The 284,897-nt window shown below is 40.2% G+C and overlaps 17 protein-coding genes and 1 long non-coding RNA gene across 40 annotated transcripts in view; 6 read left to right on the top strand and 12 right to left on the bottom strand.

Moving 5' to 3' along the window:
• Positions 1–13,484: 13,484 nt before the first annotated feature.
• On the bottom strand, positions 13,485–15,291 carry tcap (titin-cap (telethonin)). The gene is made up of 2 exons (XM_026163657.2): positions 15,005–15,291; positions 13,485–14,760 (listed from the first exon to the last, which is right to left on the bottom strand). The coding sequence occupies exons 1-2, from the start codon at positions 15,151–15,153 to the stop codon at positions 14,370–14,372; spliced, it is 540 nt and encodes a 179-aa protein (XP_026019442.1). The 5' UTR covers positions 15,154–15,291; the 3' UTR covers positions 13,485–14,369.
• A 3,323-nt stretch (positions 15,292–18,614) lies between these two features.
• LOC113019989 (melanoregulin) lies at positions 18,615–21,529 on the bottom strand. Of its 2 annotated transcripts, XM_026163659.2 has the most exons (6): positions 21,282–21,441; positions 20,869–21,143; positions 20,601–20,763; positions 20,295–20,385; positions 20,047–20,213; positions 18,615–19,555 (listed from the first exon to the last, which is right to left on the bottom strand). In XM_026163659.2, exons 2-6 carry the CDS (start codon positions 20,964–20,966, stop codon positions 19,352–19,354), a joined length of 723 nt encoding a protein of 240 aa, XP_026019444.1. In that variant the 5' UTR covers positions 20,967–21,143; positions 21,282–21,441; the 3' UTR covers positions 18,615–19,351. The 2 variants fall into 2 exon arrangements, with proteins under 2 accessions (XP_026019444.1, XP_026019443.1); XM_026163658.2 differs by having other exon boundaries at positions 20,869–21,529.
• Positions 21,530–22,331: 802 nt separating this feature from the next.
• stard3 (StAR related lipid transfer domain containing 3) lies at positions 22,332–35,513 on the bottom strand. 2 transcript variants are annotated; one of them, XM_026164336.2, is made up of 15 exons: positions 35,384–35,513; positions 31,624–31,862; positions 31,456–31,533; positions 31,125–31,202; positions 30,964–31,017; positions 30,546–30,657; positions 30,364–30,462; positions 30,194–30,249; positions 30,005–30,097; positions 26,634–26,696; positions 25,310–25,405; positions 25,141–25,220; positions 24,908–25,012; positions 24,687–24,780; positions 22,332–23,861 (listed from the first exon to the last, which is right to left on the bottom strand). In XM_026164336.2, the coding sequence occupies exons 2-15, from the start codon at positions 31,834–31,836 to the stop codon at positions 23,718–23,720; spliced, it is 1,365 nt and encodes a 454-aa protein (XP_026020121.1). In that variant the 5' UTR covers positions 31,837–31,862; positions 35,384–35,513; the 3' UTR covers positions 22,332–23,717. The 2 variants fall into 2 exon arrangements, with proteins under 2 accessions (XP_026020121.1, XP_080156293.1); XM_080300167.1 differs by lacking the exon at positions 35,384–35,513 and adding an exon at positions 31,980–32,101.
• Positions 35,514–39,761: 4,248 nt separating this feature from the next.
• ppp1r1b (protein phosphatase 1, regulatory (inhibitor) subunit 1B) lies at positions 39,762–71,338 on the bottom strand. Of its 5 annotated transcripts, none has more exons than XM_026164343.2 (7): positions 71,165–71,338; positions 70,737–70,838; positions 68,560–68,672; positions 45,363–45,452; positions 44,256–44,331; positions 42,935–43,072; positions 39,762–40,425 (listed from the first exon to the last, which is right to left on the bottom strand). In XM_026164343.2, exons 3-7 carry the CDS (start codon positions 68,650–68,652, stop codon positions 40,262–40,264), a joined length of 561 nt encoding a protein of 186 aa, XP_026020128.1. In that variant the 5' UTR covers positions 68,653–68,672; positions 70,737–70,838; positions 71,165–71,338; the 3' UTR covers positions 39,762–40,261. The 5 variants fall into 5 exon arrangements, with proteins under 5 accessions (XP_026020128.1, XP_026020126.1, XP_080156295.1 ...); XM_080300169.1 differs by having other exon boundaries at positions 39,887–40,425; positions 45,369–45,452; XM_026164341.2 differs by lacking the exons at positions 68,560–68,672; positions 70,737–70,838; positions 71,165–71,338 and adding an exon at positions 60,965–61,393.
• LOC145428237 (uncharacterized) lies at positions 50,077–52,002 on the top strand. Its single transcript, XR_013908476.1, has 2 exons — positions 50,077–50,279; positions 51,582–52,002. It is a non-coding gene; the product is annotated as an uncharacterized LOC145428237 (long non-coding RNA).
• Positions 71,339–74,664: 3,326 nt separating the features above from the next.
• On the top strand, positions 74,665–79,019 carry LOC113020399 (neurogenic differentiation factor 2). 3 transcript variants are annotated; one of them, XM_080300168.1, is made up of 3 exons: positions 74,771–74,972; positions 75,546–75,811; positions 77,169–79,019. In XM_080300168.1, the coding sequence occupies exons 2-3, from the start codon at positions 75,804–75,806 to the stop codon at positions 78,238–78,240; spliced, it is 1,080 nt and encodes a 359-aa protein (XP_080156294.1). In that variant the 5' UTR covers positions 74,771–74,972; positions 75,546–75,803; the 3' UTR covers positions 78,241–79,019. The 3 variants fall into 3 exon arrangements, with proteins under 3 accessions (XP_026020123.1, XP_080156294.1, XP_026020124.1); XM_026164338.2 differs by lacking the exon at positions 75,546–75,811 and having other exon boundaries at positions 74,665–74,972; XM_026164339.2 differs by lacking the exons at positions 74,771–74,972; positions 75,546–75,811 and adding an exon at positions 76,272–76,409.
• A 6,693-nt stretch (positions 79,020–85,712) lies between these two features.
• cdk12 (cyclin dependent kinase 12) lies at positions 85,713–120,422 on the bottom strand. Of its 5 annotated transcripts, XR_013908475.1 has the most exons (16): positions 118,448–120,422; positions 116,927–117,622; positions 116,247–116,426; positions 116,014–116,153; positions 115,729–115,899; positions 113,142–113,331; positions 112,348–112,404; positions 111,996–112,097; positions 109,890–109,967; positions 109,688–109,804; positions 109,469–109,600; positions 109,056–109,276; positions 108,457–108,876; positions 106,300–106,827; positions 103,207–103,303; positions 85,713–85,837 (listed from the first exon to the last, which is right to left on the bottom strand). XR_013908475.1 is itself a non-coding variant. In XM_080300165.1 (14 exons), the coding sequence occupies exons 1-14, from the start codon at positions 119,614–119,616 to the stop codon at positions 106,415–106,417; spliced, it is 4,074 nt and encodes a 1,357-aa protein (XP_080156291.1). In that variant the 5' UTR covers positions 119,617–120,422; the 3' UTR covers positions 105,195–106,414. The 5 variants fall into 5 exon arrangements, 4 of the variants coding, with proteins under 4 accessions (XP_080156291.1, XP_026020130.1, XP_080156290.1 ...); XM_080300165.1 differs by lacking the exons at positions 85,713–85,837; positions 103,207–103,303 and having other exon boundaries at positions 105,195–106,827; positions 109,068–109,276; XM_026164345.2 differs by lacking the exons at positions 85,713–85,837; positions 103,207–103,303 and having other exon boundaries at positions 105,195–106,827; positions 108,487–108,876.
• A 3,525-nt stretch (positions 120,423–123,947) lies between these two features.
• Positions 123,948–138,362, top strand: fbxl20 (F-box and leucine-rich repeat protein 20). 3 transcript variants are annotated; one of them, XM_026164348.2, is made up of 16 exons: positions 123,948–124,066; positions 124,324–124,489; positions 129,488–129,549; positions 130,394–130,448; positions 130,566–130,640; positions 131,556–131,650; positions 131,786–131,854; positions 131,940–132,035; positions 132,426–132,552; positions 133,287–133,361; positions 134,080–134,210; positions 134,589–134,649; positions 134,787–134,831; positions 134,920–134,976; positions 135,102–135,314; positions 137,423–138,362. In XM_026164348.2, exons 2-16 carry the CDS (start codon positions 124,448–124,450, stop codon positions 137,528–137,530), a joined length of 1,311 nt encoding a protein of 436 aa, XP_026020133.1. In that variant the 5' UTR covers positions 123,948–124,066; positions 124,324–124,447; the 3' UTR covers positions 137,531–138,362. The 3 variants fall into 3 exon arrangements, with proteins under 3 accessions (XP_026020133.1, XP_026020136.1, XP_026020137.1); XM_026164351.2 differs by lacking the exon at positions 123,948–124,066 and adding an exon at positions 124,113–124,210; XM_026164352.2 differs by lacking the exon at positions 123,948–124,066 and having other exon boundaries at positions 124,229–124,489.
• Positions 138,363–143,345: 4,983 nt separating this feature from the next.
• On the top strand, positions 143,346–170,086 carry LOC113020403 (SH3 and cysteine-rich domain-containing protein 2-like). 2 transcript variants are annotated; one of them, XM_026164353.2, is made up of 11 exons: positions 143,350–144,050; positions 153,173–153,521; positions 154,940–155,034; positions 157,889–157,973; positions 160,080–160,195; positions 160,999–161,068; positions 161,290–161,366; positions 161,477–161,565; positions 164,152–164,203; positions 166,926–167,063; positions 167,650–170,086. In XM_026164353.2, the coding sequence occupies exons 1-11, from the start codon at positions 143,967–143,969 to the stop codon at positions 167,746–167,748; spliced, it is 1,254 nt and encodes a 417-aa protein (XP_026020138.1). In that variant the 5' UTR covers positions 143,350–143,966; the 3' UTR covers positions 167,749–170,086. The 2 variants fall into 2 exon arrangements, with proteins under 2 accessions (XP_026020139.1, XP_026020138.1); XM_026164354.2 differs by lacking the exons at positions 160,080–160,195; positions 160,999–161,068 and having other exon boundaries at positions 143,346–144,050.
• Positions 170,087–196,030: 25,944 nt separating this feature from the next.
• On the bottom strand, positions 196,031–198,685 carry 42sp43 (P43 5S RNA-binding protein). The gene is made up of 9 exons (XM_026163660.2): positions 198,423–198,685; positions 198,213–198,313; positions 198,049–198,145; positions 197,828–197,916; positions 197,508–197,581; positions 197,262–197,342; positions 196,940–197,169; positions 196,729–196,782; positions 196,031–196,567 (listed from the first exon to the last, which is right to left on the bottom strand). The coding sequence occupies exons 1-9, from the start codon at positions 198,555–198,557 to the stop codon at positions 196,307–196,309; spliced, it is 1,122 nt and encodes a 373-aa protein (XP_026019445.2). The 5' UTR covers positions 198,558–198,685; the 3' UTR covers positions 196,031–196,306.
• Positions 198,686–200,123: 1,438 nt separating this feature from the next.
• Positions 200,124–220,845, top strand: LOC113020404 (disintegrin and metalloproteinase domain-containing protein 11-like). Of its 5 annotated transcripts, XR_013908478.1 has the most exons (27): positions 200,125–202,330; positions 203,011–203,201; positions 205,617–205,693; positions 205,977–206,043; positions 207,701–207,783; positions 207,894–207,957; positions 208,040–208,100; positions 208,889–209,073; positions 210,424–210,495; positions 210,675–210,841; positions 210,935–211,019; positions 212,549–212,639; positions 213,076–213,127; positions 213,588–213,687; positions 213,826–213,897; positions 214,024–214,116; positions 214,443–214,523; positions 214,609–214,659; positions 214,738–214,801; positions 214,923–215,028; positions 215,732–215,851; positions 215,967–216,135; positions 216,412–216,523; positions 216,870–216,988; positions 217,307–217,397; positions 218,615–218,632; positions 218,944–220,845. XR_013908478.1 is itself a non-coding variant. In XM_026164356.2 (26 exons), exons 1-26 carry the CDS (start codon positions 202,138–202,140, stop codon positions 218,957–218,959), a joined length of 2,481 nt encoding a protein of 826 aa, XP_026020141.2. In that variant the 5' UTR covers positions 200,125–202,137; the 3' UTR covers positions 218,960–220,845. The 5 variants fall into 5 exon arrangements, 2 of the variants coding, with proteins under 2 accessions (XP_080156298.1, XP_026020141.2); XR_013908479.1 differs by lacking the exon at positions 218,615–218,632; XR_013908477.1 differs by lacking the exon at positions 217,307–217,397.
• Positions 220,846–222,484: 1,639 nt separating this feature from the next.
• p3h4 (prolyl 3-hydroxylase family member 4 (inactive)) lies at positions 222,485–228,524 on the bottom strand. The gene is made up of 7 exons (XM_026164359.2): positions 227,910–228,524; positions 226,946–227,095; positions 226,667–226,838; positions 226,456–226,584; positions 226,220–226,365; positions 225,632–225,715; positions 222,485–223,391 (listed from the first exon to the last, which is right to left on the bottom strand). The coding sequence occupies exons 1-7, from the start codon at positions 228,354–228,356 to the stop codon at positions 223,242–223,244; spliced, it is 1,278 nt and encodes a 425-aa protein (XP_026020144.1). The 5' UTR covers positions 228,357–228,524; the 3' UTR covers positions 222,485–223,241.
• Positions 227,632–236,497, top strand: fkbp10a (FKBP prolyl isomerase 10a). Of its 2 annotated transcripts, XM_026164357.2 has the most exons (11): positions 227,644–227,738; positions 230,245–230,603; positions 231,129–231,274; positions 231,361–231,550; positions 231,645–231,790; positions 233,152–233,341; positions 233,453–233,598; positions 234,828–235,017; positions 235,232–235,374; positions 235,462–235,625; positions 235,749–236,497. In XM_026164357.2, the coding sequence occupies exons 2-11, from the start codon at positions 230,404–230,406 to the stop codon at positions 235,932–235,934; spliced, it is 1,701 nt and encodes a 566-aa protein (XP_026020142.1). In that variant the 5' UTR covers positions 227,644–227,738; positions 230,245–230,403; the 3' UTR covers positions 235,935–236,497. The 2 variants fall into 2 exon arrangements, with proteins under 2 accessions (XP_080156301.1, XP_026020142.1); XM_080300175.1 differs by lacking the exon at positions 230,245–230,603 and having other exon boundaries at positions 227,632–227,738.
• A 1,659-nt stretch (positions 236,498–238,156) lies between these two features.
• Positions 238,157–245,216, bottom strand: LOC113020407 (cytosolic 5'-nucleotidase 3). The gene is made up of 9 exons (XM_026164360.2): positions 244,700–245,216; positions 243,631–243,723; positions 243,465–243,534; positions 240,222–240,268; positions 239,127–239,212; positions 238,962–239,051; positions 238,705–238,867; positions 238,424–238,624; positions 238,157–238,350 (listed from the first exon to the last, which is right to left on the bottom strand). Exons 1-9 carry the CDS (start codon positions 244,844–244,846, stop codon positions 238,246–238,248), a joined length of 1,002 nt encoding a protein of 333 aa, XP_026020145.2. The 5' UTR covers positions 244,847–245,216; the 3' UTR covers positions 238,157–238,245.
• Positions 245,217–247,067: 1,851 nt separating this feature from the next.
• Positions 247,068–250,945, bottom strand: LOC113020408 (kelch-like protein 11). Its single transcript, XM_026164361.2, has 2 exons — positions 250,375–250,945; positions 247,068–250,172 (listed from the first exon to the last, which is right to left on the bottom strand). The coding sequence occupies exons 1-2, from the start codon at positions 250,836–250,838 to the stop codon at positions 248,588–248,590; spliced, it is 2,049 nt and encodes a 682-aa protein (XP_026020146.1). The 5' UTR covers positions 250,839–250,945; the 3' UTR covers positions 247,068–248,587.
• A 1,079-nt stretch (positions 250,946–252,024) lies between these two features.
• Positions 252,025–274,034, bottom strand: aclya (ATP citrate lyase a). Its single transcript, XM_026164362.2, has 28 exons — positions 273,876–274,034; positions 271,476–271,636; positions 269,132–269,254; positions 266,555–266,617; positions 266,236–266,426; positions 263,340–263,419; positions 261,960–262,090; positions 260,736–260,854; positions 260,058–260,194; positions 259,899–259,960; positions 259,686–259,803; positions 259,405–259,559; positions 258,668–258,761; positions 257,023–257,164; positions 256,710–256,878; positions 256,524–256,628; positions 256,231–256,427; positions 256,077–256,158; positions 255,879–255,989; positions 255,638–255,765; positions 255,449–255,542; positions 255,198–255,352; positions 254,958–255,108; positions 254,695–254,838; positions 254,379–254,492; positions 253,782–253,864; positions 253,498–253,574; positions 252,025–253,405 (listed from the first exon to the last, which is right to left on the bottom strand). The coding sequence occupies exons 2-28, from the start codon at positions 271,632–271,634 to the stop codon at positions 253,311–253,313; spliced, it is 3,279 nt and encodes a 1,092-aa protein (XP_026020147.1). The 5' UTR covers positions 271,635–271,636; positions 273,876–274,034; the 3' UTR covers positions 252,025–253,310.
• Positions 274,035–275,340: 1,306 nt separating this feature from the next.
• Positions 275,341–280,050, bottom strand: cnp (2'',3''-cyclic nucleotide 3'' phosphodiesterase). Of its 2 annotated transcripts, none has more exons than XM_026164363.2 (4): positions 279,902–280,050; positions 277,030–278,391; positions 276,814–276,938; positions 275,341–276,686 (listed from the first exon to the last, which is right to left on the bottom strand). In XM_026164363.2, exons 2-4 carry the CDS (start codon positions 278,351–278,353, stop codon positions 276,219–276,221), a joined length of 1,917 nt encoding a protein of 638 aa, XP_026020148.2. In that variant the 5' UTR covers positions 278,354–278,391; positions 279,902–280,050; the 3' UTR covers positions 275,341–276,218. The 2 variants fall into 2 exon arrangements, with proteins under 2 accessions (XP_026020148.2, XP_080156299.1); XM_080300173.1 differs by having other exon boundaries at positions 279,684–279,920.
• Positions 280,051–280,748: 698 nt separating this feature from the next.
• The window catches only part of odad4 (outer dynein arm docking complex subunit 4), a 5,030-nt gene continuing 881 nt past the window's right edge, over positions 280,749–284,897 (bottom strand). For both annotated transcript variants that reach the window (XM_026164365.2, XM_026164366.2), the window contains exons 5-11: positions 283,842–283,992; positions 283,465–283,683; positions 283,169–283,376; positions 282,478–282,564; positions 282,179–282,375; positions 281,925–282,025; positions 280,749–281,839 (exon numbers count right to left, since the gene is read on the bottom strand). In XM_026164365.2, coding sequence (XP_026020150.1) covers positions 281,804–281,839; positions 281,925–282,025; positions 282,179–282,375; positions 282,478–282,564; positions 283,169–283,376; positions 283,465–283,683; positions 283,842–283,992 — 999 coding nt within the window. In that variant the 3' untranslated portion in view covers positions 280,749–281,803. The remainder of the gene's footprint in view (positions 281,840–281,924; positions 282,026–282,178; positions 282,376–282,477; positions 282,565–283,168; positions 283,377–283,464; positions 283,684–283,841; positions 283,993–284,897) is intronic.

Genomic DNA, 284,897 nt, shown 5'->3' on the forward strand with positions numbered 1-284,897 from the left:
TGTGAATGCCATTTTAAATATAGAGATCCTAGGACTCATGTCTCGTGTGTTCCAGGGGTCTGACTGAAAACTTCAGGTGGAAGCTCTTGCAGTCAGAGCCTCAAAGCTCTGGAAGAAGCTGCCTGAAAAAGAAATCAGGTCAACTAAATCGGTGACCTTCTGAAAGTGTCTTTTTAAAAAGCCTCTCCTTATTTCAATTGAGTTTTAAATCATTTAAACGGTCTTTTGTTTCATTTCAAGTTAAACAGGCTTAAGCAATACTCCATTTGTTTATGACACTTTTATAGTAACTGTATTTTTTTTTTTACATATTTTTAAGCAATACACTGACTGGACACTTTAATAGGTACAACTGTTTAACTGCTCTTTAACATAAATAACTAATCAGCTGATCAACTGGCAGCAGCTCACTGCATATAGGCATGTAGACACTGTCAAACTGACCATCAGAATGGGGAAGAAAGTGATTTTGAATATATTATGTTTGCTGGTACCAGACAGGCTGGTCTGAATATTTCAGAAACTGCTGATCTACTGAAATTTTCTCACATAATCATCCCCGGGGTTTACAGAGAATGGCCTAAAAGAGTAAAAGTATCCAGTGAGTGACAGTTCTCTGGGAGAAAATGCCTTGTGGATGTCAGAGGAGAATGGACAGGCTGCTGTAAGCTGACAGTAACTCAAATAACCACTTGTTAGGTATGCAGAAAAGCATCTCTAAAGAGGAGATACATTACAGCATCAGATCCTGTTAGCTGAAGTTAAAGTTCACTAAGGCTCACCAAAACTGAACAAAAACTGAAAAACGTTGCCTGGTTTGATGAGTCTCAATTTCTGCTCTGACATTTTAAAGGTAGGGTCAGAATTTGGTGTAAACATCATAAAAGCACAGACCTATTATGTTTTTTGATTTGATTTGAGCTATTGCGGATGGTGTAATTGTGTGGAGGATATTTTCTTGACAAACTTTGAGCTATTTAGTGCCAATTAAGTATCATTTAAATGCTACAGCTTAGCTGCTGACAACATCCACCCATTTATGACCACACTGTATTTTCTGATTTCAGTTTCCAACAGGATACATCATGTCACAAAGCTTAAATCAAAGTGTTTTCTTGAACATGGTAATGAGTTTGCTCACATTCACAGCTCTCAGTCCAACAGGCCAAGTTTGGTATGTGGTGTAACAGGAGATTGACATCATGGATGTGCAAACAATCTGCAGCAACTGTGATGCTATCGTGTCAATATATATCTTGACATCTATATCTATCTATATATAAATAGATATACATAGATCAGTGTTGTTCCAAAGCCACAGTTTGACTGATCACTCCCATTGTTTGTGTTGTTTCCAATGACACATAACATCAACACCTATTTGCGACCTGCTGAATGCTCAAAAGCACTCTGAACTTTGCACATGTAAAAGTGATTTAAATCATAAATTTTTTTCTTATTCGGCTATATTTTTTTAAAATAAAGTCTACATCCTTCAAGTTACATTACCAAGAACATCTATACTTAGTTTTTAATATACATGTAAATGGTAGATATTTTTTACTTTGACATTTTCCCCCCTGGCAGTCAAAGTTATGAAAGTCTAAGTTATGATGAAGACTAATCATATCCACTGAGATTCACAAAAACAAGCCCAGAGAGGGTGGATGCTTTTTTCGGTTGGCATTGCAGAGTTTTATTTCTGTGAATTAGTTGCTCTGCTTTTGGTTTCCAAGTGAGCCTAATTACACAACCTGCCTGTTGCATACTGTGGGTCAGTGCAGTGATCACAGACAGAGGGTGTGTGGTATATTCTGTGTGGGTGATTGCATGTGTATATATGTATTTTGTATTTTGGCTCCTTGGCAACCTGCTACATTGGGCTTCCTTACATCAGTAAACGGGTTACAGTTACATAGTGAGGAGCTTATGAGCTCTCACATAGGGATTAGATGGATTTTTTTCAGCTGTATGATCCATGTGCTTTTTAGATGTTGCCTGTAAATTTACTTTACTGTAAATTCCTCTTTACTGTAAATTCCTAAGTTAATTTGTAAATTTTTGTAGTAAATTGTAAATATTGTAAAACTTTTCTTCTGTCATTTAATGGCATTGTACAGCTACAAGCATTTCACCCCCATGTCATACTGTGTATGGTTGTGTGTGTGTGACAAATAAAATTTGAATTTGAATTTGAATTTGAAATGTGCATTATTAGAATTCAATATTTGTTACTAAAGCTCTTTATCTGTTTTTGTGCAGTTTAAACCTCAGTTACAAGCCTTGAGTCTTAAGTGTTTATGCAATAATTTCTGCTTGAAGGTCTGATGTTTGAAATGTTCATTGTTTTGGGAACAATAAACCTTCTCTCTCAATAAGTGGCGCCTCAACTCTTGTATAGGTTCATGCTGCATTTTATTCTAAGCCACTGTGCCTTCAGGCAGAGAACCTCATTACAGTCCTATCTGTCCTCCCCACGCTCTTCAGCCCACCACTGCCACCATCCCGCAGACCATGATGCCTCCTGCGATGCTCCTTCCATTAGGCCCCGGTGGTCACGTCAAGAAGGCTATGGCACACTGTCACCAAGCACAAACTAAATCTCAGGATTCCATACTCACTGCTCTTCTTGCCTGTCTGTCACATTATGGGGCTTGCTAGCAAGGACTCAAATATATTATTTATGGTCTGCTCTTGAGCTTGGACAACTGCATAAAATGTGTGCGCGTATATGAGTTTATGTTCAGGTTTTGTGTTCAAGTGCTGCTGCAGTCTTACTTCTTGACAATTTACAAAGGTGTCATTCAGAATATTTAAATGAAGTTTTTTACAAAACAGCTGTAATGACAGTCAAGCCTAGATTCTGTAACTGGCACAGTGCTACTTTTTATTATGTTATAACTTGTAATCTTGTTCAACGTGTAAAGAAATGCAACAAGTAAAACATGTGTGGTGTAATTAGATGATTTGTCATCACATCACATGCCCAATCATTAGATTAGATTAGATTAAATTAGACCAGAGCAATGCTTTATTGTCACTGTGCAATGCACTGATAGAAAGCCAATTAAACGTAGTTAGCACAGAAACAGAAGTGCAAAAGAAAGAACACGTTCATACAGTAGAATTAAAGCACTGGTGTATGGAATTAAAGTGCTGCAACATGTGTAATGCTATAACTTACAGTATGTATATGTTTATATGTATATATTTGATGTGATTGTTTTTATGTGAGGTATACAAATGTCAGGTGACTTCTGCTACATGTAAATTTTCCCACGTTGACAAATCAATATATCTATCTATATAGGCTGTTTTATGTACAATGTAACTACAGTATTTGCAGTTGGATGTGCATGTGATATCATCAGAGGGCAGAATAACCTCAGAGGTTCACACAGCAAGGGCACTGGTCAATACATAGAGTTTAGCAGGGTCACAGTCTCAGGAAAAACCTCTTCCCGAGCCCGCTTGTGTTGGAGCGGCGGCTCCTGTAGAGCTCATCAGATGGAAGACAATTAAAAAGTAGATATGTGGGAAACATCCCTGATAAAGCTTTTTGCCCTGACAAGGGAGGTTTTTTTGATCAATGTTCTCAGTGGTCTGCAAATGGATGCCAGTGATCTGCTGGGCAGTTTTCACCACCCAGTGCAGTGCTTTTGCTTTTGCTTTTTTTTTTTTTTTTTAAAGCAGTGCAATTGCTATACTACACTGAGATGCAGCTGGTGAGAATACTCTTGTTAGAACAGCAGCAGAGGTCCATTAGTATCCTAGGAGACAGATGAGCTTTCTTAAAGCTCCTCAGGAAGTGAAGACACTGATGTGCTTTTTTGATCAGAGTAGGGTAGTTCAGAGGCCAGGGGAAATCACGGGAGTTGTGGATGCCAATAAAGATTTATACACTTTCTACTGCATAAGCACTGATGTAGATATGGATGTGTGCATGGCTAATGGTTCACATGAATTCCATATTGATCACCTTTATCTACTTCTCAGCTACATGCTGAACCTCATCCCTGTAAGCAGTCTTGTTGTCTCCCTCATCAGTCATATCTCTGTGCTGTCTGAAGTTTACTATGATGTCGGAGTCATAAATAATAGTGCAATCATGGGTGAAGAGCAAGTAGACAAGAGAGCTCAGCAACCATCCTCGTGGCACCCTATTATTCGAGGTGAGAAGGGAAGAGGAGAAGTTGGCTAGCCATAGATTCAAGTTACAGACTGATGCCATATGTTGTATGTGAGGATGCAAAAGACTCTCAGGCAGACGTAGTAAAACAGAAATGTCTTATTGAGGCTGGTGACCAGAATGCAAAAACAATCAAACAAACACAGAATAAAAAGAAAAACTGAAAACTTGGGATGGTCACTATAATTCTGCACCAGTGGAGTTGGGAGACACAAAGGATAGATGAACAGACGCTCTGATAAAGGGCAATGGGCAACTGAGACGATACATACACATGGTGGTGATTAGAGGAAGTGGAAACAGCTGCGGCGAATAAGACACAAGTGAATCAAATCACAGCAGACGGGACAAAAGAGCTAAACTAAAACACACCGTGTCACAAAGCTCATGATAATGAGTTTGCTGTACTCAAATGGATAACACAATTACAGCTCTCAGTCCAACAGAACAACTTTGTAATTTGGTGCAAAAGGACTTTCACATCATGGATGTGCAAACAATCTGCAGCAACTGTGATACTATCATGTCAATATATGTATTTTATTAAAAATAAAAGCAGAAGAGTGACAGCTTAACTGGGAAAACACAAACACATGAATAAAGTTAACACAGGATACTTGACACAAGTGGATAGGACACTAATTCTGAGATAACTGAGAACTGAAAGCTAGAATAAATGCACTAAGAATGCACAAAACATAAATAAATATTAAATAAATCAGGATTCAACATAACAGAATAATCAAATTAACACTAGAAAGTCCAAAAACACAGAAACACTGGGTCAAATGACCCATGGGAGCACGGAAATCAGCTGCTGAATTCAGATACTGAATTCTGAACTGTAATCAGTGATCAGGATTCTGACATAAATGTTGGGGCTGTGCAAATGGATAAGGGTAGAGTGAAGTGTCTAGAGGTGACACTTTCTTCTGATCTGTTGGTGAAATGGGCAAATCTATGGGGTCTAAGCAATAGGAAAAAGGATTTTAGGTATAAAAGAGAGTCTTTCAAAGCATTTTACAATGATAGGGATGAATGCAACATGACAGAAATCATTAAGGGCTGCAGAGGAGGAGTATTTTAGCATGGTGGTAGTAGATTTTAAGCTTAAGGGCAGGGCTGGACTGGGACAAAAAATCGGCCCGGGCATTTTGACTAGAGACCGGCCCACCAAAAATGTGACGTCATTCAGGGGTAAAACCGCAAAGGATTCTGGGAACTTGTGGCAAGAGGTACTAGCGCATGCAGGCTTTCAATTGAGCTCAGTTACACAGCAATAAAAAGAAACACAAAAAATGGCAAGAAGCTGTTGTATTATTAACTGCAATAGCCGGTGTTGTGCCAAAAAGTGATTGTCTGCCAAAAACTGATTGCTGGTATTTAAATTGCTATGAGTAACTTGTTGGGCTATAATATGTGAAATTATGTCAAATGCATCCCTCATGGATGACATGAAGTCATCTCTCCATCTCTCTCTGCTGCTCTTCTGTCTCCTCTGTCACAGACTTCTCCACTTTAGATGATAAATCAGCCTGGTGCAACATGTAAGGATTGGCACAATTTGTTAAGATTTTGAGGAGTTTGAGAAACTAACCTGAAGCATAAAATAAAATTTACTATCAGTAACTTCATAGCACCCGCCCAGCAGTATATAAACTCCATCATGCTAGCTAGTACGCAGTACCAGTTATTCTAAGCGCCTGTAAAAAAGTCAGCACAACGAAAACAAACTACAACTAAACTTGGTTTATATCTGACACAGACAGCAGGTCATAACTTCTTGCCTGAAGTTCAGTTCCTCTGCCACTATGACCGGCGGCCGCCTCGGTCTCTCCTCCTCTTGCCTCCCCTTTCCCTTATCCACCTGCTGGCCTCCACCACTTGCTGATGTTGCTAAATCTGTGGAAGCTATGCCATAGCTACCGCCAAACAATTCAGTTATTTTTACACATTTGGCAGCGTCTGCCTGAAGGGCTCGTTTCTTTTTGGCCCTAATTTTTTCTGCACCTTCTTTCCTTTTTTTGTTCTCCATTTTCTTTAGTTCGTCTATAAGATTGCTAAACAAGGGGGAGGGTGCATCCGACCTCCTCGGCTGTAATTGGTCCAGCCCAGAGTCGATCATGACCAACTGGCCAATCCAACACCTTTCATTATTTATACCCTTCCAAAAAAAAAAAAAAAATCGATCGGCCCATAAAAACAAAAAATCGCCAGCGGCCCACCGGGCAAATGCCCGGTATGCCCGATGGCCAGTCCAGCTATGCTTAAGGGGATAATTAATGACAAGCCTGGGTTCGGTTTAAATGGAAATTTCATCACTGTTTTTATCTTGAAGTTTTCTGCTCATGGATCACACAATGTCTTTGGCAGAAATGAGGCATAAACTATAGACAGAGTGGTGATTATCTAAGACTGGACACACGTCTTTGTTGCATTGGAGGGATGATATAATTTTGTCAGTTCTGCCATTAACATTAGGATCACTAGTTGCCATGGTTACAGGTAATTTTGTTTAGCTCATTTTCTTTCATTTCATGTTGAGGTAAAATTTGGTGTTGTTAATATGAATCTGTTATTCTGAACATGTGCTGAATATGAAACCCTCATTTTGTTTTTTAAGATAACAAAAAGTGAAAACACTGAATTTGAAACCCAAGCATACCACACACACACACACACATACACACACACACACACACACACACACACACACACACACACACACACACACACACACACACACACACACACACACACACACACACACACACACACTAGATGTTATATTTGAAAAAAATGACCACATGTGTGCTGAGCTCAGCCAGCCATCCTCTGTTTCACATGAGCCACGTGTTCCTTGCATGAGCAGTCCTTGGTATCATTACTACATTATTTACTGTATAAAAATATTTAATCCTCTGAAGATGGTGAGTTATCCCACAGCTTTCCAAGTTACTGAAAGTTGCATCATTGTGCTTCAGAAAAAAAAGAAAGGAACTGTATCATTTATTAAGGTGACAAATATTGCTTGAATGGATTGTCAGCACATACGTGTATCATGAGTTTTGAAATGTAGGCAACTTCCCTTGACTCTTTGTTGCGTGCTAGGCCTTTAATAATTTAGTGGGGTGAGTCATTGCCGAACAAATCTTAAGTGACAAGACGGTGAAAAAAAATTTAGCTTGGCACTGCACAATGACCACGTCTGCTTGACACAATGTGGGTTAATCACTGAGTCACCCTGAGGGAGGCGAAACAGAATTGCAGGCAGATAAAATAGATAAGACAATTGGACAACCCTCAGATGGTGACATGTGTGTGTGTCCATGTATGAGTAGGCAATATTAATACTATACAGTGGAGCTGATGAGCACCCAGAATTCCCAAATCCACCCGATCATTATGAACAAGAGGACCGTGGGGGCTCTAATGAAACAACAGTTCTTCTTTAGTTTGGGTTCAGTTGAGTTCAGTACATTTTCTAGATCAGGTTAGATTTGATTAAACAATTTAAATTCTATTAGGAATAAAGAAGAGAATCAAAAATGAATATGAGCTTCACCATCATGAAATCCAAAACCACATTAAATTGAAGTGTCACCTTTTAAAGCCTCATCACCTTTTGATAAACACTAATAAATAGATTTTACAAAACTGAATGATTTTTACTTAATTTCACTTAAGAGTAAGAGCCTTTCAACTCAGTAAGATTATATAACTGATTCCACTCATTGTAGAAACACTGATGTTTGGGATACTTTAGACTTAATCTTAATTATTTTTAATATTGGAATGTTTCTTTAAATGTACATTGGATACACAAAAACTTTATACAGAGTTTCAGAGTAGTTAGTTACATAGACAGACAGACATGGACCAGAGTGTTGATGACTTTTACCCACTATGTTGATGACTTTTACCCACTCAGGGACCCCACACTGTAACTTTACACGGTCTGGCACTTCATGGCTGAGTTGTGGTGGTTCCCAAACATTACCACCTGTGTTACAAAGTTTCACTTGAACAAAGTGAGGTCTTTAAATTGACCAGTTTTTCCATTTCCCCCCACAAATATTGTAAAGGCAGACTGCATGGCTAGGTGCTTGATTTTATACACCTGTGGCAACGGTACCAAAACCCCCTGATGTCAAAGAACGTGGCTAGTAGTTTTGTTCATATAGAAGACAAAATCGCTTAAGACATGATTTTTAAACATTTTGTGTTGCATGGTTTGAAAAATGTATCACTGACAAGGATACCAGAAAAAGAAATCAACTGAGGTTGATGATCCATTGCAAGTGCTTTCTCTGTTCTTGGTAGTTTGCTATAAAAGTTGGTACGCAAATTTATTAGCACAAAGCATGGATTGTAATATAATCTTGTAGCAAGTCCTCTAGCATGACCATTTCATTAAAAACCCATGCTGTATCCAGTGCTAAACCTACTAAAAATCATCAACACATTTACATTGCCAGGATGTTAATTCAAGTAATGTGAGCATGTAGCACATGTACAGATCAAGGAAACAGCACGGCTGCCAACACTTGGCACTGAGGAGCCATTCACCTTTTCCTGTATAGCTTAAAAGTATCTAATTTTTTGGTATGTAATCAAAAATAGAGAGAAAGAACGTTTTTAAAAAGTGAATCGGGATGGCAATTACTAAAATGCAATGCCATAAAACTAAATAGAAATGAGTTCAGTAATTGTCAGGGTTACTGAACTGAAGTTTTAACAGTGAAAACTTTGTTATGACTAAATTCTCTCACTGAAAAATTAATCTGAGCTGTTTTTCTCCTTCACTCTGTCAGGTTCCCAGAGACTAGGTTCTAATTCAAGAGAATGAGGCCGACCCACAGATGCTCATCGCTATTACCCAGTGCCCAGTACATGTCCTGCCCTGCCTCAGGCCACTCAGAACTATGAAGACAAAAACACAGACATGGGTGATGTCTATTACATTTAATATGGCAACTAATTATTGCTAGTGCACAGTATTAACTATCAGATTAAATTTTAAAACTAATCGAGACATAGAATGATCAGATTCATTTTCCTTTAGCTCTTTTTGCCTCAAATCATTATCTGCCAGCAGGTTTAGTTTTCACAGGAGGAACCGACATTTATTTTACACAGACAGAGCAAATATAAGATTTTAAACTCAAAGTCATTTTTCAGACACAGCCTCACTGTGTGTATATTTATTCATGAAAATCACTACTGCGTGGCTCAAATGTACTCATAATTTGGAAATTATAGTGACCATTTCTGCTAATTTGGATGGCATATATTTAAGTAGATTTTTTTATGATGTAGTAGATTTTTTTTTTTAGCCTTATGCATAACAATGAAGCAAAATGAAGCAAGAATGTCTGCTAAACGTCTGTGCAAGGACATTTCTTAACCAAGCAATCATACATCAGAAAAACAGAAAAACCAAGAAATGTTGTTTCGGGTAGCAGGTTGGATGTGCAGCTGCAGCTGGAAAATGACATCCACATATTGAAAGTCTATAGAAAGTACTTCCCTGGTACAAATTTCTGAGAATTTTCATTCCGTTTATGAAAAATTAAATGGTAAATGGCCTGCATTTGTATAGCGCTTTACTCAGTCCCTAAGGACCCCAAAGCGCTTTACACTACATTCAGTCATTCACACACTGGCAATGGAAAGCTACGTTGTAGCCACAGCTTCCCTGGGGCGCACTGACAGAGGCGAGGCTGCCGGACACTGGCGCCACCGGGCCCTCTGACCACCACCAGTAGGCAAACATGGGGTTAGTATCTTGCCCAAGGATATTTGGCATGCAGCCAGGAGGCAACCTGGGATCGAACCACCAATCTTCTGATTAGTGGCTGACCTGCTCTGCCACCTGAGCTACAGCCACCCTAATTAAAAATTAATTTGTAATAACTAAAGCGGTCCAATTTTTAAATCATAAAATCTAGGAATAACATTAAGTCATGTGCCAACCATTTAAAATTTTTCTCAAATTACTGATGAGACTCAAAATTATGCACCCAATCATGTGTATACCCTTTTTTTGTCACAGGACTTTTGATCATAACTTACACTCACCAGTCATTTTGGGAGGTACACCTTTTCAGCTGCTTGTTGATGCAACTATATAATCAATTTCATGGCAGCAACTTGCATTTAGGCATTTAGACCTGGTCAAGGTAACCTGCTGAAATTCAAACAAAAAAAGAATCAGATTGGGGAAGAAATGTGATTTAAATGACACTGATCATTGTGTCGTTCTTGATGCCAGACAGGCTGGTCTGAGTTTTTTAGAAATTGCTGATCCACTGGGATTTTCCCTCAAAGTTTCGAGTGTTTACACAGACATGTCCAAAAAAGAGAAACTCTTCCATGAGCGGAAGTTCTCTGTGTAAAAATGTATTGTTGATGCCAGAGGTCAAAGGACACTGGCCAGACTGCTTCCACGTGATAGGAAGACAACAGTAACTCAAATAGTCACTCGCTATAACCAAGGTAACTTGAAGCAAACAGGCTGCAGCAGCAGAAGATTACACAGGGCGCCACTCCTGTCAGCTCAGAACTGAGAATACAATTTATGAGGGCTCACAAAAATTAAATAAACAGGAAATTGCAAACTATTGTCTGATCTGATAAATCTCCAATTCTGCTGTTGCATTTCTATAGTAAGGTCCGAATTTGGCATAAATATCATATAAGAATAATGTCATTCTGCCTTGTATTAACAATTTAGGATGCTTTGACAGATGTGATGGTATAGAAGATATTTTCTCAGGACACTTTGAGCCTCACGGTGCCTCATTTAAATTCCAGGGCCTAGCTGAGTATTGCTGCTCACCATATCCATCCTGTTATCACCACAGTGTTTCTATCTTCTGATGTCTGCTTTCAACGGGACGATGCAGTATATCACAAAGCTCAAATGTTCTAAAAGGGGTTCATTGTAAGTACTAAAAGGCCTCTACAGTCACCAAAACTTAAGCCAATAAAGCACGTCTGGGGTGTGGTGAAGCTGGAGATTTGCATCTTGGATGTACATCAGCTACATAGACTACTCTGGACTGTATTTCCTTCACCTTATTAAATATATGTTCATATTGATTAGATTAAGTTATGAGGGAAAAGGTTGTCCACCCTGATACTAGCGAGGTGTACTTAATAAACTGACCAATGAGTGTAGGCAAAAGCAGTTATATGTGTGTTTAGGCTATCTCATTGTTGCCTGACAAATTCTTCTGGGACTGCAGATGTCAACTCGATCCCCGCAGCAGGTAAAACCATCCACGCAGCAACACCCAGCCAACAGCCAATTAACACGGTCTACTAGTGATGTCATTGGGGCCTTTTGAAACAGCATGAATGACAAAGAGGTGACAACAGCAAGCATCACAATAATTGTGATGAGAAGGGTACTGATTGGGGCCACTGCTTGTGATTATGGCGCAGTTGATTGTGGATGGCTGAATAGATGAGTTAATCAGAAGCTTTAGATCTCTGTAATGTTTTGTCTTTGTTCTTTTTACAAAGGACAACAGTGCTGCCAAAGCAGAAGAAGAGAAGAAGGGAAGATAATTATTAATGCTTTCACCAGCTGGGTTTTGCAATGGGCAACAAAGATGATGATTTCATCTTTATGTTTGATGTTTACTTATTTATTGCAAATATATACATCTGATTTTTTATGAAAGATAAAAAATTTCTTTTTTCCTTTTCTTTTTTTAAGTCTTTGTTCAACTTACACTACCCAAATTATCCAGTAGGTAGCAGCAACACATGGTGACATCTATCACAGAAGCACGACGAGAAACAGACAACAAGCAAGATGCTTCAAGCATCAGTGGTGACTCTGCATGCTTAAAGCATATATGCCATGAGAGACATTAGGAAAAGCACCTCTCGCAGTGTGCCACTGTTTGATCTTCTCTTATTGACACAGTGATGACTATTTCTTCTGTTCATGACAGGAAACATTGTCCATGTAGATGAAAATAGTTTTCATTCAAATGTTGGGTATGTTAAAAAATAAGAAAGTAGGCAAGAAAACAGGCAAGGTCAAGTTTAATCCCCATCCCACACATGAGTTAAGACAGTTGGACCCAAATCTCAAAGTTCACATTAACCTACTTGCAGCAGCAGATAGGGTAAATTTGCCAAATACAGAAAGGACCTTGCAGCCGAGACGGCTGAGGCACAGGAAAAAATCTCAGTGTCAATTTAATGGATTTGTCTCTGACAACGCACGCCATCTCAATTTTCACATTCCTTGGCACCTGCTGAAAATTGTTTCGAGGTTCGAAACCTTCGTTCATTTGGAGTTTGAAATCTCGATTGTACTGTGACAGCGCTGAGTAGTTAGCACAGTGTTTCAGCAGCAGTGTGGGAGGGTGATTTAAAAGATAGAGACTGAAGCCAGCACACCCAGATCTCAGATAAAACACTAGGATTAAGAGCTCAAATGGGAAGAGCGTGCCTTCGTGGCTGTCTCTTGCCTGTCTCCAGGGCAATGCGAATGTTTACCCAGCTATTAATATCAAACCACCACGCGTTGCCTATCACACAGAGACAATGAGTCAGAAGGGGTTAAAGAGACAAATATAATCAGCGGAGGAATTAAGTTTCATTGGAAAAGGGCAGCTAATGCCAGGAGTAATAATTGATAAGTTAGACTGAGTAAATTGTACATAGAGATATAGTGGAGATGGGGTGAGGCAGTACTTCTATTTCAGCTGTGCACACTAAGAGCGGATGAGTGCATTCTGTGATTGAGAACAAACACATGAAAGATAAATGAGGGACGTAAAGTGGGGTCTGTTTTAAAGGGTGGAGGGCACAGTGAAAATGCATTCTTATCTAAATTATAGTTGACAGATCCCCAGCTGTTTATGCATCTTTGTCTCATAACGGAGCATGTGCATGCATGTTTTCATAATGCAAGTGATCCTTTGTTCTGTTACCGGAACAAGTCATGGTTTGGGCTCTAACCTCTGGTTGCTGCGTGCATATTTATTTGCATATTTATATTTATTTTCTCCCTTTCTTCCACCCACAACCAACTGACCTCAGGAACCAATACATTTTCATCCATTCTATTATATTGTTCGGTTTACATAGTGGTAAACCTGCAGGTCATTGTAGAGCTATTGATGTCCCTCCCGAATCCTTGGAAAAACAATCTACTCTATATTAGGCTTTAATCATTTGCTATTTTCTTTCATGTTGTACCACAAATAAAATGTAATCAAATTAAGTTTATGTTGCACTTCAGGCATCAACCATAAAGACAGAGACGTGATGAGTAGTTCACCTTTTATTAGTAAAAATAATAGATGTCTAACAAAATATTACAGCATTGTTGCACACAATTCAGATTCATTTACATGACCACAGGTATTCTAAGCTATAACAGTATCTGTTCCTCTATCAGATATAAATATGAGCTGCCACTCGACTAAAAAGGCAGATCAGTTAATGCACATTAAAAAAAAGGTTATTGGTTTTCCTAAGTTACTGTGATTAGACGTGCCAACACTCACACAGAGAGGGACACACACATATCTACAGCTGCAGCGTTTGATCTTGCCAGTGCATTCTGTACCCTTCACACAGATGAAAGACTGGCAGGCAGTCCTGGAGGCTGACCAGCTCTAAGGCATGTTTCCTGATCCCTCAGCCCTCCATTTCCTCTCTGATTCTTCCCTTCTCTTCCCATCCTTTGTTATACTTTACCATCTATTTATTTATTCTGAACACTTTCATTTACACCATGAAGACTGTACTTTCCGATACGCAAAGAAAGGGCAAAAGAAATGGTTAAGGTGCACCAGTGCATACAAATGTTAGGTCACGCTGAACGATTAACAGATATGTCGAGGCCAGCTGGCCAGCACATGCAGAGATTGGCTTTGGCACAGCTAAGAGAACACCTTGCTTCCCTGTCCCAATGCAAACATCTTCTCATAACCATTTCTAATACCAATCACTATAAAATGCCAACAATGACAAGATATGAGATTTAGAGTGCTAAACTTCTACAGTATTAGGTGTCACTAGAGGTAAATCTATATACATCTTGTCATAATGTTTCCAGACACACTCTGCTTATTGAATATTCTTTCCCATCTGTCATCCTTCTCGTCTCTCCCTAGCATCCCATCTTTTTCTTTTGTCCTTTTGTTTTTCACCCTCTCTGGGCCTCCTGAGACATGGAGCGCCCCAGGGCTTTGGGTGCTTTGGCAAACTCCATGAGGGTCGGCTTGACTGGAGGGAGATCTCTGGTGATTTCATCCACCGTCCTCTTGCTGGGACACACTCCATCTGGAGTGGGAAATGGCTGCAGGTCCTCCAATGTGTGTGGCGCTCCACGTCCGAGCCTGACACCCAGCTCTGCGGGGGTAAAGATGGGCAAGGGGAGGGTGTTTCTCTTTGGAAGCAACTGGTGCTCCCTGACCCCTCTTTCCACTGTGCCCACCCTAAAGACACCAGAGGGACACTTCTGTGTCAGTGAACGTGCCTGCCACTGCCGGGACAGAGTCTCCCCACGAGAAGTGTCGTTCATGTTCATGGTCTGCCTGTGGGCATCAAAGGAAAGTTGAAGTTAGAAACTACTGAGGGCCTTATTGTAATTTACCTTCCCAATTAACATTTAACTGCTTTTCACTATGAGAATAATTTTCAAGTCAATCTTCATCCATATTTTATGAGAGTAAGAAAAGTTTGAAATTACAGCCTAGTGAATGTTTTCCTCTCATTTAAAAGCAACTTATCATATTATAGGGTCTTACCTATAATAAGACATGATCTCATTGGTCCTACCTGTCTTGAGGTTGAGTCTTGAGACTAACGCTGTGCCAGTCAGCAGTATAGCTCTCCCTCTGAGCCTTGTTGTCTTCCCTCACACTGCAGGTCAGCTCAGCTCCCACCAGCACACCATTGCTCTTCTCCAGCACGGTACAGATTGGCATCTTCTCAGGTGCAGATAGATTTATCGCCTTGAGTGGGTCTTGTTGATCAGTCCTAAGGTAACAGGAAACAGTGATGCTTCAGTCGGCTTTACTTCTACTCTTCCACTATCTCTGTCCTTCTTAGTGCTGTCTATGTCCAGGCTTAGGACTGTCCACAGCTTTTATAGATGCTCTGTTTCTATTTTAGATTCATGTTGTCACTCTACAATCAGTGTGCTTGGACATCTGACACCAAGTCCTCCGTGCCTCATTCCCTGACAGCTGGAAGTTTCCCTGCAGTGGGGTTCAGGGGTAATATGGCTGAAAATCCCCTGATTCTCAAATTGAATGCTGGGCCTGCTCTTGTAATCACTCAGCCCAACTCTTTCCACTTCACCTGTGATCACAGAGGGGGAAATATTACAGAAACTATGGATGGAATAATGTAAACATGTACACAGACAGACACAAATGGTTTAGACTTAGCAGAGGAATCTTAATAAGATTATAGCCATGATATACACAAAGCAGCAAAGGAGAGCCAACCGAAGCCAACCCTGTAGAGCCAGAAACTACCCACTAATTTTCAGTCCAGTTCTTTCTTTTTTCTTTTTTGTAAACAGTTACTTAAAAATCCATCACGTGACTCGACGGTTTTAACTAATTATAAGCCAATCTTCAACCTTCCTTTCATCTAAAAAAAATCTTGAAAAAGTAGATGTAAAACAGCTTACTGATAATCTGCAGAGGGATGGTTTATTTGAAGAGTTTCAGTCAGGTTTCAGAACTCATTACAGTACAGAAGAAGCTTTAGCGAAGGTTACAAATGATCATCTTATAGCCTCTGACAGTGGACTCATCTCTGCGCTCTGTCATGGTTTGGGGGATTTTGTCAGAGTAGATTGATGCAACCCTCAGATTTTGATTCACAATGCAGTTCTATCTGGCGTGTTAAGTGTTTGACTGCTTCATTTTTCAGCATGACATTGATCCCAAACACACTCCCAATGGAGGAAAAGAATATATATATGGAAAAACACAATGGAGCACTATTAGTCATGGATTGAAACCCGTATTTCTAAAGATGACTGAAGAATTTCTGAAGAAATTACAAAAGCTTGCCTACCAGCATTCAGGTTAAAGAATAAAGGTGGCCATACCAAGCTAACTTTTGCAGTCTAATTTGATGATTGGCAGCACACGCCATCTCTTGGATCAAAATTCATGAGTAATTTGCTTGCTTATAATGTAAGATAAACAAGCAAATACCTGACTAAATATTTATAACAACATGGGAAAATTATCTAAAGTTTGTGTTAACCACAATATTTTAGACATGAAGCCAAAAAACATCAAAATGAGAACCAGGATAAAGAAATGCAAAATTATGTCCATGCTTTAGGACAGCATTTGTCAAGCTAGCTGACAAATTAGCATTTCACACACTTGCCTAAGTATTGTCACCTCTGGCTCCAAAAAACAAAAATAACACGGAAGCTATAGAGGGTGTAAAATGTGAGTTCACAAACCACATTATGTCACAGTGGCAACATCCATCTTTTATATACAGTCAGTTGTGAGAAAAATGGTGAAAAAGCCATACAAATAGCAGTGTCATTTTTCTCATGCTGTTTTTTTTATTCATAATACAGCTTTGAATAAGTTTATACCCCCGCCAGGCTTCATGACAACATCATACCCCCTCATTAGATGCCATTACACTGCGCTGTCTCACAGTAGCAGTGAGAGCTCAGTCTCCAGTGATTCATTACCTCAGTGAAAGAGCGCCATGCAGGCCATAATCAACTCGGGTTACAGGCTGTGAAACACACACACACACTCACACTCACCTCTGACAGTTATCTGCTGGTCTGATGTTACTACCGATTCCCGTTTCTGACTCACTAATCCACATCAGGTACTGATATCATCATATACCAGATATCATATACCTCAGACACAGCATAAAATATAATCATCCCAAGCAAAAGAAGCCTGATGTGTTAATCGATTTTTTATTTTATTTTAAGGTTTTTGCTGTACTGTGCCAGATTGTCTGAAAAACAAATATGATCATAACTTTGTGATTCTTTGAGTATATTTCTTGACTTCGGGTAAATTAATGCTATTCCTCACCACTGACTCTTCGTGTCGTGCATATTTAAGGCAACAGTTAAAGGCTAACATCCATTTGCCTGCAAATTCCAAAAATATTTCACTTTTCTTTCAACAATCTCCCAGCAGGCTGCCAGTACATATGTAAAATGTCGCTCAGTGTCATACTGAGAAAAGAAAACGATAAGCATCTCCTGGGTCATTGATTCAGTCATGTTATGACACCATGACAACCTTGAATGCCATTTCAGAAACCCAGTAAGTCACCATGCAAGCTCCTTCTGTGTTGAGGTCATGTCTTATTAGAAGCTACTTTATGTGAAGCAGTCAGTTGTAATACACAGAGTGACAATTTAAATTTGTGCTGTCTATTTATTTGTACACGCACAAGCCAAAATCCAAGAGGCCATCAGATAGCCCTTTCCTAGCTGTTTTCGGGTGAGTCATGCTATGCAAATGGAGCCAGGGGTGTGTGTATAGTTTGTAAAGGTGAGCAGTGATGAGGTTAGGTCTGTCACAGTGATCACCCCCCACCGTCCTCGTCTGTCCACCAGCACAAGGCCTGGCTCGGCCGGGAAGAACTTTGTGTTGCATAAGAGCACCGCCACAGCTGCTGCAAAGTGACATTTAAATGAGCTGTCACCGCAAAAGAGATAGGGAGTAGGTGGGAAAACAGAAAGAGAAGGGCAATTGCAGGATAAAGCCAAGGCTTGTCAGGAGGTGGTAAATATGGCAAAATATTGTGAGAGGGGAACTTTAAGTCGGATTTATTTGTAACACGAAAATGACTTTGGGAGGAGAGAGGAACAGGTCAACCTGACACTTATACTTGATAATAAGAAGGGATCTGGCTTTGTATTAATTCCTGCACACAGTATCAACTTTTGTGCTTCATATAACTCAGTTGTTACCAGTTATTTGTGGATCTGTGCGCCATTGTACCATCGGGCTGGTGCCGTGTTCAAACATGTGCCCTCGACAGTGTATTGCTCTCTCTTACATAACAATAACAAACAGCTGACTACCAAAACACCATTATCACCATCCATCTTGCAACCCGGCCTGGTCTCACTGGGACGGTCAGACGCTGGACATGCCGCTTCAGAACAGGGACAGAGTCCAAGCCAGCCGTGGATGCACAGCTGACGGGCCACATGAGAGTATACAGACAGATGAAGAAGATTCTTACGTTCCACTTCAAAAGACTGTTGCTCCCATGCCACAGTTTCCATTGCTCAGTACGCTTAACTGAACGTAATTTTAAATATCATTGAAAATTAGAGTCTAGTTCACTCGTTTGAATTTATGTAACTTTATGAATAGCAAGCAACCTGACATGAGAAAGATGCATGTGGCATTACATAAAACAGGCTTTAGGCTGGAACTTTATTTCAAGGTAACTTCACACCAAAACACAAACTATCGCATACTTGTATAAATCTTTCACATTTTCAGCAAATTGCTGAACAGGAAAAACATTCTTCCATCTCAGTCACGCAAACAACCAACTTAAAAATTCAACTTACAGTACTCGCATTGCATTTCTTTTTGCTATTCTTCAAATATTTTAAACCACATACAGATTCAAATGAGTTAAAGCAGTGATCATGCAAACACTCTTTCCTGTAAAACCTTTAGAGGAAAGTCTGACATCAGATCGGTGTGCTATTTATTCCGCGTTCTTACTGATCATATGATTGAATGAAATGAGTGCTGATAATCATAGGACAGAACTATAAAGAAGCATTGCTCAGAAGAACATAGTTACCCTGAAGGTTCGCAACACATGAACAATGAACCGCCTACAACCCCGATAACACTCTTTGGTGGAGAGAAAAAACACAGTTAATACTCATCCGTGGGATTCATTTCAAAATCTGCAAATCTCCTTTTAGAGTTCGGCCAGACTAAACAAAAAAGAGTCAAGCTAAATGAGAGAGGGGAATATTTTAGCCTAGAACTTCCAAAAAAGCAGCAACAACACTGTATGAGGCAACAAACACTTGAATAAGAGCTATGCAAAGCTGTCAACCAGGTCTCCAGGGTTGATGACTACTGCCCCCTGCTTTGTGTCTCTTATTACTGCAGCTCATAGATCTTGGGCTCAGTCACTCAAGTTTTCATCATCTTTTTCGCTCTGCTCCTCCTCATCTTCCCCTCCTCCGTTCATGGCCCCCATCCTGGCCAGCAGCAGCGGCAGGTTTACGGAGAGACCCGGCGTCTCCTCGTCAGAGTCATCCTTTGGAGGGTAGAAGCGTTTTGCCTTTGCCACAAAATCTTCAGCTATGTCTAGGTACAGGAGACGATCCTGTAAAGAAGGAGAAAAACAACAGGCTGAAGCAAAAGAACGGAACCAAATATGAACACAGACAGAAAAAAAGGTGGGATTTTTGTTGTATCCATAATATGCCAACCTTTCTTTGTCATGATACAAAGCTGAATGAAATCTGAGTTGTTGTTGTTGTTTTTTAAAAAGCCGAATTAAATTGCAGCTTCCTACTCTTTTGATGTTACAACTTAAATAAAACTGATATTATTTGGACTAAACCACTTAACCCATCTTAACTCATTACAATCTACACTATAATGAGAGCTGGACAGCCTTGGCAATCTATTAAAGAATAATATCGATCATATTTGCCCATGAATGATGCAGTTTATCTACTTGTGACTCGAACTAAACTTCACAGGGCTGTTTTCAAACCTTAATCAGAAGGCAATAGCAAAGTTAATCTGATTTAGTATGAAGTCAAAGTTCAGTGATGGTGCACTTCCCACCAGCAAGCCCCGTTTTCTCACCAGGATGAAAAGATATCTTTCTGGTGGTGGTTCTTTGTTGCTGTTGAAGATGGAGGTCTCAGAGTGAAGTGTGTGAAGGAGGGCACGTGCTCTCGGGGCGTTACGCATGCGGTCATGTGAGCCCCCAGCAGACACAGCCAGCAGAGAGTCTGCTTCTGCCATAAAACCTGGAAAATATGGCAGATAATCTCAGCATGGATTGTCAATAATCTCTCAGACTATAGCATGTCTCATCAGTCAAGCCCCACCTAGATTTTCCAGGATTGTCTTCCATTTCTCTCTGACTTCTCTGCGTGTGTCTCTCATGGCCTCGATATCAACACTCAGACGACGATAGCCCTGGACAAGAAAAGGAGAATAACCTCAAAAGGCATTTAAATTAACCGGATAATCAAATAACCTCCAAAAAGTACTCACAGTGCAATGTAAAATGTTGCATTTCAAATGTAAAATTTGAACTGCAACTTATACAGTTATTTTTAAGCTATTTGTGTCAGATTTTCTTTTTTTCCACCTTGAAAAAACACATTTTTGTTAGTCCCTGCCCCACATACCGTGGAGCCCATGCGGGTCTTCTGCCTGGCCTGCAGCAGAGAGTAGAGCACCCGGTCATCCTGTCTCTCCGAATGGCTGGGGTCTCCCGGCTCACTCCACAGGTTTGTTTCCTCATCTCGACGCTTCTGGACTTCACGGGTAAAATAGTCCAACGGATCCGCACTGTGCGGTCAGCCAACGCAGACAAGAAGAGACACGAGCTGTTAACACAAATTCAAACATTGGCTGTACGTGATATACATGATATGCTTGTCTGTGTCATCTTACGGTACTAAAGGCTGCTTTTCATCTTCTTCTTCTTCATCATCAGCAACACAGCAGCAGCAGCAGAACTGCATGCAGAACCTGTTAAAGGCTGAACCCATCTATTAAGAACAGAGTCAGCTGGTAGTGGATGTTCACAATGTCAGATAATCCAGAGAGAAGTTGTGTTTCAGTTCTTTCACAAGTGGAACGCCCTCTTGGATGCCAGAGGAGAATCTGTCACAGTCCCTGTGGGATGCTCTGTAGAGATTCTTTACAAAGCGGACCTTAGCCAAAACCTATATTTTGGCAAAGGAAAAAGCAGCTGTGACAACATTCAAGCCCTCCACTAATAAAAAGAACGAATAAAAATCATCATAAATAAGAACAAGTAGGAAAAAAGCTACAAAATAAAGGTCACAGATCTAAAACTCTACCAAGTTTTTAGCTTCCCATTTTCCAGGATTTCACTGGAGCGCCAAATTGATGAGAGGTTTTCCCTCCAGATTATTGGCCTGATGGAAAAGTGCTCAGGCAGATGACGGCAGCCCAAGGACCGATGCTTCTCATCAGCTTTACATGGAGGACAACAAGAGCAGTGGGACGCTTGTGCTCTCATCAAAACAAAAAGAAACACAAATTCCCACACCCACATCCTCAGAAGACAGTCACAGCACAATCATGTGAGCTGCTTCATCTCTCAAGCAATGTGTTTTGCCCCAAGGACAGCAGATCTCTTCTGCAGCAGTAAGATTAATTACACTCCATATCAAGTCTGCCGTTGCAGTGTCGATTCAGGGATTATGCAACTGGATTATTTAGCATTACTTAATCGTGTTCTGTGTTTAAATAAACATTTTCTTTGGGGAGTATCAGTTTATTTTTGAAAACTTTTGAAAACGCTTCATGCTTATTTTTGATTAAGTCACACAGAGAACAGTGACCTCTGGCAAAGTTCTGTGAGTGCAGCAATGAAAATCATGCAAGGCTGCAGACACAGGGCGTTATTATTCATAACATAAGCACCCACAGAGAAACATATGGGTAGAAGCTACTCTTGTGTGTATGTATGTATGGATGCAGGAATGGATGGGTAGATAGATAACTACAAGGGTATCTATCTACCTATGTTAAAAAATATATTCAAAAATAAGAGCACAAGATTTATACAAGTTAATACAGATACTGGTTAAATATGTGAGTTGAAGGAAGTCAGAGCTAGATCATCTTTTCATATATTTTATTAGACGTAAGACACTGTTTAAGACTCAGTAAAAAATCTTGTTCAGTAGTGATGAGCATAAATTAAAATGTTTGTATAAACAAATCAATTTAAAATTATAAAAAACACAGTTAAGTATTCTAAGCAGGGTTTATGTAAATAATCTTTGTGGAGGATACGAAAGCACAGACATAACAGCAGGAAATAAATGGAAAAGTAAAACAAAAGACTGGCATGTAAAACTACTCTGATAAAAGGCACCAAATTATTGATATCATTATTTATTGTCACTTCCAACATTCCTTCAGTACAGTAAGTATTGTAAATGAGTCTTGATTTATTAGGGCTTAATGATTTCTGAGCGTGACTACATACACAAGCTTATGAAGAGTAATGCCTCACAGTCGTGTGGGTGTCACAGTTACACCACCAAGTGTTATTTCCGTTACACCAATATAGAAAAGTTCAGGGAAGACCAGCACCCTCTTCAGGTCAACTTCACAATAACTTCAACCAACTTCATCTTTTAAATTCTTTTGATTCCAGATGTAATCCTAAAAATTGATCTTCTGAGGTACATCATAACACTGATACACAACTTAAGCTGCAGGGGATGTCTTCTTCTTTTTTTTTCCATGATTAAAAACATTAACAAAACTTCATTCAGTGCCACGCCTCAGGCCACAGGGGGCCTAATCTAATTATAGCAGTATAGTAATAACCTTTCATGACAAATAAGTCGAGCTACTTCAACACAAGGCCACTTGAGGTTATTGGCAAAAAATATATATATTAGTATACAGCATCCTAACCTATGAACATTATCTTTTGTACTAACTGTCTAACAGCCTGCTGACCCGGGTCCTGGTTTAAACTCCTGGCTGATCCCAAAGTGCAAAACAAAAGCAGCATTTAAAAAAAAAAAAAAAAACATACAGTAATTAAATGTTTGCTTTAATGTTGCACTATGGCACAGAAGCTGGTGTCAAACCAAGAACGCTTCACTGTGTGGATCAGTGGTGTCTCCCTCTAGTGGTGACCAGATAGCAGAGAGCCCCCTGTAATGTATCACAGTGTAGTAAAGTAGAAGAAACTGTGTGGAAATATGGCTGTGAAGTGCAGGCAGGTGCCTCAGAAAAACAAATCCATGACGGTGCAGTGAAAAAATACACACACACACACACACACACACAGGAAAAAGCAGTAAATCAATGACTAACAATGTGTGCAGAAAGATAAGGCTCAGAGAGACAGCTGTTTCAGTCATACTACTGTTATAGCTATTCTGTAACACAGATTCCAACATTGGGAATCACTTTTTTATCCAGGTCTTGTTTCTGTAAAGTCTCAGAAAACAGTTTTCATTACATAGCGAGAAACATAGCAAACGGGTTACAGGTCCATGCAAAAATTTCCGCTTGTGATTACACTTAAACTTCCCCAAAATGATAGAAAATGTTTAGTCTTTGATATCTGAATAACTCCTCACTTTGTGTGGCTGAAACATGGGAAATGTCTCACATCTCCTTTGCTTAAAGTTGCAACCTTGTCAGGTACATAATTGCATCCTTTCAGCTTGGGAGCATTCAGCGGACGCCGTGATGGCCAGTTTTGGCTAGTGACCTTTCAAGTGACCACTTAAAACTTCTCTCTAGTTTTGAGAGTGGTGGTGGTGATGGTGGTGGTGGGAACGATGAGAGGGCCGCACGTCGATAATTCGTTGGCGTAAATGGGACATGAACTCAAACATTGTGGCTGCCAGACTCTGGTGGATGAGGTAGCGTGGCAGACGGCCCTGATGAAACAAAAAAAATTGCTTTTTAATATTTGTATTACATTTCATATTCCTTTGTTTTTGATCCTTATCTCACCTATATCTGTTACATTTTGCCTTTTTCTGCAAAATTTCTATTTATACACACACACACACCTGTTCAACTGCTCGTTAACACAGATATCTAACCATCAATCACATGGCAGAACTTCAGTGCATTTAGGCACGTAGACATAGTAAAATGCTTATCTGCTGGGATTTTCCCACATAATCATCTCTAGAGTGGTCCAAAAAAGAGGAAATGTGCAGTGAGTGGCAATTCTCTGGGTGAAAATGCCTTGTTCATGTCAGAAGCTAGTGAACTTTTTTTAATCTGGTGGGAAGGAAGGCTAAAAACCAAGATAATGAGACTGGAAAAACATTGCCTGGTCTGATGAGTCATGACTTCTGCCACAATATTCGATTGGTAGAAAAATTCCAGGGTGGTGCTCGGGTAACAATGTGGGTTTAATGTCACTGCTTAAGTAATACTGACCACAGTATAACCATCTTCAGACAGCTGTTCTCAGCATGATAACGTACTATAACACAGACTGGTTTTATATGTGACGCTATCATGTAAAATGGTCCCAAATCTCTGAGGAATGTTTTATGCACCTTGTTGAATCTATGCCATGAAAAATTAAGGCAGTTCGGAAGGCAAAAGGGGGCCCAACCTGCTGCAGTGTCCTGCTACAAAAATCATTTAGAAAACAACTTCTTTCTAATTGTACAAAGGGAAAGAACATCTTGAATATTGTAAAAATAAAGAAAATTCAAGAGTAATTCCACCATGTGTTTTCACACCTTTAAGTCTGTGTTTAGGACCCAGATGAAAGTGCAGATGGATGGGTTACTGCTGGATTTGAGGACCACAAAACCTCCGGGCCCATTTTCTCCTCTGAGACCAGCAGTAAAGCAAAAAAAGACAAAGTTATACAAGTTAAACTAACACAGATGCCCTTTGTCAAACCGATACAATGTTCTAATTTACTGGATCAGTGACAAGGCCAGAGGCAAGGTCTGACCTGACATAGCGATTGCTTGGAGGTTTGGCATCGTGGTTGGTTGCTATGCCAGCAGACAGGTAACAGTCTCGTTTGCGCTCCACTCGGCGAACATTAACAAAGTCCCTGAAGGAAGAAAAATCAATCACCCAATAAACACACTTTATTCAGACCTGAAGAAAAGAAACGATACAGATGGGACAGCAAGAACAGATGACAGAAAGAAAAGTCGGTAGGATGTTGTGCTGATGTACCTTGCGGAGACAACTCCCCCTGCTGCTCCAGCAGATACATCATATGAGACAAGAGTGTTGTCGTCAACTCTCTGAAGGATCTGAGTATAAGACGGGAAGAGATATCAAGCTGTAGCACGCCACAGGATTACAGTGAAAAATGTGCAAAAACAGCAGGAAGACTTCTGACCTGGCAGACAGAAACTGTTTTGTTCCACTGAACCATCTTCTCCGGCTGCAGGATCACCTCCTGATACACAAGCTCAGCAGGACACTGCATGAGGGCCTGAAGAGGAGAAAAAAACAAGGCTGTAAACTAATGTCCAGCATAGCCTACAGTTACAAGAAAAAAATGTCTATAAGACATGACACTATAATTGCTGTCTGCATGTACTTTGGGCTATTTTCTACCCCTTTCTTTGGGGTCCTTAGGGACTAAGTAAAGCGCTATACAAATACAGGCCATTTACCATTTACTTTCTGTTGCAGATGATATGAAAATATCTAAAGCTCTCTTTTCTGTATGGTGCACTTTTTCCCTCCGAAGCAAAGGTCAGAACAGGCCTTACTTCACTAATCTGTAATGGCCTGTCTGACTACTTTCAAAACAGGATCTTGTGTCTGTTTATGACCATTGTCTTGTTGGAAATCCCTATTATGTAATATTTACTTCTACAAAGAGCGTTTTGTTTCAGTGACGGTTGTTCCATGCCAGCGATGCAAATTTTGTCATCGAAAACTATTCAAGAGGTTCTATGTGGAAGTCTACATACCCTCTATATATAATATATAATAAGAACTGTTGCAGCAACTTTTCTTTAGTGTCTGCAGCTATCAATCGACACATCTACAAGACACTTTAATCCTGGCCTTACATCATTCATTTTGCTTTCCATTTTGTTCATACGTATATGGCGTTTTAATGTGCCTATCTAGCTTGGAAGGAAAAGCAAGATTGAAATAAGTCTGCCAGATAAACATCACACTGAAACACAAGAGTAGTGTGTCAAAGAAAAAATAAATTTGAGACTGCTGCAATAATAAATGCACAGTTGTAAACCTTGGAAAACAAAGTCCCTTCAGTTATGAGGTCTCCAATAAAGAGCAAACTTCCTCTGAATTCCTTAATGGGAAGTTGTACACACATGAATCAGCTTTTTCTGTGCAAGGCACCGAGTCTCTGTTGTATCGAATTGGATTTAGCATGCAATTATTGATTATTTCAGCAGCAGAAACTGTGCAAATACAGGCCCATCAGCTGCAAGAGAACTTGATCCATTTGTAGCAGAGTGTTAGGAAGAAGTGTGACAGCTGACGGATTCAGAGCCTGTTCTGCTCTTTACGCTGATATCTATAATAATAGAGTCCAAGGCGATATGAGTTGTATATGTAAAAAGACCAGGGAGGCTTGAAAACATATCTGAATTCACCCTATTAACAAATGCAGCCTATCTAAACATGATGTAGCAGGGCATGTTTGGTGAGATACTGAATACACTAGAAGACTGTTGCACCTTGAGGATGAAAGTCTTTCCATGGAAAGGAACTTCCAGAGTGTAAACTGAGTCGCCCATTTCCTGTCATGGGAGGTGAAAAAAAGACAGTATTACTGACTCACTTTCATTTGAGTAAAAACAGATATGAATTAATAACGCAGGAATAATAAACTACTAGTAAGACAGGTAATGTAGTTTTCATTGTAATTAAAAGAGCTGATACAGAAATACACCTCCTACAGAGAAAAATGCTGCATTGCTAAAATTAGGTTTCAGTTGGGTGTTGTGGTGCCAACATACCTGTTTGATTACATTCTTACCTTAATAGTGGTTCTATGAGAGTTTAAAGGGATTTGATTGTGGGGCCTTTATTTTCCCCTCAAAAAACAGCTTTTAATATAGTGTGTATACCTGCTCAGGGTGAAAATTAGCTACAGTTCTGAGCAAAAGTCTCGAGCCACCTCTCATTTCTGTATATTTAGCAAGGAAAATTTGAAATGGGTGCAGCGATTTAGTGAAACCAGATGCTTTTACCAAACTGGCAGTGTGGGTTTTTTATCATTATCATGCTGGAAAAAGAAGCCTTTGTCAATCAGATGCCTTTTAGCTTGTATTTCATGTCAAATCGAAATCTGATGGCACTCTTCTAGGTTCATAATTTTAACAAGATCCCTGAGACCACTGGCTGAAATGACAGAGAACTCACTATGTTTCACAGATGGCTGTAGACACTCCCTTTTCTACCTCTCTCCCGACTTCCTCTGTACATACAGTGGGGCAAAAAAGTATTTAGTCAGCCACCGATTGTGCAAGTTCCCCCACTTAAAATGATGACAGAGGTCAGTAATTTGCATCAGAGGTACACTTCAACTGTGAGAGACAGAATGTGAAAAAAAAATCCATGAATTCACATGGTAGGATTTGTAAAGAATTTATTCGTAAATCAGGGTGGAAAATAAGTATTTGGTCACCTCAAACAAGGAAAATCTCTGGCTCTCACAGACCTGTAACGTCTTCTCTAAGAAGCTTTTCTGTCCCCCACTCGTTACCTGTATGAATGGCACCTGTTTGAACTCATCATCTGTATAAAAGACACCTGTCCACAGCCTCAAACAGTCAGACTCCAAACTCCGCCATGGCCAAGACCAAAGAGCTTTCGAAGGACACCAGGAAAAGTATTGTAGACCTGCACCAGACTGGGAAGAGTGAATCTACAATAGGCAAGCAGCTTGGTGTGAAAAAATCAACTGTGGGAGCAATCATCAGAAAATGGAAGACATACAAGACCACTGATAATCTCCCTCGATCTGGGGCTCCACGCAAGATCTCATCCCGTGGGGTCAAAATGATCATGAGAACGGTGAGCAAAGATCCCAGAACCACACGGGGGGACCTGGTGAATGACCTGCAGAGAGCTGGGACCAAAGTAACAAAGGTCACCATCAGTAACACACTACAACGGCAGGGAATCAAATCCCGCAGTGCCAGACGTGTTCCGCTGCTGAAGCCAGTGCATGTCCAGGCCCGTCTGAAGTTTGCCAGAGAGCACATGGATGATACAGCAGAGGACTGGGAGAATGTCATGTGGTCAGATGAAACCAAAGTAGAACTTTTTGGTATAAACTCAACTCGTCGTGTTTGGAGGAAGAAGAATACCGAGTTGCATCCCAAGAACACCATACCTACTGTGAAGCATGGGGGTGGAAACATCATGCTATGGGGCTGTTTTTCTGCCAAGGGGACAGGACGACTGATCCGTGTTAAGGACAGAATGAATGGGGCCATGTATCGTGAGATTTTGAGCCAGAACCTCCTTCCATCAGTGAGAACTTTGAAGATGAAACGAGGCTGGGTCTTCCAACATGACAATGATCCAAAACACACCGCCCGGGCAACAAAGGAGTGGCTCCGTAAGAAGCATTTGAAAGCCCTGAAGTGGCCTAGCCAGTCTCCAGACCTCAACCCCATAGAAAATCTGTGGCGGGAGTTGAAAGTCCGTGTTGCTCGGCGACAGCCCCAAAACATTACTGCTCTCGAGAAGATCTGCATGGAGGAATGGGCCAAAATACCAGCTACTGTGTGTGCAAACCTGGTAAAGACCTATAGTAAACATTTGACCTCTGTTATTGCCAACAAAGGTTATGTTACAAAGTATTGAGTTGTATTTTTGTTATTGACCAAATACTTATTTTCCACCCTGATTTACGAATAAATTCTTTACAAATCCTACCATGTGAATTCATGGATTTTTTTTTCACATTCTGTCTCTCACAGTTGAAGTGTACCTCTGATGCAAATTACTGACCTCTGTCATCATTTTAAGTGGGGGAACTTGCACAATCGGTGGCTGACTAAATACTTTTTTGCCCCACTGTATTGACGACTATTTGAATAAAAATTTTCAAATTTGGATTCATCACTCCATGGGACTTGTTGCCACTGATGTTCAGTCTAGTTCTTATGTAATATGTCATACCTCGGCATTTTCTCTCTGTGCTCCTTCATTAAAAATGGCTTCCTGACAGCCACCCTTTGACTGAGACAGTTTTGGATGAAACTTTAGTGATCAATTGAAAAGCAAGCTGCATCTCTGAGGTCATGAGTCAGGTCTTTGTTGGATTTTTTCCTGTTTCTTAAGAACATGACTTTCACATGTTGATCATATGATGTAAACACTTTGTTTTAGGGTTGCCACTTCTTCTTTTGCCTTTTACAAGAAAGTTTTACTCATCGACTGCAAAATATAAAGACACAAGGGATGGTTCAAGACGTTCCCACAGTACTGTAGTAGCTAAATCTGACAAAAGGTATTGCCTATTTTATGAAATCAGTGCTTTTGTGCATCACTTCTCAAATATAAAGAAGAGAAGAAATAAAAAAAAAAAAGAAAGAAACAATTAAACTGCTGCTTGAGATGGCTGGCTCCTGTGCTTTAGTCATTTTTTGTAACCTGGCGTGTGTAGGAAACTGCAGGATCAGTATCTTTCAGTATCTCTGTCGGTTATATCTGTGATTCACAGTTCATTGTTGCTTATCAGCTGCCTAAAATAGAAATGAGGCCATTAAAGTACCATCTCTATTGCTGATCGCAAGAACTATAAGGGACACTTTGATAGGCAATTGAATCTTTAAAACCAAAAAAGTAATTAGGTGTCACAGTGAAGACAATAGTATTGATTACAAGTTTTCTATGAGATATGTTTGTGTTAAAACAAAGGCACCCTGAACACTCTGTCTGTCATAAAAAGAATGCACGAGGAAGCAATGAAATCTGCGTCAGTGATATGATCTTTTAGTTATGTAAGCAAACGTCTTAACTGTGCATTCAAACGTGAACAAGACAGGAAAGCTATTCATTCAGTGGATACATCCTGGAGTCATGTACTCACATTGTGTTTTTCAAATTTCCAGTTTTCCTCCTGGGCTAGGATCTGTTCCACCACAGACATTGCCTCATAACCCTGTCTCACATACTCCTTCTCCTGGAATAAGAGTGAGAGGAGTGAGAAACGAAGCAGAAAATCATCATCAGAACAGGAGTCAGTGGGGCTGATTATAAAGAGTATAACAAAAGCTACCTGAGCAGTGATAGCTCTACGCCCAGGACCCTCCTCATCAGGCTCCTCGTCAGAGTCTGCAGACACAAGTTCAAGACCATAACTCAATTTTTGGGTTAAATATGAAATGTACAATCATAATAGAGATAATAAAAAACCCTAACTAAGAAACCACTTGCACAAACATTCACCTGCGACAGATTCAGGTGGAGAGTAGAACTGTCCATCTGAGACAGCGTGAGAGTAAATAGGGGCTCGTTCACAAGCTGCATTCACTGCTGCTACGTATGCTGAGGTAACAAAAGAAAAGAAGTTAAGAATCAGACAGCTTTGTGTAAGCAGCATTTGAACTTATCGGGCACTGTTATCCTACCTCTTTCATCATCAGTCTCCTGAGGGAGAACTTTGAAGTCAAGGAACCAGGTCTCCAACCAGGCGACCACAAACGAGGTGATGGGCAGAACATAGCCAAAAGCATTTTGCTTCTTCAAAATAGAAATCAAAGACTATTTTTACTACTTCGGCTTCTAAAACAGATGAGTGTGCTGCATTTGATGTTGGTTCACTTCCCTAATGTCAAATGTGAAAAGTTTACAAAGCTACATAAACTAATTTTGAACCACTCCAAAAAAAGAAATCACATAAAGTCTTATCAGCTCAGACTGTGAATAACTGCCTTTGAATGCAGAAGTGAAAAAGTGGAAGTGGTTTAAACTGATATGCTTGCAAACCGTTCACATAGACAAATACAGGCTCTGAAAGTGTTAGAGTAGCAAAGAGAGGACACTCACATTCGATATGATAACTTTGACAACGAGGAAGATGGTTGTTACCAGAGTGGTGATCTGAAGAGTTTAAAAAAAAATGTTAAATAGCTCATGTCTGGCAAATAACATATAAGACTTTACATTAACTATTCAGTGTGTGTTTAACTGTAACTGAGATGACTTACCGCAATAACCCACCAATGCCTCAACCGAAAACCAGCATAGGCCACTTGAAGACACAGGAAACGAAACAAGGCAAGGAGCTGAGACAAGGAAGAAGAAGCAGAAAAAGAAAATGACCTTTCATTTTAATTACATGTTGACGTTGCAAATGATTTCCCCTTGTGTGTCTATAATGATGCAATCTGCCAACCCAAAAGGAGGAATTACAAGAGCAGGTTACACATAAGTAACTGCTCATTGTGATCAAAGCATGATTAGAATAACGTGGTAATAAATGACCCATCATTTCAACACTGAATGCAAATAAACACAAATTTGGATTGACCCACTTACAGTAATGTCAAAGAAGGATGACTTGAAGTTATAATGGACGACCTCGTTCTCTAAACTCTCCCAAAGTGAGCTTGAGATCTGCAGAAGAAGAGGGCAGAGATCACATCAAACCAAGAATTAACCATTAGTTCTGCAACAGCAACAAGAACAGTGAAAGCACACACTCACGTTAAGCTCAATAATCCAGAGAAGGGTGATGAAGAGAAGGTCGAAGGTCACAAAGAGACAGAAAGTGCGCCGCACGTCAGAGATCTTCTTGCGCTCTACAGGTGGTGTCAACAGGTACGGGGATGGGATGGACATCGATGTAGAGTAGGAAGCATTCAGGGAGGCGATGGCGGGGAGGCTGCCCCCGAGCTCCCCATAGGCTCCACCATGCATTCCTGCTGTGACACAGGAAAATCCACCTGCAGCAAAACAGACATAAGTGTGTGGTTGTCATGTTTAGCGCTGCTTCTTCTTCTTCTTCTTCTTCCGGCTGCTCCCTATTGGTCATCAAAGCAGATCATCTGCCTCCATCTCACCTCCTCTGTCGCGGTTGCCCTCTACATATCCTCTTTCACTACAACCATAAATCTTCTTTGTGGTTTTGCTCTTCTCTTCTAGTCTGCCAGCTCCATATTCAACATCCTTAGTTCAGTATATCCACTATCCCTCCTCTGCACATGTCCAAATCCTCTCAGCCTTGCCTCTCTTACTTTGCCTCCAAACCGCTCCACCTGAACTCATTTCTCATCTTGTCCATTCTGGTCACTCCCAACAATAAAATATTAAAATTTTTAACTCTTCCACCTCCACCTACTGTGTTTTTGGGGTTGTTTTTGTTTGGGTTTTTTTTTGGTGAAAACAGCAGACGATAACTAGCCTTCAGTGGAGTCTCGTGATCTCCTTTCACCTCCCTATGGTGAAGACAAACAGCAAGCGTTGCTAGTTTTGCCTTATTTTACAAGAACAAACAGCCTGTGTGTTTGTGTTAAACGATGAGTGTTATATCTGATCTTCCGCCAAAAGCTTTTTAAAATGAACGACTCCAACGTTAATACTGCGTAAAGCATGTGACGTGACTTCTTGAAAGCAAGTCTGTAGTCACGAATCATTAGCTGAGGGACATCTCTGGTGTGACATCAGAGTCTGGGAGAACAATTCCCACGAAGCAGGAAGACAGCGGGTTTTATTACACCACTGAGCCATTATTGAGCCGGAGGTGAGTTTCAATCACCTCTGGACAAACTCCGTAACATCGGTACACGTTGACAGGTAGATGTGATCAAGCATGTCTTATCTATTAACCGAAAGAACATCAATTAAGTTAACAAACCGCTAAAACGGAGTTTAAAGTCAGGTTAAGATCCCGTGACTCCCCTAGCCTGTTCACTTGTGCCAAAAACAAAACAGCCTGAAGGTCCGGTGTTCCAGATCAACTGGCGTTTAGATCAACTGGCGTTGGTCGAACAGATGTGTGTCAGTCTTGCGTTTCAGGAGCTCCTACCGACAAACCAGCAAAAAAACGCCAAATGTGTCATCTGTGACACTTGTGAGGTTGTCTCAAACACACTCCGTCAGTCTTGATGCTGTTGAACAACAAAATGTTTAAAAATGTGGCGAGTTTACCTGGTGATATCCTCATGCGCGACGCGATCGCGAAAACAGCAAACAAGTAACACCACGCCGTTGTTGTTCACAGGACAGCAAGAGTAAACGATCGGGAGACCCTTGTCGTCGTTATCGTTCCACTCGCACGGTTTATTTCACCGAATTCAGCGTTTTTGCTCCACAACTAAAGCGAGCAGTTTGCTCTGTGCACCAACATGGAGTCGAGTCAACCAGCGCCACCTCTGGCCAAGTGCCACAGCCTACAGCCAGATCAACTGGTGACACACATCTGCAGCACGTTTGAATTCGTGTCATGCACATTTGTACCTTTCAATTGTGTCTGTTTGTGCGTCATGCAAATAAACCTTTGAAATGATATCATGTATTTATTATCAGCCTACATTTGTACAAAATGCCAAATGACATACACATAAGAATCACCATCCTGATATCAATACTTTTGCCCATACGAAAAATGTCGTGAACAAATATATGACACACCAATATTTCACCAGTGTTGTAACTCACATGTCGCCAGCATAGTCTGCCTGTGTCCCCCCTCTGCAAACGCACATTTCAGAGTTGGATGTGATATACAGTCTGCATAAGTGTGGTCAATCCCATAACGATCCGTAAGGGGATGGCAGCTACGCTGAATGTACAGCAGTCACACAGTGATCAGCAATAAACAGTCCCCAAAACTTGCATATAATCCCCAATGTGGAGCCCATCTACTGACTACCACATAGCAGCTGGACCAGTCCCCAATGCAGGTCAGTCCACTGCTGCCACCTGTGGCCAAGTACCATAGCCTACCACTAGATTAACTTGTGACACACATCTGCACCTGCTGCTATGATCACATTGAGTAAAGGCTGAGTGGCTGCACTCACACGTGGTGCATCTAAATCTACCCACAAATATGTTGAAACATGCAATGCCAGCAATGTGGATTGTCAACACTACAAACAATCAGTAAGCAAAGACAACAGGGATCATTTGTTTCTGTTTATTTAGCACCCACAACATTTGTAGTCGCCTTCTGCACAGGGGAAGTCCACACACACCGTGTGGTACCACTTTCCACAGAAGGTGCAATCTGCAAGATTGAATGAGATTGTCAGGGTCATTGTCTGACTGTTTATTACTAATCACTGTGTAACTGCTGTACATTCACAGTAACTGCCATCTCCTTATAAATGTTTATTAGATTGACCACACTTATGCAGACTGTATATCACAACCAACTCTAACATGTTTGTTTGCAGAGGGAAGACACAGACAGACTACGCTAACGACATGTGATGTTACAACACTGGTGAAATATTAGTGTGTTCACGACATTTTTCGTATGGGCAAAAGTATTGATATCAGGATGGTGATTCTTATGTGTATGTCATTTGGCATTTTGTACAAATGTAGGCTGATAATAAATACATGATATCATTTCAAAGGTTTATTTGCATGACGCACAAACAGACACAATTGAAAGGTACAAATGTGCATGACACGAATTCAAACGTGCTGCAGATGTGTGTCACCAGTTGATCTGGCTGTAGGCTGTGGCACTTGGCCAGAGGTGGCGCTGGTTGACTCGACTCCATGTTGGTGCACAGAGCAAACTGCTCGCTTTAGTTGTGGAGCAAAAACGCTGAATTCGGTGAAATAAACCGTGCGAGTGGAACGATAACGACGACAAGGGTCTCCCGATCGTTTACTCTTGCTGTCCTGTGAACAACAACGGCGTGGTGTTACTTGTTTGCTGTTTTCGCGATCGCGTCGCGCATGAGGATATCACCAGGTAAACTCGCCACATTTTTAAACATTTTGTTGTTCAACAGCATCAAGACTGACGGAGTGTGTTTGAGACAACCTCACAAGTGTCACAGATGACACATTTGGCGTTTTTTTGCTGGTTTGTCGGTAGGAGCTCCTGAAACGCAAGACTGACACACATCTGTTCGACCAACGCCAGTTGATCTAAACGCCAGTTGATCTGGAACACCGGGAGCTAATTCCTGTTAGCAAGCTAACTCAACGCTGTCAAACTGTCAAACACAAGACACGAAGGCAATAATGTCAGGGAACAATAGCTAGACTCAAGTCTTTCTTCTAGAAAAGCACGGACTGAATAATTAAGAGATAACCAATAGCCAATTTTGTTAGCTGCCGCTTAGCTTACACTGTTCGCTTCGATAACAAGTTGGTCTCACTTACGGAGAAACAAATACACTCCTCAAACGTAACAAAACGGTCACGCTAAGCAACACTGCGAAACTGGGCAGAAATCCTTCTTTAAGTATTTCATAAAGAAAACTCAAGGTATTGAACTTACTTGATTTACAGTAGCATCATCGCTTTACGAAGTCTTCCGGGCTGACCTTCCAAAGAAGAAGTATCACAACAAGATGAATCGCTCACCCGCCGGGTGTCACGTGATCACCATCGCAACTCTCTCCCTGCCACCTGCCACACGCTGAAGTTTCACCCTAGGTTTTTGTATTCGTGTGTGTGTTTTTCTTTTTCCCGTCATTTGGCATTTTCAATACACGACCAAGCTATCATATAAAGAGGCATGTTTTTTTTTATTAGTACTGCTCTTGCCCGTGGTTTTGGCTTTTTGATTTTTAGTGACCATGTGCAAAATCCAGATCGTCTTGTTACTGAAACACTGCATTACACTTTTTATTGATCTTGTATGTCTCTGTATCCAGTCTATAACCATAAGGAATAATATTAGTGGAACACTTTTTGGCATAGACTTTAATGAGTGTGACTACTATATTTTATAACGGACTACCAGTTGGCATGATTATTCCACAATCGGTCGAGCTTGCGACTAATCTGACAATATTATACGCTGAAATGTCACTTGTCAGTTGTGTGAGATTTAAATAGACTCTTGAGTGCCATCGTATGGGCACTTCGCTCATCTGTAACACTGAAAGGTTTAAATGGGCAGAAAACTAATTTTCAGACCAAAACAAACTTACCATTTGGTCGGTAAAAATCTTTATCCTCCTTGAATAACTCTTACACATGCATTCGTGCTAATCTTTATCTAAAAATTGTATTTAGACTGGTGTGCAAATTTGGATTAAAGTTGAATCAACAACTCCGAAACTAATCAAGTGACCAGAGCAGACTCCGTCAAAGGATGCCAGAAAATAACCCGTAACGTATTTCCGGTTTCGTTCGAAATCGAAAGTGGTACTTATTTACGCCAACACGTACACATGCAGCATATGAAATATACAATCGAAACTCACAATACAAAATTAAGTATTTACATTGTTCCTCTTTTACGGTTTAGATGAGATTAATAATGCTGTTTTGCCGTTTAAAAAAAAAATATTGGTATACAATGTAGTTGGACTGTCATATAAAGTTTTAGGTTATCTATCTGGACCTACACTGCCCCTTTTGGTCTTTTATTTAAGACGAATTTGATGTATTTTTTGAAACCTCTTTATAAAATCAATGTTAGTTATAATTATCTCCACTTGCTAATGTAGTATTGCTGGAACAAAAGATGAGGTCTAGTTGGAACATTGAAACAGTATTTGGTAATGCGAGCCTAACTCATTACAATACATGGGATACAAAATATTTCAACCACCAACAACAAATGAGCAAGCAAAATGGGTTTGAAACAGCCAGAGAAAATTATAAGGAAGTATTGATTTATGTATTTACTTACTTATTGGTCTTTAACTCCATTAGTTTAAAGCTCAAGTAAGCCAACGTGTAAATAATGAATGGTCTAGTTATTTTTAGCTCTGGCTCATTATTGTTTTCTGCCCTTTGCTTAAGGGGTGGGGAATGCCAACAAATGAAAGAACTGGAGTGCAAATGAATGAAGGAATGACTGAAAGAAATATTTGGCACATACTTTAAGAAGGTGTTGCATGAAGACTATATACCGCAAAAAAATTATATTATTTAAAATAAATTTTTAGATTTAGTTCTTCTTTCTTGTACTGTTTGTTTTAGTAGCTCTTATATCGAAATGAAGGCAATGTGGATAATAATGACCTAACTCTTTTAGTAAAATATAATATAACATCATAAAATAAAATAATAATAGAAAATAAGGCCCAGGACCCAAAAATCGGCCTGGCAATGACTTTAATACACCCCTATTGGACAGCTTTGGAAAACATGAAGGTTATAATTTTGCACTTTTATCTGTATTTTCATAGGTTTTATAGCTTCATCTTTACTAATAAAGACCTCTCCCATGGGCCATTCATGCTACAAAAAAATAAATGACAGAAAAGTTCCTGGGGGTTTTTTTTTTCATACTCTACTGTAGAAATTTTGAGGATACACAATAACAAATAAAAGGACATGAAAATTAACAAAAGCCTTGTGTTTTATAATTACAGGATTATGAGTCAGCTGCCTGAAGATTTTCCTTAATTTGACACATTTCTTTATTACTATTCAAGTCCCAAGAGTTGTACTGAGATTTCTTTTTGTTTCTACAACACCATGTCTTTATCACATAGATAGAGATGTTCTGTGGAAGTTGTTAATTTGTTTCTTATGAGAATGCCACTCCTCTGGCCCAGTTCAGATCAAACTGGGCTCACGGTGTAAAGTGAATTTGACATCCCTGGTGTAATGTAATAATAATGTGGACATTGTTAAAGATAAAAGGAAACTGTTTTGATGAAATAAACTGTGACATTTGTTAAAAAATAAATTGAATGGAGTTTACCCAGCCTGTAAATTGTAAAATAATTAAAAAATTCTGTTAAGCCCATTAGCTTCCCAATTTTACATGAAAGTGAAGTTAAAGTAAAGCTTAAAAAAATAATTATTTTATGAATCAGTCTTCTCTGGGAACCAGGGAAAAATCTTACTCCTAAACTGTGTGTATATGTGTCTTGTGACTGTCTTTATGTCTCTCTTGTTGTCTGATTTTCTCAGTTGAATTCAGCTATGTCTCCTTGCCTTTCTGCTTTCACAGTCGTTGATTAACCCCATGTGTATAAATAGCCCTACCCTGCTCCTTAGTCTTTGTCATAGTGTCTGTTTTTTTTCCCTACCTATTTTAAGAATCAGTTGAATCACTACTTTAGATTTGGTCTTAACCAAAGGTCTTAATTAACGGTGTGTTTTTGATTTAACCTCTGCCGTCTTGTGTCTGCACCTGGATCCTCTACTTGCAGTTCCTGACAGTCCATAACTGATTCAAGGATAAATTCGATAGAGAGCAGTGAATGTAGGAGGGGTCTAAAAAACATGCAATTAAAAAGATCTAAAAGAATTCCCAAGCAAAAATGTCAGACGTAAGATTTAAGTAAGATTTAGGTTGGATTAAAAGAGAAAGGAAAAATTGTTTATTTCGATATCATACAGTTGCTCACTTCAAAACAACCACATCACATTGAGAAACAACAGAATGGAAAAAAAGAAAAATAAACACAGATTAAGCATTCGTACATGTCTTTCCACGATTGTTTCTTCTGACCTGGGATGAGGAGGGGGGTGGTTATAAAGAAGGAGGGAGGACATTATTGGCTGAAGAGCCTCAGCACACATAACCTGCTCATCCAGTCATCCCACAATTTAGGCAGGTCACAGGTTGAAAAAGTCTCACAAAGTTTTATTTACAAACAGCAGCCTAGATGATAGAAACAGCGAGATTTATTCATCCTGTGGCACAACTAGAAATTTTATCATTAGGTTTGCTTTGTCAGTTAAACAAAGTTGAATTCGTTGCTGAAGGAAGTCTACCAAATGTCAGTCGCACAGTAGTCGTTGTGGTTCATTTGTGTATTTGGATATAGGTAACAGAAGCAGGATAGTGCTAAGCAGTGCTCCCCATAAACTGGATTTTGGATTAGAAAAATATCTCTTTCAACAGACGATTAGGGAATGAGAAAAAGCTAACATTACAAAAGTGTCAGCATACAAAAGGGAGATATCCTAGATTAGAAATGAAAATATTTTTCAATTAATTTTTTAAAATTTCCCCAATAAGTTTCTGAAGAATCCCGTTCAAATGTGCCATGCACAGAGGCAGCAAATGGGTGTTTTTGAAAAATAGGAGGTAGCTTCACAGACTGATTTTAAATTTAGGTTTAAAAGAAAAAAAACAAGGCTAAATGCAGAGTTCATATAATTTCAGATAAAGATTTTTGAACTAAAAGAGTCATACATTGATCTAAGCATGAACAAATTGCAAATTGTTTTAACGTAAACTCAGTGACTACAGCATGAGTGTTTGGTAAATGCTGAGCATAAAGAGCAAGAATAAAAGTAGATTATTATATAGAAATGAAATAATTGATGATTTTAATGAAAGCTGAAGACTTCTGTTGTTGTCAGTGACAAATAACACTGGCAACAACCGCCATTCAAGCTTCCAAGAGGCTAAAGATATAATCAATAAGATCAAAGATTTGGCAACACGAAGCTCAGATACAGCAAAATTAAAAGGCTGTTGTTGAAAATGCAGAACATAAATCGCATCAAAACAGAATTTGAATTATGGATTTTAACTTTAAGTAGCCGCAGTAGCACTTTAACCTGTCATTTGTATTTTTTACCACAAGATGGCAGCACACACAAAGAACTAAACACTGAGGGTGCTGTAAATCAAAAAACAAACGATGTAGGCTGTGGTTTCAAAGTAAAATGGAACACGTACCGCACACATTTAAAGACCTTCAAGTGTTTTTACAAAGGGTAATACAGGACAGTTTGTTTTTGTTTGTTTTTTTTTAATCAAATGTACCCGAGAAAGATAATGTCAACTTTGTATTCCTTGTGGCCATTTTAGCCTTCTTTGAAGGTCTGGTCTTGCAGGGTTTTTGGTCACGCTGACCTTGGCCCTTCCACTGTCATTATAAACAAAAGGACACCAGGGCCAAAGTAGCAACTGTAGTCTGCTCTGTCAGTAAATCACTCCTCACCTGCTCATAAAGGCTGACTAATACAAAAACTCCCTCTTCGTCCTCGTTTTCAAAACCACCCTTTCGAGGTGAAGTATTACAAGAACCTTTTCTCACATGTTTAAGGTCACGAAAGTATCCATCGCTCAGTTTACTGACAGCTGTCATCTCATCTGTGTATTCAGACTACACACATTTAAAAAGACACACAACCCATTTCTTGATTTTTCTGAGTTCTTCAGATTTTAACCACCATGAGTCTCCCCACATCTTCCCTTCAAACGTTCTCCCCGCGCTATCTTTCTCTCTCAGTTACTCCCACAACTGTTCTCCTCTGTCATGGCTTCAGTTTTGTCCCCCTTCATGTCTTCTTCCTCCTCATCTTCCTCCTGTGCTGGTTGTATCTGCTTGGCCGTCTCTCTCACGCTGGAAAACTTGTCTGACTGCTCAGTGGCAGCTGTCTCTTGGCGATCTGAGGAGGCAAAGACTGGTATCAAAACCAGCAGTAAAAAAAAATCACAACTACCTTTGCTTATGTCTAACTGTAAATACCATTACAATACCATACCATTGTGTCACAAATTTAATAAGGAATGGTAAAGTAAATTCTGGTAAAAGAGATGCCTGCTGGGCAGAAGGACACAAGTACTGACTCTAGAGCTAAAGCTTTTTAAGCAATTTCCTGCTTCAGGTATCTGAAACCCCATGACTTTTGCACTGTTTTGTGCTCTTGGTTAATTAATTTAGTAGTGAGAACATTTTAAAAAGAAGCTTTATAGTTTCACTTTATTTCTTTATTCTTATTCTATGTCTTTTCTAAACTGCAAACTCACTTAGTATTTCAGACGCACTGAAAAGGAGATTGTGTTCATTCCTGAAAATGATGAACAGCTACCTGATGAAATAACTTGAGTTCCTTGGTTTGTCTTCTGTTTGTTATAGGATAGGCCGAGTCCGAACTGTGTCGCTTGACTGAAAGAACAGATGAATTGTCATCAAAAAAGCCCAATCAGTATATTTTAGCATCCTGTTTGGGTACTTTGTGTTTCAGCAGGCTTCCACAAAGGGATTTACCGAGAGAGTCTGTCATCTGGGCCGACAGAGCAATAATTCTGAATGAAATGCCACTGCTCTCGTGTGACTTTATGGGGATTATAAACCTATAATTTGGCATCATAAAACCAAACACACAGCGCACATAAATCTGATTATTATGCAAAATAAGAAAATGCACATATATAAAAAAGTTTAAATCAAAGAGATATGTAGATTTGTTTGTTTTTCTTTTGGCAGAGATTAAAATTTGCACAGATGCACATCCTGGCTGGCCTCTTGCACTGGGATAGGTGTTGGTGACACATCAAGACTTCCAATACATTTGGGTTAAGAGATGGAGGGATAATGTAGCACAAGAGCTGTACCAGCTGCTCAGCACACAAGGGGCTTCCAGATGCTGAAAACCGCAGAGCAATTGTTTACTAAGAAGCACAAAAATGTAATCTTACTGTGGTTTGCTATTTTTCTTTTGTTTGTGCCTGATTTTTCTTTCAGTTATCTTAAACTGCATATAATAGTCCCTCACTAGACACTTTGTTAGTTATACCTTGCTATTACACAGTTGTACCTGCTTTTACCTTCAGAATTGCATTAACTGTTCATGGCATATGTTCAACAAGGTGCTACAAACATTCCTCAAAGACTTCATATGGACATGAAAGCATTACACAGTTAGAAAACAGCTTAAGATAATTTAAGCTTTGTGATATGGTGTGTTATCCTGCTTGATGCAGTACAATGTGGTCATAATGGAAATGGTCAGCAACAATACTTAACTAGGCTGTGGTGTTTAAATGAGGCTTAGTTGGTACTAAGGGCCCCAAAGTGTGCTAAGAAAATCTCCACATCATTACATCACCATCAACAATCTGAGGCCAGAGGTCAGATGGGGCCATAGTTTCATGTTGTTTATGCCAAATTCTCAAACTTACTATCCATATGTTGCAGCAGAAATCAAGAGAGAATGCAGTCTGGGCATTCTCCTCTAACCTCTGGCATCAACAACGTGTTTTCACAGAGAGAACTGTTGCTCGCTTATTTTTTTCTTTTCCACACCATTCTCTGTAAACCCCACAGATGGCTGTGTGGAGAAAATCCCAGGAATTTCCTAAATACTCGGAGCAGCTTCACTCAGAACAACAACCATGTCACATTTAAAGTGACCAAAATAAACTTTGAACTTCAGCTGGTCATCTTGACCATGTCGACATGGCTAAATGTATTGGTTTGCTGCTATGGGTTTGTCTGTCAACGAGTAATTAAACAGGTGTACCCTAAATCTGTGCTGAGATGATTTCCTTATACGGTCATCTAAATCTGTTTGTGGAAGCTAGGTGAAGAAGTCATGTGATGGCTCATGTGATCAATAAAGGATCAACAACCACCTCCAAAGGGGAGAACTCCTATTAGGGAGCGAAAAGCTACAACGGTGTCCTGTATGAGAAAATTTCATCTTGAAATTGCAAATAACTGAAAAACATCATTAGGGAAAATGTACAGAAATGGGAACAACTTGGCTATACATACAAACTAGAAGGAAAAATACACCTTTGGACTAGTTAAAAAGTGATATTTTGTGATTTTCAGTGTATAAGCTTCTCATATGAGATTGTGATTTTAAATCTTAATGTGCAAACTTTTCCAGTTTTTCAAGTTTTTTTGAGCACAATTTTTTCTCCAGTCACTTTGAAATAATTACCAACTAGCTGCTAATTTAACTGGTGATATCAGAATGCAACCAATCGATTACTGCATGACACTAAACCATTTATCCTAGTAAAAAATCCAATGACCCAACCAAACAAGACCCATAAAATTAACAGCTTTAAGTCCCTCAAAGTGTATTTTGGCTTTGAGAAACAAACATCGCTGTAACAGTGTTGTTACTGTGCTCCCTGACAGTTGAAAGAGAGCCTCCCTCTCACCAGCAGCTTTGGTGGGAGCTGCATCCTCTCCCTCCTCTCCCTTCAAGTAGTCCTCATCCTCCTCCCCTTCACAAGGGTCTTCCAAGGGAGGGTAGACACCTAGTTTCTGCATATGCGCTTCAGCCATCTTCTGCACAGCTACACACAGGTAGACACACACAGGGACAGCCACACAAACACATGGACACAGACACAGGGATAGAGGGATATGTTGTTTTGGTTTCACCACACTTCAACTCTGTCAGTTTTTGTCAAGCCTCACAGGGGTTTTTGAATGCATGCCAGGCAGGCAGAAGGCCAGTTATACACATGCACTGACAGACAGGCAGACAGGCAGGCAGGCAGCTACAAAACGGTATCCCGCACTGATTTTTACAGTAGAGCTTCCGCTGTTGTTTTCTAGCTCTCCTCTCACCCTGTTTTCCCATCTGTTTATTTGCACCCTACTCGACTGCCCACCCTCCCCAGCGCTATCTTTTGGCAATACTGACTCATCCTCTTCTCTCTCTCCGTTCACTCTCTTTAGTGATATTATCTCAGCCACTCTCTCGCTTCCTCTAGGTCACCTTGGCTTCTCTCTCTATCATTTTTTCACACCCTCACTTACACAGTGCGGCAGCAGCACTAAGGCAGGTCAGTTTTTAGCTTGAGATAGGTTATGCAACTAGAAATAATAGAGTTAGTTCTCTCTTTCACTCTGCGTCTGAGCTGATAAAGGGCAGATTTGAGATGCAGAACAAGGCTTCCTGGCTCATTATATCATCACTCGACATGTGGCAGCGCACACCCACAAATCCAAAGTAAAAGAAACCCCACCGACAAACTTACCTTCCTTATTGACCACATGCAACAAAGACACAATAGAAAAATGCACGTCTGTGTTCATGTATGCATTTTAATCACACCTATATGTGTGTGTTCGTGTGCGCCACAGCTGTATACACAACTGACTGTAATCCTGGATGATCCAGACTTTCCTAGACTCTCACTCAGTGTCTTACAGCTGTCACACTCTAATCTCTCCCTTTCTCCCTTTCTCTTTTGGTCACACACAGATATATGGACCCTGCTGCTGAGTGTAATATAAGGGCAGAAGCAAACAGAAACACAACTATGCATATCACACACGCGCATGCAGTGAAAAAAAAAGAAACCCCTTTATTGCATATCCACCCATCTGTCACATGCACCTTTATAAGGCGTTAGAACGCAAGTAAGAAATGCTTGCAGGGAAGCACGGTAAAACAAAGAAAGGATTTAAACACAAGGATGAATCACAACACACACAACCACCACCTGTAACACAAATGCTTGTACCAACCTTTGAGTGATGGCGGCTGATACACATTTGGATTAACTCGTTTTGGTTTGAGGACTCCATTCTCTCCTACAACCCACTGTGAAGAGAAAGAGCGAGCCACTAATCATGACATTCTTCGTCAGTCTGTCCTCAAAGCATCGGCACCTCGGAAGTTTTATTCACTATATTTATTTTATTACATAATTTGAAATTTCAGTTAAAACACCAACTTCCTCATTGGGATCTAAAGTCATAACATGCATGCAAAATATCTCCTACATGACTGATGCAATCTTTTTTTAGTTCTTGTGGTAACTCTGGAGGCCTCTCCTTAGTTATTCAAGTTGTTTTGGGGGAATTTTGGCTTCCAAACACGCCAGAAGCTGATTTGAAGTTTGTAGGTACACACTGGAGAGCAATGACAAATTGTTCCTCTTCATTAGAAGAAACATAACCATGAGGAAAACGGGGGAAAAGCATGCAAATTTAAAATAGCCTTGTTCCAAAACATTAAGAATATAAAGGATGGCATTTTCAAACAGCTATTTACACACTGCAGTTTTTGATGCAAGCATTAACATCTCTAAACCCAAGGTGTCATGTTTTGTCATGATTGTGCCTGCTTATATTATCTTACATTGGCTAGGCATGCAGTATAATTGTTGGATGTCCAGTCTGCAACTCAGTAATGTCAGCACTACATGCTACTACATGCTGGTTTTCCCAAGTTCTCTTAACTCTTCGTGCCATGCTTAATCTTCAGGATCTTCACTAGAATGTGAAAAGTGTTATCGTCAAACCTGCTTACACTGAATTTTACTCAAGCTTTCAGCCTCATCTCACCAACATCAGGTAAACAAGATATTTTTTAACCTTGGTGCTCAAATAGTTTTAAAATTTCAAGGTGAGTTTGAACTGTGGCTAAACACAAACTCAACACACAGGATTCAATGTGTGTGGAGTCATTAAGGAAAATGGATTATTATGTTGTTAGACAGTGAAATAATGGCATGAAGTAAATTATATGTTGTAGGTAAAGTAGTTACGTGGTTAATAGGATTGAAATCTAATGTAGGAGGATGGATGAGAGCACAAAGACACTTATATAAAAAAGTGTTTTGTCTTCACCTTTACCTGATGGGTGGACTGATCATCCTCAGGAGATGACTGGTCGGCTACTCTGAACAGTGTGGCGGGTGTTGGCCTCCGGCGTCGGATCTGTGAACAAACAACACAAATGGCAGCCATAAATAAATGAATAACAAAACTGACTAACACTATATTATTAATAATGCTCAGCACAAAGCCATATCAATCACACGGATCCCTATGTTGACAGTTTATGCTGGTGAAGGGCATTGCTGGGCCCTCAAGGACTTCATTAGTCCTACCTCAGATTTATTTGACAGGTCAGCAGCCAACAGTGACTTTCAGTGTTCAGTACTGGTCACGTCAGAGCACACGCAACAGTCAGGTGCAATAGAAGAATCATTTAGAAACCTCAGATTTTAAAGACAGAGTAAACAAAGAGAATTCTGTGGTGTGAAACAGAAGAAAATTATTCTTTTGACAAAGGCTTTATTTGAAATGAATGTTCTCCTCACATTTACACAAACATGTTTTGGCACCTGTGTGCACCAAACATGCAAATATGAAGTCTCCCAAACAGAGAGTCCATAGAAAAGGGATTAAATGAACCACAGCAATCAGCCGAGACACTCCCATCCACTCGCTCCTTTTCCACTCCGAATGACTGCTTCTTGGAGGCCTAATTCAGGTAGCTGACAGCCTAAAAGCAGAACGGGGCCAGACAAAGTGCAGATCTGAGCTACACCTCTACAGCACGAGCCACTGTATACAGCAAACTCTCTGTTCCTGGGAACAAATGCACAGCTGTGCCTACAGCTCCACAGTATCATGGCCTGTCTGTGGAAATTCACTCACCAGAAGTGCTCAATGTGGCTCATTGACCCAGTGCACAAAACACAGGGCCCTGCATGTATACAGAGACAAAAGTGCATTTAGGTCAGTCAGTCAGTTAGTATATATGAAGCAAATATCGATGGACAATTTGAAACTGAGCTCCTGGAATTCTGGTGCACATAATTGGACAACTTCTAAAACTATTTTTTTAATAAGATTTAATCAGAAAAATAACCAGAATTTTTGATTTGTCTTAAAAGAAATGATTAATTTCCACCTAGACAGGCTTGTTTCTGTGCATGTTTTCCTACTCTTTTTCAGCACAAAACTTGGCAATGACTGAAGTAAATTTACACTGAAGCTCACATTCACAGTCTCTGTTTCCTATGTTGGAACAGACTGTAAACCTTTAAGAAGCAAACAGGAAGTGACTGTTTGATAATCAAAAGATACGTTTGGGGTGGAGTATTACTTTTCAGAGTATTTTTCCCTTGCTAAGCAGAACGTGTCGGGGCCTTTATAGAGAAAATGTACGTGCACAGCTCAGATCTTTGGCTCACATTTTCTACAAATCTACACAATTCCCAAATGCATAAAATAAAATGGAAAAAATAAATGGAAAAATGTTTAAAAAATATATAAAACACATTTTAAAAAGGTAAAAGCAGTGGTATTAGTCAGGCAAATCAGGTGCTGAAAGATGTCCTCTGTGGAGCAAGCCAACCTTGCCCATGACATGAACCTATGTGCTGCTGTTTACTATATCACATAACATCGCAGGAATATAGTTAAGTAGTCTGGCTCCATACGGAGAGTTGTGTTTGTGTTTGTTTCTCTTCTGTCGTGTGCGTCATCACAACGAGGCGCATGTTGCCAAAGCAGAGGCTTCCACGGCCCACGTGGTGGAAATCTGCCTCTGTCAAATTCAAAGACATGGAGTAATCAAGCATGGATTTCACCCTTATTTATATCACCAGACACACATTTTAATCTCATCACGCAACTTCAGGCTTTCCTGCTTCCCCTGGATCTCTCACACTATCTGTCTTTCTCTCATTCTCCTCTCATTTCCTCCTTGCTCGATCCGTTGCTTCCTCTATCCTGTTTACTTCCACATCCATCCTGATTTTCATTCCTTGACAGTGACATTAACTTCATCCACTGTTCGCCTCTCCTTTTCAACACCAGTCTGTCATAACCAGACTCATATTAGTGTGTTTTTGTTTGCTGGTTTGTCAACCGTTTCCTTTTTTGTCATTAGATGTGTAAGAGGAAAACATCCACAGAGCATCCTTTGACCCCACCTCCGCTTTCCCTGTGTCTCCCCTGGTTAGGTGTGGAGGCCTGGGGCTTCACATTGATAAGAACCCTGCTGGCTCTGCCTGCATGACACCTGCTAACTGCCTTGCAGGGCAGCCTGAGGTGCTTCAAACCGAGAGCCACAAGAGACAGAGAGAAAATACCAGATGTTGACATGACCAAGCCTGTGCCCGAGTCCTGGGGACGTAAGCGAGGACTGTATTCAAGTCCAGCAGATTATTGGTATGCTTGTGTATTTGTGTGATATATTTATTAGATTATACTGAGATTGGAGGGCCAGCAGGAAGGTATACGGATGGTTCTGCAAACAGATTCTTGGTTATTAACTGTAATTACTTGATTATTCAATTAGCAGCTTGTTAATTTTTGACTGCCATATCAATCTTTATACAAAAATACCAACAACAAAAAAGGATTGGAAAGTAGATCATTAGTAGTGGATATTTTCAGATTTTCTGTTTTTTAAGACATATTTAAAGTAAGCCATTAGAATATCTTGGGAGACTGCAATGGATGTTTCCACTACTTTGTTATATTTTGTTAGTTCCCACTCCTGTTTTTTGGTTTCTTTACTGTGATGTGAGCTTATGTTTACAAAAGAGAAAGGCCAAGCCAAAGAGAAAGGTGTATTATATTATTATATTTTCTAAACTCCAGATCAGGATCCCCAAAGTTTTAACCTCAATAACTGTCCCTGAAAGAGGCAGCTCCTTCAAGAAAAGATTTGCTCAAATGGTGATTAAGGTAGGAATGATGAGATAAACAGGATATGTCTTGATGCACACTCAATAAAATGACTGAATGGGATAACTTCACTGCTCTGTGACTTCACTGTGAAGCATAATATGATGATCTAGTTACCAGTAACTGCTCTCGTGCTCAGCATGCATGTGTTTGTGTGTGTGTGTAAATGGTTGTTATCCAAGGGCTCGTCATCTAAACACTCAGCATGGTGGTCTCATGAAATGTCACGACACAACAGAAGACCTCCTATAGCATGAGGCACAGTTTGCAATGCATGTAATGAAAAAAAATCACAGTGTTTATAAACATTTGTCACATTTACGTACACAAAGTGATGCCGACAGTGGTGGCGGTGGTGACCTGCTGTTGTTTTGTGATGCCGGCAATGCATAAGCATACATATTGACTCTAGTAATTTTCCAACCTTAAAACCCACTCCACTCTGAGTTACATAATATCATATGTGACTTCCTCATTTATGGCAACACTAGGGCAAAGCATGTGAGATTACTCCAGCGCTTTATCCCTCTATCCCCTCCCTTCACTGCTTTTCTAAACCCCCTGCCCCCAATCTCCTCAACACTCCACCACTGGCAGCAATTGTTTTTGTACCAAGATCAGTCAAGCTGCAATGGACTTTCACTCAGGGACTCTAAGCAGGCGTCTGCAGTGGCATTTCAGCAGCTCCACAGGTGTATGCCTGCAGGCTTCCCCTAAGAGCCAGCAGCACCCCACTAGGTTTCACAAAGAGCTTTGTCTCAATAAAAATACTGGCTCATAGATCATAGCGTATAAAGGTGTTTCAGTTTATCTGAAGCTGAATTTGATTAATGTCCTGCAAATGCACTGTGTGGCAGATACAAACAGAAGGCTAAACGTAATTATTTGTACCGGTGTTTCTATAAGCTGTTTTCAAATATGAACTCAGGATAATGTCAAGAGAATGAAGTCAGACTATCACCCAGCAGTTACCCTTTCTCATACAGCCATGTTCTCACAATTTAAATAATTTTATTTGGTTTATGCAAACCTGAATAGACTGTGCGTGAGCTAGCACACAGCGTAACCACTTCCTCTTTGAAGTGACCTTTTCTTTAAAAAAAAAAAGCACTTTTCTCACATAGTATTGAGGAGATAAGGAGGTTACAGCTAAAGCTGTGCTCTTACATGAAGTGTACCTGTGCAACAGATTTTTTTTCATGTGTATATAAATAACCTTGCCAAGTTTAACAGGATACAAAGCACTATAGTACCCAGGTGTAACGCCAATATAGTACTGAGTCACTGATAAGTGTTGACTTTGCATGTTTTTGAATGAGTTCAAATATGTGTGTGTTAGCTCAGCACTCTCCTCCATTGCAGTCTGGATGCAGATGGGCTGATATGGGTCTGCTCCCCAAAGACCATCCTCTAAGCTGGTGCTCTTGTGGCTGGGTCTATAAAAAGCAGTTTCAGTAGGACAGCATAAACTAGATCACAGGAGTCCCTGTGGGATGAAACCGAAAGGTTCTAAAACTCTGCACCAGTGCTAATAGTCGGGTATCCCGAGAGGAGTCTGCTGTGCAGATCTGGCCCCAATATGGGCAGAAATCTGTGCCATCAGAAACTGAATTTGAATAAGTTCAATTTGAATTTGAATTGCTCAGATTGAATCTGAATTGTAACTTGAATAAATGCTTTTGAAAACTGAATTTGAATTAGTCTAATTTGAAATTGAATTTATGGTTTGAAAATGATCATCACTAAATTGAAATTGAATTTTATATTTTGAAAATGAATTGATTTGCTTTGAAACTGCATTTTATCCTTTAAAAATTCAGCTCTCGAATAATTTCAGTTTCACTTCTCACCATTCAGTTTCAGTTCTACAATTCAATTTCAGTTCCAAAATTCAGTTTTTTGGAACTTACATCCGGTTCCGGTTCAAGCGCAGATTAATAGAACTACGTTTTACTAGCGGACCGAAAGTGTTACCGACGGGAATCTACAGCATCTTGAGCTGAATTAAGACTTCAGAAGTCATTCGTCATGTCGAATGACCAGCGGATAAACTCTCAGGTTGGTAATAAATGTATTACATGTATAAGAACAAGCGTCATGTTAACAAAAGATAGCCGTACAGTAACTGTTATGCTTATTGTAGCTGTTAGCTAAAAACGGTAATTTAGCGTAGTTTGCCCTGAATTCAGCTTTGACAAACAAATATGATCGACTGTTTCTAGTAGAATTCCAAAGTTGTCATCTTGGACCCTCTCAGAGTACCCCCTCTGTATGCTTGCAGAGACCCCTACAGTAGGGAAACATGCAAAACGGTGCCCAAACCTTTGTATTTTAGCTTTATTTATGTCTTATGCTGGGCAGACACTGTGCGATTTTTTTCAGTCGCACGATTCAGCTCCTGCTCAAACTGTACGATTGACTCGCAGGGGTTAGAAGTTCGTAGGTTACGATGCAGGGTCTCACACTATACGCCCGATGCTCTGATGCGACCCGAGTGCTCACACTGTGCGTCCATAAAATGAAGGTTATAAGAGAAATTCTGTTGCTCGCTCTCCCTCTCTGTCTTTCACTCACACAGACACACCACCACCATCAACTTTGCTAAATTTCTAATGAAAAACATTGATCAGGCAGCTGTGATTGAGCAGCAGTGTAGATCCAACTATTTTCACGGTTGTTGTGGTCGTGATAATTTTGTTAGGCCACATCGAAAAGGTTCGGGTGAGCTTGCCATAGTTCTACAAGTTGTGCCTCCATCGCTTGTGTCCAGATCACACGCTGCACTGCCGTGCTGCGCCGTCTTTTTCGCTGACATTTGTGTTTGCGCGTGCGCAGTGTGAGAAGCTGCGGTGACACCCTCACGACCAAGCGATTGATGATCGGGAGCTGGTCGTGAGGTGTTAATCGCTTCTCGTTACCCCACGTATACTACACGATGCACGACGCACGATGAAGGCCAAAATCGGGCCGATCGCCAAAACGGTCGCACGACTCAAAAATCGGCTCAAAATGGGCCAAAAATCGCACCGTGTAAGCCCAGCATAACACAGCATCCCAACTCTTTAGCTAACTTAATAACTTTAGCTAAAGTGAATAGTTAGTCTAATTCATTAGTGCAGCATTACTGGATCACCTCTGTTTGAAGTGATATAATATGATATACAACTATCACTGAAACAGCAAACTTTGTAAATAAGCAAACAACACTTCTCATTCTCTAAACGTTTGGCCACAGCTGTAGATTACACTATCAGTGCTTGTTCACTCTTGACAATAATAACATTTCTAAATTTACTTTGTGCATTTACAGGTAAACAATATCTAATATTTTATCTAAATGACTACTTTGTCTTTAAAAAGGGTGAAGAGCCTGAGGCCGGTGACAGTCCAGTTCTACTCTAAGTACATCCTTACAGTGGCTCACAGGACAAGGCCACATTCCTGTCCTGCCAGAAGAGAAGAGAAACTTCAGAGTCTTCATGCAGTTCAACCACACCTGTCATATTCCATATGACAGGGGTCTCAAACTCCAGTCCTCAACGGTCAAAGTGTCATGCAACTTTTCCATGCCCTCGAGGACTGGAGTTTGAGACCCCTGCCGTATGGTGTTCATGCTGTTTTCTACCCCACAGTTACAGCATGTCTGACTGCCTGTTCAGCATATGCAAAAATATATGATGAGTTTAAGCATGTGATGACTAAGGCCTTCCATTATGGTGTTTGTCATCACATGTCACAGACATCTGGATGATCATTTGGAATAAACAAAAACTAAAAACTTGTTACTTCATCTTTTATCTTTATTATTATTATTGTTCTCATTTTACACTTTTCATTGTTAGGCATTGGGTTTATTTGTAGTAGTCCTTTCCAACGTCTTTCCCTCTTCCATGTTACTGTGGCAGCTTGTCAGCATCTATTTGGGGTTGGGAGTGGAACAGAAAGTAAAGAAATCCAAAGTGCCATTAAAACCAGCAGAGGTTCTTATATTTCAGAAGAAGGGATTAATTCAAAAGAAATGACCTCAACGCCATATTTTATTTAGGAACCCTTGAGAGCACTTTGCAAAATAACACATTCTTATAATTTCACCCTCAGATGAGCCAAGCTACGACTGTCAGGGAAGGTGATGTAGGTACAGAGCATATGAGAGTGGTTAAGTTAATGTCTCTTGTCTAGATGAAGGCACAAGAGGGATCAATGGCAAGGCGTAGAGATTCAGTATCTTGAGTCTTCAGTGGACACTCCATTTCTGGCACAAAACACCTGTAAAAGATGGTCGATTTAGGAGGTGACCCGACAACTTCAGCCTGTCAAACAGTAATGGAGCAGTGTGTTTAAAAAAAATTTATTAATTAAGCATGCACTCAGTACCCTAAGAATTATTATGGTAGTTAAACACAGTGATAGTTGTATATCACATTATATCACTTCAAACAGAGGTGATCCAGTAATGCTGCACTAATGAATTAGACTAACTATTCACTTTAGCTAAAGTTATTAAGTTAGCTAAAGAGTTGGATGCTGTGTAAGACATAAATAAAGCTAAAATACAAAGGTTTGGACACCGTTTTGCATGTTTCCCTACTGTAGGGGTCTCTGCAAGCATACAGAGGGGGTACTCTGAGAGGGTACAAGATGACAACTTTGGAATTCTACTAGAAACAGTCGATCATATTTGTTTGTCAAAGCTGAATTCAGGGCAAACTACGCTAAATTACCGTTTTTAGCTAACAGCTACAATAAGCATAACAGTTACTGTACGGCTATCTTTTGTTAACATGACGCTTGTTCTTATACATGTAATACATTTATTACCAACCTGAGAGTTTATCCGCTGGTCATTCGACATGACGAATGACTTTTTATTATCTTTAGCAAGTTTTTACACGACCCTATCATACAACCTTAAATGTATCTGTAAAAATATTAGCTTCCCTTTCTCTTGGTCATATTTGATGTTCAGCTGAATATAAAGTCTGAAGGGCAACTAATTTAAACAAAGCCATGATGTTGCCCTTTTCTCTCAGTCATGCCCCTGGAGATAGCCTCTTAAAAACAAATGGAAGAACCCCATGTGGTGCTCTAAGTGCAGTCTGGCAATTTGAAGTCAATAATACAGTAAGGTGAAAAATGATCCCTTTTGTGTGTGTGTGTGTGTGTGTGTGTGTGTGTGTGTGTGTGTGTGTGTGTGTGTGTGTGTGTGTGTGTGTGCACGCGTGTGTGTGGGTATGTGTGCATGTGTTTTTTTGACTATTTTATCATTTCTGCCATAAAGATTTAATGTGTGATTTTTTTTTATCTATGTTATTCTTTATGCAAGAACTGTGCATAACGTTTTGTCTGTGAGGATATTTACACTGGATTTCTTCCTTTCTGTCTTTTTTCTTTAATTCTTATTTATTAAGATTTACTATTTAAAATTACTAGCAGATAATGCTGGCGGGCTTTAAAAAGGTTGCACTGAGAAACACCCGCTTGTTGAGTTTCCAGCTGTTTCAAGGGGGGTCAAGGACAAGGCTACGCAAATTTCAACCCCAGCTGCAGCTCTGTCAGATCGGTGAATTCCCATAAGTCAGAGAGGCTGCTGCATATTGCTTCTCAGCATTCACATAACACTTTTGCAATGACCTTTGGCCCCACCACCGGCTAACTGGATAAACAGATGGGCAGCAGATAGCATCTGGAGGGGTTCTCCAATGACCCTCAAATAGAAAATGTAATTACCCTGCACCCACTGGCAGAATTACATCATACTCAGACAACCATCCACTCGCCCCACTCTTTCTTCTCTCTCTCACAGTGCCCCCCAGCATTTATGTAATTAGCTGCTGATAACGGCTGGCTTGTTGTTCCAGAGACTGCTGGTTTACCATCACAGTACAAATACTGCGCCACTGGCTGATGAGTGTCAGGAAGCCCCCTGCCAGGCCACAACCCACAACTGGGAAGGTGCCAATCAAAGCTTTCATAGAGAAAGTAACATTGCCAACAGCCTACAATCACAGGAAAATTCCACTTTTGTTCATGCACTCATATTCAGATGTGTCATAGTATGTAGCTGACAGCCCAATAGGCTGGCACAAATGGAGGGCAGAGCAGCTATAGTTACTCATCTGCAAAGTCACGTGTAACCACCCGTGATAAATGACATAGAAGTTACTGAAAAGGTTACCAACAATCCTATTTTATTATTCCTATTCCTACTATAATCTCAGTAAAAATGATATTACTGTGAAATATAACAGCATTTCCTTACCCATGTGCCCCATTTATTTTGTTGTTTCTTTTTGCTTTTATCGTACTATGACAGCTTGAAAACTACAACCAGGTGGCATCTGGAGGAGCTCTACAGTGCTACTTCAAATAATTTTCTATAATCTATGTTTCTCAAAGAAAACCTATTGTATTATACCACAAAAATGTGCAGAAGCTTGCTCTAAATATTTACTTCCTTAAAGTAACCCATTTACCGGAATTGAACTCTATCTACACAGAACAGCATGTTACAAAAGAGACATTACAAAATATTAGTTTCCATTTCCAGCAGACTATCTCCTGTCATCTTTCTGCATATCCTTTCTTTTAGCTTTAGGGGTTTCCTTCTAAATGCACCGAAGATAACTGAGAGCTTGAACATGTACAAAGCTTATTAGGTTGCAGGGAGATAAATGCTGGGAAATAAAATGTCTCAGTTACTGCCCTGAAAATCGGAGATTACAACTCATAGAGCAGCAATAACAAAATGCTATGTCTTCTCTGTGTTGATGAAACAGGGATTGGTACCAATCCTATTTGTTTTGATTCATGCTTCAGTGGTCCCCTGAATATGCTTATATCAGTGTGACTGTCCTGGGACTCCAGCTACAAAGCAACTGACCCTGAAAGCAAAATCAGGAGGGGTGGAAAGCCAGCTAAAAGGTGCAGTGCAGGGTTCAGATCCTGACAACCGCTGATCATCCCACAGATCCTGTCTATCTCTTATCCCCCACCCTCGATTTCTGTCCCTGCTGCTGCCCGACTGTTGCCCTTCTAATCCTATCCCTCAATTTTCATCACAAATGTGGCCACTGTTTTGCTGTACTGGGCAGGGTTAAAAGACATCCTTGCACAGTGCATTGTGATTTCTCTGCTACAGCTAGACAAGAATTTGGATATATGTTTTTGGAAATGCACGAATGCACATTAGGGGAATGCACTAGTCTGTATCTTTTCACTCCCTGGCCACAGCCCGACACTGTTTGATTAAAGATGATCCCTGAAGCAAAAAATTAGTGACTGGATTGGAACATGGCACTGGCAGACAGTGGGGGATTTATCGACCAAAATGTTGAAAGTCTAAGGGAGTGTGCCGCAATACTACAAGCATGCAACTTCCATTATGAGTTTTACATGCATGAGCTGCCGAGGGCATTATGGCATATTTTGAACTCACTATGTACTGTGTAATCAGGTGGCAAATCACTCTACCCATAGTCAATATTTACACTTTTTAAGTGTTTGCACATTACACAGGTCTACAGCACAGGAGCCAAGAGGAGGTGATAAATTGTTTGGGTTATATCATCATTAAGAGAGCATGATTTTCAGAATAACACAGTAATGGCTTTCTTACACAGAAGCTGTACTGTTTTGCTTTTTTATGTTTTTGTTTGGAGAAAAAAAAAAGCAGAAAAAGCATAAATAATTAAATAAAAATTTGGACAAAACTGCTATAAACAGATAGAGGCCATGAATAATATGTTGGCCTCCAGAGTCATTAACTACTCAAAATGCCCCAACTGTCAAAAACAGGGAGGAACACATACATACGTAACCCCCAGTAGACAGAAGCCCATTGATTGTGTCCACACTGCAATTATAATGTGTGGTTTCAGCAAAGCAATTCATCTTTCTTTTTTCTTTTCAAAATAATTTCTTAACCAATTTGTTTTTTGCCACCACAAATATCATTAAATTGCTTCGGGCAGGCAGCCTGGAGAGGAACCAGCCTGCGTCACTGGGAAGAGTGAGTAAAACCAACACAGTGGCATTCCTGGCTTTCCACATGCAGGGAAAGATCACTGCACCCTCTTGTCCAGTCCCAGCATGCTTTGTGGCATCCAGCAAGATGTTCTTTCTGGGAGCGCATGTTGACAGTCCCCTAGACAGCAAACACTCACTGCACCAAAGGTCACTGTTTGATGTTTAACCCAGAGAGTGGACTGGGAAGAATGAGGGGAGGACTGGAGGGCCGATAGGTGTTGGCTTTGCTAGGGAGGATGAGGAATTGTATGAAGATCATCATCAGGGAACTGTGAGTGAAAATCATGCCCTCAATAACACCCTTGACGTTTAATATAGATTAATATGGACTGGATTACTGTTAGAAGCCTTTCGCCAAATGCCCTTTCCAGGCCTTTGTTATTCCCTTTCATGTTGTCACTTCAACTGGTCAGCATGAGCTAACAGGACCAGGCTGAGTGAAGAAAGAGGAGAGCACAGAGATATGTATCTGCTTGTTGAGGCGGCAGAGAGGCAGACTTGAAGGGAATCAGTGATGCTGTGCCATGACGTTAATCTCTGTCCATTATGCACATTACCTTACATCATTTACAAAGCACGGAGGATTGGTGCCTTTGTGGAGTGGCATTAGTGATGGTAAACACAGCCATGTGCTCTCTCTGTTATGTTTCAGGGTCAATCCTGACCGCTTAATGTGAAGAATATTCTAAAATAATGACTTTTAAAAGTTGTGTATTTTTAGAGCATATAAAGGAGATCGTGCCTGTTCTCCGATGTGGTGCTGGTACGTAATCTAGAACAGATTGAGATCCGTTGATTAACATTAAAAAAAAGACTGGCCCCAAAAGCTGGTACCAGCGCAACACCACAAAACTGCTGGGGCTAAAGTGAGGAGCTACCATGAGAAATTAAGTAATCATTTGCAGAAGCAGCCTGCAGATGTATTTAGATTGAAATGTGGGAGGAAGGTGGAGTACCTAGAGATAACACACACAAACAAGAGGAGAACATGCAAACACCACGCAGTCTAGATTCAAACCTAAGACTGTGCTTATGCTTTTAATGTGTCCTCAATACACAAATATATTTTTATGGTATTCAATCACATTAAAATCCAACACATGTAGATTCAAAGATTCTGCCCCCCAGGATTTTCTTCCCAACTTCTGCAGAACACAATGTTTGATTCTCAAATCAGTCCAACAGTAAAATGGACTGGTTCTTATATAGCACTCTTTCTCACCCTTTCACACACACGCATTAATAAAAGCACCTTTTCCTATGCTTAAAAGGTTTTATCCTAGCATTCCCACAGTCACACTCCAATGGATGCAATAGGGTAGTTCCAAAAAGATACCAAAGCAGAACTGGTGATGGTAGCACCAGCACTGAGTATCAATGTCAGGAGGTTAAAGATGGAAGGGGTGGAATTAGAAAGTCTGGATGACACATAGAAATGACTTAATTTATCTGAGTGATCTGAAAAATACAGGTTAAACGTTTATATCAATAAAATAATTTTTCAGTGCAGTGCCACAAACAAAATTTCATGAACCTTCAACATACTGAAGAAGAAACAACTAATTAGTGTCTGAAAATGTGACAAAATAAAACCAAGACAATCTGCATGGAAACTGGGTCAACTAGGGACGTTTTTATGTTAGTGTTATTTGACTTCTATTTATAATGGCTCTTGCAGATGCAAAAACATTCCTCTGGAGTAAACAAGCAGGTGAGAAATGTTCAAAAAAAATCATCTTACACCTTTAAAGGATTTCCAAAACCTGCTATATTCTCCCAAAATGTGTAACATTTCCATGCGTGGGAGGCTTGGAACCGTCACCAAAGAGCATTCACACACATTTACCTCCAAAAAATGAAATTCTACCTATGTAAACAACCTATCACATATACAGAACTATCCATTAAAGTTGACCTTTTAGATGCCAACTGTGGGGGTGCTTTCAATGACATAGTTGGACAGCTTGTCACCATAGTAACAAGGCAGTTCAGTCAATAGTGGTTTTGGGGTTTAAATGCCATTGCAACAAACAGTAAGATGTTACCGGTTGTGTAACAAGTTCCAAAGAATAGTATTGCAACTCATTAGCAAAGTCGGACTAGTGGGCGACAGTAATTGTTATGGGAGGGGAAGGGAATTAAACGAGTGTCGTTAACTGTTACCCCTGCCCACCCACATGTCCCTGGAGAATCCCATCCACCACTGGTAGATGCTATCTGCTTTTAAACACACATAAACACGCATTCTCTCCTGAATGCCCTCTCTGTTTCTCATACTCCCCACCAGCTCATTTACTTCCTTGTTCTAACTATCAGCATCCATCCATTTGCATGCACAGTAAATAAAACCACCGACCCCAGGCTTTCTAATTCTATGCCTCTGAAATGGTTGTATGGGGAAAGCCATTTGAGAATTTATTCCACATCACACAACACTTTCTACCCACTAGTCCGCTCTTTGGCCTTGCCAGAACTGGTTCAAGATTTCATTGCACTAATTTGTCATTTACAAAAAATGTACAAGTCAGCTAGCAGCACTTCTAACCAACTTGTTTGAAACAGAATCCATATCAGTGGCACTAAAGCATCAAAAAGGTTTTATGTTGCTGATGCACAAATGGCATAATGCTGAAAATCTTGGTACTTAAGTAGTTCTAATAATAATAATTAGATTAACATGTTAGAAAATTTGCAGATCACTAGTTAACTATTACTTAGTTTAAGAGTTACAAATTCAGCCCACCTGGGCATCACTAGTAACAGATGGACTCTTGGAGCTAACGTAAGCTGTTTATGAAAGAAGGACATAACCACTATGGCATTGCTCATTGGTTTTTGAGGTCTGTTTTGAAACTGCAAACTGAGTATTTAGCAAACTTTCCTCTTAGCTTTTGAATAACAGCTTTGTTGAGTGAACAGTATACTTGACTGAGAAACTGACACACTGCAGGCTCTAATGGTAGCAACCTTTTCATGAAGTAGCCATGACGTAAAACATATGCTGTTTATTATCTATTTATCGCCAAATACAGCCATAATTTACAAAATGATCATCATGCTGTATTAAATAAGACTTCAAGCTAGAGATTTAGACCATAAACTTTAAGCCACTTAACTACTGGCTTTTCATACCCAGAAGCTACGTCCATCCTCTATATACAGCTTGTGCTTGCTGAAAAGGTAACTAAAGAGTTTTTGTTTAACTAGTACACCAAAATCCTGAACTAGTGAGAACAAATCTCCAACTAGTACAGACAAAGACCAAATTAGAAGGGGGAAATAAATTAGAAGCCTGACATGGAAGCTTGACTGAAAAGATGTGGTAGTATTAATATGACGTAGAAGTTTCAACCCACATTCCCTATTTGAAGGTGAAGCCCAGGGTCTGGCTGGGAGAATAAAGCCAGCAAATAACCCTAAAAATACGTGATTGTACTTTGAATATTGAGCAATAAAATAAGGATTTTTTTTTTTTTAAATGAGGGCGTAGCCCACATATGCCAGATTGGTATCCTGTGGTTTCTTGGAAGAGGTGATAAGGATCATAGCATGGTGGCAGGGCATAAGGGAGAAAGAGAATTAGAGGGGAAGGAGGACAGCACGTGTTTATATTTATTTTTAAGTAAAAGTCTTATGAAGTGCTGTGAAAATTTTCCATTTTAAAAATGTATCCTGTAGCAGAGATACATGAGAACATGAGATAAGACAAAAAACATGGAGGAAATTCAGCACAATCTCCAAATAAACTCGTGAAAGTTAAGTGCAATCAGCCAGGGTAATGACAAAGTGTTATCAGAGATCACTGTTCTTTATTAAAAGCCTCTATTTTGCAAGCAGTGAAACAGGGGCAGACACTATGGGAGCTGACCCCAGACAGGTAAAGATCAGGCTTTGTATCTTTGTCTCTTTCCCTTCCTTCATATAGAACATCTCACACTTGTCCTCCCAACCTTTCTCTCATCAAGCCCTCATGAGAAATGAGTCGCTGTCCTCGATCATTCTAAGATACTAAACAGTTTCTACTTTGGCCCACTTATCCCAGATCTAAAATAAGAGCCACCGACATTAGCGCCAAAAGGAGAGATCTCAGTTGTCCCATGAAAAATGAGCATAAAAACTTCCACAGAAAAATGCAGGCATTGCTGAGTCGGTGATAAGATAGCGCTGTGGTAAAAGAGGACTAAAGGATATTACTAGCAAAAGCTTATCTCAAAGGTCAGAGAAGGTGCCAAACAGCCAAGGACTAAAATATGTTTTTTACAAACAAAATGTCACAGAAGGAGCAAAGCTGGCGTGAAACAGAAGATAATGACTTTTGTATCAATGTCACAGTTTTAAACAGGTCAGGATGACATGAGGCAGCAACAAGGCACTAATCTCAAGAGGAAACCAAAACGAAGAGAGGGAAATGTCATCAAAATTTCTCAACAGTGTCTAACACAGCAATCAAATTTATCTTTCTATTGCAAAGCTGTCAAAGTGACACAAAGCAAAGAGAAAACTTGCAGAGAGAAGATGCTGTGAAGAGAGAAATTTTGCCATTGCATGTACAGAATCCAACAAACAATGTGGCCTCTGTATTTGTATGAGGGAATGGTATTTGGATGGGAAACTACCAAAGAGAAATTCATCTGTTAAACTCCAATAGTGAATATTCAGAAACACAAACAGAACTTGTCCTTATGGGCCATACAGTAACCTGACCAGCGCCTGCTCACCATCTCCACTTGCCGTGGATCCAGGTTGGTGGGTGCATTGGCTGGCACAGCAAACTGGATCTTCTTCCTCTCCTTGGGCTCCCCCTCGACCTCGGGTGACACAGAGGGCTCCATGGCTCTGGATCCTGGAGGTCTGACTCCCAGCAGAGAGGAGAGGAAGCAGCTGGAAATCTCTATAACCTCCAAGAGGAACCTCCCACTCCTGGGTAGTCCCAGTCCTGAAGACTTTTCTTCTTTCTCTTGCTTCACTCCTTCACAATCTCTCTCTATTTCTACCTCTCTTAGAAAAAGTGAAAAGACTTTTTTTCACCTCTTTTGCTCTCCTGCAGCTGCTAAAATCCCCCTACACCTCTCTGGGTTTCACTCTTTCCCTGTTTGCAGTCCCTTTAAACCTGTGCAGCAGGAGTGAATGAGGCATGTCCTTAGATCTGGCTGTGAGGGAGCGAAGTGGGTGGATAGAGAGTGGAGGGGAGGGGCCAGTGACCAAAAGAAGGTGGAGATATTCAGGGAGAGGGAGGAGTCACAGTAAATGGGGAGGAGGGAAAAGAAGACGTGACAAGGGGTGGAGGGTGGGCAACGCTTTTTTCTACCTATTTAAGCTGAAGTTGATTTGTAATCAGAAAAAAATAGTAATCTCATCACATCAGCTGAGCCTCTTTTGGCCTCTATATGTGAGAGATTTATGATGGGAGATGAGGGTGGCAGGGAGTGCAAGGAGAGATAAACAAGAGGAGAGTGATACGTGCCGTATGCAGGAGGAATGTACAGAGGGATCCTGCTGCTAAGCCGATGCCACCGACATTACTGGATTTACAGGCGGTGTTGTATGTAATGCTATGACCATATGACTGATAGCAGTCAGGGAAAGTACCACGATTGTCAGAGAGAAATACTCAGGATGTCCTTCTGTCAAAAGCTTGATTGGATCTCAGTGAAAAAAACAAGTAAATGTATGCCAAATAAGATAAAACTTATCACAACCTTGGCTTGTATGATTTAGAGTGAATGGGACATAGTGATCTTTAGATGACAAACATGGAGAAGATACAAGTGAGAATGAGAGAGGGGGAAGACATTGTGGTGACATACAGGGAAAAGAGGACAGCGTCAGTGTTATTTTCAGGGCCTTGCTGTTATTTCACTCACATGGCAGAGGGATTTGGACAGTGGAGAGGAGTGGATTTGGCCTCAGGACAGAGTTGGGCTTTGGCATAGGCTGGAATGAAGGAGTCAGCTATAGTGTTGGTGATAGTGGAGGAGGAATAGGAAGTGCACAAGGGGCTGGAGGGACTTTGTGGCCATAACAAAGAAGGTCAAGGTATATATGGCACTTGGGGACTGCATCTACAGAGTCTGAAAGAAAAAGAGTAAACTGAGTGTTTATCCTGCTGGTAAGAACAAAATGAACTTGCCAGAATGCATATTGCATTTTCAAGGGTTTGCCTGAGTGTTGGACCCTGCTACAAAGCCACTTCTGTTCAAAGCAAAGCACCACCTCCACATGCCTGCAAGATGCAACTCATTAGTGGATTATTATCTTCATCTGCTACATGAAGTCCCAAAAGGTCGCGATTTGAGGTTTATGAAAAAATAGAGTACATACAGATTGTCTCAGATGTTGCTGAGTGCTTCTGAAGAAATTTCAGTAATGCACTGCTATTTGATTTTGTTCCAGAGTGGTTGCATAACTTGTAGTGTGTTCAGGGGGATTGCACAATTGTATTTATTTATTTATTTTATAAAGACTGTGTAAAAGGGTCTGTGTAAATGTCTAGTTTACTACAAGGTACAGATTCCAACTTTTAATGAATCCAGAGATTGAGTAGTTCAAATTGACAATGAGGCAATGATCAAACAGAGATTTTTCTTTATGCTTAAAAGATAGCCCCATTGCAGAGTGACATGAAGCATACTTTATATATCAGGGAGGTTTACTAGAGCTTGAAAGGCACATTTGACCAAATGTAATAAATACAGGTGCACTTCAGTGCCTTTGTTCTCGTCATAGCAAATAAGACACAGATTTGGGACTCAACTTGGTCTCTGTACAAATATGAAGGAATGCTTTGCAGGCATTCCTCAGAACTATAATACGGCCATTACAGGAAAGCTCTAATTAGCCTCTGTCAGATCAGTACCATTAGTAACAGCAAGACAAAGAGGCCTCTCTTTTGTGCAGTGCCTGAAAACCTACAAGTGAAGTCGTTTTAAATGTTTTGTTTCACTTCATTTACATCCTCCTTTTTCTCATGCTACACTGCTAAAAAGAGTTAAAAGATAGGTAAAAGAGGCACAACCTTTAAAGAAGTCCAGCTACTGTAACTGAGTACCAAATGTCTGTCAATGATGGGGCATGAGATAGCACAAGGCCCTCTTAAAATATGTCCTCCTACTTCTAGTGTAAGAGTCCCACCCAATGCCTACTTGCACTGGATGACAGCATGGACATGACCAATGGTGCATCTTACTTCAAACAAATATCCATGTAATCTACTGAACTCAGGTTTTAATTTGCAGCTTAATCCATTTCTCCACTAAAAATTCTTCACCATTACCTAAGTAGGATTATGACTTTTACTTCAATAATCCAAAGAGTCGTGAGTCTGTGTTGTAAGCTACACTTGAGGCTGATGATCACGTTCAGAGGTTTGTTTGTTTTCTGTTGTTTTGTAAGACTAATTTCCCACACTGTTTATAGTTCTGAGCAATTTTGCCCAATTTAAAAAGAAAGGGGAACTGCCGCTGCTGCGTACAGCTAAAAATACCATCAAGCTAAAGCTAGTAAAGAAAGAAAAAAAAGAGGAAAAACATCACATCTGCTTTTCACACTATTCCTTTGGGACAGCATATGTAAGGAATTTGTTTCCAACTTTGTTTCCTCAAACTAGAAGCAACTTATAGTCAAACTATAAGCTTCCCCCAAGCATAATGAAGTGGTACCGGCACCTAAACCTAACACTGTAATTTAACGCCTCATTTATAATTTGAACCTAATCAAACAGAGACAGAAAATACAAGTGACAAGTTTAAGGTCATTCTCCCTTTTTGCTTATACTACAAACATATCAAAGTATCAAAAGATGGAGTTCATGCATCACTCAATAAACCACTCATTTCCCTCTTCTCATACTGATGGTGCATTCGGGATCTGGACTAAACTAAATACATTCCTTAGGTATTTGAATATAAATACATATCAGTGCAGACCATTTTGTGGCCTATTTTTAAATCCTACTGAAACTCTGTAACAGGTTTCTTTGCAGGGTTCTGTTGGGAGGCAGGTTTGAGAGAAGAAACTATATCAATGCTGTAATCAGATGCAAATTCCAGCATGCTGCCCACTTCACAGGAATTAAATCTGCCAAGCTGACTCAGAATAAGGATCTGTTTATCATGAGTGTTGACAAGTGCAAACAGGACTTAGCTCATCTTTTTGTCAAAAAATTTTAAACCCATTTTAAGATAAGTGATAAACCCAGAAAGAACTTAAAGCTCTGCTAGCACTAGTAGCTGAAGAGACCTGCTTGACAGTGAAGCTGGCTAAGATGGAAATCTGCAACTGCGCTATGTCACAGTCAGTAGATAAAGCTAAAAAAAAAATGCACCAAAAAGCACCAAAGCTGATATGTATGTTTGTCTTCAACATTGTTTTCATCTAAGAAAGAATTGTTTTGATATTTAGATTTTTTTTAAATAATTTTAGCATTGTGGTTGCTAGAAACATGTCACAGGAATTCGTTTGGGCAGATTCAGGCAGCCTCTCTGTTTAAGAGAGGTCTCACCTTCCAGAGAACTTTATTCTTTCCCCCTCATTAGAGACATCAAGATAATTGATTTTAATTGATTGATAATTGATAATTTATGACTTTGATGGGCTGCCTAATACTGGAGAATCTGTATAAACTCAGTCGTGGAGACAGATTTGCTATAACTGAGTCATGCTGAACAATGTTTTCAGTGTTTTAGGTTTTAATGCTACCTTTAGAGATGAGCACCATTCTCTGGTTTGTGCAATCTGACTTTTTTTTTTCTAAAACCTGGTTACCTATTTTCTTTTTGATGTAATCAGATCAGCTGCCCACAACCACCTGTCTTGGTGGTTGTGGGCAGCAGTATCCTGTTTTCAGGTTTCATCATGAAAAACAACCCAGTTTCAGTAGGGGTATAGTTTAATGCCCTTTTATCGTATAGTTTATTTATTATATAAATTAACAGGATATTCAGTAGGATAGATGATGTGCATGACTGTGAATTAAAAAAATATTGTTTTTTCCCTTTTAGAAATCCTAATGCTTAAAAGCATCAGAACCTTACATTACACAATTCTTCTATAACATACCACCTCTAAATTAACCATGTCCTTCCTGCTATAATGACTTCCTCCACAGTCCTCTTTTACCTGAAGTATGGACATAAATTGAAAATGTGAGTTTTTTGTTTTGGAAGGAGTAAAAATTCCTATACATTTCTGAAATACTAAGTTAAAACTATCAAATTGCAGACAATTTGATTTTTAGCATCATAATATCTGAATGAAAATTCATTACTAAACATCCCTTCTGGCCATAAAATATGAAAGTTGCAATTTCTGTCATTTTGAAAAGAAAGTGCTCTGTTAGTCCAAATTCCACAAATCAGAAAACCCAGGATATCCACTGACAATACAGTAGACGTCATATAGATTGCGTAAATGGTGCTTGATGTAGAGATCTCACACTTGTGTTCTCCACAGTGGAATAAAATAAATTTCTGGTTCTTGGAGGGTTTTTTGTAAAAGTGAATAAATAAAAACAGAGAAAAAGAAAACACACAGACTGAATGAGCAAGTGTGATGCTGGCACAGTAAACATAAACAGGATGATCATCTGGGATCTGAAACTTGAATTACAGATAACGCTGTAGTTCTTCGAAAAGCAATCACAATTCTCGGGCAAAATAAGACAGGATTTAGAGAAGAAAGGAGCAGCAAATAAAAAGAAAGTGTTTATAAATCAAGTAAAATACGATAAAAAAAGAGATTTAAAATAAATGATAATAAACGATCATTAAAACTGGTCAGAAAAGAGTGTGCTGTTATTGATACTTAAAATAACCCTTTAAAATTCATACTTCATAATAAAAGCACATTTTAAACACTCTAACTAAATGATTTCATATTTTACTGAAGATTCACCATCATTATGCTGCACATGATGCAAAGCACATACCAGCTAAATTACATTAGAGCACCAGTAAATCAGATTTAGGGCACTAGTAAATCAGATTTTTTTTTTCTAAATTCAGTCGACTCCTTCTATTTCTAGGAAAATCTAACAGTATTTAATGTTGCTGTTACTGGCTGCTGCTCTGTTCTGCCAGCTCATTGTGTACAGTTCCACGAAAGCAGCTGAAATTATGTTAAAAGATGAAACCGTTTGGTTCAGTAGAATACGCAAGGCTGACTATTTCAGTGCATTATACAGGGAAAATGTATTCAAACATTACATGCTAATCAGGAGCATCCTCCCGCTTTGGTTGTATGGATTACTACAGAGACAAATTGTCAGGTAAGCTTTCAAATCAGAGCAGCCAGGCATTGTAAAATCCCCCGACCGCCTGTCATATTAACGACATTACTCCACATTGCCGACACACTGACAAGTAGAACAAATTGCTCTAATTGGAAAGCAAACAGATATTCTACAGAACTCATTTGTGCATGAAGGGATTAACAAATAAAACTACTTCAAAGGGGAAAAAATGTTTTAATGCTCTGATACTAAGCTATCTAATTTTTTAATTTGTGCACTGTTACACTAGTGCCGGCCTACCTGTAGTGAATATCTCCGGGGAAGTCAGTATTTATTTGTAGCTCTAATTAAATCAGTTATGTCACTTGCTCTACTCATGATGCTGCTGCGTGTATTTACAGACACTGTCTAAACTCATCGATATGCAGACTCGCATGTCTCTAGCTCTATTTTTATTGCACTTCACAGTGTTTATTCATTTAGCTTCCGCCTTGTCATTAAATCACTGTTTTGGCAAAACCACAGGAAAAACCTTCTGAAGATAGATCTTACTAGCTGCTTTAGAACAGCGAGCTTTATAATAACTCCAGCAGACAGCAGGGACAACCTGTACAAAATGTGTGGCATGTGTACTGTAAACTCACGCACACAAGTACTCACAGTGGAGACACTCCAACCCAGATAAAAGGTCTGCAATTCTATCTGCTCCTAAACAGAGCATCTTGTGCCATCTGACAAAAGCCTTCCTGTTATGAAACTAATTCACAGGTGCATTAGACCCCCTGCAGAAGATACCCCAACCATTTCAAGCACGAAATGCATTCTGGTTATCTCAATGAAGTCGTGTCAAAAACAAAAGGGAACAAGGAACTGTGTTGGTAAAAAAGCAACAATATAACAGATTAACCCGTCTCTTTGAGGCTAGCATAATTCTCTCTACCTGCTGGGTCCTGTAGTAGTAATAAACCCGCACATTCACAGGGGATTTCAGGGAGAAAAATCACTGTGAAAGGTGAAGTATTCCATTAGTCTGGATGACAGAGAGGCTTTATAACATAATAGCAGGTGGTATCTCAGTTGAGGGGCACAGAGAGATACTGTGTATCAGTCAGCACCTCACTTGACTCCTCACTCATCCAGTTATATAACATACCATCGCACAATAAACACGCTCTGTTCATATAAAAAACCACAGTCGGATACACCTGGGAAAGCTGCCCTTCCCAGCAGTATCAGCACCAACTGTGGTGACATTATGTTGCATTGTGTTGACTAAAGATGCTTGTGTACCATCTACTGTTCTACTAGTGTAATTACAAGTTCTTAAACGACTTTTGTCTTGAAGGCTTTACTTCTTTTCATTTGTTTTTATGTATATATGCATACACTCCTTGGTCACTTTATTAGGTACACCTTTCTGGTACTTGGCTCTATCCCCTTGTGCCTTCAGAATGACCTTAATTCTTTGAAAACATTGCTCATAGATTTTGCCTCATGTTTACATGATTCTGACAAATTCTGACCCGACCACCCTAATGTCACAGCAGAAATGAAGGGAAAATTTTTCACATCTTCTATTGTCCAATTTTGGTGAACCTATATGAATTGGACCCTCAGTTTTTGTGTTCTTAGCTTACAGAAGTGGTATCTGGTATGGTCGTCTACTTCTAGGTTTGATGTGTGGTGCATTCAGGGATGCTCTCTGATCGATGCTTTACCATCAGCTTGATTAAGTCTGGTCATTCTCATCTGTCCTCAGACATCAAAGGCATTTTCACCAAAGAACTGCCAGCTACTGGATATTATCTTTTTTCTTGACGGTAAAGCCTAGAGATGGTTGTGCAGGACAATCCCAGGAGATTAGCAGTTTCCACAATATTCTGACCAAAAAAACACTCAAAGTCACTTAAATTACTTTTTGCCCACATTCTGATACTTGGTGTGAACTTAAGCACTTCATCCTGACAATGTCTAAAGCACTGAATTGCTGCGATCTCATTGGCTGATTAGATATTAGTGCTAGTGGAAGGGGGGGTTATGAGTTATTTTTGTGCAGAACTTGGATTGTTTTCAGATTTTTCTCACCATTTCAGCAGGGTGGATGTTTGACGCCAAATCAGGTTGTCTGATTGAATCAGGTTCCTTCAACCACTGGGTGCCATCTGTGGAAGCCATCATCTGAAGTGGTACACTGAGTGCTGTGCATGGAAATATGGCAGAAATCAGACAGGCATAAAAGGAATTACCCCCCTGGAGTTTGTTAGGACAAGATCGCACAAATAAACCTGCAAGAGAATCAGTGAAGGAATACCAGATGCAAAGAAAAAATAATAATTCAGGAACAAAACAATATACAACAACACATCAGGGGACACAAAACCTTCTGAAACAATAAAGAAGTCAATGCAAATTGTTCTTAAAATTTAACTTCAGTGTGATAGGCTGCTTGAAAAGTAAAATATGGTTCCCAGACTAGTGTGTAAAGACCAGCAACAGACCATGCTAGAACACCACTGAGGTCACAGTTCACAAACAGAAGGACAGTAAAGTTTCATACTTTCAACTATACATTCTCAGGAAATCTAGACAATAAAATCTAGATAGTATAGATGCAATATATATGTGTGTGTGTGTGTGTGTGTGTGTGTGTGTGTGTGTGTGTGTGTGTGTGTGTGTGTGTGTGTGTGTGTGTGTGTGTGTGTGTGTGTGTGTGTCCTGTAGTCTCTTTGGTGGACTTTCACATAAAGTAACTTTGTAGATTAATTTGTGCAACACCCTGCATATCACTTTCACTTGTGGAAAGCACACCTGCCAGAAATTAGGTTGCTTTTTATATCAACAAATTATATTACAGTGCTATTGTTAGGTTTTGTATTGTTTATTGTCATTTATGCTTAGAAATATCTACTTATATATGCTTAGAGTTTTATAATTAGTTTTAGATTTGTAGAGGTTTGATCCTTAATAGTCTGCAAACTTTGTGTGCATTCCAGAGCACTCTGGGAGCATGTGAGAGGTCGTACCTTCTCTTATTGTTTTATGGTAGGATAAACGTAGCTATATCTGTTTTAGGCTAAGTGCCTTTTGTTTAGATGAACTGCTGGACTTCCAGACCAGCAGGTTTAGGGAAGTCATTTATGGGGTCACACTCGGACCACACACACACACACACACACACACACACACACACACACACACACACACACACACACACAGGGAAGGTACTCTTTGTTTGTATGTAGACGTCATATGTTAATGAAGCTATGTATATTCATGTAACTTCAATAAAAGAGCAGTGTTATGGGGGAGCAGATGAGAGCAACTGGGGTCAAGCGAAGGAACGGCGTTTGTCCGGTTCTCTCCCGTGCACGAGAAACATGAAGAACTTTGCCTACTTCGTGTCTTGCTTGCTGTGTAATTATATTGTCTTCAACGTTCCAGCGAATAGGTTCAAGCTACAAACCTATCAGTTATATTTTTAATATATTAAACTCTTAAGCATTTTGTTTGGCATAATCTCTAGTATGAAATAAGCACTAAAAGAAATTCCAAAGAAAAAAGCCTGACAGTATTTACACTTCACTTATTGCAAATTCCACTTCAATTTGTGATAAGTGATGGGTAAATACAGATAGTACTCAAAGCTCAACTCAGCAATAATAAAGGATACAATTATAAACAAATTCCAGTAGATGGCAGCCTTTTGCTACATTTGGCTCTTAAGCAGGCTCAACCCTTGTTGACTAGAAATAACTTTCCTAGTGGGGGTTGAAACTGAAACTGAGGTGATCGTTTAGGATGAAAGCAAATTTAAAAACGTGTTGCCACTGAGGGGTATTAAACAGTTGAATAAATCACTCTTAATAGGATGCGGCAGTCTAATCAAGATACAGTGAAAACAGAGAGGAAAATTCTAAGACAGGACTATGAGGGTGAAGGACAAGCTGAACGGACATGAGGCAACAATGAGAGAAACTCAGTGTTTAAACTTTGACATGTAGGTTTCCTCAAGGATAATAGAGGGTGATGTGACTGATAGATACGTGAGAGCAACAATACACGTGTGCCTGGATGTCAGGAGCAAAGTAGGGTGGGGTGCTGTAGATGTAGCAGGTGGAAGACATGGTGAAGGCAGAGACAGAGGAGGACATGGCAGTAGGGCAGTGATTTAATTAGCACCCTCTACCCCCTCCAGCCCTTCACTCATAGCATCAATAATGCATGGCCCCTTGTTTCCACTGCCATAATTAATCCTCTCTTACTATAATTAAAAGCCAAAAATCCCACAAGATGGTTCAGCTTGGCCAGGCATGGGTAGGGTTGGCACGGGAACTGATGAAAAACTCCAGAGCCTCATATTCGCCCTGTGGACAGACAGATCGACAGACAGACATGTTGACAGAAAGATCAATAGTCGACCCAACTCCATCACAGGCAGAAGGAATGAGGCATGAAGACAAGCTGAAATACAAGGGGAAAATGTGACATGCAGCAAATCAAATGAATGAATTTGACAGACTTGTGATGAGAAGCGCTCCTCGAAAAGGGGGCTTTGTGTGCAACATTTGTAAATGAGTAAGTGAAGAAAGAGCAAGCCAAGCACCCACCTAAAAACCCCAGAAAAGAGGACGGGTGTACAAATACACACACACACACACACACACACACACACACACACACACGTACTTACAGAGACATCCTGCTCCCAGATGAGGTTTATCTCTGCTGCAGCCAAGCCAGACGAGAGGGAGAGGTGGAGCTTTCTGATGCTGCAATTAGGACCACACTGTCTGGGCGAGCAAACAAGAATGAATATTTCAGTCCGGAGATCTCCATGGGTACCTATGGTGGGGGCCTGGCACACCTACAGGCACACACACACACACACACACACACACACACACACACACACACACACACACACACACACACACATACATAGACGGATACACAGCTTATCATGGCTGCCAGAATTATTCACCTCCCAATCACAGATGCCACAATTATCACATCAGTATCGCTGCGTAAATGATGCCAACTGTTATGCTCATTGAACTATTGTACAAGGTTTACAATGTGAGCATAAATATGGATCAGTAGCAGTCCTAGTATGTAGCTGATCCCTTCTCCTTTATGAAAATAGGTGCAACGAGCATCCGAGCTTGGCCGCGTGCCAGGAAACAGCACAGTTGGCAGAGCAGAGGTCATCTCTCAACCTACCTCAATTTCTTCTCTCCCCCCGCCTCCCCTCTCTCTGGCTACCTTTCTCACCTCCTCTTCCAGACTGAAAGTACTCACCTCCCTCAGTCACCTCTTTGGTCTCTTCAGCATTTTTAAACGGTGCTTTACTTCAGGATCTCTGCTGTGCACATTCTCTTCACAGCACACACACGCGCACAAGCCTTGTACATTAGGATTACTCCCTCTGGTGTGGGTTCATTGTCGATGCTCCGTGCAGCCCTCCTCCTGCCCCGCCGTCCTCGGCCCCATCGCTACTTGATTTATCGCCCTAAAATACCACTGCACTAATTAGTCAAGTAATTAATTAATAGGCATTTGCATTTGTGCATATGCAATTAGGGGACTGGAGAGAGGAGAGTGCAGATGGGGTCCGGGAGTCTGATGGGGGTGGGAGGGTCCGTGTGTATGTGTGTATATGTGTGTGTGCATGTGAGCTGTATGTCATATTTGTGCCAGCAGAAGTTTGCACTTCTTCCAGAAAGACAAGTGAAGTGCAGGTCATCACCTCACACGTCTGACAGTAAAAAAAAGGGAAGAAGGAAGGGGTGAGGGAATGACAACGGTATAGGGAGGTGTGGCTTGATGACTTTGAAAGGCTCTTATGTGTCATTTGAACATGGAGGAAACGAGTGATGGAGAATTTGAGATCTTAAAGGGAGAGGGCTTTAATTTAGAATCTGACTGCATGCGTTTAGCCTGTAAAAGCACAGCAGGTGGTCCTTACTCAAGGCTAATCCACATACAAACCGGATGCAAAGTCATTCTAAAACATCATAATTCCAAACAAGCTCTTCTCTGGCATTTCAATTTCAGATCAAACTCTCCTTGATTGGAGCCGCCTTGAGCCCAGTGCTGGCTAAAGCCACGCCGTTGACATTTAGCATTTATTTTGGCAAGGTGACCTGAAGGTTGTTTTGGACTTGTTGGGAAGCACCAGGCTCCCATCACCACAGCGCTCGCATCTCTCCCCCCCTCCACCGTCCAGCTGAGGTAGGATAGGGCACCAATTTGGCTAGCAGTGAAGCTCAGTGTCCCTCAACACAAATACACATGCTGACACAATCACACCACCGTGGTTCAAGGTACTGCCAGTTTATCATTCCCTCTTTCCCATAAGGGATAAGAGACACATTAATGAATGTGCAACATCACGGCTCCCTAACCACAGCTGCCACACTAGCGTTAACCCCAGGGATGACCCCGCAACCTCCCAAACACTGCCATAGTTGTGGCTTTGCAGGCAATGTAGGGGTGATCCAGACCCAAGGACATGATCAGCTTCTATCAGCTATTTCTCAGCCTCCAGGTCCCTGTTCCCTCAGCCCAATGGGTGTCTTTGTGCCAAGTTGGACTTGGTGGTCATCAGGCTCATTTCTCCCACATTAACTCCACTAATGCCTCCTAAATAGAGAGATCTCTGAGCTGGGGTGGACACAATGCAGCAAATCAGACATATTGGAGGGATCGGGGCGCTGGTGGCAAGGAATTCTTGCATCTCTGCCACTGATGTGCCAACATGCCTCCTAAATATTGAGGATCTCTGCCAGATTCAACCAGCATGTCATCTACTGCTACACCCCCCTTCCTCCTCATTTTTCAAACATCCCTAGTGGGTCTGCACACCTGGGTCTCAGACTCTCTCTCACCCATCCTCTCACTGTGTCTCTGTATCTCTTTCCCTCTCTCTGTGACACTTGCCCCTGTGGACATCCCCACCCACCCACCCGCCCTCCATGCTTAGCATTGCATGCTGAAAACATGACCAGCAGCTCTGGCAAACCTCACATTCAGACACTGTTACCAGTAAACATTTGATCTTCACACACGCACACCATGCATGCAGCTAAAGCCTATGTAATGGTATATGTTTTAATCTAATTCATTTGAAGCTCCGGCAAGTGGGTCATCTGCAGCCAGTGTTGGGCCCAGAAGAGTCAGAACAAATCACAGTTGGTTTTGGTTGTCGTTCCTCTGAATACATTGAAGCATAATTTGATCCAATTAGGTAAATAAATAAACAATATGCCGTCTGTTCCACGGTCTTAATGCACTTATAATGCATCCTCATCTCCCTCCCCCACTCAGCTTCTGAACCGGAGCTGTGGTGGAGGGTAAACCCCACAAATAAACACGGTTTGCCCACCTTTCATTTGATGAGAGTTAATTGATATGATTTTATAATAGGCTTTGAGGATAGACTTTGAGAGAAGATAATTGATTAATTGCTTGCTCAGATATTTTAAGTAGCTCTTGTTTGACTGCTGGTTATAGTTTACCCACTGTATTGCCACTTATTCCACATTTTTATAAGAGTATATCCTTCATGGGTGATGCTGAAGTGTGATGACTACCATAATATATGGAATTAGCATCAGTGGGTTTTCTGATATGACTTCACATACTTAATTGTCTTTAGCCCTTTTAATATCACCTTTTTCGTGGTAAGTGCGGGGATATTTGTGCAGCTCTCCGTTATATTGTATTAAACGCCGAGTCGTGAGTTTGGCAGGGGATTACCAAATTTCACAGGTTTGAATTTAAAAAAAAGTAGCTTACATGTCTTGAAACAGCAGCACAGGTCAACAATGATGAGTTTTGTTGTTCCACCATTTTATTTTCTCCCTCTCTCTTCTGTTTTTCCTCCTTTTTTTCTGGCTGTGTGAGCGCTAGCGCGGTGACAGATGGCGAAGCCCTCCTCCTCCTCCTCCACCACCACCATCACATCTACCTCCTCCTGCTTCTCTCTCTCTCTCTCTCTCTCTCTTTCTCTTTCTCTCTTTCTCTCTGTGTGTCTCTCTTTCCCCCGGGAGGGCAAATCTCTCCGAATGCGGGCGCATGTCAATCACCGGGCTCTCATGTGATGGCTCTTGCCGGTGACGTGCCAGCCATATGGGCGCTGGCATCACAGCCATAGCTGGTATGTAACCCCGTCCCCGGTAGCTCACGATTGCCACACGCACACACACACACATACACACACATGCATACATGCTCACTTACTCACTCAGTCACTCACACGTATACACAAAGACACAGCCAAGACGCACGTTCGTTCACAAGCTCCACTTATTCGGGCGCGCGTGCTGGGAGAGCGGCACCGCTTAACGTCAGCACCAGTGAAGAAAGACGCGCGCTTCCTGCACCTATACTCTGATACAGAGCGGTGGTTCGCTCGCTCGTGTGGTCCCTGAAGATGGTCTGAAAGTAAAGAGCGTTTTTTTTTCTCCTCCCATCCCCTGCGAAGAGCTCGAGCCGAGGTAAGTTGGAACAAAAAAAATACAGGCTTAGAAAAAAAAAAACTATCAGTGTTGCTGAAGTGTCCGTGCAAAATGTAGGAGAAATTTAATCGATAAATTAAATGCATTTTAATTCCAGGTGTTTGGATATATTGTCAGAATTAACTTTTAATAAATGTTAGAGGTGAATTAAACACATTTATTGCACATACATTTTATTGTAAAGGTCTATTCTACAGATAAAAATGTAAATGTATAGTCGCCTCCAGTGTCAGTGACTTTGCTCTGGTATGTTGGGATCGATCCACTAGATTAAAAGCACAATGCCGGTGATGGCACGCTTTGAAACCCAATCTAATAAAAAAAAAAATGTCACGCATTAACGTGCAATTTTCGTGTTTGCCTTTTTGTTGGATACCAATGCGGGCGCATTTGCACAAAATAGCTCCTCACTCTCTCACCTGCTCGGCTTGCCCTTCAACTTCAAACATCCCAAACTAGCTGGATTATCATAAATCAGACAGCCTAACGCGCTCAAGTCAAAAAGCCAAGCGTCTCCTGATCCCGATTTCACTGCTTTATGATCATTTACAGGAGCGGTTCCGAGGACTGGAGCAGCCCTGATCACAGCGCACGGGCTGTAAATAGATCACATCGGACACTAATTTGATTTAGAGATTCCTGCGTCTGGACCTTGAATCTGACAAACAAAAGACAATGAGTGTGAGACATTTCCGTGGAAGATTTGTTTTTATAAATCGGCTCCGGTACCTTGATGGAGGACGTCCTCGAACTTAATGGGAGATTTATTGATGATTTTGTCGATGATTTGCACGTTCAGTCTCGGAGCAAATGAAAGGGTGGGACAACGCCATTGACTGTGACAGGCAGTCTGCGGCATGATTTATCTCTGTTTGTCCAGTTTTATCTTCAACAATCTATCTCGCCAAAACATGGTTTGAACCATAAACAGAGCCTTTTTCAGTGGAGGGGCAGGAGGCTTTGCAAGAGAGGCCATTTCACGACTTGATTTTTTTATATTTAACGAGGGCTAAAACGATACAAGCGATTTCTATCTGTAAAGGTTATCGCTGACTAAAAAGTGCTTTGAAATCGTGCACTCGTGCATACTGAATTATGTGTGAAATCTATTTCATGTAAGCTGCACGGTCTGTTAATTAAACGATGTTGTGTTTTTGCTTCTAATTGAGCAAACCTCCTGAGCCTGAGATTTAAAAACTAGATTTTGCCCCTGGCACACCCCCCGAGATAATTAACCAACCACCACAGCCTACCTTACCATGAGCTGCAAGTCTATCTGCTGCTGCACTATAATAATAGCTCGGAAGTGGAACGTGTCAGGGAGGAAGCCAGTGGAGCCTTATTGAATCTGTCAAAGATCACCGTGTTTCTGGGTGTTTCTTTTTCTGTGATGGGACTGCATTTGCTAATCAAGTGGTAGGCTGATCGTTTTCGTTTCGTTTTTCAGACGTTACAGTCAGCAAGTGTCATTAATTGTTAACGGTTAATAATAAGGTATTATAATGATAGTGACAGTATTTTGTGTACTTTTACTATGATTAGTATTATTTTCATTGATCTGATATGTTTTAAAAACGGATTTTTTGTGTTCCGTTTCCCTTTTTCTCATATATATATAAATGTATATATGATCAGACAAAATCAATTACATAAAATCGTCTTTGCCTTGCTTGCCATGAGCAGAGGTGCTGGAATGCAGCCAGGAGTGTATATGGGCGTCAGGAGGAGTGAAAGTGGGGGCCCCCATGGGACCTGTAATGTGGCCCCTGCCGCTGGGACCCGCTGCGATAGGACGCGTCAGGGCATACGACTGACAGCAGGGAATTAAATGGGGATCCGTCTGGCTGTAGCCCAGCCTAAGGATTTAAGGGTTTTCTTTCACTTTTACTCTTTCCCCAAATTTACGCATTTGTCATTTTTTCTGGGACAACAACAATTTAGCAATAACCTTAAATATAATACATCCTCGGGAGTTTATATAATCCTAAAATAAGCCAAATATCTGAATTTTTTATTGTGAAGTGCGATAAAGGAAGTTTTTTTTGTTTGTTTGATTTAGGGTTTTTGTGGAACCATTGTATCTGAAATTTCTTCGCTGTCACGCAATCTGCAGCGCCCACACAAAATGTCTTGTGATTCCGAGGCCTAATTTTCGATATATTCCTTCCCCTCTAGATCCACAATGTTAACGAGGCTTTTCAGTGATCCTTCGCTGCTTCCCGACGTACAAAAATATTCCGACTGGGCCGAAGACAGCGACAGCGACAAGATCAAAGAGGAGGATCAGGACACCCAGGACGGCATGGAGGTCTCTGGTCTAAGAGGAGGCAGTCGGACTCACTCAGAACACGATGGGGAAGACGACGAGGACGACGAAGTGGAAGAAGAGGACGACGGAGAGGACACGGAGGGAGACAGGCCCAAGAAACGGGGCCCCAAAAAACGCAAAATGACCCAAGCCAGGGTCGAGCGCTCCAAGATGCGGCGGATGAAAGCAAATACTAGAGAACGCAATCGCATGCATGACCTGAACTCTGCTCTGGACAATCTGCGTAAAGTGGTGCCCTGCTACTCCAAAACACAAAAACTGTCCAAAATTGAGACGTTACGATTGGCCAAAAACTATATCTGGGCCCTGTCTGAGATATTACGCTCTGGGAAAAGGCCTGACCTTGTGTCCTACGTCCAGTCGCTGTGCAAGGGTCTCTCCCAGCCTACAACCAACCTGGTGGCTGGATGCCTCCAGCTGAACTCCCGCAACTTCCTCACTGAGCAACAGTGCCAGGAGGGGGGCAGGTATGGGTCAGGCTCCTTCTCCATGCATTCCTACCCTTACCAGTGCGCGCGTCTGTCTAGCCCCCACTGCCAACCGGGCTCGAACTCGCACCCGCTGAGGACACACGGCTATTGCTCGACTTACGACTCACTGTATGGCGGGAGCGGATCCCCGGAGTATAACAGTCCCGAATATGAGGGGCCTCTCAGTCCGCCTCTGTGCATCAATGGCAACTTTTCCCTGAAGCATCAAGGCTCTGCGTCCCCCGACAACGAGAAGGGGTACCACTATTCTATGCATTACTCCGGTCTGCCCGGCTCCAGACCCGCTGGGGCCCACAACCTGGTGTTTGGCTCCTCGGGGACCCGGAGCGGTATTCATACTGAAAACGTCCTGCCTTACCACGACATGCACATACACCACGAACGGGCCCCCGTCTATGATGAACTGAACGCGTTTTTTCACAATTAGACGACAAGCCTATCGTGCGTCCCCTTGCAATCAACAATCTATCCACGGCACACTTTTTGACAAGCTTACCCGCCAGGATTTAGGCATTCTGGGGGAAATCCTCCACTTGTTGTCATTAGTGTTGTTCTTTTAATTTGTTCTGTCTTAAAACATGTTTTTGCTATAGTCAGAGATGTAGTGGAAGGTAGTATACCTAACCTGCAAAGTGTTATTTTGCGCAATGTTTCTATCTCTAAGCGGAAATTTGACAAACAAATCAAGACTAATGAGGAAAATGGAATTTTACATTGTTCATAATTTTAATCTGTGGTTTGTCTTTGTATTGGTGGTTGTCTGTATTTTCATGGCTGGGAGTCAAAGTTTACGCACTAATTTATTCACCACTACATCACTGGCTACAGCTCTACCCTGATATTTGCGATGGTTTTCTAATAAAATACATGAATAACCGAGCAAAACGACATCACATTTGGAAAGATGTGTTTGATTGTTTGTTTGGGTTTTTTTGAGAAATAATTAAATCCAGACGAAAACAGAGGGAAAAATCCTGAGAACTGTACTTGTTGGGTTGCTTTAGAAGAATCTGTTCTACAGCAAATCAATCGTTTCTGCGTCTATGCAAAATCTAACGAGGCCACAGAGCGAGGCAAGTAGGCCCAGAAGGACACTGTATGTTCATCAGCACTGTTGCTGCACGCACGGGTGCGCGCGCACACACACACACACACACACACACACACACACACACACACACACACACACACACACACACACACACAGACACACACACACACACACACACACACAGGAATAAACACGAATCTGAAAATGGGCTGGCCACAATGTTCAACTTTAAAATAAAAAACATAAATAAACAAAAAAATAAAAATAAATAAATAAATAAATAAATGACATTGGAATCGGACTTTTTCTTATTTAATTTTCTACTTCTATTCATACATATTACCGTTGCTCTTCTAAGTGAGCCATTGCACTGTATTTTATTTTCAAATCAAATTTTTGGTTCCATATTTTCTATTTGCAATCTGCTATGCTAAACACTTCACTATTATCATTATTATTATTATTATTATTATTATTATTATTATTGCACGTATTTATTGTATTGTTTTCTAATTAATGTTAATAGTGTCCGGAAATGAAGGGAACACTGTGTTGCTGACCATTGTTCTATCTTTTTTTTTTTTGCTCTTTCGTTATTTTAATTTATTTATTTTATTAATATTATTATTGCTTTATTTTTTGAAAAGACTCAAGTCTTTTAACTTTGTATTCAATAAACTGTGTGGTACAATAAAACGACGATAAACGAGACTGTGCAAATTGATTCCTTTTTAAGTCTTTGGACATCTACATGCGTTTTATTATTAAAATGACTTTAATTTATAAGGAAAAAAAGTGCATAGCCTGCATCACTCCTTTTGGATATTATGAGCCTGACCGGGCCTCGTGCCACAACCTGCAGGAGTTCCTCCAAGCCTCGGGGCTTTTATCCTATAAAATAGGGCAGGAGGGAGAGATCGGTGTTGCCATCTTTCTAGATTGACTAAAATGGTGCCAGTGCGTCGTTTTTGCCTGGCGAAGGTCTCCGCCTTTAAAAATGCACGGAAAGATTTGAATGTATCTCAGGACGTCAACAGATGTACTGCGGACATTTGGCTTAAGGGAGAATCTACAAGATGAATAGAACCTGGACACCGTGGTGAACACACGTACACACACACACACACACACACACACACACACACACACACACACACACACACACACACACACACTCACGAAATACAGATTAAATTATGCTAAGCGCTGCAATTAACAGCATCATGGAGTCTCCTTCACACTTTCTTGACCAGAAAGAAGGAAGAAAGAAGTCTCTTTCAGCACCTCGGACAGCTCTTACACCTGGTGTTTGGTCCATGCAGTGTGAAGCTTAACGCCATGCAGAACATAAAGGGCTCCATTTTGCAAGTGATTTTTTTTTAGATTTTTAGGAAACAAACACGTTGTGTATGTCCTTTTCTTTTGCACCAGAATATTCCATCGCTCATTCAGAAGTCTAAAGTTCCAACACCAAAAGGAAAACACATAAACACCTCTTCTGTTAATCATCACATTATTTCGATCGCTTAAATACTCTTTACATCATTGATACATAAGCATTAGGCCTGTTTGTTTCAAATGCCTTCATATTTATAATTGTGTAAAAAAAGAAAACACACACACACACACACTTTGCGATCCTGACGCAACGGAAGCAATGCAGCCGTGACACCAGCTAAAATCCAAATATTTGTTAAAACAATATTATTTTAAAGACTATTCATTAACATATTCATGCTGATGTATAATCAGTTCCCTTTCCTTTCCTAAAAGTTCCCTTCTTCAAACTTTAACACATCTGAAAACATTTAAACACTTCAGTAATATGGCAATATGAATATATAGGCTTATTCATCAGGTGTTTGAATTGATTCAGGTGGATATATGAGGTGTAAATTCTCCCTATCACACACATCAAGTTATCACAGAGGAGAAGTCTGAATAACATAACTTCTAAAAACCAATTTAACCACCTTTAATTTATGTATATATTATTTAAAGGGAGAAAAATCATCGTGTGGTGTCCACACGCTGTCACAGTGCAAGGGGCAGCCGTTGCGACCCCGGCTGGGTTTGGAGCTCTGCCCTGCAACCCATATGCTCCCCAAAATGTGGTGGGTGCTCACTGCTGTAATGACACACACAGGACCTGAGTGGCGGGTGATGGTACGCAACATCAACACCGAAGAGAAAACAAATAATTATATAAATATATCAAAAAGTATAACTCAGATTGTTCCACGGCTTTTTAAAATAAATCAGATGTTTTGGGAGCGGAGAATGTTTTAATTATATTGATGTTTAAAATGTTGCTTTGAAATGTTGGAATCATGTATTTTTTTCTGGAACAACTTGCTGATCATTTCCTGTCAATTCGGCAAATCTGTGTGTTCCCACGAATTTAATCTGCTGATATCAATGCTTAAGGTTTGGATGAATGCGACACACCATAAGTTATGTGAGAATGTAATAATGTTCTGTGTAAAACATGCACCAATAAAAAAAAATAGCAATTTTTACTTACAGCAGTTTCCGTCAAAAAAGAGAAAAAAAAATCAGCACTTTCTTAATTAAACGTATATATTCAACTTATTAACCTCGACGTCTTTACTGGGTATTGATCTAACGACGATTCACATCATTTAAAAATAAAATGAGTGTTTTATTGTGAAAACTAAGTTATGAAAATTGCCATTTTTACCTCTCTCTTCCCCAAAAGAGGAAGATATCGTCATGTGGAATATAAAAATTATAATGCCTTGAAAAGCTTGAAAAAAGACGAGTTTTTCGTCGAGAACATACCTGTAACAGGGAAAAAAATATCGTTACACGTTTTGTAGTTCGGACATATTGACGGCATATATTTTTACTGATCCTCAAGTAGTCTGTAAATTCTTCTGTAATAACAGTATGTTGTTTTATGTGATAAATATCATTGAAGATTGATCAATATATTTAAAAAATACTTCTATTTATAGAAGCTCAACTCATGGGTGCAGTGACAGTCCCTGGTGGGAATCAAACCGATAATCAGACACTGTTGTTTCGGATTATTTGCTTTAAACCTCCTCCCACATAAAACTCTGAGGCCCACTCTGCTTTTTTGTGTTAACACTTTTGTGCCCCTATGTTCTTTTTGGCCTCATCAGCAGAAAAAATAAATAAAAAGAAGAGTGCATGGATTTCTGGAGGAGCCAATCTAAAAGTGACTCCAGCCAGCAGTGGGAGAGGGCATCTATCAAAATACTCCCCGAACCCCCGACACCACCATCACCACCTCCTCTTCCTCCACAGTCCGGTGAGAGTGAAAGAGTGAGAGGCTGGCAGGCTGGCGGAGGAAAGCCGTGCCAAGTCCCTTAATGTTCCCCAGCAGCAGCACCAGGAGCTCCGGAGAGGACAACCCAGTGTGTGCGCCAGTGTGCCAGTTCACCGGGCCAAAGTGGCACTGCTGGGAGGAGTCGATGTTTCTTTCCTAATTTTTGCAGCATCTGTTCATTATCCAGGACGTTTAAAAACGAGAGCGCTCATCCCGAGTAACCCTTCGCAAAACACACACACACACACATCGTACACACAACTCACGCAGATACACAGCAGTAAGGCATTTCTGTGAAGAGTTGGTCTATGAATATGCATATTTCTCTCTAATGTTATGTAGTACACGAGCTCATGCATTGCAAGAAGGTTGTGTTGCATCCTTGGAATTTAACTGCGGGTGTTGAAAGCCCTCACATGTGGTTACCTTGCAACAAATTAGGCTGGTGGCACACATACAGACACACGCAACAGCCAAATTTGAAAGAAAGTAGTAGTAGTTGATTTAAAAAATCGCAGGCAGCTTGCAAAAGGTTTTAGCTTTGAAGGAAAAAGAGCAAATCAGTTAGATTGGCAACCTCTTGTCTACTAACTTGCCACTGTTAGTCATGCAGTGAACGCATTTATGCTTTTAGTTCCATGGAACGATTACAGGCCTCTGCGTGAGCGCTAAGTGCGTGTAGAGGGAAAGAGAGGTTGTGACACAATAAGCTCATAAAGGAGTGTGCAATAAGGTCAAACTGAGAAATATTTTAAATATAAATATATGCAGCTCTCGTCAATAAAAAAGAAAAGAGATGAGGAATTCACAAGTGTTTTTCTTATAGAGTTTATGAATTTCTGCGAACATTTGTTCTTTTCTGTGATTAAATCATTTAATGTATAATTAGTGGCGATATCGTAAATAAAAACTAAGTTGCATTTACAAAAAAAATCATTTAGCTAGTCTGACTTAAGAAAAAAAAACTTCCAGTGACACTCCGTGCTCCACTCAGGATGAAAAGTGAGTGAATGAATCTCGCTGTTTAAATTATCATGTTCATGCCCACTCGTTTTCTCACTCAACTTGGTAGGGGGAAAAAATCTAGAGTGTTTGTCCGACATAACAGTCAATAGTGCGATTATCAAAATGTCACAAGTACTATGGTGTGAATTCCAATTAACGTCTAGCTAAAATAATAATCGAGTGTTTTGCTAAATGCAGATATCAGTTAAGAATATGTGCAAAAGATATGAGGGGGGATAAAAGCGCTGGGAATTAAAAGTCGATGGGGGGAAAATGATCTGTTCAAGAGATTGTGAGCTGTCGCAATCTGTCAGTGACTGAAAACAAAATGAGTCAGTTAAAAGGGACCCAGACAGGGAGACATAGAAATATACAACACTGTGTGTGTGTGTGTGTGTGTGTGTGTGTGTGTGTGTGTGTGTGTGTGTGTGTGTGTGTGTGTGTGTGTGTGTGTGTGTGTGAGAGAGAGAGAGAGAGATATTTAATAATTTATGAACAAAAACAGGAAGAATGAGGAAAGTACACACACACACACACCAGTGTTTACATTAACTTCTCTGGCATCTGCGCGCACGCAGCAGCGCTGAAAAACTGAAATGTTCCACATGTGTACAGACTGAGGAAACAATCGGCCAACCCTTTTGCCAAACTCTGTGCCAGTGCGCACCCCCGCCCCTCACACTGCCAGACAAGGGTGCAGGCCTGTCACTGGCAGTTCGTTCAGAGGAAATTCCACAACATCTGTTTGTTATCGCACAATGGGGCACCGCAGAGTACGGGCAGTGGGGCAGGAGACGAGGCAGAAGCTAAACTGAGAGTGTGCTACTGCTGGAGGTTCTGCCAAGGGAAAAAGAGGTGGGTGGGGGGAGGAGGAAGTAAGGTGGAGGGGAAAGGGGTGATAGGAGGTTGGAGGGTAAAAGGGGCAGGGATAAACTGCCAGGTGTGCAAAAAAACCGCCCCAAAAAACAGAGGTGGAGATCAGGGTGAGAGCCAGGTAGGTTTCAGGACCTTGGCGGGTGGCCAGGTGCTTTTTTCCGGGGTTTCTGCGGTGCAAGATGTTGACGCATAGGATGGCTACCTGAACAGAAATGTTTGTTCACGTAATTTGAGTACAGAAACTCTTCTTGACCTGTATCACATCCTTACCATGGCCCAGTTCCGGTATGCTCAGGAGGTTCCGGGGGGTGGGCGTGGCTGGCCTCCTGTTTAGGAGGTTAAGTAGAAGCGTGCGCAGGGACGCAACTGGATCAGAGGGGGTTGGGGTTCGTTGCTGGTCTACACAGATGGCATGTGTACGCGTGCATGTGCGTGCATGTGTGTTATGATAGGGTTGGATGATGCCCTGGTCACATGGGCAGCAGTAATTGGCCTCCATATTGACCAGTTTGCAGCGCTGGGGGGCGGGCAGTCTCCCAGCTGGACCTGTCAGATGGCATCGCATCCACCTCACTGATCACCCCCCGGACGACCTCCGTACCTCTCCCCTTTCCCTTTCATCTCTCCCTTTTCCTTCATCCCTTCATCTACTCCGCTTCTCTCAGTCACCTTTAATCTCCATTCGCCCGCCTCTTCTGCCATCAGAGGATGACCTGCTCTGTCCATCACCATTAATTTCCTCAGCTCTTCCAAACTTGAAGCAAGAACTTTAGAGTAGCCTTCTGGCTCATCACAGGGTGATAAACACTTTTTTCTTCTATGCTTGCCTATGATCATCAGCTTTGATTTATTAGACAGAAGCACTGCAAATCCCATTTTTATGGATTAATAAACTGCCCCCTAACTTTGACCTTGAAGCAAGCCAAAAATACCTACTTGTTTTTTGGTTGTTTTTTTGTTTTGTTTTTTCAGTGCAGTATTCAGTTAACAATAATTTAGATTTTTTTAAAAACCCAACCTTTTGATATAGCTTGTCTTGATTAAGTAATTGAAATTCATTGTTGGGTCTGAAATGCAAATTTGATGTGCCATCATTGAAATAATTAAACTCAGAGATTTTGGTGGGACAAAGTCCTTGAACTAAAAACAGTGCAATGAAATGAGGGGAAACTAAAAGAGGTAAAGATAATGAGAACATTTCAGTAAGAATTTTTTTATAAGAATTAAAGAACATTTCATGTAATGTTTATAATAACATTGGACCACCCTGAAACAAACCAGATCATTCCACGCAATCAACAAAACATTATTTAGTTTCTAAAGCAAAAATAATGCTCTTATTTAAAGGTGGGAACATTTTTTAAACAGGAACAATTGACTTGCAAAAAGAAAGAAAAACATGTTTTTGCAGCGTGTAAAACAGACTTCTGTGTATCTGCTTGACTTCTGACATGATATCACCCTCCCACCTGGAGAAGTGATGGTGTGCGTTTTGCTGTGAGGCGCCCGACTGTGAGGAGTTAGCGCTATAGAAAGGATTTCATCCCAGGCTTGGCAAGGAAGGGTCTCTGGGTAGGTGCAGAACAATCGTCTCTCCTTCGGTCCTGCCAGCCAGGAAACACAGAGAGCTGGCACGCGCTCAGTGGGAAAAAGAGCGGGAGTGACAAGGGGGATGGACACACATATACACACACAGTCATTGTGTTCATCCCTTCTTCACAGTACCAAAATGGGTTCTGATGATGCCGCCGGGGATTGTGGGATGACAGGCTGGTTCTGCAAAGTGAATGGGAGGACCTTATGAAAATAGTCTGTAAAATGACCGCAGTGTTAGTCTGCTGTGAGACTAACAGATACACAGACAGACAGACAGAGAGGGAGGGAGAAGAGAGAAGCAAATAGAGACAGAGAAAGCAATGAAGAGACCAGCAGAGCAGCACAGTGTCTGCCATGCATGAACCTCTGCCAGGAAACGCTCACATGGGAACGCACGTATAAGAGTTTGTGTGTATGTTCAATAAACATTCACGTGAACAAGTGCTCTTTGTATTTCTCAGTACAAGTGGACACAGGAGTGTATAACGCACATGCATGCAGTGTGTGCGTGCATGTGCGCCTTTATGCATGAGCAAGAATGAGAAGGAGGATGAGGAGAGGTGGGAGAGGAGGGTGAAGTGTGTTTGTGTGTGCTGAGGAGAAGGAGGGAGGTGGGGGGGAGGAGTGGGGTGCACGTTTAAATTCTGTGACATCTGTTCATTACAACTAGAGTGTGTTTATTTTTATACAGCCAGCCACAAGCAGTGAGCTCGGCTGGCACCGCTGGTTAATGTACCAGCCTGAGAAGACGACAAAGCAAATGAAATATTAACCGACAGACAGACAGAAAAAAGGAAATGAGTGAGGACGAAGGGAGAGAAAGAGGGAAAATTATAACATAATATGTTACAAAAATGCACAAACACACACACATACACAAAGACATACACACACAGTGTCTAACCTCACGCAATAAAGTCTCCCATTCTGATCTAATTAAGAAGAAAGACACAGTCAACAAAACGCAGTGGAAAGGCCTAGAAATCTGCACGCGCACGTGTCTGCTGCAGGCAGGATAAAGGAAAGTGATGTATAGTGGATACAAGTTGCAATACACAAAGATGCTTCTACATTCCACATTACTTAAAATAAGCTTCATTCTTTTCAGACAAAATCACAAATGTCTGTTGAAGCTACAGAGAACACAGCACTGCAACTGATACACACAGTTCAACATGAAGGTTACTCCCTTTTTAGTGTATTTAACTGGAAAAGTGTTGAATGATTTGATTTCCAGCTGCTGCACGGAATATTTCTGAAGGTGTTTTGTGTCCACAGCTGTGAGGAAAAGGAAAAATTTTTTGATTTTCTACCTATCATCTGACATCTTGTTTTTAATGTTCTGATTTTAAGAGCATCACTTGTAATTTTATATTTTCGTCTGTTAACTTGTTCTCGTCTTAAACTTGTTGACTAAATTGGCTCCAAAGCACAATGTCCTTAGATTATGATGTGATGTGTTAGTTTTACATGGCTAGTATGAGGCTGATTGTGGACCTTTTTTTTCTGCTGGTGGGGATTACCTTTTATCCGTCCAATGGGACACATCGTTGCTGGTCAGCTCAGGCCAATCTGTTCTGCTGCTCATGTAGTCAAAACACTTGACCGAGAGCGCAGACCAACAACATTCCAGACTTTTGCATCAACAAGGTCCCTGCACTGCACTCCCTCTGACGACAGCCTCAACTGCCCCCACGCCCAGCTCCACTCTCATGCTCCCCTGGGACAGCCTGCTCTGGAATGCCACTCATGGGGAAGAATCTCGCTGCAGGCACTCAATATGTCACATGTGTCTCTGAGAAAGAGAGGGAGCCTGAGAGAGGTGTGGCAGGTATGTGCTTTTACAAGGCAATGACAGGTTGGCTGTCATGCCTTTGTGTGTGTGTGTCTGCGTGTAAAAGACTGCCAGATTAAAGGTTTAAAGGGTTCAGATTAACAGGCTCAGGATGCAACGCCTTGCTCTGAGCAAAAGCGAATTAGGATGGCATTAACATCTCTTCTGTACCAGCACATTAGCCATTCATTACCGTGTGGTTGCACAATCAGTACCAGGCTGTCCCTCTGTGTTATTGCATTCATGACAATGTTAACATGTCGGAACGCTTTGTTATTCATAGGCCATTAGCACAACTAGAATTTAACCACTCACTAATCAGGAGTTAATCACCAGGTTCTTTCACTTTAAAAGCATTTTCTCAAAGTTTGAATTTATTAACATGCTTTGATTTACACCTTGGAACTCTAATAGTTCAGCTTCTGTGTCTGTTTCCAGTGTGTGCAGTGACACAAACAGGCATCTATGCTGCACTGAACCCTGTACACCAGTATGTTGTAAATCTGTAGAACTGCTCTGTGAGCGCATTTTGGAAAGGCAGAAAAAGCACTGAAACATAGCAAAACACAAAGGGACCCCAATGCAAGTCATCAATGCCAATTAAAAATTATTTGTGCCAAAATAAAGCTCAGTGGCTCTGCGAGATATTAAATGTATAAAGTGTTTATCAGCTCTGGGTTTTAGAACTAATACTTTAATATCGCACAGCACTGTGTTTTGAAAATGTTTGTTTTTGATTGAGCTGAGGATTTTTTCTTCTCTCTACAAGAGATGCTCAATTTATGGGTACTGATTTATTTATGCTCCTACTTCTCAAACACTTAAAATGAAGCTAAGCTTGTGCCCATTCATTTAGGTGGGTAGAGCTGATATTTTTACATTGTTTTAAATTCCGATATGACAGAGGTACCGCAATGTGATGAGTCCAGAGAAAATATTATCGGAATCAATTCAGGTTTTAAGAGGTTTAAAGCAACTTGTTAGCCGAGTGGCCTATAACTTTGATGCTTTTATTTTAAATATTACTCTGATAATGTTGTTTTCGGCTAGAGCAAGCAGCTGTTCCAAGTGGAAAAAAACCTCTAAAAACCCACTGACCTGCCTGCCACTAAACATAGACAAATACACAGGATATATTCAGTTCAGTTCAGTTCAGTTCAGTTTTATTTCAAACATTTCAAGCATGTGCCTTCACAATCATTACAAAATATCTATATATATATATATATTTAAACATCTCTGCATTTATCAAAAAACAAAAAAAAAAACCCTCAAAGGTTAAAGGAGACCAAAGAAAGAGTTAAAAGAGAGTAAGTATCCATTCAAATTTACAAAGTCCAAAATGCGACTTTTAAATGAACGCTAATTCTTGGCTAACAAGTTTGTCACCTTAACACCTTAAATTATACTTTATTGAACCCCGTAGAGAAATTCCTCTCTGCATTTAACCCATTCACTCAGTGAAGCAGCAGGCAGCCATTGAGCGCACGGGGAGCAGTGTTTAGGAACAGTACCTTGCTCAGGGGTACCTCAGGGTAGTTGTTTAGGGAATCGAACCCCCGATCTTCCGATCATGGGGCCACCACTCTACCTATTGAGCTATCCCTGCCCAAATCACAGTGAATTAAATCAGATTAAATCACCTTGAATTGTGATTATGAAGTGCTGTGTTCTCTGACTAAAATTAGATAAAAGAAATAAGTACAGCGTGTTTAAGAGCAACACAATGAAGAAACAGTGTGCGTTTAAAACATAGTTTTAAATTTGAGAAATGTATTTGTTACCTGGGATGACAAATCATCTTCTCTATTTCTACATTTATACAAAGGCAAAGCAATACATTTTGCGCTGCTAAATTCAATGTTTGAACAATTTCTAGATGACACACATCACACAGAATAGCATGCCTAATTCATGAAAGCAATGCACAACTCTCAACTGCAAACTTTTCCATGTGTCTGAGTGTGCCAAGAGAGATGTGAAGACATGGACTGACACACCATCTCTTCTCTAAAGCCTTCCTCCTCAGCATCGCCAGATTAAGGGATTAGCAGGCAAGGCAAGCACTAAAGCTGGCTAATTCTCACCCAAGCACAGAGAGCTAAGGCTACCCAGAGCCCCGTGGAGCCCCTCTCTCCTCAGAGCAGCTGTGTGGTGGAAAAGAGGGACAGAACCACTTCCCTCTGAGGGACCGGAAGAAAAGGAAAGAGAAATCAAAGCATCGTTTATATGACTTTTGCACGGATGGCCTTTTATTTAGGGCTAAGAACAAAAGTAAAGTTTGTATACCCCGCAAAGTGTCAAATATAAACTTTCCTCTGTAAATAGTGCAATTAATTTCATAAGATTTTAAATCATTTGTATTCTTCTCCATTGTATTACTTCAGATCTGTAACACAGATTCTTTAATATGTCCTCGTAATATGTGTTGATACAAGGAACCCACTTCAAATAGAATCCAGACAAACAGACTATAATACAATGCGATCCTTATGCAGTGATCAGGATCTAACCAGTACTAATGGGACGTCACAAAGCTTTACTTAACATAACAATGTCCCAGCACTGCCACTTTTTATACATGACTGCACTTATCTATTCATTTAGAGTTCCCTTTCACACCAACATTTAGATCTTTGCATGCACTATGAATCAATGAATCAAGGGTCCAACTAATTAATTGTTGAGAGATATAATATAAAGAAAAAATGTTAACCAGACAGGCAGCTGGATACTTGTTGAATTTCTGGGGTATATTAATTATATTTTATTTGAATGAGGCCAAACCAATCAACATTAACAAAGCACTTTTAAAGTGATATTTACTATTTCTCTTGGATGAAGGTTGGAAAGTTGGTGGGACACAAAGGCAAACAATGAAGCACGAGGGAAAGATTTCCCAGCAGAGTCTCAGCACAAACACACATATTCATCTTGCGTTTCTGTGCACTTGGGAGAGCAAAAGCAGGTAAACGACATCTATCTCAGTTTGTATGCGATGAACAAGAGGAAAGGCAATGAAAGTGAGAGAGAAAGAGAAGGAGAAATGGGGGTAAAGACAGAGAGGGTCCGTGGTTTGGGCGCGTGCTCTCCAGTGGGCAGAGGACAATGCAAAGCTGGCAGAGTTAGTGTCTCTTGCCAGAGGGAATAGAGTGCCACATGGTGCCCCTTTTGAGCAGGGCCAGCCTGGAGGGGGATGTGGGCCACAATGCATGCACGCATGTGTGCTTGTGTCTGCTTTTGTGCATGCACTTGTGCACATATGTGCATGTGTGTACATCCACACAAATCTTTTCAAAAGGAGAAGAGTCGAGGATGATGTATGTTCAAGTTTTAGGTGTAATTTATGTAGATTTGTGTGTGTGTTAAAGTGCAAAACTGGTTGTGTGAGTGTGTGTGTGCCTATGTGAAGGAGGGGGTACAGAAAGGTGGGGCACAGGGTGGGTGTGTGTGCGGGGGAGTCCCAGTTCCCTTTTGCATCTTAAATTCCTCAACATCTGTTCAACCCTTCTCTGTGGTAGCAGCAGCGGGTTGTGAGTTCTCTGTGTACGTGTGCACGCATGCTTGTGTGTGTTGACTGTTTATGTCTGTCTTCATATGTGCATGCTCTGCTGAAGGTGCTGGTTGTTACCCGCACCTTAATTAGAAGAAGACAGAGGCTCATTTTCAACAATACTTTCAGGTAATGGGAGGCGTTCACAGTGAATACAAAGAGAGACCCATTCACCTCCAAAAACTGCTACATCTCCTCCACTCCCAGGACTGTGACCCAAATTACATCTCAAGTTCAACGGCTTTGATCAAAAGCTAAAATGCACGTTACAGGTTTGCATTGTTAATTTTTTGTTTTCCTTAATCCAGCAGTGGATAAGGCTACAGTTGGCAGATGAAGCAGGATAACGTACAAAACCAAGTAGGGCAACCTGAATGACCCAAGAGTGTGTCCCAGCTATTAAGACTGACTGCATTTAGTACAGTTTTCTAGCACAGATTTGAAGAGGTCTGAGTGAGATGTGGGTTAGCAGTAGAGCACCATGTGCACGTATGAATGCGAAATGAAATTTTTGAAATGAAATATTTAGGTCCTGTGTGCCATCTCCTGAGCGAGAGCGACTCGAGTTTCAAAGCGTAAACACAAACAGCTCTGAGCGAAGGCAGTGGTGCAAAATGAATTTTATCAAGTACGGTATACGTTTGCAATGCCGCTACCTTTACTAATAACTTTAATAACACCATACACAACTAACTGACTATATTTCAGAGCATAAAACTCTTCTCTAAACTCAATTTAACTAACAGTCCAGCAATTGTTTATTATATTGCAGTTTAAAAAGTATAAATTTTTAGAAATTAAATGACAATGCAATGCAGATAATAAGTAACATTAGCAAATTATGTAGCAGTAGCTGCATGCTTTCAGATGACTTTACATACAGAAGTACAATGGCATTCACTTATAGCAATGTAAGTTAATTAAGTTTATGTTTAATATAGGATGTAAAACTCTGTTTATCAGTTGTCTGTCTGGGTCAGAGGTAGACACATAAAGCAACGAGACTGCACAGACCCATCTGTAACCTCTTTGACAGACACTATCCATTCGGCACCCCTCACTAACCCGGTGCCAGTCTTGTGCCACCTTGATGCCAAGCCTGCCAAACTTATGTCACATCAGACCAGACCCTGTGTCAACTCCTCACAGTACATATGCCAACCCGATGCCCTCCACATGCCAACCTCATGCTAGATTGGTGGCAATCCTCAGACAACAATATGCCAAAGGAGGACCTCTGCTTGGTCCTGTGTGCTAATCCCCCTCAGCGGTGGGCACTGGGCGACACTGTATGGAAGTGGAAAAGGTCAAAAGTCACTAGTGAATTAGGGTTCAAAGACAAATCTGTCGTTTTGGTTCTTCTTCAGTGAATGCAATTAGCAATGAAATCATGCTCCCAAGCCCTGCTTAACCACTAATCTCAGAGTCTCTGGGTTCCCTCCAGTCTGCCTGTCTACCAGCCTGTCTCCCACCAAAGCCCCTCACCTCTGTCTCTCTCTCTGTCTCTCCTGATGCCTGCTGGCACTTTGGGAGCAGTGCCCCTCCAATCCCTGTACACACCCCCCCCCCCCCCCCCATCTTCCATTTCCACCTCCCCCCACCCCACCTCCTATCTTCCTCCCTCCCTCTTCCTCCTCCTCTGGATGCCAGCCGACGGCCCTCACAGTGTGGCACGCCATCTGCTGCCGCCCGCCCCGGCAACCCCCCCCCTCCCCTCTACCCCCGCTCCCCCCCACCCAACACACCCCTGCAGACAGCAGCTACCCACAATCCCCCTCTGCCTCAGCCGCGCGGCGCATAGAACAGGAGGCTTTCGCACAGATCACTTCACCCCCCGATGCCCCCGCCATAAAGGAGGAAACTGGGGAAAGTGTGTGTTTTTGTGTATTTACGATGAAAGTGGTGGGGGCTTTATGGCCAAAGGAGGCAAGCTAAATAAAAACAACACACGTTCTGTACATGCATCTGTACATCCATGTATGCACGCCCAATACAAAACACTCGGTTATACTTCACATTTGGTTTTTGTTGTTGTTTTTTGATTTTTTATCTTGCTGAGCATGCATTCACATTCACAAGTCACTTGTTCACACTTAGCCAAACACTTTTTAACTTGAAGTTTACTTTTTTTTTTTGGTTGTATAAGCCACATACACGATTCTCTCACATGCATTCAGGACTCGATCTTCTACTTCAAAATGTCTTTTTTTTTTTTTAGAGAGTTTACAGATAATTTCTACAAATATATAGAAATCCAAGCAGGATGCTGATCTTGTCGTCTGTTACAATATATGTCAGTAAATTTGGATACCATCACTGAGTCTTTGGTGATTTTGGTGATGCGTTTTACATTTAGTTAATAGGATGGACACAATACAGGATGCCTCGACACAGGGGTAAAGCCTCTTTACCAATACGCATGCCGCTGCTCCTGGTGGCAGGGCTCTCTGATTACTGTTTATCTTTGAAAAAGAGGAATAAATAAGATGAGAGGCATTAAACTATAGAGCAGAGAGAGAAGGAGAGAGAGCAGTGCTCCATCCATCTTGTGTGAGTATGGAGCCTCATTCCTGGCACTCTATCCATCAATGAGCGCAACATTAACTCTCTGGATCAGAACCAACATCCCCAGATCTCTCTCCATCTCTTTTCCCCTCCCCTCACTCTACTAAACACACACACCAACACACTGATGCAGCATTAGTATTCCAGTTCCATCTATGAAAAACCTCATCATCCACCTCTCTACCTTCCTCTCACCAAGACCCCGTTGTTTTCTATGTTCATCCCAAAATCTCCCACTCTACTGGAAATCAAGGAGATATTTTTACACTTCTCATGCCTGTTTGTTTCGCTCATCTCTCTATCCATCTTTACGCACCACACTAACCTAAACAGCAAAGCTCCTCTGCACCTCTGATGTTTAGTTTGTCTCGATTCACCTCTTCTTTTCTCTTCTCCAGATCTCCTCTTTGCTGAGCTGCCTGATCTGCTCCTCTCTTTGTCTCTCTCCCAGTTGGTGTTAATAATTTAACTACTGAGCTGCTGCAGAGCTGGCTCGTGTCCAGGCCTCAGATTGGCACTGTCTGTCTATTTATGACACTGTGTGGCGGTGCACATGTGTGGGATGTGCAAGAGTGAGAGGAGGATTGTGTGTGAGTGTGCGGGTGAATGCATGCATGTGTTTCCCTATTAGACTTTAGCCAAAGCAAATTAGCCTTCAAAGCCACAAGACTGACACCTAATGTGAAGTTATAGAGAGAGATGTGAGTTACATTGTTTTTGCAGATTTCTCTTTGCAAAAATGTGTTATTTAACTTACTATTATATTAAGGAGTCATTTTGTATTAGTGTAGTGAGTGGGACACCCAATAACCAATCACAATAAATAGCTGAAGGTCTACTTGACTTTGAGGTTATGTTTAGTGTGATGTAACAGCAGTGGGTGTGAAGTTATTTTTGCTCAAACCCCTTGGTAATCATGCTGAAAATGATTTGGAGTTTTACTTGAAAATCTTTATGTATACTGGTGATCTGTCCAGGGTGTACCCTGCACATATGACAAGTTAGAGAGCCTCCAACCCCCAACCCCAAACCTGGATGGGTGGATGGTTGCCATTCAAGTTACATTCTTATCTTAAAATAACATGAATATCACTTTACTCAAGCTTTTACTGCTCCCCAAAAACTTTAAATTCACACATTAAAAAGAAAACAAAATACAAAAGGGAGTGTATATTGGAATTGCAGTATTAAAAGCTTACAGGAACCACAGTCCTAAGATTACCATACATTTTTAATCTTAGGACAAGTTTGTAAGTTTTATGTGTCTAATTGGGGGAAAAACACTGAGAATTAATAACAGTGAAGAAAAGTGTGAGTTTGGTGATTGAACACTAAAGATTCTTCAAAGTACTTTTAAATGTTTTTTGCAACAACCCAAACAATTTTTCTCATCTTTGGTTTCATTCATAGTACTGTATCAAATTGATGTGAAAATTCAGGATATTTCATACAATAATGCAATATTATAGTTACCACAATGCCTTTTGTGAAAAATACATACACTCTATGATAATAAGTGTTGTGATGGTTACTTGGAATGGGATCTGGTATGGCCGAGAATACTCCTAAAATTCAGGTTTCTTCCTGTTAAAAGGGAGTTGTTCTTTCCCGTTGTCACCAAGTGTTTGCTCAGTTCAAAATGTAAATCAAACTTAAGTCTTTTATTTATTTAATTTGTTAAATTGACCTTAGCTTTTTTTTTTAGTTTAGTTGCTTCTAGTGTAGTAGTTTACACATTTCCCCAACAAGCTAGAGAGCCTTGGTTTGATTACAGGAGGAGACACGAATCCCTTGGGGTTTGTGTCAGGAAGGGCATTCAGCATAAAAATCTACCAAATCAAAAATGTAGCGCTTACCCGCTGTGGCAACACCTTGTGAATAAGATAAGAGAACAGATAAGATGACCTTTAATAGGTTATCTTGTGAATAAGGGAACAGCTCAAAGTAGCTTTGATCTTAGTCCTTAGTTTTTTGAAGTTTACTTATCTGTATATTTTGCCTGCATATTGAGAAACATGATTGCACGAGCACGTTCCATTAATTAATTTGTATGGGATACAAGAAGGCAACAACATTTGAGACTAGGGCCTCATAACTTGTCACTCTTAAGTTGAGGCTTACATAATTTTATTCTTAAAAAAAGCGAGAGAGAGAATTAAAGTAAAACATCTTTTCATAGTTTAGAAAGTACAAGGAAGTAAATTCAGATTATATGGGCAAAGACGTGCAAAAATATTTTAAAGTAACAAAATTATCATGGAGGTAAAAAAATAAACCTTAAAGTCTATAAAGAGCATAGTACCATGCTATATTTATAGCAAGAGACCATTGCTGTATATTACAATAGGTTGACTGTAAAATAAATGTTCAGTGTTGTCAATCAGAGCTACCAGCTTTTTGCTATAAATTAATTGACAGCATTTTCTTACAATGTAAATCCTGAAATACTAAATACACAGAAATGATAATCACTTATTTTAATTAAAGCTGCATTACTGTCCTGTGCCAACGCTTGCTATAATGAGCTCTACATCAAATTTCCCAAAAGTGGATCCTGCATTACCTGAAAGAACAAAACAACTATACACTCTGCAGATTCAGCAATTCAGTTTAAAAAAGAAAAAAAAACAAAAAGAAAAAAGGTGACATTTCCGAAGCAAGTGTGTGACACTGTGTGAATCTCGATGCCACCTCCTACACCTCTCACCCTCCTACAACGCAGCCCACAACAGATCTCTTTCGGGTAAAATCAGTACAAGCAGCTCACGACGTATTTATTCATGGTATTATCAATCATCCTTAGAATTGGGAGTCATCCTAAGTTACGTTATTCTGCACTGAAGCAAAGAAACATTTGTAAATGCACATACTTTCTCCAGACTTGACACAAATTAGGAGAATTATATACTGATTTACTTGTAACTTTTTTTGGCCTTGCGTTTCTATGCCTTCCGTACATTAATTTATAGCTTCACACTTAATTTGAAATTCTAGTGTTTTGTCTAAACTGTGATCAACAAATGGTTGCTCTGTTTTGTTTGCCAGTGATGTCACTGTCAAATTCTTACAATAACTCTGTGCCTGCGAAACCGATGTTGTTTAACGAACGGGCTGTCGTAGCATTGAGGCCTTTTCTGGTATCCATAGTAAACAGACATATGCAAGGCCACCCACCGCTCCACCTTATCTAAATTTGATATCTCAGAAGGGCCTTTCACACTTGTCGGAAAACATAAACACACCACGAGCGGCTACGCGCACATAGAACCTGCACTGTCATTAATTTCAGAGATGGAGGGAGGTCAGCGTACCAGACGGTGTTTGTGTGTCTGTGTGCAAGCACGTGTGCAAGCATGTGTGCAAGCTCGCATGGTATTGGATGTGTGTGTCATACGTATGTGAGCGTGCACATCGAGTGGGGGGATGGAAACACGCATGTGCACACACACATACACACACCGGTGTTGACAGGTGGCTGTGGTAAAGAGGTGGTCCCTGAGCTGGGGTCTGCCTGTCTCTGGCTGAGAGAGAGAGGAATAAAAAGCTCCCAGCAGCTGTCGCCCTAATTCCTCTAACACGGTGCTTGTGCTCTGATTAGAAAACAGATCTGGCCTCTAATTTACTCCTGACACCAACTAATGCTCTATATCTCAATTGCTCCGTCCCCGCTTGCCACTGGCCTGCCTGGCTGGACACACACACCTAGTGACTCAGAAAGCTAAAGTATAAGAGCGTACACCGGGACACAAAACAACCAGATGAGCGTAACTAGCAATCCACTGAGTCCTCATTGACATATGATGACTGCAATCCAGATGTGACATTGCATTGCTCTTCTCCTCAATCAGAAAAGCCAGGTCTGAGTAGTCAAGTGTGTTTCAGGACAGTCTGCACTGCCAAATATTTGCATGTAGAGCAATTTGCAACAGAAAGTGAAGATTCAAATGAAATTTACTAACTTGAATTTACAGAAAAAATTAGCTTTGAAATTAAGAGATGACTAAAAATGTTATATACGTGCAGTGGTTCCTCACCCTGTCGAAATAAAGCTATGTCTTCTTGGGCCCCTCATCAGAGGCTACACAAGTATGCAGGTTGAGAGCAGCTTGACCTTAAACTTATTTTATTATCAGGGTTTTTTTTTTCTATTTTATTAATCTTAAAGGCCAGAAGATGAAAAATTATTGAGTGCCGCTTCCTCGCATTTCAGCTTGACCTCTTGTTTTTAATTACAACTGCGACTAAAATATGGCACCAAACCCATACAACAGAAGGCAAAAACAGAGTGACGAGGTTGTCAGATTTATGTCCGAGCATGCCTGGAATCCAAAATATGTCAAAAGTATTTCATGTTGGGAAAACAGAAAATTACTGCTGGAGATGACAGTCTTTATTCAGTAGCCAAATGCACATTTTTCACCTGACGTTTAGCCTTTTTTATGGTTCCACAAGAGATAAATTATTGCTTAATAAAAAATTTTTTGGTGCTTTTGGTCTTTGCTTATTTTTGGTGAGATACAGAAGAGATTATAATATTTTAGTTCTTTTTTTAAGTGTCTTATTGTTTTTTCCTGTTTGATATTAGCTTAAATCTTGTAAGGATAACTTAAAGTTAATTGAAAAATAGACCTATTCATCTATTTTATGAAAAAGGGGTTTAAGACGAAGAGAAATAAAGAAGAAATAAAGAGCCTATATTTTTCGACTGTGGGGCTGACTGCGTGACAGAACATAAAGTGATGTTCAGTGCAGCCTGTATTTATGCCAACAACGGAGGACAGGCTGGCTGGGTGTCTGGGTGCCATGACGGGGTTGGCCCAGCAGGGGGCAGAGGTGTGATGCAGGGAGTAGGAGGTGACAGCTCAGTGTCACACTGCACACGGGGTGTCACCTCAGCAGGCTGGGAGAGAGAAAGAGAGAGATGAGACAAGGAAAGGGAGAAAGTGGACAGGGAGACAAAAAGGTGAGAGCTCTATCTCAATCTGTGTGTATGTTCTTGTTTAGCTATCTTAGTGAGGACCGCTTTGAGTTGCAGACCATTGGTGCGAGGACACTTTCGCATCTTCACATTTTTACACCACTTCAAAGATCTATTTGATTTTAGTGTCAAGGTTAAGCTTTAGTTCATGTTAAGGTTAAACACTTAGTCAGAGCGATTAAGGTTGTTTTTTTTTTTTTAAATATCTTTTTATAATCTTTAAAAGCCAGCTAAGTTTTTTTTTCTGTTCTGGAGTATACCAGAACTTGGCGTTATGGTGACTTAATTGTATTCATACCTTATTACTGGTGTGTTTTATGTCGGCCAACAAATTATTAGTTCAGCAGACTCCGGGGTAACCTTAGCCACAAAGATGGATAATATATATAAAGCTTTCAAGCAAATCTAGATTAAAAAGAAACTAATGAAAAGGATATAGTCTAGACCAGAACATGGATTATTATCTTTGTGGGTTTTTTTCTCAGACCATGCGTGTTTATGTAATTACACTCACTCCCAGAAGGAAGAGGCAAAGTTCACTTTTACATGTTTTTAACATGAGAATTAGTCATAAAACTGTGTTAAAAAGCCAAAAAAAACTTAAAAAAAAAAAAAATCACACAGTGGCTTTTAGATTTTTAGTCTGAAGCCTCAACTTCCATCATCTTCTTGGGGTTCTTTTTAGGGTCATAAACACTGGTTGGTTAGTTGGTTGGTAAGCAAGGTGTATCATCTACATGTGAACGTCTTAGAGAAAATAAAGCCAATTAAAATACTAGAATTTCACTCACTAATGTTTTAGTGAGTGGGATTCTAGTAATTCTAGTAATATTTTAAACTTTAAACTATATTATTGGTCAGATATCTGCATTAAAAATATTCCAAAAGAAAACACCTCCATCAACATGACACAGCCAGTGGCCTAGTGAGTGTGACGGTCATTGGGCCACACCCTAAATCATGTATAACTTTAAGCATTAAAATTATTAACAGTCAGTCAGTTATAAATGGTCACAAAGGGGCAAAATAGCTACAGGGACCATTATTTATTTATTTACTTTTTACCAGGTTGTAAATGTGTTTATTTCTGCTGTAAATGCAGGCATTATGGGGAGTGACTCGCTTTTCGAGCCGGCCTCAAGTGGCAATTTCATGAACTGCAGCTTTTGGCTCTTCATACTGTATTCCTAGAATGAAATGCCTAGTCAAAATTGAATTTAAATTTATTCGGTTCTTTTATTTTAATAAGGACATAACTTCAGAGATAAAAGATAATGTAAAAGATTATTTTTTATTTTTTATATCAGGTCACTTTAAAAATGCTTTTCTTATTTAAAAAAATCAAGCTTTGTAATAGGCTACCACAAGGTTAGGTTTCTTTGTGTAGGTGGCTCTGTATATGGTGTGTCTGCTGTGTGTGTGTGTTTTTATTTCCTCTTTCTTCTCTCTCTGTCCCTACTATCTGTCTCCAGAGACTCACTTGGCATCTCTCCCTACTTTTAATTCTTGCTCCACAAACTGCTGCTGTCTGCACACAAGCTGGCAGTACACACACACACACACACACACACACACACACACACACACACACACACACACACACACACACACACACACTTACTTACTTTCTTGGTTTAAGAATAACTCCCCAACCCACAAAAAAGAGAGATGCCCATGCAGCCATGTTTTAGATGCAACACACACATTTGTCTTTTACATCACTGTCATCTGAAATATTGGAGGGGGACTCACAAACACATACAAGGGGCATTAATCACACAGTACAAGTTGAATCCAAAGTGATAAACACAAATACACATCCAGTGATGAAAGACAGAGATGCTTACAGTCTCTCAGGAAATACACAGTCATTCCCAGATACTCACACCCTTCACCACTGACAGTAACACACACACACAGGCGGCATCCTTGTTACTGAGAATACGAATCCAGTTTGAAAGAAAACACACACGATAAGCCCTTAAAACATCAACGCGAGTCGAGAAACTAAAAGGATATGAACATTCCAAACTTATTTGACTCTTGTGATCCCTGTTTGCTGCTCCTTTACTTTTAAACTCGGCTTTATTAACACAGCTGTCAGCGATGCTCGCACAGTCGCTCACATGCATTCAAGTTCTCGAGCAAAACATACACTCACTGACAGGCAGACAACACAAACTTCAAAAGCAAGAAATTAATAAATTAAAGGAAAGCCTGATATGGATGAATAAATAACAAGAAGAGAGAGAAAGGGAAACAAAACAGGAAGGAAAGTAGAGTTTCTATAAGAGAGGAAGCAGAAAAGGAGTTGCGGTGATTTTGGAAGGAGGCTGGAGGTGCAGACAGAGAGAGGCAGATTCTGTCACACACTTCCAATTTTAACTGGCATGCAGCAATTCAGCCGCAAAGATAAAACACACACACTCCACAGATATATATAACCTACGTGTGCAACTGTGCGTGTGCTGCAGGTGGAAAGTGCCTGCAAGACACAGCGTGTGGCAGTGACTCGCCTGTCTTTTGAGTTTCCTACACTCCGAGTCCTTTTTTTAATTATTTGGAGAAGGGTGTGAGTGTGAACACAAATATGCAAATGAAACGGTTATTATTGCATTGCTCATCAAGCAGCGCGGAGCAGACATTAATAGGCTGATGAATATGCATGTGAATTTGTTAATTAAGTTAATTATTCTGCTGAAAATGCATTCGTCTTCCAAGGACATCTTCCCCAGGATTCCAACCTGCTCCACTCATTAGTCATGCGATATTTTACACTGGGCGCTGGGACAAGAGGTAGGGAAGGGAGGGGCAGTAGGGGCCACCGGGGTTGATATGTATACAATATCAGGGCATCGTGGGTTTCAAGTCCACTGAAGAACAGTACTAAAGGCTTCAGAAATAGATATAATGGCGACTAATCATTCAGCAGCTCTTCAGAACTGAAGGGTCAGTGAAAGAGACAAAAGCACTGCAGCCACAGCTACAGTGGGGCGTGCACGCTCCTACTGGCCAGACGTTCGCTCCATCTCTGCTTTTCTCTTTCCTCTCCAGTAATTCCCCCTGTTCGCTGCTTTTCCTCTAATTGCTTATTAAAACCCTCTTAAATGAACTTTTTGTGCCAACTTTCCAACACATTAATTAATTGTTGTAGCCAATTAAGTGTCGCTGCGCAAATGAGCTTCAGCACAAATGGTCCTGCAGGGCCCGTCCCCCCCAACTCCACACCCACCCACCCCCCTCCCCTCGCACCCCCACCACCCTCCTCCTTTTCCTCTTCCACCATCCTCACCGACAGCTTTCCCAGCAGCCCCTCTGCCCTTAAAGAGGCAGCATCAACACAGACTCATGGAGAGAGACAATAATGTTGCCTAGCTCATGAAGCGCTTTGAATAGAATTGGTAATGAGATGGTGAGACCTTGGAAAAATACTTTTGCAAAAGTGCAGCGTCACGCAGAGAGGGTGAAGTGTCTTTGGCTAACGGGGAGTTCACTGCGATAAGGTCAGGGAAAGATTTTTAAAAGTCAGCATCATCCGCCTGTGAGGGTATTGATTATTGTTAGAGCAAATCATTTAGAATTTGGCCCAATTTTTCCAGATTATTTTCATTTTATGACCTGGCAGCAGTGACTTAATATAAAAGCATCACACATCTGTATCATCTGGCTGATCCAAAAAGCCCTCCTAAAAAAGCCCTCTTTGGTTGGCCTCACTGCTGTTCAACAATCAAAAAATAATGTGTGTGTGTGAGTGAGAGAGAGAGAGAGAGAGAGAGCACTTTTCTCACAAAACTATAAACTGAGAAGAAATGGAGATGGTGTTATGGCATCAATAAAGCATGCTGTTGCAGCAGTAAAGCATATATCACTGCTGGGATAAAGTCAATCAATTTTTGAAATATCACATAAATAAAGATGTAGCCATAAACGAAATGGCTGACATTAAATTCTGCTTGATAGAAGACAAAGAAGGATATGATGAAGACAGCACAATTTGCTCACGACCCGAAATGCTTTCAAAATTCAATGTGTTTTGTTTTGTTTTTTCCCCCATTCGGCGACAATATGTTGGTGGGGAGTTAGGTTTACATTTCCAGTCAAGAAAACACTACTACTTATATGCAATTTCTGTCTTATATTAACTATTTTTTCTTAATCACACTTTGTGTAGTGTGTGCTTTAAATGAGCAACTGAGGGAGTCTGTGCCTCCCTTCACTGAGTTTACACATAGTCACTGATCAAACAGCCTCAGTCAGCAGACTCGACATCAAACTGTAGCACGGCTCAGAGATACGACAGCAGCCCAGATTTACACTCCACAAACGAGATGCCACGCAGGCCCGCATTAATGCACGTTCTCATAGCTGTGTGCACGCAAGTAGAATAGATGGGTATTCGGATACTTTACATAATTATAAATCCAGATAAAATCGAGAAATATATCACAGCATATAAGATATAATGACTGATTTACAAATTGGTCCAGAATCGTTAGTTTTGTTGTGTTTCTGAAAGGCCCACATGAAAATATCTAAATGTGTGAAATATCCCTCACAGTTTGACTGACCTAATCGTTTGCTTAAAGTGAAACATTAAAATGCAGCTTTAAATGGCTTACTTTGCTCCTGCTCAGCAGTTGCCCTCTTTGCCTGCCCGTGAATCTCATCTTCTGTCGTCTCACTTCACTTTCTTCTTTTTCTTGCATCCTGATTTTGCTGCCAAATTAAAATGTACAAGTTGAGACACATTGAGGTGCCAGGCGTTTAAGATTTTTTAGATTGCTACAATGTTCCCTGCAGGAGCCAGAAAAATGCGAATGAATATTTTGACTGAGAACGTTTCAGCTTGAAAACTAAAACAGGTCACTTCACTCAGAGTCTCAACAAAAGGAAATAAACTCTAAGAACTGTCATTTTGCTTTTTTCCATACTTCTAACAGCTGATCTGCATTTACTCAGAATGATCGACATTCTTACTAGTACTCTTGTTATTTTAGCTTTAAACAGATGTTCAATGTGATGGCTGCTAATTGTCTAAGGGTTTCAATTTTGACACAGTGGAGACAGTGTCTAATTGATCAGATTATGTTTAAAATAAACTAGATTCCAAATAATATATCAATCAGCTCAGACAAGGCTGAGAAAATTAAGCCCAGCAGTGACATAAAAAAAGAAAAAAAAAATCACATTTCATGAATATAATTTGGCGTGAACTGACTGAAATATACTGTCAGTCAATTCACTGCTTGTCTGGAAGTCCACCAAAATCCCTGCAGCTGACAGTGAAGTGCCGGCATCCAAAATGGAGGCTCCATTTTGAGCACCACCGTCGCCTGTCTCTGCCATCGCGAGTACGTGCTTCAGCCTGGCAGCATGGCACATTTATGGGCATTCCCCATAAGGTGCCTTTCTGATTGATGGCACAGCCTCATGCACCTCCCTCTCATCACTCCTCAGTCCTGATTTATTCGTCTAGTCTCTGTGACTTGGCACTGGCATTGCCCACTACTTCTCCTGTGGAAACTCCCTGCGGGCACATTCACTATTATTTGGAGTCCCGGTGGGCAAAGGCATCAGACAGAAACATGCACGCACACACAACACCGTCTCATCTCACTCACACTGGGCCTGTGCTAGAGGGCAGGTGAGCCTCCCACTGCCTCCACTCTGAAAGGATCTCTCACCCAGAGGGCTCAGCTGCTTGGTGGGCCAGAGGGGTAAGCGGCTCTGTAAGCCTGCCAAGTGACGAACTGGTCTGGGGTATGCACGAAGTCAATCCAGCACACGCAAAAACTCACACGTGCACAAACACACAGGCAGTCTGCATGAACCTTGCATACTTCTCTCGTTGCCAATCTACATTTTATGAGCCTGTCGGGATCTCCATAAAGAGATCAACCCTAGTAGTGAAGGAATCAATATACATAAATACGCTTTCAGCATAGGGAGAATTACGAATACGTTTTGTGTGCATTATAGCTACTCGCTTTTTTTGGTTGGTTGGTTGTTTTTTTGCTCATTATGATGAAACTATAAAAATATTTATATAAAATATTCTCAAGCTATGCTAAACCAGAGCTATGACCAAACATAAACACCGATTCCCTTCAGCAATGATAGTGAACAGATTATGGCATGTTTGCTAAAAGGGAAAAAGGACAAAAGAACATAGGAAGATATCACATTACAAATAAGGGTGAAATATTTGGGCCATTTTCGTGAACCTGTCTAACACACTGGAATGCACATGCTCCAAAATCTCAGTTTGGTAAATCCTTTACATGGAATTACGCATATTTTCTTGCTTACTTATTAAATTATTTGTTTGTATCTTTAAGTTGTGGTTTGTGAGATAAATATCATTCCTTAGTTACATTTTTTAAAATCAAAACAGTGGTTGGAATTTACCTACCACAAGATCAGATTAATAATTAATAATTATAGCCCGGTACGCAACTTGCTTCACATTGCAGTTCTTGAGTTTCAGTCTTCCGAGAAACCTGACTGTGTGGACTTCCTGTAAACTGAGTGGTAGTTTGCGTTGGTGCCTACCATCTAGTGGCCGCTTTACACAGAAACATCCAGAAACGGCAGAACAGACAGTTCATCCGGTCGCATAACTTCCTTTAATAAACTGAACCAAGGGAAAAAAAAAACACATTACAAAATGTTTCTTTTTACAGACACATGAAACCATTTTTCTTTCCTTTCTTTTTCCAAAGCAAAAAATGGAAACAAAACAATAGACCATTTTTTAGGCATGTTATCATTTTCTTTATGTAAAAAAATAACTACACAAAAAAATGAGAGGAAAAACAAAAAAAGCTTTTGTTGGCAGGTAGGTGAGGAGCAGACGTATGCAAGGAGGCTTTCAAAGCCTACTAGGTGAATCGGGAAAAATGTGTTTCTGTATGTTTCTAGCTTTGCATTCATTTAGCAGAAGAGTATGTGCATTATGGAGCAGTTCATCAAAATGCAGTTTATTCCATGTTTGAGACAGGAACATGAGCACTACAGGCTTGTTACAACACAAAGATCTGCTGTATGTAAAGAAGCGATACCTTAAAGTGAGCAGAGTTAGTTTTAGGTGATGACAGAGTGCGTCATCCAAGTAACCTGTACACCGGTGCCATTCAAAGCCGAAACTTAGCCCACATTTTCACACTAGGCCAAGATCATTCAAGGGTCGCCGGGGTCAGAGTGGAGGCACAAAGCTGAGAACAGGGGAGCTCGAATATGAACAGAAAAAGTCACATCTTCTGAGGTCATTTCCTCAAATGTACCCTTATGTAACAACTAACTTCAAAAAGTCTATCAGACTGTCAGGGTGGAGGATAATTACTTCATTCTCCAAAACACTGGTAATCCTGTTAGAAGGGGGCACTGCTGTGCACATGACAATCATTTGTTCTAGGGCAAAAAAAGATATTATAGTTGTTTTCAAAGTTGCTTGTCAGCGGTGTAACACTCAATTTGGAAGCTACACTTCATTCGACACCAGACCCTTCAGTGTAGAGGAGAGAGAACGGGTTTGCAGATGGAGAGTATGCATAACCGCTGAAAGTCAGACTAACCTGCTGAGATACTCCCACCATAACACCACATGACAGCTCATTCTGCAGGCAGAGATATTCATGACCACTTCTAAAAATACTCCAGATCTCTTTCATTCAGGCATTCATTATCAAAATCTTTGATCCAACTTTCACTACCTGCACAGGGTCCAGTGAGTCATACTCTGTAGGTGTCCCTCTGTATTTCCTTATAGGCCAGGATTGCTGGACCAGTCCCACGGTACCCAGCTTGATCTCGACGGGGAACTGAGGGTCAGCGGGCAGCTCCATGGGAAAAGCGGAGGTCCTGGTCTTTGGGAAACTGTGCTGCAGTGGTAGGAGCAGCAGTCGCTAGTCCTGCTGGGGATTCAGCTGCAGCTGAAGGTTTCGGTGGAGAGCTTGCAACCCATGGTGGAGGGCACTGTCTGTGGGCAAGAGCGTCCACAGTAGGAGAAGGATCGTTGCTGCGCTGTGAGGCACCACACTCCGAGTCCTGCTGAGAGATGAGCTGGAGCAAGGCAGCTGCTACAGCAGGGCTGATGTCCTGGCTGGGTTGCGTTTCTGGCGCAGCCTGCTGGGAGTTTCCAACAGTTGATGGAGGTGGACCTGGTGGAGAGGGTGGACGTTGCTCAACAGTTGAAGGCCCCTGGTTGGCCCCAAGCTTTTTTCTTTTTGTCACTGCACCATCTGAAGGGTCCAAACAGAACAGAACAGAACAGAACACAGCACATTAGACATAATCTTATAAGGCATAATTAAGTTAAACCTACATACTAGCTACACACCCACTAATAAGCTTTCTTTTTCCTCTTATACTCCCAACCTGCATTTAAAGACAGTAGTACTGCATTTCAAATAAGCCTATCATGGAGTTACACAACGTTGACATTCCTACCTTTACCACAAGAGGGAGGGCAGAGCACTTTAAGCAAATCAGCACACTAACTTACTACAAATAGGGAACCATGCTGCAGTGGTAGGAGCAATCTTACAACAGTCTGTGTTTTTGGAATCAAATAACTTTGTGAACCTAGTGTAGATGCTATACAATATCACTAAAAACAATTAGACAAAAAAATGTTTTTTACATCTGGCACATGAAACACATGACCATTTACCGATTCAAGTGAATGGTTATAGGTAGGTAAAAATAAAATAAGTGTTTTTTTCTATTTTTAAATAACTAGTCATTACCATTTAGATGTTTATTAAACAGAGAAACGTTAATGTCTTTGAATGCACTACCCACTAACAGATTAACACTTGCACAACAGATGCAGGCCCACACTTCCAAACACCCCCCCCCCAAATCACAGAAAAAAAATGTGGGAACTAAGTGGGAAAACAATACAAGGGGCATGTGCAGTTGGATGAACAGAAAAGGTGAATTAAGCAGGAGAATTTCAAGTACGTTCAAAGGGCGGGTAACACTACTAAAGCAGCACTGTCTATTCTTTCGAATCTACTGCAGTGCAAGGTGGACCAGTGATGTAAGGTTTTCAAATGCTTTTAAAGGTTCACCATTCAGTGTCAGCAGCATAATCAGTGTTATTCCAATTCCTAATCACATTTTAAGAAAAACGTGACCCAGAGTGAACAGTTACCAAAAAAAAAAGTGACAAAAACCAAGGTTAAAAGAAACACATGCAGGTGACATCTAAAGATTCAAAACATTTATTTTCACTTGATAATTTATTAGACTTTCTTCATAAAAAGGCTGACATTACAGACTGTTTAAAGCAACATCGCTCTCTGTGAAGAATCCATGACACCTGCTTTATAATGAAAATGAAGTGAGGAAGAAAAAACACATGTGGAAATGGGACAGAGAGAAACAAAGACTGTGATAAAGAAACAAGAAAGAGGGAAAATTGAAGGAACATCACAGTGTGAGCCTTTTTACTCAAATGAATAACACTGTACTTTCTTCTGGTTTATTGAGTACACCAGTGATGAACCAGTGATATCCGTGTGCAACAAACCTTTACCTGGTTATCAGGGTCACAGGACAGCAAACGCTGAAAAGACAATTTGCCAGGGTTTTCTTTTGCACTTTTTTTAATAGTACAGGTGTTTATAGGGGAAGATGTTGAATGTGTGTCACTCGTATGTCATGAATAAAAGAAGGGGTGGGTGTAATATCGGTCTAATAGCCCTATTTGCAAATTTTATTAAGTATCCTAAAATCAAAGTAATTTGATACAGTATATAGTCAGCTTCTGTTTGTTCCTTGCCTGGCTCTTTCCACTCTTATGATTTCCAACTGACCCTGGTACCTTTTCTGTTTCACACTCTATAGGCTAAACCCAGACTTGCCCTTGCAATCAGTAGTAGAAGCGGACGAACCGCGCGTTAGTGCCTCCTCTGACTGAACGCCATTACTTTCATCGCCTTGCTCCTCGGTTTGTGGCTTTATAATTTGGCCCAAAAGGAGAGCCAGTAGCTTGGCCTGGTCTTCCTGGCTGAGTGGCGGATCTCCAGATGTCGGTGAGATCTCTTGGGGTTCAGGAGGCGGCTCTGGGGGCTGAGACCTGGAAGCTGCCTGGGTCTGGTCCTCTGGTGCCCCCTGGTGGTCAGAGGACTCACTAACAGCAGACAACAACTGGCTGAGAGTCTCTGGATTGGGGAGGTTGAGGAGCTGAGCAACCTGGGGCAAGCCGTCTGCCTGTCCCTGGAGAAGGTTTAGCAGCACTGCCAGCTCTGTCTGATTCAACTGCTCTGCAGCCGATGCCAGGCCTAAACACACACATGCATGCGACTAGAATTCAGTGTCAGTCTAATAGAGACACAACAATCAAATACATTTAAAATTAAATAAATAAATTCTTATATATATATATTTTTTTTCACAATACGGAAACTTTTTTGAAAAAACAAAAAAATGTGTTCCTGGTTAAATACTTAGTATCTGTTACCTGACAACTCACTCTCTATGTTGGTTGTGGAGGGTGGTTTCCCTGGAGGAGGTGGAGCTCCAGTGGGGCTGTTTGGGGGACGAGGGTTGTCTCCGCTGGAGGTCCCTGTCACATCTTTACGGGGCACTTTGGGCACAGGCACATCCTCGACGACCCCGCTCTGACGTGCACGTCTTCTCTTCTTGCTCCACAACTCGTGACAGTCTTGATGATGAGGAAGGCTAAAAAAGAAAAAAGAAATTGTACAAATTTAAAATATACATTTTATTAACCAAATAAAACAAAATAAAGAAAGAAAACGCCCTAAATAGGCAATAATTGTATTCTGATACAGATAATGTCCTAGTGTTATTTTTCACGTGCTCAATCCAACACTGTCATTGTGTCAACCATCACTAGAACCAGCTACTAACTCTGGTGGTGGCATCCTGTTGGGCTCAACATCATGCAGGAAGTCACTGAAGAGCGCTTGCTCCGATGTGCAACGGCGTGCAGGGTCAAGGGTCAGCATTCGGTCCAGTAAGTCCAGGGCAGGAGTAGGTAAACTATGTTGAGGAGAAAAAATATTACTCCTCTAGAACCAGACAGAGTTGATCACAGCTGTCTTAGGTAAGCGTAGTTTGAGTACATACTGTGCAAACTCCTCCCGTAGTCGCCGTCTGTACTGCTTCTTGGGTTTCATTGTGTTGAACAATGGAAGTTTAATGACATCAGGCCAAACGGCCGGACAGGGACTCCCACACAGTCGGCTGAGACAAAGGAAAGGGTTATTAATAAGCTTGATAATTCAATCAGAAATTATTACTTGAAATTTATTTGTGGTAGGCAGTCTACCTGATCAGCTCTAGTTGCAGAAGTTCCTGGTTAGCCTGGAAGATGGGCTTCTTGGTAAAGAGCTCTCCAAGAATACACCTGAGCCACGACAAGTAAGAAAAGGTATTGCATGTATATAATGTATGTATATAATGTAAAGTTTAAAACAGCTTTTAAAAACTACTTAAAGAGTAATGGCCTGGCAAAATCTTGGTCAAATAGGCCTGTGAAATGTTATGAATGTAGTAGGGCTGCCACGATTAGTCGACTAGTCACGATTACGTCGACTATTAAAATCGTCGACGACTGATTTAATAGTCGACGCGTCATTTGAAGCTTTGTAAGATCCCAAAAGACGCAGGAGTAAGTAGCAGGATTTAAGAGTGTAATAACGGACTGAAACAGAAGATGGCAGCACTGCATGTTCAAGGATGCCAGCTGCCGTTAAACCCCGAAGAAGAAGAAGCTGCGGCCCAGCTCAGTTTCCAACAATGGCGGCAGCTAGTTAGTTTTAATATTACTCTTATTCTTCTTTCTGGGTCACAAAATAAACGTTTAACATGTTTTCAGGCGAGAATGTAGCTGTGTAAACCTCAAATATCTGCTCAGTTTATCAGGACACCACATATTTTCAAAAGCGCTCCGACGTTTTCGGAGACGTCTGTTACCCACTAGCTCGATAGCTAGCCGGGGGCTAGGTCACTAGAGCCGTGAGAACACTGGACTCCCGGCAAATCGTTTTCAAACCCACCGCCGTCTTTCGCTAGTCAGGTTAAATATGATATATGAGTCACTTAGATAACTTAAAATTTTATTGTTTGGCTTTTTTCAGTGTTTTATTTGTTCCTGAGTAAATCGGTTTGGCTGAGATTAAAGTTATAGTTTTTACACAGCTGAATAAACGTCAAGCAGACAGCTGATCATCAGAAGTGTGAGATGCTGGAGAATTTACTCCGGTGTCCTGTTATATTTTAGATAGCAAGGAGTTTATTAAACTTAACCGAAACAATCTGCAAATTTCATTAAAATGTAATAAACTATCATCTTGTCTTTATTTTTAGTTAGCACGTACCTGAAACACTTAAAGCTGTAAGCTAATGATAGTTATATAAGAGCAGATGCTGCTGGTGCAATAAGCTGTACGTTTTATGTCCAATGGATGGTGATCTGATTAGTCGACTAATCGCAGAAATAATCGGTGACTAGTCGACTATCAAAATAATCGTTTGTGGCAGCCCTAGAATGTAGGCCCTTTTATTCCAACAAGGTAAAGCTCCTAAAGTATTCACAAGGAAAGACTCTCTCAGACTGTAGATAAGGTTGTTTAAGAGTTGTATGACAAAGGTGAAAGTTTTGTGAATGTTTATAACCAAGTGTGATAATTCGAATTTAATATGGTAATACCTTTGGGCTTGCTGCAAAATAAGACAAATTATTTCCATAAAATACTATAAAACAATTGAAGATTTAGGAATATGACACATATCTAAAGAGAAATTTGCGCTTTAGTCACCAAACGTAAATAGTACATTGTAAAGACTTTATCAAAATGTTCCCAACACATCTGCTTACACTGCAGAAATAAATACTTAAATACATCTACCAACAACCATTACGAAAAAAGTTAACTACCAGACAACAGACAGGTAAAATGTGTGAGATTAGACACTGCTGTAATATAATAACAATTTAAAAAAAAAAAAAAAGACTACAGCAGCTGTCCAAATGATCTGCATAAACCATTTTTGAAGAAATTGAGTGAAAATGACTTGTGATGAAGGACAAAGCAAGGAAAACACAAGTCTAGCACAAATATGCCACTTTAGAGTAGTTTGTGGGTTGAGCCGAGGTGAATGGGAAAATAGGACTATTTTGGTACAGTGAACCCTGATGGGTGGGAAGCTTTAACCTGCAATTATGCACCCTAGGCAACTCAGGGGTGTTATGTGACTAACCTGAAGTAAAGGCTGAGACTCTTCTTCCCCCCCCCCAAAAAAATGTCTTAATCTACATAAAAACCACAGTATAATCTGTTGTTCCCCAATTATTCATCTGACAATAAATCATACACTTGAAGACCACGTGATTTGACAGACAGAAGTACTAAGATAACCGTTTTGTACTCACCCACAACTCCAAACATCAATGGCTGGAGAATATCTCTCCTCTCCCAGCAGAAGCTCAGGGGGACGATACCATAGTGTGATTACTTTATTAGTGTATGGCCGGCTAGGAGCAAGAAAAGAGAGATGAGATGGGAGTCAGCAGTCATACATGTCCCCCAGTGACAAATCAGAATCATTTTAGCTCCAAGTAACTGTATTATTTCTGAGACACAGCCCCATCTTGTGGACAGACATTGTAAATTAAAAAGAAATAATAAAATAAACTGCTTTCATTCAGCAACTTAAACACTATAATGTCTATAATCACTAAATGGAATTAAGCAGATCAGGTATATACAACCGTCGCCTCTTACCTTTCCTCTGAGTTGTAAAGACGAGCCAAACCAAAGTCAGCCAGTTTGATCTGACCTCTGCACAAACAAGCACAGATAACATTAAAAAAAAAAAAAAAACAATAACAAAAAAAGCATTGCCAACTACTGAATCTTAGTGCATCTAATCCTAAAACACAACTCAAAGTGTCTTCACTGTAAAAGTCAACTGATACTGTAAAATACACACTGCTCTTAAAGAAACAACAAATATTATTGGTCAAATTTGGCAGCGCTCAGGTGCAAATGATCCACTTCTAATGTCTATTTGAAGTCAGCTGTTCAGTAGCAGGGCAATAACTTCATGCACTGTGGTTTTTAAATCCTCCACTTCCCAGAAAAACACACATTTTCTTAATTCTTGATAGCTCATTTAAGCTCAGTTTTTTCATGCACCTTGGTTGTACATTGGATGTTCAACTGTACTAAGCAACCATCTGTGGGAAGTTGCTGTACTCCACTAAGGTTATCTGAAGCATCCAATTAATTTTGTTACTTTGTAATTAGCTTTCCTGCAGACACACTTTTGAACCCTTTCTGCCTGACAAATTATAGCAATCGTTTGATAGTATTTAAGGAATGCGGATACATTTAAAGGTGTGAAGATTACATTTCTTAGTGTTTGTTTACATGGGTGAATAAGAAAAAAAAGTAGATAAAACTTAAAATTCACATGTCACTGTTAGTACTGAAAAACCTGTGACTAGGAACAGCCTAGCTGCTGCTGCATTTTACTGCAATTGTCTGCACACAGGAAACAACAATACTTTACTCACTTGTTATTTAGCAGTATGTTGGAGCATTTGATGTCTCTGTGCAGGAAGTTATTTTTGTGGCAGTAGTCCAGGCCCTCCATCAGCTGACGCATGAAGCTGCGGATGTGCTCATGGGAGAACTGGACCAGGCCTGACTCCAGCAGGCCCATCAGATCATGGTCCATGTACTCAAACACCAGGTAAAAAGCTCCTAAAAATACAAAGATGTATTCAGATGTCTTAAACAAAAATACATGCACACACATATGTCTGTGGGTTCACATAAGTGGACATGTGTTAAATGGTTAATAGGTATTCAGGTAAATTTAACCATGCTTCTTTAAAAGTGAAGTTACTGAACTGAAATGTGCGCAACTGCATTGCCAGCTATTTAACATTCATACAGCCCAGAAAACTCTAGCAGCACACTTCTCTCTGGATTGAAACATTAAAGAACTGTTCAAGTTAACAGTGACTACAGAGAACGCAACCAGATGTGGTCATTATATCAGTTCTAGTTTTTCAGTTTTTATTTCTTTTGCTTTAAATTATGTTTTATGCTAACAATTTCAAATGTCACGAACACTTTATTTCCACAATAGTAGCAGTTTCTCTTCCACTTATACAATTCAGTGTTGCAGAGAGGCTGTGTACACCCTGGATAGGTCCCCAGCCGGTCGCAGGGCCAACACAGCCAGAGACAGACAATAATTCACACTCACATTCACACCAATTAACCTAGCCCCACTAAGTGAAGGTAGAGAACCAAGAGAGAACCCAAACGCAACCATAAATATATAACTTGTCATAGAAACAACACTAAATAATCTGCTTTTGTATAAAAAAAAAAAAGACAGTGTATTCTATGAGTGTCACCTTTTCTTATAATTTTCTGCTCTCATTTTGTGTGTCATTATCTGCTGGTCAAGGTATGTGTATGCACGTTTTCAGACATGTTGCAGTTTCAGGTCTGACTCCGTCAGTGCTGTCACAGCTGCTAAAACATATTTCAGTGACAAACAGAAGTGCTGCACATCCAGTTTCATATAGTGTGCCCACCATTACTTTCCTGGCATATGCCTGTAGTCTACCAATTAGGTGGAATCTACACACCATTTAAATGGCTTCTAGGGGTTCAGTTGTTCAATGTTCAAGAAAGATGTGACACCAGCACAGCCCTATAACTATTTATACTCTTGGTTAAACTGCGCTCAACTAGTTTACAACCAGTTTACTAAAACTAAAGGCATCGTGCACCAGTAATCATAAAACCACTTTTCTCGCACTACCATTTGCAAGGATGACTACAGCAAACTTAAGCTGTCTGTAGGTTCTCATACATTGAATGACATACTCAATTCAAGCAGTGAAAATCGTGCATATACCTACCTCGACCAGATGAATGATAAAAACGCAGTGTAATTCTAGATAAGCAAAAATGTATCGCTAAACTCATTAATAAATACGTTTAGCTATACAATACAAGTGATTACTGCCATCTCTGTGACATCATTTAATTAATTAAACTAAAAACAAGTTCCATTGGAGAATTTCTTTTTAAGGGGATGCCTTCTCCCACCTGCAAAGTTTTCCCCTTGCATTTAAAACAAACACTCCCCCCCCTAACTTATCATAGGGCTGCTCAATTAATCGAATTTTAATCACGATTACGATCTGGGCTTTCAACGATCATTAAAAATGACTGAGCCGATTATTAGCCCCTCCTTCGTGCTTTACTCTCGCGCTGCTTCGTGTGGCAAATCTAGCGCACCTCTCTGCGTTTCGAACACGTGTCACAACAATTAAGAGCAGCGGTCCCCAACTATTTTTGCGCCACGGACCGGTTTGCGCCCGACAATATTTTCACTGACCGGCCTTTAAGGTGTCGCGGATAAATACAACAAAATAAAACTAGTACCGGTACCGAAAAAAAAGAAGATTTATTCATAACACAAGTGAAAAGACCCAGGAAAACCGAGTAAACGATAAAAACGATAACAAAATAACGCTGAAAACCGATAAAAACCCTGAAAACTATACATTTCACACCTGAGCCTCAACTCTCGCGGCCCGGTACCGGTCCGAGGCCCAGGGGTTGGGGACCGCTGATTAAGAGGACCCGAGGGAAGCTCGGAAAGCTAAGCAGAAGTTATTTGGAGAGGAGAGTGACTGCCGTTGGTTGAAAAGAGAGGTTAAACAAAACTTCAGTGGTGTGGAAGCATTATTGGTTCGCGGAGTCAGACGTGGATCAAGTAGACATAGTGTGTAAACTTTGCTACGGTGTCATAGCTGCACCACAAAGCAACACTGCAAAGTTCACTAAACATAGATGTTTACATTTTTCATTTATTTTTTATATTGCAAACATCTGCACTGTTATCAGTATTTGCACACTATTTTATAATATTTTATGACAATCTTTAAAGTCATTGTTCAATACATTGTTATTGTTAAATAAATATCGTCAAATAATCGAGATCTCAATTTCAGTGAAAATAATCGTGATTATCATTTTTGCCATAATCGAGCAGCCCTAACTTATCATCACTTCTTACCTACTTATACCCCACATAAAAGAAAACAGCAAGTTTTTTTTTGCCCCCCTTACCTTTATCCTTTTTAAAGTCAAGTGCATCTTGCTTGTCAGTGACAATTTCCTTCATGTTGACAACACTACGGTGTTTGAGCTGCCGCAAGATCTTAATCTCTCTGATGGCTGTGATGGGGAAGCCCTCTTTTTCATTGTCCAAACGCACTTTCTTCAAAGCCACCAGTTCACCTAGCATATTTGGAGAACACATTTTAGAGAGCCACTCTTTTTATTTTTATTTTTTTATCTTATTTGGGTTTTATTTTTTTAAGGAAAACATAGTAGTAAATGGATTTCACTTACCAGTGTCTTTGTCCTTGGCCTTGTACACTTGGCCATAGGTGCCTTCCCCTATGATGCCAATTATATCAAATTTATCTACACACCGTTTGCCCCAGTCACTTTGGGTATGTTTGCGCTCACCATATCGCGGGCAACAAATCCTGGAAAGCACAAACAAGAAAAGCAGCTAAGACATCATGTGTGATTAATGAAAGGAAAACTTTAAGTGGGTGAGTATAAAAGTGAATGCTGACTTTGGTCTCTTCTTAAGGGCTGTCTGGGGTAAGAGAGGAGGCTGGCGGACAGGTAACTGTGGGGGTGAAGAGTCCCCTCCAAGCAAGGTGGGCGGTAAAGGCAGATCAATAATAGAAGGGCGGTTGCGACCTTCTTTGTCCTTTCTTGATGGCCTCTGGGGAGGAGTGGATTTCTTTGGGCTAATAGAGCAAGATTTAAAAAAAAAAAAAAGTTTAAGACAAAACCAGGAACACATTTTATGCACCGTTTTCATGTCGATGTAACAACTAACACACACATTCAGATTAAAACTAGTTACAATAAAGTGTACATACCACGATTTAAAAGAGGAAAATTTAAATTCACTTTCATCTAACAGTGCGCCATTTTTGTTTTTTGTAGGATGGTAACTGACATATTTAAAACACCAAAGTGCAAACATAGCATTTATTCATAAAATGTTTACATATCAAGTTATGTTTTGAAATTACTTAATTTTTGTTAAAATGACTCATGAAAAACAAAATGGGATGTCTTGAATGGTGTGTTCAAGACATCCCGATGTACATACAAATCACTGACAAATGACAGTACAAGTCCAAGAATAACAGCTGTAAACTCATACAACAGATTAATAGGCACTAAGCTTGACATAACACAACAGGCACTAGATCAGTGTGCCTGTTAAGGGATTCCTCACCTGTCCTGAGCATTTCCCAGCAGTGCAGGTGGTAGAGGCAGGGGAGGAAGAGTCGAAGTCTTGTGGAGTGGGGTCTGGCGGACAGGGCTGCGAGCAGGAACTGTTGCTGGCGATTTAGTTTGTGATACGGTTGAGGGTGTAGGAGGCTGAATGTTTGTTTCTGCCTGAGGTGGTGGTGGAACCTGTGTGGCTGGATTGGGTGGCGCTGGAGAAGAGGGCTGTGGAGGAGGTGGCGGCGGTGCAGGAGAGTTGTTTGAAGAGGATGTTAGAGTTGCAGTCATCGGCTCATCAGCATTGGGAACATCATGGGATAACTGCTGGGTTGGTGGCGGCTGAGGTTCTGATGCTGCTACTGCTGTTGCACCTTTTTCTGGCTGTAGAGCTTCAGCTTTAGCAGGCCGTGAGGATGAGGAGCTTGACGGTTTTTGAGCTGTCGGAAGTGGAGAGGCGCCACCACTAGCACGAGCAGCCGCCTCAGCAGCCAGGCGTTCCTTCTTCCTGCGACTCAACTCTGCACCTAAGCTGGAATTGAGGGGCAGACGTGACGAAGGAGGGGAGCGGCTAGCTGGCCGGTTACTGTGGGAAATGCTCCCTGTTCCAGCAGAGGAGGTGTGCCTCTTACCGCGGGAACGAGAGGAGGAGCGGTGAGAAGAAGAGTAGTGCAGAGGGGAGCGACTCCTGGAGCGGCCCGAGCGTCTAAAATAAAAAGCACATTTTTAAGATCATTTATAGATTAAGACAGAGAATTAGAGGCAAATGAAATGCATGATATAACTGAGACAGACTGCTGATCCATGGCTAAATAAGATCTCTAGATCATATTATAATGAAATCAAAACCATGTGGGACAAGTAAAACTAAAACTACTGACGCTTTCATGGCCAACTGGATCTATTCTTGTTGTCTAAAGCAATATACTGGGCTAATTAATTAAGAACATTATTTAGTTTCAAAAACATTTCATTGCTACATAATGGTGAAATTTTGAAAATGATATTACACATCAAATAAAAATCTGTTACCTTCTCTATAAAAGAATGTGAGGCCCTCCTAAAACTAAGTACCGGGTTTCATTAAAGACACCTGTCTTTTTCTGAAATCAGTGGCAAGTATGGACTCTATAGCTCAAATGTAATTATGAACACAAATACTTATGGTCACAGAGCCAGGTTGTAGTGCCCTAAGCTTCTGTTTTTGAATTGAAATGACAGCTTAAGGCAAACCCTGTTTTCAACTACAGGTATTGCCTATCTCCATCCTGTATTTTTCTCACTCTCAAGCTTTTGTCTGTTATGTATGGTAAATTTCAACTTCAATGCAGAGATCAATTTGCTGGAGTGAAAAGCCCTCTCCAAGTTCAACATATTTGTCTAATCTCAAACTTAAAATGCATGTCAAGTAGGATCATAAAAGGTGAAGGTTCTGGAAATATGCAAAACCTCTAGAAAGGTGGCTTGATAAGTAAATGTCTCGAACATAATCCCAAAAAGATTTAAAGGGTGACCTACAGCATATACTCACCGAGACATGGGGCTCGTACTGGAGGACCTGCGGTTACCATAGGGGCTCGTGGAGCGTCTCCTAGAGTAAGGGCTGCTGTCCCTCTCAAAGCTGGAGGACCTGTGTCTGCTGCCGTAGGGGCTGTCTGATCTCTGCCTGCTACGGCGAGACACATCACCATAGGTACTCGGGCTTTGCTGGGCCGCCCTCCGTCTTGAGTAGCTGTCATCCCCCTGATGTCCATACCCACCGCCCAGTGGACTCTCACTACCGGCCCCTCTTCTGGGACTCGGCGACAATGCAGAGCTGGTGCCCTTTCTCCGTGGGCTACCCCTACTTGAAGACTTCCCCTTCGGGCTTGACTTGTGGCTCTTGGAGGACTTGCGATGGCTTCTATCTGTCCGGCTCCTCTGGGAGGAGCTGCGGCTGGCCTCCCCTCGGCCTTCTCTCCGCTGTTGCCTGTCTTTGCGAGACTTCCCTGAGCGGCTGCTCTCCTTGCTGCGAGATGAGGATGTAGAAGAAGTAGTGCTACCTACACTGGCTGCAGGCGGTGCCTGAGAGGAGAGCATCAGCTCCCCACGTTTGGAATCCCCCTCTGACGGCACCTGGCGTTTAGATGAGGAGCCTAACGAGGCCTCCTTCTCCTTGCCCTTTCCAGAAGTCACTTTCTCGCGATCTTTACTGCTTTTTTTCTTGGACCCACGTTCTCCATTTCCAGAGTCTCTAACTTTGTTAGTGTCCTTGGACTTTTTTCGTGGGTGTCTGTGCCCCCTGCTCTCTCTATTACCTTCTTCTTCGCCAATATCCCTATCGTAGTCTGGTGAGGGCTCCAGTCGATTTCCCCCCCTCTCAAAAGGCCTGGAGGACGGTGGGTCCGAGAAGGTGTCCGAGTCGGAGCTAATATCGTCGTACTCCACTAGAGGCTTCACCGTGTTGACACCAGGAGGCGCCGTATCGCCGAGGGTAAAATCGTCAGGTGCCGCCAAGGATTCCCGATTATGTTTTGTTGATTTATGCCGTTTGCGTTTTAAAGAAGAAGAGGACATTGAAGTTTTTAACTGCACCTTGCCGTCCTTGCTCATCATGTCTCCCGCAGAGGTATGAGTCGGGCCCTGGGTCTGGTGTGGCACACCACCGATGCTAGATTCCGGCTTCCTCTTGGTCCCATGGTGTCGGTCCGACCCAGGCATCCCTCACGTCGGCGTCGGTGCCTCTTCTGCGACTTGGCCTCGGTGATCCAGGCAATTCATTCACAGGAGACCAGTAGCAACTCCAAATGTCAAAACAAGTCTTACTAAGCGAAATCAGGACAGGAAAATACAAAAATAAACACACCAGGCCGCTTACGTCCACTTCTCCTCAATGCCAATTCATTCCATTGAGATCACCAGCATATTTCGTCAAAGCAGATAAATGCCAAGTTGGTTTTCCAGTGCTGCGAAGTTTGTACTTTCAGTTAGTCAGCGAATGAAAAAGACTCCAACCAAACATCTGATCATTGTGGTGTCGTCTCCGTCTCAGTTTAGCTAGCACAGCTAGCTAAAGCTCGGCAGCTAGCGAGCTGACTCCTAAAAAAGAAAGAAAAAGTCCCTTTGTGAAAGCTGTCCTTGTCCGGTGCCAAGTTAAGTAAAGGTGTTTTTAATTCCACAGAATAAGGTCTTAGCATTCAGAAACAAGCAAATGCCTTCATTAAAAGACGCTCGTTTCTCCAACAAAATGAAAACTTGACCCGGTTGGTACTGATTACATGTTCCCTTTAATGTAAGTTTTATCCCCTATAAATTCAATATTGATAAGAAATTATAATATTTTCGTGTGCAGTAGATGTTCCAGTTTATTATCAATGGCTCTGGAAATCAACCAGGCCTATATTTAGGGCGATGCTAGTGGATTTAATATCATCCACAGCCCTAGCTCAAGGAGACTACAAACGCCATCATGGCTCCTGTAACTAGCAACTTCTGCGCACAGCCGATTGAACCGGAAGACGGAGCACTGCCAATCTTGACTGTATCCGAGCAACTTCCTATCACCGCAAAGATCCCACCCACCGTCCTCATGGCGACACGACAGAGACGTAAAATGAAGAGATGTGTATTAATTAGCAAAAGTACGTTTTTACAAACTTTTCAAGTTTCAGATAACACATTTAAATCAACACACATGTTAGATGCCAGGCTCATGATGGGTTGTTAAATGTCGAGCTTGTTGGAACAGAAAAGGAAGACACTGGGGCAAAGCTAATAGAGCAAAGTCTTATTATCAACAGGCAGCATGCAACTGCCTCTGGGTCCTGAAAGCTTCAACATATTTAACCTACTACTAAGGTTCATTAACTTACATGGTAAGGTCTTTTTAATAAGATCTGCTTCACAAGATAAGCATGAGGTCCAGTCTTAGGTGGGCGTCTTTCAAAATGTAGTCGTTTTTTATCATGTTACCCCAGAGAAATCTGTGTTTAACTAATGCTCTAGTAGGAAAAAGAAGCGAAAAGAAGATCTTGCAAAGTGTTTAGGAGAAATCAACCAAAGCATGACTTTATGTTGGGCTTGTCTCCATACTAGTACTTTCCACATCAGCAAATGGATCAGCATTCTGCGTATTGGTAAGATAAATAGAAATCTACATGTCTTAAACAATACAACAATCAGACAATGGTCACTTGGAAGGCAGTGAATGAACTAAAGCTGCCATGAAAGAAAAACAGCATTTGTTCTTGCCCTGTGGCTGACATATGTCAGTTTGCCTGTGGGTATCTGTGGTTTAGGATTTTCAGGTTTATGTGTACACAGAATAGTTTTAAATAGAGAGTTGTACTTTATCTTACTGAAAAAAATAGTTATCACAAATCACAGTTTCACTTAAAGTATATGATATGAAATGAATAATTAAGCAGAGATATTTCAGATTTTTTAAGGACAATGCTATATTTAAGTGCATTTACACACACACACTTAATTTACAAAAACACACTGACATGTCTGCTGGTTGAAATTGAGGCCTGGATCTTTACAAAACACACAAATAAGGAATTTCTGGGTCAAAACTTTTCTGTCTTTCTGGTAAAAACACAAACTCTTTCAAGCTACAGACACACACACAAAGCTTGCGGTGCAGCCAGTGTTAAGGCACCCTAGCTGCTTCATTTAGATCCAACTAAAGTCCGTTAACTACTACTACAGATAACCTACCGATTATCTTACATGTAAATCTTGCTAAACTTTAAAGTTAACCCCAATGTGTTCATCCTGAACTTTTCATGAAAGTCGAACATCTTTTTTTTTTGACAGCAGGTACCTATTTATACACTTGTGATTTGTACTTCACAGGGCAAGTTTTGGGTGATAATTTTGTAATATAATGTGATAATACAAAAACAAACCTTTTAAAAGACTAGTAAAATTGGGTATATAAACATATTTTATATTACTTTTCATTCATATACTTGGAATTCATTTATGTGAACTCACTATTTCTTTTCTAGTCTTCCTTAATATTCAGAGCTTCATGTATCTGACATCTCTGTTGTCAAACTGTTTTTTTAATGCCACACTTCAGAAAACCTTCAACATTTTTCCCTGGTAACAACACACCATTTGAGAACTACTCCATTAACATAACAAGCATCTCTCTTTGGACCAGAGAAAATCAAGAAAATGCCTGGAAGAGGTTGAACCCCCGACCTTATTTCTGTTCGAAAATAGTACTATCATCTGCATCTCTATGTCACTGATATACAAGACCTAGACAGAATAAAGCTAGTCGGGTATTTAATGCCTTACCTGTAACTGAAATAGGAAACCAGGTAGCTCCCACAAATTACATATTAACAGTATTAAAACGTTGAGGTCCAATGAACAGTACTAGAGGGCACATTTGTTTGGATTATTCCTTTAGGGATAAAATTGTCTTCTACAGTGCACTTCTTTCTGAGTGTGTATTTTGTAGCTTAACACATTTGCATATACACTCATAAGTGATTTTATTAGGTACACTTTGCCAGTACTGAGACACTTGCCTTCAGAACTGCCTTAATTATTCATGGCACAGATGCAATAAGATCCTGAAAACGTTTTGATCCATATTGACATCATAGCATCTCACAGTTGCTACAAATTTGTCATCTGCACACCCATGATATACATCATTATACATCACATCCCAAAGAGGCTCTATTGGATTGAGATCTGTTGATTCTAGAAGCTGTTAGAGTACAGTGAACTCACTGTCATTTAAGGAAACCAGTTATTTGAGCTCTGCAAAATGGCATGTTATCCTGCTGGAAGCAGCCATCAGAACATCCAAAGATCCAAATGTTGCAAGACTTATCAGACCAGGTAATATTTTTCCAAGGTTTGATGTATTGTGCATTCATGATTGCTCTTCATATATTGGTTGTGATGAGTGGTTATTTGAGTGGCTGTTGCCTTTCACACAGCTTGAAGCAGTCTGGCCACTCTCCTCTGACCTCTGACATCAACAAGCCATTTTCACCCAGAGAACTGCTGCTCACTGGATATTTCCTCTTTATTTTGGACCATTCCCTGTAAACCCTAGAAACAGTTGTGTGGGAAAATCCCTGTAGATCAGCAGTTTCTAAAATACTCACACCAGACTGTCTGGCACTAACAACCAAGTTACATACAAAATCACTTAAATAACTTTTTCTTCTCCATTCTGATGATAAATTTGAACTTCAACAAGTCTACTTGACAATTCTAGCAGCTTAAATGCATTGAGTTGTTGCCATGCAAGTGGTTGATTAAATAGCTGCATTAAAGAGCGGTTGAACAGATGTATCTAATAAAGTGGCCAGTGAGTAAAGAACAAAAGATGCAAAGGTCCTCTTCAAATTCAAACCTTGGGATTAAAAAAAACCCCAAAAAGTATATTATTTACACACACTTTAAAAGGGGGTTCTTTATCCTTAGGGGCATCAGGAGATAATTGTTCAATTAAAAATAGCTGTTTTCTTAAAGTTACAGAGCACCAGACCCCAGTCAAACACTACTATTTGCGTATTAGAAATTAAGGGAACATATTAGCTATCACTAGCTTTGCTATAAATATATTGATGCTCAGTGTTGTCTGGCGTGTTAGTTTTACGCTCTACGATGACGCAGTATTACGAGCTGTCGTCCTTGGATGCTGATTGGACCCGCTGTTGACGAGGGGTGTGCCCGAGGAGAAACGAGGAAGTGGCGTTTCCCTATTGCAATAACAAAGTTGGAATGTTTAATAACAGCAGATGAGATAGAATAATCTAAAAACGAGTGTTAACCGTTACTGATAGTTAATAAAATGCCGAACTCACAGGTTCTATTCTGGTTTTAATACTGTTTTTAATACAGTGGAAAGTGGCAGTGCTCATATCAGACATGCACTTCACTTCAGATGTTTTTGTTTCATACTATAAGAGAAACATAATTTTTTAGCCTATGTTTTCTCACAAAGTCTGTATGAACTTTAAGTCTGATCTAACTTTTTAATTATCACATGTGGCCCCAAACCCTCGATAGGTATTCATGCTACGTGTGCGGGCAAATGGTTGACACCCCACTTTGATATTTATATTTGCTCCTCTGTGAGCTTTGGTTAAAGGAGCAGTCAGAGAGCAAGAAATAGTGCGCACTGAGCAAGGTCATTATATTTATTATTTTTCATATTAATGTTATTTATTTATTATGGATGTAGGGGTTGTACCGGCTGAATTTTAGTCTGCCCCACTGCTGTCGGGCTATTGTGTGGATGGAAAGAAAGCTGTGCTTATAGGGGGAGGAGGAGGTGAGGGCGAATCGAGCTGATAAGAGAAGTGGCTTATGGCTGGCTGGCTGCTGCTCGTAACCCATATATTTTGTTTTTATCGGTAACAAGAGGTTTTGTGGTTCGTGGTACAGGTCAAAATACATCAAACCACCGGAGCTACCGAGAGGACGGTAGCATGATAATCGTGGAGAGGGCCCGTATCTGCATTTTACTGCGCCTACACCGAATCCATTGAGTCGGTTACCAGCGTCCGACATGGGGAAGGAGGTAAATGGTGTTTCGCGGAGCCGGTTTGAGGTGAGTTAATTATTTCCATTAACTGACAGTCACTGAGACACATTAAAAATAGCCGATATAACCGCTACGATCCGGGCCTGCGTGTTGACTGTTTCTATAATTATTATAAAACTGCGCTTATGGGGAGGCTATTGATGCAGCTTCCGCAGTCAGTATTTGGGATTAGGTCAAACACTGTTGTGTTGTTCAAGCAACATATAGGCTGTCGAGGCCTGGCGTGGAGAGGACGCACGTTAGTGTTTTCCACTAAAGCCGACGTGCTGCTCGCAGCCACTTTCAAGGCATTTTGAGTGCTCTTTAAACGTTGTCCTCGTTTCCCTTTGCGCCGTCAAAACAAAGACAATGAGGCTACAGAGAGCACGCCGAGGAAAGCTTCGACACACGTCAACATAATGAGCAGAAGTGGAGGATTTAGTGGTTTCACTTTGAAAAGAAGCTGCTTAAAATTATCCTCATATGCAGGATTGTTATGTTCCCCCCTTCTCTCTTTTGAGACCTCGTTATGTATGCTATATCTATAGCCGCTGCGGCGGTGGTGGCCTCAGTCTGCTACCTGCACCCGGTGTTAGCACAAAATATCTGAAAATAGTGCCGAGCTATTACAGTGTAACACACATCATAACCTACACTCGTCTCAAAAGGCCCATATGTACGCTGTCTACCTACAGTGTCGTTGTTGGGGTTTTTTTCCCCCCAATGCAAGGCTATTACCATAAACTTTGTGTCGCAGCCGCGCAAGCGTAGCTCAATATTTTGGTGCGAACTTATATACAAACAAATGTATCCGGCCACTGACATTGGCCTGTATAGCCCGAGCATTTGATGTTGTTTAATCCCCAGTTAGCGTGGGATTTGTGTGTGTGGTTTTATTTATTTTTAACGGTGAACAGCTGACGACTCAGGCCGTTACCTTCTGGCCCGACAGCTGCGGCGGAGCTGCTGTTTAAAGGTATCTGGATTTAGGAGAGGGGAGAAACGGAAATGGCGATGTTTTGCCTTCAAGATAAAAGTTTCTATTTTTCAAACATTCTGTAGTTAAGGTTTTGTGTTTTGTTGTTGTTTTGTGTAGTTCACAAATTTATGTACTTGTTTTTTTTTTTTTTAACTTGAAGACATTTGATCTATTATAGCACCAATTCACAGCAACAGTTGCCTCAGGACACTTTTATATTGTAAGGTAAAGATCTTCAAATTTTTTAAGAAACCCCAATGATAATATGACCACCAATGAGGGAGCACTTGGCAACAGTGGGAAGGAAACACTGAATTTTAACGGGAAATAAACCTCTGGCAGAACCATGCTCGTGGAGGGACAGCCATCCACTGTGACCAGTTGTGGGAGCAGAGAGAGATGGCAGAAAAGGCAAACTATGGGAGATAAGCTGAATTTAATAATTGCCAACATGCAGTTGTGGTGTATGGACACATGGAGGGTGAAAAGAAATGAGTGAAGAGGAAATGGTCAGTGCATCATGGGAAGCCACCCAGCAGCCTAAGCCTGTTGCAGGAGCTGGATAGTTGAAGGCTCTGCTTCCTATTCTACTTTTAAAAACTCCAGGAAACACAAGTAAGCCTGCTGTCTAAGAACAAAATGCTACATAAGCATAACAATGTACTATGAAGGCTTTAAGATATGACTGGGCCTAATTATTTTACATTTTGTGTGTGTGTGTGTGTGTGTGTGTGTGTGTGTGTGTGTGTGTGTGTGTGTGTATATACATACATACATACATACATACATACATACATACATCTGATTACGTACATCTGATTTTTAGGAAGTAAAAAAAATAAAAAATCTGGGTATCGACATATCAGCCAGCAGTATGAAAATGGATGTTTTCATTGCTTATTAACTTTTAAGCAGTCTATTCAAAACACTAGATAATAACTTAAAGTGAAGATGCCGCTGGACTTTGCACCAGCAAATGATTAGCCGTGATCTGATCCGTTGGGGGCATCAGCTACTACTGTTCCATCAGATCCCATTGAACATACAAGTTGTACTTGGGTGTTTCAAGGAACCAATGCCAATCCTGACAATATTAGATGCTGAGTGACAAACTGAGTCCAAAGTTAGATGTTTGCCATCCAGAAGACTGCAGTTTGTGTCCTGTTTGTTCTTACCCACTATGTGAAGGGGTCCACTAAGACAAGCTAAGATAAGATGTGATGTAAATATTAAGTCAGGATTTGGGGAAATTCTTCAGTTACAACAGTTAAAAAACTAAAGTCAATGTAACAGAAATAGGAATATGTATCTAAAATAAACCTGGTATCTTGATAAGGTAAAGACTAATCTGAAATATAAATGCATATGTTAAAGAAAAATAAGTATAGTTTTAAATATTTACAAAATACTTATAAATAGAATATATAACAAGTAAAATATTTTCAGATCAACAACCATTTATATGTGGCAAGCATGATGTGTCATATTTGTTCCTATAACCTCATGCCATTGCCAAAGGACACTTAATGTATCTCTGTGAGACTCTAGCTGTTGACATATCTGCAGTCTTTGACCCCTTGGGAATGGGGAAGGGCTGGGATTCTGCAAAAAGGATCGAAACTGTTCTAAACAATGAAGCTGCTCAGCTGGACAAACTATGTGAAGCTTTGTAAATTACAGCTGTTGTTTTTTGTTTTTGACTTTTTTAAGTGGTTTGTGGTGGTGCAACATTTAGCACTGTCATCTCAAAGTGAGAAGGCCCTGGGTTCTGTGTGGAATTTGCTCGTTTGCCCCCGTGGCTCACAGATACTGCAGGTCAGAGAAATGGAAGTTGGGTTAATTGGTCATTCTAAATTGGCGATAGGAGTGTGGTCACACCGTGGCAGGGATCGACAGCGTCTGCTACTGTCAGTTGATGATATTGGCCAAGTAATCTATCAGTTGGGCTTAACTTATGATATGAGCTAAACAAAGCCTTTGTTGTTCACTAACCTAGGATTATAATTCCAAGCAAATTTAACAAATGGTATGCTCAGTAGCTTTTAGGTTTTGGTGGTTAGTTATAAGAAGCTTGAAACCAAATATGCTGGCTGGTAAGTCATCAAAAATGCAGTCTGCCAGTGAGTGTTTTATTTTGAAAGGCAGGGAAGGAAGTTGTGTTAAATACACAGCTCTGCTGCAAGCACTGAGCTGTTGCACTTTTATTCTGTTAACAAAAGACCACCCAACAGACTGGAAAAATAGATACTTAAATGGCCACTCATTGTATTCACTAATTAGAAAGAGTATGTAAACAACTATTTTGGAGGTTTAAACTGGTTTAAATTTCTGACCTTAAACAGGTTCCTTGACTTCACCATATTTAGTTGTGCCTAATTCAATCAGTGCATGTATGCAATAATAACCTAAAACTCAAATATAAGCCCCTCCTATCGATCAAACGACCAGGATTTAATTATTTATTACCAGGAAGGAATATTTACACATTTCCTAAAAATAAAATTACCCTTTGCCTCTGCAGTGGTTTACTACAAACTACAGAACACCCAGCTTGTTTTGTTTTTTGTTTGTTTGTTTGTTTTAACCCCCTGCATTACTGTTTATAACTGAGCAGTGGCCAAAACATAATGGTCACATTCATACTGCATCATTTTATGGTAGATTACAAAAGGGTACTGTGTATGGCTGTTGACCACGGACATCTGCTTCTTTTGAAACGGCCCTGGATTATTTGGCCAGAAAGCAACGCTCTGGAAGGCGTGCTGTCAGAGTCAATTTGCCCCAAATCCAAACAGAAAATGTCTGTCCCTTCTTACTCCCTCAAAATTTTACACGTCTGCGCTGGCAGGCAGCCCCCGCATACAGCTGTGTGAGTGTGTGTGTGTGCAGCTTGAGAAAGAGTTTGTGTTTTTATCAGAAAGACATAGAACAGCTTTGACCCCAAGATGCCTTATTTGGGTGTGCGCGTTTGTGTGCTTCGTAAAGATCCAGGCCTCAATTTCAACTGGCAGACGTGACAATCTGTTTTTGTGAGTTGATGAATGGGTTTATGTGCACGTCCCTCAAAATCTGACGCTATTGTGTGGCTTCAGGATACACACCAATAATCAAAATAGAACTCTGTTGGGACCTTTAAATCATTCCCTTTGTTAAAACGGGGTAAATAAATCTTTCTTTTTGGAATTGGTGGTATTTGTTTCTATCAAGTAGTGCAAATAAGAATTGACAAACACCTTGTTGATCTTGTCATAAATCTTTTACCTCATGTAATTAACATGTGCCTTCTGCCACTTTTTATTTACAAGCCAGATCCGCCCCTGGTATAAACGTTTTGTTTTCTGAATGTTTGGAGAAAAATGGATTGAGCCAGATGTTACTTCATTCATCCTGTTGTGACTGAGTACGTGTTTCCAAGGACCATTGTCTCAACATCTTGCATTCAGTGATTTAGCACAGTATCATTTCCCACAAATTATGGGAACCCTAAATTCCTCAGTAAGAAGGGTGTGTGTAGCTGGGACTCAATAAATGCAAATTTATTGTCTCTTTGTTTACTGTGACTTTTTTTTTCTCTGAATTGGAGTCAAATTTGTGCTCACACAGCATGCAGTTATTTGTGTGGAAACCCATTTAGCTGTTTGCTGAAGCTCGAATTATTTGTCTTAGAGTCACAAAAATATATGGTACTGTAACCAATTCCAGTTTAAAGTTTCAGTACTTACTGTTTTGAACACTGGGTCTTACTCAGTAGCACGTGTACTAAGACGGATATGCATGCAGGAAAGATAAGATGAAAGCATAGGCCATCACAGCCTTGTAGTTGACAGTACAAAGTCCCACCTCGCTGTGGCCTGTGTTAGTTTATCTTCTGTCACCCTTTGTGTTTTCTGGGAATTGACATTGAATCCATCTCAGCTGATGAGATTATGATCTTTTATCCTTGCTTGTGTGTTGGGGCCGTCCTTGAGTGAGGAGAGGGGATGAAAGGGGCCCCAGTCACTTTGTGATAGCCTCCAGGACTGATATTATCTTCTCCACCCTTTTAGATGTTCACAAATAGTGACGAGGCAGTCATCAATAAGAAGTTACCTAAAGAGCTGTTGCTAAGGTGAGTGACGTTTTGATGCACTTTAACTTACTTGCAGTTTTTTTTTTTTTTTTTTTTTTTATTGTTTGTTTTTTGAGGAAAGCAAAATTTGCATGTTGAAATTTCCACAGTCACATTCATGACTTTACTACGGCACAAAATCATACTCAAAGGCAGCACCTCCATCCTCTGTGTGTTACCCTAACACACGCAAATATTGTGTGTCTCACAATCATATCGTTTATGTTCACTTGCCCTTTTTAAACAAAGATTCCAAACACTAGGATGCCAATTTCTCTTGGCTCTGCACACCCACTGCTCAACCAGTGCTAAAAGCATAATTACAAACAGGTGCTCGTGGTTATAAAACTTTTAAATTGATTTGAGAGAAAAAAAAAGGGGGGGGGGGGGGGTGCTCACAAGCCTCTTAGCAAACAGCAAATGAAGGCCATAACTCAAACCTCGGCCTTGCCAGCCAAGCTGTCTGTGTTGCGGCTGCTGACTCTGTGCTGCTTGGCCTGGTGCAGTGCTGTGATTTGTGAGGCTGGCAGACTGCTGCAACTCACTGCATCCCTGCTTCAACCCCAATTCAGTTTTTTGCTGCATTGTAGGATCCTCTAATCGGTATCCAACTATATTCCTTAGAAAGAAATGCTTTCCCCGTCAGGACCTCACTTTAAGAAAACATATCTGTTCTGCAAGCAGGGAAATGTATTTTGATGACAGTAAAAGCAATATTAGCTGATTTAGTCAACACCACTCTGCTGTTAGGGGAAGCACACACAGGGTTGCGTTGAGGGCAGTAAAGAGGAAGCTTCTGGCAGCGGGGATCATGGTCTCTAAACCGTCCCTGTCTGTCTTCTAGAATCTTCTCCTTTCTGGATGTGGTGACACTCTGTCGCTGTGCCCAGGTCTCACGGGTGAGTCTGTGTTCACAAGGTGTGCGTGTGTGTGGTTTCAGTTAAAGTATGTGTTCTGCGTGTGCATGCTAAATAACTCAGAATTTCTGTCCACTCCCCTCCGCTCCCTGCTTTTAGTCCTGGAATGTTCTGGCCTTGGATGGCAGCAACTGGCAACGAATCGACCTCTTTGACTTTCAGAGGGACATTGAAGTTGGTTCATTTCATTATATCTTATTACTAACAGATGCGATCATAAATGTTTGCAACTCCAAATATTAAAAACGAAATCATGCTTCAAATTTGACCCATCTGCCCTTCATGGTAGTCTTCTTACACAGAACTGTGCCCCTTAAAGTGCAGTTGCTATGTTTTTTGGGCCCCGCCTGGAAGTTCCACTTTTATCACCTTCACTGGATCTTCAGCTTGCAGTTTGTTTGGATCTCCTTGGGTGTATCAATAACCATCTATGGCCCTAGGTTTGAGCCTATCCCAGTATCAACATAGTTTTAATTGTGAAGAAGATGATGAAGTCAGAGACTAATTTGATGAGCAGGATGGTTTGTGGGTGAAAACTGTTTGGGTATGGTGTAAAACTGCATTTTTAGTACCACAGTTTAGGTTATTTCAGTCATATGTCCTCCATAGAACAGCTCTGGGGAATAGTAGAACTCCACTTTGACAGTCTAACCCTGCAAGATGAATTCTCAACCCCATCAATGTGTAAAAAATAATAAATAAATAATGACCAGTATGCTCCTGGTTGTACTCCCCTTATAAGCAGCCATGGTCTGTGAGTCACAGAACAATTTCTAACCACCAGAACACATTAATGCTGTGTCAGTTTTGAGATCCACAGAGAAATCGCAGATATGCGGTTTATGCGAACGTGACCTGCGATGAACTCTAAGAGACCAATGTAAAAATGGCTGGGAGGCTTTCTAGTGCAAGAGGAGTTGATCTTGAAGAGTAAATGAGCCAAATGTAAACCATGTGTGTCATCTTTGTTTGTTTTAGGTGGAGTCTGTGAACTTTATGATCGCAGCTTATATGTCACTTTATACTCGGTACTTTAAAGGTGCTGTAGAAACAAATACAGCAGAAAGAGTATGTTTCTTTTTGTTGCAGGGTCGAGTGGTGGAGAATATTTCAAAGCGATGTGGGGGATTCCTTAGGAAGCTGAGCCTGCGGGGTTGCCTGGGTGTGGGTGACAGTGCCCTGAGGTGAGTTTAGTGAGGACCTCGCCTAATTGAAATTCTCATACTAGTTCAGACCCTGAGGGGAGATAATGAGAGAAGTGCAGAATGACTGATATCACACAAATGTTTCTTTTTCTCTTTCTCTCTCTCTCTCTTTAGGACTTTCTCACAGAACTGCAGGAACATTGAGGTGCTTAATCTGAACGGTTGCACCAAGATCACAGACAGGTATAGTAACAGTCCATGCAGCAGTGCGGTTAATGTATCTAACATATCATAATACACTTTTTATCACTGTATTGTTCTTCTGCAGCACCTGTAATAGCCTCAGTAAGTTTTGTCCAAAGCTAAAGCACCTGGACCTCGCCTCGTGTACCTCCATCACCAACCTTTCACTCAAAGCGCTCAGGTATGGCCAGTTGTTATTTTGATATGCTGTTTTCCCACTAATTTTAAAGCACATATATCAAAGTGAACCTGTTATGTCTGTTCTTTTTTGTCCCTCTCAAACATAATGTTACAGTGGTGAATACCTTCTATTAAACATGACCATTTAGCTGAGTTCCAGAATAAATATATGAAGCCGGAAATTAGCTTAATAAGTCCCTTCAATCCTATGTACTACTTGTTGGCTGTGATTCATTTTTTCTTTTTAAACCTACACAAGTCACAGAAGAGATACGAATAATGTGAGAAGATTTCAATTTTGTTATGCATTTAACATTTCCCCTAATTGTCATTGCACCTTTCATTCTTTGCAAGTTTCCGCTGCTCACCCTTTTCTTTGTTCTATTCTCAGTGAGGGTTGTCCTTTGCTGGAGCAGCTGAACATTTCCTGGTGTGATCAAGTCACGAAGGATGGCATCCAGGCCCTGGTGCGCTCCTGCCCTGGTCTCAAATGTCTTTTCCTCAAGGGCTGCACCCAGGTACACACGTGATTATGTTATAATAAGTTGCTGGCAATTTCATTCTGTGTAACATTTTATTGAACACATTGGGGAGACCGTGGCTCAGGGGGTTGGGAATCGCATCTGTAACCGGAAGGTCGCCGGTTCGATCCCTGGGCTCTCTGTCCTAGTCGTTGTGTCCTTGGGCAAGACACTTTACCCTACTTGCCTACTGGTGATGGCCAGAGGGGCCGATGGCGCGATATGGCAGCCTCGCTTCTGTCAGTCTGCCCCAGGGCAGCTGTGGCTACAACTGTAGCTGCCTCCACCAGTGTATGAATGTGAGAGTGAATGAATAGTGGTATTGTAAAGCGCTTTGGGTGCCTTGAAAAGCGCTATATAAATCCAATGCATTATTATTATAAAACTTTTTTTATAAGTCAAAGTAGTGACTTCTTAGGTGCTCTGTTTTCTATCAGTCAACACTGTAGTGAATAGGGTCCACTTTAATCTTAGACTTTTTGTCATCTTCCCTTTCACTAGTTCTTCTTATTTATTGCAAGAAAAAGTGGCAGCTGCACACATAAAAGAAAAATTTTCCCATGCAACAAAGCATACCATCAGGGACAGACATTGGATTAAAAAAAACAACAACAAAAAACCCAATAAATAAATAAAAAGAACAGTCTGCGCTGATTTAGTCTTTTTCTCTTATGAAATTCCTTATTGAGATATCAGTTTTCTTTCCCAATGCTTCCCAATCTTTTCCACAGCTAGAAGACGAGGCCCTAAAGCATATCGGAGCTCACTGTCCGGAATTGGTCACATTGAACTTGCAGACATGCTCAGTAAGTACATTTAACAAGAATAGAAGAAACACAGAACACGGACATCCAGACCCTAAAGCCTGCTCACACAATCCAGTTAGTCCCCTCTGCATCTCTTTCTCGTCTCATATCTCGTCTTTGATTTTTGTCATCGTTTCACTATAGCTTTCTTTTTGTTTTCTTTTTCTAAGCAAGCTTTCTTTTACCTGTTCTTAACATGTATATTATGAGTTTTCTAAAACACCACATACCAATATAATAAAAAAACTAAAATGTGTTACTTTTAATCATTTTACAACAATATCGACAGTAGTAGAAAGACACCATATCAATTGTTAAAACTAATTTTTTAAAATGTATGCTCTTTATGAATTTGATTAAATATTTCTTGACGGCTGTGGTGGGTAAATGCTCAAATGGAAAAGAGGGTAATTAAAAATAAAAACAGAACTAGGTTAAATACAAACTGTTTGTATTTAACCTAGTAAATAAAGAGCATCCCAAAGAAAGTGATGCTTTCATATTAATATGAAGTTGACACTTTGATATTATTCTGCTTTTCGTTATAGTTTGTATAACTGATTTTGGACACAGGGTTGTACACTGTTTGCTTTTGCACATCTACCAGAGAGCACAACACAGAGAAGTTTTGCCTGGCATGTTTTTACATTTCACAGTGGATGTTGATTTGATTCACTTCCCTCATACACAAACACGTACTGTGTCTTTCTGTGAGCAGCAGATCACAGATGAGGGGCTCATCACAATTTGCCGGGGTTGTCACCGCCTGCAGTCTCTGTGTGTGTCAGGTTGTGGCAACATCACAGATGCCATCTTGCATGCTCTGGGACAGAACTGCCCCCGCCTCAGGTGACGTCACACACCTACACATCAAACTTTGTTCTGAGTTTTGCGAGAAACTGCAAAATATTTAATTTGTTTTACATAAAAATCCAACTAATCTTTGTTTCAAGAGTGTTTGTCCTGGCTGCCTGATGTTCGGGAGACTGTTCATACGCTTTCAAATTCCAAAAAGAAAGACCTGAATTCTCATTTTAAGCTTAAAGATTGCAGGATTGAGGTAATGGAATGGAAATAAAAGATATTACACTGACCCGTCTGCAGTACAGATATCTTGAGGCCTGTGACTGTAGAGCCAGTTACCTTTTTAAGTGTGAAAGAACTCAAAATTTTGGACTCTAAGTGATCCTTCAACTGTATAACTCTTCATTGTGTTCCTCCTTTTAGAATATTAGAAGTGGCTCGCTGCTCTCAGCTTACAGACGTGGGCTTCACTACATTAGCAAGGGTGAGTGTGGTGTCTGCCTCTTGGTTGCATTGCAGATAAATGGCAAGCAGAACTTTGGATCCAACAAAATCCTTTAAAATGCATAAATCCATAGTGATTATGCAATCTCTTTTCTTCTCTGTTATTTCTCTCTATAGAATTGTCACGAGCTTGAGAAGATGGATTTAGAAGAATGTGTGCAGGTAAATAAACATTATGGTATATAATGGTTGAACTGTTTTCTCCTTTTCTTCGCTTAAGAGAATTTTGTTTCTTTCACTTTTGCATCAGATCACAGATGGAACACTCATCCAGTTATCTATCCACTGCCCCCGTTTGCAAGTCCTGGTAAGTGTGTGCTTGCCACTCAAACATATTTTGCTCCTGCAGCATTTCCAAGCATAATGTCATGGCTGTTTTCATAGACAGTTTAGTAATAGAGCATCTGTATTGGTACCACAATGTTCCTGCAGAGTCTGTCCCACTGTGAGCTGATTACTGATGATGGCATCAGACACCTCGGCAGCGGCCCCTGTGCTCACGACCGTCTGGAGGTGATAGAGCTGGACAACTGCCCCCTGATCACAGATGCCTCACTGGAGCACCTGAAGAGTTGCCATAGTCTGGATCGCATCGAGCTCTATGACTGCCAGCAGATCACTCGCGCCGGTATTAAGAGACTAAGGGTGAGTTGTGTGGGCTGCGAGTAATGAGTAAGTGCTTGTTCAGTTGCAGAATGTATGGTAAACACAAATTGTACTGCTGATGTAAATGTATTCAATTTCTTTTTGACTGAATAAATCTTACCACACTTGTGAAAAACACAATTTTCATAGGACTGTAAGCAGCCCTGTGGGGAAAAAACCCTAAATACATCCTTACTGCTTCTTCTTGAGTAAGTAGCAGCCGGGTGTTGCGAGTCAAATGCACTTGTTTAACTGATCATCAGCAAATGTGACCCCCACTATGAAAGCAGATGTTTCATAGTAGAGTTCGTAGTGATGTTTCATGGTATTTCCAGGAGTGGACGTTCCAGTCAATTTTCACTAAGATGACACAATGCAAAGAAAACCCAAGCACTAGATTTCAGACACTGCAGGTCTCAGTAAGCATTTTCAATGTTCATGACAGGACAATTGGGCAGAAATAAAAAAACACTAAACAGACATGGCTTGTTTGGAAGGTTTGCCAGTAGAAAGCCTTTTCTCTCTAAAAATAGGCAGCATGGCTTAGGTTTGCAGATTTGCGTCTGAATAAATCACAAGGCATCTGGAAGAATTTCAGATAAGATCAGCGTGAGCATGTATGGTGGAAACAAAGTACTGCATATTAGCAGTATGTAACTTTTAAACATTTTGCAGCCACAGGATCTGGACACCTTGCAACCATTGAGTTGACCATGAACTCCTCTGTATACCAACATATTCTAGAGTCAAATGTGAGGCCATCTGTCCAAAAGCTAACTCTGAGCTGAAACTGGGTCATGCAGCAGGACAATGATCCCAAGCACAGCAGCATGTCTACAACAAAATGACTGAAAAAGAAAAGAATCATGGTGTTGCAAAGGCACAGCCAAAGTCCAGACGTAAACCTGACTGAAATGCTGTGGCCGTACTTTAAGCGAGCTGTGCATAAAAAAGGCAGTGTTGTAAAGAAGGGTGCGACATTCCTCCTCCAACATTCCTCCTCAGCAATGTTAGAGATGAATAAAGTCATATTGAAAACAACTGATTCAGTTTATTGCTGCTAAAGACGGTTCAACAATTTATTGAATCATGGGATGGGTGTGTAGTTTTTTTTGTTTTTTTTGTTTTTTTTTTTACAGGATTTTTTTTTGTAAAAAACAAACAAACAAAAAAACGTGTTTTTTTTTTTTTTTTTTTTTTTTCACATCATTTGTTAAAATCCAAATGTCTGTCTCAGCTAGAGCAGACATTTAACTACCTAGCACAAAGTTTGTGTGATTAACCTGTGTGTTGAGTTTTGTCACTGGTGTATACTCTACCCAGGCACCAGGCTTTGTAAAAAGCATACAGAATATTTCAAGTAGTTGTAACAAGTAAAACAGACAACTCCTGTCGTGTGTAATGTATAAGGAAAAGGACAACTAAAGACAATGTCTGGACTTGATTCTCCCGACATTGTCCAGAGTTCTTGTGTGAAACCACTATGGATGTTTAGTTGTTTACCTTTGTAAACAATGCTGTGTAGCAAGAGCACAAACACTACCACAAAGGTATTGCATTCTTAGAGTTGCTTTGTCAGTCAAGCCATTTGTCCTTTTACAGAAGAATGCTGAAAATGCAAACTACTATCACTATTGATGTAGGAGGTTAGACTGGTGCTCTCTAACCTTTCCTCCTCATCAGCATGATCACGAAGTATAGATGTAATGCAGAGGGTGGAATCAGACAACACAGATTCATGCATTTTGTCCAAATGAAACTCTGTCTGAGTCATCGATCCACCCACATGAAGTGATGAATCAAAACTTAAGCTGTGAAAAACAAACTGTCTCCTTGACAGCAGTGAGTGAACACTCTGTCCAGATCAAGTCAGACTTCACTGAATCCTATGTTAGTCTTTGAATTTGAATGAAAATCAGACATAGCCTGACTGTGTCGACAGCAGTTTGACATCGTTTTTGATTACTGAAACAAAAATAAACTTGAGGTTTGCAGCAAAGCTATAGCTACTGGTGTACTAAATGTCCCAGAACAGCTTTCCACATATTTGTACGAGCGATTAATACATTTCCATCTGTTTCTCTCTCGTTTATGTTTTTTTACTACAGACTCATCTGCCTAACATCAAAGTGCATGCATACTTCGCTCCTGTCACTCCACCCCCCTCAGTCGGGGGCAGCCGTCAGAGGTTTTGCCGCTGCTGTGTCCTGCTATGATGTAAAGCGAACAGCCCCCTCTTCCCTCTCGCTGTGTCCCTCGTACATGCTCCCTGCAGCCAGTCACTTGACCCCTGACCTGCTCCCCCCCACCACTCCTGGCCCCTTGTCACAGACTACATGCTGGTGTGTCCCCCTTTTGGAGCTGCAGAGAGAGGGAGAGAGCCAAACAACACTACAGGATCTTGGGTAACCTTCCCCAAAACGTTCTTAAATCTTACCACTGCACACAAACAGAACATATACAATAGGCTTTAATACAAGCTCAAGTGAAGAGACACATTTACACAGATTAACTTTTGGAGGACATTCGTGGGCTGTGTTCAGTGGACACACCAGTATTACAAAGAAGTTTTATGTTTTAAAAAATGTTATCACCATTGAGGGATTTAACTCGTCATCAAATGAAGTACAACAAAAAATCCTAACGAATGAGTCCGTCTTTCAAACGGAAAACCATTACAGCTTTTTACTTATCAAGCACTTTGAGCTTTTAAACATGGCTGAAAGATCCACTCAAACTCCCAAACACAATTCCCTTAGTGTTTAAAGGTCAACTCAACAGCTACCTCTAGACAGGAACTGCACTTGAGTACGACCAGTGTTCGCTTGGTTCTACAGGCTGTTTATTTCAAAAGAGGGGCAGCGATGTAGCCACCTAACTGCCAACATCCCCACAAGAATGCAGCAGAAACTTTGATTTTTTTTAATGTTATTTTATTAAGAATACTTGCAGCTATTTGCACTTACAATAAAGCAATGATGAGACACTTTGCAAAACCGGCATCTCAAAATTGAAGACTACTAACAACTAACAACACACACACACACACACACATAAATAAAAAAAATCCTCAATTAACGCATACACTGCGCTTGCAGCGAATATGCCCTCACCTCTCTCTGTCTCTCTCTGTTACAATCAGAAGCTTCAATATAGTGCAGAGGAAAAATAAAAAAGAAGACAAAGTTTAATATTTTTCTAAAAATGGACAATTAAGGCTTACAAGTGGGGACTTGAGAAGATGCCAAATGTTGCATGTAACACCTCTAGTTTTTTAAAATCTCAATGTAAATATGTGAGGACTGCGGGAGTCAGAGAGTTGAAGCCAGATAAACAGCAACATGATGATATGAGACTGGGCAGAAATTACCGTCGATGAGTCTTTCTGAGGAGTCTCGAGCATGCTTGTTTACGTGCAGATGTGCGTGAGAATATGTGCTGGAGCTTTTGGAGAGTAAAAAAAAATGACCCAGTACTCGATATGGAGTGAAACAAACTGATGCTGGCATGTGAAGGCTCATGTCAACAAAAGAAGACGTTAAAAAGATACTTTTTTTTTTTTTCTTTTCTCTTTTGTCAACAAAAAAGGTCCGACCGCATTAATTCATGGTGTCAGACCAGGACAATGGAAAGAAAAAGCCAACTGAAAACAATCAAAGTAAAGCTATTTTCAGTTAGTTTGATTTCATTAAGTCAAGCTTGTTTTCGAGTCCTTGATGGTTCCAATGACGAGGAACTGGTGAACCCCACGCAGTGGCGGAAGGATGTGCTTGATGTTGGAGTGGCATCTGCGACTTCTCAACTTCTATGAGGCCTTTCAGGGGACGGAGTGATAGTGTGCTGCACCCTGCCACCTGTGACCTCCTCAGTCTGTCTGGGACCAGTGATGCTGCAGGAGGTTACAACCAGATCAGACTGGTGGAGGAAGTTGACTGAATCTTGAGCGCACAGCTCTGGCCTGCTGACAGATATGATGGAATGATTTTTGTCACAAAAGAGGGCTATAATGGACTTCAGCCCCCTCCCCTGCCCTTTAAAGTATTGGCGCCTTTTCTTATGGATTATCTTGTCCTACACTTGCACCGGCTTCATTCATTATCTCCTGTTCCCTTTTCATTTTATAAATGTGTCTTTTACTGCTTTCTCCTCTACACGATTTTCCTCTGGAGCTTTCTTTGTTTTTCTGTTTTGCTGTGGTTTGGATTCTGCCTGTTTGTGTTTGAAGTCACAAGTTCAGTGTCTCCAAGTTGAGTTTGAGCCCTCTTCCAGTCCTTAGTTTTGATCTGATGGAGTTTGTTTTTATCCAGAGTTTATTGTTAATGTCCAGAGTGTAGTCTTTGTCCAGGAGAAGTGTTCGCACCAGTGCAATTGTTTGAAATGTTAAATGTGAGTCAGATTTATTTTTTAATTTCTTTTAATCTAGGGCTAACGGTCACAATGACGTGTATGTATGACGTACGGTCTGCTTATTGAATGTTTCCATCAAGGAGAAGGACGGAAAGATTTTCTTTTCCCCCCGTTAAGTGTGCTTTTCTCTTCTTCATTTTTATGCCTTGCCGTTCCAAATGGGATCCGTCCCATAATGCACCTATCCAAATGCTTCAATACAACAAAAACAGGAAAACTCACTGCAAAATTTTGATTACCTGCAAATGCCCCTGTGCTTTGGTTTTGATGTGCTCAGCAACAGGCATCTATCACGCAAAATGCAGAGTGATGATTCTGTTCGGTGTGTCTGCGTGCGTGCGATTTGACAGCTATGACAAGCAGGATAATACAAGCCGAGATGAATCCAGTGTAATCCAGTCTGATCTGTTTTGTTTGAATGGGGTTTATGGGGGATTAGAGAAGAACCAAGAGTCAAAATGGTGGAGTAATGTAATGCACTCTGTCACTGTGCTCTGGTTTTAAGACTGTTAACTCAAGGAAAAAGAAAGTCAGGGAATCTAGTCTGTGAGCTGGGATGTCAAATCTGCTTGTCCTCGTCGTGCACCAGTTAAGTCATAAACGCATGCCGACAACACGGACTACAACTAATAGTACTCAACTTGCTCCTGAAGGTTTTATATATGTACAAAAGAAATGACTTGTCACCTGTTTTTTATTTTTTTTTGTTTTGTTTTGTTTTTTGTTTTTTTTCCTTCTTTTTTCATGGTACAGAAATACACTACAGGCTCTACACAGCAAAACACCAGACTTATTTTCCCTTACAGTAACAAAACACCTTTGTGTGTGCGTGTGTCAGATCTTCCACCAGTTTACACAGAAGTCGAGCTGTTACGCTCTGGGTCCGTTTGTTTGATCCTAAACACTGGAGTAAGGTTGTGGATAAGGACAGAGGCAGAGGGCAACAGGTGAACTTACAAGTGTGTGTTCAGGGTAGATTGGCACCTGAGATATTTAAACAAAAAAAAGTTTTGACAATGACTGTAGTTAAATTACTGTAAATCTCTTTTTTTCTTTTTTTTTACAATTAACCGATTATAAATGAATATGTACGTATGAATAAATATATACCTATATTATTAAGAGTTGTTTGCACCTTGTTCTCACTTTGTGGTTAATGGTGGTTTATCATCGCAGCAGTAGATGGCAGCAATGAGCCACTCTCCTCTCTGCTGCTATGATTTCAGCTCTCAGCTTATTTCAGGATCCAGTTCTGAATCAATTATTCAATAAGTAATTGACTTGCTTCAGTTAGGAAAAAAACTGGTTAAACTAGAAGCCCCAGACTGGAATATATAATTATTATTAATATAATTTTTTTTAATTCTTTTTTTTTTTTCTTTAGCTACGTGTCAAATAGAAGTAAATGTGGCTGTCGTAAAGGAAAAATACAGGTGGTATTGATTTCAATCATAATGGAAAACGTGAGCCAAAATGCACAAAAACCCTGAAACTGAAATAAAACGAATCCTCCTCTGATTTTTAAATATCTACCAATACCCCTGCACTCCTAACATGACGTGCCCTAAAGTCTCTTCCAAACATGGAAAAGCCTTACAGCAAAAAGCAAACATTTGAAATATGAACAATACTTTTTCGTGTTTAGCATAGCATTAATACATGTCTAAATTTATTTCTTGATTTCCTGTAATGTTAGTGTGACTAGAGATGAATCCAAAGACATAAGTTCTTCCTGTATGCCTTAATTAATTTGTCAGGTATTCATATATACATGTAACTCCTCAGGCTGTCTACATGGCTACAATAACATTTCTACAATATATTAAAAAAACAGTTATCTGAAGACTCAGGTCAGGCTACCAGAGCCTCAAAGTCAGTGACAGTCTTTAAAAAGGTCTGATTGTATCCTTTATTCGAGATCGAGCTTATTATAAAAGTATTTTAATCACAAATGCAGACAAGCAGTTGGGTATAGTGAAAAACATTGTCACATTGGTGACTGTGGGTTCAAATGTGAGCTCACAACATACTGCATGCAAAGTCATGCAGCTATGTTTGTTTGCACTTACATTCAGATGTCTGAGGTGGAGGAGCAGATGCACAATCTGTATCAATTTAATGCGATGGAAAGAGCTGCAGCCCTGGTCCTGTAGCTGCACCATGACGACCGCTGTCAGGACTGGGATCTGTCCTCCGCCGCATGGGACTCATTTTGTTCCTCTCATCCTCCCATTGTTTCCTCATGTGTCTAAATCAGTAAGAGATCAAATGTGTTTTCACTCCGTTTTAATGTTCATTTTTAGCCGGGGCGTGTTCTGGCACCTGGGGTATCACATGGAGGATGAAAGGTGAGTAGCTTTGAGGGGAAAATTGAAATGAGTGTGTGTGTTTCCCTCATTCAGCTCTCTCAGCTGTTCTGAGTTCAAACATTGTTGGATTAGATCACAGCTCATAGCACAACACTGCACCGAGATATTTAACTTAAGTTTATTTTTAACAGCAGACACTGCTATACACTAGAAAACTGAATGCTTTTTTGTTTTGGGTTTCTCTTTTTTTAAAACTTCCAGCAGTCACTCTGTTGTGTGCTGTTCTCTGGCTCTGAGTGAAGCAATAATGAATGTGATAACAGAGGCTTCCTCTCGTAGCCTTTCTTCTTCCTCCATTCTCTAGCACACCCCCGCCCAAAGAGTTTCTGACAGGAAACTTTGATGTCAGCCTTTGGAGAAAAAACGCTTTGCAGACAGAAGAAGAAGGAAAAAAAACTTGAATCAAATTTAGAAGTCCTTCTCCATGCCACTCTGTTAATATTAGCATTGAACTCCTTTTGAAATGCCATTATTATTTAACCCACCCTGTCTGTCACCTGTGTGTTTTATAAAGGAGAGAAGCAATAGGAACTTGTCCCAGAACGCTGATTAAACCAGGTAGGAAATGAGATTGCATTTAAAAGCAGGTAGCAATACTGATGCCACTTTAAATTAAGCTTTAATTCTGTGGGCAGCAGCTGGTAGCCACACTTTCAGTATTCACTGCTGTAGGGTGCAGGCAGAAAATGAAGAGGAATGGATGATAACAGAACAAAATTGTCTCAATATAGTTTCTCTAAAACTCCGAATAATTCTAACACAGCTCAGCCTATACTCATTGCTCTTCTTCTGAAGAGGAAGATGCCTGCTCTGATTCACTGCTTAATCAAGCAGCAGAAGGCTCTCTAGCGTCTTGTGTGTTCTTGTGGCTTCTTAATTCCTTTTTGCATGTCTATCTAATGTATAGCCTTAAAATCACAATATATTTTTAAAAGATATCCGTGTCTGTGAGTTACTGTATGTAATCACACTTACTATTTGTAACTACGCGTCTATGGCTGCACCATGGAGGCGCATAGAATTAAACAGCAGCTCTGACACACACACACACACACACACACACACACACACACACACACACACACACACACACACACACACACACACACACACACACACACACACACTCAAGACGCAAAATCCGAGCAGCAGAATGAAGTGCTGCTCTTGCTTTTACTCCAGAACAGAGAAAATTTTAAGCTAATGTATATTTGGGTTTTGAATAAGCTTCCGCCCGTGGCCGTCAGTCTTGATTTAGACTAAATGAATCCCGGTAGAGTTGTAACAAATAAAAATGCCCCAATCATGCGCCTCAGACGCATGGAAAGGCGTGCCTCAGAATGCGCTTAAATTTAAGTCTGTGCAGCGGTGAAGGACACAGTTCGCTTTGGATTTACACCTAGCGAGTTCCTCCAGAACACAAGCTGATGACGATTTGGATATGATTTTATTTCGCTGACATTCTCATATTCACACAGCGACATTTTTTGCTGATTTGAGCCGTATTTGCACCTGGAGGACGGAGGAATTGTGCCACATTGGAGCTTTCCGGTGCGCGTCAGCGGGCGACACAAAAGACTACCCACACGCAAGGTTCAGCCGTTTCCTGAATACCCATCCTCACGTGGCATAAATGAGATATTAACAGCTGGTGAATTTATAACCTGTTCTCACAGATCATAATAAACCCAGAAACGTGTTTTGTGGAGTCGGTGGCCCTGAGGCGCGCACAAATCCCTCTGATGTGGATCTGTCACACTTTGTCAGTCTTTTAAATGGCTAAATCCGGAAATCTTCTACCGACTGGACTCTATTTGAGGAGTTAAAACTTTTGCTGTTTGTGTCTCGAACGACGCTTCCCACTTCTACACCAATTATGACCGAAAACAATGAGATGGAGTGCGACTCGGAGCTCCAGCGCTCTCCAAGCAATATGCCCATCCAACCAGTGACTTCCAAGGCAAGTACCTAAATTTGGAGTTTGGTTCTTTTTCAGATGCCATGCAGATCATAACATACACGTATTTGTGCCTAACGAATCGAAAAAGAACAGTATCAGTAGACATAAGTGAGTGACTTTGCTGAGTAGTTAAATGCACACACTGAACTATTAATAAGAAGACTTATTTTATTCATTTTAAGTGTATTCTTCTCCTTTGATGGTTTTCTCCACCTGCATCTCCACCGTTTATGTAATACTAATAACAACACAATTGCAGTAGTATTCATCACGACTGCGTCACTATAGATGTAACCTCACACGTCAGGTGTGATGTCATACTGTCTCTCTTTCTGTCAAAATCCATTAGAAGCAGGCGCACACAAAAGGGTTCAAGTGTGTGTTTTTAATGACTATTAGGCAGCAAAACCAACATGTAATAATGGAAGTGTTTAATGCTTTTGTCCATTTGTTATTTTAATTTGCTTCTTTTTTGATGAGCTGCAGTTTTTTTGCGGACATTGCAGCACTCACGCTGTTTCTTCTATGCTGGCAGCAAGTTTATATTGCAATAAATAAGACGCTGCATTTGCTTATGTGAATTTTGTGTCTGTCATATACACAGCTACTAGTGTGCATGTCTAAGATACAAATGCCCTTTCAGAGGGTCTTTATGAATCCATTTAATTTGTTCACTCAGCTATATAAACAAAGATTTGGGGCTGCCCTCCAAGCTGTGGAAGCTTTCCCGATGTCTGCTTCTTAATGGAAGGACACATAAGATCAACCAGCTTGATACAACTTTCCCTAAGTCAAATCTACCCTATGACTCTTTATGCCACCCACACACAAACACATGCACGCTGCTGACATGTTTGGAGGAAAGTGACACTCCGTGCAGCACAGTCACATACTTCACCAGCCTCAGACTGCCTCTGTGCTTCATCTAAATGTTTGATGTCCTCTTTGAAAGCATACAAGTTGACGTTGTTACAAGCAATTTTAACACCACTTACTCCAGGCGTTCTACTCCAGCTCTCCTCTTCTCACCAGCTGCTACTGGTGAAAACTGGGTGTGAGCCTGTTCCAAGCTGGACTGATTGGTATTCAAATGATTCACCGGTTCGCTCTGGCTTCATCGTGTCACAGCCCTCTATAATAAAAAAAAAAAAACCCATCAGTTTGATCATCTGCCTTTGGTCTTTCAATCTATTGAGTTCTCTGTGGTGTGGGATAGATTCAAAATTAACCATCAACCTTTATGCTAGAGGAACTCATCCTTTCGAATGAATTAAATACCTGGCCATTGAAGTGTCAAAGTAAAAATGCAGAGTTTTTGTCAGCTTGGCTCTGGAGGCTGTTCCTCACATAAAAATACACAGCTACAGGGTGACATTTTTGAAGGAATCTAATCAGACACATAGTCATGTGTCCGTGATGGTTTTTATTAGACAACAATGACGGGGAGGAAACGAAAGAGGTAACAGATGCTCCCCAAAATCCACCAGCAGCAAAATCCCACCAAAGATGGATATCGTAAATCAAGAACAGAGGAAAACAGTGCCAGAAGATTATGAGAAGAGGAAGCGCAGTCTCTCTCTCCAGCTCCCAACAATAATCTGTAGTGTATTGCCAAGCCTGGCAGAAATGTGAGTGGTGGAGCCAATTAGATGCCCGAGTAGCAGTCATCAGCCTATAGTGTTGCTCTTTTTGTGCAGAGCAGTTTGATCTCTCTGGGCTGTTGATGCTTTGGGAGCTTTTTCTGTGATGGAGGTGCACAGGTAAACATCTTCTCTCCTGGATGAACACACAGGATGATGTCTGAGCGCAGAGATATAAAGGCGTAAACATGTTTTTGGTTGATATACTTGTTTGTCAGCTTGCCTGCTGAGTAATTACAACTCCCACAATCCATCCGTGTGTCCACTTCGCATTCTTCATTAAACCCTCTTAAATGGATGTGAGCGCACAACACACACACACACATATGCAGCTGACTGAGAGATGAAAGGTGACTGGCTTTCCCTACAGTGAAGCTGAACTGTCTCAGTTTCAAAGCTAAGTTACAATTAATCTTAAAGAGCTTACATTCAAATGTATCTTTTTGTAATGGATGGCTTTCTTTTTACGTTGAAACGTCCAAAAAACTTTTTTTTTCTTTTGGCTATTCAGGAAAAGGCAGTTTAACAAGGCTGAGCTGTATCACCTTGTTTTCACTTTGTCCAAAACATCAACTGGGAACAGACAACCAGGAAGTGTGTTTTAAATAGTAGCCTATTATGTGTTCTTATACTAAAATAGTCTTGATTAAATAGTCTTGGTCTCGATTAAATTACAACCAGTTAGTTGTAATATCAGAGTCGTCAGGATTGTAATTAAAGCAGTATTTAAAACCAAAATAATAATAAAAGAAAGAAAGAAATAGAGCCTCCAGTCTAGCTAGTGGTTGTGTAAAAACTGGTACACTCAAAAAGGTGATGCAAGTGTGCACGTTAAGCACTATTTACTAAATTCAGCAGTGGTACTGAAGCAGCACTAAACAGAAGTGCAGTAGGCTCTATTAATGGTGCTACTACATTATTAGTCACCAATTTATCCTGATGGAAAAAATTTAAGTTGTGCCAAATTTCAATCCATAAAAAAACTATTGAGACATTTAACTGAAATTACCACCCAAACCGCAAACTTCATGGTCAGACTAAAAGAAAATGGATTTGGGTTTTTACCCCAGGTGGTAATAAACACCTCTGTAATGTAGATGGTTCTAAGAAAAAGCACCGTCTTTATCGACATCTCTTTTAATTCATTTAAGGATAAAGGAGTGGTTGCTGTGAAGACAGCATCGAAGACATCGAAGACAGCATCGAATGGGAGAGAACATTTCACTGCATCACTTTTGATGGATACAGCAGTCATCATTTGTCATAAAGCAAGCAGGTTTTATCATGTGCACCTGCTCATGTTCACACAGGCCATAGTCATTACTGCCATTCAGGTTGAACTCTTCCTAATCATCTAGCAGGTGCATGATTTCTGGTGTTTTCGCTATATTTCGGATGTACAAACATCTTTAAAGTGACGCTCACACTTTTGGCTTTTTCTTCAGAAGGGGATATGACACAGATCAGATAGATGTGAGCAGGTAAGTAAGTCAAATCAGGAAGCTGAAGTGGGCCAAGGTCGTCTTTAATCAGTGTAACACCTTCACTGCTGTGATGTTTATTAATGTGACACTACAAGGAAAAGTGTGAGATGCTGAAATACTGGACACTAGAAACCTACAGGAGCACAAAAGATACTCCACACTGCTATTCCACAGAGATCATCTCTGCTGTTAAACAGTCCTTGAAAGTGATTGTGTGTGTGTGTGTGTGTGTAAATGATTGACGGTGTGTACATGCATGTGTGATAGTAGCAGAACGTAGGAGGCAGCCTGTGATTATGCATCTTTTCTCATGCACTGAGAGCAGGAATTTGCCAGGATGCCATGCATAATAAGAAATTTCGATCAACCCGAGAAATGTTGGGACATAAAACCGCTCCACATGTGCTCCTTGTAATCATAAATACAGCTGCTCGCTCATATTTTTATTCTATGTGATTCTTTTTCCCGCTGTTGTGTTTCACTTTAGTAAAATCTTCGCGTTTGTTCGGTTACAACTGTCGGAGAAGAGTTGAAGCCACACAGTGAAAATAATTATATGCTGAAATCCATGTACCTGGTATTTGATGGTGACAGTTTCCTCTGAAATGACATATTCTGCTGATGACCTAGAATTGGAGGGAGCCAGGAGACTGTGTCTTTCAGAGCGCAGTTATAACTCGGTTATCCTTCTTAAGGCTGAAATATCCTCACTTAGAACAAGGTCAGTCACTATGACGTGCATCATTGCAAAAAAAAAAGAAAAGAAATGTACCTCGTTTTTTATAGCGCAACTAGCTGGAGTGATTAAAGTGGAAATTCAAGGGTAGACAAATTAAAATATTGATTTAAGGTCATATAGACTTGAATGCTGGTTTTGACTTAAGGCATGGATCAATTGCAGTAACTGTTTTTTCCAATCCGTGCAGCACGTTCTCTTTACTACTGCTGATGGCAGAGCAGAAAATTGGCACACTTCAGGAGTGATGGGGAAGAAAGGGAATAAGTAAACCCCCCCCCCCACACACACACACACACACGCACCCTTGCACACCTATAGAGTTTTGACTTATAGTAATCCTACTGGTGTTACATTTCTAAACACTGAAAACATGTGATGCAGGCCCCACTCAGACCATCTCACCAAATTCCAGAGTGCCTATATTATCCTCATATTCCCAGTGGGACAAAGGCTTTGTTGTTGAGTCTTGACCTCTGGGCAGACTGGAGCATCCCATAAATATCTCAGACTGGCCCCATTAAATTTTTATGGCGGTATTCGAGTGACATAAAAGTCTTATCATTGAATTATGACTAGTCAATCCTCGCTGTTCCGCTGTGGAGAATTGATTTTGTACATTTATGCTGGCAACATGTGAGAAAGGCAGAGGTCTGTTGTAATACGGATCGAAGATGTGAAAATTGTGGGCTTTTACAGGTCTGCTGAGACAGCTCGTCAGTCTGCTTTGCAGCAGTGAGATAGGAGCTGCTCAAAGAAGACTGACTCTGCAGATGTGTGTAAATCTGTGCAATATTTTGCATTTTGCATCACATTATTAGTCATGTATGAGTCACAAAAAACGTTGAGGGAGGAACATTAGCAGGCAAGACTTGATCCAAATGCGTCTTTTTAAGCTGAAACGGGTTGAGTATTACTTGGAGAAGTGCAGTTGGGGAAGAAGTGACAGAAGACTGAGGCAGGTCCCGTTGCAGGTCACAGGGATTTTCATAAAAGGAATAATCAATAAATAATCAGCTATAAATCTGGGACTAAAGTGTGGCATATATCGCTTCTGACTCATCGATATCAGCATCTCACCTCATGTGCGGTGGTGCACATGAATGTGCAGTGAAGCTCCACATCATACTTGATGTCACATCGGCCTTGAGTCAGAAGGATTATTCTTTCAGATAATGTTCAAATGGAAGAAAACGGGAATGCTTTTCAGACCCGCACACTGACAGATGATTAGATTAGCTGTAATTGAGACATGTGCTCTATAGCTGGAGCTGTTATGCCAGCACTCAGCCACTCTGATTGAAAGAGCTCTGCTCAAGGCTGTGATGCTGCACATAAAATATGAAGTCAAAACAACTTTGTACTGTTAACATCATTAAAAATATATTCCACCCCATTATATAGTTTATAAGTCGTAATGTTTCATGAATCATTTTGCTTACATTAGTAAGTCATTATTGAGAAAATATTACCAGGTTGCAAACATGTGGGTTTTGCTGTACCTGCTTCAACACCAAATTTATTTTACCCCTCATTAAAAAAATGAATTACTAATGCAATTCGAGAACAGATCATTAGATGTTAATCATTATTTATTTGGTAAGCATAAATTAGATGCTTGTTCATCTTTACATGACAACTTTTTAAACATTTTTAATCTGACTAGAATAAGATCACACGCAACAAAGCAAAAGGCATCTCTGGCTTTAGACCTCTCTGCAATAAATCATTACTTGTTATTAATCTCTGGCTCTCTTCCACACCATGTCTCTTGTCTTGTCTTCCTCCCCTCACCCCAACTGGTCAGGGCAGATGGCTACCTCTGCCTAAGCCTGGTTCTGCCAGAGGTTACTTCCTGTTAAAAGGGAGGTTTTCCTTTCCAGTGTCACCAAAGTGCTTGCTCATAGAGGGTGATATGATTGTTGGGTTTTTTCCCTCTATGTATTATTAGAGGGTCTACTTTACAATATAAAGCGCCTTGAGGCAGCTGATGTTGTGATTTGGCGCTGTATAAATAAAATTGAATTGAACTGAATCTCCCAAACTGAAAGTTTTAAGTTATGCATTAGGATCACTGTGGTGCATAGTTCAGTGAAACCCAGAAAACACATGGACATATCCAACGCACTAATTGCCTGCATCCAGGCTACCCGCCTGTGAACATGCATCTATAAGCATCATAGAAGACATGCTGCACATTTCCTGCAGCTAACAACACTTGTGTGTCAAGAAGCTGCCATAAATAGGTGAACGAACACTTGCAGCGATTCAGCTTACAATAAGAAACCCTAAATCCCCAACCAGAAGCTAAGAAATGCAAATCCTGCAAAATGTCCTTGCCCAGATTATATGTATTTAACGAAGCAGTTGGTTACAAAGCGGCGTACTTTATTTCAAAGTTCTAAAAAATAAAGATAAGAATAACACCCTTCGGTGCTCAGAGATGTCTAACAGAGATATAATGAATTGTAGTAGTCCACAGCGTACCTAATCTTCATCAATGTAATCTAATGAAGGGAAATAATTTCACAAATAGAGGAAGCATATGGAGTGTGCAAATGTACATTCAGTTACACTCCTACAGTTTTGTTTCTTTTGCGCTGCATCGATGTGTTCCTCACACACACAGACACACAGTCAAATAGACAAACTGTCTTCATAGCTTATTCCCAGACTCACAGAGCTGTAAACAACATGTCCCTGTTAAGTGATTATGTTTGGTGCTGAGCAGAATGAGCACAGACAGACAGAGCATGTGCGCAGAGTGTATGTAGCCTGCTGATGATCTGTCTCCTCGTCTGTCTGTGTTCATCCGTTCTTTCCTTGCGACGTGACCACACCCTCACACAGCGTTACCCCTTCCATCGCATGTCATTGTAACAAATGTCTGCCTGTCCCCTGGGAAACTAGCATCATCAACCGTACATAGAGCTGGAGGCAAATGTCAGGAACCATTCATTTATCTAGTCAATCAATGTTAGGCATTCTGTAGATAACTGATGTGATGCCTGTTGATGTGATGTTTTATCATTTGACTCTTAAGATTTTGAAATGCACTGAACTTAAAGAACTGGTTTGGTTATTACACCTAATGTAACAGTGTTCCTGCAAAAGCTGTTAAAAAGTTAACTGGTAACCGGCCAGAAAAATGATTGGGTATAAAAAGGAGCGTCCAGGATGAGTCTCTCAGAAGCAAAGATGGGCAGAGGTTCATGACTCAGGCAAAGGCTGTGTGGGCAGAGAAATCCACAAATCCAAGTTAACACTCTACCATACAAAGAATAAATTGTAAATATGATCCAGGAATGCTGCAACCATCTCTGGGGAATTTAAGCTATACTGAGGCAAAAAAAAGAAACCTGTCTTCTTGTGTGACCAGTCAAAATGTGATATTCTTTTTGGAAATAAAAGACACTTCTCCAACTTAGTGAGGAGAGGTACCATCCAGCACATATGGTGTTGACAGCACACTATAAAGAACTGAACTCTGTAATTTTCCTGTCTATGCTTTCTGGCAGCCTTTCAAACATGTCTTGGGACACTGGCTGCTTTTTTACTCATTTTTTGCCCAGTGGTAGTACCTGACCATTTTCATAGGAGTGTTTTTTACTTGTTAAGCCATTTAACACTGAACTATGAATCATTCAAGCACAAACTCAAGGTATGAACCAGTGTTGTCTAGACATAACAGACAACTTAGCAATGAACTAATTTTAAATTGTATCTTTAGGCACTTTGTTACTATCGGCCTATTACAAAACACAAAACAAGTGTAATTTTATTCCATTTCTTTATTTGAGTCCATGAAAAATGCTAAAAATGACACAGTTTGACAAACATAAAGTTGTATTTTTCTAACAACAAGGTGATTTCCAAACAGCGATTAGCCAAAATTTAAAATATTTCTGCTTCCTGTGTAGATTGTCCTTAAAAAAACCTGAGAAAGCATGACAAGAAAAAAAGAAAAAATGTCAGTTCTGAAAGCTTTCTACAGAAGATGAACACAAAGTCCTGAAGAAAGCAAAGACCTGACAGAGTACCTGAGAGATGCATCCAATGCACACTGCCAATGCAGTAAAACTATACTTGGACAGAAAAACAAACATTGGAGCACCACTAGTCATGGATTGGCCTCCCCAGAACCTGGATATTAACATTACTGAAACAGAGTGGGATCATCTTGAGTGAGAATGGAACCAAAGGCAGCCAACATCCAAAGAAGAGCTTCAAACGTCCTTAAAAAAGCCCAGAGAAACATTTCCTGAAAAATACTTAAAGAAATGACAAGAAAACTAGTGTAAGAGAGCTCGGACCATACCACATACTGACTTTCAAGCTTGTTATAATATTAAAGCATCTGGATTTTATCTCTTATACTGCATTGGCATGCATTTTTCATGAATGTTTGCAGATATGAATTGCCACACTTATTTCTCATTTTCCTAATCTTCCTAATCAACTTTCTTTATCTTTTGTATAGAACTTCAGAAGATCTGTACTGATATGGGTTTCCATTAGCTTCGATGGCATAGGCAACTTGCAGATCTACAGGGGGACCTTGCTGCATATTGATGCTTAATAATACAATATGTACAGGCTTTAAAGCAGCTATTTTTACAGTCCAGACAATGCTCTTTTCAGGGTAGTCCTTGCTTTTTTCATGATGCCAAACTACACGTTGTACATAAAGCACCATTATTCTGTAATAAAAGTCTGGGTGCTGCATAATAACCCTTTACCTGTGTGTATTCACACATGTTGTTGGTGTGTGAGTTGAACCACTTGTGCTCACTGCAACCGTGTGGCCTCTTTAGTGGAGCCGGCGCTCACTTTAAGGGCCCTGGTGATGGGTTGTTGATAGATGATCGGGCTGAATAAACTCTTGTTTCGTTTTATCACAAGAGTCCTTCTGTCACTACCACTAAGCCAGTACAATTTATACACATAAGAAAAAGCTTATCTTGTTCAACCAAAAGCACAAGCACCCCTTTAAAAATATGAATTCGATCTCGCTGAAGGGGACAGGCAGCTCTTTTATTAATGTGTTGTTTCCTTATGAGGTGATATTGCTTTACATGAGTCAACTTCTTTCCCTAAGGTGTACTGATCTGAACAGAGTGTGATGTTTATGGATTCCGGGATATTGTCTGTGCTGTCTTGAGGGCACATTGGACATTTGTTATTGCTTCTTGCTTATCTCGTGTTTATTTTTAATGCATTATCTTTGTCCCTATGTCTGTCGATGTGTGTCCGTGGGTGCAGCTCCAGAGACTAAAACGCTCATTGTCCTTCAAGACCATGATGCGCAGTAAGAGCGTGGAGAACTTCTTCCAAAGGTCCTACAGCGATGCCCGCCTGCCCCAGGATTTCATCACGGACCCGCCGCCTCCGTCCCCCCCTCTGATGCCTGGCTCCCCACTTGTTGGTGACCGGTCACCATCAATTTCACCATCTCGCAGTCCCAACCCCTCCATCTCCTCCCACTCGCCCTCACTCAGCCTTTCTCCATCACTCCCCGCCAAGCCTCCCCGACCCCAGATTACCCACTGTTTCCAGGACCACATCTTTCGAAAGCCCACCAACTGCCAGCATTGCAAGCACATGATAGTAGGTAAGGTGCCTGATATTCTCACTGGACATGGTCTTTGGTGATACACTTACTCATGAAAACTAAAGACTGAAGAGTTTAGATGAAAAACTTTGAATTTTGTGTAAAATTATTATTCAGGACCTATGATTTATTACCACTTATGTGATTTTAAATTTCCTGTAAAGATGAGAGAGTTGGTCATATGAACAAGCAAGAAAATTTGGACAAGTAATTGGTCTTACTTCTTTTTTTTTTTCCAAATCTAGTTGGAAGTAGGCAAGTGGGCAAGTGCATCTGGACAATTGTGGAACTTTCCACTCACCATTAAATTTACTTCACTTAAATCCATGCAGACCCTTGCAGATTTGAAAGCACAGAGACTACAAATGTGGTGTCAGTCTTCTCATACAGCTCCATATCAGACAGAAAACGAGCATATTTAAGGTGCTCAATTACCTCAAGTGGTACAAATAAACAAAATAATAATGATTTCCTGAGAAAAGTGAAGTTTTTAAATCTCACCTCACTGCTTCCTTCTTTTTTCTCTCCTCGATTTAAGTCATTCAATTAGATCTGGACTTTGCTATAGCTCTAGCGCAGATGTGCGCTTTTGTTCACCTCTAAGTGCTACTAGCTTCTAGTATTTCTGCTAAATCTACTTCCTGTCACTGTGACTGATTACAGTCTCCAACCTGCTCCCCCGTGTTTGCTCCTGTGCAGTTTTTTGAAAATTTATTGCTGCATCCTTAGTGGGTTTATTTATGCAACGCATCACTTCGCTCTAGATTTATCTCTGCAGTCCCGAAACAAAGTGTAGCCTCTTTCTCATAAGCTGTTAAACTAATTTGATCTCTCTCTCTAAAACCACTATTTTTCTTTAGCAACCCAATTTATTTGATTGTTGTTTCTGCTCTAATACAGACCTGTCGATATAATCCCCATCTGTGACAAATTCAGAAATCAGTGATCTTTGTTTTCTAGGATAATAAGGACTCAACTCCTTAATCCCTAAAACATGAAAAGAGGATTTCTAAACATATAACAAATGGGAAGAAAACAACTGGAGTCTCAGGAGACTTTAGCTCTCAAACACTTAAAAATACAAATGTAAATGACTCAATGCCAAATCGATTATAATTAAAATATGTCCAGCTGCTTTCCAATCTCTTTAAGTTGTTTTGCAAGAAGAGCTGTTCATTATGAAGCTGTTAGTGTGAGCTCTGGTTGCAGTGCCAGCCTGATAAAACTGGGACAGGGTTTGATTTCATTCTCCACCTGAACAGAGAAAAACCTGCACATATGATGTAAGGGCCACTTTGTTCTGTTAGCACTTTCTGCCGAGTGCACATCTGTCGCCTGCTGATTTTTTTTTCTTTTTGTGACTGCTTCAATGTCAGTGTCCCCTGCTTTCATTCTCTCTTCTTTATCCCACTCTGCAGGAAACTCCAAACAAGCTCTACGGTGTAAAACGTGCAAGATGGCTGCTCACCTGTGGTGCACCTCAGAACTATCGCAGCAGCCGTGTCATGGGAAGGTGCGAAATACACACACCAAGAGTTTGATGTTGCCCTCATTTATAGCACTGAGAGTTTCTCTCAGCATAGTCACTAACTGCACACTTTGGTCTGCTCAACTCTTTTAAACTGATTCTGTTCCCTGATTTAGCACTCTTCAGTGGAAAGTGATTGTTGCTTTCATGTTTTTCCATTGCACTTCATGCCAGGCTATTGCTATGATAAACCATCTTCTTCTGTGAAATGAATAGGAAACATAAAAAAGTAGCATTGGCTTTGTTTGTGTCTGGATTGCAAGAATAGAATGGCTACTTATTACTTCTCGTGTTCATTTTTGGCAAGAAAGCAAATATTTCAGTGATTCATTGAAATAAACGTGTTAACATACAGCCAAATGACACACCGACATGAGACTCTGGGTAGTCCTGTGGAAAACTAAGTGTACTTAATAAACTGATAATCACCATAAAGCGGTTTAAAAGAAGTCTTGGCAGTTTGCTGGTCTGGAACATTCAGGTGGGTTTAAAACAAAGCTGCAATTTTTCAATGAGTGCAAATCCGGCAAATTCATTCCAAGAGAAATTTTAAAAAATCGAAAAAACAAACAAACAAGCACTACATCTCAGACTCTACAGGCCTCAGTTAGCACATTAAATGTTCAACTCCATGACAGTATAATTAGAAAAAGACTGAACAAGTATGGCTTCTTTGGAAGATTGCCACAATAAAGCCTATTCTCTCTAAAATCAACATGGCAGCGTGGCTTATATTTGATATATTGGATATATCAGCACAAACCCACTATCAAGCATGGTGGTGAACAGCTTGTTTTGTAGCCATTGAAGCCACCTGGGCACCTTGCAGTTATTGACTCAACCATGAACTCGCGCGTATATCAGTGTTCCAGAGTCAAACGTGAGGCCACTTGTCTGACTGAAATTAGGTCACGCAACAGAGCAATGATCCCAATGATCCCAAGCACAGCAGCAAATCTACAACAGAAATGCTGAAAAAGAAAAGAATGAAAGCATTCCAGTGGCCCATTCACAGCCCAGACCTTAAGGGAACCATAAGAAAGCTGTGCGCAAACAAATGCCCGCAAACCTCAATGAACTGAAGCAACACTATAAAGAAGAGTGAGACAAAATTCTCCACATGGATGCGAGATACTAATAGAGTCATATGGAAAACAATTACTTCAAGTTATTGCTGCTTAAGGTGGTTCCACAAGCAACTGAATCATGGGCTCTACTTAGTTTTTCACAGGCCTGCATAGAGGCCCAGAGGGGCAATGAAACAACCTCCATATATGCAGTTTATTGCATCTCCTCATTGCTCTTAATCAAAGCAGGAGAGTGCAAAGCTAGAGTGATCCGTAGGACTACAAGAGTCCCGTTAACTGGAAATGTGCAAGGTGTTCATGCTGTGGACCTCATTAACATAGAAGACATTTAGGGAAGGCCTTATTTTTCGAGTCATGTTGCAACATGCTCGCACATTTGCAACAAAGAAGTGACTAAATGTGGAAATTGTTAAGAGGTTGACATTTTATTTTCTGATTTGTTATCTGATGTTCAGTTTCACAACTCCAATCATTGTTTTGTCATATTACCAACACACTTTGGATTACAAGCATGAATTGAAAACCTGACCACAAAACCCTGTGCACTCTGCAATTAATTTAATTTTTTTAATAGAATAGCTTTAGGTACAGCGTTAATGGGAAAGAAAAAAACCCCCCCACAGATGAATCAGTATTGTATCACATCAAACACATTTATTACATCAACACACAGACTCACACGTATAAACACTGAAACACTCTTGACCTGCAGGCAGTCATTTTTGCTCACCATATGTGCAGTTTCAGTTAAATTGCTGAAAAAACACAGATGCATATGGCAGAAGGAAAAGTGCTGTTTTGAAGCTGTGAAGTGCTGATGCTACTGAAATAAAACAATTAATCATTGCACCATCCTTTTAGGGCCATCATTAGCAATGTTTAATTTTCTTTACTACTGCTTACATAAAGAGTATTTCGCACACTTGCGGCGTAACGGTTAGATGTTACAATGTGGATTTTTTTTTTGTTATCATGAAAAATGTAATATTATGACTGTTTGAAGGACAATGGTAGAAGGTGAGTATGATTCACTAGGCAGAAAATTGGGAGTGATTTCAGACACAGCTTTTGTGTTTATCCTCTAGTGTAAAGCAGAGGACATTAGCATGCAGCAGGAGGCGAGACCTTCTGAGAGCCACTTGGAAAATTTTAAGAGCGCTGTACTGAAGAGAGCTCAGTGCAGTTTGACAGCAGTGCACAAACAGAGAGGGGGAAAGGTAGGGGAATGATGAGGGCAGCGAAAGCTAAAATATCATCAGAGCACAATCTGGGTGTGTTTGTGGAGAACAAAGGTAGCCACTTATTGCCTTTGATCCGCTGAGTGTTTCTCTCTTCAACATAATATGACAAAGTGAGTGGCTCATTTGCAAGTCAAGGCAAAGACAAACCGATATCTCAGCTGAAACTCTCACTGTGCTTAATTCGGTGTGAAATTGCAGTCGTGCTGACACATACACACGGAAAATCACATGTCCGTGTCTGTGTCTAAGTCATGCGGCCACAAGTAGTGGTTGAGTGAATTTATTGTTCATGATTAGCAGCAGAGAGAGCTCATACGTGGCTTTGCTTATTTTGTTCTTTCCTGGAGCAAGTGAGCCCAGTTAATTGTTTCACTTACATTTTGTACGTGTTCTGTATGAATGCTCAAATAGCACTACAAAGAGATATATGTTGAGCTATGTGTTGAGTCTATAAACAAGAAGTTATGGCAGCTTATAAAAGCCCTTGTGCTCTGTTCTCCCCTCCATTAGTCGGGAGCATTCAAGCGAAACTTCAGCTCGCCAATGCTCGTCAATGACCAGTTGGCTGTCGTCAAGGAAGTTCAGCCAAGCCAAGGTGAGCGCAGTCCGAGTGTGCATGTGGTTGTATGAGTGAATCCGCTGGTTGGGTTTGCTTGTGTCCCTGTGCTTTTGTTTCGTGACGTTGCTCTTGTCCAGCCTTTTGGGTTTTACTTTTCGATTTTTCGATTTTTTTTTTTTTTTGCACTTTTGCTTGTAATGTAATAAAAAACAGAAATGTCTTCACCTCACCTGGCAACGGACGAATGTGAAGTGGAAAAAGATAAAGAGAAGGAGACAAATTCAGTTTCACTTGGAGGTGATGGACCGTCTCTACGCTGAAAGTATGTGAATAAATATTTATAAGTTCTAATGTTTATGTTTTTATATCTCTGTTTATGAGTTGTGCTGTATATCCTTGGACTGGTGAAGAGGATTAATTTATTAGATAGGCACCACAGTTGCATGTTTAAAAATTCATAAACATTGAAATGCTGCCCACTTTTTTGATTGATGGTAACCCCAAATTCACAAACATCCACCTTATTTCATTCAGCAAATGCTGGGAATAAATTTCAAAGAAAATTATATTTTTAATCAGTTTTCAGGTCAGTGTTTGTCCGCTCAAGGCCAAATCATAGTGGTACGAGTTGCTTTTACAACCACTGGACCAAAGTGCTTAAATTTGTTCTTCCTTTTATGGTCACCGCTGAAATGCAGCTTCATTTTTCTTTGTCATACCTTTGGAAGAACACCTTTGAACGTGACACAGTCATCTGCCGTAATGCATGACTCACATCAGGGTCGGCGCCCCATGCTGTCACTTGCTTGTAGTACTCATGAGTCAGGGTACAATGAACCTACAACTCCATCATCACCTCGAGCTCAGCACCATGATGCCTGGGACTTTGCCAGGGCCAGCTGAGAGTGCAACCTGCCAAGCTCACAATCACACATTACACAGTGTGCTCATAATTATGCTAACAAAAGGCTTGGTAAAATGTTTACACACATTCATATCAGACAACAGTTTTCATTTTGTATTTACTCACAGACCCCCTTAATTTCCCATCAAGTACCTCCTGGCCACAATTTACTGTTCTCATATTAAACCTCATTTATGAGTCTGCTAGTTGCGGGAACTTAACGGTCTACGTTGCAGTCTTGCAGTGATGATTCATATGTGATGAATGTGAAAAGGATTTCTCTGTTTAAATGTTAAGGTTAAATCTGCCAAAGAGAACCTGATACTGATGATATTCTCGGGTCAGAATGTTATCAGTTAACTGATAATTAACAACATTATAATAAAAACAGACCTGAAGCTACTTTACATAAAAACTCTCCTTCCAGTCTCAAAAGAAACCTTAAGGATCTAAAAAAAAATAATTATTTATATGGAGCAGTGGAGTGTAGAGTCTCTAAGCTTGGCTTCCCATCCCATCATTTACTCATCTGCAATTAACTTCTCTCTGCAGAAATACCTTCTTCAGTCAGTGTAATGAGCTTTATCGACTCTAAATACCTGACTTAATCATACTAAATAACACATTGCTGCACAATTTCTTCTGTATACAGAAGAAATGACTTTGGTATGAAACTACAGGTGATTTCAACTCCATCCTGCACAGGCACACGCACACTGAGACACATCTGGCCCTGCAGCAAAATCCCTCTACCCTCCTTCTGTTGAGCTGGATGGGGAAAGAGCTGAAAAATCTAATTCCCAACTTCAGAAATAGTGTGATAGCACCCAAGCACTGCTGTCTACATGAAATGCAGCAGCGAAGACTTTCAGAAGATTTCCATATTTTACATTTCGTCTCTTATTCCCTTTCTACTCTTTCTACAGTTTCACATCTGTTAAAGCTATTAAACTAAGACACATCTCTTGCCACTAAGTTAAATAAATCAAAGCATGTTAATTCATTGGAATGTCTTCATTTTCTTTTGAATTTTTGGCTGCTGTCCTCGCAGATCTAAAGTAGGCCACTTTGGTTCAGGACTGACTGTGTTACAGCAGTTATATTTAAACCCCTTGGTTCCTCCAGATTGGCACAGGCACAATAGTCATGATGTACAGTGTAATCTCAGCGTGTAGCCCTGATTGTAGTGTGTCCAAAGTCTTTTAGTGAATAATTTACGTGTCTGTGTGTGGTTTCAGAGGCACCGCGGATGCGAGTAGACCCTGTGTATGCCGCCTTGCGCTACGGGACGTCCTTGGCACAGATGAGTCGCTCCAGTTTTGGCAGTTTGTCAGAATCACCAACGCGCAGCTTGGTATGACATCATAGGCCTGTGGGTGGGGGTAGAGGACAGTTCAGTCCCGTGTGTTTGACACAATAAACAACACTGGTCCGTTAGCTAACTTACTTATTATATTAAGAGAACTGACAGTGACATTCCCTTGTTAAGCCATATTTTGTAAAGGGTGCATATGTTTTTTTTTTATTGAATTATTAAGAGTTAATACATTTAAGAATGCTTTAGATTCAGATTTATTAGGTATTATCAGAACAGCCATTAAATTGGAAGAAAATCTTTAACATAACAATATTCTTGTCTTCTTAGCTACCTTTTTTAGTCATAATATAAACATGGAGACTAATTCAAAAAGCTCTCCGAATCCTCTGAAAAACAGCTGCAAGCCATCTAAATCAAACTTGTAAACCCTGAATAAATGTTGCGATATCGGAAAGTAACAGTTCAGCTACAAATATTTGAGACTGATCTGTGTACAGCTTATAAGCAGCAAATATGAAGCAACAGCCAAGAGATGTTTACTGCTGCTCAACATTGGACCAAACACCTCGCCTCACCAAAATGTTGCAAAATGTTGTCTGTTTATACACGTTTGAGACTGATAGAAAGCTTCTCATCTAACTTCTCCACTGAAAAGAATGTGCATGCTTGCTAAAATGTAAAATGTTCACATTTTGTGAACCGCAGGTATCTCTGAAACCTGTTGAATACATGAACTTCCAGCATACTGACTGACAACAAGGTCACCCACTATCAAATGCATCCTCTCTGGCCTCCTGGTGCTGATATTTTATTGCTTCCTCTCTATGTTCTTATTTGAGGGTGAGGGAGGAGAGGAGAGGCAACAGAGACAGTCCAGCATGGAGGAAGAATTAACTCAGGAGACAGGGGGTAAAGACGTCTCTGTGTCTGTGCCTTGATGTATGTGGATATGCACATGCGCTGCATGCCCTTGCCTATGTGTGTCTATGCAGATGTTGTGTCGCGCATAACTTTCTGTGCGTGAGAGAGAATTACTGTGGCTGCTTGTAAAAAAACAAAAACAAAAACAATAAAACGAGTGCTTATGTGTGTGATTAGCGACTTTTAAGACATTTTCTCGCTGATTCCAGATGATCCTATCCCCGAGCCAGAGATCGAAAAGGAGGTAGACGAGAGCAGCGAACAAACTCAGACTGCAGAGGAGAAGGTACCGCTTTGTTTAATCCACCTGTACATACTTTCATCCCTTGTTGCTCTATTCCTCAAGCGTGTATTTCTGTCTCACTGCCTCCCCTTCCTGCATCTCCCTGTAACCAGGTGCCCAAGCGCATTGAAGTCCACTCTATCCACACCTATGTAGCGCTCTACAAGTTTCTGCCTCAGGAACCAAATGACCTGGAACTACAGTGAGTAAAAGCAAAACAACCTGACTATGTGCAAGGATTTTTATAGCTATATGCGTGTGCATGTCCAGGAGTGCTTGTGTGCAATTGCTTTTTTTAGCATTGCGTGTGCAAATATGGTCGGTTTTTGTTCGTGTTTTGCCCCGGCTGTTGTTCCTGCAGGATGAAAATGTCCCCACCATCTGCAAAGGACGGTGCCGGGGCGCCCTTAAGGACGACTAATTATAAACTCAAAGCCCATCACTGTCCCCACGCAGAACTAGTGACTGAGCTGTGTTCCCAGCAGGGAAGGGGATAAAGACACTGAACAACTGAGAGATGAAAGGGAGGACATGCATGAGAGGAAATGGCATAGAGCGGAAGATTATCAGAGAGAGAAAGAGAGAAAACAGATGGAGAAAGCAGAGCACTGTTGTCAAAGTTAAAGCCCAAATACAAGAAAGTAAGATCAGACCATTGTGGATGGCAGAAGTCAAAACATGTACCATATTCCAGACAGGTCGATTTTAACAAACCAGTACATGGATATGAATTCTGCAAAAATTATTATCAGAAATTTGATAGTTTAATCACCTAAAAAAAAGATAATTTTTATGTGGGGAGAATCTCAGTTATCTAATCAGTGTGTATTATATTTGTAGTGATGATGAGTATAGGTGGTTTGACTATAATGGCTCACAAACACACAGCTTACATGAGAATGAGTGGGTTTGGGGGGATTTACATTTATTTGGATTTGATTTGTAAGGACTGACAACCTGTCCATGATGTACCCCGCCACTTTCCCACTTTCAGCCAGGATGTGCTCCACCCCAGCTGGTTTCAACCATTTTAGGATAAGTGGTTAAGACAGATGAGGTCAGACAGTAGTCTCCACGGATTATGATGTTTACAGATGACATTGTGATCTGTAGTAAGAGTAGGGAGGAGGAGAAAGACAGAGGTAGAGAGGTAGAGGTATGATCCGGAGATAAGGAAGACAGAATATCTGTGTGAATTAGAGGGAAGTAGTGAAGGTGGATGAGTTTAAATACCTAGAGTTAACCATCCAAAGTCATGGACAGTGGACAAGAGAGGTGAAAAAGAGAGTTCAAGAAGCGGGAGTGGGTGTAGACAAGTGTCAGGAGGGATTTGTGACAGACAAATAGCAGCAAGAGTGAACCTGTTGTGATGTATAGTTTTGAGAGAGAGAAAAAAAAAAGCTGTAGGTGGCAAAGTTGAAGATAACATTTTTGTTTGGACTGAATGGAGGGAAAATTATCAGAGTATATCAGAGGGAACGCTCAGGTTGAGCAGTTTGGAGACAAGGTTGAGAGGGTTTGAACAGAGAAGAAAAACAGCATATTGGTTATATTGGACCAAGGATTTTGAATATGGAGCTGTCAGGCACGAGGGAAAGAGGAAGACTAAAGAGAAGGTTTATGGTTGTAGTGATGGAGAGATGGAGGCAGATGACCCGCTGTGGCATCTTCTCAAGGGAGAGGTTGAAAGAAAATGAAAAGATGGACAGAAATGGATGGAATTTAGATAACATTTGTACTTATTACAATGATAATACATATGTAGTGGCTTGCGTTTCATCTCTGAGTAGCTTTTTTCATAGATTTCTTTGAGACTGAATAGCAGCTAATCTCACCACTAGGCATTGTGAGGATTTTTACAAAGAAACCTATCTGCTCTTTCTGATGCCCTCCATATTGTCAGGAAATATTGTACATGTAAAATATAGTATTTAAAAATTGAAATAGCAACAGTAAAGGTATAAAAATACTAGCATTGTTAAGTTAGAACCACTATCCACTATCTATTACTACCAGGAAACTGCTAAAGTTGTCTAATTCTGCTGTTAGAAATATACAATATAGATATAAATGCTTAGTTAGATAGACAATATAGGGCACGAAAACCTTTATAAAAGATGCATTTAAATATTTAACTGCGCTCCTTTGAGACGCTGCATGAGCAGAATTGTACCAGTCACCTAAGAAATATGACTCACATGGTAGTGTGTGTGTGTGTGTGTGTGTGTGTGTGTGTGTGTGTGTGTGTGTGTGTGTGTGTGTGTACCATGATCATATAGGGCAGCTGTGAATGCAGACATCCGGGAGGCAGAATGCACCGAAATGCAATTGGGACAGCTTCTCCCTGTATATCTAGGACAGTGGGCATACTGTGTATGTGTAGAGAAGTCTCATCAAAAATTGGTAGCATCATTAGTATGCAGGCCAGGCTGGCTGCAGATCGGGCCTAGCCTTCATTGCTGCAGCAGACACTATAGAGTTATATTTCATGTAGACCTCATGACTTTGTTTTCAGCTGTTCTGTCACCTCTACAGCGAGACACAAAGACTCACCCAAATTTTAACCTCCACAATGTTGCTACCACGGGTACACTACAGCTTTCTGTGGCAGTTAGATAACTGTAATATTTTGTGCTTGCAATCAGCTCTCCTTTCTTCCCCCCTACTCCGTTGCCTTTCCCATCATGTTTCCCTCTATTGTCTCCCTGTCTCTTTTTCCTCTCCACCCCAATTACCTCCCTTCTCATGCCCTTTTTTCCCATCTTCTCTCTTGTCTTATCTCTTTTAGTCCTGGTGATCGGGTGCAGGTCACTGACGACTCTAATGAGGAGTGGTGGAAGGTGGGTAATAAATCATTTGCAAACATCTGTGTGTGCTAGTTGGTGCATACCTGGTGATGTTGGTGTGTGCTGTGTTTTATTTTCCCCAAGTTCTCAGAAGTGTGTGTGTGTTTATGTGTGTGCACATGCATTCATACTGCGCATGTGTTAAATTAGGTCTTTAAACCAAGCTTTTAATGCAAAACACCTGCTCCATTTTTGCCTGTCGCAAACATGTAAGGAGCCACAGACAAAAATAGAACATAATTTCCTCTGAAAATTACCAAAAGAGTTTAACATAATGAACTTGGCTACTGTTGCAGTCGCGTAGAGGCCCTTATTGAGTCTGTAATGAGCTTCACTAACTCCCAATGGAAATAAATGTGCATTTGTGTGTGCGCCCGTGTGTTTCAGTTCACGAAGAAGGAAAACGCATCCAGAGTGCAGATTTAGCGTACACTCTGTGAGCATAGTTTTCGCTTGAACTTACGTAACCCAAAGCGGAGCAGCACATCAACATATTCATTCCAAGAAACCTTTAAATTATGTATAATCTGTGAATCATCTGTTCATTACTAATGTATAGTTTGTGAATCACTTCAATAAACACATCAACACCTGAGGCAGAGGGTGTTAAACTGTGAAACATTGCTGCATAATGAGGTATGCCCAGTTATCACTGGCAAGAAAGGGATGAAATCTCTTGTTTATGTGTGCGCACCTGGAAAACAAATGTTTCATCCTTCTTATACAAACAGCAAAAATGGGATGATTTGCCACTACATGAGGCAGAATTTTAATTTAGAAAGTGTTGTTTCTCTCATTTCTGTTTATGATGGTATAACAATAAAGGTGCCTGCTCAATTATACTACTAAATAACTAAAAGTTCATTTGGGCTTTGCTGTTATGAGATGGAAGCGGTAGATATAAAAGTGTTCAGTTCTTATCAGTCAGTCTTCACTGAAAAACTGTTTAAAACTAGTATGAATGAATATTTGGTGCCAAATTACTCATTTTGGGGGACTTTAAACAGGCTTTAACAATATACTGTCTGCCTTCTACTGGATAGTTACTGCAGTGAATAATGTTTTTGGCAACAGTTTTTTTGGCAACAAAGATGTTACTTTGTTTCAAGAAGACAAAAAAAACAACTAAGGATATTGCTGAAACTACTAAAAGTGGGCTGAGAACTGTCCAATGCATTATTAAAACCAACTATCATCTAAGGAAGAGATGTGGTTGGAAAAAAACCTTGAACGATCGTGGTCAGAGGTCACTTTGACGTTTGGTGAACTCAAATAAAGTTTAACAGTACATCTCATGGCTATATTTAATAGCAAAAGTAATTGCAATTCCACATGCATAATACGAAGAGAATTCAAGGGATTGGCACTAAATAGCAGCCCTAGGAAAACCACTTACCAGAGCTAATCAGGAAAAAAAAGGCTTCAATTTGCTAGAGAATAAAAAGATTGAGTTCTGCAATGGAAAAGGGTCATGTGGTTTGACTTCAGGTTGACCCTGTTCCAGACTGATGGGTGCATCAAGGTAATAAGAGAGGTGGATGTAGTGATGCATCCATCATGTATAGTGTCTACCAGACAAGCCTGTTAGGTCAGCATTAATAGCTAGGGTTGCTTCAGTTGGTCAGGTCTAGGTACAGCAGTTTTAAGTGTCCAGAAGGTCAGCTGACTCTATACTGAACGAGCAGGTATTTCAATGGATTTTTCCATGTGATGAACTACATGGGCCTAATCCAAGATTATAATGCCAGGATTCATGGGATTCCAAGTGTGAAAACGCATGGATTTTCACACATGGATTGGTCACCAAAGAGACCAGACTTTAACCCCACGGAGCATCTTTGGGATGTTCTGGAGAATACTTTAGACAGAAATCCAACTCTCCCGTCATCAATACACCGTTCTGGATGGAAATAGATATTGTGACACTGCATGGCTTTATTAAAATGATGCCAGAGCGAATACGTGCTGTCATCTCTATATCTGTGGGTAGTCTGTGTATTTATTTTTAATATTTATATAGAGACGTATAATTATATGTACTGTAAATATCATACATTCTATATCTGCATTACTGTTTGTTTTTGGGTTTTTTGCACGACACTATCACAGATTCCTTGTTTTTTACAAAGTGATTCTAATTCTGATCAAAGCTAAAGCTAAATGTGGTTCAATGACATATTAGAGCATTAGACTTTGGGGGTTTTTGGCCAGGCAGTTTATTATATAGAGCAGGGGTAGGGAACGTTAGTCCTCGAGAGCCCGTGTCCTGCAGGTTTTAGATCTCACCCTGGGTCACCACACCTGAATCAAATGATTAGTTCATTACCAGCCTCTGGAGAACTTCAAGACATGTTGAGGAGCTAATTTAGCCATTTAAATCAGCTGTGTTGGATCAAGGACACATCTAAAACCTGCAGGACACTGGCTCTTGAGGCCTGGAGTTCGAGACCCCTGATATAGAGATTTCCAACAATCCTCTTTTAAGATTGAACTTGACAACAGTGGAGCAGTAAAACTCCAGATTTTCCATCAGAAAAACAATCAAGTTGGATTGTCAGCTAACAATTTGGGTTGAGTGCAGTCTGGTGGGCCAGTAAGCGCAGATCAGGCTATCATTGCGCAATCTCATTAACTAGATCTAAAGAATCTGTGACAGCTATCTTGGCATCCAGATACAGTTTAAATGCTGACTGAACTGTTTTGGTTCATTCCTCAGGGTAAATGTGGGGACAAAGTTGGTTTTTTCCCTGCCAACTTTGTGCAAAGGGTCCGACCCGGAGAGAGAGTGTGGCGGGTTATTCAGGGCAATCCCGGCAACCGAGAGAGAGGACACATGGCTGTGAGGGAATCCCAGGTATACTAATGGTGGAATACTGGTTTGAGACTTAATTTATTTTTGTTGATAGCTTCACCGTTTTTTCATTGTAACCATCAAAAGGCTATTATGGCAACCCAGCATACACTGATGATAGGATTCCAATTCTCAATTCATGAAACCTGTCCTGTGAAGGGTTTCAAGGGACTGAAGCCAAATCCAGTACACGCTGTGTGAGAAGTGGGGTGCATCCTGGTTAGAGAGCGATCAAAGGATTGGCACCAGCATTATCTATGTCTGTTTGTCTTTGCTATGAATAAGGCTCATCATTTCCAGATTGTATAGACCGTTAGAAAGAAAACCCACATTGTTTTTTGACCTTCAGGGTCACATTCAATCAGTTTTCATCCACTGATTTTTATTCATATACACACAAAGAGAAAATTCATAGTGCTTAGTCACAAGTAAAAAACCTGTAGGCAGTTTACACAATAACTTTCAGATTTTTTTAAGGTCTGTTATTATTTGTTCTTTTAAAAACAGTTTTTATATTGGTAAAAATAATCTTTTATTCTAGTTTCCTCTTAGAAAACAAAGCATCTTATTTTCTGTTTCCTGCTTTTAGATTTGTGTGGGGAAACGAGAAGAGGGTGAGGTGTTTCTAAAGCTGAGCAGTGGAAAGAAGAAAGGGCTGGTCCCAGCTGATTCCATAGAGGAGATTTGAACCTTTGTGCACAGACCACCATCTTTCCACATCTACTTTCCCCAGGGATGCACCCATTTTAAAACTACCCCTCTTCTGCCTCATTCCCCTGGCTAAACAACTGCTCCAGCTTCTCCAACTGGTCAGCCAAACACAGAAAAACTAAAAACATAATACACACTTCTGCAAGGATCTGGAACCACAGCCCCTCATAAACACATGGTTTCCAGCTCAGCTGGTTGATTGTAAGCCTTTAATGGAGGGGGCAGTTATGCAATTGCCCTGCTCTAGTTCTCTTGTAGGTTTATCTTTTCAAAGCCAATAAATCGATGTTTAGTAGACAAGGGTGGTCAAAAATGCTTTAAAATGTCTGCTGGATGCCAGCTCAGATTTAGTTTTTCCTCATCAAAAAGACGTCTACCAGCGTGGGAGGAGGCTGAATCCTCTCATGGGAACATGATGCTTCTATCAGTGTCCTTTTCTTGTTTCTACCCACTCCGTGTGTCTCATTCCTATCTGCTAATTTCAGGGTCTCTGCCCTGGGGACTGATATCAGCTTCGTGTAGACTGCTACAACAATAGGCACTTGCCAAGAACAACCACTGCCAGCTATGGAAAGCTACTGCCATTTAGACAGACGGCAGGATAGGATGAAAGGAATACACCAGATCTGAAAATTGTCTGTAGTTTCTGGCTGAGTTACGACTGCACTCAATGATTTGAGAGTGCAAAAAGAAGAGGTTTTTCACACAAAAATCAAAAACTGATTCTTTTCATTATGAAATGACAATTAAAGTATGCTATAAAAATTGTCCAGCATCTTTTAATTTCTGGTATGAAAGTCTGTCAAACCCTGTGATCATCACTATCTACCCAAAGACTCAGAGTTTACCTTTTCGACTATCCTTAAAACAAAAACATGAACTCCCAGGAATTGCCTGAAAATTGTTCCTTTCTTTTAAGTAAAATTTTATAGATTATTATGTCTGTCCACTTTTGAGACACAGCTGTGTTTGTCTACCGTCCTTATTCTGTTGTGTTACTATTTTACAAACAGATGAGGTAAAAGAAATCAAAGCTAAAAGGGAGGCAAATCTCTTTAGGAAGACTAGGGGGGTTGTTTGGGAGCTTGTCGTGAGCACTGAGGAAGAAAAATGTCAACATCTACCAAGTTTAGAAGTTACAAGTGGCAGAAGGTGTTCTGCTGTTTTTCGCATGAAAGACCTCGGTGGGCATAAACCCGCCGGTTTCTGCAGGGACCTGCTGAAGAGCCTCAGTGGGATGTTGCAAGCGTTGCCCAGAATTTTAACATGTTCACTAGAGCTTGAAACAAGAGGAAAAAAACTGTAGGCAGTCTGCCTGAAAAACAACAGCACAATGGGGTTCCTTCTGACCATGACAAGGAGTTTCACTGACAGCTTAGAGGGACACAGGAAAACAGGAGGAGTAGGAGGCTGTGCAGTGAAAGGGATGACACGAGTGCTGAACCGTTATGAGTCAGTGTACATGCAGGTAGTGTTGTACCCATGGGTGCACGAGTCATCATTGATCAAATGTCAGCCTGTCATCTCCATCTTCCACTCCCCGTTTGGCCTCCTTTGTCCTTATATTATTGATGTGACTGGTCAGTTCTGACGTAAAGTCAAGCCATTTTTTAATACCAGTACATTTCGGATTGCTTAGAGTTCTACGCACTAAGTCATTATTTATTTAAAATCTTCTTCTTTTTTTAAAAAGTCCTTGTCCCTGAGTTTGCGTGTGGAAAATCAGGAATGTGAAAGAAATCTAGAACTGAAGGACAGATTGCATCATTTGAATAATAAATTAAAGCACATTTTAGTTCACCCATCCTTTTCAGAGCACAAGGATCTAGCTGATTCCTTTTAGTCTGCATTTTTTGTGGAAGCCTTTAGAAGCTGTGATTTTTTTCCTTTAAAAGCTTCTCTTGTCATCACGGGAGTAGCACTTTATTTTGAGTCATTTGAATAAGCTGTAATTTTGTAGATGTGTCTCCTTGATAGTAATACTGTAGATGTTGTATTTAAAAATACTTCAACTGCAACTTCAATTCACCATGAAGTACTTCAGCTGGTGGACTTACGGTTTGTCCTTGTTGGCAGAGAGACAGCAGCATAAACAATACCACACTCCTGAAAACATATTCCAGGGGGAATGTGTTGTCACAGCATAACTGGAAGTTTGATTTTACTCATCTAAAAATGTGCTATCATGAATTATGTCTAATTTCACGTAGCATCTACTGTTTACACCTTAAAGACTTCAAAATGTTAAGTATGTGTTTGGATGTTTCCCAGATTCGTTGGTTGGCCGCGTACCTCAATAAAACATCTTTACAAAACCTGGTCTGCCTGTTTTATGCATGAAGTCTGTAACATGCTTTGCACAGTGAAATATTAAGGATATTCCACAGGAGTTGACAGCTGATCATTTACACGTCCACATGACAAATGCATGTAGCTTTTGCTGTTTTTCTATATCTCTATTCAGTCTTTTTTAGCTTAGAGAGAGCACAGAACTCCTAAACGAGGCCACTTTAATGACAAGTTTCATTGGCATCCATGCATAATGCACCATCCTGCAGCCACAAATACACTGCTGTGCAAAGAGGAATGCCGAAATGATGCTCCAAACAACCGCAATATAAATAGCACATAACGGCACTGCTGGAGGAAGTGGAACTCAGCCTTGTTTATTCAATCACAGACAACTGCATAAATCAGAGGGCAAATGATGGCATTTCTTGCAGATAAATCAAGGAAAATGATGCAGGTTTTTAACTTTTTCTGATTTGGTGTTATTTAGGGGGAAAAAATTTAGTTTCCCATTAATCACACACTCACTCACTTGTGAAATTTGTTTGTCTGCATAGCAAGTTCAAACAGTTTCGGTGCTAGCTGAGCAACATTTGGGTTCATTTTAGTGTGTCACAGCATAATGCAGGATTCATACTGTTTTGTTTTTTTTTAACAATATGTTTTTTCTAGTAAGCATTGCATTTAATTAGATAAATGTAGTTCATATGTGTTTTATTATTCAATAATGCCCAAGCACTTTGCTCTCTTTATCATTATTTACAGCAATGAACTGCCTGAAAAATGATGAAATTAAGACTAGCGAAAATCTATTAATTTTACACGTCTTATATATGGGGAGAGTTAAAACAGCTCCATAGGAACCCATACAAAAATGACGCAAAGGAGCCGCACTCCTGTGTTTAATGTAGATTTATGAAATTTGGCACAACCATGTAACACCCTGTGATATTTTTTAAAAATCCTCTTGCGGCCATGCCCTAAACCCAATAAAAATTCTATAATTTCCAAATTAAGGTGACAGTTTAGTAGTTTTTAACCATTTTGGGGCATTACATTGGAATTTGAGAGAATCCTCTCTGAGAGTCTTTTTTAGGGGGGTGCTGAAAGACATGTTCATGGTGACACATGAAGTTTCTGCCAGTTTTGGGTCTACAATGTAGCACCACTTAGTGGGAACAGGGAATGGTATGTTTTGTTCTCCTAACATAATAATCACATCTACATCTGAATAAACCTTAGATGTTGATGTTGCTTACTTTTAAAAGTAAAAGAGAGTTTTAAGTGGACTGCATGACTGTGACAGCACAGTAAATTTCACTCATTCACCACTGCCCAAGACATTCTTGATTAGACTCCAAAAATGGAAACATCTACATCTATGCATGTCAATATTTTGTCTACTAGCTCCACCTAGTAGCAACAGAAAATCAGCATTAGTTAGTATAAACATGAAATTTTCTTTGTGGGTCCCACACGTTGTACACAGTAACATGACATATAATTAGTGGGTGTTGCTGAATGCCACATAGTGGGACAGTAAGTGATAAGTACAGCAAATGGTTTGTGCAACAGCTACTTCAGCGGCACACCTCAACCGCAGCATGCCTCAGTGTGTGAGGGCCCTATCCTGCTTGTTAATGTGAGCCAAGCATCATAAAGCAGAACAGTCATCATTTAGCTCAAAGGAATTTGTACCTACAGCAGAAATTAGATGTATTTGAAAGCGTGCTTTCATGGCTGTTTTCATTTACTGATGCAGCAGTCTTTTATCCCTCAGATGGAAAGAGCTCAAACAAATGTTGCTGTCAAGATTAATTTTAATTTTACCTTTTTGTTTTCTTTTGTTAGCTTCATGCTGTCACTACTGTACCTTTCAATGACAGTTTCTATAAATACTCAACAGGTTTTGCTTTTACTTTAAATATAACTCTCTGCTTCTTGCTAGATTGCATTTTTTTTATTAATTTGATTTGATTTATGGGTTTGCCAGAAATTGAAACAAAATTGCAGTGAATAAATATGAATGATATACATTTCTACATTCTTTCCAAAGACAGCTACATACCAGATAGCCGCTAACTATGTTTTTGTGTTAGTTACTGAGTAACCCAAGACTCACCAGAAGCTCTGTGTTTCCCTGTCACTTGGCTCCACTTTTGTTTATTTTGTCTCATTGAATTCATACTATTACATTGACCTCTCAAATCAATTAGTATGCGTGCCATCAATTTATCATTATCTCTGACATAACAGCACTGCTAGCTCAGCACTACGGAGCATATGAACAAGTTCCTTATAAAAATTTCCTGAAGTATTAGAAAAAAAACTTCTGAGATTATTCTTATACAACCTCACAGTGCCACAAACTGTATGGAGCACATTCAAAAACTGCATCTTTACCACTGTGTCAGCCGAGTTTTTGTTAACCACTAGGGTGTAAAGTCACCCATTTAAAAACAGAAGCTATAGAGTCATCCACAACTAAGGTAACATACGTTTTTTGCAGTTAAAATTAAATATTATGTGTTCTCATCATTTTAATTTACTTTGCTAACACTAGCCTAAGTTAACCTACCATTTGTAATTAGATACGGTTAGCTAGTGTTATTCAAGAATAGTAATCAGTTAGCATGCAAGCTAATGTTAGCTAATTTCACATGTTAGAATGTTGGAAGTAACAGCCTAGATTGAAATGAAAGAATATAGCCTAATACCTAATATTGGTCTTGATCGTCGTTCGCTCCAGAGTTTGCCTTTATTGTTTGAGCTAGCTTAAATCTTTTGTCTAATTTTAATTAACAATAAAAAATTGTTTTCAGGGCAGCCATTATGACAGGCAGATGAGGAAAATGTGACTAGTACTCACTTTGATAGACTAGATAAGACATCATAGGATTAAAAATTATCACTGTGGCATAAACTTTGTCAATAAATGCACAAGTTGTAGAATAGGTTGAATTATTCTTAATTACTAAAACTAAAAAGAACAAAATGCTAATACAAACAAACTCAACACTGCTCTCCTTTATTTTCTTAATAATACACCAGTCCAATTAGAAGTACATTTACATGTGCAATAGCAATAACACTAAGTGCAATACTCTTTTCTGGCATTGTTGTATTATACTCAACTGTATATAGCATTTGTATTCTATTTTATTCGATTGTATATAGTATTTTATTTTTATTTTATTTTATTCTATTCTATTGTGTACAGTTTCTCATAGATATATTATTCCAGTGTTTTTTCTCTAATTTTCTATGCAACTTTGCACTGTCCACTGCTGTAACAAAACAAATTTCCCACACGTGGGACTAATAAAGGTTATCTTATCTCATCTTACATTTCTTGAACCTCTTTGCATAAAATGCTAAGAACAGACACATACAGCAATCTGTCCATTTATAACTGACATTTACATTCTTTGTGAGATAAAATGCAGAAGAAGACTAAGCTTCCTTTACCATTTCTTTATCGTCTATATGTTTTAATTGGGTAGGTAAACAACGTAACATATACTATAACTGCGTTTAGGATGAAATAGTGACATTAGAATTTGCCAGAAGCCACTAAATTGTTTACTTGTTGTTACGGTCGCTGACCTCTAGTGGCTCCCCCTCTGTAGATGAGTTGTTTTTCTCCTTTTCTTGTGTTGCAGGTCTGCCTCATGAGCCGCAGCTGAGGTGTGTTCCAGCTCGTCAGCCACGGCATATAGGCTGCCATCCTAAACTGCCACACCCCCTGCCATTTTCCCCATGTTGCCAGAGCTGTGAGCTGTAGAGTTTTGGGCAGCGGGCCTTAGTGTGTATGTGTGTGTGAGAACTTACCCTCTGTGAACTTTGGTTTTTCTTTCTTTTATTGTGAGCGAAGGTGTGCCCTTATTGTGATAATTAGTTTGTCATTGTGGAAGCAGGTAGGGGTTCTCTGCCATTTTTGTTTCACCTGTTTTCTCCTGGTTTGGTTAGACAGGGAGCTCAGCCATTGTATTTTGTTTTTGGTTAGTGAGTACTTGGTTTTGATTTCTAGCTAAAAGGGGGTGTTTTGTTTATTGTTTTGGCCTTGGAGACCCTGAAGAAAAGAGCTTCCCTGTGTTTTTGTACTATAGTAGTTTTAGGCAATAAATCTTGTATACTGACATCTCTTTCTCCAGTAGTTCATGTGTTCCCTTTCACTTTGTGTTACCCCTCACTCCAGTCGACACTCCGTTCATTAAGTGGGGCGTAACACTTGTTCACTTGACACCAGATAAGCAGCAATAGATGGTGTGGTCACAGAGGAATCTTCGGTTGGTTGAGTTTTACCACCAATAGTGGCTACTACATACCTCTATTAGCACTTGATAGTGCTGGCCATCTGCTGTGACTCAGAGCACGACAAGTCCTCTCTCACGCTGATGAAACTTTGCCAGAGTGACTGTTGTTGAACAGTCCCATTTGTCTCTCCCTCCTCTAATCCCTTCATTTCATTTTTTTTTCTGGCTGGATCATCCTCTCTCAATCATTCACTGCCCAGTTTCTTACTCTCCCTTTACAGACGTTAACACAGACCCTCACGCTCTTGCCCGTCTTTCACTGTTGCACTTAATCTTCTGGCTCTCGTCTCCCTTTTTGCGCCTCTCTCCCATCAGTTTCTGTCACTGCCTTCATGGCACTGTCACTCTCTCTTGCATCAGTCAGGCTCTCAGTTACAGTAGAGGAAAGCAAACAAAGGAATCTATTTTTTCCATTCCTATTTTCTTCAGTGTCTTTCTTGAATTACCTATGGTTTAAGTTATTGTTAAGGAGCCTTAGTCTGCTCATGTCTAAGCGGTCTAAATTGCAGAGAAAAATCTGAGCATGTGTGAAAGCTTCTGAAAATGAAATTGCCTATTAATAAAGCCTCATTTCACCTGATTGCCAAAGCTTGGCTTGGCAATAATGTCAGCTTCCTAAGGTAGTAAAGCGACAAGAGGGGAATAATTAGGACCTGGTGTAAATGTGGTTATTTCTGAAACCTAGCCCAGCATCATAAATGACTGACCCAGCACAAACCCTGCAGGGGCTTGCTTGTGCTCCTGTATAATAAATGTCTACTATCATTATTCAGAATGTCCCCCTGCTGTTATTATTACGTCTCATGACCTTTCGAGGTGCCTCAAGCAAGTGTCAGGACAAACAGCGCCTGTGCCTCGCGTCGTGGTTCAGGTGAACAGAAAGCAGAAAGATAGAAAGAGAGGAGACAGAAGAGACAGAGAGCATCAGCTGGTGTCCTGAACACTGTGTTCCTCATCTTTTATCTGTGATCCATGTGGTTCTATATAAAGAATTACATCTAACTTCCGAGTATTGTTGTAAATTGGCCACACTGATTGCTGTTGTTTGACCAGGCAACGTGCTGGGCCAGCTAAATGCTTTTAAAAACAGTGTTTGTACAGTAAAGCACAAAACCACATTAAATATATCTCAGACCTAATGTTAGCGGAAACATTTTTAGAAATAAACATACTCATGGATATTAATATAGGACACCTCATGAGATACATACGCACAGTACAAAGACTGGAGAGAGAATGAAGCATCAAGTCTGCCTTGTTATCTGGTTATTATCTGCTTGATTAACCAGACAAAGCAAGAACACAGGCAAGTTAATTTTCTCTCCCTAGTATGACAAAGCCAGAATTTCTCCAAATCTCAAAGTGTTCCTGTAAAGTTTGCAAATGTAAATTGACTGTTTTGCAACAGTAGAGTATTTCAGTATCTTTCTCATCAGTCGGGCATCACTCAGCATCCATCCATCCATTCTCTTCCACTTATCCTTATCAGGCCTCGCTGGTCTGGAGCCCATCCCAGCTATCATTACGAGAGAGACAGGGCTAAAACAGAGTAAAACCTATGGTGACCTATGGTCAATTTACAATAACCTAACCCCACTAATTGGACCTACAAAACACTCTGAAACTAAATTAGGAAACAAAAAAATAATAGCTTCTATTTAACAGCTGTTTATTTATAATACTTTTCATTGCAATGAATAATAAGGATGTGTTGGTTTTACAAGTCATCAGTTACTGTAGTTGGTTGCTTTTTCAGTGGTCATTCTGTTATTGTTATTATGTTACAACATTTTTCTCTTTGCTGTGACATAAAATCCCAAACACAATGTTTGTCACTTCCTCTGACTTCTTGGCATGGAGCTGCATACAAGAGGGAATTATTTAATCCTACACTTGTGACAGAGTGAGTGTTGGGGTCAGCTAGAAAGATGGTCATGCTTCAAATCGGATTCTGTTCTGAGGATTTTGTGACTTTGTGTAGAGTTACCACTTCCCCTTTGGCTTTACTCTTAGCCACGTCAGAAAAAGACTGCCCTACAAGTCTCTCTTCCCTCTCCCCTAAGATTTGTAGTCAGCCTCAGGTCTCATGATTCGTTTCAGTGATTCATGAAGTGATTTATTCAAACTGATTTTTAAGATTGAATTTTATCTTTTTGAAATTTTGAGCTGCACACTCTGCGCCGGCGCAAATGTTCACATAAATGTTCAGTCTGCAGTTAAAAGATATATTATGGACATTGATTTTTTTGGATTCTTTATTTAACAGTAAAAGTAAAGGATTGTGTATACCTATTACACCTGTTTAATGCTGCTAAAAGGTTGTTCTAGCCCATCAAAGTAAAAGGGAGCACTTAAATAACAACCTAGAAACTCACCAAGTGCACAGATCATTAATAGAAGAGCTCCCATTAACGAGTAAGTGTTCCTGACTAGTGGAGCTGCTGGGTTATAGGTGCATTACTAGAGAAAGCAGGGTAGGCATTTAAACATAGGTAGCTAAGATTCCTTCCACCACCGGCTTAAACTGGTTTCTGGTTAAAAAAAAATACTCTTTAGGAGCAGAGACCTACTTCCTCTAAACAAAGAGCTGGTTCAGAATCTTATGTACAGAGGCCATCTGGGATCTAACAGGCCTGAAAAGGGTCATAATACCCTTAAAATTTGGAAACAATTGTTTTCGTCTGGGATCACAAGTGTCTGCACGATGCTAATTAGCTCTTTTTCACATTTTGAAGAAATACCTGCAAACTAAGCACAGCTCTGCAACACTGGTGTCCTGATGACAGGAAGAACGATGTCTGTGCTGCAGCTCCAAAAACCACAGCAGCTAGCCTTTAGTTCATCCAAAGCTGTTACCACAAGGGAAATTAACAAGCTTGTTGCCAGCCATGTGATGGAGACGCTATTCATAAGCACTGATGTAAAGGTTCAGCTAGATACACAACCTAGACTGTTTAACAAGTGTGACTAAGCTAACTGTAGAGGTGTGTTTACTCTAACAAGTGATGCTGTAATGCAACAGATTGCTTTTTATTGCTTCTAATCTACTGTTAATCTATTTATAGTGCATTAATCTTTAAAGTAACAAGCTGCTTTTGAAAACAGCATCGTCTGCAACAAGGTAAAATAGGTTTCCATGTCCCTAATGTTAAAAATATCAAACAAGGTCAAAATGAACCAGAGGCTTCTGAGATTTGTCTCTCGAAACTGATTTTGAATCATCCCAATGTGTGATCTTAAGAACACAGAAAGCGTGTCAGTGTTATCGAAGCTAGATGGACAGGTGTGCTGGATTAATTTAAAAGAGCGCAGAAAATGAGAGTTTGTTTTAGAACAAGCGTGAAAAACAGACATCGGAGTCTCCTGAGTGTTGTTAAAAAATCTTTGATGTTAATCAGCATCAAAAAGGACCAATGCAAACCAAAAATTCACAAGTGGCATCATACCAAAGATTGCATGAGAGTTACAGCTTCTTTCTTCACATCCTGAGCAAAATGAGGCTTTGAACTATTACCTCAAACCCACCAATAAACACATGCATATATATATATATACAGTGATCAGAGACTCTCGCGTCTTTGTGCTGCTTTTTATAAGTATGTAGTTTTCACACTTTGCAATTCTAGAGGGAGGAAGTGAGTAATTATCAAAAGGATGCAAATACTGACAAAAAGCAGCAGCCAGGGGAATCCAATTGCAAAAATAGCATTGGTTCAATGAATAGTCATTGCAAAAATAGGATCTAATCACAGATTGCTATAGCACACGCATTGGCCAGGCACTGATACTAGTTGACAGAAACATAAAGAATTACTTCTTCAGCTGTGAGTATAACATACCATTACCCTTTCTACTTCTCCCACACAGGAAGGAATGCAGTGCAATAACCTGTCACATCAAGCTAACAAATATACACAAATAAATATGAGCAGACACAGAAAGAAAAAAAAAAAGGGGGGGGGGGGGGCTATTCATAATATTGCTACATGTTCGCAATTTAAATATGACTCAGGGGCAGTGTTGAAGTTTATCATCTCATTCTTGTTTTATATCCCCTCTATTTCGTGCTTATTTCCTTTCCCTTTATTGCACTATACAGAAAAGCTAAATGTCATAAAAGGGAGACAAATGCCAACACTTAACCGTATTGTTTAATAAAGCAAAGGTCCAAGAAACACAAGATGACAAGCTTGAAGCTAAGGTGCTGTGAGTGCACAGTACAAAAATAACAAATCTGCAGAGGAACAAATCCAAAGGGGTCGCTGACTACCTTTTTTTTTTTTTTTTTTTAATCTCAGGGACAGGTTTAAAAAAAAAGAGAGACATAGAAGAAGACATAATGCTTTCTTTCCAGCTGTGTGGGGGTGTAAGTTAGGGATTAAGGAGTGCTCTGAGACAAAGAATCAGAGACTCATCAGAGGGATAAACCAAGCTTTGGGAACGACGGGACCACTGGTCGTTTTTGCTTTTAAGAAGGAAGAACATAAACATCATCAGTCATGTGTTCAGTAGATTGTTTGAACTGGTAATGACATTATTTACAGTTGAGCATACATCATGTGGAGCTACTGCTGGCCACTAGAGTACTGTGGAAAAGCCTTAGGCCAACCCTTGTTTCTTTACATTTTGCAGGAAAAATTTGAAATGTATTAAAATGCGCAAAAATAAGTGGAAATGCAGTATACAGGGGAATAACAGACTTTGTACAATTCTAACAAGCTTGAAAATCAACGCAATCTGAAGTCTGTTAGGGAAGACTTTGTGTCAAATCAATTTCATTAATATATAGCGCATTTTAAAATAACAGAAGTTGACCCAAAGTGTTTTACAAGCACACTTATTTATAATCCAGGTCTCCAAGAACCAAATTACAAAGCACGAACTCACACAAAGAACGACTTGGCAAAAGTAATAACTAAGTTCTAACAATGATACAAAACAATTACAAAAGCATGGAAAGCAGCCAACATGAAAAGGAATTCTAGCAATGGTAAAAAGCCATTTAAAGCAATCTTGTCATTTCTGAGTAGCCTTCAGACTTCTTGAAGGACATTCAAAGCTCGTCTCTGGCTGTTTGCCTCTTGCTCTGTTCTCTGTCAGGATGATCACACACTACATCAGTAATGATGCGGACTGATGGTGTTCCATTGTGTGTTTGTGCGTGTGTGTTTCCAGGGATATTTATTTACTACATTAGCAGTGTGTTTGGGATCGTTGTCATCCTAAAAACTGAATCCATTACCAATCAGATGTTTTCCAGATGGTATTATATGTTGGATCAAAATTTGAGAGTACTTTATGTATTTGTAATTCACAGAAGAGAATTCTGACAAGATATAAAACACCACTGGTTTAAATATAGCCCTAAACCATAACAGAGCCTCCACCGTGTTTTACAGAGAGCTGCAGACGCTCACTGTTGTACTGCATGTATTGTTGATCATTTTAACCAGAAATGTAATTGTGGATTCATCATTCCACTTTTCATAGATTCAGCTAAAGAAATGAAAACAAATAATATTTTTTGTTGCTAGTAACAAAGTGTCTAAATATACAATGTAAAGATTAAAAGAAAGCCTGACTCCTCGGAATTGCGATTTATAGAACTTAGAGGTGTCTCAAGACTTTTGAACAATAATGTATCTAACATTTTTTTTTAAAAAGAAGCAGAAAATTTTAGAAGTCTTCACACTATCAGCAAATTAAACCCTACTGGTATAATGTAATAGTCTGTCCAAACATTTGGCAAGACTCTTGCACACTGACAGAAACATTGGAAATTTCATCATTTATTTGTTGAGGATGATTCATCCAAAAAATAAGACCTTTACAGTCTATATCAACTTTACATGGAAACACAGTGGTTGTTTGCACGATATAATACACAGTGCAGTTGGTGAAAATGTATCAGTACAAGCATGGTTTGGATAAAAGAACAAGTGTTTTCACCTTGGAAAGTAGAAAACATTTATTTTGTTCAAAAAGCTTTAACAAAATCCATGCCATTGTTAACACAGAATACTCATTTAAGTGTGTTTTTTAAATGAAAAGACAACATGTGATTTCTGTTTACGATCCTTATATTACAATACTCCAGTAAAATTCAAATCTTTATTTGTCACGTACACAGTCATACACAGTACGATATGCAGTGAAATGCTTAGACAACTGCTCGTGACCTAAAGGAAAAAAAAGGAAAAGGCTATGAATAAGATAGGAAATAAATATGAAAAATTAAAAAGTGTAAATTTAACTAGGAAGGAATAAAATATAAAAAATTAAGGTTAAAAATGAAATAACTGTACAACACAAATTAGAATGAAGGGTAAATTTAACTGGGAAAGAATAAGATAAAATATATAAATTAAAGTTGAAAATAAAATAACTGTACAACAAAATACACAATACACAGTATAGAACTATATAAGAATGTATGAAGAAATATAAATAAATAAATATATATATATGTACACACAATAACAGCAGCTGTACAAGTATTAACTGGAAATGAAGAATATAGTGACCAGTGTTGTGCAATCCACATTATGTCTTGTGTAGTGCAAGTGTAGGCTGTGCTTGTTTCTCAGCAGAAGAATGAAAGCTTCCGCTGTCATCTGTATCTGCACATGACGAGACTGGCTGGACCGACAGACCGGTGGCTGGGGAGGTCAGTCGCTCTATGGCCAGACAGAAGTCAGGGCTTGTTACTGATATGATGATTAGAAGTGACTGACAGAGAAGGAGACAGACAGACAGACAGGAAGGCAGATAGGTCCATTGTTCCTCTGTGGAAATTGATCCCAGGGGACATCCGACTGTGATTCAGCACGTGACGGCTGAGGCCTCAAACAGGTTACTGACTCATCATTCTTCTTCAGTGTCTCATGCCATTAGCAGGGCTCTTCTCGCCCGGTGTGCTCTGCACCGATCAGCGCTGATTAGAGGTAGACTAATATGGATGCCACGCTTCTGTGAATCGGTGATTGCCCTACATTTGTTTAACACGTTCTTCCTCTAATTAAAGCCAACCGTGACCCTTCCTCTATCCCTCCATGCACACCCACAGACACACACACATTGCATGATATGCTGCATTAATGAAACATGAGGTTCACTCACCCCATTGAGCTCGATCTTACTTTCTTGTTGCTCTTGTTTCTCTCTCCAAGAGTTTTCACCCACAGGCATTGCTTGTGGAGAAACGCTGGCATATGAGTTGAAATACACACACACACACACACACACACACACACACACACACACACACAGATGAGGCTGTTATAGTGAACAACTCACGTCATCCCTCTCTCTACACAGATGACCTTTACTGTAGTCGACAGATGAAATGGAACTATAAGCGCCCAATGAAGAAGAAGACGAGAGAAGCACTACTCAGTTTCTAAGCGGTTGAACATCCATCTGGAGACTTTTCATTGCAATACACAGATTTAAACTGCCCGTATGATATTTACATTAAAGCCAAACATTTCATCAGAGACATCTGCACAAGTGTTAGAAGGTAGATGTGTTCCCTTAAATAAATATAGAGGGCAACTATTCTTAATAAAACAACAAAATTATTATCGTTTTCTTTTCAAGAGTAAGTTAAGAAAATCTTTACACCTATTACATCTGTAAAATATATAAGGAGCTACATTCTTATAGATGGAAAATAATGGAAACAACCATCCTCTGTCCAAAGGTAACAACAGTGTATGAAAGCCCCAGTGTGTCTCACTGTGGTTTATTTTAATAGGCAATCCTTAGAGGGTACTGGCAGGCCGAATTTTAAATAAATCCCTCAAATCCCTCTGGCTGGCTTCCTTATGTTTCCATTGTCTGTGCTAAAATCATTGACTTTACATAAAAGATGGCTGTAGCAATTGTGGCATCACCCACTGATTTTTTGACTACTGCTTTTAAGCCTTGGGTTTGGCATTGTGGTGGTCACTCTGCTGGTTTTTTGAGGTCAGAGTTGCCATCAGTTAATATTAGCTACAAGGGCTGCACAGCTATGGCCAAAATCATGATTAAGATTAAAATTTGATTAATTGTGCAGCCCTACTTGCTATCTCAGTTAGAATGCATAGCTATGTGCGTGCTTCACATGGCTACAGATAATAATACTAACATATCATCATCATACTATAATGAAGGAACCATATGTAAGTCTGTATGTTTGTTCCCAAGCTCCTGCTAAATGACCCATCCAATCATGATAAAAGCGAACCTATAAATTACCAGGGTACAAAGATTCATAGTATCTACTGTACATGGTGACTAATACAAATATTTGTATTGTTAAAACTGCATGATCAAGGCCGGTTTGTGAACATATGCCATTTTGTAAGCCTACAGACCCACAATTGAGATAAAAGGCCAGAAGTATTTGCGGTGAACGATGGTGTGGCCATTCTTTTACTGAGGTAAAGTATTGCCTTACCTTTTCAATCATTTTAATTTCTTTGTTTACAATAAAAACCCTTATTACGGATATTAATGTGGGGCTAAAGTGTCTGCTTTGTAGCAAAATGTTGAAAGCCATGACCTTTCAGTGTAAACGTGTAGTTTTAAACACTGCTCAAAATCACATTTAGTAGTAATTAAGTAATAATTAAGCTATTTAGGCTCATGAGTTACAGGTACATCAACAGTTACAAATAATAAAAAAGACATAAATATAAACAGTTGATGATGGTATGATGGATGGGGCAGGCGCCATTCTGTCTTTTCTTGTAAATTACATGTTCCTGTTGCATTGCTAATGGTTCCAAAATGTTATTAATTAAAAATATTTTCTTTAAATTTCTCAACTGTAACTGTACCAACTTTAATGGCAAAAAATGTCCATTCTAATTATAGAAACTCACTGACTTAAAAAAAAAAATGGATTAAATGGAAATGACGTTACATTATTAGTCAGATAACTGCGTAGCTGAAAATGCTTCAAAAGGCACCAAAAATTCAAAACACAGTCAAGATGTTACTCCAATTAGACTTAAGGGGTGATGCCTAGCAGACAGCTGTTGGCCATAGTGGCCAGTGTCAGCACCACTTATAACACTTGAACCTTAACCCTTTAATCTTAATTTAAAGAGGTTAGATACATAAAAATTCACATCCCTCTCTACAGGTGTCAGTTGGAGCTAACTTGCCATATAAAGCAGGTTGCAGACATTTTTATCTCTGCTATAAAGTTGGGTATTTCAAAGTAGAGTCTTTGGAGACTTCTTCTGAATTCAGCCTCAAGCGCCCACTGCAGAAGCTGCAGTTTCTGAAAATTGGGTTCATTTTTCAGGCCCTTATTTCGCTGCTTGTTAGAGACAGCATCTGTTTACTGAAGCTTCATGATGTATTAGTCTTCTCATAACACAGCAAAGCGAAATGAGTGTACTTTCCAACAGTCCTTTTAAATTTCACAGTTCATGCTCAACATTAGATATTTTGTGGCATATTTATTTGCTTTGAAATAATTACAACCAATAATTTGATTCAAGTTTGACTACTTCTCAAGAAAGAAATCAAACATAATTTTATCATGAGCGCCGCTGTGTCATGCTAATCTCTTTTTATTAATGTTTTATGCTTTACTTTCATTTGATGCTTGCTGAAATACATTTGACTTTGCAATGACTCATTTTCCCCAAAGGGATCAATAAAGTTTCTTTCTGCGTTTAAGGCTGCATATAAACAGGAATCACTCAGACTGCTGGTTTGCGTAGCATTTTCCTCCTCTGATGCAGCTGAAGCATGTAAACTAATCACTCAGAATTACATGGCTGTTAATTGAACCCCGGCCCCCCTGCTGCTCTAAATGCATTTTCTTTTATAATGATTAAGCAGCACGTTAAAATCAGTCACTGACTCTCTGGCAAAGAGTCACTGATTAAAATGTATCAACACGAATATAATAAAACAAGAATACAGTTCTGGAGGATGTCAAATTTGATTTAATCAGGTTTCACTATTTGACCGCTTGGATAAATGATTATACCGTAATAGCCAGATTTTTTTTTTCATAAAACAAGGTAACTGTCTCATTCTGTGATGTGATCACTTGCAGCACTTTTAATTAAGAAGAAGAAGGTACTTATTGGAAGCCCAGCTTTGACTGATGAAGGAGCAAATGAAGTGAATGTAAGGACATAAGGAGAACACTGGATGCTGTGATATGAATGTCAACCAAAGGAAGTGTAATCAAACCTAAATTAATGTCTCTGGTAATCAACTCTCATCTCAGGCAACACAGATCATTGGCCAAGAAAATCACAGCTAATCTGATCAAAATGACGCTGATAGTCTGATAAAATAAATCATGTCAGTGTGTCATTTTCACATCGTCTTTTTTTTTTTCCATGTATGATGCATATTCTTGTAGCAGTGAAGGAACAGTATGGCTTTTCTCGACGTATACCATTAGCCAGGGAGTGAAAATAGAAATTGACATTCTGTGTCACTTGAATCTAAAGCTACAAAGCTACATGGCACATACCTATAGCAAGATACAGACCAACTGTCTTATGCAAAAAGGATAAATAACCGTTGCCAGTGCCTCTACTTGAGGCACTGGCAACAGAGAATGATGCTCTGCTTATTATACCCTCTTCATGGATTTGTTTTTATGCATATTTTTTATGATGGCAGGAAATGAAACTACAAAGATTACAAATTTAAACAGACAAAAGAAGTACTGGGATATTGGCACATTTTCATGTGAAAATTAATTTCCCAAACCCAAAGACCAACGATGAAGAGTAACGGCAGGGAGGCAAAGAAGAGCTTTGATGTATGATGTGACATGATCTAATGGTCGAGAAAAAATGATAAACTGCCTGCTGACGGTAAGTCACTAAAGGGCGTTTGCACTAAGAGGGTATGAGGAAAAACAAATTTTCTCTGTCATTCCACTGGACCTAATCTGTGGGACAAAATAACTGCAAGCAGTCATCTAGCTGAGAGAAAAACCTTCCGACAAAGCATTCCTACAGTCTGACAATAAACACTATTTGGATGACTTCCAGTGCTGTGCCTGCTCCACTTTCCTAAGAACAGAAACCTCAGTTAGATGGTGACTTTGTGACATAAATTTATATTTTTGTTTCTGTGTATGTGAGTGATTTACAAAATTTCAGGTCTGTTAAATATTCACAAAGGCACACAATGTGAAAGCTAAGTGAAGAAAGATGATAAAAAAAACCACTTTGTTTGCCCAAATGTCTTTGATGGAAGATTATAGGGTTAATGTGAAGGGCTATCAGGTTATGTTGATCTTGGCAGAGTAGTATGAACTCATTTCACTGTTCAAATAAAAATGGACCTCAGGTGTCTCATTTGCATAAGTAAAGCCTCAGAGATTAAATGCTGAAATTCAAACACAAAATCAATCAATTTTTTTAACCATGTCAGCAGTGGGACTCTACACGTGACAAAGTCAGTCCACTCCTTGCATTGGGGTAAAAATACTGAAGCAACTGTTGCGTTGGCATGGAATTTTGTGGAGATATTTATAGTACCTTCAGACTGAATTTCCTTTCATTGTCACGAGCAGACAAACTTCAAATGAATGAAAGAACGTCTACTAGAAGAATGTATGCTCCATACAAGATGAATACTAATGATTTTAGGAACTCTCTGATTCACGTAGCTTCACTGGCAGAATACAGTACATGCAAAGAAAAGGAAAGGAAGACACAAAAACAGGCGTGTATTAGGGTAAGATTTATGCTTAAGTAGCATGTTTTTAAGTTATCACATCATTCTTTTGATCTTCATTTTTGTCACTGTCTACAGTGTGATTGGGCAAATGGCAAAAAAATAATAATAATTACACATATTTCTTCTTTTTTGAAAGCTACATAACCATTTTATTAGAAAAAGTCATTATTACATACACTATTAGCATGACTGTTTCATGAACACTTATTTATACATATACATGACAACATATTCCAGAGACCCCACTGCACATAAAAGTATTTAGCAAAATGTTTTTACAAACATTGTACACATCACGTAGACATTACATTGACTTTTAATTTGAGTTTCGCTAGTACACATAATACACTGAACAAAAATATAAACGCAACACTTTTGTTTTTGCTCCCATTTTTCATGAGCTGAACTTAAAGATCTGAAACATTTTCTACATACACAAAGGACCCATTACTATCAATTGTTGTTAACAAATCTGTCTGAATCTGTGTTAGTGAGAACTTCTCATATGCCGAGATAATCCATCCCACCACACAGGTGTGGCATGTTAAGGTGCTTATTAGACAGCATGAATATTCCACAGGTGTGCCTTAGACTGCCCACAATAAAAGGCTACTCTGAAATATGCAGTTTGATCACACAGCGCAATGCTGTTGCTGCAGCCATCCAGACAGCTGCAGCAACAATCGTTTTGCATAACCACAGAATTTCTGCAAAAACTGTCAGAAACCGTCTCAGGGAAGCGCATCTGCATGCTCGTCGTCCTCATCGGGGTCTGGACATGACTGCAGTTCATCACTGTAACCAACTTGAGTGGGCAAATGCTCACATTTGATGGCGTCTGGCACGTTGGAGAGGTGTTCTGTTGACAGTTTTTAATGTTCAGGGCAGATGGCAGACGGCTTGTGTTGCTTTGTGTGGATGAGCAGTTTGCTGACGTCAACGTTGTGGATTGAGTGGCCCATGGTGGCGGTGGGGATATGGACAATGAACACGAGTGCATTTTATTGTTGGCATTTTGAATGCACAGAGATACTGTGTTGAGATCCTGAGGACCATTGTTGTGCCATTTATCCATGACCATAACCTCATGTTACTGCATGATAATGCACGGCCCCATATTGCAAGGATCTGTACACAATTCCTTGGAAGCTGAAAACATCCCAGTTCTTGCATGGCCAGCATACTCACCAGACATGTAACCCATTGAGCAAGTTTGGGACGCTCAGCTCGGCGTATATGACAGCGTGTTCCAGTTCCTGCCAATATTCAGCAACTTTGCACACGTATTGAAGAGGAGTGGACTAACATTCCACAGCCCACAATCAACAACCTGATCAACTCCATTGCACACCATTTGCCTCACAAGGTGCAACACATCTCCATTTGATGTGTTGCACTGTGTGAGGCAAATGGTGGCCACACCAGATACTGACTGGTCAGCATTGTGCTGTGTGATCAAACTGCATATTTCAGAGTGGTCTTTTAGTGTGGGCAGTCTAAGGCACACCTGTACACTATTCATGCTGCCTAATCAGCACCTTGACATGCCATAAAGCCACAAATTTCATAAAGTGATTGCACGTTTACCTAAATCTTCCTTAGTGACTGCTGTAGTCTATAGACATAGCCACTGTAACATTACCCATTAGTGTTTGGATTTTAATTTTTAACGTTTTGGGGGCTAAAGTGGCCATACATAGATCCATAAACTGTAACTGAGTCATTCACACACTCAGTGCCATTTTAAAATGGTAACACTGGGTCAAAAAATGCAAATTTTTCTATGAATTTATCATTTAATGTCATCTGAAAAATGATTTTTTTCAACTACATATAAAAATCCTATTTACATTTTTTAAGAGTTAAAGAGACCTGACACTACTCATTTTGAAAAGGTGTATGATCTATTTTGAAGCATTATGTAATTTAAATCAATGTCTTAAACTCTACAAAAATAAAATAAATAACTAATGAAATGCTATCAATTTTTCAAATATTAAATTATGTTATTTCATCACCATTTACACTCACATACATACATCCAGCCCACCCACAACCCTGAACTGGACAAGCAGAGGAAAACAGATGGATGGATGTTTTGTTTTGTTTTTTAAAATGCACAGGTAACAAGGTGTACTGGACATAACTGAGGTAACATCACGCCAGTCAATGCCCCTGTATGATCAATAACATACAATTTTGATTATGTGATTTAACATCAGCGCTCAGCCAAATATAGCAACAACAATAATAATAACAATAATGATAATAATTTAAATTCATTAGGTGAAAAATTTAATCCATGATATCTCATCTGTTTGACCTGTTGCCCTCTGGCAGGCACTACAGGTCGCTAATATCCAGGACAACAGACTCAGCTTATTTACAACAACACTGAACCTCAACATATACTGATTCCCACCACCACTACTACTACCACCTCTTCCACTCCTTCTCTTCCTCTTCCTGCAGTCATCATGTATAGTACCACAGCCAAGTGTATTTCTTGTTCAATGAGCATTTTCTTAAATTACTTGAAACTCAGTGCAATGTTGTCTGTTATTGGTAAAGTCATTGTGAAATTCGGAAATAACTTGCAGCATATTACTAATCCCTAGAATCAATTTTATTGCATCAGTACCTTATCACCATACCTTATATATACTTTATATATGTACTTTTTATATTTTCTGCGCGAACGATTGTGTTTGTTCTTCATTTCTCTTTGAGGTACATGGTAACACTACAATAAAAGTCTACTAATTCCAGTTCTGAATCCTTCAATCTCGGGTTTCAGTGTCTCCTAATGATTCATCTTGGTTCAGATGAATGGAGCTCCTATTGTGTTTCTTGCTATGGTAGTGCTTCTGCCAGACTTCAAGCTCAAAAGGCTACCTTTAAACTAAGCACTGGAGACATGTTTTAAAATATATATCTAAAATGTATCTGTCTATTAAATTCAGATGGTGTTTTCCTCTTGACCTTTGTGTTATGGAACATTTTGTGACAAGTATCTTTTGTTTGCTTGTTGCTATGTAGTATTTTAGATTTCCTTACATGGTATAAAGAGCTGTAGGGCTGCAGCAGAGTGTGCCCTGAAGGAAGCTGAGTACATTAACAGCTTTGCAGAATGGTCCCCATTTTATAGTTATTGTGTTTCTCCTGTCAGTATAGTAAGCATGTGGTTGGGTTACCGCTATGTGAAAAGCTCTCTTAAAACAGGGCCATGGGAAAATGGAGAAAAGGGAGGGGGAAAAGGTTTTGGGTCATCTATTCTGGAGGACGTCAGCTAAATCAGGGCATGACGACTGTATGGTTAACCTACTTCAGTTTTTCTCCTTGTTTTGTGATTTTCTGAACCAGCGTGTTTCTCTTTCTGTGGGATTCTGGGCTTTCTCTGTGTTGTAAATGAGATTGGAAAATAGAAATATGGGTTACTACTCAAATTAAACAAGGCTTTATTGACTGCGAAAAAACAGGAACACTGACACTTCAGACTACATCAGAAACATTTCCATAATTAGGGAGAACATTCAAATGCTTTAACCACATTATTTTTTTTAAAAGGTAGACCACTGTGTAAGAAATATATATATATATTTTTTTTTTTTTTAATAAACTGCTAATTTTGATTTTGGATACCAAAAGCACTGTGTTCTCACTATATTTTGTCACCTCTTCTTCTATCAATCATTTGGGAACTGAAGAGTCAAGTGCTGTAATTTTTTTTAATGGGATTTCACTTTTTCAGTAATCTAGGGCCTGCTGTGTCATATTTTATAATGTCTCACTGAAATGCACAAGGCCTTTCTGACAAAAATATTTAATTTCTTAATGCCATCATATGTTGCTCTAAAATTTGTGTATATCTTTTCGCATTGGTTATATCTTGATTATGTCCTATGTCTGCAAGTTACTCATTGCAAATTACTCGTGCTGGATTTTGAACAATGCATGCTGATGACAAGCTGATAACAAGAGTGCCCCACTCTGCTTTAACCCAAACAATGAGAACTGTTTACACCTGTTTCAGCTGCTCATTAATGTAATGTTAAACAAATGAAATCCTATATCAAAAAAAGCCGGCAGTCAAATGGCAGCAATTTATTGCATTTATACGCATTATGCATTAAAATGTCGAAGAAAGGGTCTTTAAGAGATTTTAAAGGTGGCATTGTGCCAGACAGGCTGCTCTTTTCAGAAACTGATGATCTATCTGGATTTTGGTCCAAAAAGAGAAAATATTTAGTGAGCAACAGTTGCTTGGGTGAAAATGCCTTGTTGGGTGCTGGCTTAGCTCTCTGGCTGTGCAGGTGCCCATATGCCATATGGCTGTAATGCAACCTGTGGCCCTTTGCTGTGTCTCCCCCTGTTTTCTGTCTATTCTCCATTGATAATCTACCCAAAAAAAAGGCAAAATGCCAAAATATAAATATTTAAAAATGAAAATGTCTTGTTGATGTTAGAGGAGAATAGCCAGAGCACTTTGAGTTGATATAAAGGCAACATTAATTCGAATAACCACTTGCTTTACCCCAAGGTATGTATAGGGGCATGTGTTAATGTACATTGGCAGAAAATCACTTTAGGTGTAAATTCCTATATTTTATGGAAAATAAATTCGTGAATAGAATATAGTGTGGAGCTACTACTATTAGTTATGTTATGCTCCGACTTTCCTTATTAGAATATCCAAACGTGTACTTTGAATGTTCTTAGTTCTTGATTTTAGAATGGTTCATCAATTACTATCTATTATCTCTTAACTCACTTTACACAAAAGGGACGAATAAGTAAATCCAAGTCTTCTCATACATTTCTCAAAATAATTAAAGGAACGCTTTTAAACAGAGTATAGCATCAAGTTAATTTAATTTCTGGGATATTGATCTCAGTTAAGCAGCAGAGAGGGTTTATTAATGATATTAACAACAGGTGCCAATGAGACAACCCCACCAGAAAAACAGGAATGGTTTTATAGGTGGAGGCTACTGACATTTTTCCCTTCTCATTTTTGCTGTGTCTCCCAGCACACCCTCAAGAGCATGGAGTACTCCAGGAGACAGGCAGATACTGGAGGAGAGCTGAACAGAGCTGTAGAAGAGCCTTAAACCATTAGCAGGACAAGTATTTGCTCCTTTGTGGAAGGAGGAACAGGATGAGCTCAGAGCCCTACAAAATGACCTCCAGCAGGTCACAGGTGTGAAGATTTCTGACCAAACAATTAGAAGTAGAATTCATGAGGCTTGGGGGTCACACATTCCTCTAGAGGGCCTTGTGCTCACTGCCCAGCACCGAGGAGCTGGATTAGCTTTTGCCATATACCAGAAGTGGCATCTCCACCACTGGCACCCTGTGCTTTTCACACATGTGAGAAGCTTCACACTGAGCACATGTGACAGACATGATCGGCTCTGAAGAAGTGTCATGCTGCTCCTAACATTGTTCAGCACGACTGGTTTGGTGGTGGTCTGGGGAGGCATATCTATGGAGGGACGCACACACATCTGCAGGCTTGGCAACGGCACCCTGACTGGCATTGGGTATCGAGATGAAATTCTTGGACCCATTGTTAAACCCTGTGCTGGTGCAGTGAGTATCGGGTTCCTCCTGTTCCTCAGTTGGGTCCTCCCCTCATGTGATGAGAATATGCAAATGGTTCCTGGAGGATGCAGAAATTAATACTATTGATTGGCCCCTGAGCTTGGCTTACCTAAATCTAGCAAACACCTCTGGGATATTCAACACTACTTAACACTGCCAGTGTGTACCTCAGGACACCATCCGTCATGTCATTAGGAGCATGCCCCAACATTGTCAGGTTTGAAGTAACAGTAAGTGGGGACCATACAACCTACTGAATATCATTTTGTGTTCCTACAATGAAATTTTGGCAAAATGGGCTCGTTTCTTCACCTTGATTTTCAGGTGATCTTTGAATTACGCCCTTTGTAGGTTGATCATTTTAATTTCCATCAAACAATGCGGCTTCCTTTCATTCCATAACAAGTTATCCTGTCCATGTCACTGTAGATATCCAGCATGATTTTTTCCCTATTGAGATCTGATGTGTTTTCAAAGTGTCCCTTTAATTTTTTGAGCAGCGTAGTTGTACCAGCACGAGGCACCAACACTAAGCGTACACACTGTGCTTTTCTTACCTGTAAAATTACAATTGAAATAGAGTTCCTGTTTGTTGTGTTAGAGATGAAAACAAAAATGCAGGTTTTCACTGTAGCTGAGACATTAGCTGAATCATTTTGTTGCTTTTCAAGCCTCTCAGTTAGTTTTAGCTCCTGTAGGTCAAGGCAATTTTATCGAGAAGCTTACGTCATCAGAATAAAAAATGACTCATAGCAGAATTGAGGTAAGTCAGAGGTATTATTGATGCATTTTTCCCTAGAGTGGAAAAGAACACTAGCAATGCCACCGTTAATTAAAAATCAAGAGAGTGATGGTTGTATAAAAATACAACATAGATGTTTTTACACTGAAGCACAGAGGGAGCATATCGCAAAGAAGATGGTCAAACCTCTACATCATCACTAGATACATAATAATTTCCTTTTTGTTGCTGATACATTTGCTGTATATTAGTTTTACATGTTTAATATGGAGTTCGTCTTTTTGTTACTCAGCCAACATTAGCGGATCTGTAAGATCCACTGCATTATTGGCTTATTAAATCAATAAAGTCATACTAATTTATTTACGAATACTTAACAGATGTTTGCTTTATCCCAGTTTGATGCATTATATATTCTATATATATGGTTAATATCAGGAATTCCCATCTGATAAAATGTAATTTAAAGTAAAACAATCATAACCATTACATGGTAAAAACAAACAGACAAACAAACAAAAAACGTTTATCTTGAATCAAGGTTTCTAAGTATTGATGCTTCTTTGAAATGAATTACAAAATTTACTGTACTCTTGAAAGTATAGACTGCATCAGCCCACTGAACAAATGTCTATTCAGCCTATAAAACACGGGGGGGGGGGGGGGGGGGGGGGGGCAGTTTTGCTTTGTGTGTTGCATGTGTACTCCTTACACTTAATAGATGTACTGCATCGTCCTGGACAACTTGGGACATGCATTGCATCTGTTCTTTTTTGTTGCTACTGCATCTACGAACTGTGTTTAGATCAGGGGACTTGCACAAGAGCAACCACCACTTGTGATGGCCCTCGCTGGAACACATTGGCTCATATGTTGGGCCAGACGATCATTCAGCTTCACCATCCTGCACATCCCTTAGTCTCCTCTTGCTGGTTGCTGATTGGCTTATTTTGAAGCTGACTGATGGTCAGCCTCAAACTTGTCTGCAAAGTCAACGTCAGACTGAGTTGTTGGTGTAGCTCACTTGGTTCACCAGGTGACCTACAGTGCTGTTAAAAAGTATTTCCCAAACAATATATAAGGTTAAAGAAGAGCCATGAATGTTAAACTGCAAGTTGAGATTAGTTTGGATAAAAGTTGAAAGGTGTGAATAAAAATTTATAAATTAGGGAAAATTGGGATAGGCTCCAGCACCCCCCCCCCCGACCCTGAAAAGGATAAGTGGAAGCGAATGGATGGATGGATGGTTGAGACTGGATGATTTATATCCTGGAACTAAAAGAGCCTAAGGACTTGGAAACAAGAACAGCTACAATAAATAATGAAACCAATACTTCATCAGATAGTCGTAAATATGAAACCATGTCCTAGTCACCCTTGCAGTGATGGTATTGTAAAATTGCTTTTGTGCTACTCTGACGCACAAGCTGCAAAAATCAACCTCAGAAAGTTAGACCAAAGGTCATGCTCACTCTGTGGATAATTGGCATGGCCTTTACAGAGAGCCAGAGGAGGGTGATGAGGGTGCAGTTAAATTTGAGTGAATCAGTTTGATAGTGTTGCTGGTATCCATCCAGCACTTGGCCCCTGACAGACAGCCCGCTGACTCCTGCTGAAAACAATTATCAACTCTGTCAACAAGGAACATCCAATCACTCCAGTATTTTCCACAGCAAACACTGTCCTAGTTCTTCTGAAGATAAATATTTTTTAATCTATTGACAAAAAAAATCTTGTTTACTGTGTGCATCACCATAGAAACACACGCCTTTTAAATTTCTGCTTCCATCTTACCCTGAAAGTCACATCACACTTCCAAAGCAATATCAGGATCTCGAGAGGCTCTCAGTGTTTGATGCTTTTATCTGTGCTTTGAGAATGACATTTTATAAAGGAATGAGCTATACAGTGACCATGGGAAAGAATTGCGGATGACGCAGACACGGTTAACTGCTGGAGGATGATTGTGTGAACCTGAAAACTGATCTTACAGCTCGGCAGAGCATGTAGGTCAGCTGTGGTGCGATATAGAATAATGTATGACATCAAAAAAGGGAAAGAGGCCAGAGGCAGCACAATGACCTCCGGCTAAGCAACGAGAAACAGAAGTAAAGACACCATTCAAACTCAAAGTGACAGGCTGTTGCAGAGCTGCACTGAAGCTTTGAAATGGACTTCGTCTTGCTCCACTAGACCAAGAGAAAGAGGACTTACTCAACAGATAACAAGGAAATGGTTTTACTGAACTCCCAGACAAAAATGAAGTGGGAAAATGTATTAAACAGGACACCATTTGATTTTAAAATGCAGATTTTATTTTCTGCAGGGTCATTTCTTACTTGCAAATAAACAAGTTAGAGATCAACCAGTGGCTTCTATTGATTTTTTTCCTCACCTAAATGCCAGCCAAATAACACACACACCACCCTCATTACTCTTAAAAGCTTGAAGGGTATAAACTAAAGCAAGAACAATTAACCCATGAGCAAATGCCAACTATTGTGGATTAATAGTTCAAACATTTTAAAGCCAGCCTAAAAGTACTGATGCCTTCATAAATTGTCTGTGTAATAAATATCACTTGATTTTGAACCATTAAGACGACATTTACAGGAGTGAAACATTTTAAGGTTTCATTACAAACACCTAGAAAACTTAATGCAATCCCAAAAGAGCTGCCAGTCTACAAACTAGGAATTTGTCATTAACATAAGCTAGGGCATGAATGTAACAGCCCAGTATACACCACAATGACGACTAATGCTAAAGCCATTGTTAATTCTGAAACCAGAGATCATAGCTAAGCCTTTGCATCAAATTGCATTAAACTAAATCTGTGGAAGTGGCCACTTCCACAGATTTAGTGTAATGCATTGATGCAATTTCAACACTGAATTTTGAGAACCTTTAGGAGAGTTTGGTTTGATTTTAATAGCAATTTCTTTCTGGTCTGCATTTCTGTTCCCGCCTGTATGTGTATGATTGGCCAAAGCTGTCACATGTTTTTAAAAACGTGGCTGGTAGAAGTTACAGAAGCTCAAATATCTCCCTTCATGTAGGGAGACGCATCCATGTTATGAACTATTGAAGTCTTTATTGTGTAACACCATAAACCGCGAAGAACCGAGGTTGTACACTGGAGAAAATTAGTTGCAGCTCAACTTTGGACAGGTGGACAAATTTACTCTGTACATATAACTGCCATTCCCCTTTTGTGTAACCAAACAAAAAGGCCAGGCTCTAAACTGCTACAGCTTAACCTCCATTGTACAGATCTGACAGCAGACACTCATCTTTGTGTTCAAAGTCTCATCCGCCTCCAAAACGACATGCTGTGTGCATCAGTTCTTACTCATGTGCAGTGCTTCGTTCATATTTAATGAGCGCCAACATGTTCAGCAAATGTCAACTGATGTGTGCACCCGAAGCAAGCACAAAAGATAGATGCAGGAGAAGAACAGCTGTTTGAGTGTGTTCACAATGAGATGCAATTAATATGACTAAACAAATCTTGGTCCTTCAGCACCTGCCACTGATGGGCTGACCTTCAGCAGTTCACCTAAACACTCAAGCACTTAGAATTCAAGCACCACTTTGAGGAAACTCACAACTATTTTTATTGGGTCAAAAGCCATGTTACAAAATAAGTGTTTCAGCTGAGACCTGCCGTCTCCAGAATAAGACTCAAAAGCTTGACATCCTAATCAATGTGTCAAGTTACACTGCTTTGAAATTTAAGTATTTTAATGTATACAATCTACATTCAAAAGGAAAAAGACCCATTGTCTAAACAAGAAAAAAAACAACAACTTTGGTTTAACTTTGAAACAAAGTACTAACTTAACCAAAAAGCCTGGAAGCATCCTTGTTTAACCTTTTACTGGCGCAATCTCGTTCTTCTCCAGAGCCTGATGCTGTTTGATCCCAAACAGGTTACGCAGATTGACTTCTGGGTCAACATAGTGATGGATCTTGCGCTCATTGAAGAGGCCTGAGAGGTTCGTTTCCACCTTGGCACGTCTGGAGATTCGCATGCGCAGAGCAAATAGGTGACGCAGGTTTTCCTCCACGAGTGGCAGATTTTGTCCATTCAGGCGTTTCTGCCAGGTTTTCCTGGGTCGCTGCCGTTTCTGTTGAGTCAGAAAATTGAAATGAACTTGGTTTAACTCCACATATTAAACATGAATGAATTAGTGAACCCCCAGATTTAGACCTGAAGAATTTAAATTGTAACAGGTTTGCAGAGAAATATGTAGGTGCTTTAGTCTACTTCTACACCATTAGGTCTTACTTTCAGAGTGGTAGCATTTGGGTCATGGCGAAGTAGGTGTCTGGTCATACTCTCCTGCAGAATAAAAACAGTCACTACACAAGTTCCAAAAAAAATAAATTGCAAATCAAGTTTATTATTAAAGCTACTTTAAAACTGGATGTTATGTTTCACTGGCATCTCTTTTGATTTAAAGTAGGTACACATTTCCAGTTTCTTGCTAGAGACCTACCCGCATAGCAAACATGCGAGTACAGTCAGGGAAGGAACATCTGTATTTGAGCAGCTCAAGGTGCACCTTGCGAATATGGTGCTGCAGGTTAAAGGTTGTAGAAAAGTAAGCCTGGCAGTCATCTCTGGGACAGACCAGCACAGGCTTGTGGGAAGCATGCGTCCGCTTGTGCCTCCGCAAAGAATCCACTTTCTTAAACTCCTTCTTGCACACTTGGCATGTAAATGTGGCTGCAACACAAAAAAACAATTAACTGGGCCATCCTTTAACCAACAAAGCACTGAGCAGGGAAACAAAAACTATGTACTATGGTCAAATTCACCTGGGTGTTTAATCATGTGTTTCTGAAGTTTCCCCCAGGTATGTTCAAATACCTGGCAATTAGTATGAGGGCAGCGGTAACCTGCAGAGACCAGACAAATGAGATCATCCACCATCTCCCTTCTGGGCCATGTTTATTTTGTCTTCAATGCATGAAAAGGTTACACACAAAAGCATTCAACCCCATTTTAATGAAAAAACTGTACCGAGATTAAAGACGACAAGTCCCCACCAAGATTAAACCAACCTGCATGCTTCTTCTCGTGAGCTTTGCGGGCAATATGGGAGTCAAATGTGGCAGCGCATCCATCCTTCGAACATCTAAGTATCCCAGGAGTAAAGACAGAAGTAAAAATTAATCACAGACACCAACCCCACATAGGCATTGGCAGCTCATTCTGCAGGTATAAACGCTGATTAAAGCAGTAAAAGTATCATCTTTAATACAGAAACTCATTTGACAGCTTCAGCAATTTCTTTAAGTCACACAGTAGTGTCAGTATATGTTAAAGCAGAGCAAAATCTGAACTATATTTTATATGAATCCAAGCTATTACATGGACTTACTTGAACTTGACAACCATTTCATGTTCCTTCAGGTGCATCTTAAACAATCTGCGCTTTTTGAAGGTCAGAGAGCAGTTTGGGTGTTTGCACTACAGGACGGGAATGCACAAGTGATTAAAATGACAAGGCTTGAAAACCGGTTTATCTCAAAAGTAAACGAAGCTGGTGCAAATTATGTAGTTTTGGTGCCATCTGGTGTATAAGTGTATATTCACACAAACCTTGAAGTACTTATTTTTGTCTCCATGGGCGAAGCGCACGTGTCTCTTCAATTTGCTTGCGTTAAAGAATGTCTTTGTACAGGTCACAAACTTGCATCTGCATGAATCAGAAACCAAAGTGAGACGACAGCTGAGAGAAGGAAAACCGTGTTTGAGTTACTTACTTGAATCGCTTCTCCCCGGTGTGCTCAAGCATGTGGCGCCGCAGGTGAGAGCTTCTGGAGAAGCGACGACCGCAGCCGGCAACTGCGCACTGGCACGGGCGCTGCACGCATTTGTCATAGTTGTAAAGTTACTGTTTCTTACTTTATTTTTCAGTTTAAAGGGTTTAGAAAGAAAGGCTTTGGCACTGCGTAATTGAATATTTTCCTTACCGCCCCGGTGTGCACAGTCTCATGCTCTTTGAGTTTCCACTGCCTGGTGAAAGTTGCGCCACACTCGCCATGAGAACAGCTGAACAACTCCAGCGGTTGACCGCCGACAGGTTTCCCAGCTCGCATGTCATTCATTTTTTTCTGATATCTGAAAGTTACTCTAACTACAGAACGTTATGAAAACCGAGCGGCTGTTCCCTGCCAGTCTTATACTCTCTGGAAAGCTTTTAATTAGTTAACTGGCAGCGTCCTGACACCAGGCGATGAGTCACGCTTTACTATACTCTAAGAGAGAACCTGAAACCAATTAACTGCTAATTACCTCATTTTCCGCCACTTGGCCCAGCTGTAGTCACACAAACCTGGGCAAACCAGCACATCAATCAGCTCGTCACGTTGCTGTCCATGAGTGTTGCTATACTTTTTTTTTTTCCTGAAGTGATACAATGACGGCTAAAGAAGACACATCAGAGATTAAAAACAGCAAACTGTGATGTTAAATTCTAATAAGGAGGCTATATTGTAAACATGCCTTCATGAAATTGGCTCATACTTAACAATAAGGACTCTTTCAACAACACCCCTTACTAACACTCCACGCTGAAGCTCTTCTTGATTACATAGGTAATCAGAGTTATACCTGTGGCAAGAGGTACCATGGGAAATATACACTCACTGCCCACTTTATTAAGCACATCTTGCTACCAGCAAGTTGGATCTTGTTTGTTTTTGTTTTTTTTTTGTTTTTTTTGCCTTTAGAGCATTCTTAATTCACCATGAGACAAATTCAACATGGTGCAGAAAAAAACTACCCAGAGATTTTGGTCCAAATTTATATGATAGCTTAACACAGTGGCTGGAAACTTGTCGGCTGCACACCCATGACACAGACCTCCAGTTCCACCACATCCCAAAGATTCTCTATTAGACTGAGATACAGTCACTGTGAAGGCCACTTGAGCACAGTGAACTCGTTGGTATGTTCAAGAAACCAGGTGAAGGTGATTTAAGCTTTGTGGCACGGCACATTATTCTGCTGGAATCAACTATCAGAAATGTACATGAGTAAAAAGATGGACATGCTCAGCAATAATATTCAGGTAGGCTGTGGCATTTAAATGATATTCAGTTAGTATTAAAGAGCCAAGAAAATATCCCCCACATCATTACACCACTAGCCTGAGGAAAGAACAGAGAATGAACAGAGGATTTTGAGTTGTTTACACATTTTGAATTTTAACAGTTGGATATTTAAGTTACTGTTGCCTTCATATCAGCTTGACACAGTCTGACCATTGTCTTCTGACATCTGGCATCAATGAGGCATTTTCACACAAAGAACTGCCTCTCATTGGATATTTTCTTTTTTTTTTCCATTCAATTAAAGCGCTGACTGTGATACAGCACAGTCCACACCAGAGGGTAGTGTGTCTCTATCACAGTTGGCTCTGCCATTCAGATTCATGCACAAACTGTAAAAGTATTTGGGTATTCCCATTTATTTACTTGTGTATGTCCTGCATTCTGAAACAAATGCCTTCTGTTTCTCAACACGTCCGTTGGATTTTTAATGAGAATCATTGTAGAAGCTGGTTGAGACTTTTCCCCTGTTTTAGCAGAAGGTGTTAGACAGCTTAACAAGACTTCAAACATTTATATGCTACAGAAGGAATCCCCCTTTATATAACACGTATGGGAGGTGTATAGTGATGGATGCTGATTTACTGTGATTCCACCTGTGCTTTTATTACTGTGACATATCAACATCGACTGTCTATAGTACAAGTTTTGATTCAGGACTGGCTGCTTGAGAAGAGTTGTCTCTGTCAAGCTCTGATATAAGAGGGTTCAAGATTGTGATTATTATACATTACTTACATTTAAGTGTAACCTGAAATCTTAAAAAAAATGGAATTCCTCATATCCTTTATATTCACCCTAAAACCAGTGTGACCACTGCATCCCTGCTCACAGAGCCACCTTTGCACTACTTGCAACTCAGCTGTCTTACTGCAGAATACTGCATCAGCACTATGTGACCACTTACCAGATCACAGTGAAGACTTTAGTGTTTGAATCAGAAAGCCAGCAGCAAAGTGCAGACTAAAGTCAGTGTCTGTTTAAAGTTTTAGAACTGCAATATTCTGGCAGCCATCATTTTTTATTTTATTTTATTTTATGATATTTTATTTTATTTTGGCAGGGCAGGAGCATCTTTAGCTTATGCTGCATTCCTCCTGATACTCCCACCTCCATCTCTTCCTGCTATTCCTCCTTCTCTGCTTGTCTCAAAGGGAGGTAAATGAAATATTCAGAGGGGGTGCCGGTGCAGTTTTTCTCCATTAGTTTGATGTATTATAGGATGGCTGCTGAGATTGGGCTGCACCAGGGAAGCTAAACCCAGCAGGTGAGAGACAGCAGAGAGACTGCAGGTTTCAGCGTCCATCTCCATTAGTGGCTTCTGATTAGGAGTCATAAGCAGTTAAACTCATACATCCCTTTGAACACAGCATGTTTTACTGATCACTGGGGCCAACAAAAGCTTTAGAGTTACTTTAGTCAACATGATCATGTAATGTTCTTGTAGGGACATTCACAGTGGTCAGTTGGAGTTTTTCATTTCACTGACAGCAGTGTGTTTGGGCAGTATGCTCTGTGTGATGCTTGATTCAAATAAAAAGACTTAATCAGTCCCTGATATTACACTTTAGTAGCAGTCGTGCATATTCACTTAGCCGCTCTGCTGTGGTTAAGTAAGTACTCAGTGGACCACATGTAACATTCATTTTTTTCCAGCATTAATATTACGTTTTCTTCTTTTGCTACATATTTCCAGACCTATAAGCTGAATGTAACACTGGCTCTTAAAGTGAAAACCAGCTTCTCATTACAAAAACAGTGATTTTTCTAAATGTTAAAACAGCAGGATGCATTCAAACAGGTTAAACATTTGGAGATCCCTGTGATTAAGTTTATTTTTATGGCATTTGGTATAACTTGCAGTGCTGAAATGAATAAAAATGAATCGTAAGAATATCTTGAACAGTTTGAGCTGTTTAAGGCAGAAACAAGGTGTGAACAGTATGGCCTCTGCTGTAGCCGGTTTGTCAGAGGGTGTCTTGGGTTCATAATGTCTCTCCTCGGTCGGGACCACTTTCATCCCCTATAGAGCTGTGATCTTCATGTCAACGCTTTCCCGGATACTCCTGATTAACTCCTTCATGTTCAGAAAATGAATGAACTGCCCATCCCTGATCCCCTTTCGAGCTTTTCTCCGGCTGGCGGGCTGTCGCATCCTCTTCTTGCGCAGAGCTGCATGGCAACGGGAGGAGGAGGCAGCTCAGGATGAAGGAGGGTACCAGCGTCCCACGTGTCCTCCTCACCGCAGACCCAACGCATTGCTCTTCGGTTTCCCATCCCTTCGTTTCCGCATACTGCAGATTCGCATATACACACACATACAACCTCATCCATACACCCATACGCACCCGCGCAGGCTTGCGGAGCTATGATTCCGCGGTGCGCACTCTCCCGTTCCACACTATTTCTAAACTGATCACTCTCTAGGCCTGTATCCATCATCTCCGACAAAGGCCTGTCACTTCTTTTTTTCATCATTCTGATATGCAAATCCAAATTCTCTGTAGCAGTGTTGACCGGAGCTGAGAGGGCGAGTGATAGAGAGGGGGAGAGATGAGAGGAGGCACATCGTCAGATGTTTAGTAGATTGATTTTGGATCCTCGCCATCATTTGTGTGATTTTTTTAGTCTTTTCTTCACTCCGTCTGCCGGGTTCGTGACATCCTGCGGCTCTCCATGCTGTAATCCGGGGGAATATGTGAAGATCATGCTGGCGGTGTGGTGCTTCACGGTCTTTGCTGCAGTGGGCGAGAGGCTTGCAGTCTCAGGTAAGAGAGAGAGAAGCGAGCGAGGGGGTTTGGATCGAGAGAGGGAGAACCCCTTTCGTTTCCTTTGCATCCACTCTTTTTTTCACCGTGAACAGCACTTTTCGAACCCCGGTGTAGGCTCGTAATTTTACTGTAGCGGGATCTCGGTGCCAAACAGCCCACTGGCCTGAAAGCACAATTTGCTGCATCAACACATTCCCACTGCAGCCTCATTACCTATAACGTATCCATAACCATTTCAGACGAGCATTTAGGAAGAAACATCTACAGCACTAGAATATAACTACATTTTATTGCCCTGGGATGACGATTTGTGAGCCTTTCATTTGTATACTCACAATATGCAGGCTTATATGAGCATCCCTATTGTAGATAATTTAAGTAATGACAAGTATTCTAATTATTTTCCATCAGAGCGTGCACATCTAGCTATATCCACTATTTTTATAAAATACTATTACGGATAAATAATGTTCACTGTTAAATTAGGTCACCAAACCGCGAGCTTACAGATGAAGACGCTCACAGGCTGATTTGTTTTAAATGTGCATTACTTTGTGCTTGTTTTTTATCCTTAAAGAAATCCCCGCTGCTCTGTTTGGGCAGGTTCACTTGTGTTGCTAACTTGCAGTGCCTAGTGGAAACACACTGTGAGAGTTTTCCTCTTGTATTACATACAGGTGTTGACAGGAACCTGGAGCAGGATGGAAGCATGTGGGACTGGTTTGCCCCAGTGGGCCGGGCGGAGAGTGGGGACACTGCAACCGAGATCATTTATCCAAAGCGCCTCGTACAGCAAATCAAGTCAGAAGAAGAAATGGCTCATGACTACTTGGGTACCAGGGTGAAGAATAGCACCGGGGACACCTTGGTGAGCTTACATCCTTAATTCTGTTTATTCCCATGCTGTAAAGGATCCCAGACAAGGTTTTAGGACCCTTCCTAAATAAAAGAAACTGATACATTTCACTCTAAATTGAACAAAAAGAAACTATTCCACGTGAGTAATGCATAAATACATGTTTCAATGAGAACTTAAAAACATTTGCCCTGCACTAAAATCAATCATTTCCTGCATTTATCGAGGCATAAATGCAGGAAATCCTTGACCATTTCGACTGCAGATAACTGCATGCGTGTACAAGGGTGTGACAGCACCAGGACAGACTTTTATTTTGTTGGTGTCAACCTCCTTTTCCTCCCTGTCAGTAAAACAGTGCAGTGCTCAGCTCCCCACTGCTCATGCGGCTCCTGCTACACAGAGATAACAGCGCAGGGCGGTGTATTGCAGCAGCCTCTACTCCTTGCGATTTTGACCCATTTAGTCAGTGAAAATCCCTTTGAATGTGAAGTGAAGCAGCGTCCGGTGGGTGTTACCAAGAAGAGTTGTTGCTTGAAGCTATTTTTCCCTTCCCTAAATTTAAGCTGTAACCTCTAGCAACAAGTTATGAAACAACACTTGGCTTTCTTAATACGCACTGCTCAAATGCTGGTTAATCAAAGAGCTGTTTAAATGCCGCGCGATATATGAAGCGACCACCATCTCCACAGGACAAAGGTAGACTCTCTTGAAATAGTCGCATCATCTGATAACTCGGATGCCACGCTGAGTCTCTGACTTCTTTATTATTCAGTAGTGTGTTGAAGTATGTCCCATTAATTATAGAACAGGCCTGTGTAAGAAGTGCTGGATGGTCCAAGAGGTTTGAGCACTCTCCCCCATCCACTGTCTCTCCCATTCTTTCTCTCTCTCTCTCTGACAGTATATTAGGCTCAGTACACACACCAGAGTCACATGCTTCAAGATTTGACTGAATACATATGCTATAATCTTGGGAAGAGATGGTGTCTTAAATAAGCATAACTATAATATGTTCATAAAATGGTTTTCCGTAGACAAGATTTCAAAAGTCTCAGCTGCCTCACTTGCTGTGTTTTGTTTTTTAAATATTTAAGATGCTCGGAATAAGAGACCAGATAAATTTAGAAGCAGCAGGGAGGGATGAGCTGAACTTGTTCTTTTTTTCTGTCACATCACACTGTGTTCAAAAATAGATGAAGCAACATTTTGGCTGATTTGATTTATTTGGTTTTGCACATTGCGTTCATTTCGGCATAGCTTAAACTCTACAGATTATTAGATGAATATAGATTAGCATCTAGAATCAGATGTTCTCAAGGAAAAAGATAAAGGTATCATAAAGGTATAAAGTTATGGAGCAAGGCAGTTTGTGTGAGAGCAATGCTAGCATAAATCTTACAATGTGTTGTTTGAAGTGTTATTTTATGCAAGAATGTATATTGAACTTTAAGCAATTTACATTTCAGTATCCACAATGGCTTTAAAAGATCTGTAGCAGGTGGGGGCTGCTGGAGACGAAAATAATGATGTGACACAATTGAAGAGGAGTTTCTAAAAAGGACCTTTTAGTGTGATTGTTTCGGCTTTGAAACCAGCAACAATGAGAAAGCGACTGAGTGACAGATTCAGACAAATATGAACTTTTTTGATATTAAGTCTTTGTGATACCATCAGCAGCATCAGAGCAGCTACTTTGTCTTAAAAATAATGTCTTTCAGCCACGTCAAGAACAGTTAAATAGAAACAATCTAAAGCAGTAGAGCAGTGTTACTGTAGAGGGACAGAGGTACCAAGCTGCAGCCTCTCCAAGACAATAGTAAGAAATCTGTTGTCTGTACTCAATGGAGGGAATAATTTCTGCATAGTGATGCGTTTTATTGTAAAAGCCCAGTGATTCACTGCAGCCGGTTCCTCCAGACTGAGTTCAAAGCCACGCTGGCACAGTCGAAGCTGCTGAAGAGACATACTGTTTGGTCCGCAGTAAATTTCACTCTCTCCTGCCCCTGCGGTGTCCTTACGTCCTCAAGCCTGGCAGCTGACCATCCGGGGACACAGCATGGCTGAATACATAGGAGTAACGCTTTCTCCTCTTCCTATCCTCCTGTGAAGACCTCCTCTATTTATCCTTATCACGAGACTCCAGCTTAGCTCCTAAACAGCCATAGCTCTGTGGAGTCAAGCTTGCCTGAAAGCTGGCAGCCAGTGCTGATCAATGCAGACTTTATAAATCATAATATCTCAGCTGCTGAGATGCTTTTAGACCTTACACTGTATTGATTTTGCTGAATTATTCATGAGACTTTTTCACAACCCTTCTGTGGCTTTCACAGAGTGACACATCTAACCACAATTGTTTTGTTACACTTTAATTTATCAGCTGTCAAATCCATCTCTCTAGCGTTTTTTTCTTTTTTCTTCTTTCAGCCTGTCCACTTGGCCCAGAGCTGTTTCCAAGTAGAAGCCTTTGGACGCACCTTCACTTTAGACCTGGAATTAAATCAGTTAGTATTACCCTGTAAATTCATCAGATCTGCTTTTTTTTTTGCACATTTTGTATCAGTGGGTGCTCTTAATTTACTGCAGCTGTTCTAATTAGCATTTCCCCACACTTAAGCAAATGCACTTAGCGCCTCTATTATGTTTCATGTCAAGATGGGGAACACCAAATAAATTTGTGGGGAGAACAGACAGCAGAAAAAAATCCCAGTTTATTATTATTATTATTATTTCTGACTAGAAAGGATGCTGTTGCAAGTATTTATAATATCTTATCTCTCTTTGCAGCCATCTTCTGTCTTCAGATTATGTAGAACGGCACTTTAACCAGGATGGCAGTCCCTTTCAGTCTGTGGTAAGGTTTTCTGCATAAGGTGGGATGCTCACATGATTTCAGTGCATGAACGTGATTCAAAGCAGCATTATCAGCATATTAAAGAGAGTGACCAGAGCAGCAGTGCAACACTCACTTAAAGTTTTGCTTCCTCCTGACAATCCTGAACTGATATAGATCAGATTATATAACAAAATCCTTCGGCTCAAACTGTATTTATTTTTATTATTCTTATTTTAGAAGTAAAACACACTTTTTAAGCCATCCTTTTTAAAATTATTGTGCTGATGTTTTCTACTATTTGATCACAACCTCGTGCTTTTATCTATTTATGGAAAGTGCATTTCGTCCTCCCTGCTTTAGAAGTAAGCTCGTGAACATTACCGGTCTGCACATATGTGGGTTTGCCTATCAGTACGTATGCATGCCTCTCTGCTTTTCTCAGACTGCTGAGAAAGAAAGGAAGTGATCGCCCGTGGTGTAAAATCACAAGCCCACGGAGAGAATCGTCGAGCGAACGTGGAAACGGGATAAAACCTTGACATCTAACGATGAGCTGTGTGCTTGTCAGGAGGGACCAGTGGAATGTGACTGCATTGTGCAAGCCAGGAGGGATGGCTAATGTTTGTTTTTTTTCTTCGCTTTTTCGTGGACAAATGTGCCACTCACTGCCCCCAGCACCCACCCACCCACTCAGCCAGCTCTCACATCCCCACCCACAATCATTTCGAACTCTCCTTCGGTCCTCCTGACCAATCACAAGCCTGTTTCCATAGCAACCAGTTAGCTCAGCAGTGTCATTAAGTTCTTGGCAGCGAAGAGAATGAAAGAAGACCGAAAGGGAGGGAAGAGCAGATCTGGAATGAGAGGAGGAGGAGGGGGATATATGGAGTAAAATGCCAGTTAATACAAAAGCAAGATGAGCTTTGGGATTGGGGAGGAGTAATTCTGGGGGTGTATGTGTGTTCACAGGCAGTCAGATTGTGCCTGGAGTGGTGAAAAGAGAGAAGGGGCGTGCAGGGTTGAGGCTGGAGACCTGTGGTTAGACCAGATTGTCCCTCAGCTGGATGGAGGCTTCATGTGATGATGCCGCTTCTTCTGGACATAGCAGGCGTGATGCATTCAGGGCAGCACTTAACCAGAGTGATCCCTGTGATTAAAATACTTTCAAGTTCAAAGGCATTGTTTCCCTGAGCTGCTGTTGTGAGGTCAAAGCGCCCTGCTGAAATCAATTTAATCCAGGTGAATCAATGGTTCTCACATTTCCCGCTGGTTCTCTTCACCGCTTTAACCTTGCAAAGCAGCGTCAGTGCTACATGACAAGAGCAGATTCCTCTTTGGGTTTTTTTGCGTTTAGTCGCAGCCTGTTTGCTGTACAGTTACTCCACATTAAATTTTAAGAAATAACTGTGTGGGCAATGTTAGTGTTGATTTATTGAAGAGGTCCTTGGGCATGGTGTACTTCCAGCTCTATTGTCAGTAGAGTAAAGGAGTGGAGAACACGATACAAGTAGGTCATAAACTGTGCCACTAACATCTTAAAACAGGAAAGCACGGAGAGGTTTTTCCTCACTTCTCACCTATTGTGATATCAAATGATCTATGAAATTGTCCCTATGAAGCTGAGAGTGTGTCAGCAGAGGTTATTGTACTAAGCAGTGGTTCTTTGTCCTCACAGGGAGGGGAACACTGCTACTATCAGGGAAGGTTAAGAGGTTTACCAGAGTCCTGGGCAGCTGTCTCCACATGCCATGGCTTGTGGTGAGTTTGACAGTAGACCTTGTCTGTAACTTCAAATACTAACTCCCTGTGTGTTACAAATTAGCCTCCCAAACTCACCCTTTATTCTTCATCTTGTTGGTGGTTCTCAGTGGCATGTTCTCTGATGGCTTCTTCTCTTACGGTATTGAGCCCTTTCACAATGACAGCAATCAGGTAAATGACCTGTGACTATAATACAGATTTTTATAGTTAAACATTTTTGTTTTAGGTCCTAATCTTAATATTTTCACTTTAGTATGATGGTGCTCACCTAATACGCAGGATGCCTGATATCAGACTTCCGGCCCATTGTCCAGGTATAAAGCCACACTTATCTTACATTCATGACACATTTGACTTCATTTAGGAAAGAACCTATGCCAAGCGCAATTTTTCAAAAGTCTGAAAATAAATGTCACTTTTTGATTCACAGAAGCTGCTCAAAAGCAGCCATTTTCAAAAATACAAAATCATTTCATAAAAATAGATCAAATCAAATTCATAAGAAATGGATAAATAAGCTGGGTATAATTAAATAATAAGAATAATTTTAAATATATTACATTCACAGTGTTCAAAAGGGAACCTGTTTTGTTCCTTTCCAACCTTGTTGTTATGTTAAATTGCAGAGAGTAGCTTTGTATCATTCAAAGTTTGTGAAATAAGCATTTTTAGCTCCCTTCCTCCAGCCTTGAAGTCAACCTTCTTCTGATTGGCTGCCATTCCTGAACAGTAGTTGGGTCATAGCCCGAACGTCCTGGTTTGGATGACCACATTTGGCATATTTGCTCTCAGTGACATCACACAGAGCCAAGTGTAGAGAAAACATCTAAACTGAGCATTTAGAGTAGTCAGACACAGAGCTTTTGGTTCATAGGAACTCTCTGCGTATTATTTGAAAAATTTGCAATGTTTAACATTATTATTTGCTCTTGTAACAGTACATATGTTTCAGAAAATGAGTAAAATTATAACAGGTCACCTTAAAGATTCGATTTTTCATTGTTTAAAGCCAACTTGAGCTAATAATTTTCTGTCCTCTATCTTCCTTAAAAAGTAATATTTCCCTCTAACTGCCTGCAGCTCTGCTTTTTTATGTGTCCAGACTGTACAGAGGACAGTGAGTGGGATGGCAGAGGAGGTGATGGTGATGATGATGACAGACCGGACCAAGTGAGGGAGCAGCAGGCGTCTGGGGGTCTGCGACGGTCCAAGCGAAGTGTTCGCAAGCCCTCTGTGCAGACTGAGACCAAATATATTGAGCTGATGGTGGTCAATGACAATGATATGGTGAGTGCTAAAGGTTCTTGGTAGCCTGATGACTGTAGTGTGTACTGCTTAACCACATACCCCATGGTTTGTCCAGTACTTCTCCTTATTTATTGTCTAAAATTTCAGTGCCACAATCAATAAGGACATAAAATCTCCCCAAAATTACAAATGTACTTGTACAGAGAGGAGCAGTACCTAAATATCACCAGGATTTGCATGGCTAACAGTAAACAAGAATAGCTGCAAATGCTTGTCTGATAGCAGTTTGTGAGTAAAAAATAGCAAGTTAAAAGATAAATCAAATACAGAGCCCAGTAACAAGTAGAAATATACATTTTATCATCATAATATCAGCATTTAAATTAATACCTTTTTTTAGTGGCCAGCTCAACAAAGAAGGATGACACACTGCCACTTGCAGAGCAGTGACCAGGTGTTCTGCAGTATGGCTAATCCCACTCAGCTCCACTCAGGAAACCTTGCTACGCAAACAGAACCCACATAGAGCAACCCCTCAAGAGGGCCTGGGGCTGTCACATATTGCTAGTTGTACACAAACATATGAGCTTTTATTTTTATATAGCAACAAAGCTGCCAGAGGCCAGGCAGTCCAGTTTCATTAGCTCCAAGCTTACACTGACATCAGAATATGTTAGGACTGGACAGTGTACAGGTGTTCATATGCTAGTTGAACGTTTCTTAAAGGAATACAGACAAAGCAATGGATATGCAATAAGAAAAAAACTGTGACTGACCTCCTTTGACAGGTAAGGATGGATAAGAGTCATGGTAAAACTATAAACATGAAGAGGCAGAGAGACTACAAACCTAGAAAACTAAATTAAAGAGAAATATCTGGCAGAATAGATGATATAGAGTGTAATCAAGGAAGTGGAAATAGGTGCATAATGAGACACAGGTGTAGACAATCAAGACAATCAAAAGGGGAACAAAAGACTCACAGGAAGACACAACAGATAACCCACTGCTGAAGTAAAACAGGGAACAAACTGAAAGGCACAGACAAACTACTAGGTACAGAGCTGATGCAAACTTACACTGAACAGAATGCAGAAAGAACATTGGGGGAACACACAAGTAACACACTGATGAAACTACAAGTCAAATACAACAGATTTCATTGTTAAGCAAAAAGCAATATTTGCATTTCATTTAATTAACCGAAACTTTGCCACTTCAGTTGACATTGGTCATGCAAGAAGTACATTGAAACATTCCATGTAACTCATTCCTTATATCACTTGGTCAGTACAAGTAAATCAAATTACATGTCTGATTGTGTATTTGTGTGTAGCAGAGCTGATGTGATCCATCTCTTAAGCCATCTGTGCGTCTTTTCCTCTACAGTTTGTACAGCTGCGTCGCTCAAGCAGCCAAACCAAGAACTTTGCCAAAGCTGTGGTCAACACGGCGGATACGGTAAGTGATCGGTTTGCAGGAAATTAATCCTCCTACTGCTAAACTCTGCCTTCTCACTTCGCCACCTGTCAATAAACACGTGTGTGTGTGGGAATGATCTGTCCCAGATGACACTTACAAAAAATCAGACCAAAACACCAAATGAAGCAGTGCACTGATGGGCATTTTGTGGTCCTCAGATCTATCAGGAACAGCTCAACACAAGGATTGTACTGGTCGCCATGGAGACCTGGACCTCTAAAAATATGATGCCAGTAGTGGAAGACCCATTGACAACGCTGCAAAACTTCATGAAGTACAGGAAGGACAACATCAGAGAGCAGAGTGATGTAGTCCATCTTTTCTCGTAAGACCGTCAAAATAAATAAATAAAATTTTAATGGGAACTAAAGCTTATGTGATGTCTGGACTTGCAACTTTGGCTTTCCTGTGCTCACAGAGGGCGTAACTTTCATAGTAGCCGTAGTGGGACAGCCTACACAGGAGGGGTGTGCTCTCCAACAAGAGGAGGAGGAATTAACGAGGTAAGGAAAATATAACATGATTATAATTTTCTATTACACAGATAGGGTTTATTATAAATTTTAACCTAAAATGAGTAATCCATCCATCCATCAGTTTTCTTAATAGCTTATCCATTTGATGGCCACTAAAGGTTATCTCAGCTATCATAGCGCGAGAGGTGTGGTGCTAACTACTGTATTACTGTGAATCTCTAATTGGACTTATAATATAAATTGAAATTTAGTTGTAAAGCCAAATTTTAAGTTTTTATGTATTTTTGTTATAATATTAAAATCAAATCATCAATAAGTAGGACTAAGTTCTCTGATTTAAAACATAGCTGAAAATAATTTATATGAAGCATATATTTTCAAGTAGGTACAGCAAAAAAAGTTGCGAGACTGAACCTGCTCAGTGACTGGGGCTATTCTTTGTGCAGTTTTCATGCTCTACTCATGCTTATGTGGGATTCCTGTGGGTGCCCAGGTTTCCTCCCTCAGTCTAAAGATATCTGTGTTTGATTATCAGGCGATTCTAAATTGATTGTGTGGAGGTGAAAGTTGGCTGTGTCTCTGTGTTGGACTGGCAGCCTGTCCAGGCAGAGGGACCAGGTGTCCCAGCACAGCAGTTTTATCCTGTTTGTAAGTCGTAGAATCAGCACTGAGGCAGAGACGAGCTACTGCATAAGTTAGATGAGTGTAAGTATTCTAGGGTCTGTTGAAAAGTGAAGGACTAGTGGAACAGGAGACTGTTGCAGTAGAGAGAGGACAGAGGGAAAGTGAAGCTGTCAGTTTACTGGTCACTATAAGTTCCTACCCTCATATATAGCTAACAAGCTTTGGGTTGTGACCAAAAGAAATAGATCACAGACATAAGCAGCAGAACTGCAAGTATCTGTGTTCTCTTTTAGAGATAGCACGAGGACCTCAGCCATTTGGGAGGGACTCAGAGCAGAGGCACTATTCCTCCAAATTCAAAGAGCCAGTTGAGGTGGTTTGGGCATCTGGATAGGATGCTTGTTCAGTGCTTCCTAAGTGACGTGTTTTGTGCAAAAGCGTGTAACTATTGCAGTTTGTACTGTGCATTAAATGCAGGAGTTGTACACGGGGCCACAGGCAACAATGATTTCCTTTGTCATTTTGTGGTGGATAAGCTCAGTCTCTCACAAACGTGCTCCTGTGATTAGCCAGCACGTCATAGAGTGGGTGGGAGGTATTGTCCAGCATTGTCCTTGTCTTGGACAACATCCGCCTCTCCGGCAACACCTTAAGGGAGTCCAGCTCCATTCCCACAACATTAGTGGCCTTACCAATCAGTTGTTTTGAGTCTGTTGGCATCTGCCACTGCTGAGATTCCTGCCTCCACAACACAGATGTAAATGACAGGGGGAGGATGGATGGATGGATGGATGGATGGATGGATGGATGGATGGATGGATGGATGGATGGATAAACTCAACTTATGTGACTCACAATAAATATGTGTCGCAAAATATGTGTCCCCACTTCACAGCAAACTTTTACATGCATTCCATGTGAATTTGTTTCAGTATGGAAATGTAGGTGCGATGGCCATCACTTTGTGCCAGAGTCTTGGCCAGAACATTGGGATGAGGTGGAACAATGCACGTAACTCTGCAGGTAAGATAGAAGGAAAGCTTTATTTACAGGGAACTGTAAACCCAGCACTGGAGTGAATAGATTAACAAAGTAAGAGAGCAACATTGGTGCTGGTAGGATTAAGGCAGTGGGGGTGGAGGTGTTAGTGTCCCTGTCCAGCAGTTCTCTTCTGTAATTATACTCCTTCATTAGGTGATTAGTCACCTGCTTCCAAGAAGGAGGAGGTGGTGGTTAAAGCATCCTTGCCACTAAAGAATAGGCTCTATAACCATCAGTTGTATTTTTCAATGCCAAACACATAGATCTATACTGTATCTCTTATCTTTATTTGTTATGAGTACAAGTTCATAATGTCTTGCAGCAGCATTTAAAGCATCACAGCTTAAGTTATAAATGAAGATCAGTGCATTATTTTATTCCTTTAGTTTATGTCTGTCATCTTTGCCGTTCTTCACAGGAGACTGCAAATGCCCAGATGCCTGGGTGGGATGCATCATGGAAGACACAGGGTAAAATCCCTTTAAGCTACAGTTTTGTCTTACTAATTTCCCTGACTTAAAAAACGAAACACCTGTAACAGAGAGAAACTTTAAATTTTACTGTCTTTCGATTAGTCAAGCCAGTGATAATCACCGATGCATTTGATGCTTTGTGCAAATTTGCTGAAACATAAGACATCAGTGTGCCGGTCACCGTGTAAGAATTACAAATGGTGAATTGAAAGTATTTACTACATGAGTGATTTGGATTTAGCTCCCCTTGCCAGATGGAACAATAAAGATTTCAATTATTCATTTGAGTAATATCTTACTACAGATGGTAACATTTCTGTCAGATTGCGACGTGATGGCACAGACACCCACAATGGATCTGGCATTCCTTACTGACAGAAAAGTATCATGCTGTTTTTATTTTATTTCCTTGTCATGTAGTGTCTTGATCTTCCTTTGTGTTTTTTTGTCATCACAGATTCCATCTGCCCAGAAAGTTTTCTCGCTGCAGCGTTGACGAGTACATCCAGTTCTTGCTCCAGGGAGGTGGCAGCTGCCTGTTCAACAAGCCCAACAAGGTGAGGGCCATGTGGATATGTGGCCTGTGAAATCTTTTTTTAAATCAAAATACATATTTAATTCGGAGTCGCACATTATTTTTTTGCTTTAATCCTTTGAATAACCTTTACTTAATCTTTTACCTTTGTCTCTTTTAGCTCTTGGACCCTCCTGAGTGTGGGAACGGGTTTGTAGAGCCAGGAGAAGAGTGTGATTGTGGATCCCAGCTGGTAAGTAGCTGGCTAGACTGGTTAACCTACTGGAAACAGGTAGCGTCTCCACATCATGTCTATGTATGGGCCCCAAATGGTGTCTTGTTTTCTGGAACTCAGCTGTTTTCATGTCTGTGGTGGCAGGAATGTGCCCGTAGGGGAGGAGCCTGCTGTAAAAAGTGCACCCTTACCCACGATGCCATGTGCAGTAACGGACTCTGCTGCAGTGGCTGCAAGGTGAGCAGCCCTGTATTACAAAGAGCCTGAAAAGTAAATTAAACTGACTGAGTGAAATTTGAACATCAGGTTTACTTTGTCAGAGCATTTATAGTATTTTTCTCCTTTATATGTTATCAAAACTTCTGAAATTTAAAAGATTCAGAAAGTCTTAATTTATGCTGGTGCGGTGACAAGAACAAGAAGTGTGTCATGTTTCTTATGACTCACAACATTTTCAGACTTCTCAGCCTGTATGGTTGCGCGGCATGCATTAAAAATCACCCATATGACAACTGATTGACATGTTTGTCTGATGCCTTTTTTTTTTCTCTGATGCGTGTTAGTATGAGCAGAGAGGCGTGGTGTGTCGACAGGCTGTGAATGACTGTGACATCCCGGAAACTTGCACTGGAGACTCTAGCGAGGTAGCACTCTCTGTACACAACACTGAAAACTGTAAGATCACATAAAACGGCTTCCAGTTCATGATGTACTTTCCTACTTTTGCAGTGCCCTCATAATGTCCACAAGCTAGATGGATACATGTGTGATAATAGTCAGGTAAGAGATGGTTTTGGCTGTTTTCTAATATGCAGTTGAGTTTGTGGTACACTAATTAGCACTGTTTCACCCCTTTAGGGACGATGTTACAGTGGACGATGTAGGACACGTGATGGACAATGCAAGGGGCTCTGGGGCTATAGTATGTGTTAAACACATCCACAGCATCTCTTCCAGCATATGACATTTTTATTTTACTAGTTTAGTCTGATTCTGATAGTTAAAATATGAATATGTATATTTGTTTGTTTTTCCCATCTCAGATTCAGCAGACAGGTTTTGTTATGAGAAGCTGAACGCTGAGGGGACAGAAAAAGGAAATTGTGGCCCCGGTCCTGATGGCCAAGGCTGGCTCCAGTGCAACAAGCCGTAAGTGGCAAATTCCCGATTCTCTTTTTTGGTTTTCTTGCACTGTATGTTAGCATTTTCCTTATTATTGCACGGTCTGAATTTCAAGTGTCTCTTGAATGGTGGCCTTATTTTAAGATTTTCCACCAATTTCACTGAAAAGATTCAAAAGATTCAAACATAAAGAAAAGTGAGGAAAAATGGGCACATGCAATACTGCCGGTATGGTCATCCCAAGACAACAAGCAGCTGGACAGTGTCCAGAGAGACAACAAAAAAGGCTCCACAGAGCCTGACCCTTCCAGACATCCTGAAAATAGCAAAAGTTTGAAAATTAGAGGGATTCACACACCCCCAAAAAATCCACCCTGGCTGTGGCTCAGGAGATAGTCTTCCACTAATTAAAAGGTCTGTGATTCAATCTCTGAATCATTCAGTCCTCAAAGGGTCCTTGTGTGCAATCTCAACCAATTTACTGATGCATCAATCAGGAAGTCATTCATAAAGTTCTGTAAGGATGGAATAAAAACTCTGTCTATATGTGTATGAATGTGAAAGAGTCACCTGCTCATTCTAGGCGTGACCTGAACATAATCCTCAGTTGGCCTGTCAGTAAGGAAAAATAAAACTTCTATAAATGTATAGAAATCTATAATACATTTATGAATTGCACTGTTGGTGAAATGTCATGTTCCTTTTTTCTTATTGCATCGGCTTCTTTTAGAGATGTTTTATGCGGGTTCCTGTTCTGTGCTAATGTGACAATGAAGCCAAAGTTTGGAGACCTCCAAGGTGAAGTGACCAGCTTCACCCTCTATCACCAGAACAAGTACTTGGACTGCAGGTAGTCACATTAAATTCATCCAATCAGTCACAAAGGCTGTTGTCCATTAGTATCCCTTGGTGTTGTAATTCTAACTCTGTCCTATCTATCTCTCATGTTTGGATGCTTCAATTAGGGGTGGCCATGCTCTGCTAGAGGACGGCACAGACCTGGGCTATGTGGAGGATGGCACTCCATGTGGTCCCAACATGATGTGTTTGGAGAGACGCTGCCTCCCTGTGGCTGCATTCAACCTCAGCACATGCCCAGGATCCAACTTTGGAAGCATTTGTTCTGACCATGGGGTAAAAGAAAAAAAGACAAAGCTAATATCTTCTCATTTTAGAGTGACACTGTCGATTTTTTCAGTCTAAATTTGAATGAAAAATTAATGTTTTTTATGTGAACTTTAACTGTTTCAACACCCTTTTAAGCATCACACATAGGACCTGCTTGAAGAACAGGCTTACGTTGATTATGTTGATCAATACCAAATCATTTTAATGTTCTTATATTCAACTGCCCCGTCTTTCTCTTAGCAGATAGCTAATTGGGCCTCTCTCCCATCAAATCTCTTGCAGACCTGCAGTAATGAAGTGAAGTGTATCTGTGATAGGGACTACACCGGGAAGGACTGCAGTGTCTTCGATCCCATCCCTGAGCCCACGGTCGCAACAGGCCCAGAGAAGAAAGGTCCATAGCAACTCTCACCCTGTCCATGTCTCTCTTTCTGTCTGCCTCTCACATCCCCCTCATAGTCTCTACCCATCATCCCTTTAGCTTCTTCATGTACTGAAGTCGACTACCTCACATTGGACAAAAAGGATAGTTTACCTGAATATTGTGAGGAAGTTAATTTTTAGACCACACAGTGTTATCCTTCCTGCTGAGTCTTGGTTTCAATGTTGGAAGATTGTGTGGGTGTGTTGAGACACATTTATCCATTAGAGCATGTGTATGTAGTGAATGTGTGTGTGTGGTGGTACTGTGTGCTTTGCAGGCACTGCGATTTTCAAGTGTCTTCCTTACTTTCTTGCAGTCTGCCAATGACACAGAGCAATTGAGCAGCTGCTGCTCTTATAGAGCCAAAAAAGCCAAAGCCACCCTGAGCAGGAGGGTGTCCAGCTGAAAGAGCAGGAGAGGTGGAATGAGAACAAAGTAATAAAACACTCTCTCCTTTGTATTTTTGTTACTGTTGTCTTCCTGACTTCCCTCGCTCACCCGCCTGTTCTCCCATCTCCACCCCATGGGCTGGTTACTTCCTCTTTCCCTGCATCTCTCTTTCTGTCTGCAGGTATCTTGCCATCTTTCTCTCTCTCTTTCTCCCTCTCTCTAGTTGATGTTGTTGATGTACAGTGTTGATGCTGTCTTCTGACGTGTGTTTTTTAGTGGTGTTGTTTTGTTTCTGCCCCTCCTCTTCCTCCTCCTCCTCCTCCTCCTCCGCACCCTTCCTTCCCTCCTCCTTCCTCTGCGCAGGTCCAAGTGGCACCAATATCATTATAGGGTCCATCGCAGGTGCTATTCTCCTGGCAGCTATAGTCCTAGGGGGAACAGGATGGGGATTTAAGTAAGAGTTCTGGCATGCCTTTCTGTACCTGTCTGCTTCTACCTAAAGGACGTCCCCGCCCCTCCCACTCTCACGTTTATGAACTAGATGCCCATTTGCAACTCACTGCCCAGCCCAGGGGAGGGGAAATGGGGAGTCAAGTCTGAGACGTGCTAATGCTTGAACCGCTTTTGGCTTTTAAGATCCATACAAAACACAACTACGCTGTAATCAACTCTGAGCTCCATCCTGCACCTTTCCTCCCTCTCCATCCTCTTTCCAGACCCATTTTTTTAGTAATGACAGGGCAAGACATGTTTTTTGCCAGGAACCACTACAGCCCTTTTCTCAAGTCTACTAGAACAGACCTGACTTACCCTACTGGTGCCACATTTTCCCCCACCTGTTTACTCTCCATGTAAAGACTAAAAACGTTTTTGTTTTGTTTTTTTGACACTGGGTTTACCTAAGCATTCATTTTGTCATATACTCTTACGTTGGTGCTTTTAAACACCTGCATTATCCCTTTTCTCTGTAGGCAGCATCCTAACCTCAAATGCCCTTGCTGAAGTGCTCCTTCCGCACTATTCCACCTATGCATGCTTGCTATTATGCACTACTTATGGTCTGACCTAAAAGGACTACTGCTGCTCTAATAGACAGTCAGTATATATGATATATGATGTATATGATAATTCTTTGATATATAGACAACAGTAAATTAAGAAGCAATAAGTGATTCTTAGTTTATAGAATGCAGTCAGTCCTTTTGGGGCCAGAAGTGTCTGTGCATGTGTGCATGTGTGCATGAGCCATAAGCAAAGTTTTCTCTTCCTAATCATACTGCTGGCTTACTGGGTAATATTATCAGGCATAGCTGTGGCAGACTTCTGTAGACCTGCTGCATGTGATGTGATCACTACAATGTGATGAAGATTTAGGGAAGGACTGGTAGATGAATAATGGATTGAGTCATTGTTTGAGTCATGATGGAGCTAATTCTGACTTGACTTGAGGCAGTTTGACAAGAAGGAAACTCATTTTTTTTTTAAATCCTTAAGTCCACTCTAAGTTGTGTTTACTTGCTTTGCTACTTACTTTGCTTTTTACATAGAATTATAACTTGCAAAGCACATTAATTCTTATTTGTGTGTCATGAGTTCTTCATTTCTTTTATCAATACTGACTTAAGTATCTCCACATTTTGTCTTCTCTCCTGGCGTTCTCATGGGATGCAGGAACATTCGAAGAGGAAGGTATAATATATCACCATGTAATCTGTACACAGAGCTGCATCCTAAAAATATCCCACTATCTCATCCCAAACTCACTCCGCATGGCTGCTGACACAGTAATCCACCATCTGAAAATCATCTCCACAGAACTTATTCAATCCTTTCCATTTCAGTTCTCTCCTTTTTAAAAAATTTTTTAAAAATACTTTAGATCATTCCTATTACACCAGCTACAAAACAGTAAAGCAAAATAGCTTCTCTCATCGTCATCTCCTATCACCTATATCAGCATATCTATATTAATAAGTGCTTAATTTTCACTTGTCTTTCAGATCTGGTGGAGGATAAGATCTGTCTGTCTTTCTGTCTCTGTGTCCTGTCCACTTCTGTCTTCCTCCTCGCACTGTGTCATTTCACGTTGAAGAAGAGGGGAACAAAAAAAAAATAGGTCTTCCACTACTGTCCCACAATATCTCCAAAACCTCTTCCGAGCATCGTTTCCTCCACGATCGCGTCTGCTCCTTTCGTCTGTCCTCCTGGGACCTGTGGAGCTCCTCTCACCATACCAGCCAAATCATACTCATGTGGCTGCTGCCAGCAGGCCACTGAGGATTACGTCCAGGCCACGCCTAGAGCAAGCAGGTGGCTCTCCCTGTGGGAGACACCGGGGTCTTCCTCCAGTCCAGTGGCTATACGAATGTGCTTTGGTGTCTGTGTACCTCTTCTCACGTCTCGGACAGTCTGATCAAGAACATATCAAAGGTGGACCAAATGAGACACGTCTTTCCAATGCCTGCCTGCACATAAACTAACCCGGCCGTCACTTGAGTAAATGCTGGACTAGCACACACAGACTGAAATAACATAACAGGGGCTGTATTGTTTCCTTTTTTTCTTTAAGGAAACGGACCTAAGATACAGTTCCTCCGAGGTCCAGACGTTGACAAGGTGCATCTTAAAATGGACAGAAATTAGTTTTTAATCTACAACATTTGGCAACGTTGAGATAACTTTAACAAAAAGAACACTATTGTTAGCATGTTTTCCAAAGAAAAGGTGAGTAAGGACTGACTGATCGTAGAAGCTGTTTGTTCTGGATTGCAGTTTGAGTCTTAACTTGAGGCATCCTACCTGCCCACCAATCTCCCACACCCTCAAGTTTTCAGGTACAAAAAAAGGAAGCTAGGTGTTGTGGTTTTGGGATCATTAAAAAAAATATCATATATATGAAGCAGCAGAGACCGTAACTTAGTGTTTTCGATGACAGACCGACCAACATACATTCCACAATATCTGTCTGTGCGTGTTCACCACTTTTGGGCCCAAAGTTTGTACGCTTAGGAAGTTTACTATGTCTGTCTGCTCAGGAGTGAATGTATGGGTGTAAGAGGTTTTTAAAGAAAGTAAGAATGTGTGTGTTTACATTAATGTTATGGGGCAGTTGTGTCTGTGTACACCTGAACATTCCTCCCATCACTGGTTTTTACCTCTAGCAGATCATCTCTTTCTACAACCTGTTGTGCGCTGCAGCCACGCACCCTAAAGGCAGCACAGAAAGAATTCAACATGCCATGTATCTACAAAAAAAAATGAGCACTAGCCAACTGTATGCACACCTATTTGTAAATATGTGCAAGATATACTGAATGTTAAATGCAATGTATGAAGATTTATTTAAAACTATGCTTAAAAAATAATTTATGTTTGAGAAAATTTATAGCTATCCATCTCCTGACACGCCCTGCCTCTGCAAATCTCTCCTGTAGACAAAGCTGTCCATGCATCTTTAAATGTGGCCAAAAAAAAAAAAAAAAAGCTACGCTTGCCATCTCATCATTTCTCTTGTAGTTCTAACTACCACTGAAATGAAATGCCATGAGTCTTTTGTACATTTGTTGATAGCCCTGATCCCTGGGTGAACGCCTCAGCCCAGAAACTTTGTAAATGAGATTAAAGAGATCTGGTTCGGGGTCCAGAATGCAGCTTGTCTGATGGCGTATGCGGTCAGTTTGGTTTGTTTTGAGCTTTGCACTATGGCTAATGCACTATTGTTATTAATACAATATGTACAGAGTGGATATCAAATGCAATCGGGAAGAAGAAGGAAGAAAATGAGATGCGTCTTACCCCATATTTTTAGAGACTATCTTTTTTGAAATTAATCAATGAAAAGGAATGAAATCAAGACTGCAAATGGATTAAAATGAAGGGAAAATAAAATATTAAAACACGAAGCCACAACTCTTACTCTCGCATGTCACTGTTGGTATTTCACAGCTTTAATCGATGGTTAGACTTTCTGCTTTTTTCTGGTTCTTAATTTTTTTTAAATATAATGATTATATGAAACTATCGTAAGAAGGTAGAAAAGAATCATGCAAAACATTGCGTAAATTATATGGCATTAAAGCTTTTATCAGAGCTATTTACACTACTGTGCAGAAGTCTGAAATCGCTCATTTCTTTATATTTTGTGCACGAGGCAGACTTTCTCCTAATTTTTGTTGAAGTTTTCTTGAGCAACAGTTTTCCAGGATTTCTGATGGATTTCAAACTTTGGCTTTGGGCAATACCTTAAAAAAAAAAAGTCATATGCTTAAAAAACTGACACCTCATCAGAAATGATCTCAGTGGAACAGTGACTGTCAAGAAGCCAAAATAAAGGAAGGGAAACTGGCAGAAAAGACTGAGGTATGCCAGATTACACAAGAACTGGACTGAAAATCAGTAACAACAGGTCTGAGTGATGAATTCAAATTTGAAGTTTTTCCCTCAAATTATTACCAATGTGCACAGAGGAGGTCAAGAGAGATAGAGTCATCTGTAAAACACGGTGGAGGCTTTGTCAAGGTTTATTGCTGCATTTCAGCCAGTGGTGTTGGGGATCTTGTCAAAACTGATGGAATTACAATGGAAGAAAAATGCCATCAGACTTTGATCCATCATTTAATACCATCTGGAAAGAGCTTAATTGTTTAACAGAGATCCCAAACACACTGCCAATGTAGTAAAAGCCTACCTAAATAGAAAAAACACAGAGTAGGAAACTACCAGATATGCACCAGGCTCCTCATGCCTGGTGCTTAACGGTTTCAAAGCTCCAAAGAAGAGCTTTGAATGTCCTTTGAGAACTATTTCTGAACACTACTTAAATAAATTATAAGAAAGTTCAGGATGTGCTGAAGAAAACCATGATCGTATAGAAAATGTGTTTTTACACTCCATTTCTTTGCCTTTGCATGTTTAAATAAATTGCTCCTCTTTCCCATTTTACTAACACAAACTGAATAAATGAGGGGTGGCTCGAGACTTTTGCACGTTACTCTACATGGAGGGCAAAGTGGGTGAACCATGCAGCAAGAGCTTTGTGCTATATGGTGATTATTTATCTCAGGTTCATGAGCGCAACTACATCCCAAACACTTGCCTTCCTGTTGTAAAAATGCCCCACACATCTTGCTTTCATGCTCCGCTGTTGTCCCCAGAGTCGCCACAGATCTTCAATGAGATTTTTTTTCATTTGCTTTTGTGGTTTGGGTCCTTGCTAAATAAGATTAACTGCCTTTTTATAGGGTAAATCCCATGTTATAATATAAACTGGATGCTTACATTTTTTCAAGAGACCAGGTCGACCTCTACATTGTCTTTTTTTTTTTTTTTTTAAATCAAGCGTCAAATACATTTGCAATATAAAAACATTATTTTTAAACCTTAAATTTAATTTATCAAACATCTTCACCATATTAATCAAACTTGGTTCCACAATAAATTGATTAGAGTAGTAATGTAATCAAAATAGTTTTTACAATGCAAGTATATTTGAGCTTATTAAAGTAGTTATTTTTAAAAAAATGTATGATTCCAATCAAAAAGAACACATTAAATTATTTTAATTAAAAGCATCTTATTACCAATATCTTATTGGTGGATGACAAATAACAACATAAAAGCCCCATGTCAGCATTGTTATATCACACCTCACAGCTTTCATTAAATAACAGTAAATAAAAACTGTAGAAAAGTCATTGGCAAATATCAGCATTGAGACCAATGATTGATTAGTCTTTCATACTGATCATCATGATGGGTAATTGTGTCCATTTAATAACCAACTAAGTTAAAATTAAAACAGAGCCCCCCGGTAAGATAAACCATGACAAGAAGCATGGGTTGAGTTAATGTAACTTGGATGAAATTTGATATCCTGCAGTAAGAGGGCCCTAAACACACAGGGTGCTTCTCACTCTGGGAGATTAGGGGGAGAGAAAAAGCTCACATAACAAAGTGAAAAAATCCAAATATATTCATGATTTTTCCCTGATAACAAAAGTAGCTTTCTATTTTGTTACCGTGCATATTTAAGATTTGTTCTCACCTCACAAACGTCATTTACTCATGGCTGTGCATGCACTAACAAGGCTGTGAATTTTAATCTTGTCAAAAAAACAGAAAAAAAGAAATCCCCACAATCAATCACCAGGGGGGCTCTGTGTTTTTGGTTTTTTTGCATAATACTGATAGGAATCTAGATGTTTGTCTGTAGATGGTTCATCATTTTTTGGGCATGTTTTCATGGGAGGTGGGACAGAGTTGGATGTGAAAGTGTTCTGCTCGAAGATAAAGACAGATGTCAGTCTATGACTTCTCCAGTGTCCCACTTAGTTTTGGGTTCCTGCCACCAATCAGCCAGGAGGGACTCCTCATAATCCCCCATACCCTCAAACTCAGTGTCAGGATGGTTTGAGCGAGAGGTGGTCATTTCTTCTGGACTTACAACTTCCTAAAATGTAAAAGAGAAAAACAAAACAAATTAACAGAAAACTCTTTAATGAGGCTACATTCACACTGTTGCGTTTGAAAACGCATTGTTTTCTCTCCGTTTTGGCCTCCCGTCCACACTTTCCCCGAAGGAAAACGCTCTCGAAAACGAATACATTTGAAGACGGTGCTTTAGCGTCACAGTGCGGACAGCGAAAACGGAGACTTTCGAAAACGATGACGCATTTTAGTCATGTGATACAGTCATGTGACCAATTAAACTAAGGTAGCGGAGTTGTTTTGTTTGCTCTCAATTTTGACAGCCCTATTAAAGATTAATATCAGTTTGTACATGCTTCAGATAGCTTTTCTTCAAATTCTTTAATTCTCACTCGCTTTTGCAAAAAACTTGGTGCTTTTCCTCGACATTTTGCTGCAACGTTTCAATGAGCTGGAAAGTAAATAAACGGCAGACAGAAATGAGGCAGGCTGAATCTTCTTGTGTTTCACGCATGTGCAGTAATGGAACTTAAGCGTTTTCGGCCCTTTCAATGTGGATGCACAACTCTGTGAAAACGACTGAAAACACTAGTGTGGACGCGGAGTGTTTTCAGATGAAAAGGCCATTTTCAAATCTATCTGGGCTAGTGTGGACGTAGCCTTACTTACAGTACTATTCAGAGATTCACTGACACATTCTTCTTCTTATGTCTGTAAATCTGTCAACTTTTGCACCCTGTAATTCAGCCTGAACTTTCACAGTCCTCCTTTCCCCTTCTCAGGTCCAGGCAGTGTGAAGCTGGGAGGAGCCGGCCTGAGTTAAATGGATGTGGCACAGTCTCAGTGGCCAACACCTCCAAGCCACATACCACACACTGCTGCCGGAAGACAACCCCCTCCACCCCTTCTTCCGCAGCCTTCACCCCTGTTTCTCCCTTTCATCCTCTGATTTATTTTCCTTTGTGTTCTCTACATTTAGTTTGTTGGTTAATTCCCCCAAAGTAAAGGTCTACACTCCTAAAGAAGATATGAAGTTTGCATTTTGAAAAACAATAACAGTAAACCCCAGCTGGATCCTCCAAGTCAAAGACTTATTTTTATCCTCTGTAGTCCTGCAGAGAGTTTGGATTTTATCTGCTGAGGTTTTCAGGCATCTGCGTCTGATACCTCAGCCACTGTTCCAGCACAAAGGGGACCGGTGGAATTTTGTTTTTGTTGTTAAAAGAAAAAAAAAAAACATCTCAGAGATAATTATCTCTGCAAGCTTAGTCAGATATGATCATCGTAGCTGTATACCAGTAGCTGGATTATAACAAAGGATTTCTTTGTAGTTTAGATGAACATTTATAGTTACTGTTTTTGTAAGAAAATGTCAAATTGGTATAGAAGTCAGACTGTAAGCGTTCAGTGTTTTCCTAATGGACATTTAAAACAATACATATTTAGAGTCTCAAACTGGACTATCCCTAACTTGTAAATTAAGTGCATTGCCACTGTAGCAGCATATAAAAAGATTGGCATAGCCACTGTGACGTCACCCATTGGTTTGTAAAGTGTGGTTTTGAAGCGTCGCACTGATGTTTGGGCTTCTAGCCATCTTGGCTTCTTGAAACCAAAAGTCATGAGAGAGTGTTGGATCTGACCGGCAAACTGAAGTTACTGAGGAAATAAATAAATCTTTTCCCAGTCTTTGCCTAAAATAGGTTTTAAAGGCTTTCCCCCTCTATAAGCTATATTACTATGTATGAACAACATTTGGTAGCGTACATTCATCCAAGTCTTTACAATTCTAATGTAGAGGAATGTGCTGAAACTATTGTGAACCTCCACTGTGTGTGTGCTTGATTGAGACATTTCCTGTTGGAGCTGTTGATTGACTTGGTCCTTGTTCGGCATTTTCAGTGAGAATTATTTTTGCACCATGTCTTTCTCTTATGATATTTCAGACTGCAGTCTATCTATCAAAATGATCATCATTTTGTATTAGATAAGGTTTGAAACCAGCAATAAGTAACATAAACTCATTGGCAAAAGATTTTGTTATAGCTTGTCCTCTGCTAAATTGGTGCCACAGTTCAGTTTGTTTAATGCTGCTAATTAAATGCCATATTGTATAAAGATTAGTCCTTCAGATAATTTTTTTTTCTTTCTTTAAAGGAATTAATGTAATTTCCGTTGACGCTTAAGCTCAAGCCCTCATGCTGTCTAAAAACAGTGCGCCATTAGTCAACATCAGCCTTTGAGCCAAGTGTAGAAACATACCTCATCGTCTGTTTGCAGGTAGCTCAGAGCAAACTCCAGCATTTCTTTCTGTTTGGTCGTCTGGTTAAAGTACCTCAGTGCCTCCTGGAAAAGTTAAAGGGACATCAGCTTTTGTGTAAGCTCAAGCAACCAGTGGGAACAAACAAACAGTTTTACAACACAGAGCTGAATGACAAATTTGGCTAGCTGGTTTTTTGTTTACTGGCTTTTCTCCTCTAAGTTTAGAAGCCTTCATGTGTTTACAGCAGCACTACATGTATTTAAAACCAGGATGCAAAGAACTTTACAGGCTAGACCAGCTTCAGATGGGTCTAGCCCATAAACTGCACTGCAGCTGCTGCCAATTTTACACCCTGCAGAAAAGACAGGAAAACATATCTGCCGTACACAACTATACAAGTTTCTAATTACCACCCTGAAATTGTGTTAATGTTCACGCCGTGACCGCTTCATGCTACCATTTTCCTGCTTTGCAATATGCACCGCCTGCTGCTTCCAAACAATCCAGTCTGCATGAGCTGCAGCTAAACCGCTCAAGTCCTGGAAGAGCCGATGAATGAAGACTGGTACAGTTTTTGTTTTACTCACAGGCCGAGGTTCAAAATCATTATCGTTGAGGCCCCACTGCTCCCGGTAGAAGCGATAATACGCCACATTTTGTTGCATCACCTGGTCTTTGGGGTCGAACAGCATGTAACTTGCTGCACACGGAGCAGCGTTCTTTACATCATTTACTGGAAACAAAGTAATACATGTTTTAAAAAACCCATTATATTACACAGATCTCTGCAAAACAAAGCCAAAGTCTTGGTAATAGTTCTTACATTTATAATAAGAAAACTGGAGGTAGTGATACATAGTAGCTACAAACTTCTCCACAAAGAAGCCTCCAACGCTGGGTGTCAGGTTCTCCTCGCATTTAAATTTACATTTCAGAGCATTTATATAGAGATCTGATGGAAGCAAGAAGGAGAAAATGTTATTTTGCCTCAAATAATCTGAATTTAGACTGCTCCTGAATGACTCTCCTCTTACCCGCCATGCTGGGATAGAAATCTTTGAACTCCACAATCTCATATGAGCTGTCACAGCCAGCTAAACAGAGGTTGTATACTTCAAAGTACTGTGTGATGGCCTGCTCCATGTTTCTAGCACTGTTGCTGAAGTCTCCGTTGTTGTAGAGCGTCACACTTTTCAAGAAAACACTCTGTGTAGTAAAGAGATTCATTTAAAAAAAACAACAACAAAAAAAAACATAGAACTCAAACATCAGACCTCTCATTGGTGCAATACGACAGTGCTTAGGGTACAAACTTCATATGGCTGCTCCTCGTGATCAATGAGATATTCCTCCACGTCAAACAGTGTCTTGTAGTAGTTCATGTTCTTTGTTAAGAGGACATCATCTGGGTTCTTCTTCAGGAAAGTGTGAGTTGCAGCCACTGCCTTCTCCAGGTTGTTAAGCTGAGGGAGAATGTAACACATGGCACTGGAGTTACAGGAAGATACTTTTTTTTTTACTTTTAAGGTAAACGTTTTTAAAAGAGGACATGTCAGAGCACATCATTTCTTGAGAAGTCAGTAAACAGCTGATAGATGCAGTGGTTGGAAACTAAGTGATAATATCAGATATCACACACCAGAGTCAGGTAAAAGATCTGGACAGATGTTCGTGGAAGTGGGTCGGTATACCCTGTTAGTTTGAAGTATAATAAAAGGTATCATTTTGGGGGAGGGTTAATCAACAATAAATAAATATGCAGAATAATCTCTGAGTGAAAGAGGGGGGCACAGCAGATATTCTGCTTTTAGGATTCAGAGTTAAAGGGTTTCTGATGATGTACGTTCAATTAATTTCCCCCACAGCATGGATGTTGTTAGTGTGGAGGCAATTTAATGACCAAGCATACTTTTTACGCGAAAGATCTTGCCGACTAAGTACCCCCACCCCCCCATCACTCTGACAGAAGAATAGGGGGATTGTTTTTAGGGGAACACTGGAAGAGACGTGGCACATGCTCAACTGCTGCTTGGCCAGCAGGAGGGCGCACAGCAAAGTAGTGGCGAAATTACACTCCACAGCTAACCCACTAGAAATTTCCTCTCGGTAAGTAAAACGAGCCAGCCTGTCTAGAGAAGCCAACTGCAGACGCTTTTGTTGAATGAATGCTCCCGTTACGCGTAAGATATTCTTGTGATATGCCGTGCTTAAGTACTGCACCAACTTTGCATTACACTCCCAGAGTCCCAGTGAACTCACTTCCACACTTAGTCTCACCTGGAAGTATGCATACTGTATGTAACGATAAGGTATCCTTTTCTCGAAAGTTTCCAATAAATCTCTCCGTGGATATGTGAGCTTAAACACTGGAAAATCTGCCTTGCACTTTTTAAGGCAAGCAGCTCTCAGCAGGATGTGGCGCATGACGCGGAGGCTGGTATCCTCGAACAGGGTGTCGTTGTCCCGGCTGACGGAGCTGCAGTTGCTGCAGCAGAAAGCCTCGCTGTCCCGGAGGAGCCGGTGGAGCCGCAGGCTCAGCTCCAGGAACTTGATAGTTTCTGCCCAGTTTTGCGCTCCGTATTGCTCCATCGCGTAGTTGTACGCGGATTCCAGCGGCATGATGTCCTTCTGAGGGAAACTTTTAAAGCTGTACTTCTCATACTGAGCGTCCACCGGCGCAAAAATAACGAAGAAGAAGGCCAGGAACAAGCTTCTCGTGAGCATCTTTACCTTCACAGGCTCCCTCAGCCGTCTGTCAGTGCTTTGAATGGCTCAGGAGACCTCCTTCTTTACTTTAACAGGGATCGTTCATGTCTGTGATACCTGTAAAAAACACGGGACGAAAACGCGAACATCTAGTCAAGATTTTCAGAATAAAAGCTTTAATGAGCGTTCATCAAAATAAATAAATAAATATTGATCTCTTGTCTTCTGCTCATTCTGTACAGTATTTACTTCTAAAAGATGGCATCGGTCATACATATTCGTTTAAGATAAATAATATAGAACACAGTACGTGTGTGCATATTATTTTTATAGTTAGTCTCATTTTTAAAAAAATTAAACAATTTAAACAACATGACAATTAATGTTTTTGTGCGTAAAAGCTACTGGAAGGCTGCATTTTTAGAATGTCTGGATTAACCTGCTTTTCTTAGTTTAAAAGTGTGGTTGTGAAATTAATATTAATTGTTATAAATATCATTAAGAAACATCCGGTTCGCTACAAGTTGGAGTATTTTTCGTTTATTTAAAATTCCAAAATATAACGGTTTTAAAAAATATAAGGTTTTAAATGCAGCTTGGCAGTCGGTAAAATGCAATCTTGGCAATTACCTTGAAAATAGAGCTCAGTACTTCCGGTATATTTCTTGTTAATTCTGGGGGGCTTGACACAGACGTCACAGAATGAGTTGGGAAGAAAAGGGTCAATGTTTTCCACATAAAACGCAGAAGATGCAAACAAACCAGATGTAATATTACTTTAATCGTTTTTTTTTAATTTACATGAATATTTATCAGTGTTCATACGAAGTGTCTTATGAGTTGAAGATTCTTGATTTCTGCTGACATTTCGAGCAAATGGACAAGCTGAGACTAGTGAGGTTAAAACTCCATGCGCATAGTTGACACATGACTTGTGGGCATATTTGAACTCCGTGTCTGCAATATTTCAAAATCTTTGCAGTTACCATTAGAAGCCCTTCGGGGTGTCTGGATGAGATGGTTATTAGGATGCAATAACTATTTAAACCGTAGAAGACTCCTTGCATGAGCCTGCCTCCCTGAAATGTGCCACCAGATGATACGGGATTACAAATTCAGGCTCGTTTCATTTGTGAGCTGAAATCATAGAGCCGGGCCTTTTGGGACAGGCATTACACGTTTGCAAGATTCCATTAGAAAGAGGGTGGGGGCCCCGGGGCCACTCCCCCTCCTGCTCCTCTCTGGAGTACAGGACCAGAAAGATACGACAAGCAAGCCTGAAGGAGATGGGATAAGGCCGGAAGTGTGTTTAGTTTTCCATCCACATTAAAAAATATAAAGTATTATTAATGAGAAATAAATTATGTATGTGTCTCAGATCGTGCGCTGTGCTGCATTCAGGGTTGGAACACACGGTGCCACTTAACAGCCAGACCGCATATCTGGAAGTTTCTACACTTGGCAAACAATCTTATTTTTTCAGTTTTCACACACTTTCATAATGTTCTACCGTTCACATTATACATCTGTAATGTTAATGACAAATAGGGTGACCTAGGGTCCCACTTTAAGCGGAAGTGTCCCTTTTCCTGGCTAACACTTATCTCTCAAAGCAGATGTGGTTATTTATCCATACTTCCCTATTGATACCCGAAGATGATAACCAGACATGAGTGTAAGAAGTATATAGGAAGGCTGCATTCAGATAAAATCAAGTATATTTGTACTTTACATGCTAAATATTTCAAATCTGTATAGTTTATGTACAATAATATTATTATTATCATAATTATTATTATTTATGTCACACAAAGTAAGTTAGACTTACAGGGGGAAAAAAGTTGAAATAAGCATTATCAACTTTTATATTGAATATTAAAGTGTCTTTTTTTCTCTCTGTTTGGAGGACTATTATTTTGAAATCCCTTACCGGAAGTCATCTATATCATTTAAACGAGCTTCACGGCCAGACCAGCGTCAACTTTTTGCTGCTGTATCGGTTCCACATCTTGAACCACATCACCGGCGGGCAGACGGGCTCTCACTCTACTGAGCAGCTTTTCAAATGGATTTATTGGCATGTTTTCAGCTTTTACTTCTGTCGCACTTATTGACTGTGAACTGTAGCCCCGGTCCGTTACTCGACGTTGTCGTGGATCGTTATGACATTCCGAAAGTTTGTCCTCGAGAAGTGGAAATAGAAGATTTTGTTCGTTATCATTTCAACGGTACCTTCTTTGAAGACGGGAAAAAGTTTGACTCCAGGTGAAGTTACAGCGAAATGTCAGTTAGTTTAGCTTCAGAATGAGCTAACTAGCGCTAATTGTTAGTATAGAAAAGGACTACAGTTCCCACGAACTGCTTGTAACGTTAGCTTTCAATGAAATTATGATTACTGTGTGATTAAAAATGGTTCACTGTGCAGTAAGGGCAATGCTTACACAGTAAAAAAGTTATTACAGTAAGCACAGAAGTAAAGAAAGCTAACACGCATTTTATTTGTTCTTTTAATGGATTTTTCTTCACATATGTTTACTGCAGCAGTGATGACTGCAAATGTGTCAGTAGCATCTCAGCTTCAGCAGAGGTGAAGCTGAGAAAATCACAGCAATTATTTGCTGTGATTTAGTATCTACACGGGTTAGTTTCGGGCAGTTAGTAGATGGCATACCTCCCTTGCATTCCATTCCCTTGAAAAATAAAATAAAATAAATTAATTTAAAAAATCACAACCCATTTTTATTTTGTTCACGCTGTTTTTCACTCTCATCTCCATCACCGCCTCTGCAGCTATGATCGAGGCAAAGCTTTCATCAGCCAGGTCGGCCTGGGCAGACTCATCGCAGGGATGGACCGGGGTCTGCTGGGCATGTGTGTCAACGAGCGCAGGAGGGTCACAGTCCCTCCACATCTGGCCTATGGAAGCATAGGAACAGGTGCAGAGGAGCACAGCAGTGACGGCACTTTACTGGTGGCATTATGTGGGCTGACTTGTGACACTCTGATCTCTATCTCTGTTCAGGTGGTATAATCCCTCCTGATGCTGTGCTGGTTTACGATGTCCTTCTGCTGGATATCTGGAACGAAAAGGACAAGGTTGAGATCCGCACTCTCGACAAACCTGCGAGCTGCAGGCGAACAACTGCAGCATCAGATTTTGTCCGTTACCACTACAACGGCACTCTGCTCTCTGGTGAACTCTTTGACTCCAGGTGAGAGGGCAAAAGTTTCATTAGAAGCTGAAAAGCATCTCTTTGTTTGTTTCTTTGATTATCAGGAACTTTGAACTGTCAACTCTTTATTTAGTTACTCGAGGAATGCCACCTATGACACCTACCTGGGCCAGGGTGACCTCATTAAAGGCATGGACGAGGGTCTTCTGGGCATGTGTATTGGGGAAAGACGCCTCATTATCGTCCCACCCTTCCTGGCATACGGAGAGAATGGCTACGGTAATAACTACTATTAAGATGTCTTTGGCTAGTGTGGCATTTCTTTTAATTCACCTGTTGACAACCTCAAAATGTAACCTCTTATTAATAATCATAGTGACCTGTTTCGTTTCTTTTAAAGGGTTAAGTTTAAAACTTCATATGTTTTCTGCATGTTTATCTGCATATCACATTCAAATATCAGTATTTTTATATATATTTCTGATTTTGCGTGTAGGATTTGGTGTGCTAACGTTCAGAGAAATTGTCAGAGGACATTTATGAGTGTCTTTATGATGACTGATTGATTGATGATTGTTTACTAGTATATTCACAAGCTGTACAGCTTTTCCTCCTGTTAGAGACTTCCCCTATGGCTATTCATACTACACCAGTAATTATGTAATAGATAAACAATGAACTTACAGGAAAAGTAACTGTTTTTTCACCATCTACTAAATTTCTGGGTTGTTTGTTTTGTTTTGTTTTGTTTTTTTACAATGGGTTCATTGTTCACATTTTCTAAAAAAAAAAAACATGCTTTTGTTAGAAAATGTGAACAATGCAACTAAGCAACTCATTTTGCACATTTATTTCTTACAATTTAAAGCCCAACGAGTAGTGCTGACAGAAAAACTGAGATGTGCTGTTGAGATTGCACTTCTTATATTAAGATGTCACGGGAAATAAATGTTTAGTTAAACTTATTTTCAGTGACTGAAAGGCGAGTATCAGTAGTCTGGCCCACTTAAGATCAATATTTTCTATATGTGACCCACGATGTGAAATCAGTTTGACATTCCTGCTCTAGTACAAGGAAAATAAAGCATCAGAAAGATTGAAAGTTGATCCTAAAACTTTGGGCGTACTTTAAAAAATGGAGACCAGGATGTGTGTAGGGACAAAATTTTGTTACAGTAAAATCCATTACTTTGACTTTTACTGGATGGCCTTCCTTGCTGTCTTATTTGGTGTTTGCGCTGGGCAAAGCTTCAATATGGATACTTTCAAATTCAATTGGCTGTCTTGCTGGTAACCAGTGTTGGCCACAGATATGCGTCCTCTCATTTTCGATGTGGAGTGTAAATGCTTGTGGGTTTGGATTTCCTAAGCGCTGAGTGCAGTAACAGAGGCTAAGCTAGCTGCAGGATAGTTATTCAATCTCTTTTACTGTCTTGTACTGTCTAAATTGCACTGTCTTATTTTATATTTATTTTCAAAAATTGTGAGTGAGGATGTTTTAGAGTTGTCTTAATAATCATTTAACAAACCTCAGTTGAATCGGAGTAGATAAAAAAGGATTTAGGTGGTCACTTGTTCAATGAGTTTTAATTTTTTTTTAATAACTTTCTTTCATGAACATGCTTCTTTCCTCCCAACAGGAACCATGATCCCTCCTCAGGCCACGCTGGTATTCGAGGTGCTGATAGTTGATGTCTTTAACCCCAAGGATGATGTAATCGTGGAGGCAAAGGAAGTGCCTAAAGGCTGCACGCGCACAACAGTGACTGGAGATTACATCCGCTACCACTACAATGGCACATTTCAGGATGGCACACTCTTTGACTCGAGGTACACTTGAGAGTTTTTTTGTTTGTTTGTTTGTTTTTTCATTTTTAGAAAGTAAATAAGCTATCATCCAAATAAGCTTCTTTCAAGCTCTCTCTCACTCTCCTTTGACAGCTATCAGCGAAATAGCACCTACAACACTTACATCGGTATGGGATACGTGATCCAAGGGATGGACAAAGCCCTGCAGGGGCTGTGCATAGGAGAGAAAAGGAGGGTCGTAATTCCTCCTCACTTAGCGTATGGTGAAAAAGGAGTCGGTGAGTTTGATGTCTGCAAATAGGAGGTTTTAAAGTGTTGTCTGAGTGAGCGCATCAGAGGTGGGAAGTAGTGATATACAAATACTTAGTGTACTTAACTAGAATTTTTAGGTATCTGTACTTTAATTATTTTTCAGAAAACTTTTTACTTTTACTCCCAACATTTTCACACAAATATGTGTACTTTCTGCTCCTTACATTTTCAAAGTAGACTCGTTACTTTAGGTTTAAGGAATTTGAGTGGAGTTATTCCATGTCCCTGTGTGCATTCAAACATCAAAGTGATTTGAGCCTAAAAAGTTACATATGTAAGGCAATAGTGTATCTAATGGTATATCAGTCACCAGGGGGTATCGCATACAACAAGATGAGGTAAAACCATGTAATTTATTAATAATCTATTGCATCACAGTCAGGTTAAAGTAGGCCAGTGTTTTTGGCACATCACCGGAACGAGTGTAGATGTTCTGTAGTCATGGTACTTCAGCATCTAGCTAGCTCTACAGAAAAAGGGCAACTGAATACCATCTAGTATAAAGACAGTGTAAAAAGTATACTGTCAGTGTAAGGGATGGAAATCAGCGAAGTTAGCTTGTGAAATGTTGGGTTACAGCTTGTTGAATTCAGTTGTGTAAATCAAACAAAGAGCAGCAGCAGTAGAAGTCAGCTGATCAGTCTGTACACAAAGAAAATCTGCTGGAGCCCAAAATAGAAATTATTGTAATTCTTTTCCCCACGTTGAACCACTACAATCAATCTTAGCATTCCCACATCTGCTGAATCCCATGTTAATCCTGACTGTGCTCATTTCCCTGTTAAGCTGTGGAGGCAAAGTCATCGTCTACAATGTATGCAACAAAAAAATAGTGCTTTTCTTCTTAAATGCTCGTGTTCTGCATAACTGATTCAAGCTGAGTACAATTTTTAGAATTACAGTTCAGACTGAAATAAAGTTTGTATTCTCATTTATTAATTGTTTTATTATATTACTATAGCACGAGGTTCAGTTAGTTTTGCACAACAATAGCTCATAGAAACATCCTCAAAAGAGTTACTTTTTACTTGTTTAATTTGAATACATTTCAGGTCCTGTACTATTTCAATTTACTTGAGTAAAGAAGTTGAATCAGTACTTCAACTTTTATCAAAGTATTTTTAACGCATGCGTCTGTACTTCTATGTGTATAAATGTCATGTTTCTTGTTTTGTTTTTTCATTTTATCTTGTAGGAGACTTCATTCCTGGATCTGCTGTGCTCGTCTTTGACATTCACGTCATTGATTTCCACAACCCAAAAGATCCAGTCAATATCAAAGTTACCCATAAGCCTCAGGAGTGTAACATGAGAAGTGAAGCTGACGATTTGATTCAGTACCGCTACAATTGCTCCTTGATGGACGGCACCCTGCTGTACACCTCGTGAGCGCCCTCTGCTGTTCACTCTGCTACACTGCACCCTCCACCTCATGCATGTAATCATTGCTGGCTCCTTGTCTGACAGATTTCCGTGGGCCTCGAATTCATACCATCTTTGTCTTTATGACAAAAGCATGTATGCTTGCATGGCTCCAGGTTTTTTTTTTTTTCTTTCCTAAATGTTCTCTGTTAAAAATAGTTATGAATCACTTTGCAGGGACCAGTATGATTCACTTTCTATCACTACTCTGGGAGCAAATAATGTGATCCTGGGTCTGGAGGAAGGTTTAAGAGGCATGTGTGTAGGCGAGAGGAGAGAAGTGGTCATCCCTCCCCACTTTGGCCATGGTGAAAATGAAGGTCAGTCATCAAGAAACTCAGATACAGTATTTATTTATTTTTTGTTCTTTTTCATGTAATTTTCCTCTTCTTTAATGGCATCTCCAGCCGGAGGAGTTCCAAGGAGTGCAGTGCTCTTCTTTGAGTTGGAGTTGGTGGAGCTTCAGAAGGGTGTACCTGAAGGCTACATGTTTGTGTGGGTCGGGGATGGCCCTGATCCCCTCTTTCCTGCTATGGACCTTGATGGAGACAAACAGGTCCCCCTTGAGGAGGTAAAAAGAGAAGCTAAAATGACTTTTTTTCCTTCTAATTTTTTTTTTTTTTTTAAATAAAGGAACATTGCTGCACACAGTAAAAATGTTTTATAACTTAGACACTCCTCCAATATTCTCCAGTTTTCAGTCTTCATCAGGCTCCAGGTTCAAGGAGGCAAAGGTCGTCTTCGGCCGGGGATTGATGCCGACAGCATTATTAAGGACATGTTTGATAATCAAGACCGTAATAAAGATGGCAAGATCGTAGAAGATGAACTGACGGTTACAGAGGATGACGTGTCCAAACAAGCAAGAGATGAGCTATAAAGAGGACATCTATGTGTTTCACTGGTGATTAAGTACAGGCGTGCAATGGCTGAGGTAACGCTGTTGTTTTAGTGTGTTGTGGAACAGCTCTGAATTTTTCAGGACTCATTTCTCATCTACTGGGCCTTTTCACTTCAGACAACTCGCCCTGTAGTTGGAAAAATTGTATTTTCCATACAAAACATCTGTTTACCAAAACTCTGAACCCAAAGCAGCTATATGAGATTCAGCCATCATTAATAACTTTTACACCAGTGTTTTTATAACTGTGATGTGTCAAAAACATGGTCAGTATGTTGTGGCCAGAAGCGCTTTTTAAAATGCTGATGGAAGAAAAAAGATCTGTAAGGAAGGCACATGTCATTTACCAAGAATCTGGGCAGGGCCCAACTTCCACAATAGTCCAGCTGTTACAAAAGTCATGTGATTTGCTGTTGATTTAGCAATTTAGATTTACCTTTGGTCCTTCATCTTAATATAAAAATGATTACAAAAAACACTAGTTGTACAGTATTGTTTGTGGCTGTGTACCAATGTACAATAAAATATTTTATAACAAAAAACCTTTGTGTGTTGTCAATGAGCTAAACTCAATTGGTCTGGCCTTGCACAACAGCCCCGGTGTCTCAGGCAAATGCACTGCCCACCTCTGTGTTTGTGTAGTTTTATTTCTGGCATAGCTGAAAATAAATAGGTAATTATTTTGGACAACAGGACAAATCATAAACTGTTATGCCACACCGTCAGCGGACGATTAGACCAACAAAGAAAATACTTTTTGAACATGCACAAGAGAATTGAAGAAGAGTGCAGGGTGGAGTGGCTGGAGATTGAGGTTGACGGTGATTTGTGACAGGAGGGCAGCAGCGAGAGTGTAGTGATGCCTGCCATCATGTACGGCTTGGAGACCCAGATGCCAAGTTATAAAGCAGAGACATGTTAGAGAGGCAACGTTGAGATCCTCTGGACATATGGAGGAGGAGGATAGTGAATACATTTGACAAATGATGTTGAACACGAGGCTGCCAGGTACAAGGAAAATGGAAATGCCACAGAGGAGGTTCAAAAATGCAGTGAAGGAGGACGTGCAGAGGGTTGGCGTGACAGAGGAAGATGCCAGGGAATAGGGTAAGATAGAGGCAGCTGATCCACTGTGGTGACTCCTGAAGGGAGTGCCCAAAAGCAGCTTAATTTAAGGTTTTAGAAAGAACAGTAACACCACATTTCTGTTATGTGAAAAAAGTTAAAATTACAAATTGCTAAAAAAAAAAATATACAAAAATATTTTTCTAAAAGCAAAGTGTCAAACATCAAATAAAAATTGCAGTTGATTTTTTTAAAAGTCTGTTTTTAGATTAAAAGCAGGGGTGATAGACAGTGTTGAAAATTCTTCAGTGATTTTCAGTAACAATCCAGCTGAAAGTTTCTGGGCCAGCTTGGGCCTTCTCAGCTGATGGTCCCAGAATCTCCAATATCAAGTCAGTTTAATTACTGTCAGTCAGAAAACGTACAACTGCATTTGGGACGTCCAAGCTTTCATCCTTTATCAACACAATGTCATATGAGTCAACCCACTGTAAACCATTATTATGGCAACCAGCTCTTCTTAATACTTACTTTGAGTTAAGGGATGAGAGAGGTGAACAAGAGAGTGTAGGCAGGATGGAGTTGGTGGAGAAAAGTGTCAGGCGTGATTTGTGGCTGGTCATCATCGGAGTGAATGGATTAAACATAGTATTGAGACCTGCTATGATGTTATGTTTGGTAAGAGAAGTTTGGAGATGAAGTTAGAGAGGCAAAGTTGAGATGACGACCACTGTAATGACTCAAGGCAGAAGTCGAAGAAAGAAGCAGCAACGTAATTTTTTTTTTCTTTTATTCCAGACTCAGATAGACAGAAAGCATCAGACCGTTCAGTGATTTAAAAACACTGAACCTAAAGTTTAAAATTTGTAGCAAAACATAACTACTTTATTAACGTTTTATTGTATTTCTTGCTAATATTCTCATAATTTCAATGTAATAGTTATTACAAATTACTGACTCTAAATATAGAAATATGTTTTCTATCTTTTCTTTCCCTGTTCCTAAATGTATTTACCGACAGGCCACCACAAGATGGCACTGCAGTGCTAAAAAACAGTGTCTGTTTTCAGATTACAATTCACCGAAAAGGTGCTTTTTTTGTAAGAGAATGGAAGTCGTTTTCAGAGCAAATACTAGGTCAAGTACCGCCATTTATGTCAAAGTTTGAACAGTAGACACACACATGCAGCTTTTAGGCTACAGCTATCAGCTGAGGTAGGTCCAATTACTCAGTGAGAAAGCGAATAACTGCATTTGGAACATCCAAGCTTTCATCCTTTATCAACACAATGTCATATGAGTCCAGGTATGATTGTTTCCTCTCCTCCACCTGTGGAAATTAAAAAATAGATAAGTATCAATTCGCTTTAGTGAACATAACTGCGTGCATGCTTTTTGCTTACCTTGTCATTAAGGAAGCCGATCTTGAGGATGTTCTCCATGTCCTGCACTCCATCAGCCATGTTCAGATCCCCTAGAGAGTCTCCTAGTAGTAGCACATTTGTCTGTGTGCGCAGCTCCTGGAAATGTCCGGTGTTGAGCAGCGCACCTTCCCTTTTATTGTAGATGTGAATCAGTTCTCCTTTGAAAGCCTTCAGCACCCCCTGTGCAAACAGATCAAGTCAAATTATTATTTAAATGCCTGAGTGGAGGTCAGGTTATAGTATGTGGTGTGGCTACTCACAGACTCATCAAAGTCCATGTAGTTGGAGATGACCTTGACATTAGGGTGGAAGACCTCAGTCTGGCGTATCACCTCTTCCAGGATGTCTCCTATTCCAGCAGAGAAGATGAGCAGGGGGATGCTGTGCTCATGCAGGTGGTCAAAGAAATCCTTGTAGCCGTCCCTGTTAAAAGACATGAAAAAGAATCCACATTAGCTGCATTACAAAAATGTTTTCAACATTCAAGAACTAAACAGATCTTCGGGGATGCTCATACCTCAGCTTGGCGTCAGAGTCCCTCACCGCCTTGGCTAACCCATCCTTCTTAATTTTCTGATTCACCAGCAGCTCGTGAGCCTTTGTCCACCTGAGATACAGTCGAGTTATTAAATACCCTTCCAACACTGTTAAACACAAGTCATAGCTCTGTGTACACACTCACCACTCCACCATAAGAGGCAGCTTCTCCTCTACTGACAGCGTAGTGTCGATCTCTATGGGGTAGTATTTGTCGAGCAGCCCCTGCAGCTGTAGAGGACATGACAGTGTTATAAAAACTGATCAGCAAATATCACAATTCTTCTAGAGTTGGCAAGTCTCACCACCACTCAGCAGCCATCTGGGCAATGCTTCTGGATAGTTATTTGGGGTGTTATTTTAAACCCCCTGCATGAATGAACAGGGAGCAAGCCTTCAGGTTCAATTCAATTATCACTACATACTTCACTTTTATTATTCATGTGCAAAGTTCTTTTTTGTCCCTGGCTCAGTCCGGAGTGTTGACCAGCTTACTCATGAAACACTAAACAAATGTTGTACTTACTCACCTTTTGGATACAGTAACTTTTATTTGACACAAGAAATACCAGAATGCCTGTATCTAATAATATCCATCATGTATTGGTCAAAAATAACCCTTTTTCCTTTCACGCCACATCCCTTAACTAGCTGTCAGTTTTAAAACCAATATTTCTGAATGCTCTCATCACACTCACAAACGATGAGCTTGCATCATAATTATTAAATATATATAGTTAGGTATAAAATGATGTTGTTAATCACTTAAACTTTGTAAAAGATACCATGAACATGTTATAGATGAGCTTATAAATCAAGAATAAAAATCGATATCTGCATTGATAAATGACATACTAAGGCGGATTAATTTCAGTAGTATTTTTAAGTACTTACTAATACCTTTCTAAAGCTTAACAGTCTGTCATGATTTTAAAGTGTTACCGTTTCTTCTTATTCTGTACTGTAAACCACTTTGTGACTTTTATTGTTGAAAAACACATTTTTAATGTGCAGCATGTTTTCCTGATAATATTTACACAAAACTGATTAACAGGCATAGTCTAGGTTGTGGACTGCATGCTTCCATTTCTCCCACCACACAACAATTTGGGAGAAAACTCCTCATCATACTTTAATATATAATGCTGCTTTGAAGTGGACACTGTACTAAAACATGCAGTGTTAATATAAAAGCACTATAAAAAAAAATATTCAATCGTAAACTAGAAGTTTTGCCTACCTTTTTTTTGCAATCACTGGAGATGACATCACTCCTCTCAAGAATATCTGCAAATACACAAAATGACAGTCATGTGTCTTTCAGCCAAAACCTTTTATATGCATGGCGACCTCAAACTACAAACAGCTGACAAATAAAAACATTTTAAAGACCCTGAATTGTGGTCTGTGAAACGTATAAAAATACTGAGTAGGCTCAAATAATTCTAATTTTATATGAAGATAGAAAGAGGGAAAAAAAGCTAATTGAGTTCTACATTTAGATCTACGGGAAATGCACCAGTATATATATGACTTTAGCATAAGCATTTTTTCTATTATTAACCATGAGTCAGTGCCTGATCGAGTCTACTATTACTGACCAAGGACATATGTGGTAGGGATCACAAGACCAACCTACCCTACATCCTGATCCAGACTTACCCTAAACTTCACCTTCAATTTATCCAATATAGGCTTGATTCCGTTCCATTAAAAATCTCATCATCCACTAACTAGGTTAAGTGGCCTGAGGTTTTCAAACCCCTCACTACAAAGATGAATGCACAAAGATGAATGCACAAAGATGAATTCAGTGGTGTAATAAGTGTAGATATGGTGGTATTATCTTTCATTCTCAACATGTGTTCAAATGCATGTGTGGCGTACACACCAAGAGAATTGTACATATCTGAATAAAAAGCTATGGGGGGCTTTTTGCTGGCATGGCTTTTGTCCTCTTATCCTCTTATAATGACAAAAGTTCCACACCCTTTCTCTCTATTGTCTCCCAAGAAGAAGTCATCCATATTGGAAGAGGAATTACAGGCAGAGCTATGGCTTTCACAGTCACAAGATCTCTACCCAGCTGGAGACCTGCTGAAAACTGAGGCAAACAGTTTCTCACCATTTTAATGTTAATACCATGTCGTTAAATGCAAACAGTCCCCTGTAGAGGCTTTTTATTCTCTCCATTCCTTATCACCACTTTGGCTTGGAAGGTGTTAACCTTGATTTTGTCACCTGTCTAGACTCTTTCACATCTGGTCTTTTATCACTATTGTATCTCTAAATACTGGTACCCCCATGGTCATTCACCAGGCTTTTGTGTCTATTCTTCTCCTTATGTAAATAGAGAAACCTCCACTTGTTTCTGTTACCCCCTCTGTTCTGTTCCCTTTCCCTGGAGTTTCCTGCAGAAAAGTCTTTAAGAAAAACAAAACAGTCTCCCCCCTTTTCAAATAAAGATTTCTCTTCTGAATCTCAGACTAAAGCTAAACTTTTCCATTACTTTGTAAACTTTCCCATTTCCAAGTGCTGCTTAGTTTACAAAGTAAACTTTTCCATTGGAAAAGTTTTCCATTGGAAAAGTTTAGCATGCAATGAATAATGTCCATTTGTTGTTTAAGGCTTGATAATTCAGATTTATACCGTTGCTAGATCCTCTTTAAAAAATACAAGAAATCTTGTGTCTCAATATTTTACTTTCTCTTTGACCATTTGACTGAAATCCGCAGTTGCCCACAGTTAAGCCAGAGAGGTCCAGTATACAGCATACATATATATATATATACATATATATATATATATATATATATACATATATATATATATATATATACATATATATATACATATATATATATATATATATACATATATATATACATATATATATACATATATACATATATACATATATATATACATATATATATATACATACATATACATATATATATACATATACATATATATATATATATACATACATATATATATATATATACATATATATATATATATATATACATATATATATATATACATATATATATATATACATATATATATATATACATATATATATATATATATATATATATATATATATATATATATATATATATATATATACATATATATATATATATATATATATATATATATATATATATATATATATATACATATATATATATATACATATATATATATATATATATATATATATATATATATATATATATATGTATATATATATATATATACATATATATATATATATATATATATATACATATATATACATATATATATATATATATACATATATATATATATATATATATATATACATATATATATATATATATACATATATATATATATATATACATATATATATATATATATATACATATATATACATATATATATATATATATATATATACATATATATACATATATATATATATATATATATATATATATACATATATATATATATATATACATATATATATATATATATATATATATATATATACATATATATATATATATATATATATACATATATATATATATATATATATATATATATATACATATATATATACATATATATATATATATATATATATATACATATATATATATATATATATACATATATATATATATATATATATATATACATATATATATATATATATATATATATACATATATATATATATATATATATATATATATATATATATATATATATATATATATATATATATATATGTATATACATACATATATATACATACATATATATATATGTATATACATACATATATATATATAAAGACATTATTTCAGTTTGTCATTTAATTTATTTAGTTGATATATGTTTTTAATAGAATTCTCAAGCATTTGTGTTTTCTTGTTTTTATGAAAGGTCATCTAATACATTTGGTAAGCACTGCAAACTGTGTGTCTGAGATCACGTGGGGAATAGAATGGAAAAGATAGAGTAATGCCGATAGTATGTTCATTTGGATTCATCAATCTGAGTCCCAATTAAATGCTAACTTAGTTTGCATTAGTTTGCTTAGAGGAAGTTCCTCATTCGGTCCTGATCACCATTTTACTTTGGAATGTGTGAACCTTGAGCTTGTTATTTGTCTAGAGCCTTTCACCCTTTGTAATTGTTGTCTGAGTCTTTAGATATCCCATGGAGCTGCCTGACAATCTTCAACACCTTTTGTCTCATCTTTTGTTCTTGATATGTAAATGTTGCCCTCCAGTGGTTTTTATTGCACCACCCTTGCTTGGAAACCGTGTGTATAAAGAGCATTCTTTTAGAAGGTTTTGTGTTTGTAAACCCACTGTATGTCAGTGTAGTTCATAAACACACTACCCCTGCAAATGCAGGGTAACAGAACATTCGAGTTATTATATATAGTTTGTTGTACTTTGAGTGTACTCACTATGACAAGTGGGGCATCTTTTCCCATTGTATTCAAATCTTGTAAGGGTCATGTCAAAATCTGAGATCACCTGGATCAAAAACGAGATAAAAATCATGAAAGAAATAATATTCTATTTTCTTACAGGGGTGAATATGTTTATAAGAGGAGTGAGTGATGTGGATACCTGCAGGGTTTTGGAGCCAGCCTTCTGCATGGACTGCAGGATCTCTTGTACCCTGTCACGGTCCTTCATGTGCAGCTTGGAGAACTTTTCAATCTGTGCAGGCAGAATATATGTTGATGAGACAGATGGTGAGGTGAAGTCCAGGTGCTGATTATAGCATGTGTAAAGCTCAGAGTTTGGCTAAATTTAATTGACAGTAGTGCGATAAACACCAGTCCAGCAGGATAGGTGCTAAAATCAGGTTTTTAATCTCCTGACTGGTGAGTATCAAACACGGACAACGCTGCGGGATTAATGCTGACTCTGCAGTTCTCACATGAACAAAAGCATTCAGAGGAGAAAGCAGTAGCATGTTAACACTAAATTCCTTAGCCATAGACTTTCTCTGGCTTTAGCTAGCTGGGAAAAAAAACTAACCAGTATAGAAGTATGCTTGAAGGATTTGTGAAAAAACATACATTTTTAAGCTGTATTTTCAATGAATTAACTCTTTTTAAAATGTGTTTTATTTTAAACAAAACGAAGTATATATAATTGAAATATGTCAAATACTAAATAAATAGATAAGTCGGAAATACACGAGGCAGACAAGAGTCCTTGTATTTGAAATTAAACTTGTGTGTTCATAACTTCCTGTGCACCTGCTTAAGCCCCATACTGTATTATTAGGAGGAGGAGCCAAGGGTAGAATGAGAATTAACAATAAATGAATGAAAAACAAATGACATAAAAAAAGATCATTACAAAAACAAAACAAACAAACATAACGAAACGAAAGTCTTACACTCCTCGCCACATGCCACATCACCAGTGGGGGGTTAGAATGGGTACTCATATTGGTAGTGTTTGGGATTGGTTTTTCACAGTTTGCAGTCATATACTTTAACTCTCATGATCATCCTGTTTGGATTTCAGTCTGATTTTATTCTCTATCCTAAGCTTAGCTGGACTGTGAGACTCTCGACCGACGGTCACAGCGTTGAATGTCTTTGTGTAATATTTCAATTAGCGAGAGTCTGGTATCAAATGCGGAAACGTTATTTTCTATTGATAAGTGGGTATCGCTCACCTTTTGGAAGAAAATCTCGAATGGTGTCAATTCAGAACTGTCCTTTTCTGTCATTTTTGGTGAATCATTACGAGGTCTTTTGGACTTTTGTGTTTGACTGGCAGTTTTACGTTTGGTAGGTTGACGTTTGTTCTTGTTTTTCCTCATGGTGAAAATTCGGTGTAAAAAGACGCCAATGAAGTCTTCCTATTCACCCAGGTCAGTAAATGGTGGAGATTCCAGGATTTTGAAGAGAGACTAGTCTTATAAGTAGATCAGAAGTTTTGTTTAGGTTCTAGCTAGTGTATGCCGCCATGTTCAATCTCACAAAGTCTCACGAGAGTTGCGTTCACAGGTACATCCTCACGAAAAATCCGTTAAGTCTGATTTTTTTTAAAGCCTCCTATCGTGAGCTGTCAGTATACGCTTATTATTTATTCTACACGGCAACAGCAGATCTGTTTCGTCTTGAATTCCTTTGCTATTTTTTGTTTTTCTAACACAACATCACAGCTGTCCGCGATATCGCATTGCCTTTGACAGAAAGAGCATGCGCGTTCTAGGCTACGTTCCCACGCTGCAACGTGAAAGAGCAATGCAGAAGATTCTAATGATGCCTGCTCATAATTTCATCAACGTTAAACTGTTCGGCAAATGAAGGATTTCTGTTTCATATTCAATAGATGAGACATGACTTCTGCAACTGGTCAGTGTTTTACGCACTGCTTCTTTACAGATAAACTACACAATACATTTTAAAAATAATCACGCGTTTATTCTCAGTTTACTATCTTCAGAATAATTTTACTGGTATAGTAATAGAGTAAGTTGTGGCATATACTTTAGCTGCTCCAAGGATAACATCAGAGTCTGAGTTAAAACTATATTCATATTCTAATAAATTATCAGAGAGGTGATGTTAATAGATAAGTGTGAACTGGAGAAAAAGTACAACCTCTGAAAAGAGGGCAGAAAAACAAAGAGTGCCTTAAAGAAGATTTCTGCCAGCAATTTTTGTACAAATGTAACTGAACCTCATGCCAAGTAATAAAGGGATAACATGAATTCAAGGAAATATGAACTGAAGTATGAAATATGATTATATCTCAGTTATATTAATCATCCTCCCATTCTCAACTAGAGCATCATGCTCTAAATAATTCATAAATAACATGCCTGTTTGCTTGTTGTTGTTTTGCATTTTTCATCTCTACATCAGTCATATGAAGTAAGCGCTGTTGATGAATACACTATTAAACTGAAATCAGTTTGTTGTGGGTAAAGCCTGTGGTGACGTGAAATAGTCAGTAAATATAAGGAGTAGAAAGTACAAAGGAATTAGAAGAAAATAAAAGTCTAAATGTATTCCATGTCCAGCAGAATTTTAATACTGCTTTACTGTTAACAGCATCACATTCTGCTAAAATCAATTGGTTTCTGTTTTGTGAATAAATTATTTAAGGCATCCTAAATAGAATAAAATGGGAATACACACTACACAAAACACCGACAGTTGCAGAGGTCTTGTCTGATGTATTGAACATGAAACAGGTGACTTACGAGTTGATTTAGTCCAGATGCTGGTGTCACAGGTTAATCTGGTTGGACTGTCACACAGCCCAATCACATCCCCTCCATCTAGTGCAGATAATATAAAGTATATGCTTTAGTTGTAGTGCCGACCATTCTCAAATCAAATGATAGTTTGTGGGGAGAATAATGATGACAATAACGTTTTCCAAACAGTATATGAACAGGCATCGGCGCGGGCACCAGCTAAGCTAGCACGCTTTCTTTATTATCCAAAATAAATTAAAACAGACTGTTGCGTCATGTTAAAAAATCAAAAGGCAAATAAATGCATTTGTAAAGACGAAATATTTATAGATTTTCCCGGTTGGTCGTTAGTAGCTCCTAAAGAAGTGTACGACACATCTGTTTGACTGTCACCAGCGAATCTGAGACACCACTTAATCTGAAACACCAGTATTGTCGTTACTGTCGAGATTTTTGGTGACTATGAGATTTTTGGTGACTATTTTACGTGGTAAATAGTTAATGTTAATGTTAAACAAGACTGAAATATGAACTTCACTACGTGTTATTAAAATGGTTATAATATTGCGAATTAAATAGCACAGTGACAGAGTTTCAAGGGTGTAACTTCTTTTTGAAACCAAGCAAAAAAAATTACCAGTAATTTAACATAGTGTTAGAATATTCATGCTACATGATTGAACAGTTTTCCTTTCATAAATGATATGTGATTTCCCCTCTTAAAATGCCAAAAGAAAAACCAATACTGTAATGTTTCCCACATTTAGCTCTCTGTCAACTAAAATAACTGACTTTTGGACTGTACACAATCCAGTAATGCAATGCAAGCAAATGTCTTACAAAACAACTTTAATTTCAAGAGATGACATTAGCATTTCATACATCCAAGGACACAAAGTGTTGACTATCACATGCAAAGCAAATTACATAGCTTATTTCAGTTAATATTTGCAGTGCCATTTATGTTAGGTCATAAAGTGGAAATGAATATCATTTCTCCGCTCCGTAACCCTATACTGCTATAATTAGCGCTGCTTGAATGGGAATTTCTGAATGTCAGTCACAACACATTCATAAAACAATCCCTTTTGTTTTAAAGTTTTATTCCTTGTTTTTCTCATTTCTACGTCTCTTTGGCGGGTAAAAGGAGTCTTCCGATAGACAGAACTCCAATATACACCAAACTTTTACAAGACATTTAATGTTGGAAACTAATCCACCAGCAATGATAACATTGTTGTTTCCAAGAAGATTAAATCTCACTGACTCCAAGACAGCTAAAACAAAGCCTTTGCAATATACAATCAGCTCGTCTGATATGAAATTAACAAAACAAGTCAAAGTGCAATGGCAACTTTTTAAAGACTTTAGAAGTTAAAGAGTGGCGTTCCACAGAAGCTTTTCCCATTCTTTGCAGAGTGATAACCAAGCCCTACACATCCTCCCACACTCATACACAAAGATTAAATATGTCTTTGTTGAATGAATGGGAATGCACTGGGCAATAGATAACCAAAGTGCAAAAAAAGGAATGATTAAGCTGCTGCTGCTGATTGGTCCTTAATGCAGTTGCAGAGCAGATTGTTTCAATGTTAGCTTACTCAAAGGAATGATTTCATTGCATCTTATCACATATTTTGGGATATTACGGTCCTCTCATCTTTTCACCTCGTCGGAAACTTGGAGAAACATTACTATTGTTACATGAGCAAGAAAAGTCACACAAATATATAACTGTCTACAACTAGTCTACAGGATTTTATGATTAACAACCTCCTCGTGTTAATTCATATTTAGTTTTTGTGCCTGTACAGTAACAAGCAAAGCCGTAGTAACAGAGCAGTTAAGATACAAGGGGTTTGGACCGATTGTCACAGTGTTACAATGGAATGAGAGTTCATTAAGAATGCAGGAATGCAATTATTACTAATGCCACGTTGTCTTCCAGTACAATAAAGGAATGTAAAATATCCATAGAAATGTATACATATACAGCTTTTATACTATTTACGTATAAAGAGATAAACAGCCTCTTTATCAACATAAATGGCTAACAGATATTTAGTTGTTGGCTGCACTATAACACTCTTATTCACATATTTATAATCACATCCCTCCTCACAGACCACCAGCAGGACAGCACACACCTGCCCACATATTTCATGGCTTTCCACAAATGAGCCAATAACACAAACACAGCATGAAAGCTGATGACACACAGTTCAGATTAATGAAATCCAGGACGAGAGCAACAGGACCTGCTTTAGTGAATGACTCAAGGTAGAGGACAATGGTAGCTGCATTGAAATTGGGGTTTGCAGGAAATCTTCGGACAAACTCACAGTGGACAGTTCAACACTCTATCTGCGACTGGAGCTGCCGGCGCAGGGTGAGAGTGCGCCGGTGAAGCTGTTGCATCTGCTGCATGCGATCTCGCTGGCGGGCAAGGTTCTGGGGCATGGGGTACCGCTGGCAGCCGTACAGGAAGCGGTACGGGATGCGGACGTGGCAGGCAGTAGCTCGACAACGAGGCTGAGGCATGGGTGGCAGCAGCATCCATCGCTTCCTCTCGGCGCAGTAACGGTAGGCCTCCTTGCGATACTGCTTGTCTACATCGTCGCTGTTCTTCCAGCCCCCGATGATGAAAACATCCTCATCAAAGTGGCAGATTGCAGCACCCTCAATGCTGGTTACCTCTGGTGGAAGGCTTTCTAGGATCTCATCAGAGATGCGCACACTAATCTTCTGCCTGGCAACCTCATCCCGAACTGTGTAGCTTTTAGGACAGCAGGAGGCTGTGTGGTAGAAGTTAGTGGATGCCACAGCCATCTGGAAGATACAGTAGTTGTCAATAAGAGGCAGGGAGTCAACATCCTGCCACTGGCGACTCTCTGTGTCATAACGAGTGGTCACCGTCTTCAATCCATCATCATTATCTGTATCGACGGGTGTGCGTGCTGTGACATAAACATAGCGGTCCTCCACACTCACTGCCTTCACGTCTCGCAGGATTTTGGGAGCAGATTCCAGATTGTGCCATTTGTCCTGCTCTGGCTCATACACACTGACATCCTTGAAACCCGGGCTGAAGTTGCCATGGCCACCAATGCTGTATAAGATATCCTTAATGCAAGTCAGGCCAAAGGAGTGCTTGCGTGTGGTCAAGTTGCTCACCTGCTCCCAGGTGTTACGATTAGGGTTGTAACGTTCCACAGTCTTAGCGAAGCCTGGCTCCATAGAACCAGCTACATAGACGTGGGACTCTGTGGCAGCGATGGCGTGGCCATCCAGATGGTTATGGATGTGAGGCAGATTGACCCAACGGTCCTCATAAATAAAGTAGCCCACACATTCGCTAAGGTAGTCGCCTCCCTCCGAAACTCCACCTACTACCATGATAACGTCCATATTTTGACCAAAGCGAGGCTGAAAGGAGGCCATGTGCGAAGACCAGAACTCCATATCAGCCGACTTGAGGTTTTCAAATCTAATAGCATGGCCCTCTACTGCCTCCGACACCAGCCGCAGGCAGGCCTCGTTGGATGCCACCAGTCGTTCATTTTTCACCACTCTGGTCAGGTAGGTGGGCTTGATCTGGGGTAGCCTCAGGAGACGAAACAGCTCTTCAAAATAGCGGCTTCTCTCCTCTGGGTTCTTCTGCACCCACTTCACCACAGCCTCAAAAAGCACTTCCTCAGAATCCACGGTTATCTCTGCATCTGATAGCCAGTCACGCACCAGGTGAAAGGGGAGCGTGTAGAACTCCTCATCCTGGATAACCTTGTGGAAGTTGCGGCGGATCATGTCTGCAGCCCGCAGAGCCAGCTGGTCCAGGGTGTACATGTGAGCCAAGCTGTGGACGGCCACACAGTTGGTCAGACTCAGCTTCTTCTTAAGGAACTCTCCACAGAAATCTTTCAGCTGCAGCAGCAGGAACCTGACAAAGTAAACAAAGGAAATACAGTAAAGATTAGACAATAAAATTTCCTGCCAACTACATAACAGCATTCTGTTTACTCTTCTTTCTGCAAGCAGTGCGCAAAAACAATACTTCTACGGAAGGCCCAATGCATAGCATGCATAGTTAATTCATCTTTCTGAAAGAAAAAAGAAAAGATGCGAAATTAAACTGATCATACCTATCAGCCAGCTCCAGAACTTCATGCACATTGCAGGTACTGACGCGTATTTCTCCCGTATACATATATTGGATAACACTCTCCACCGTCTCGGGGTCCGGCCCCAGCTCTGAGCTCCACTCCTTCATCTCCACCCGTCCGGACAAGGACTCGGAAAACTGTCCCCCCAGCAGTGGGGTGAAGTAGTCGGTGGCCGCAGCCAGGACAGACCTGTGGGCTGAAAACTCACAGCTCTGGAGGCTGCCCATTGCCGCCCCGCTGCTGAAGGCCAGCGTCACGTCGCAGAATAAGCCCTGCTTCCTCTGTTCGTTCTGCCGCCGCGAAAGCTCCGAGCAGTGGGAAGACGAGGTGAATTCCTCGGCCTCTTCCGCGTCTCCGTCTCCAGCAAGCGCACTGGGCGTGCTGGTGCCGCTGCTACCGCTGCTCCTGGTGGAGTCCTCCGGGTTGGGTGCCGCCGCTGCCATTCTACTGCCAGCACTGGAGATGAGCAGTGGTGGGAAATGAAGTAAACTAGCTAAGGAACGGGGGAGACATATAAGCGGAGAACAATGAAGTGCGTTTCGTATTCGTTGCGTCACTTCCGGGGCGAAAAGGGGAGGGTTTACTTTTAAAAAGCCGCTTCAAATCACCCTTTTTTCAGGTTTTAGTTTAATTTTAGAAGAAAAGACCTTAGTTTAAAATAAAAAAGAGGTTATTTTTATTGTTAGTTTTAGCGTTCTGGTCTGTGCAGCACATGATAGCATTTAACACACAGGACACAATGGATAAATTTTGGCCTTTTTTTAAACATGTACTGTCATACATTAAGTTTAAAGTGTTGTTTTTGCGCGGCTTTTTTTGTAAATAAACAGAGTCACTGACATGACATGCGCACTGAGTAAAAGGCGTTCCTACCTGTCTACACATGGACAGGAAAACATAATTGTTTTCAGTCTGCAGGCTCAGAGCAAGCACGCTGTAAATACACCAAATATGTATGTAATCACTTTAACATCGTTCGTTCGCAGTGGATATGAAAGCCGTTCAATGCATTTATCTGAAAGAAAAACGTCCCCGTCTAATAATGTCTCTGTGATTTGAGAATTACATCTAAAGGCGAAACAATTAACTCTCAGCAGGGCAAAGCAAGTAAACTCGCAGTGATTATACAGGACAGTAAGATACCTAATTCACTCAAATGCACAGTGACGCTACCTTGTTATTATTATGATGTAACTGCGTTGGTCTCACGATACGTCGAGACGTTCATAACCCTGTCTACACGTGTGTACCTCAAAACAGCTGGAGTGATTTAAAAAACTTTTTTTTTTCTTTTTTTCGCTTTTGTGTAATATTTTACTAAATAATTGGGAGAATTCAGCCGTTGTCCAGTCAGTGGCTTCCGAATGTCCTAAATTACACGTTTACCTTTGAGGGAAAAGTCCATGTAATGTCACCCAGAACACATTAGTCTCAACAGCTTAAAAACAGAAGGATACTAGGCTTCTTTAAGTTTAGATGTTAAGGTTTTCACAAAAGGTAAAGAAGTCGGGTTCCTTTCTTTTTTAGCTCTTAAGTCTAAAGAAGAAAACGATCCCCATTCCTGGAGGAGATACTAATCCCGTGGGGTTCTGGCGCCCCCTTGTGAATAAAGACAAACACATGCATTGATACATTTTAATGATTACATTTTAATGTACTTAATTATACCGTTATCAACATACAACAAATCAGTACACAGGAACACTTAGCTCACACTCAAAGATAAAAAACATAAAACATGAAGACACTGAAAACACGTTTCTGGTTTCTCACAGATTTGATACACTTTTTAACCACAACTGCATAATGGATAACACTGGCGATGCCTGCCACATATAGATACCCTTTTGGACCTTGTTTTTTTTTTTTCTAAAGAAGTTCAGTCATTCTGAAAAGATTTTCACACCAGGCATGAAACAACCTTCAAAACTGCACTCAGAAGAATTAAAAATCAGAATGAATAAAAACCATACCTCATTAATTATACAAAAATAATACATTTTATTTAACCCCAATTGTGCTGGCTCAAAGATATTTTTATTAATAATTTAGCTTTTTGTTACTAACTGTGTCTCATTTATCATATGCAATGGCAGCCTCTTAAATAACCAGGTAAGAGGAAAAACAAAAAAAACAAAAAAAACCCCCCACTAATTACATATTTGTTGTTCTTATGACTAATAACATTATCTGACCATTTTAATGCTTTCAAAAAATACTCCCTCATATTGTACCAGCTGGGAGAGAACATTTCCTGCACACTGCAAATGGCAGTACCTGCTAGGTATGACTCATAAAAATGGTCCCATCACCCACAGTAAGCAGACTACAAGCATCACTCATTACTACTGTGTCAAAGGCAATACAGAAAATGCAAATTATAACATTCTTGTACCATTTGGTTAGTTAAGTATTAATTCATATGTACACAAATACAGATCTGATGTACAGTATGTTCTGATATTATATAGGAATTATTGCACTACATGTTCACTTCTTGTAGTAAATGGCACAGTGAAGAGAGCAGCACAGAAACATGAAACACTGTCGCACAGACACACATGCTACTTTAATATATTGATGTATTATTTGGGGGTAAACAACAGTACTTCTCTAGTCATCAGTAACTTTCTGTTTACTTCCTCCACTGTATACCTCATCCGATTGCTCTCCAAAACACATTTTAAGATGGAAGGTTCACAGTTTAGCAGGTTATATATTAATCATGTGCGCAGCGCTGACAGGTTTCCAGAACTAAATTCTTTCCACCACTTGGCATTTACAGCTATATTAATCGTAACATCTTCCCTATGTTATGGCACTGATTTGAGATGATGTCACAGTATGTGCAGGGGTACTAATGGCAGGGTGAGGGACCAAACAGCTGCTGCTGCTATATGGTTTAGTCCCTCTGATTACATAGACATGTGCTCTGGGAGTACATAGGAGATGTCATCCCAAGGGTGGCGATACAGACCCTGTTTCAGCCTCTTCTGATCCAGGTAGTGTCCTTAAGGAGATATATAAAAGAAAGACTGGTTATCATACAAAGTAGAAGTGTTTGCTGTCTTGCAGACATTGCCATGCACGCAGATAACTCACCAATGAATCCCATACTGCGACCCAAGACAAAGATGCCATTCAGAGCACCAATTTCCACAAACTCATCTGCTTCATCCCTGTGAATGTGTGGTAGACAGGGAAAGGGGCTTTTTAATAATATAGACATGCTTCTGTCACATAATCCCAACAAGTTTCAGCACATCTTCCTAAGTAATCATTTTTATTAAAAAGCCTGGAAGAAAAACTATGCTATCCCTTAATTCTAGTTAAAGTGCCATTCTTAAGAGAAACCTGGTTTAAACTTTAAAGAGAAACTGGCTCACCGTGTAAATCCACCACAAGTCCTGAGCAAATCCACAAAAGCCACACCAATGAAGCCATCCACATTCAGGATCAAGTTGGGTTTCTTGGTAACACAAGTACAGCATAAAATCATTACAAGTGGACTTTTCATACCCTTCATTAATTTCCCTCTCTCCCTCTATATATAGACATTATTACAATAAGAAATACTCATATTAAACATGATAAGAGTTTCAAATAATGACGTTAGAATATAATCTGTGTTAGCCAAACGCTTAGACGGCTCTAAACATTCAGCTTCAGTTTTTTCTGCTCTTTGCTGGATACAGATGTGAAAAACAGGTGATATCCCAAATTTCATTGATTATGGAGGCAGCCAATGAGACGAAGCTCCGCTTAAAGTGATTGTGACGTTAAAAGTGAAGAGAAGCTAAAATCACTTGTTTCAGACAGACGATGAACTGGCAGCACCAAGGCCCTGGATGATAAAGATTATTTTGAACTGAATTATGCAAAGCTACTTTGGTAGAGTCCAACAATTTGGAGCTGGAAATAATTAGAATAAGTCCCCTATAATGTAAGAAATTAGTTTTTTCCAAAAGCTATTCCAAGCTTACCTTAGAGGTGGTGATTTTCTCTACTTCCAGAGCATAGTCCAGCAGCTGTGTGGAAGGAAAGTGCTGCTTCACAAAGTCCTTTAAGATCTGGACTCTCATGTCTGGATTGTTAATCTGAAAAGCACAGACAATTCAATTTCAACATCTCTTCTCCCCAGTCAAAATTGCTGTCTTCCTCTATCAGTATTAGCTCATGATCTAAGAATTATTAGATATGGTGCACATCTATATTTCTTGTATTTTTAAATACTTAGTTTAGCCAGAATAACACGATGCTGTATCAGATGCTCACACGCTAAGTAGCCATGGTACTCACCGACTTGACTCTGTGTCCAATGCCCATGATCAGCTTGCCATCCTTCTTCATCTTGTTCACAAATTCCATGGGCAGCATGCCGCTATCAAATGCTTTGCTGAACTGCTTTGCTGCAGCATCCAAAGCGCCTCCAAAACGGTCACCCTAAAAAAAACAAAAAAAAAACCATTACAGGAAGAAAGACATAGATTACATTTAGGTGGTTGAGTTTTATAGCTATATAAATCAAGTAAATAGATCAAAGACAGGTGTGGGTGTCTTACAATGGTGAGAAGGCCTGAGGTGAGGCTGGAGATGAGGTCTTTGCCAGCTCGGGCACATACAATAGTGTTATGTGCACCAGAAACAGCAGGGCCGTGATCCGCAGTCACCATTAGACACATTTCGATGAACTGGCAGGCATACCTGGGCAACCTGCATACAAAGATGATGAAATATCATAAAAAGGTTGCATAGTTCAAAGATTTTTCCGGAGCTATTTATGGCTGAGTTACAAGCCTGACCTCCTCTGGAACCAAAGCAGCCCCAGAGTGCCTCCGAGACCTATTTCTGACTTGAAGACCTCAGTGATGGGCATGCCAGCATAAATGAGCTCCTGACCTCTCTCGTCACAGATACTGGTCATGAAAGAAGCTGGCTTACGGATCAGACCGAGCTCCTGAAAGGCAAAAACAATGAGAAAAATGAAAAACAACTGCCATCACACCCTTTAAAAGCTCTGCTCTTAAAAAGTTATTCTTTCTGGCATACTCACTCTTGCCCACGAGTAATCCATTGGTACAGTGGGAGGAGGCAACTCTTCAGCTGGCTGAATAACTCCCTTCGCAACAAGGTCATCATATACAGAGCTGCAAAATTAAAAATAACACAAAAATTAATTACATTTAGATCAAGAATCGCTGCATAAGAATATTAACCCTCCCCCTCATGAACATGCACTGACTTGATGATATCCCCAAGCTCATCAAAGCTTTTAGGGACAAATGCACCAGCTTCCTTCAGAGCTTTGTTCTTAGCTACTGCTGTCTCAGAGGCCTGGTTGGCACAAGCTCCTGCGTGGCCAAACTGAACCTGAACACATTGTGTAACACATTGAAGAACACAATTAAAGCGACAATTAATTTCTGGAATGTCTCATTACTCATCTGTTTAATATGCATCAAACACTAAATCTGCCCTCTTACCTCTGAGGAGAACATAGTGGCACAGGTGCCAATACACCAGCACACAACTGGCTTTGTGATTCTGCCCTGTTTGATAGCTTGGCAGATCTTGTATTCTTCTGTGCCACCAATCTGTTACAAGGGCACAGACAGTCAAAAATTAGCAGCCAACAACAGTTTAAAGCTCCGAGCACCAGTGTGTGATCATTTACTCCTCACCTCTCCCAGTACGACAATCATCTTTACTCCAGGAGTGTCTTGGTAGCGCAGCACATGGTCCGTAAACACAGAGGCTGGGTATCTGAAGAAGAATTATGAATTATGTCCCAGCTCACACCACATTTAAATCCAGAGCCAAAAAGCACATACGTACCTATCCCCACCGATGGCCACACCTTCAAATACACCATCAGTGGTGCGGGAGATTATATTGTTAAGTTCATTGGACATGCCGCCTGATCGGGACACATAGGCCACGCTTCCTGGGCGATACAGCTTGGAGGCGAGGATGTTATCCAGCATGCCTCCCGTGTTCCCGATCTTGAAACAGCCTGGCTTGATTCCTCCAACCTAGACAAAACAAAACAAAAGGTGGTTTACTTAAATTAAACAACAACAAAACAGAAAGATCTGGTAAATTCTCATTAGAGGTGAAGAAAAACTAACAGTTGCTGGTCCAATGATTGTGACACCCTTCTCATCTGCTGTCTTGATAAGCTTCCTAGTGTGGGCTTCAGGGATTCCCTCAGCAATGATGGCAATGGTGCGAATCTGAAGACAAACAAAGAGAAATGTTTAACTGTGAAGCCCTTATTAAAGTTTTTATAGGCCACAGATGCTGCAGCTGGGTACCTGTGGGTACTGCATGGTCTCTATGGTGCTATCAAAGGCTGAGCGCAAAGAGGCAAAGTTGATGAGCACATCTACATCTGGATGCTTCTTCATGGCATCGCTCATGTTCTTATACACAGGGAGGAGGATCTCTTTATGTCCCCAGTAGAACTTCTGTTTGTGGTCTCCACTGGAAGGCAGCCAACAAGAAACGCATATAAGAAACAGTAAAAACAGTACAGTACTCTCAGAGGTTCTTACAGTTATATTACAGCAAACGGGCATTACACTGAGAGCAGACACAAGCTAAAGAGGACAGGCGCAGCATACATACGTGAATGGGTAGACCATAGCTGCGACAGATGGCTCAGCTCTGGAGCAGATATAGTCAAAGTCCAGCATGCCCTGTACTGCACGAGTCTGCATGCCCCACACTATCGACTTTGTGTGTTTAGTGAAGAGGGTAGTTGCCTTTCCTACAGAGAAAGGAAAACTCTTAGATACTGGTGGCACTGTTAGCAGTGTTTAAATAAAATTGGACATAAAAAAAAAAGAAAATCGATATGTGAGTCCTTGTATTAAAACACTGTAACCTCCATTTTCTCCCAGAGTTTGGAAAATATGAAAATGAAATTTGAAAGTGGAAGCATGGAAATAGTTTTTGCAGAAACCTATTGCTGACCACAGAGGGCGCTATAATACCTATAGTGAACTGTGCAGACATACAACGCCTCTACCTACTATCCAGTGATGGATGCAAGCAGGGCTGGACTGGGACAAAAAATCGGCCCGGGCATTTTGACTAGAGACCGGCCCACCAAAAATGTGACGTCATTCAGGGGTAAAACCGCAAAGGATTCTGGGAACTTGTGGCAAGAGGTACTAGCGCATGCAGGCTTTCAATTGAGCTCAGTTACACAGCGATAAAAAGAAACACAAAAAATGGCAAGACGCTGTTGTATTATTAACTGCAATAGCCGGTGTTGTGCCAAAAAGTGATTGTCTGCCAAAAACTGATTGCTGGTATTTAAATTGCTATGAGTAACTTGTTGGGCTATAATATGTGAAACATATGTCAAATGCATCCCTCATGGATGACATGAAGTCATCTCTCCATCTCTCTCTGCTGCTCTTCTGTCTCCTCTGTCACAGACTTCTCCACTTTAGATGATAAATCAGCCTGGTGCAACATGTAAGGATTGGCACAATTTGTTAAGATTTTGAGGAGTTTGAGAAACTAACCTGAAGCATAAAATAAAATTTACTATCAGTAACTTCATAGCACCCGCCCAGCAGTATATAAACTCCATCATGCTAGCTAGTACGCAGTACCAGTTATTCTAAGCGCCTGTAAAAAGTCAGCACAACGAAAACAAACTACAACTAAACTTGGTTTATATCTGACACAGACAGCAGGTCATAACTTCTTGCCTGAAGTTCAGTTCCTCTGCCACTATGACCGGCGGCCGCCTCGGTCTCTCCTCCTCTTGCCTCCCCTTTCCCTTATCCACCTGCTGGCCTCCACCACTTGCTGATGTTGCTAAATCTGTGGAAGCTATGCCATAGCTACCGCCAAACAATTCAGTTATTTTTACACATTTGGCAGCGTCTGCCTGAAGGGCTTTTTGGCCCTAATTTTTTCTGCACCTTCTTTCCTTTTTTTGTTCTCCATTTTCTTTAGTTCGTCTATAAGATTGCTAAACAAGGGGGAGGGTGCATCCGACCTCCTCGGCTGTAATTGGTCCAGCTCAGAGTCGATCATGACCAACTGGCCAATCCAACACCTTTCATTATTTATACCCTTCCAAAAAAAAAAAAAAAAAAAAAAATCGATCGGCCCATAAAAACAAAAAATCGCCAGCGGCCCACCGGGCAAATGCCCGGTATGCCCGATGGCCAGTCCAGCTATGGATGCAAGTATGACAAACAGAAAGGTTTTGGCATTTATTGTGTAGTCTCATGGTCGGGGTGTTTCTCACCAACGGGGGCTCCAGTTTTAGGCTTCTTTGCTGGTGAACTCTCAACTTTGCCTTTGTTTTCAGAGAAAGAAGCAGTCCTGCTGGACGCTGGCGTCTAGAAAGTATTAAAAAAAGAAGAAGAAAAAAGTAACTTTTTTCCCCCTCGCATATCTAAAAAAAAAACGTTTCTCAGTAAGGACAGCCTAGTTGGGACAGCTTTAGCTGTGATAGCTGTGATAAATGGTAGAGCCGCTGGATAAGTTGAGATCACGTGCACTTGATGTGCATGTGTCCTGGAAATCTATTAAAAATAATTTTTGTTGATGACCCCAGTTTCCTAGTACTTCACATTTATTCACACCAATTCCCAGTAGGACAATTCATATTTCATTTCACTTTGTTCTTCTGTTGTAGCGCACATCTGAAGCAAAGACAAACAGGCATGCACACACACGCACTTCCTTTGCTGAAATCTTGCACTGCACATTTTTAATGGATGCCTCGAGCGGCGCGCTACAACCTTGCACTTCCAACTGCAGACTCACGACTAAAGCAGCCCACAGATCCCTGCAATGCTCTTTATATAAGAGCATTGCAGGGAACTGTGTAATCTGGTTCACTATGAGGACAAGATAATAGTGACTGAAACAGAGGCTGTGGCATGCAACCTACATTTTAGGGAACTGACTGATGTAAATACACTTCACAGTGAATTGCAAGAATATCTCGATGGTTTATCAGGCCAGTGCGCGTCATACCGATGTGCTGCTGTTGGAGTTGAGGAGGAAGTTGGCAGTGTGGGCAGCAATAGGAGGCAAGTTGGCAATTGGCCTGTGGCCCAGCGCCATGCCAACAATGGCAGTCATGTGGGTTTCTGTGCCAAAGACATGAATTGGGATGCCAGTGGTCTTTCCTGTGGAGAAAGGTCCAGAGTCGAATTAACTGTGGTGTGTAACAGCTGGCAGGTGCTTAGTCTCAAGACTACATTGATAGATTACAATATGAAGCCTAAATTTATAACATATCAGGAAAAACATACCAACTTCTCCCATCACTCTTAGACCTTCCTGGTAGTTGGGGCCTCCACGCCGCACAAAAATAGTGACCTCATGCTCCTTCAGTGGCTCCTGATAATCTCTGATAGCCCGAACAATTCCCTTTGTCCAAAATGACAGAGATGCTCAATTAACACATGACATTAAATAAGAAATATTGATATATTAACACCATGCAAACAAAATGCACACTGTACCTTAAATGTTGCTGCAACATTTGTGAAGTTTGCAATGCTTCCTCCGATGATCAAAACCTTCCCTGGAACACATTAATATGGAAATAATTTCATATAGAAATAATATTGTTAATAATAAAAAAGAAAGAAAGTAAGTAAGAAAGTTTACACAATTCCCACCATCAGAGTGCTTTTCTCTCGTCATCAAAGATAGGATGGTCTTGGCATAATCATAGGTCTGCTGTTCACTCGGTGCTCCAGAATACTCTCCATAATTGGCCAGCTCGTTAACCCCACCAAGATCACAGATTGTGTCACTGAGGGTGTTTCATATTAGTAAAGAGATAGAATAGAGAGAAGAAACAGATCAACAAAAGCAACCACAGCTCTGTTTTTCTTATATGGGGCATTTTCAGCTGCAACAATAAACACAACTTCAGGAAAAACAGACCTCCAGAACACATCCCCTTTATTCATTTAATACTGCACTGTAAACAGATACAACTTAACAGTGCACAGGGGAAATAATTAGTCACGCCTGATGGGTCTGCAAGTCCCACTCTACACCCCCGACAGACGGCAGAGCAAGTGAGGCACCGCTCTTTCTTCCAGACTCTCAGTAAAACAGCAACATCTAGGAATCCAATTTAGCTGGCAGCTAAATGGGCAGAGTGTAAACTGCTGCACTATCAGTATCCCTACTGCATCTCTGGCATTCTCCCCTAATGCTAAACCCAATTATGCACAGAGGAATGAATTTAATGGTGATCAATACTAGAGATTGTTTAGGCTAAACAAGATTGTTTAGTCTTGAGAGCCATGAATTCTAGTGTGTATGTTAGCACTATGACTGAGTACCTGTACACCACTGAGGCACCGCCGCCTGCCACCATGGTCCAGATTCTGCCTCGCGGATTAAGGAGAGTGAGTTTGAGGCTGGCTCCACTCTTAGCATCAAGGTCTGCAATATAGGCCTCCTACAAAAGGAAAAGGAAGATAAAGAAGTACGGGCACTGTTAAATATTGCCTTAATCAGAGACGGACCTTTTACAAGCATCTCACTACATAGTTGTAATTTGTCCTTTGCCTGCCCTGTAACATTAAAGGGGCCATTAATTAGAAATACTGTATAGATATTGACAGCGACAGAGGATGTGATGCACATCAGTGGTTGTTTGTGACAGTCAGGTCCACAGCTGGTGGCTGAGAGTAAAAAAAGCTCCCAATCAAAGGCACCTGCTGTCCCTCATCTCCACTTCGACTCGCAGCAGCCCAATTAGACCGGGCCGTCTGCTACACAGACAGACAGTCTGTCTCAAACCAGCTCCCACATGTTTCACCCAAAAACAGACAAAAAAACAACCATCCTGTAAACAAATGAAAAAGAAAAAACCCAGCCCTTTTCCATTTACAAGCTTACGAGTTAATATTTAACTACATTAAATATTAAGTTCTGTCAGTGTCATTCAAAAGTACAATAATCAGTCTTATTCATCTTCTAATTATTGAAACAATCTTTCATGTTATAGGTCTTTCATTTATTATAAATATAGCTCCCACAACAAATAAAGCAGAACATTTCATGCATCTATGGGGTAAATTTATTTATTTTCTCCAAATCGTTATGCACATGTTGCAGCCCAGGCAATCTTTTCTGGAGACACGTTTCCTCTCCAAAGTGAGACCTACAGTATTTTTACGTGTGAATATGTTTGACGATACCACTGTTTCTAAATAATTATACAGGAGCTAACCTGTTTAAACCCATTTTAAAAAAAAATACAATTTATTCTTCAGGTTAAAAACAGGTTTACAGGATCCATCGCAGTTAACACTATCCCCTTCTTCTTACCTTTAAAGTACTGAGGAAGGCCATCACAAGAGGTCTAGGACATTTTAATTAACTGAAACAGTGCCATTATTTTAGTTTGGGAAGGCACAATTTATGAAATGATGAAGGTGATGGATGTTCTACTGTACCTCTGATAAAAAGCTAATGAGCAATAATAAGAAACAGTCTCAAGAGGTCACAATTATAAGTCTGATGCATCTCTACCTCTGTCCCTCTAGACCTCCCCTCACCTCGGGATAAGCCTCCCTGCCGAACGGTGGAGGAAACTCCACATCTCCCCACTTGGCCTTGCAGATGTAATCAGCTGTTGCGTCGATCTTAGCGGCCATGTCCAGCACATAAACTCCATCTTTTGTGACCACTAAAAGGGGAGATGTCAAGATGTAATGTTAAAACGTATACTCCAGCATGCTAGTATAAACTAGAAATAATCTTGTAATTAAACACACACCACAATCATATAAATCAGATACAGATTTAAGTTCTTACATTCCCACATTATTGTGACATGCAGTCATTGAAGCTGTATAGCAAATGATTAGTTTGATTTAATTAAGTATGATTAATGTGCTTTAATACACATTAAGACACTACACTGTATTCTAAATGATGGCACCCACATTTGGTTTATATTGTTTTGTCATTGATTTATATAAGATACATTAATTATTTATTTCCTCGGTTTTCTTGTGTTACTTGTCTGTTGATGCACTCCGCCTTATTTTGAACAAAGGAGGAGGCTAAGGGTGAAGGTGTTTTAAATGCCAACCAATTGAACGTAACCATCTGCTGAGACCGCATTAAGGGAATGTGGTTTCTTTACATTAAATTTACTTTTTAGTCCCTGTGGTTTCCACTGCTAGTCATGGTGGATAGTTCCCCCTCCCTGAGCTTGGTTCTGTCTTTTAAAAGGGGGTTTTTTCCTTCCCACTGTTGCCAAGTGTTTGCTCATAGGGGGTATCTGATTGTTGGGGTTTTCCCTGCATTATTGTAGGGTCTTTACCTTACCATGTAAAGTGCCATAAGACGCTGTTGTTGTGATTTGGGGTTACTTAAATAAAACTGAGTTGAACTGAATTTGGTTAGGTCTGTTTGATTAAGGTCTTCTTTCGTTAAGTATTATTTTCAAGATTTGTTCATCTGACATCTTTTGTGGGCTCACCTATGTCTAAAAATAGCCTGTTTTCATGATAGAGCATTTTTCCATATAATTTGTCTTTTCTGGATATAATAAAACCCACATTTAAAAAAAACAGTGATTATACATCCTTTAACTTACACCACATCAACAGGAAAAACTACCAGAGGGCATGTACTGGTTACTAATTACATCTTTGCAAACACATGCTGCCTTCATCAAACAGAAAGTGCATGTATTATTTAATGTTTTTCCCCCCTCTGTGTCAAAAATGTGTGTTTCATGATGATTTTTTTGTGATGCTTTCCTCTCTAATTTCCTTTTGATGTCCCCTTTCCAATTTTACAACCTGATAACATATTAATAAGCTGGTGCAAGAATAAAGTGTAGATGCTATAACAGTAGCCTGTTCAGATATAGTTTGAGATGTTATTGTGGACTTGAGAAAATCAAAGAAAAAAAAAAACCCTACCCAGAGGGTTGATCTCCAGATATGTGAAGAACAGGTCTTCATACAGGTTGAAAAGTCCAACAATGAAACTGGCCAAGATGCTGCAGAAAAAGAGAGAGAGAAAAACAATAAGTTCAGTGTATAAAAGCCTGATTTTTGGATTGGTTGCAGCAGTGCCTGAATTAAATGGAGATGTCTGGATGCCGTGATGCATAATACAAGACAATCACATTAGAAATAGGGGGGGAAAATTAAATACATGAAAAATCCACTGATATAAAACAAATTGCTGGCTACAAATCTTGGGCTAGCTCAAGCTCTTAGTCACTTACTTGAGTGTAATAGCTTGAAAGACTAGCTTTGAAGAAAAAAAGTTGCCAACTAAATACACTACAGCCAATTTATTATGAAGAAAAATTCCCTAGAGTTGTCACTGACGCCTTGTTTCCCCCAGTATAATAAGGTTTTATTATTATTATTATATTAGTGGTGACTCATGTCTTATAAATCTATTCTATGAAGCATGACTGATACAAGCCACAGAATGTTTAGATAAGGAAGGACAAAGTATAAATATGAGTGCATGACTTTACCCTTTGCCACAGACAGTATAATTAAATGACAGACACAGGCTGCCAGGTGTAAAATCTGAAACAAATGGGGAAGTGCTCGAAACCTCATTTAATCTAATCTGCAAGATGTTCATCTTGTAAATCATAGTCCTACTTATAATAAACAAGACAGTCAAGCAGGATAGAGAAAAAGAGGGCAATTAATTATTAGCCATTCAAAAAGAGAGGAGAAAACACTGCACTGCCCTTCCCATGGACTTTGTATTGCATGAAGGTGCAGTGTGGTGGAAGTCACAATCAACAGAAGTAAGCTGAGGAAGCAAACAGCTGTGCTTTTTGCAAAATCACAAACAGGATAAAACAGAAAAGGAAAACTCCTTTATACTGACATTAATTATACTTAGTTTTTACACATTGCATTTTAAAGGTATAGAATTTGCATCATGGATGACTGTATGATCTATTTATGTGGTGATTTTATTATGTTTAAAAAAATTCTTAACTAATTAGATCATCTTGATAGCAAAATATAATTAGGAATAGGGTGCTAAAATTATCCTTTGATAGTGAAATTTATTTGTGGTCACAAGCTTGTGAATCAATAGTGAAACAGAGTTCTAGAGCTGGGTTGCATATTGTGAAGCCAGCTGTTTTTCCCTCCTGTGCTCTGTCTCCATGCTTGTGATACAGATGCATGGGTCATTCATGTTATTTCAGTCAGATCCACCTGTGGCAAATCATAAAAGATGGCAGATGTGAGGGAGAAAATGAGACTGGGCCCATCTGTTATACACAGTACAGTCTATGATCTTTGCCTAGGTAGACTCTGATTCCCATGAGTCCCTTTAGTATGCTTATGACACACAGCAATGAAAACTTTGCAAAAGGACTCATCTTTGTGAATCCATCTCTTTTTGAATATCAAAATCTCCATGACAAAAAAATGTAAAACCTGCAAAACATTCACATGCAAAGCACAGTTTCTATGGTCTGTATTCAATTTCTTGAATTGAATCTAACTATTTTTATCTTTAATCTGCAAAACAAATTATCCTCTGCATATTAACAATAATGCTATAAATATACACAACAGGAGCTGCATGCAAACAATCTAATTTGCCTTCTCCATCACATGTCAAAACAGAGAAGTGAGAGGTTGCTGTGGGAGGCAGTGCTTTGCTCTCCTCTCCTGTCTGTCAGTTCTGCAGGCAGCTCTGAGCCTCTGTACCCGTATCAGCCTTTTGTCAGGTCGTCGAGTGGCCCGTGGGGGGAAAAGAATGACCGAAACCCCAAGTGACTCAGCTTCTCATGTCTGCTAGCTAAATGCAGGTTTTGTTTTGAGTCCAGAGTGTGAGGAAAAAAAGTGTTTGTGGGGGGGAGGAGGTGAGCTGGGGCTGGCAGAGTGATTTCTGGGATGGCTTCTTCAATGTCAGCCAAGACAGTGAGACGGCCAGAATCTGCCATCACAAGAGCAATGCTGAAGAGATGGATAAGAGGGTTTGGCGGAGGGTCAGCCACTGTATCCTTCCCATCAAAATAAGTGGACGTGTTCTGAATGTGGCTGTAGCGTTTAAAAAAAGAAAAAAAAAAAAGGCTGGGAGGTGGAGGCTGATCGAAGAAAGGCAAAGCCAAGGAGGGAGTTTGTCATTTGTCTAATGGGCAAATGGAAACCCTCTGCCCGTGTACTGCTCCCCCCCCATTTACTGCCAATATTAAAGTGCTCTCTCCAGCTTAATTTATTTGCTGCTCCTCCCTGTTGGTCAGTAGTTCCTTCTATTTTTAGCAGTTTAGTGATGAATACATCAATGTTTGGGTGACAGGGTGTATTAATGAACATAAAATTGTTAATAAAATATTATTTTGCAATGTTTTTATTCAGTAATGTTGTCTTTTTTAATATGAGAAGGTCTATAAATGTTTAATTGTTCTCTTGTTTAAGTGCACATACTGTTTTGTGGGGACTTACTACGAAATAAGGTAAAGGCTTCCTGTAAAAAACAATTTAATCATGTAAAAGGTGTATTAGTTTTTAAACAGGTTTCACAAAGATGCTGCTTATTCTGTGAGGATGAGACTGTGTAAAGGCAATATACAATATTACTCCTGCAAGAGAACATATTTAGTCTTCCTTAAAGGCTAAATATGCAGAAACTGACAGAGTACACAATAACAGAAACCCCAGTCTAGTCTGTAATATGCAAAAAAAAATGCAAATTCTAACTAATGCTGAGTTTCATGCTCATTTTCATAAACTGTACATACTGTGTCCACTCCCAGTCTTTGTCTACCCTGCACACATCAAGATTCTGCACATGCACTCCCTTTACCATTTCTATCCCACTTACACTTTCTTGTCATTGGGGACATGAGTCAGCAGGTCTTTCTTCACCAGGTCTTCACTGATCTTTTCATCCACCTTAATTAGTAGCTTCTGTGCCTTGGCGTCGACGTCTCCTACATCCACCCCGCCCTCGTGGTGAAACAGCACATAGTCCCCTTCTCGAGTGGCGTATATGCACACATAGAATTCTTCCTCCTGACCAATGGATAAAGTTTACAAATCTGTCCATTATATTTCTTGAATACTTTAAATATTTGATTTAGCATCTGTAGTAATACGATATGAATAGGCTAAGATATAAAGAAGGTAGGAATTTATTTTACCTGCTTATGTGGGACAAATGGCTCAATGAGGAAGTTTTTGAGAACACCCTTGGCTTTTCCCACCTGCAAGTCATTAACACAATAATAATCTTCTTAGGGAGCACCAATTAAAAAAATAAATAAATAAAAAATAATTATATATATATACTGTGTATGTATATGTATGTATGTATGTATGTATATATATATATATATATATATATATATATATATATATATATATATATATATACTGTGTATGTATATGTATGTATGTATGTATATATATATATATATATATATATATATATATATATATATATATATATATATATATATATATATAATTATTGTGTGGGAGCAGCTCACATGGGTTAAAACACATTATAGCATGGTCTATATCTATCTATTATGGAAAACAACAGATGTTTAATTACTGCCTAATTCCAATTTAAAGATAAATTTACTGTGGGAGAAGCAGACATATATGTACATGAAATTAAAAATGATAAAGTGCAGAAATAGCACTGTGAATGAAGGAACTGACATTTTAAATGACAAAAAAGGAAATGCTCTCATGTAGAACTGCAGGCATAGAGTGCTAACACAGCCACAGCTCATTCAGTAAAAGCTGTCACTGTTCTTCTGTTAAAGGCCAACAGGCGCAACGCAACCAGGGACCGGCTGAGAGCAACCAGCCGTGGAGGAAAGAAAAAAAAATACATATAATAAGGGTGAAAGCTGCCATTTTCAAGGGGAGAAATAAAAAGAAAAGATTGATGACAGTAGTGAAAATGATTGAAAAACTCACAGTAGCTTATACTCAGATAAATAAAGTGGCAAATATGAAACAGGCTGATAAAGAAAAATAGAAAGCAATGCCTTTATAGAATGTCATATTGTACCTGAATTTTTCAACCTAACCACTTATGTCACTATTACCCCACAAAACATTAAATACTAACTGAAAAAACTGAAGACGTGTGGGCAAGCAAAGTGTGAGCATCATAAAGGAAGTGACAGGATATATTTATTTAGAAGTGATGTTGAGGAAGTTAATCTAGTATGGGTGTTGTTCCTGTAAACAGCACCACTTACTTTTTCATTGAAATAGAGTCAGAGAGGAAGACAAGCATCAGAAAATATGAGATCAGAAGAGTTAATGTTAAAATGTCCGCGGGAGGGCGGACAGCGTAGATGTCTAAGTCTGTGGATGTGATAACAAACAACGAAATGACATGGGAGCTTCAAATTCATACCATAGATTTATCCACTAAAAATCTCAGACAAGTTGGAATCTAAGTGACCTTGAACTAAAGAGCAGAGGTCAAAGGTCAGGTTTGCTAAAACGTTGTGAATGCGTTAATGTAATAACAAGGAGACGTAGGATTCTGAAATCGATGCTATAGCTGTTTCTACAGTAGGATGCTGAGGGGTAGCACTGGTCAGTGCCAGTATTTTAATAATATGCATTCACTGTGTGCATTTTGAGGGCAAAAGAAGTAAATGACATATGAATAAAATATACATGTTTGTACTAGTGAAGGTAATTTATCTGCAAAATTACTTCATCCAGTTAAAATGATTACTCTACTGAATTACACTTCTCCTCGGGAGAGGACAATAAAGATGACATGGCCCAGCAAACTGAAACACTGCACAGACCATCAACAGAGCAGCAGTGGCTGCAAGTAGTAATATATAGTAATTCTACCTCTCGGCTGATTCCAAACAAACGATGTTTTCTACATAGCCAAATTGTGTGCTAACTACCTCACACCGCTGTGTCTGGGGTCCGAAAGAAAAAAATTAAAATGATATACCTTGCGGCAGTTGTGAAGTGCTGAGGAAAATACCGTGTGTCTGATGGGGTGATTTTATATAGGTGGATTTGGTTTCAGTTGACCTCTGACATGCAGAGATAAAGAGCAGGTTGTAAAGAAAAAGGTGGAAACTATAGAGGTACAGTTAGGGGTGTGCGCCTTTCTATGTGAACGTTAGGGTGCGTGTCCTCGGATGCTCTTGTTAAGGAAACAACCTTTATTGTTGGGGGGGCTGGCAAAAAACCAGTGCAGGTATATTACTACTGCTGCATTTATTCGTATTTACAGCCAGTAGCACTGCTGACACTGTCACCTAATTTGCAAGAAGATATGCAGTTTCAGTGCTACACACACTCTTCTTCAGTGCTTTATGAACCAACCCAGTCTCTCCGTAACTCACTTCTGGGTTTATGAGGCAAAGCGGCGTCTCAGTGCTATGTTGATGGAGTGAGTGTTTCTTCAGTGGCAGCACTTGCCTCAGCTGACTGGATTGATTTAATACCAGCAGGCTAGCAATGAAGTCAATAACAAACTGGGCAGCTGTTTAGGCAAACGTGCATCAGGGGAGGAATAAACATAAACCAGGCACATGCAAGGAAAACTGGGAAGGAGGGTAAGAGAAAGGGGAAAGAAGAAGGGAAAAAAAGGGGAAAAGAAAAACACTGGGATAATATTGACTGGAGGACGGTTCAGCAAAATGCACGCTCTCAAGCAGAAGGGTGGGTGGAGGGAGTTGCCTGAGAGACAGCAGAGAGGCAGAGGGTGGATGACGTACTGTGGTTTCTTTCATAAGGCGGGGTTTGAGCCACTCTTTGACGCCATTTAGGTCCAGGTTGACGCCAACCAGACCCAGCTTGCCTCGTCTCTTGATGAGCTGGTCCGGCTTCACCACCAGTCTCTGAAGGAGGAAGGGAAAAAATATTATCAGCAAACTTTGAATGAATTCATCAAATTGACCTTTTCAGTTTGAAAAGCTAAGTCTAAAGTAAATGTTCTAATTTAATCTGTAGTCATTCTGCTTTTACACTAGTATGTAAATATTACTTTAAAGGAGCAAATTTAAAATATTAAAGCTGGAGAGGTTTCTAGAGGTAACACTTAATGCATTTTAACAGCATAAATATGAGATTTGACACCAGTGCAATGGTAAAAATGACCCCAAAAAATAAAACCAAAATCTGATTCTTAATCATCCATCCATCGTCATCCGCTTTGTCCGGGGTCGGGTCGCGGGGGCACCTTGAATCGCCACCTTATCGTGGTGGAGGGGTTTGTGTGTCCCAGGGATCCCAGGGGCTATGTTGTCTGGGGGCTTTTGCCCCCTGGTAGGGTCTCCCATGGCAAATTGGCCCTGGGTGAGGGACCAGACAAAGAGCGATTCATAAGACCCTTATGAAAAGGACACAGAGGGAACAGTTTACCCTGCCCGGGATAGGGTCACCGGGGCCCCGCCCTGGAGCCAGGCCCGGGGAGGGTGCCCGAGGGCGAGCGTCTGGTGGCCGGGCCTTAGTCCATGGGGCCTGGCCGGGCACAGCCCGAAGAGGAGACATGGGCCCATCCTCCCGCAGGCCCACCACCCGCAGGAGGCGCCATAGGGGTCGGGTGCATTGTGTGTGTGTGTGATTCTTAATCAATCCTTTTGAAATTTCCAGCTTCAGTGCAACTATTTCATTATAAAGTATATAGTAAAAGTACTGAGCCACATACCCATTACCTACGGGAGCTGCTCAACACCCATGCCACGAACCTGCCGGCGCAGGTTTTGTGTTGATTTTAATAACAGGAGGTTTGGAAGTCTGCACTTATCGAGCTAAGCACCTTGTGTGGTGGCAGGTGTGCAAAAACAGGATGGAGTCTGATGTCTGAATCTGACTGAGTCTGATGTCGCCTATCTTTATGCCATCTCAAGTTTATTCAGTGCAATTTTAACTTTTATCAATCTTCCAAAAAAAAAAAGAAAAAGAAAAAGAAAGATGTAATCTTTGCCTTCTGGGAATTATAATTTATGAATCATGAATTTTATGATGCTTTCTACATCTATTAAACAGTAGAATGCATAATCACTGCATTAATTGGCAGAGTAATGGTAAAATCTGGGGCTGTTATTTGCAGTCCTGAATGAATTCTGCTTTCAGTGTAAGCCAAATGTTTCAAAGTGAATTAATGAATGGAAAAGGCATGGATAGGGGCCGACATATTCATGTTGCAGTGATAAAACACACACTGTTTTCCTCAGTTCATTTTATTTCAGACCACAAGACTGCAGGTATGTTTTTTATAGGATTGCTAAACAATTCCTTACTGCTCTGGAAATCCCAAGTATTTAGTACCTGAACGATGAGGTGCCATGTATTTGAGAAATTATCTCTCATCTACCAACCATCCCATACGATGCAATTGAAAAATTACATAAAACCCCTACTGGCATCACCCAGTTCCTCTTACTTCAGATGAAAAGAATGACTTATGACAATGGAGCCATTACTATCTGGGTGCTTGCCAGTGAGCAAATGAGGAGAGGGCTGAGGGTGAACGTTAATGCAATTTCTGAATCAATTCTGCAGCAGGACACATCACTGTGGATCTGCCCTAAGCATCCTCCTAATACCTTCCAGATAAAATCCATCAGCAGAGAGGGAGGCAAACAGAGAATGACATTTCATCGAGCAAGATGAGCAACAGAGTAATTAAATCAACTGATATGATAGCTGTCTATGTACGTAACAGAAGAGCAAACTGGAAGCCTGGAGAACCTGTGCAAAAATGCAAAACCCAGCTCAACATTTGGCTTCTGGTGGTGCAAATATGAATTTTTTCTACGTCTTCTTTTTTTCTTGTGCTTTTACTTTGCCCAATTTCCACCAAGTATGGAACAGAACTGATGGTTTCCTCCTCTGTCTGTGATTTCAGCTAACAAGCACCAAGAGAGCGCTCAGCTGCCAGCCTAAGTAATCGTGCCTATAAAGAGGATATCCTTTTCCACAAGCAAAAGAGACTGTGCTTTGGAGATCAATGGTCTATAAATTAGAGACATAACAAGATGACTGTTCAGTCAGCTAAATAAAATATTACTTCACCATCCACATATATTACCGCCCTAAATGTTTCTCCTGCCTCACCTCTGTGAGCAGCCATGGGTGCTCCTGAGCCAGTCGGTCAAAGTTGGTCTCAGGTGTCACGTTTGCATAGCGGAACCTGTTCTGGATGGCCGCTGATGTGCAGATGTACTTGTAGAGGAACTCCTTTCCCGTCTGCTCAGAGATGGCTTTGGCTGACATGACTGCTCGGGTGAGACAAACAGAGAGAGATGTATGAGGAGATATGCAGATGAGAAGTAAGGGTTGATACAGAAAAGCAAACATGTGGTGGATAGAAACAAAACTAAGCACAAGATGTTACATTGAAGCATGCTTTTTTTTGGGTGTTGTTTTTTTTTAACTAAAAAATTATGCAAGAGTTCCCTAATGCACTGCTGTGCTCCCAGAACTGTCAAGAAATGGTCTGCTAACAAGATGACTGAAAGACAGCTCAGCGGTTTATATTCAGTGTGAGTAATAACAGACATACTTAACGGTAAAGCAATAAGAAACATGGTTAGAGGCACTATCAGGCCTTCTATCCTTCTGGACAATCACATATGAGGTTTGTTTCAACCTGACAGGACACGAACAGTAAAGCCAACCCTAATGTGATTAGTATGGGTTTGTTTCATCTGCACACTAATGAAGTCATGGGCAGTTAGTTATTTGCTCAACAACCGGATCCACACAAAAGCTCCAGCAGAGCAGGAGGAGAAATGACTAAATAAACTCACCTCACAAATTTACAGTTGCAAGATGAATTATATGATGATTATAAACAATAAATATGCAGCAAAGATAAGAAATAATCTTTGGATGCAGGACCTGCTTTCCTTTACTGACAAAATGTGACGGAAGTAAAGTAAGAAATTCAGGCATCTGTAATAACATCTGTAAAATTTTACTGCTAAAGGGTGGGGCGTGAACTTTACACTTTTGCCGCATGTTTCACTCAGTGAGGTCATCTCCACTGGAGTCAACAGAGGTCAAAACAGGACATCAGTGTTTGAGTTTTATAAGCAGCCTATTATGCACAGACACATCTGATTTCATAATACCAAGACCACAGCAAAGTAAATATGCTGATATGAACAGTCATGAACAGCTTCAGGACTTAAAAATGAGAGAAATAATGTAGAAGCAGCAAAAATATAAGGAAACTAGTACTTCTGCAGCATCACCGAACCCATCTCCGATGACAGCTGTTCATTTTTAAACAGGAGAAAATCTCACACTGAAGACTTGCATTTTTCTTTGCATACTGTGCAGAACATCTTGCAGAAGCACGGCATTAGATCTTAGCTTTTTTTTCTTTTTAGGTTCAACTTCAACTTACTGAAATTCTGACCATTTCCATTTCGAACTTGTTAGACATTTCAGTTTTACTGAGAAAATCTACGTATGTGCCTTCTTACCATCATTTCTTGGTGTCCATTAGATCTGATCTGTTTTAAGATCATTGAAGTTTTTAGTTTTTTAAATTTAATTTTTTATTTAAGCATTGTTATTTTAACTGCATGCCTTCACTTGTGTTTATGTCATACACTTCTGATACACTGACTGATGTAGTTGACCCTCCAACAGTGTGTTGGTAAACTGATGACGCTCTGGATTCTCCATGTAACCTTTCAGGGATGGAGTACCTGCTCAGTCTGTTGCTATAAGAGATTTAATAAGCTGAAAGCTCTGACGTCTGCTCGCAGTTCTCTGCGTGCTACACTGCGGACCTGGCAGCTATTTCTTTAACGGATTAATGGGACTGTCATGGAGCTTTCTCATTATTGATCACTGCTGTCTCTGAGTCACAACAGCACCGAGTCCAGACCAGCAAATGTGGTTCAAGCAAAGCTCATCGGGGGTCACATACATCATCTCATTTCTCTGTTGCACCTGACCTGTCAAAGGTGTTAAATATCACTGATCCACAGAAACACTGGTTCAGATTACACACTATAACCTAAATTAATAACAAAGGGTGATGGATGCCTGGGGAAGGGAGAACTGAAGCAAAATAAAAAGCCGTTTTAAAAGAATGCAATCCAATATCAAAATTGGAGGTCATTGTATAATTTTTAGCTTTCATTATAACCCCACTAACTATTACAACAAAATCTTCCTGACACAGTTAAAGGACCGAGTTACTGATTGAGTCACACATCCCTCAGTGGAAGGATTTGGTCAGTCTGGTTCATTCATTTACAAACCGGTCAGACAGCCTCGCAGTTATCTGGCAAACATCCACATCACTACTCACTAAAGTCTTACTCAAACTTACTAAAAACCAGGATGTAGGAAAAGTACAAGTTAAACGTGGTTTACGGACTGACTAGTTTAACTTCTCTTATCAGACAGAGAGAGAAAACAATAGACAAATAGTTAAAGGAAGTTAGAAAGAAAAACCACAGACGCGTTTTTAAGTAACAAAGTGGCGTATTTTACCTTGTTTTTTGTTTTTATGTCGTCAGCAGCTGTATAAGTTTGTTATGGTCTGATGGGTGAATTTCCTCGGCAGTGTTGCTCCACTCTTGCCGCCTGCGGTGACCACTGGTGCGGGAGAACGAGGTTCCCAGTCAGTTTTGTCTCCATCGCCTATCTGCTGACAGGCTTAGCTGATGTTTCCTGGGCTCTGATTGGCTCTTTCCATAACGTACACTTTTGCTGCCTTCATGAACAGTAAGAAATATTACAACTAAGTTACGGAAGACACACTCGAGGCAAATAAACTGGTAACACTGTATATATGTAATTTAATTTTAATACATAATTTTTAATGCTTATCTTTTTGCTTCTGTAGCTATAGCTTTGATATTAAACGTTTTTAGCCCACGTGCGCATCTTTCCTACATTATTGTCTTTATTGATGGATGTGTGAGTGGGCAGTTTTATTCATACTGCGCTTGAAGATAATCAGACAATTAAATAATACATTTATAATAACATTTTAAAATATGAAGCATCGACAGAGATTAACCTTACACAGGAAAAGCAGGCATACTAGAAACAATAAGAGGAAAGATTTCTGGGAGCACTTGAAGCTATCAATGGTTTTCTCACAAACCTGGCAGAGAACGAAAACAGTGCGATCGTGCACCCCTGACGTTGATTGGTTGTCATTGTTCTTTATCTACCCTGAGCCAATGAGGAAGTCACTTGATCCAACACACAACCAGCACATCCAGTCTTGCACAGAAAATGAACTAAGAGGTCAACTTTATGACATATAGAGCACCGGGTTATGGCCGAGTTTACCCATCCATGGTCAGTTATTTTTAGCTCAAAAGGTGCAGTGAAGGGTAAGCGCACTTTAGATAGCGGCATGGGAAAAAAGGAAAAAAAAAAAAATCAATACAGCCTGGGGGGGGGTAGAGGTGGAACCAGAAGTAGTATTTGTATTGTAACAGTATGCACAACTAAAGGATTTTTTTTTTTTTTAAACTAATGGGGTAATAGAAGGATAGATGAAATATCACACTATATTAGAACATGTTAACCATGTCAGCTTATAAATGCAGATTACATCTGAGCACTTGCTTCATCACGTGAAATACTTTTGGCAGCCATCATGTCTATGAAGAAGTTTGAAACATGTATACTGTGCCAGATTCTTGTGCAAGGTACACCGATGTTCAGACAAGTATTGCAAGCCAACCTGTGATTGCAATGTTTCATATCTTCTTGCAGTATTTGCAAAGTATTAAAGCTAGTTCTTGAACGTTAAATGACAAGCTATTAATGGTTTGCAGGCAACACTTTACCACAAACAAAAACAAAGTGTAATGGCAGCATGGGGCAGCCAACAGCACCCTCTGCTGGAGTGCTCAACTACAAGCACTGTGAGAAAACGACCATCTGGAGATAATGACTTTTTCAGTTTGCATGCATGGAACCAGAGTAACTAGACAGATTACTGGAGCAAAGCATGTTCTTTTTATTAAGTGTACAAAACAAGTGCAAAAATAGTGATTCATAAGAGCGACACAAAGTAGGACTTGCCCTTCAGAAGGTTCCATCACAGGATACAAATTGTAATTCAATGCATGAAGTGCTTTTTGTAGAGAATGAATGAGTATTGCGCAGTACAAAAAAAAGAAAATTGCAACACATGGACTTTGATTCACAGCATTTGATAAGTACTAAGTGCAAGCTGCAGAAACAAAATGCCATCAGCATTCTCCCTCTCAAACTATGCACAGTGCAAAGATTCTTACTAGGAAGGTTCTCTAAAAATGACATTCAATCTAATACACTTATTCAAATACGCAACTTTGGCCCATATGTTATTGTCACTATTACTTCCTAGGCTGCGCAAACACACAGAAATGACACTACTACGTCAAAGGAAAGACAAATTCTGTTAAAGTGGCAGAGCTACTCTTAGCAGGTCAGTAATGTGTAAATACGTCATAGCATGCAATGAAAGTACCTAGTTTATCACAGCTGAGTATAGTGAGAAACACTGATGTAGACAGGAGATCTAGAAAGAAGTGATAAGTGGAGCTGAAGGAGGGCAGACTATGTAAAACTGCAGCTAACAAGACCTCAAACAGCCAGGTACTGCAACCTCTGGCACTGATCTGTAAAAGAAAATACTGAACCGTGTTAACAAGCCTAATGGGATTGAAGGCATCTTGGGTTGTGGTGCAAATCAATGGTAAAAAAGGCACACAACTTGTGGATTTAGGATGGCTATAAGTGAAACCCCAAACTAACACACAAACTTTGCACAGAAGAAGCCCAAGTTTAATTCCAGTCATCCTAGCTCACACATCCCATGTTTGCCATTTACAAGATCATACACTTTGGCTTCTTTTTCTTCTCGTGGTCTTTTTTGGTCGGCTCAGGTTCCTTGCACCCGTAGAAGCTGGAGAAGCAGGCTGGTGCACTAATTGGCTCTCTGAGGTTGAGCAGCCACTTTCCCGTACCGTAATAGGTCAGCGTGCCGAGCTCCATCTCTTCAACTTGCTCCCCCTGCTGGCCTTCCTGCTGCAGGGTCAAGATTTCCAGCAGATCGATGCCCGTCTGAACGGGCTCGACACCCTCTGCGCAGCCCAGAGTGACATGGGCGCGGCTTCCCAGAGGCAGTGAGGCAGCTGCGGGGACCGACTCCACCTGCTTTTCAGCATCAGCATCAGCTGGCCACAACTGAAGCTGTTCCTCAGTGAGAGACACTCTGGCACCAAATGTGCGAGGGGTTACAAAGAGGGCACCAAGTGACAGATCGAAGATGGAACCATAGGAATCTTTTACAGCCTAGAGAAGAGGAAATACAAAAAGAGATCAAATTAAATGAAATTATGGTTAGTATTCAATGTTAGTTCAGCAATTACAAGTAAATGAATAATGCTTTCATTTCTGGGAAAATTGAATTGTTTCTTGCCTGTTTCTCTGCATATTCTTTGGCACCCTCAGCTTTTCCATAGTTACAGAATTTCGTAGTGCAATGGAGAATTCCTGTTGGTTGAAAGTACTGCTCAAGGTCCACCTCCTCAGCTTTTCCTGAAACTGTTTATGACAAAAAAGGAAAAGAAAGAAATAAGTTTTCACCCCTAATTAAGAGAGTTCAGTTACTTGGTAATAAAAATTAGACACTCACAGTCAATCAAATGTTTCTTGAAGGCCTCCAAGGTGTCCAGTGTTTTCAGGAAGTCCATTGACGTGCATTTAATCTTGTCCTGGATAGAGGACAGAAGGAACCAGCCAAAGTAAAGAGGAAGGGACACTTCTTCAAGTGGTCCTTTCATGGCTGCCAGATGGGCTTCCTCTAGGCCACGCTTGGTCTTCTTGATCAGCTGTCCAAGATCTCTGTTCCATTCAGTTTTTGGCTCCAAGAAGATAGCAACAAGATTGTTCTCCTCGGCAATCTCTCCTAGACGGGCCAGGCGATCCTGGGTGTGGTTGGTGTCGTCTACCACTATCAGCACAGAGGAAGAGTTTCCGTCTGTGCAACGAGCAACTACAGCTTCATCCAGTGCTTTGTAGCCCTCTGCATTAGATTCTGGTTTTTCAGGTTTAACACCATGGTCATCAGCACTAATGACGGTGCAGTGGTCTTTGTAGGTGTCGGCTATGGCACGTGCCAAAAAGGTTTTACCGCTCCCTGGAAGGCCTCTAAGGACAACAAGGGTACGAGAGATTCGGAGGGCATCTTTGGTCTGCTCCTGTTCTAAAAAGGCAAAAGACAGAGAGCCAGAAGCTGGGACGATATCCTCTTCTTTTTGAGGCTCCGACTCAGGGCTCACATTTCCAACTTCTGCTGAAGCCTCAGTCTTTAGCATTTCAGCTTCTGCTGGCTTTTCTGAAGAAGTGTCAGACACCACAACAGTCTCTTCTGGTTTGGCTTCTTCCTTCTCCTTAGGCTTAGCTCCGGAGTCACCTTCAGCCTCAGTATCCATTGCTTTTTGCAGTTCTCCCACAGACTCAGCTTGTTCCTTCTCTTTTGGGCCCGGTGGCTGTGTATCTACTGGCTGCTGTGTCATGGCCGAGTCAGGTAATGTTTGCACTTTTATTTCTGGAACAGATTCGGCCGCTTTCTCTGGCGCTGGTTCAGGGGCGCTCTCTGCCAGGGGCGTTTGCAAAGCCAAAGATTCTGGGTTGTTCTCTGGCTGCTGTTCAGAGATTTTCTTTTCAGATGACTCTTCTGGTTGCTGTGACGCTGCTGCGCCAGGCACCGAGTCTGCATCAGCTTTTTCTGTGGGCATCGCCACCTTGTCTGTCACACTCAGCGCCTCCATTTCTTTCACGACCTCGCTTTCCTGACCATGTACTGCCATCTTCCCAGTTGCTTCCTCAGCAGCTGGTGACTTCTCAAGCTCTGTGGATTCCACTGGCGTCTCCACAGCTGCTTTTTCCACTGCAGTCTCCGCTTGCTGTGGAGTCTCTGACGCACCTAAAACCTCACCACTCTTCTCAGTATCCATTTCTGGTTCAAAGTCCAACTTTAAACACCACCATGTACCTTAAACATACAATCAGAAGACAAATCGTTTTATCAATTTACTGAATTCAGGAAAGGAAAGGCTCACTAAGGATATTAAATTCATTTATCACTTTTAAAACAGATCTAGCACATTAGCCTAACTTAAAAATTTAAGACCAGGTTACATTTTGGGATTTCCAGAAGTGTATCAGACAGAAAAATAATCAATTCCAGTTAAAACAAACAAAAAACAAAAACACCCCACTTTAACTACAACTGACGATGCAAATGTGCAGCAAACATATTTGAAAAAGGAACTCCTAGTCTTTTTTCCCCCCCATAACTGTCACTTCTGAAGTCTTTTGATGGTCATCAATTTAAACAGTGCTGCAAGAATTGCAATCAGAATGTCTTAAGGGGAAGTTACACAATATTGAAAATTTGCAGAGGCTGTATTATACTCCTCTCCCCTAAATCAGTAACACACACACTATTTTACATCTGCAGAAGGTGGGGAGAAAAAAAGAAAATTCTGGCATGCAAATAACTTGAGCTTTAATGTTCATTTTTGGAGACGGAGGGGGTTTTGCAGCTTTGTGCACATAGAAGAAGTGAAAGAAGAATGCCGTCTTCTTCTCCTCCCCCTTTTACGTGAATTCCTATTCATCTGGTAAAACCACAAAAATCTCCAGTTCACTGGTAAATTGAGGGAAAGCACTGTATTAAAACCTTGCATATGCGCCACAGCTTGCCAGCAAAAAACAAGACAAAGGGCAATAAAGAAAATGGGGCATCGCGGAAGTGTAGTTACTTCATAGTGTAACCGTATGGCAAGCTCTGACCAAATATTAAAGCGTTGCTAAACGCTGGATTTAACAGATAGGGTGAAACTACGACGTGTCATTGGGGAGAAGGGGGAAGCTCTCACGAAACAATGTGGCAACAAAGCCAAGCTGGCCGTCGTTAATCCCGGTGTTTTCCAGTTTAGAGAAAAAAAAAAAAAAAAAAAAAAAAAAAACCCAACCCTAAATGCACAGCAATCGAAACCAGAGACACAAAGAGGGGCAACAAGAACAGAAAAAAAAATGGGTTCGTCTTTATCTCATACACAATAATCAGTAAATGACGATAATTCTCATTTTGTTGATTAAATAAAGTTTGAATTACATTAAAGACACCACGCTAACTATTTCTTTTAACCAAATCTATGAGATAGCCTCCAGAGGACCTTAAATACCGTTTTAAACAAAGGAAATCGATGGGAGTTTGGCGATTAGCCTGCATTTTACTATCAGCACATTGTGGCTAGGCGGGGAGTGGCGTGCACCTACCGTTAGCAGCCCAGACAAAACCAATTTAATCTGGCAGTCAGTAGAAATTAGCTGGACCATCAGCAGGCGCAACGCCACGACTCGACAACTTTAACACGCAGGGTGTAAACAAGTCGACGCGTGTTACTGGGCCAATTTATTTTTAAGGTAGCTCGGGAAAACAAAAGCGTTGAAGCAAGCAGTTCAAAAGAGTTTTGTTCGCTAAAACGTCCGCTTACCAGTTATGTCGCTGCTGTGGAGCTGGTCGTGGCTGCCGCTGACCACGCGTTTCTCTCTGAATACAATGACAACGCAATCCTGAGCACAGACGGGTACCCGCCCCACTCTTCAAGGGGTGGAAGGCGGAAAAAAAAAAAAAAGTAAATCCCGGGAACGCGCATCTGGGCGTGGTCAAGGACACGCCCCTATAGACCGGAAGTCTTTTGTGGAAGCTGTACCTTTAATCTAATCTTTATTTTATCGGTTATTTTTCTTTTTTCCAGTGTATTTGCATTGATTTCAGGAGAAGCTCGTGAATGGAACTAAAACTACAGACAAAATAGTATTAATAGATGCTGATATTAACATAATAGAGCATCTGCTGTTTAATTAGTTATACTCCCCATTTTATAAAATGAATGGCAGTTAAAATATTAATGACAATTAGAACCTTGTAGACATATTTTAATCTATAGCAGTTATATAGGCTTTAATATATCTCTTGTAATTCCTATTTATATTTGATACCTCATTTGTAGTTTCTTATCCATATTGTTACAGCTCTCTGTTCCATTTTACGTATATTTTGTTCACATTGGGTCAGTGGAAAAGCCATTGTTTAAACCTGTACACAATGCAAAGTTGACAGTAAGGCTGAATCTCACTTTGCAAAGTATTATGTTTTCAGGCACAAATACTTTTGTCCTAATCACGAATAAAGGTGTTTATAAAACATATCCTCCTTTTAACCTACCCTCAGACTAAATTAAATTATACAGATATCAACAACAGTATAAGTAAAAGAAAGGGAAGTAATTTTCCGTTGTCACAACCACTACCAAACAAAAGTCACACAAGAGTCACAGAGTCAAGAGAGGAAAAAAAACAGATATCCAAATTTTAAAAAGGCAAACAGGTTTCTAGTATATCTTAGTTTGCATATACAGGTAATATTATGCAAACATTTTATGTGGTTAAAATTCAAAGGGCACTACACACACTGTCACTCATATCACAACAATTGTGTTTCAGTAAAAAAAAAGTTTGCATAAACACTTGGGTACGTGACAGTAACACAACTTCTCTTTAATGGAAAAACATCTTATTAAAACTTCAGTAAAATAAAGGTTCTGTGAAGAAACTATGAACTGTAAGCAGGCTGTGTTTCTATCAATGGGAAATTTGCAAGAAGCAGTCATCTGTTTGCAAATCACACAGTGCACGCCTTGTAATAGGGGTACTAGGAAGGTGAAATAAGGAAGTTCTCTATAATAAGTTAATCTCTATATATGGAAGCTCTAAGGTAATACTGATTAATGGGACTTAATGGTTGCCAGGTTTCAGTATTTATATCAGTAAACAGAACTTTGTATATCAAGTGACACATTTTCCAGATAACATTTCAGTTTGTCATGGAACTTGCACAGAACAAAAATATGGGCTCAGCAATTACATCATGACTGTACCTGAATATATTCATTTAAAAAAAAAAAAAAGAAGAGTTTTTCAGAACTACTATAATTCTGCATAAGCTTTAAGAATTATAGCTTTAGTAAAAATGCTACAGAAAATGTCGGTATGCATTGTTCTTCTGAACATCCGAAATTCAAGTTTTAAGCATCTCCCATAAACACTTTTATTCCACAACGAATCACTGTTCATAAAACGGATATATTTTACAACTCTGAATATGATCTTCTCATTTGATTAAGTTACTGCTTTATTGCTGTGTTCCATATAGGTGTGTAAATGAGCGCGCACACACACACACACACACACACACACACACACACACACACACACACACACACACACACACACACACACACACACACACACACACACACACACACACACACACACACACACACACAAATGAGTCTCTTCTTCTTTTCCTCAACCATTCTGACTGAAGGGGTTCCTCATTGTGTTAGGTGTTGCTTTGCTTCATGAAGGGCCTGAAAACAAATGAGAAATGTCAGGACTGAAAAAACGTACGTAAAAAGGAAAACAAAAGAATGTATACAACAAAGAAGCACGAACCTTCTCAATAGCATCCATGGCAGAATCATCTTCTAGAAGTTTGGCATAGGACAAAGCTCTTTCAAAGTGGGTGACACAAGATTCATAGTTTCCAAGCTTCACTGATATAAAAGAGTAAACTGGGATCAGGTTAAAGAACTGTGCAACAGTATGACTGATTCAAACACACTGTGGTTTAAGAAGTAAAGTATTAAAGTTGCGTGTCTCTGTTTTGTTAATATAAAGTGATGCATCATAAATAAATAACCAATTACATTCTGACTGTGCAACCAAAACATTGGCATTCAACTGCCACTTCTTATCGGCGATTCCATCAGCAGCAGCTACTGAACGGACGCCATAATCTCGAGCTTCTTCGTGGTGATCGAGCTTCAGGTAACACAAACCGATCTCATGTAACAACCATGTCTTCTCCAAATCACTGCAAACCAGCGGAAGCTTCTTTTCCCAGCTTATAAACAAAATGGAATAAAAAGGATTAAATAAATGTGTCAGAAATAAACATAGTTTTTGGATGAATTCAAGTGCAGGTATTATTTGATTATTTACTTACACTTGAATGGCCTCTGCAAACTCTTCATTTCGAACATAGACTCGGCCAATGTTGTCCAGAGCTCTGGACAGTGCTCCTGGGAGCTTGCTGTAGGTAAAAAAAAAAAAAGATTTCTTAATGTTTAATAATAATAATAATAATAATAGTGATTAAAAAATATTTATAGGAACCTTTCAAGACACTCAGGGACACATAACTGTATGTATAAAAAGTGGAAAAATTGTAGAATTAAAATTCAATACTACAGAATCAAAGAGAATAAGCGAGCTTAAAAGGATGTATTTTAATGCTGGTTTTAATAATAGGAAGAAAATCAATATTGTGAGTGTGCTACAGGAGAGATTTCTAAAGATGAGAGGTCCACTCGGCTGAAAGCTCTAAAATCCATGGTAGTCAGACGAGTAGGTGGTATAATGAAAGAAAAAGAGGAGGAGGATCTCAAGGTATAGCAAGGAGTAGCAATGTGCAGAAGACCAGAGAGATAAGGTTGTGCGAGATTATGGAGAGACTTGAAAGTAAGAAGCTAAATCTTAAAATGAATGCAATACTTTACAAGAAGCCAGTGAAGCTGCTGACGGTCAATAGTAATATGTTCTATAGAACTGGTTCTGGTCTATGAAGAAGTTTGTGTGGTGGATTTAATCTCTCGTCCAAATATGTAGTTTTACTCCTATTCTGCCTTTCTTCTCACCACTGTTTGGCCAACTCCAGGTCTTTCTGATGATGCTCCAATGCTTTGTCCATGTTTCCCAGGTCAACTAAAGCATTGCCAATGCAACTGTGCAAGGTGCCCAAAACCTCTTTTTTATTAGGAACCTCTTTCTCAGACCACCTCTGCACCATCTTCATGACTTCTTCTGCCTTCTTCAGAGTGCCTTCTGCATTTCCGGACATAAACTCTGGGATGACAAAGAGGACAGTGAGAATTTTTAAACTGAAAGTAAAAGAGAGAATCAAGGTCTATGTTTATCCAGAATGCTATCTTGCCTCTGTCAATTTCATCCAGGCTTTTCAGCAGAAATCCAGAAGAGAGTGCGCTATTACGGCGCTTTGTACATTTCTCTTGCATGAACTTCTGCCTCATTTCTTGTGCAGAAGTAGGCTTCTCCTGGTGCCAAAATTCAGTGCAAGTGTCAAGGTAAGACAGACATCTCTGAATGATGTCCTTCACCTTCTCCCCACTCTTTGTTGTACCTTCTATCAAGTCTGCAAATCATTACATAACAGCTATTAATATTATTCAACAAGAATGAAACAGATATAGTTGTTTTTTTTAAGTAAACATTTTGAACAGTATATGCTAGGTGACAGTTAGATACATAGAAACATACAGTGTGTGTAAATTTGAACAAATAGCAAATTACCTTCATCTTTCATCAGATTTTCTAGATATTTCTTGTCACTATAAAACTCGCCCAGAAGTTGTTTGGTTGTCTTTTCACTCTTTGGGGTTTTCTCAGTCTTCTGATTTTTCTCCTTTGTGAGATTCTGGATAGCTGCAATTGGTTTGGCCCTCTTAACAGTTCAGAAACATAACATAACACTGTGCATCAGAAGACAGGTCAGGCTAAACATTGCATACAGAAAACTGCAGGGGTTTTGGGGGGATTGAGACAAGACACATAATTGAAGCAATGACTCAGCCTTGTTCTACAGAATACATACAGGTGGTGATAGGATTTGAGTGTGCATGGATTTAACTGTTTATGTAACATTTTCAGTCTCTTTCAGTGGGAGAAATGTTTCATTGTTCATCCAAGTGACTTCTTCAGACATGGATTTACCTACCTGGATGATTAAGCATGCATCAAGACAACTGTTCATTGGATTCATAGCAAGAGGGAAGAAATCTTTCTATTGTCTAGCAGTTTTGATATACAGCGAGCTGTAGTGCCTTCCTGCAACGAATCCTGGCTAAATGACAAATACTGTCATTTTTATTGTTATTTCCCTTGTACCATTAGAACAGCTCTGCCTCTAAGCCTGCATGTTAAATACATTGCTCAAATAAAAATTAAGGGAACTTGTATCAGGAGAAAGGCTGTTAAAGAGAGCTGCACCAGTATTTTTTTTCCTTGGTGCAAGGAGGAACAGGAGGAGCACTGCCACAGCCCTACAAAAAGACTCCAGCAGGCTAATCATTCATGCTGCTCTGACCAAACTGCTCCACACTCTGATAACTGTGTTGGGAGACAAAGAAAACGTCATTGCAATGGCACATTGAATAGATGTGCCATCCTAGATACACATCTAGTTTCATCCTAGTTACCAGCTGCAAAGACTTTTGGAGGTTTCCTTGGTCTTACCTCTCCAATGCACCAAAGCACGATTCACATTGGTCTAAGCATCCCAGCTGGTAAGATGATGTCCCTTAAGTTTAACTGAGTTTGTGTTGTACTGTGATAATTGTGACTTACCTC

Source organism: Astatotilapia calliptera, chromosome 4, assembly GCF_964374335.1.
Source record: "Astatotilapia calliptera chromosome 4, fAstCal68.1, whole genome shotgun sequence".
Taxonomy (NCBI): Eukaryota; Metazoa; Chordata; class Actinopteri; order Cichliformes; family Cichlidae; genus Astatotilapia; species Astatotilapia calliptera.

What these genes read in the sequence shown, in the direction of transcription:
- tcap (XM_026163657.2), bottom strand. Translation starts at nt 15,153, where the DNA reads ATGCCAATCTGTACCGTGCTGGAGAAGAGCAATGGTGTGCTGGTGGGA. An exon ending in AAGACTCAACCTCAAGACAG is followed by an intron (nt 14,761 to 15,004) that starts GTAGGACCAATG and finishes TGATGCCCACAG; the next exon opens with GCAGACCATGAACATGAACG.
- LOC113019989 (XM_026163658.2), bottom strand. Translation starts at nt 20,966, where the DNA reads ATGGGTTCAGCCTTTAACAGGTTCTGCATGCAGTTCTGCTGCTGCTGC. An exon ending in GACAATCCTGGAAAATCTAG is followed by an intron (nt 20,214 to 20,294) that starts GTGGGGCTTGAC and finishes CATATTTTCCAG; the next exon opens with GTTTTATGGCAGAAGCAGAC. An exon ending in AAAGATATCTTTTCATCCTG is followed by an intron (nt 19,556 to 20,046) that starts GTGAGAAAACGG and finishes CCTTCTTTACAG; the next exon opens with GATCGTCTCCTGTACCTAGA.
- stard3 (XM_026164336.2), bottom strand. Translation starts at nt 31,836, where the DNA reads ATGCATGGTGGAGCCTATGGGGAGCTCGGGGGCAGCCTCCCCGCCATC. An exon ending in GGCATTGGTGGGTTATTGCG is followed by an intron (nt 31,018 to 31,124) that starts GTAAGTCATCTC and finishes TAAACTCTTCAG; the next exon opens with ATCACCACTCTGGTAACAAC. An exon ending in TCCTAAACACAGACTTAAAG is followed by an intron (nt 23,862 to 24,686) that starts GTGTGAAAACAC and finishes TTGTTTCATCAG; the next exon opens with GGCCGTCTGCCACGCTACCT.
- ppp1r1b (XM_026164341.2), bottom strand. Translation starts at nt 61,078, where the DNA reads ATGGAGCCCTCTGTGTCACCCGAGGTCGAGGGGGAGCCCAAGGAGAGG. An exon ending in TCAGCCGCCATCACTCAAAG is followed by an intron (nt 43,073 to 44,255) that starts GTTGGTACAAGC and finishes ACCTGTGTGTAG; the next exon opens with CTGTGCAGAAGATGGCTGAA. An exon ending in AGCTCCCACCAAAGCTGCTG is followed by an intron (nt 40,426 to 42,934) that starts GTGAGAGGGAGG and finishes TTGCCTCCTCAG; the next exon opens with ATCGCCAAGAGACAGCTGCC.
- cdk12 (XM_080300164.1), bottom strand. Translation starts at nt 119,616, where the DNA reads ATGCCTGGGTCGGACCGACACCATGGGACCAAGAGGAAGCCGGAATCT. An exon ending in CTGCAACTAGAGCTGATCAG is followed by an intron (nt 109,805 to 109,889) that starts GTAGACTGCCTA and finishes CCTTTGTCTCAG; the next exon opens with CCGACTGTGTGGGAGTCCCT. An exon ending in CATAGAGAGTGAGTTGTCAG is followed by an intron (nt 108,877 to 109,055) that starts GTAACAGATACT and finishes GTGTGTGTTTAG; the next exon opens with GCCTGGCATCGGCTGCAGAG.
- fbxl20 (XM_026164348.2), top strand. Translation starts at nt 124,448, where the DNA reads ATGGGGAAGGAGGTAAATGGTGTTTCGCGGAGCCGGTTTGAG. An exon ending in GTGGGTGACAGTGCCCTGAG is followed by an intron (nt 131,651 to 131,785) that starts GTGAGTTTAGTG and finishes CTCTCTCTTTAG; the next exon opens with GACTTTCTCACAGAACTGCA. An exon ending in CCGGTATTAAGAGACTAAGG is followed by an intron (nt 135,315 to 137,422) that starts GTGAGTTGTGTG and finishes TTTTTACTACAG; the next exon opens with ACTCATCTGCCTAACATCAA.
- LOC113020403 (XM_026164353.2), top strand. Translation starts at nt 143,967, where the DNA reads ATGACCGAAAACAATGAGATGGAGTGCGACTCGGAGCTCCAGCGCTCT. An exon ending in GGAAGTTCAGCCAAGCCAAG is followed by an intron (nt 157,974 to 160,079) that starts GTGAGCGCAGTC and finishes GTGTGGTTTCAG; the next exon opens with AGGCACCGCGGATGCGAGTA. An exon ending in CCAAATGACCTGGAACTACA is followed by an intron (nt 161,566 to 164,151) that starts GTGAGTAAAAGC and finishes TATCTCTTTTAG; the next exon opens with TCCTGGTGATCGGGTGCAGG.
- 42sp43 (XM_026163660.2), bottom strand. Translation starts at nt 198,557, where the DNA reads ATGAATGACATGCGAGCTGGGAAACCTGTCGGCGGTCAACCGCTGGAG. An exon ending in GAAATGGTTGTCAAGTTCAA is followed by an intron (nt 197,582 to 197,827) that starts GTAAGTCCATGT and finishes TGGGATACTTAG; the next exon opens with ATGTTCGAAGGATGGATGCG. An exon ending in CAAATGCTACCACTCTGAAA is followed by an intron (nt 196,568 to 196,728) that starts GTAAGACCTAAT and finishes CTGACTCAACAG; the next exon opens with AAACGGCAGCGACCCAGGAA.
- LOC113020404 (XM_026164356.2), top strand. Translation starts at nt 202,138, where the DNA reads ATGTTTAGTAGATTGATTTTGGATCCTCGCCATCATTTGTGTGATTTT. An exon ending in TGGTCAACACGGCGGATACG is followed by an intron (nt 210,496 to 210,674) that starts GTAAGTGATCGG and finishes TGTGGTCCTCAG; the next exon opens with ATCTATCAGGAACAGCTCAA. An exon ending in TCTGCTGCAGTGGCTGCAAG is followed by an intron (nt 214,117 to 214,442) that starts GTGAGCAGCCCT and finishes GATGCGTGTTAG; the next exon opens with TATGAGCAGAGAGGCGTGGT.
- p3h4 (XM_026164359.2), bottom strand. Translation starts at nt 228,356, where the DNA reads ATGCTCACGAGAAGCTTGTTCCTGGCCTTCTTCTTCGTTATTTTTGCG. An exon ending in TACAGTATGCATACTTCCAG is followed by an intron (nt 227,096 to 227,909) that starts GTGAGACTAAGT and finishes ATTCTCCCTCAG; the next exon opens with CTTAACAACCTGGAGAAGGC. An exon ending in TTTCTATCCCAGCATGGCGG is followed by an intron (nt 226,585 to 226,666) that starts GTAAGAGGAGAG and finishes TGCTTCCATCAG; the next exon opens with ATCTCTATATAAATGCTCTG.
- fkbp10a (XM_026164357.2), top strand. Translation starts at nt 230,404, where the DNA reads ATGGATTTATTGGCATGTTTTCAGCTTTTACTTCTGTCGCACTTATTG. An exon ending in ATACGGAGAGAATGGCTACG is followed by an intron (nt 231,791 to 233,151) that starts GTAATAACTACT and finishes TCCTCCCAACAG; the next exon opens with GAACCATGATCCCTCCTCAG. An exon ending in GTATGGTGAAAAAGGAGTCG is followed by an intron (nt 233,599 to 234,827) that starts GTGAGTTTGATG and finishes TTTATCTTGTAG; the next exon opens with GAGACTTCATTCCTGGATCT.
- LOC113020407 (XM_026164360.2), bottom strand. Translation starts at nt 244,846, where the DNA reads ATGAGGAAAAACAAGAACAAACGTCAACCTACCAAACGTAAAACTGCC. An exon ending in CTGGCTCCAAAACCCTGCAG is followed by an intron (nt 243,535 to 243,630) that starts GTATCCACATCA and finishes TTTTTGATCCAG; the next exon opens with GTGATCTCAGATTTTGACAT. An exon ending in ACATGGACTTTGATGAGTCT is followed by an intron (nt 238,625 to 238,704) that starts GTGAGTAGCCAC and finishes CTGTTTGCACAG; the next exon opens with GGGGTGCTGAAGGCTTTCAA.
- LOC113020408 (XM_026164361.2), bottom strand. Translation starts at nt 250,838, where the DNA reads ATGGCAGCGGCGGCACCCAACCCGGAGGACTCCACCAGGAGCAGCGGT. An exon ending in GTTCTGGAGCTGGCTGATAG is followed by an intron (nt 250,173 to 250,374) that starts GTATGATCAGTT and finishes TTACTTTGTCAG; the next exon opens with GTTCCTGCTGCTGCAGCTGA.
- aclya (XM_026164362.2), bottom strand. Translation starts at nt 271,634, where the DNA reads ATGTCAGCCAAAGCCATCTCTGAGCAGACGGGAAAGGAGTTCCTCTAC. An exon ending in TCTGGAGATCAACCCTCTGG is followed by an intron (nt 262,091 to 263,339) that starts GTAGGGTTTTTT and finishes CTCCCCTTTTAG; the next exon opens with TGGTCACAAAAGATGGAGTT. An exon ending in TCGCAGTATGGGATTCATTG is followed by an intron (nt 253,406 to 253,497) that starts GTGAGTTATCTG and finishes TATCTCCTTAAG; the next exon opens with GACACTACCTGGATCAGAAG.
- cnp (XM_026164363.2), bottom strand. Translation starts at nt 278,353, where the DNA reads ATGGATACTGAGAAGAGTGGTGAGGTTTTAGGTGCGTCAGAGACTCCA. An exon ending in CAAGAAACATTTGATTGACT is followed by an intron (nt 276,939 to 277,029) that starts GTGAGTGTCTAA and finishes TGTCATAAACAG; the next exon opens with TTTCAGGAAAAGCTGAGGAG. An exon ending in AAGAATATGCAGAGAAACAG is followed by an intron (nt 276,687 to 276,813) that starts GCAAGAAACAAT and finishes CCTCTTCTCTAG; the next exon opens with GCTGTAAAAGATTCCTATGG.